The following is a 288358-nucleotide window of genomic DNA, read 5'->3' as shown; positions in this document are numbered from 1 at the left end:
CTTGGCATATTGCAGTCCTTTGGAAATTTCTGTGTAGTCAATATCACCGCTGTTATCTTTGTCCAGTAACTTTGCAAGAAGATGCACTTGAGTGTCATTTAGAGTTAATCCTGCATCAAACATACCTATTCAAAAACAAGGATTTTTTATTTTACAGAATAGACAAAGAGCATGGTTAATACTCAACATATAATGACATCTTCATAAGGACTTTTTGGAGCAAAGTGAATGCTTTTTATTACAAAATAAATTTTATTCAAATTTGTGAAGGTTAATTTTGATGGAAATCGAGGAAAACTAAAATTGGTTTTTATCATTAGTATTTATCAGGATTAAGAATTTAACATAAAATGAACAATAAAGCAATATATTGAGTGATTTCTTTTAATTACATACCTGATTTAAAGTCATCATATGAAATGAAACCATCTCCTTCTTCATCAAACTCTTTAAACATTTCAACTATCTGATCAGAATGGTTAACTAACCATCTGTCCATTTCTTGAATGAAATCATGATAGAATTCCTTCTGATTCTTCAGCTTGTCACATGCTTTCTCAAGTTTTTCCTACAATGGTACGAAAAATTATTTATATACGTAAGACTTTTAAAGGTGGACAGAGCACATTGAAATGTGAATGAACTGTACCCAATGAGTAATAATGAAGAGTTATATCCCACTGTTTTAGGCATGATAGAAAAGGGGAGAGAATTAGGATAAAAGTCATATAAAAGTGCAAAGTTATCAAAGTATCATAAGTGCAATGGTAGATCTTTTTGCTTGTGTCATTGAACCTAACAATCAACATGAATGCACAAACAAATTCTACTAAATGATGTATTCCCATACTGTGGATGATTATTTTCTAAAATATTTAACGATATTTTTAGTTCAAAATTTTCTGATCACATTTTTCGATAAATCTGGGGCATTATTCCTGTACCAATCGTTATCAGTGAATGAGTGATTGACAGCTAGAATGTATATAATCATGCAAAATGGATTATCATATTAATATAGTCAAGAAATAATTCACTATTCCTGACTTATTTGTTCAAATCTACAAAGTACATACCAAAACTTTCTCTGACTTTGATAATTTTGCCTTCTTTTTTCTTCCTTTCTTTTTCTTGCCCCCCTCTTTTCCGAGGTCGGTTGTACCGTCTGCTATCAGGGTTCCCGGGTCTCCATCATCCCCGACAGCGTCGTGTTTATCATCTTTGCGTTTGGCTGACTTTGGTCTGTAAAATTTTAGGAAGAAAAACTAAAAGGTCAGTAAAATTTCTTAATTGAAAATAACTGAGGAAATTCTGCCGCTCAGTCTGTACCAGTAATAGCTTTGTTTTAATATTATAAACGGAAATAATCGTCAAACTTTGTGTGAATAATAAAGAATAAACAATGTAGATATGTTTACTTTTTCTTTCCTTTCTTTTTCAGTGGCATTTCGTATGTTTACACTTATTCTATAATTCTTCCTGAAAACTAACTTTTCTGTATCTAATGTACACAGAGATGTCAAGGTCGTTCGGTTTATAACATATAGAACCAGAACGGTGGCAGTTACTGTTCCGGAAAACATGGTATGTTGAGCACAATGCTGTTTATTTTATTTATCAAGTGTATGAAAAAAGCACTTCAAGAAAGCATACGAGCTCATCATGATGGTACCATTCAAACAAAAATTTCAGAGGAGGTATTACCCTTCCGAAACACTAACCCCCCTTTTTCCCTAAAGAAACTTGGCGACAACCTTGCACAGAGACAATGAATAGTTTCTTGGTTGAGCACATCTTTGCGCCGTGTTATAAGCTTAATTTTACTTATTCATTTTAATTCATTAATTTATTGTAATTTTTTGTATTTGAATATGAAAAGGAATTCATTTACATGCTGATCTAGATCTAAGCAAGATATACAAGTTTAATCTCAAAAAGTAGTGGGTGGATATATTTTACATTGATTTTATTAATATGTAATCTTTTTAAAGCAGTAATTTAGTTCCTTTGAACAATTAGGTCCTCAAATTATCTATTAGTATAAAATCAAAACCTAATTTAACCGCTGAAAAAAAGTATCGTATACTTCTTAGACATTGAAAAAATCAATTGTACATATTGGTTAATAAAAGTACATTTTAAAAACTGTCGATATCGGAATCTTAAAGTTTTTTTAAATTATCATTATTATAAGACAGATGTTGAAAACATACAAAACATTTAATCCGTCCTGAAATCCGAATTTATGTGCGTTTGAGGGCAACGTGCGTTTCGCCGACCCGAGAATAATAGACCGATTTGCGATAACTACAGTGGTATTGCTGTTTAGTTTGGTGAAATATGAACGATTGATTAAAACACATATCATTTACTTATCTGTATACTAAATCTCCGCCAGACTACATATGTATCCTGTAAAAGTTATGAAAGGGTTAATTGACTCAATGTGGCATGCAGTCATACAAGAATGAGCCGTAGGCACAGGTTAGTGTGTCGGTTCGGCAAAAAGCAGAGCATCATGCATGTCTGAGAACCCAGTCATACATGTATATAATAAATACAGCTTTGATTCATTAAAACATCAAGTCTCTTAAAATTACTCCCAACCTCCAACATATATTTTCAAAAAAATCGTTTTTAATTTCACTGTGCGAGATTAGAGCGTATAGGTACATGCATATACATGTACCTTTCCAACGTAAGCACATAATCAAAGCCAGCATTTACTGTTATATAATATTGATCAATTAATATCGTGGAAGTCTTCCGCATATATTGTTATGTAATATTACATCAAATAAATATATCACGAACGGTTTAAATAACTTTGGTATACTAGAGTATAAGTCCTTTTACCTTGAAAAGTTACAAAAGGTATAGAAAAGGATGACTGAAGCACCTTGAACCTTACAGATAACCCTTGGATGTAAACAGTGACCAACACACGGATAACAGTAAATGGACAGGTAATAATAAAAACCGTCAAAGTTCGGCAATAGTTCACCGTGTTCCCTCCTGTCCTGGAGGAGTCTTGATAATGCAAAAGTGTGCCTGTTCAAAACACCGACAGTTTGGTCAGTTTACGTAGAAAAAAAAAATAATATAGCGATGAAACTTCTGAAATCTGGATTCACCTGTTGTTGGTATATGGTTTGTCCAGTTCTGTCTTTTGCCAACGATATTCTGTTACGATTTGCGGCTTACAAGCAAGTGAACGCTCTAGCCGTACAGCTGAAAACAATGTCGGAGACCAGTGTGGTGATCCCCCTATCCCTTTCTTCTGTTGTCGTGGAAAGTGCGGTCCAGATGATTGGAAACGCGATTGCATATTGCATGTGGATTGTTCTTAAACCGTATGCAAAACTTGTAAGTTTCATTTCTCGAGGAATTTTTAATTTCGTCCAGCGCATCACAGGAGTAGATGCCAGAAAGCTTTCCTGTGGTGACAAACCGTGTTATATGATGGATTATATATTCAAATCTACGGTAACCATAGCTTCCTATATATTGAATGGATTAATGATGCTCATCTTTTTTCTCATCGTTGTAATAATTATATTGTTTTGAAATGATAATTCCTGGTTAAAGTTTAGAATTTATTCAAGTCCAAAAGTACAAAATCAAAATTCACATTTTTACACAAAAATTCCTAAAGTGAGAGTGAATTACAAATAAACTCAGGCACGTCTCATCTTTGACAACTCCTCCCACATTTCATAATTGAACCAATGAAACAAGTTAAAAGACAGTAGAAAAGTTTAGGGAAAGCTCAATGACATTAATTTATAACACAGGAAACAATTTGAGTAAGCATAACAAATTCAAAGAAACACCAGTCTAAGATCTGACCATAAACCTGATAACAATTATGAGCTAATAGCATCGATACCGTGGGATGGAGAGAGAGATGTCAAGTTTGAGAAATTACAAACACGTGCAGCAGTGCTCTTTCTGAAGATCAAATAAAACAATTAATTTTCAATTACAAATTCCCAGTACATCAATTATAATATTTAAACAATACCTAAATCATAAGTACATCTAAGAAACGAACAAATTGTATTTATCAAAAATATGTATTTATACGCATGTATATAACATCCGCCCCCTAAAAAAATTGGCATACAATTTTAAGAATTAAACGATAAAGACAATCATAAAATATGCACACAAAAGAAATGTTATACAAAATGATATTGAAGAAAATATAATACATGTACAAGAAGAAGAATGCATTCTAGTAATGAAATCAGAAGTGAATAAAATGTTTTTGAAGCATGTATTCACCATTCATTGGTACCATCAAACACTCTCACATTTATACAAACATAATATTCAAATCAGAGTCCATCATAAGAACTCATAACTTGCGCTGCAATGCATAGTAAAAAAAAATGTAAACAACAAATTCTCGAATATGGTTGTTCAAAGTATAACCTGTATGGAATAACACATCCTCGGTTAGAATAAATCATACCAGTCAAATAAAGATAAAACAATATTCAATTACGTAATTGCATAAGGTATAACCCTGTCGGAATAAAACATCCTTGGTTAGAAAAAGCAATTAATATATCAAACCAACACAAAATTTTCACGATGTATGTCACAAATACTGCATACTACTACCATATTGAATTGCATAAGGTATAACCCTGTCGGAATAAAACATCCTTGGTTAGAAAAGCAATTACAATATCAAACCAATACAAAATTTTCATATCACACGCTGTATGCCACAAATATCGCATACTAATAATTCCTACCTTCTCAATTTCCACCGTTTCCAACAGTATGTATAAGCTGTAATACTTGTGGAATAAAACATCCGTAATTACATAAACATACATATGAAACACTGTAAATTAATACAGATCAAAAGTATCAAACAAACATATTATGCAAACAAAAAAATAAAATATATCAACAGTATACACAAATGTAACATGCATTTTTTTTTTCAATGATTTTCTGTTTTTTACATTTTTTTTTAAGTGTTCATAATCATTTTAATACATTTTATAAATACGTCATAAGTTAGGTGGCGGTCGCGTTTCGATAGCACGTTTGCCTTAATTTCGCATTGGGCTTCTTTCCACCATAACCGTTCCAATTTGCGCACTCGTTGAATGTGTCCTTCACCCGAACAACTGTGGCACGTACGGACATTTGCGCGGTCTTGATTGTAATTCTGCATCCCTCTAGATCTTGGACGGTCGCGACTCGGAGCCTCCAGTCTGTCCAGCCTGTCAATAATCGACTTAATCATCTGGAAGAGTTGTTCATCTCGACCACGATTAGGCTTCTCCTCGATACGGACTGCAGCTACAGTGTTAGGGGGGCTCGTCCTGTATTCATACGCCTCACCAAGTTTGGCTTGTTGTAAAGCATCCTCCCAATCATCCATGTTCAAATCTGTTGGTGCTGGAGACACATAATTTTCTGGTCTATACATTTTTGTCAGTTTATGTAGTCCGAATAAAAAGAAAAGGTGAATACAATAGATCCAAAGTTTAGTCCAAAATCACTAATGAAATTTTAGATTCTCCACCATGTAATAATTATATTGTTTTGAAATGATAATTCCTGGTTAAAGTTTAGAATTTATTCAAGTCCAAAAGTACAAAATCAAAATTCACATTTTTACACAAAAATTCCTAAAGTGAGAGTGAATTACAAATAAACTCAGGCACGTCTCATCTTTGACAACTCCTCCCACATTTCATAATTGAACCAATGAAACAAGTTAAAAGACAGTAGAAAAGTTTAGGGAAAGCTCAATGACATTAATTTATAACACAGGAAACAATTTGAGTAAGCATAACAAATTCAAAGAAACACCAGTCTAAGATCTGACCATAAACCTGATAACAATTATGAGCTAATAGCATCGATACCGTGGGATGGAGAGAGAGATGTCAAGTTTGAGAAATTACAAACACGTGCAGCAGTGCTCTTTCTGAAGATCAAATAAAACAATTAATTTTCAATTACAAATTCCCAGTACATCAATTATAATATTTAAACAATACCTAAATCATAAGTACATCTAAGAAACGAACAAATTGTATTTATCAAAAATATGTATTTATACGCATGTATATAACATCGTGTTGACGATGATGTTCACGCTTTTACTCACCCCCTTTGTACCTTTGGTGTTAATCGTCTCGATTGTCATCACTATGCTCATCGCCCTGTCTCTCATCGCCGTCATCTCGCAGATGACCAAGACAATATCCAATGCTTTCACCACGATTAAAAAGACTATCGGTGTCATTTTGCTGATTTCAACAGGTGGCGTTTCCATGGTCCTCGCGTGCATCACTTCGTGTGCCGTGGTTCTGTGCTGGATATTCATTATATCTTCCATGCAGATTATTTGTTTTACAGTATCTGCCTTCATGATTGCTTCGCTTTTTATCACAATTCTTATACTGACAATCATCGGAAAGGCCATTGAAACCGATGATAAAGAAACGCCAAATGACAATACTAAACTGTCTCTTACTTTTTCCAAAACATGAGTAGACGACTTTATAGATATACTATAGAATTAATCGCTCAATATACTCCCCGTGTGGTTTTTAATATATTTAGGGTGTTGACAAAAGGCTAGTGAAACACAATTTCAATGCAAAGTACCTTTTTTAGTATTTTGCAATTTGTATGAATAGTATTATTAAGAAGTGTCATGTAAACTGTCTCTTTTACCGTATATGGCTTACGGTTACTTAATACATGTATTAACATTGAACGAGTATTTGTCTGCAATCAGAAACAAAGAGGCTTTTTGTATGGAATGGCTTAGATAGTGTTTAGAGCCAAGGGAAACTATGGTTTCACAACTTAAGATAGCTATGTTTTGTTCAAATAACAAAATGGAGAGGAAAGACGTTATGAAGAAAGTTTGAAAAAAGTACCGTTTTGATTTCTTAAATGAACTACATCATGCGTGAAGAGTTAGACTTTGTGATACGGAACCTCATAAAAGTCCTAATACTGAAAGAAAAACCTAGTGAATTTAGCTAGTGTGCCTCGTAAAGCGTTTGTCATGTTTAGTAATCTTTCAGTTTACTGGCTAAGATAGTGAGTTTTGAAGCGGGGGTCGTATAGATACTTACATATATAGTGAAAGTTACTTATCAATTCTAGATGTACTAATCTTATCTAGTAAATATACCCAATACCTAGTAAAACTGCTTTTAAGGTAGTGATTGTATGGACAATAAATTTACTAGTCTCCTTAGTGACTTTAAGGTAGGATTCTTCTCATATTTCTTGTATTTAAAAATCAATGAAATTTTCACAGAATCAAGAAGACAATATCAGTAAGTGATAGTATCAGTGAAATTAAATTTGACCGTTTTATATGAGAGGTAAGGTCGGGTCAAGGTCATTTTCTTTTTCCATGGCATTTAAAATAAAAAATACTGTTGCAAATCATGTGATGCCTACTTCTATTTCAAAAATTTAAAGATTGTACTTTTTGCATAAAAAGATATTACTATATCGGGTCTATAGCATGATAATACCAAATTTCCAAAAATAATTTAACTAAACTGGATATTGGCTAATCCGAATTTTCTCTGTTTTTCTTAATTTTTAGCTCTACTGGTCAGAGACCAGAAGAGCTTATGCGATAGTAATGCGTCCGGCGTCCGTCCGTCTGTCCGTCTGTCTGTCTGTCTGTCTGTAAACAATTTTTAAAAATGCTACTCCTCCTACAGTTTTGATCTGAATTCAATATAACTTGGCATATAAGTAGACTACACCAAGATACATAATTCTATGTATCGGATTTTGATTTCGACCAACGGTGTTGGCGTTGTTACTAAAAATAGAAATTTCTGTAAAATTCTTTCAAAATGCTACTCCTCCTACAGTTTTGGTCTGATTTCAATATAACTTGGCACACAAGTAGACTACACTAAGATTCATAATTCTGTTTATCGGTTTTTGATTTCGACGAACGGTGTTGGCGTTGTTACTAAAAATAGAAATTTCTGTGAGATTCTTTCAAAATGCTACTCCTCCTACAGTTTTGGTCTGATTTCAATATAACTTGGCATATAAGTAGACAACACTAAGATACATAATTCTGTGTATCGGATTTTGATTTCGAGAAACGGTGTTGGCGTTGTTACTAAAAATAGAAATTTCTGTAAAATTCTTTCAAAATGCTACTCCTCCTACAGTTTTGGTCTGATTTCAATATAACTTGGCACACAAGTAGACTACACTAAGATACATAATTCTGTGTATCGGTTTTTGATTTCAACGAACGGTGTTGGCTTTGTTACTAAAAATAGAAATTTCTGTAAAATTCTTTCAAAATGCTACTCCTCCTACAGTTTTGGTCTGATTTCAATATAACTTGGCACACAAGTAGACTACACTAAGATACATAATTCTGTGTATCGGTTTTTGATTTCAACGAACGGTGTTGGCTTTGTTACTAAAAATAGAAATTTCTGTGAGATTCTTTCAAAATGCTACTCCTCCTACAGTTTTGGTCTGATTTCAATATAACTTGGCACACAAGTAGACTACACTAAGATACATAATTCTGTGTATCGGTTTTTGATTTCAACGAACGGTGTTGGCTTTGTTACTAAAAATAGAAATTTCTGTGAGATTCTTTCAAAATGCTACTCCTCCTACAGTTTTGGTCTGATTTCAATATAACTTGGCACACAAGTAGACTACACTAAGATACATAATTCTGTGTATCGGTTTTTGATTTCGACGAACGGTGTTGGCGTTGTCACTAAAAATAGAAATTTTTGTGAAATTCTTTCAAAATGCTACTCCTCCTACAGTGTTGGTCTGATTTCAATATAACTTGGCACACAAGTAGACTACACTAAGATACATAATTCTTTATATCCGTTTTTGACTTCAATGAACATTATTACCTTGGATAATAAAAAGTTTCAATTCCCAACTGCTTAAGTACTTTCCTCTTCCTTTGCTTTAAGTACAAACCAGTAGAGCTTCAGTCTCGACAGAGACTTCTGGTTTTAGGATATATTAGTTATTTTCATATGCTTCCTATATTTAACTTTTTCTTATTTTCACATATAATAATGTAGTCTTATAAATATACAAAATGATACTAAAACAAAAAGTTTTGATCGTTTACTAAGAGAGAAAAAATACTTTTTATGGATTTTTGCTTAAATTGTACTTTGATTGGAAGCGTTTAAAAGCTAACATAATTCTAGTTTGTTTGCAAAATCATATTCATTTGATATATTTTGAAAGTTTAGTCCCTTATTATTAATTTTACTTACATTTGAAAATTTCTTCAAGTCCTTGATTGTATAAAAATTATAACTAAATTCATTGCTCTGTTATAATTTTGAGAGGCAGAAACGCAGATATTTTCATACACCACCATTCCGCCAAAAATATAGTCCCTGCTAGTTTTCAAACGCAGTTTACCATTTCTATTTTAAGTTGTACAATTGTGATGAGGAAAGAAAATTTCGTCTTTTAAATCCCTTACATCTAAATATATAAGACATATAAGCAAATATGCTTTGAATGTTTCATCTAGTCAGAAACCAGAGAAGAATCCTACCTTAACTAGCTATTTTTTTTACAGTGAATGAGGCCATCTTCAAAAAAAGATTTGTTTGCCCTCTCCAAACACAGGGTAAAATTACTAGTAATGGGTCGGTAGCTTCTTTTCCAGAAAATTTCAACGATTTTGTCGACAGGATAAAAGGAATGAATTAAAGAAATGTTGTCCAGGAATGTAAAAAAAATTACAGTCGGGTCATTCTTAGTTTGTCGGTCGAGAGAGGACAAAACAATTTTTTAGAGATGGCACACCGAACATAACTTTATTTTCGCTTCATTCATTTCTCAGATAAATACTGTATACACATATTTTCAGTAGAAAACATATATATTTGGGTATTTTTCTGTTGTTTTGTTTTTTTGTTTTGTTTTGTTTTGTTTTGTTTTTTTTGTTTTGTTTGTTTTTTTGTGTGAGTGTGTGTTTGATCTATGCTTTTCCACCAAACCCCTTCTGAATACATGTAATTGTGTGGGTTTTTTTTATAATAGGTTTTAACTTATTGTTCTGACCATTCTATAGTTCGAGATATAGCTGTGCTTGTATATACCCTTACTGAGGACAAGTTTACTTTTATTTATTTTTAAGTATTGCATTAAAATTCAAATGAAACAGTGTTGTTATTTTGTTTGTTTGGTTTGTTTTAGCCGTTATTGAAATTTTCACTTTCTTAAAAAAACACTGGCACAAGACATTTTCCTTCGATAACGAGCTAGGATGATATCTGAGAACCTCAGATATAAACTGGAGATATTGTGAGCGTGCTCAAATAATAACCCCTGTTTCAATTTTTTAAGAAATATAGCCGAGACAGAATATTTTACCTTTTCTGTTAGTAACCTTGACGTTGTCATAATGACCTTGGATCAAGGTCATGACACACCCTCTAGTCAAAAACAATGGTTCAATTTAAATAAGATTTAATTTTAAAGTGTTTTTACTATACATACAATGTAAACCTTAAATTCCATAGTGTGGCCCCACGCTTACCCCAAGGGTCAAGAATTCAACAATTTAAAATCTACACTACCACAGGATGCTTCCACGTAAGTTTCAGCTTTTCTGACGAAGTGGTTCTTGAGAAGAAAAAAAAATATATGTATAATTTTGTTTTATATATTTCAATGTAAAACCTGGTGGCCCTGTCCTACCCCCGGGGGTCATGATTTGAACAATTTATCATCTACACTTCCCCAGGATGCTTCCAATCTATGCACACAAGTTTTATCTTTTCTGACCCAATGGTTCTTGAGATTTCCACATGACCCCATCCTATTTGCACTTTCTTGATTATCTCCCCTTGTAAAGGGGCTTGGTCCTTTATTTGAACACCTTAACTTTCTCTTAAGGAGGCCGAGTCTAATTCGAGTGCGCATGACTTTTGCGCAGCTTTTTAATTTCATGCAGTCACAAGTGCAACAGTACACCTTCCCAAATATTGTAATTTTGATATAAAATTAACATCTGAATATGTGATTTTTCGACAACAATTTGGAAAAAAACTGATATGGCTCTAACGACGTCACTGTTTTCCGACTTTGTAAGCAGTACGTACACGACGCTGAAGAATGACACATGACTCGCTTACATGTATATGTTCGTAGATATTCATGGATAATCATATGGTACTCAGAACTGCTGACAGAACATCAAAAGAAACATACTAGCAATCTTAATATTGCTATATTTTACCAAATAATTATCTGCGCCGAAGATTCATCTTCACCGATATGTATTTATACCACAATATGACAATTTTAGAGGTATTGGGCATCGAAAAAATAAACTTTATAATTAAGATCTTGACCAACCTAGATAGTCAACTTTTTTTGAAATTTCACAATTTGGTGACTTTTTACAATAACTTTCATTTACTTGACTGACGAAAAAATCTCTAGGGCAGAAATACCAAAAATATGGAAAAAATGTATTAATTTGGCGCTTTTCCATCAAATTCCCATAGAGTCCAATAGTAAAATTTGAAAACTTTTGAGATGGCCCCTTAAGAAATCGGGGTGGTAAACATTTTTTAAATCTTTAAACAATAAATATAACAGTAAAAATTAATAAATGAAAAATTATCAAAATCCCTATACGGTAGAAATAATTAGACTCGGCCTCAATGCTTTGTGCCAACAACTTAAAATTGGCCCAGTGTTTCTTGAGAAGAATTTGAAAATGTAAAAAGTTTACAGACAACGGTGATCAGACAAGTTCACTCTTTCAGCTTAGGTGAGCTTAAAACCTTAGAATGACCATATAAATTGAATCGAGCTAAGCCCCTAAAGGTATGCATCAAATCAATTGCTCCAGTCACTGTATGAATGATTTATTGATTGTATGTTGTTTAAAGTCCCCGTCGAGAATTTTCACTCATATGGAGACGCCACCACTTGCGGCAAAGCCGATGGAGAGCAATAAAGCCATTGAGCAGTGAGGGATTTTTTTGTGTGCCGAAAGACCGGTCCACAACACGCGCCTCGTGTTTATAATTTCACCAGAACTTACTAATTATCCCAAGAATTAGAAATTTTGCATATTTGTTTTATTCTTTCAAAAATCCGACTCGAGATTAAATCAAGTACGCTCTCGGATTGGAACCCGCGACGTAATGATCGACTTCTTACTTCGTGACTTCAACTGTATCGATGGATTTATTAGAGCAATGATTTCATACACACATCCGATTATTGCTATCATCAAGTCAACTGATGCGCAGTTCAAATGGTATGATTCTACTGCTAGCACCAGTTCAAATGGTATGATCCTACTGCTAGCATCAGTTCAAATAGTATGATCCTACTAGCATCAGCTCAAATGATATGATCCTACTGCTAGCTCATTTCAGTTCAGTTATGGAATTCCCTCCTATGTATAAGGAGCACCCGAGAAGGTGGTTTCATAAAAGACATAAAAATTAAAAGGAATAAAGTGATGAAAAGACAGTTAGTAAGACCTACTCTGTATAGTGCTGTAAAAATAAAAAAGAGGTGATAGACAAACTAAAAATAAAAAAAAAGCTTTACACACTGTACAGTAACTTAGCCTCTGTTATAAAAGTTAATTCAACTCTAAAAGTATTTACATATACTCCTACTTATTAAAAATATTAATAATAAATTTAGGGTCTGTTGACTGTAGACTGTGTAAATTTTTATATAGTTTGAGCTCTATGGCAATGTAGAGCGAATACCATGTTGCAACTCAGGTTTTCTATAAATCCCTGAATTTTGTTGTTCCTGGGGGCAATCTCAGAAAACGTGATGTAGGAGGGGTCGATAATGACTTGTAGTAATTTATTTTCCTCCATTATGTATGGATTTGATTCCTGTGAACCAATTTTTTTCTTGCAGAGTCCTAGTTTGGTCAGATACGGCTGCCTAACAGAATCTAAGATGTGACATTTTAATAAAAAGTGTAATCTATCCTCTGTGTTCTAGCATCAGTTCAAATGATCAATGATTCAATTTGAATATATCCCCTTTATAATACATTACCGCATAAGATTGATTCTCTCAATTCAATTACTGTGGTTTCATTAATATTCGTTGAGCACCAATTTTCGAGGATTTCGTTGTTGAGCAGATCCACGAATTTAAATGTTCATTGAATTAAGAAATATGCTATTCATTTGTATACGCAATGGTTTTGTCCACGAAATTACGTATCCTCGAAAACGTCCTTTTTATAAAATCCACGAAAATTGATGCCAACGAAAATTGAAGAAACCACAGTAATGTGCGCTTCAAATACCGGTATTCAGTTCCAAATGATGAGATCCACTAACCGGTATATGGCTAAATTGCTCTTTTCATAAACATAAAGACTTCAATATAAATGATTTGTTGACTTCTTGAATTTGGTTGAAACCAAAGTATCTTATTCTAAACTCTCGCTAGGGGAATATGAGAATACTTCCAAAATATTTTCTTAATGGTATTCAGTATCTCATTTATTATGATCATTTTCAAGACATTGACTGTACATGTACACTTTTTATATCTTTTGCAGAATACCAGTAAACAACTGACAGTTTTGGTTGTGTAAGCTTTCAATCAGATATACCATCGTCACAAACCACAGCCAAAATGTACGATCCTCTCCTATTCTAGGAATGAGCTATATGCGGACTCCGGACAGTGGCTTGAGACGAGGATATCATACCTAGTATGGCTTTTCAGCTGCAGATGATGCCATAAAAAAAAGTACATAACACCACTAAATATTGCATTTGTTCTTTATTTTAAATTCTCATTTCCATGGCTAACAAATTCATCTCATCCTGCAGATTCATTAATTATAAAGAATGGATTTCACTGTCAGAAGTGAATTGTTTGGAGAATCAAAAGGGGACTTTCTAGGTCCTTACATCATGGTTACGTCAGATATTGGTGCAAAAACAAATTAAATCTGTCAACATTTTGTGGTTTTAGCTAACATGAAGACTTAAATACCAGTACTGACACAGTTTGATTCAATAATAATATAAAGCAGTTGATAAATATGGAAAAGGAAAAAATACTATTCATGTCTTAAAAAGAGAACATCAAAAAAAAGATTTATAGTCCCTGCCTATTTAATTGCAATTTAGAAAGCAAAAGACTGTACAGTACAACCACTGAAAATTTATCAACTCTAATTTTTCACCATTTAACCCAAGCAAATGCTGTGTGGTTTCTTTAGAGATCAGATAAGCACTATTGCAACATTGATAATGATCTATTATATCAGTTAAGAAACAAGGGTATTATTATAATCTACTTATCCTTCATAGTTTACAACAAATACTCTTTTTTATCAAGAAATAATTGAGGCATTTAATTACCATTCACACTGTCCAATCTCATCTTTGCAGTGAAATGCATACAATAGATAATCTTAGTAGAACTTAACAAAGTTACAAATTCTTACTCCAGTTTGTGAACATAAAATTGGTAGCATTAATCTCTTTCTTTTCAAAACTAACAAATTTATAAATTTTCTTGTCTCTGTTGATATATAGACCATGCATTTAGTTCTGCCTTGATAATGAAAATAAATCTACATAAAATTTAAATGTTCTGATCCACCTTCCTAAACATCAAACAACATCTCATTCTGGGCTATGTCAGAGCAACCTTACAAGTATGAGAAAAAAAAAATTGAATACTATGGCCAATCAGTTACAACCTTCTATCCACATTCTAATCATCACAATTCTTATACTGATTCAAGTTAATAATAGTTGCAAAAATTTCATGTATACTCCACCCATCTACAATTCTTTCCTGAATAAACAAATCATGAACATTCATACATATTACAGCCTTTGTCATGATTTTGTTTCATGCAAATATTCAGGCATTTGGCTATGAAAAAGACACTGTATTTTATTTAATAACCAATATTTCTTTGGTGGTAAATTCACTATCTCCCATGCAGAGTTGCTGTTTGTTAAACTCCTTGACAAATCTGCAATGGGCTCATGTCAAGATTTTTGACATCAAGTAAAAAACACAATATTTCAAATTTAAATAGTAATTTTAGATATATATCAACCTTAAAGGAAAAACATTACTGCAGGTATTTGATTATAATAAATTAAACACGCCTTTTTGTATGTGCATCACTGTGATAAACGCAAGCTAACAACTGAGGTGGATGTATGAGCCGATGGCACAGTATGATTTCACTGACCATTTGAAAGGTAGATCTGACATGACCCTGTATGGGATGTTGTTAGATGTTTGAGAAGTGATAGATTTAAAACATCAATCTTTCAAAATAGAAAATGGATTTTTAGAGTACTTGGTAACAAGACCACCAGCAATACATGTACCAACCCTCCTAAAAATAGTTTAAACCCCAAGCAAGTTTCCTAACAATGCAATCATTTCCATTAACCACACTAACAACTGTTGCATACTTTCCATTATGTTTTTTTTTTCTGAAAGCGTGACACATCTTATAGCGCCATTTGGTTAGCTAGCACTAAGTCCACAGATTGCAACTGTTTGCCACTCTTACTAAATTGCTTCTTCAGGTGACAATAGTTACAAATTTTGAAGAAGAAAAAAAAAGAAAATCCAGAAAAAAATATCACAAAGTTTTCAAATGGGGGATTCTCTTTGAAAATTCACAAAATTGACAGTACATGAAAACACGGTCTTCCATAAGTCTGTCCTTCTCCAATGTCTCTGTTGTCAGCTGCCTTCTTGTGACCCCTACTTTTCACACTCTACTTAAATCTTCACTTTTGTCTATGACTGTGCTGCTGCTTTCTGAAATATAGGAGTATACAAGCACACATAAAATCCTCCTTCCATTTACATGTAGATATAGGTAAGCTCAATCTAACATCTGATGTTCAATATATAAATCAGAAATAAAAGGAAATGTTTCCTGTAACACTTATGCACCCCATCCCCACTCCCCTTGACATAAATTATAGGGTCACAAGCCTTTATTTATATCATCAGTATACATTATGGGCAGTGTACATGGATATGAAAAATCTGAATACCAAATTTCATTTCATTATGTGCAACCTCTGGGAAATAAATGAGTGGAAACTGAAAATAATGGCAATTTTTGTAAAGTCAAAGAGGCATAACTCTGTCAAAAATTGCCTGGACCCTACCCAAAACAAAATTTGACCTCGATATTCTTATAAATCTGTATACCAAATTTCACTTCAGTATGTAAAACCCTCAGCAAAGAAAATGAACGGAAACTACACATTGGAATTTTTTTAAGTCCAAGGGGCATAACTCAATCAAAAATTGTTTCAAATGCACCTGAAACTAAACTTGACCTAGATATTATAATGATAAATCTGTATACTAAATTTTCTTTCAGTATTGCAACTTCAGTGAAGAAAATGAATGGAAACTGTTGGTGGACCGACAGACAGCAGCAAAGGATAATACCACACCTTACTTTTTAAATCATTAGGTTGGTTGTAACAAATTGACACTCACTCTGTAACTGTTTCCTCTTCTCTCTATACCCGCTGCTTCGTAATCATAATCGTAGTCCACCCAGCCTTGATTTCGTCCACCGCCGCCGCCACCACCACCAGAACCGCCCCTACCAGGTGGTGGTCGAAAGCCTCCTAAATTACAGGGAAATAACATTCATTACAGGGAACAGAAGTATACACAGCATGTTGCTTCAGAACTATTTAACCTTAAAACATTTATAGTAAGTAAAAAGAGCAGATGAAGTGCTACTTTCCAAGGGAATTTTTAATGTGCAAGAAAAAAAAATTCAGAGTAAAAACCGCAATGTCAACCAAACTTTTGAAGGAAACCTTTTCTTGCTACCATAATTCCATGTAATAATGGTGAATAGCAGTACTCTTGTAAATGTATTTGAGCCTAAGGCCAATTGTTTCTCGGGCCAAAAAAATCAAAATTTAATGCGGCAGGCAGGCTTTTTGTAAGCAGGATGCATTCTTTTTAAAGTCATTTGTTCAATAAAATGATAATATCTAAATTCTTAAGTTTTGTTCTCTGAAATTTTAAAGTTAATATACAGTTTTCAAGATACAACATAACTAATCTCGCTTTTAAAGTTATTATACAGTTTTCAAGATACAACATAACTAACCTCGGAATCCTCGGTTGTAATTGCCTCGGTAGTTATCAGACCGATATCCGTCGTTTCTGAACCCCCCACCGCCTCCTCTGTTCCCTCGGAACCCTCCTCCATAATATCCCCTTCCTCTTCCTCTAAAGTTACGACGAGGATTATCTGACATACCAAATGTCTCAACATTTAACTTGCGTTCTTCTCTCCAGCTTGGGCGGGTTGACTTCCTGATTCATCAAGTAAAGAAATTCCTCTTTATGCCTTTCTATTTTTCTTTTAAATTAATATCTACGATAGCAGTAGAGAACACACAGATTTAAAGATTACCGTAAATCTGGAAATTTTTGCTGTAGATAAATTTTTAGCAAATTTGCGAGTTCATTGCATTTGCAAAAATATTTTTCTTAAAAATAATTTAACAGTAAGTTAATGTAAACAAAGTAGTGGTCTTTCACAAAATTTTGAAACGTAAAAATTAATCAACAGCATTTTGACCCAGATTCACAAAATAAAATCGACGTAAAAATTTACAGATTTACGGTATTATCCTAATGAAGTTTGTTCTTTCCTGTTAAGTTTCATTGATAACATACATGTAAATATGAGGAAAATCTAAATAATGTAGTTTACCAATTTATTCTTTCTAAAAATAAAACCTGCCAATTAAATGTGAAGGTGCCCATACCATTCCAGCCAAAACAAGTAGAATACAATTTTCTTTAATTAAAAATTTTGATGAAAGTAATGTACAGATAGATTTTCTAATATGTTACTTAATGCCTGCCATGATTCAGGACCAGGTTTATAAAGTGCTATTAAGACTATGTCTCACCCTTTGGCACGCTCTGTAGCTTCACAACTAATGTTGTCAAAGAAAGATTTGTTCTTATCGTAATACATCTCATCCTCTTCCTCCGGGACCTCATCCTCTCCATTCTCCACACTGTCTTCCTTGTCCCCATTGACTGACTTCTCCTCCTTCTTATCACCTGTAAAGGAGATCAACTTTCATTACTCTTTAAAATTCTCTGCAGTGCTATCAACATCAACGGTTAACACACTGACATATAAAATTTATTGTTTTCCCTTACATATTAAAAGATATCTTCCAAAATCAGATTCACTAAATAGCCTAAATCAATGAAACTGTAATCTAAGCTTTAAGATATCTTGCTGTATAAATCAAAATGCATGTCTATAGCAGACCAAATATCTTTATGCAAACTGAGCATTTCTTGAAAGTTCAGTACAATAATTTACTTTTAAAATTCCATCAAAAATTTCCAGGAAATCCTGAAAATTGCAATGTTACTTAAAAAAAATTGAAACCGTCTTACACAATTTAGTATCATATACATGTAGTATGATATACATATACAACAAAGCTTTCAAAATTAATTATATACATGTATAAAAACAGCTTTTCTTTTAAAATGCTGTGTTTACAAAGAAAGATGGTTTCATATCACTATCAAAATTTTGCTTTTGGATATTAAAAATTCACTCATAGTTCTACTAGTTTAAAGCATAATTCAAATCTGAACAGTTAAACAGGTTGACCTCTTCCAATCCTAACCATGTACATGTATTTGCTGAAATTGTCTCACCTATTGTTAATTTCTCCTTTAATTCCCTCTCAATCTCATCCTTATCAAACTGAGCATTTGCCTCCTCAAAGTCAAACTCGCCCTCAAATTTGAGAGGAGATTCCACTTTCCTGTTTGACTGATACCTGCCCCGTGAGGACTGTCCCCTTTGGAAACCCCTGTTGGGTCCTCTCTGTGAAGCATTTCCCCTTGGTGGTCCTCCTGTGAAGTAATTAATAAGCATATTACTGCAAATGAAATGTCTTGCAAAAAATTGACTAATTTCACCACTCCTGAGCAGTTTTTACGTATTTTACATCAGAGAAATGGACATCACAATACATGCAATGTCTCAAACTAGTTACTTTTGGGATTCTTTTTTAACTGAAAAAATAGGATATAGGCAAATTCAAACTAAAATAATAAATATTATGCCTCAGTCTTACATGTATACATGTGGCACACAGTCTTTGCAAAAGGCATCAGATCAAAAGACATGACCAATGTGTAATGATTGAAAATTGATTTATTGATCTTACATCTGATAAAAGCATCTGGAGCTCAATTTGAATTTATTTAATGCAACAACTGAAGTTTTACAGAGGACTAAATGTATGTTGTGACCAAAAAATCTTTTGCATTGACTGCACATAAAGACTAATACTCTCAAAAAAGGTTTAAAATTACCAAAATATGCATGCTTATCTGGAGGTGCTCCACCTCTTCCACCCCTAGGTCCACCCCTCTCGAATCCTCCCCTTCCTCCCCTGGAGTATGTGTTAGAGGACTGAGGCCTTTGTTGTTGGTGTTTCCGTGACCTATCACCCATTTGATGTTGACTGCTGCTCTGTGCATTTTGTGAACTGTGCTGGTGTGAATTTTTCTGTGATTTCTCTGGACTCATCTGAAAAACAAAGAAAACTAGATGGAAAAGAATTTCTTTACGACTGACATATAGAAAAATATTTTATAGGTACAAGCACATGTATTTATGTGATTGTTATATTCAAATCCAGTTTAAAATCATGTTTTACATCTCTTTTCAGATAAATCACCTTCAAACCCCAAGCATTGGGTTTTACAGGTTTTAACTAAGGTACACATTATTTCCCTTCACCTGAGTGCCCTGATCAAGGGTTGGAGATTTGCGACTGGACTGAACACTGGGAGGAGTTGGACCTCTTGATCCTAAAAATGAGGAGAAACTTGTCTATTATGTGCCTTTCAAATAATGAGTGTTTCAAATTAAAATATCTTTTTTGAGCTGATTCAACATTTGTAATGAAAATGCATAAAATTTTATATACCATGAGGAAACAAGAGACTCCTGGGTCACAATGCTCACCTGAGTCAAAATTCTTTTTCTGGACAAATAAAAATACACTATAGTCACCTTCCACTTTGTCCCTGCATTCTATATCTTTCATAGTGAGGCTTTGAGTCAACTTTTCTAATTTTTTTTTTATAGCCTTCCTATATTTGTAGATGACTATTCTCTAATAAACCTCTTTTCATTCCTAAATATATTTTTTCCTTATTATGACCATCCTTAGTCCATGTTTGAATTTGATATTTCACAAGGACCAACCTAGGGGGCGACTTAGGCGAAATAGTCGCTTTTGGGTTCCAAACTTCGCCGTACTTTATCTTGAAAGCGAAGTTTAAGTCACCTTAACATTTGCAACCCCTTTATTTAAAATCATTAAAAATCTATTAAGAAACATGGTAGAATCATCAGTAGGTGATAAATCTTGTGTTATTACTGCTGAAATAAACCAAACGGCAGGACACTTGCACCTGTTTTGCTGCTAATGACCACTGCATCGAATACTCTGTCGGAACTCCTCTAGATTTTACACTTCCGGGTATGAAAAAGTCCAATTGTTACAAGTTATGCACAACCAGACACAAAACAGCTGGTCAGCTATCGATGTCATGCCAAAGATGTTGAAGATGATTTTAGATCTTTTTGTTGCCAAATAATTAATTCATGCTGTGAATACAGACATATTTTACTGTTAATTTGTGGAGTTATTGACCGTTTAAGAAATTACACATCCTGATATACCGAGTTCAATCAGCATGCAGTACGTAATACATCAAAACTCTTTTCAGAAAAAAAAAAATGAAAACAAATTTTGAAGAGAAAATAACAAAATTATGACTAATTGCAATGAGCCCAAAAATTTAAAATGAAAAGATAGAATTTAATAGTTAACTGTGCAGTGTGCATATTATGCAAGAAATGAAAAAAAAACACTTTTTTTTTTTTTTTGCTAGATATACCTTGTAATTGGAAAAAAAAAATCAGATCTTTTTCTTTCTTTATTTTATTTTTACTAGGATGACAATACAGAAAAAAAATATTGAAAAAATAATTTAAGTTTTTAACAATGAAATAGTTCCATTTTCAACATGTTCAAAATTTATATTTTATACTGATTTATACTGATTAGTGAGCACCGCGCGCGCCAAGAAGTCTCCCTAAATTTCAAAACTTCTCCCTAAATTTCTCTGAGGTGAGAACAAATCTCTTTTAATTCCTAAATAGTTTTCTTTCTATTATGACCATCCTTGTTCCATGTTTGAATTTGATATTTCAATACACAAGAATGCTTACAAATCAATATTACTATATGTGGTGACCCTACAGTTTTTAAAAAAATTCATAAAGCATTTCCCCCATATATTCCAACGTAACTGCTTGACTTTACTCTAGCCAAATCCTAGCACCTGGGGTCAAGCTATGCACAGATTTGATTCTGTTGTTTTGGAGAAGATTTAACAGACCCCATTCTATTTTTCATTAGTTTTTATTTACTTCTTGACCTCCTTGAAAATGAAAGTTGTCACTTATTTGGAAAAACTGAATTGTTATCACTGCTTTGTGACAAATTTATTTGACTATGGCACAGAGTTTCTCAAAAACAGGATGAAAATGGGAAAGTTTGTATGAAGGAATCTATACAGCAGACAATTCTTGATCAGAAAAGTTTGTTCACATCTCTTGCTCAAGTGAGCCACAGAGCTCAAAAAGGTAATACCTCAATTATTTCAGTAACAATATCATCAGTCAAAAAAAGTAGAGATACAATTATCAACAAACCTTCTAAGTCAAGACCAAAACTGTCATGGTCTTCCAACTCATGCTTTTCTGTAAATTAGTGAACAAGTGAAATAAACAATCATTAATATTCATGCAGTTGTAAATTATCATGTATACCTTCACCAAAAATTAACATTAACAAATAAAATAAAAATATTAATTTAAAAACAAAATCTGAACTGATAGAAGAAAGATTTCAAGAAAAGTATTTTAGACAAAATATACAAGTTAAAACTCTGAAATTGCAAAGCTCATGAGAAATGATGCCTGTGAAAATTTCATATACTGTTTAGCACTTCCAGTTAATCAAAAAGGCCTAGCTAACCTTCATTCAAAAAGCCCAATGAATGGAAAAGCAAACACTGAGTATGTATTCAATGCTGAGGATAACGGACTAGCAAAATCCACCTACATGTACAGAACAGCAACTAATTGAAATAAAGGATATTCGGAAACTTTTTTGTCAATAAATTTACAGACATAACATGATCACTGCTTTGCAACATGGATTCCACGCAGAATAGCAATGTAAATGTACATCATAGGGGAAAAAGACAAAGAAATGATATACAGGCTTTAAATAGAATATCGGAAGCTGATGATACATGTACAAATGTACTATATATTTCTGAAAAATAATGTTTTAATCTGCATAGAACTTGTGTTAGGATTAGTGATGCTATGTGGTGGACATGTTGATGTCACAACTTAGTGCAAGTATTCAGTTACATGCAAAGCTGGAAGTGGAATGCCATGTTCTACCCACCAGGGCGTCGTATAGCTTGTTGAGAACCCACTTGAATACTCTGATCCACCGTAGGAGAAGCGCGGTTAAAACTGGGAGATGGACCTCGTGAACCTGCTTTCACAAATTTCAGCATTTGTTTAAAACACCTTTCTCCCATGTACATTTCACCATCTTCACTATGAAAATATAAACAAATTAAAAGGGAGGTCATTCAATAGAATACATCTGTACCTGACTGATTTGGGATAGCTCCAAAAGGCTGGGGAGCCGTTCCGGGGGCCTGACCATACTGACTATATAACTGGGGACCACCAAATGGCTGGTAGCTGGACCCACCAAAACCACCACCGCCACCACTTTGCTGTTGAAACCCTGACGAGGTTGGCTGGGAGGACTAGACAGGGAAATACAAAGTCAGTCAGATTAACGAAAAACTATGATTGAAATCATAAAATATCCTGGGAAAAATATCATCCATTCATGGCTTTTGTTTTGTCAAGGATTTTTCATTTGTTTTACCTTAACTATGGCAGGATCTTGAGGTGGCATAGAAGCTTGCAAGGGCTGTGCTTTAGGAGGCTCACAGACATGAAGATCTTTGATGTCACTGCCTCTAAATATGATATACTCAAAAATCTCAAAACCTTTTCCAAATGATCTCACTAAAATAGGAAAATATTCAACATGTAAATACATGACTTTGTTTTGTCAAGCTCACTTTTAACCTGGAAAAATATTTTCTCTTAACCTAAGAATATATTTTCTCTAAGATATCAATGGGCAACAAAATGGTAACTTGTAATACATTTAAGGAATGAAGCTTGCAAAATTATCGGCTGTGCTTTAGGAGGCTCATAATCCGACGGATTATAAAAAAGAAGATCTTTGATGTCACTGCCTCTATAATTTAATTCTAAAATAATCAAACAACTTTTGATGTAAAATTGTGTTGCTTTTTATTTAAATTTACTGCGCAATAATACAACCTTAGTAACGGAAGTGAAGTGAAGCGAGGGGAGGTAATAACTGATACATAGATCTAGCAGCCATGATGTGTGTTTACATGAGGTAAGATCGAGTAATTGTTTGAAGTTAAAGATACAGTTATTAAATCTTGAAATTTCCATGGATTCATGTAAATACATGGATAAGTGATTATGAAGGGGGTGTGTCCCCATACCAAAAAAACACTCGTCGAAATTTGACTTTTGGTCAACCTTGGTATGATCACAGGTTGCCCGAATGAATTTCAGGTCATCCAAATAAAATATAAAAGGAAACAAAACTCAATTTGCAATTGTTTAAAATTTGTTAAGATAATTAACAGAAGTTGTCTTTTTCAATTTTGTATTAAAAAAATGTAAACCAGACATTTTTGGAATGATGTCTTCCAGTATTTTATCAAACAAAAATATAAGCAGAATGATGATTGATCAGACATGCAGAATGCAATTTTAAGTTTGTAGTTTAAAACATTCATTTTCACTTATCACATGAAGCCCTACATAAAAGGGTTCAAATAACCCTGGACTGAATTAACCAGGTGTGATATTACAGTGGACACCCAACATGGCTGTCTAGTAGCAGAAAACGATCAACAGTCTGATTAGATGATCAGAAAGTTGTAGGGGGAAATGCAAGATGTTACAATGATGATAATTACTCTTTATATTTAAGGTGATTGTTGACATATTTTATATCTCAAATAAAACTTTAATAAAGACTTTTGGTAAAAATTGCATCAGCTGATTGAGCGAACACAGATTTGGCAGGAAGAAAAATCTACGCGGCTGCTGTTTGAACATGTTGAAAGGGTTGATTTTGTTACAGGAAAATATGTTTTCAAAGCCTTATGAAGTTTATTTTAAAATATTAAAAATCATTATTAAATATTCCCAACCTGTCCCAGGTCGTCATTTGGGCGAGCCAGACTAAAAGTCAGGTCGTCCGAAATCATTTCTGGATGGAAATGACGAGGTGACGAGCGCGAATGTCGAACCCTGAGATTATACAAAATGTTTTGCGTTCCTTTTTGGAAATCAACCAATGAGAGGCGAGAATATAAACAAAAATTATTTTATGATATGCATTCCATTTCATAAGTGTAAGTCAATAGAAATATGTAATAAAAGAAAAAATCTCTTTTTTATAATACTCTCTTTTAATTGCAGCTGCTTTTTCTTATAGCATTTTTATGTGCTATATGTAGTTTTCATTCACCCTACCTTTAGTTTATTGCCTAAATATGTCTCAGACAAAATGAACTTACCAAGAACACCTAAAATCTGAAGTTAACTAGAACTGTCCAAACGGGACAAAATACCCCCCGCTGGGTTTTTCCATAATAAAGATATGTATCAGACACAAATTATGAAATTTTTCTTCCAGTGGCCTTGAGATTCCCAAAATGACCTTGGGTCAAGGTCATGACACACCCTATTGTCATGGGCTATCTTTGAGTATAATGAGAACCTACCAAGTTTATCCATAAGAAAGATATGGACCGGACACGAATTATGAAATTTTTCTTCCAGTGACCTTGAACTTCCCAAAATGACCTTGGGTCAAGGTCATGACACACCCTTCAGTCATGGGCAATCTTTGTGTGAAATGAGAACCTACTAAGTTTATCCATAAGAAAGATATGGACCGGACACGAATTATGAAATTTTTCTTCCAGTGACCTTGAACTTCCCCAAATGACCTTGGGTCAAGGTCATGACACATCTATGCATCATGGGCAATCTTTGTGTGAAATAAGAACCTACCAAGTTTATCCAAAAAAGATATGGACAACGAATTATGGAATTTTTTCTTCCAGTGACCTTGAACTTCCCAAAATGACCTTGTGTCAAGGTCATGACACACTCTTGGGTCATGGGCAATCTTTGTATGAAATTAGAACCTACCAAGTTTATCCATAAAAAAAAACATGAATTTTGAAATTTTTCTTCCAGTGACCTTGAACTTCCCAAAATGACCTTGGGTCAAGGTCATTTTTTTTTTTTTTACACACCCTTGGGTAATATCTTTGTGTGAAAAAACCTACCAAGTTTTCCATAAGTGGCCTTTGTAATTTTTCTTCCAGTGACCTTGAACTTCCCCAAATAACCTTGGGTCAAGGTCATGACACATCCATGCATCATGGGCAATCTTTGTGTGAATTAAGAACCTATCAAGTTTATCCATAAGAAAGATATGGACCGGACACGAATTATGAAATTTTTTCTTCCAGTGACCTTGAACTTCCCAAAATGACCTTGGGTCAAGGGCAATCTTTGTGTGAAATGAGAACCTACCAAGTTTTTCCATAAAAGATATGTCCCAAACATGAATTTTGAAATTTTTCTTCCAGTGACCTTGAACTTCACCATGACCTTGGGTCAAACATACCCTTGGTCGTAAAACTTTGTGTGAAATAGAACCTACCAAGTTTATCCATAATCCCTGGTTATGAAATTTTTCTTCCAGTGACCTGAACTTCCCCAAATGACCTTGGGTCAAGGTCATGACACACCCTACCTCTTAGTGTGGAGTATTGCCTAAATATGGACTCACGATTGCAAAATGAACTTACAGACAGACAGAACAAGGTGATTCCTAAAAACTTCGTTTGTTAAATATCAGCTCTGTTCAATTTAAATGCTTGCAGAGGGCATATAATTTCATGGAATCAACATTCATAACTCGTATAGTAAGAGTGATTATCAGGAAGAAAAGAAGAATCAGGAAAAAAGTATGTCAAATGAAAAAGTGAAAGGCAAAATACTTGATACAAATGAATCACCAGTGTATCCCAAAAGCACTGGTCCGTCAGACAAAACAGGTTAAAATCTTATTCGTCCGATGCTCTAACTAGTAAATTCAGTCCGTACGTCCGAGGTTTGTTTTGGTAGGGTTTTAAATTATATATTTCCTATTTCATCATATAGACGCTTTAACTAATACCAAAACACATTATTAAAAATGTTTGTTGATTGTTTTTGTTTTAAAACCTACTTCCGCAACAATGTCTCTAAAATATTTTGATGGGACAGTATCAGGGGAGAAAAGAAACATTTCAAAATTAATCTTCTAATGTGTTATCTGTTTATTCAGGGGTTTAGAATTACGCTTTCCCCGATTCCCGTTGCCCGGGGTGAGTAAAAATAAATGACAGTAGACACTTATGTTGTTGAAATTTGTTCTTTTCACGAGTTTTGATTGAAAATTGATTCGAACTTACTTAGCTAGTGAGCTGTGTGAAGCGGTATGAAGGGTTTCCCACCAAATTAAATGTACATTATCACTACCGGAAATACTTGTTTGCTGTATAAATAATGAACCGAATACGATACACTTTCGATTTCCAGGAATTGATACGTACATGATTTGAGGGTTATAACTCTTGAAATTTAAATGACTGAGGTTAGAATTAATGAAATAAATGTTATAATCCACTGAAAAATAAATTTTTACTTTAAAAATACAATTCTATATAGCATACAGTGTATTAATATATATCTATAATCAAAAATACAATGCAACATAGCAAATTAATATTTGTAGTATATCAGAGGCATAAATAGCATAAATATTTTAACTGGAGGAAAATATTGAATTCACATATTTGAACCATGGGAAAATGTTAGCCTGTAAATGGATATACATGTATAAATATAACATCCATAAAATCTTCAAACTTGATTGCTTTCACGTTTTTGTTGGGCATGTGATTTTTTTAGGCAGGCAAGTGAAATTTATTGTATCACTTGCCCTTGTGCAAGTGAGTTATAAAAAAAATTCTAGACCCCTGTTATTGATTCAATGCTATGAATTAACATTGTTATTCAGGGTTGTGGTTAAACATTTACATCCTAGGAGCCATGTGGGCCCCTTACTTTTCAAAGTTTAGGGGCCCACAATGTGATTTACGGGCCCACATACCTCATCAACAAAATATTTGAAAATGCTGCTTTTCTAAACCGCCACATTATTGGTTTCACTAGGGCATACGTCTAGGTCACGCAAGTGCTTGTATCGTATACAAATGTAATAGTTTGCACACGACACCAAAAGTCATGGTTAGCGTAGTGTTTGTTATGAAAAAAGGAAGTGGATTATAAAAATACAAACAAAGCACGGTCATGTTCCGGGAACAAGACGCTCGCCATGTGGGCGATCAAATTTTGATTTCTTCATCGCCCACTTGAAATTTTAATCGCACTGGCGAGTGGGCGAGTGGTTAACCACAACCCTGTTATTATCATTATATGATAAACATTTTGGACCGGTGAAAATTCATTTGGTCCTGTGAAGTTGTGTTAACTGTCTGTCCGAATGTCCTGTGGCAATTTTTCTTTTTCGCGAAGACTGAATCACCATCACTAAGTTTTCAAGTTAACCGTTTCAACAGCAATAAATTCTACATCTTTTAAACCAAGAATCGAAGATAAATACGCAAATGTGAACAGAGGCACAGCGGACATACAAACAATTTCCATGCATTTTCCACAAAACTAGTAATATGTCAGCTGACGAAAATATGTTGCATTTCGTGTTGCAGTCCGCAACACGAAATGCAACATATTTTTAATAGTTGTCTCATGTCTGTTTGTTATGCATTGATCTATGTGTATTAACACAATCCAATGTATTAAAGAGAGGCCAGGGTTACTGGCCATATATTTAGTATTTACAGCTTACTTGGAATGCAGATAATGTATTTTTATATGACCATTGTCTGATTTAATATTAATAAATTACTAACTCATACAAATTGCTAGCCACTTGTGGATCCTTCGGGATGAAAATTATGCAGTGTTATCATTGCAAACTTGCAACTTCAATGCACTATACACCTTTGTTGACATAACAGAACACAGCTGACTTATATTAATAGGTCACAGTTTACGAGGTGCAATATTTTGACAAAGACAGTGACAGTAGAAATGAATTCAGTATTGCACCTACTTGATACTGAGCTATATTTTAAAAATTGTCAACTGTTTCACTTATGCTGACAGTACTGAACGCAGTGAACGGGGTACTTTTACGTACCTTTCGCTAATGCAACTGTCGACTCATTGGGATCAATAGTGTACAAAATGCCCTCATAACGAATTCCTGCCTTCGAAATGAGGCTTATTTTACTGCCGAGATATGGAATCCCCCCACTCATGACGCCTTATGAAAAAGCGTCAGAAATTATGGAGGATGGCGGTGGATTCTCAGCTTTAAGTCTATCTCTCTGGAGCTGTTTTATCCAAAATGGCGATCTATTATGATTGGACGGTAGATGGCGCTAAACTTCAAAAATACTTCCCATAATTCTTCTGACTGAGCATGCGTACTTCAGTTTAAGTTGTGCTGTGGAATGAAATGGCGACCACGAACAGTCTCGACGATATTTTGTCAACAGAAATCGACGAGAATGCTGTTAATGCTTTAGTTGGGTCTTTGGAGTCACAGCTAGCCTCCACAACACATAAGGACACTGCACATTCTATTTCTGATGCTTCTATGAACAATAATCATATAAGCAATGCTAATGCTCCGGTAGCATGTACTTCAACTGTGTATTTACATAGCATCCCAACACCAGCTTCGAAGAATATGACAATTCAAAATAATGTAGCATTAAATAATGCAAACATATCTCATCTAAAAGTATCTCACACTGATTCTCAGTTACTAGGTTTAAATTCTATTGTGTCAAATGTAAATTCCATTTCTAGTGAAGGAGGTGGTTTATCAGTTAATGCCAATAATATCAATAGGAACTCGCCAGTGCCTGTGAATCATGTAAGAATTGTTTCTCAATCACCAACCATTACAAACTCGCGGAATTCACCCTCACCATCAGTTCAAGGACAACTTAACAGTGTCAGTGTCGCAAATGTACGCTCATCAACGCCAAATCAAGTTGTGATAAACAATGGACAAAATATACCAAATGTGAATTCTGCAAATAGTGCTAATTTTAATGCAAGTGATCATAAACCTGTTATAAGGTCTACACACAACAGTCCATTAAACCAAATTTCTAGTCAGGATGTGAAGCCTGGACCAACTCAAATAGTGAATATCAAACACGAACGTGTTGGATCCCCCCAGACAGGGGTGTTAGGTGTGAAACAGGAGACAGGTTCTCCAAGCTCAGGATTCGGTGTTAAGCAGGAGCACCATTTAGCAATACAACCTGTGCCTGGTGCACCACACAATGTGCCTCAACCAAACGTTCAGTTAGTGCAGGGAAAAGGACCAGTTGTTACAGGAAATCCAAGTGTGATTACAGTTAGGACACCTGGACAAACTCATCCATCTCAAGTTGTTATGCAACCTCAAATTATTACAACACAATCTTCTAGTTCACAGATGCATGTTGTGTCTGTGAGCGGGTGCACTGTTGCCACACGTCCAACAGGAACAGTTCAAATGACCCAAGGCAAAAATATTAATCCGCGAATGACAACAGCAGCTTTTAGACCTCAGCAAATTAGCATTGCACCAAGGCCGGGAACAACGGTGTGCTTTTTTTTTTTTTAAGAATACCTATTATTAGGGGGTTTTATACATGTTTTTAAGGGGCATCATCAATCTGTATGGTGATAATACCCACATGTAATCATAAAATAGGGGATATTTGATACATTTATCCTCTGGTTTGGTATATTATAAATAGTTTTAGGATGATAGGGATAAAGTCTTCTAGAGTGGCGAGAAAGAATTACGAACAATGATGAAAACAAAGTAGTAATTCTCTTGATGATTTCCATGCTAAAGAGACATTTCTGTGTACAAAATTGTAACCTGACCGGGGGAGAGATATATATATGCATGTACTTAAAAAAATGAATGAGGAGTCTTCATATCAAATGTTAAATTTATTATTTTTTGATTTAGCATAAAGAATGAAAAAGAATTTGTTTTCATTTATAATTATATACATGTATATCAAATGGCCAAATTCTGAAATAGATTTGGTGTCTATTTTTTTAAAAGAAATTTTAGTATAATATTTATTCTGAATTTTTACTAGATATAAAGGAAATTCAATGAAAAAAAATTGTATTTAAGAAAAAAATCATTTATGAATTAAAAAAAAAATATACTCTTCCATTATCAAGTGAACCACACTCTTGTATTAAAAACGAAGTCTGTATATATCTTATTCTCCAATATTTGAAACATAAGCATTGATCATGTTGATATTAAAAGCAATCTGGCATATATACAGGTAAACATGTAATTGTACAAATCTTTTCATTCATTTGTCTATTGTATTTTTTTAATCCGTGTTTCATAAACATGTATTATTTTATTCCTTATAGCTGTAGCTAATAATCAGTTTAATTATTTTATAAAAACTAAATATAAATGTTTAAATGCTAAATTGATAATTAATATCAATTCACATGTAAGGGGGGTAACTATACTAACTAGAATATTAGATGTACTGATAATTTGAGTAACTTTTTCACTGTGTAGGGGATAGTATTGTTATTATTTGAATTTATTTTGAAGTTTCCCTTTATGTAGTGCTTTAATTGTAATCATCTTTGAAATAGTGAAATCTCGGTACAATTATGAATGAGTTTCTTGAAACTAAAAATGAGATAAGTCGTTCATACTTTAAAATAGTTATTACTAATATATCTATAGATAAACATGCATTATATAAAATCCCTTTTTCTTTGAAGGGGAGGGAAAGGCTATGAATAATAGGTATTTTTCATTGTTTTAAGTATTATAGTGTGTTTTTTTAATTAACAAAGTTATATTATTGAGACATGTGAGCAAATTCAATCTGAACTTTATCGATTGAATGTAGTAATGTTTAATACCCTTTGTAGCAAAACACGATTGCGCTGCCCCCTGGTGTTCAGATACCTCCTGGAGCTCAGATTGTACGGAATGAGCAAGGACAGCTAGTGTTTGTCATCCAGCAACCTCCAGCAACCAGTGCAACGGGGCACCGCATGTATGTTAGGGTAAGTATAATCGCATAGAAGATGTGATACAGGTCGTTGGATACATGTACGTTTATTACTGTGTATACATGAATAGTAGATGCACCATTAAATGTCGATATGGAGAACAAATAATTTTAAGGTTACATGTTCTAATTACATGAATTGAAAGAATTTGAAGAACTGAGAAAATTTTAATTGTGCCCAGTTACTTGCAACTTTGCATTTAATGCCATACTTTGAATGATGCTGGATAGTATAATAATGCTGCATACTAAATCAAGGACTATGTAATATATTGTGAAACAAAACAACATTTCTGTTCATGATTAATATTCATGTTTACAAGTAGAATATTCTCTGTGTCAAATTTTTTTTTAACAGAAATGCTTTTTGCAAAATGATGTTCATTGTATGCAATGTGGTTTATTGTAGCCTTCAAGTTCTCCTGGCCCTGTTCGCCCTCAACAGATAGTGACAATTCAGCCCCCCAACTCGGCCATCGCGCAGCAGGGAATCCCCCGACAGGTCCACCTCAGTACTGTCTCTACAGCTACCCCCGTACCCAGCCTGGTCCGCACGGCACCCCCAGGGACCGCCATCCACACCACCGCGTCAGGTAGGAGGCCAACAAGTACGTACCCTTTGTACCATTTAGATTTGTCTGTTGTCATGAGATTATTGCAGTCGCAATTGGTAAAGATCTTAAATTCAAGGAATTCTTAAGAGATTAGGGGTGGGACGATATACCGATACACCGATACATATCGATATTTTCCTCCAAGATACGGTTTTCGATACAAGCATTCAAATATCGGTACGAAACGATACACGAACGACCTATCCAAAAATTGAAAATGAAAGTACATGTCCTTGGAAAATGGCGGCTTGTACGAGCGAAGAGATGATGTTGATATTGAAAACTCACTTTAGAACTAATAAGTCGTTGGTTAGGGGTAAAATGTTTTTACTTTTAAGCAGCCTCGGAAGATTGGTCGAAAGATTGGACAAGAAAAGTTCAGAATGTAATGCGTGCTATACACAGAAAATATCGTTTCCCGAACATTTGATATTATTAATTGTTAGTCCATCTTGTACTTTTTTTTTGTAATCTCATCTTGGCTACAGACTTTCAGCAATGAATTAATAAAAATGTTAATTTGATCGATGTTTTTTAAATGAATTTTTAGTCAGTGTTCTCTGATAAACTACACAACTATTTGTAAACAACTTCTGAATAGTAATTTGGTTATAGTATGTACATGTATTAATGTTTTTGTAAAGTTTTAGTCAATTAAATTGATGTACTTCAAGTATTATTTTCAAAGCAAACATGACTTGATATAGAATAATTTGTTGATTTAATTAATATCAAGACAAAAAAAAAAGAAGTAAAATACTAATTTTTTTGAATAGTTTTATAATTTCTCATAATATCGAGATACGTATCATATCGTGCCAATATATCGAGATACGTATCGTATCGCAAGATGTGTGTATCGTCCCACCCCTATAAGAGATCTAGGGAATTTTTGTTTGAGTCTGAGCATATATGCTAAAAGAACTCTTTTTCCTTTGTAGGTGCACCTCAACAGCCCCCTGACAATGTCAAAAAATGCAAGAATTTCCTGTCTACTCTCATTAAACTGGCTCAGAGTCAACCTCCACAAACTGTCAAAAATGTCCGAGAGCTGATCCAGGGCCTCATTGTGAGTTACTCCTCTGTGAATAATTACCAATGTAATCTTTGTTTATTTACTAAAATTACTTCCAAGATGCAAGTATTCTTTTTTTTTAACATTAAAGAGAACTTGCATAATGATTTTTAAATTTAGGATGGAAAAGTGGAACCTCAAACATTCACAGAGAAGTTGCAAATAGAACTTCGATCATCACCTCAACCATATTTAGTGCCATTCCTTAAGGTAAAAGATTTGTGACAAACTAAACAGACAAAAAATTAAGCAAAAAAAAACTTGATAAGGCTATCTAAATTTAATTCTCTGGTTCTCAGGCCAATTTTCTCCAAAACAGATGCGGGAGGGCGGCATTTTATTTTTCATTTTATTGGCAATAAAGTAGATGAGGGAGGTATTTTTTTTTTATTTTAATTTCCGAATTTTCTTTAACATAAAGATAATTTTTTTAATCACAGATATACTTTCCATTTCTGGTCAAAATTTCTGCTTTATCCATTGCTTAACAGCGTGTAAACATCGTAGGTAATGTCCTCGAATGTATTTTCAAACGAAGTAGCCAAAATCTCATTGTAAATGGCTACCGGAAGTGATATTTGAATACTAAACTACGAAACAAATGAGGTCGGAATTTTTTTTCCCGGATTGGTCACCGCAATACCAACTTTTTATTTTATCAAAAATACAATAAAATCGGCAATGCGGCTACCTCAAAACGGATGCGCGCGGGCCTGAGAACCAAGATTTCAATTTTATATGGCCTAAAATGAAATGCATTGCCAGATTTAATTTGAAGAGGTTAAGAACTTGATACTGTAAACCAACTATTAATTGCAACATCTTTTATTCGTGTTTTGTCATCAATCCACAACGATTAATTTTCGCGACTGAGAAATTATTCTTTACAAATACAATGCAAATTAAAGGGTTTGCGGCGATTAATATTCGTGGGTTGAAGTAGGTTGCAAAACTCGCAAATATTTCTCCCACACGAATAAAAGTTGGTTTACAGTAATTGGGCCTTAACAATTCCTCTCAATGTTTTTGTAGAAAAGTCTGCCAGCTTTGCGCCAAGCATTAATCGCCAACACCATGACAATAGATGGTGTAAAGCCACCTCCCCTGGAGGTGCTACATCCCGTGGCATCCATGGCAACTCAATTCCACCCCCAAGTTCCTCATCCGTCCAGTCAACATGCAGCTGCCAGAGGCCAACACATTGTGAGTCTGGGTTATCAACAACCAAATTCTGAATCCACTCGCCTTTTTGGATGTTGTCATGATTTTGCCACCTTGTAATTTAGCAGTGTTTTTCAGTCCAGAGTTGTTTCTCTTTCAAGCTGCTGTCAAGTTTTTTTACGCATTAAAAATTTTACTTCTTTGGAAAGTTGATAGCTTAAGTGGCAAGTAAAGAAAGTTGACAAAGTAGTGCAGAGGTACATGTACTTTAATATATAGATACCAAAATGACAATAATAATCAAATCTGAACTTTGTTAAACTTACTGTAGTTTTAAATAAAATGGTCTATGAACTATGTTTCTTTACTTTGAGATTTATTGTTATATACATGTGTATTTTATGGTGGAAACACCATAGTTACTCTTATCTGAATCTTGCAGAATATTTGTCATGACTCTCAAAATTTGCATCAATAGATTGGAATTCCTAAAACCGTGACAGCAATCTCGGGGAAAAGTCAGCACCTACCGGGAGTGGCAGGAGGGCCCTCACGGAGTTCTACCCCCCACAAAGAGAAAACCAAATACGACTCTCTCAAGTAAGTGTTATTACGACAGTTATAGTAGAAATACAGGATCTGTCTGCAACCCTATTACGGTACAAATACTTTTTTTAAATAGTTTGTGTGGTACGTGTTCAATTACCAGGGGTATGAAATTTCTCATTTTTCATGTCTACTCATTGTATGTTCTTCTCTGTTGTTCAGATTTACTTACTATTTGAAAACTTTTGAAAATATTTGACACAAATGTTACTTTTAGGTGGATATAATTACTTTTTAAAAGTTTTTATTAGAACAATTAAAATTAAATCAGGGAAGTTTATTGAGGAAGTTTATTGTTATGAAACATTCATGATATTAATTTATTTTTCGCAGGGACGATGATGATATTAACGATGTGGCTACCATGGGTGGTGTCAATCTGTCAGAGGAGAGTAAGAACATTTTGGCCAGTAACGCTGATTTTATTGGGACACAGATTCGTTCTTGTAAAGACGAAGCTTTCCTGCATCACGGACCTTTACTTAGCAGAATTACAGCAATAGGTAATGTCGCCAGGGCTGGGTATTGGCCAGAGATTTAGTATTGCGATATATTGCGATATTTTTAATTGTATTGCGATATGTATTGCAATATTTTAAAGGAAAATTACAATGGCATTTTCTTATTATTTTAACTTTAATTTACCTGCAGAATGTACTTAAGTATGAAAAGTAAACAAAAGGAAAACTTCTCGTTGATTTTATTGAAGTTACTCTCGAAATACATCCAGAAATTGACTTCTGTCTTACTGTTTGGCTTAATAACAAGCCTTTATTTTTATATTTAATGATAGCATTCCTTAGTCAAAGCATTTTGCCGATGTATCGATATTAGAAAAATGTATTGCAATGCGATATTATTTGTCAGTGTATTGCAATATACTGAAATATCAATATTTTTGCCCAGCCCTAAATGTCACCATCTACAAATTTCAATTTTTTTTTGTATAATTGGAACAAAATCATCGAAGTGCCTTAAATATTGAAGCATCTTGCTCAATAAAGGACAGTTAACAATTCAATTTGATCCTGATTTTACTACATGTATGTACAGTCAATCCTTGTTATTTGGAATATGAGTCCAAGAATAAAACTTTGTAGATATTGAGATATTGTCTTTAAGATATATAGAGAAAAAGTGTAAGGAACTTTCAGCTCATTTCCACATAAACTGTATAAGTAGAAATTTTAGCGATGATTCAATTTGTGGCAGTTTTAATCAGCTTTTTGAGATTGCTCAAATATACCATAAAATCGCTGAAATTTAATTCTGACTTTTAAGGGGGGCCACTGTAGTTTCCATTGCGCAATATTTCGCGCATCATAGTAAAATGAAGCTTATTTACTGTTTATAAGCAATTTTTTCACTTAATTAAAAAAAAATGATAAAATTAAGAAATTATAGGTTGAAAAAATTAATTACAATTTCATATCTGAATTTTAAAACGATTTTTCAACTGATAGGTAGATTGGCTTCGTAAAATTGTGTTTTCAACGTTATGATAACGTGAAGCTCTTAAAAAGGGGTAATAAAATGTCATAAAAGAAAAAGTAATAAATACAAGTATATGCTCCTGAAATTTGAAACATAGAAATTTGAGAATCTTCTCTTAATTTTTATTATTTTTTGTTTGTATAAATCCGTTGTATCCTTCATATTTTGTAGTACTCTATAAAACAGGAAAATTCGTTAATTTTTGGTATTTTGAGATGTCTCCTCTGGGAACAAGACAGTAGAATTTTGTGTTTATTTTATATAATGTACAATATAGTGTTACTCATCATATATTATAGTTTGAGCAAAAAGTCTATTGTAGTATTTTATAATTTGCTGAAAAGTGCCAAAAATGGCACTTTTCTATAAAATCCTATAGTAAATGTACCTGTATTTTGAGACGGTCCCTTATAAATACCTGGACGCTAGATTTTCCCCAAACTTGGCATGTACACTTGATTTAATATAAGTTATATATAGACTAAAAATAAAGAGTTTCGTAATTTTGTAATTTTCACGCAATAAAACCCCAGTTGTCCCCCTTAAGGAAAACATCGCTTAATTTTCTTCTCACTAAAAACTCCACTTGTATGGTATTTAGGATTGTGATGCTGAATTTTGGGCTGTATTCATTTCAGAGTTTGACTATCATAATTCTATCTTGTCTTTCTTCCACAGCCAAGAAGCATGGGATAGATGACATTTCATCTGATGTTGCTAATCTGGTCTCACATGCAACACAAGAACGACTCCGAGATCTGTTAGAGAAACTTGACACTATAGCTGAACATAGGATAGAAATATATAAGGTACTGATGGAAGAATGGCACCCTTTTTTGTATTGTTAAAGGTAACTGTAAAATGAGAATTTGATTTTCAAGTGCTTATGTTAGATCAATTTCATATTGGCACAAATACATGTATGTCTTTAAAAGATTATTAGAGTATGATCCCAAATTCATGAAAATTTTATTTGCTCACTATACTGAATGACGATTTTGCACAAAAAGGAGTCACCTAAATTTAGAGGTCTACCATATAACAATTCATAGTATCCCCCCCCCCCCAAAAAAAATGGTTTCTGTGGACAGGATTATAATCAGATGTGACCTTTTTAAAATAATATTTTTTCCAGATGAATGAAAAGTTTGAGGCTTCAAATGATGCCAAATCTCAGTTAAAGTTTCTCGAGGAACTAGATAAACTAGAAAAGAAACGCCATGACGATCAGGAGTGGGAGAAAATCATGAAGGCTGCAAAGGTAAAATGAAATTTATTTATGTATAGATTTCTGGGAGCTGAAGTAGTATTAGACTGTGAAAAATCTAAATTTGATTTTGTCCGATGTCTAATGGAAATACAATATATATATATATGTAATGTGATTCATAATTTTCAGAGTCGGTCAAAAAATGAAGACCCTGAGCAGCAGAAGATAAAACAAAAAGCCAAAGAGGTATAGAATGTGATGCTGACTTTAACTTTAATTAAGCTGTTGATTGTTGATGAAGTAAAAATAATCCTTGCCTATTTGTGCTACAGTTACAACAGGCTGAGATAGAGAGGATGAGGCAGGAGGAGGCTAACCAGACAGCCCTGGCAGCTATAGGACCCAGGAAGAAGAGGAAAACTGACTTTGGAGAGATTAGTGCTGTAAGTCTGGTGAGGGGTCCTCAGTTTTATACTTTTATATGAAAATTGAAGCTTTGACATGTAAAACGTTATTCTCAGATCAGTGCTTTGAGCCAGGTGAGGAGTTATCATTCCATATGAAAATTGAATCTTTGTTCATGTAAAAATGTAGTTCACTATGTTAAGCGATTCACACCTGACAGGGGTTTCTCAGTTTATATCCCTGTACAAAAATTATATCTTCACCCTTGATAAAACACAGGGACCCAAGTTAATGAATTGATCTTTGTTTATTTACAGACTGGAAGTGGAGGATTTAATGTTAGCAATGGAGGCAGTTCTTCGTCTTCAAAAACAGTAAGAAATCTTCCAACAATGCATGTAGAAGTAATAGTAAAAATACATGTGTGTTTGTTGTACATGTACAATGTATTTTGTTCCAGCACTAATTTATTTCATATGAATTGTATAATTTTAATCTACAGCAGACTAGCACAAGGCAGAGAATCAAAAGGGTGACATTACGAGACGTTTTGTTCTTGATGGAGCAGGAGCGCTCGCTGGGCAAATCAACTCTCTTGTACAAAACATTCCTCAAGTGACAGGACTCCTGATTTAGACAGGTTCTAGACTTGAACAGTTGGTTGTTCAGCATTTCTGTGGTGAAGTGTGTGATGTAATTCTGTAAACCCCAGCCACATATATTTGTCCAAGTCTCCTCTAATCTTGGATAGACAGAAGTGTCAGAAAACTTCAAATATGTTGGTGACTGTGACAAATACAGCTGAGAGAGAAAGAGAGAAGAGCTCTGCGCCCAAGAGGACAGGACTCCGTGAAAGACAGGATCTGAGAAGGAAGTTTTCATCAGTACGGGCGGAATTTTTTTTTTTAGCTGTGGTACTTATCGTAAATGAAAACAACACAAGACAAGAATTTCCTTGAGGGAATGATTTAAAGTGCTAGTGTATGTTTGTGTTTATAAGAATGTGTGGACTGATGGATGGTAGACAATTCTAGTATTATCTGTATTAGTATAAAAGATCTGCTGAGTTTCATTCACATATCCCAAGCTTTCCATTCTTAAAAACCAGCAAGCTAATACTCATTTGTTAAATGCAGTGTAAATGGACATGATTTCAGAAGTGAAATATTTCTTAATGAGACAAATCTTTGTGTAGATGCACATTCAGTGTTCAGATTTGTTCAGTGTTAAGGGTTTATGATTTGGATTTATTAGCCTTGTATTTTATGATACAATATCCACACCAGAATTTAATGCATAAAACTTGGCAAGAGCATGTACATAATAAGTATGGTAAAAAAAATTATTGTAATGTTAAAAATTCCATGAGGATGATTTGTTTATTAACCCTTTGTGTAAAATGAAGATGTCGCACAATTCTTGATATATTTTTTTTGTTTGGAAAGTATTGTTGTGGTAATTATCTTGATTTTGAACAATACATGTTGCTAAGCAAATCATCTACGATGTAGGATGAGATTGCGGATTATAAACATTCTACTTTTTCTTTTTTATTTACAAATTTTGACTGCCGGCCATTTGTGTGTATTAACTAAAACTACACGTATATTTTAGGGGAGAGAAAGAGAAACTGTAATTTAGGGGAGAAACTTAATTTAAGACCTTAATGTTTGATTAATATGGAGGAAGAACTACAGTACTTGACACCCTGTGATGTAATGATGTGATATTATACAAAGTTAAAGTATCCTAGTTTATGATAGTGAAACGACCATAGGTATAGTTGTACTTAGCACAAACAGAAGCCTGGCTATTCAATGGTAAATTGGTAACTTTGTTTGGGGTTTAGTCTTAATTGGAATTTTTTCCATCAGACTTTTTTTCTTTTTGTATCAGACCAGATTTACTAAATAACCTTCTCACCAAAAAAGAATTTTTGCCAAATACATACAAGTTTGGGGGCTGACAAGTTGAAGAATTCTGTAATTTAAGGCAGCATGAGTGAAAAACCTCGACACTTCAGAAAGAATTTTTTAGTCAAGGCCTCTAACTTTGTCTTTATAATTTTACATGTAAATATCCTTTCAAATCTGTAATTAAACGTACATGTATATGTATTAAACAGATTTGTCAATTTTTTCCATTGTTTTAACAAAATTACTATTCATTAACTTAATTTTATGCCAGAAATGCTGGCGACCTAATTGAATGTATGCATTTGATTCTATAATTTTCTTTTTCTTGCTCCAGATTAATAAGTATTAACACGTCAGCTTACTCTGTGGTTAGCATTATAGACATTCAAGGTCTTTTGATCTAAAAACTCAATATTGGCATAACAGGATTTGTGGCAAAGACACAGCACCCCAATTAGTATGGGTGATAGAGGCAGCTTCAGGAGATAAGAATTTGTTTTTGCTGATTTTACCCCCAGATAATTGCTGTAGTTAATGATCTCTTGCTTAATTAAGGGATTTTATAAAACTGCTATGTTACTTGTATCATTCAAGGCAAGAATCAAGTGTGTGTATTTGTGGGTGTGCATTGACATATATATACTGTATTTCATTGTGTGTAATCACAGCGTGGGTATGTGTGTGTACTATGTTTCACCATAGTAAATATCAATGATTAAATAATTTATTTGATAATGGTGTGTACAAATAAATCAATGTTGTGCATCCTGTGTTTTGTACAGATACATTTATATTTTATACAGTGTTACATATTTTGAAGCTAATTTTATTTGTAAATATCGATCACATGACAGTCATGTGACAAGGCGGCCTCAGCCTGTAAAACATCTCAAACAGTAGTGAGTTATTTATGTACTATTGAATTTACATGTATATCCAATGATATGGGAGTTGTCATTTTGTTTTAAAGTATATAATAGAAAAATTATGTGAAAATTTAGTTTTCAAACTGATTGGATATCTATGGAACTAATAAAACTGAAATGCTACAGCTTTGTTTCTTATACACTTGAGAAAAGTTAATTTAAAAAGGAGAATTGTTTGTCAGGAATCATTTAAAACATTTACGATTACAACTTCATCTGAAAAACTTTTTTTCGTTTGGGCTAAAAAAAACTGTGCATATAGTCCAGGGATTTGACCTTTTGACCTTGGAATGTATTGACACACTTTTGCAAACAATTTACCAAACTAATCTTGGCCATAACTTTTGAAATGGTGTTAGGGTTTTGCTATTCCATGTGTTTTCATTGTGATAAGACATTTCATGAGATACAATTATTTTTGACCTGCTTTTGAGAAAAAAAAAAATAACCTTAACCATAATTTCTGGTAGTTGCTGAACAGCTTTTATATTCCACATGTATTCCTCATAACAAGACCTTTCTTTGAATCATATTTATATAAATTTTGATCACAAACTTGGAAATTTGATTTGCATTTGAGAAACTTTCACCTTTAATAGCTATGGACTCCCATACAGGGGGACTCAGTGTTTCACATGCATGCAAATCTTGTTTAATATTTCAAGTAAATCTACAATAAATCTTGATGTAATTCTTAAAAGTACATATATACCAGCTGATTACATATTTTTAATACTGGCCTGAAAGACACCACAGGAGTGACAGACAATAAAAAATTACCTGGAATGATGGCATTGTCAATGTTACGTGACTGTACCAAAGAATTCAATCGGTGGTAAATGGTATCTCACAAGGTATTGCCATTTACCACTGACTATGCAGCCAATCAAAACATTTATTCGAACAATAAATTAAAGAAGTAGTTTATGTCAAAGATAGATTTAGCATTTATTTTATTGGCAAGTTTATATGACAACATAAAACATGCAAAAATACATGCCAGTAACAAAATAACATTCTTAAAAATATGACACTGCTTTTCTATATTTAGAAATGTTTACATTCCTGTTTGTAAGCAGTCTGATTGGTCCTAAATGGAAAGTTTTCTTTTCCAGTAAGCCCTGGAACCTTTCATCACATGAAAATCACTTTCTCTTGGAAATTCCACGGGCCAGTTCCCACCGATCCATTTGAGATATAAATTAGCACAATGTCAATGGAGATATTTGACACTATGACTTGCAATGCACTGAAATTAAAACAAAAGAATTTTTTGCATCAGAAAATATTGGAATGAAAGAATAACCTTTTCCCCATTATTATTGTGTACAATTTTTTTTTCAAGAGAAATTCTTTGTTATATATGGAAGCATATGCACATACAATATATTATTCAGATATGTACTTCTTAGATTACAATATTCTTACATATGAACTCTGAGACAGGGTCACTGCCATCATCTGATCGTATAGAACCTGTGATGTCCCTACATTCTATTAGGGGCAAAAACAGGTGGCCAAACTCAGGGGTGTAGGGAGGGGCAATAATGTCCAGAACCTGCAAATATGGGATAACAATAACGGTATTATTATTACTTAAAAAATGATGAATTTTAGAAGTGATGCTCACCATGACTCATATTTATCCCTCAATCAAATAATGTGCATCATGGCAAAGAACCTTTGGTCAGAAATAACAAATGCACAAGGTTTAATATATACATTCAGTGTAATTTTCCTTATGAAATCCATTAGAAATCCACGACGTTAAATTTCTTTAACACAAGCGAAACCTTGTCACCGCGCGTTAGAATACACAGTAGGAACTATAAGTTTTTTCAATACTCTAGGAACACCAAAATGTAAAATATTTTATTTTAATTTAATGAAAAACTATAACCCTGAAAAATAAACCTAAAAATTAACATAATGTGTGTTTGCGTTATTTAACTTTGCAACATCATTTAACGTCATCTGATGTCACGGCTCTTACATCTATCAGTTTTGAATGGCTCTAAATTCACATTTAAGATTAAGGATGTGCGATTTTATCGGTATACCGGTGTATCGCGATTTTTTGTTGCATGATACGTATTGTGATACGGAGATCTAAATACCGGTCTTTAGGTACATATTATAAAGTCCAGAAATTATTCATTTATTTGTTCAATCTTTCAAATTACAATTACAGAAGTGTAAAAAATGTTGTAAAAAATGAAAAGAAAGGCCTCCAAACATAATTGATTTTATATACATAAAAATTTGAAGAAAGTAAAATTTTGTTTTTTCTGGCATATTTTTTTAGAAAAATAATGACTTTTCATATAAAATCATTGTAAAAACTGCTTTTAAAAATATCATGATATTATCATGATATTGTTGGAAAAAATCATGATATATCTCGATACGAAATTTTTGGTGATACCCATCCCTATTTAAGATTAACGAAATAAGTAATTATGAAGAAGGAAAATTATAGAATGTAAATATAAGCATTGAATTAATATTTTTGGATGTCTTCCGTCCTATAACACACCTGGCCGTGCCGACAAATTGAATACTGCGCGTTAGTGCATACGCGTAATAAGAAGACAAGCCATTGTAACAACTTTTGAATTCTGATTACTAGTCTGTAAAATGATTTATTCATGCTATACTTGTAACCTAATAAAAGACTATAGCTCAAGTGAATAGAATATACATATACACAGACTACTTTACTAGATCTGTATTTATCAGATATGCATTAGAATTATAATACCCAAGAACTTGCATTAAAGCATAAAATTTCATCAAATTATTTTAAAAATTTACCTCAGTAACAAAATGTCTGATGAGTGAAATATCTGTGTCTTGTTTGTCCAGACAGTTTTTGATGTATGTCACAACAGGAATGACAAAGCCACGGCTAAAGAGATGAACCATTCGGTCTAGGACAGCCTTCTTAAGCTCCAACTGCAATGTTAAAATGAAATTAAGAAACAATTATAAAGAGATTGCTGGTACAGTTTATTCTTCAATTTACAACATGTAATACAAAAATTCCAAGCAATGAGGATCAATCCATTTATAAATCACTTGAGATAATGAGTAAATAAGATTAACGGTAGGAAAGAATTTCAATGTTGTAAACCACATTCTCTATTTCTTCCAAACTTACCCTAAAAAGCACCTCTAGATCCTCAAATGAAGACTCAAACACTCTGATAAAGAGGTCTAGGGCTGGTTGATGTAGAAGAGTATGGTTTGTAACAATCTGTAATTGGTAAGATTATTCTTTAACAAATGATTTTTTATAAAACTCTTCAGCCAATCCTTTCTTAAAAACAAAAATTATATATTTCTTCAGAGGAAATAAAAATGCAAGAAAAGTTGTACATAGCACAGTCAAACCTCATTATATTGAACTCAATGAGAAGTGCAAAAGAAGACATTCAAGTGTTTGAGATATCAAGGGTTAAATACTTAAAAAATAAGTGTTTAGGACTTCCAATTCCCTTTGAGATATCCATGGTATTTGAGATATCAGTGTTTGTGACACCAAAGTTAAACTGTAATTACAGTCACATCTCCTTAATCAGAGGTTTTTGTTCCTGAACAAACTCTCCAAATTAAAGAAGCAGCTAGACTACTAATACAAATTTGGTACATATGAATGTAAGTTGATTCCAAAGAATTGTAATTTGCTATATTCAACAACTACACAACTCACTTCATCAATTAGAACCAGGTGTAGAGGAGTGTGGTCTGTGTTGAGTTTAAAATAACTGGCATCTGATACGGTGTAATCCACCCAGCGTAGGACTCCGTAAGCTATCACTGGAAATCTGGTCAAAATGAAAGCAAGCTGATGATTCAGATATAGTTTAGAACAATACTGTCAAACAAAATATAGAGTATTACCTTTTAAAATAATTTTGTTTCTGTTATCAAACATGATGATAGGGCATGTGAATCTGACATGACACAGCCCTACATTTTCTGATAAATTACACACACCAAAAAAAATCTTAAAGGTGCAAGAACCAAAGATGATTTCATACAATTAAAAGTTGAACAGTACTTTTTCTGTTACTTTGTTTTTGTTTAAAATGATAATACTTTGCATGATTCAAATGATAGAAGAACAGAAGTAGACCTACTTGATATTAAGGAAGAGTGTGTTGATGTCTGAGATAAGCTCGGATGAGCTTTTATTCTCAGCACAAAGAGATTGCACTCTTTCTAAGGCCTGAGTTGTGGGCTTCAGCTCATCTTTATTGATATTCTTTCTTTGACCCTAAGAAGGCAAATAGTACATACATCTTAAATCATACATACATACAATTTTTTTTATCAACCTACTACTTTTTTAATAATGCAAAGCACAAGAATATGCAAATTTCTTCCACTAACTTATTAAAAATAAACTTTTCCTCCCCATAGCTCCAGCAAAATTGAACAAAAAAGATATTGCTAAAATTATTCCATAAATTAAAGCCAAAAATTGATCTTTTGGCATTTAAAAATCTCTCAGTTGAACTTGCCTTTTTATAAACTTCTGTGACACTTGCTGCATAGGACAAGACAAATATATACTTAGATTTATGTTCAGGATTTACTCTGGATGAAGGTTTGAAAAGGGCATCAATTAAAAGCTCTATAAAAATACAATAAAAAGGTCGAATACAGATTACGTAAAAAAAAAATCAAAATTGTATTATAAGTGGTAATTAGCTAGTAGATAGGCGTAGTGGGCTTTTTTTGATTCATCTTCGTAAATGTCAAATATTCTATTCTAAGAAATATTCAAAAAAAATTATATCAATGTATATTATATTTCCAAACATAATACATGTATAAAATTGCTTAAATCTCAAATTATTACTCAGTATTGTTTGTAGCAAAAATAACAGTTAACAAGAGATGTTTGTAAAACACTTATGCCCCCCTCCCACCAAATTGGAACTTTTCTATGTCCAAATGGGATTAACTCGGTCAAAAATGGCTCGATCGTATCCAAAAATGAACTTGACCTAGATATTAATCTGATAAATTTGTATACTAAATTTCATTTCAGTATGTATAATCTCTGCGAAGAAAATGAACAGAAACTGCAAAAAATTGGAATTTTTCTAAGACCAAGGGGCATAACTCTGTCAAAAATGGCGTGATAGTACCCAAAACAGAACTTGACCTAGATATTCATCTTATATATCTACATACCAAATTTCATTTTAGTATGTGCAACGGTTGTGAAGAAAATGAACGGAATTTGCAAATAATTGGAATATTTCCAAGTCCAAGGGGCATAACTCAAAAATGGCACGATCATACCCAAAACAGAACTTGACCTAGATATTTATCTGAAATATGAAGAAAATGAACGGAAAGTAACAGAAACTAAGTGGACCGACAGACAGCAGCAAAGCAATAAGCCCTCCCTTCTTCAAAGGGGGGCATAATAAAATATACCGGTAATAAGAGTTCATATTTCAATTTTTAAAAAAAAAGTAATACACAGTACCCAAAAAAGCAGGAACTCGAATCAGGTCAACAGGAGGAGGGTTCATCTCCATATACATTTTGTACAACTGGAATAAAACAAAGGACCACTCAAAAACACTTAGTAATAGTGATGTTTCTTTTACTATGATATATATTTCTTTCCTGAAATCTGAAATAGCTTACAATAGTGATATCTGCTGGATTCAGGGCATTTCTGGACAACATGGAGGAGAGGGCTTGACAAGCCCTGGGGTAAGCAGCTGCCCCACTGAGGGCCAGAGTAATGGGGGTCACATCCATCTCTCTGAAATAAAATGTCAGAGAGGTAAATTAATTAATCTTGTAAATTAATTTAATACCGTAATTTGCAAGAAGTAAGCAACATAAAATCGTATGTGTCAATATATTTTTCAATTTATACTTCCTTGAAATCATAAGACCGAATTCTGATCCAGGGTTATCATAAAATTATATGAGTGGTAAAAACCTTATACATATACTGTAAATGTATTTTATTTGGCAAAAATTTAAAATCAAAAACAATTAAGCATACATTTGCACTATTGTTTTTGAATAAGCTTTATATTCTGAACAGTGTTTTCCCCAGAAAATGTTTGATGCATGGGAGGAATTTCGCTGATTTGACGTCGCACGACGTGTGTCGGTTAACGACGTTCGATCCTGATATTTAAAGTCTTAAACTTTTTTTGCCAAGTATATCTTTAGTTTCTACATACATAGCTTAATTAAAATTCAAATCAAAAAATGGGGGTCAATACGCTTTTTTTGGTGCTACAGTACATTTGATATGACCTTTCTGCACTGAAATTTGTATCTTGATTAAAAATTAAATTTTGGACGTTTTCCCTCCAATATTTTTATCCAATTAAAGCATGAAATAAAATGAACTCTAAGTTTGTTTAAAAAAGACACTTAAAAATTGTGACCAAGAAAAAGTTTCAAATTGCATCGCATAATCAATTATTTGACCTTTCTGCACTAATAAAAAGTGATTTTTCTGGCATTGAAAATTTAATAAGCAAGAAAATTAATTTAAAGTCTTAAACTTTTTCTGATTTTAAGCAAATAGGTCAAATTTATCTTGAATATTTAGAAAAGAACATCAAAAGTGGGGGTATATGATGTAAATTTTCAGATATTACTAAAAAAGTGTCAATTTTACGTTAAAATTGGCTCAAATTTTTCTCAGATTTTCAGAATATATTGACTGTATTTGTCACACTTTGTTGATAAAATTCATAAGAAATAATTTAATAGATATTTCTGAACCAGCATAACACATTTTACTGCAAAAACAGCTTTGTGTGCAACCAGGATAGAAAAATAGGAATCCAAAATTAAGAGTAATGTTATAGTTCGAAATTGAAAAAATTATCATTTTTGTCTAAAAAACCTTCTGCCACAAAATATAGTCCCTAGCTTAATTCTACTTGAATGGAATTTAATCACGTTTTTTTCATTGGATATACAGGTGAGTCTCGATGGCTCGAACTCCGATCTCTCGAAGTGAACCTCCGGTCCCGTTTTTTCCCTCTATATAACTAAGCAAATTTACTCCTGATCTCTCGAACTTCTATCTCTCGAAGTTCTCTATCTCTCAAACCAAAATCTGGGTCCCGTTACACATATTTCATTGAATTTTACTTCTATCTCTCGAAGTTTTGATTGCGCGTGTATACACGCCAACCAAGCGTAAAATTAATGCCACCTGGACTTACCTGGAAACAGTGAATGCCTTGGGCTGGCATGGAGGTGTTAATTGGGTGTTTACATAGATGACACTACACCTGTGGGTCGTCCGTGTGTTGATATAATTAATTGGTTATTATTCACAGGGTAAATTATAAACAAAGTCACTTATTTTGAATTAAAACCGAGACGATAATTTTTTGAAATTAATTTATAGATGTTCGTTTCAGTAAGTTCCTATAGACTATGAACTTTCATTATGATTATATAGCGTCTACATAATCCCAGAATGGCAAATATTGCACAAGAAATTCGTTTCCCAAGGTCTGAATACCGATTAAGAAAAATCTGGTGAACACTCAGGTGAAGGACCCGATCAAGCCTCGGAATAGATCCGACAATTACTATTCGGGTTTTATGTAATCATGAAATAGGAATAAATAGATATTGAAACTTTGGGAATTCGATTTATTTATTCGAAATACGATCATTTTTGTTGATATCAAGTAAACTACCTGTAAAATAGGATTGAAAACGTGCAATGACTTTATTTACATATACTTCCGGTATCTGTAAAAGTAGAACTTCTATGATCAGAACTGAAAATTCCGGATTTTAATTACTTTCTATCTCTCGAACCCCCTCGATCTCTCGAAGTTTTCTTCCGGTCCCTTGAACTTAGAGAGATCGAGAGTCACCTGTAGTTAAATTTGCACTGTAGAATTCAGATTTAATGCTAGAACTTAAAAATGATGCAGAATTTTATAAATAAAGGACCTGACCAAAATACGCTCAAAATCTCAGGATCGAACGTCCTTAAGTTAATTGTACATGTAACTAAATATATATTTAAATGAAAAAATACAAATTCATTATTTAATCAAATGATAAATACACTTTGAACAAATTGTTAATTTTAATTAAAAAATATTCAACAATTGAGTTTCTTTTAAAAATAAAAATAGAATTAATAAAAAAATATTTGCTCTTTTATAATTTTCTATAAACCCACTGTCTTTTTACTGTTTTGTGTATTGTGTTATTTTTGCTTTCTACAAATAGACAGAGACCTCCACCTTTTTATTATTATTTTTTTATGTCCCTACTTTTGCAGTTGTCTTGAAACAAAAAGGGTGCTCGTTAATATGTAGCACTAATGCTTACATGTAAATATTGTGAAAACTTATTTAGATTCATTTGGTGTTTGATTTTTCCCACTTTTGAATATAGGTGAAGGTGTATTAAAAGCACATGTTTTTGAACTAAGTACCTCGCGATAGTTCATAAAGTAAATAAACATTGTTTATGTTAATGAGAAATGTTTATTTTCAGCACTTTCATGCAAAAAATGTCTTAAATATTATGAGTTTAACTAATGAATCATTCTTTATGTTGGAGCATCAATGCTATTTATAGAACAACTTGCAAATGTTGGAAAAAACCCACATGTGCATTAACAAGTGTATTGCTTTTACCATGTACACCCTCTGATAGCAATTAATTACTTTTTATGGTTATAAATTAATTTTTAACTAATTAAAACCCTGATACTTAGTAACATACCAGTAAATTGCAATAAACAAAAAGTGACAGCTAGGCCTATTATTGCATCATACCCCTTGCCGTGATTCGCATCGATGTTCACAACAGGTGCACAAAATGTGTACAGTACATGCTAGGATTCTAGTGATTTGATTTGTTTTATTGAAAGATTTGTAACTGGTAACATTAAAATGGTACACAATTAATAGTTCATGCATAGCGGGAAGCATGGCGGCAACATGTGATGCATGGCGGGAGATCATGAATGCATGGTGGTACCGCCATGCAAAAATGGCTTGGGGAAAACACTGTTCACAAACTAGAACTGTCCAAACGGGACAAAATATCCCCCGCTGGGTTTTTCAGTAGTAAGTTTTTCCATAATAAAGATATGTATCACACATGAATTATGAAATTTTTCTTCCAGTGACCTTGAAGTTCCCAAAATGACCTTGGGTCAAGGTCATGACACACCCTTGGGTCATGGGCAATCTTTGTGTGAAATGAGAACCTACCAAGTTTATCCATAAGAAAGATATGGACCAGATACGAATTATGAAATTTTTCTTCCAGTGACCTTGAACTTCCCCAAATGACCTTGGGTCAAGGTCATGACACACCCTATTGTCATGGGCTATCTTTGTGTGAAATGAGAACCTACCAAATTTATCCATAAGAAAGATATGGACTGGACACAAATTATGAAAATTTTCTTCCAGTGACCTTGAAGTTCCCCAAATGACCTTGGGTCAAGGTCACGACACACCCTTATGTCGTGGGCAATCTTTGTGTGAAATGAGAACCTACCAAGTTTATCTAAAAGAAAGATATGGACCGGACACAAATTATGGAATTTTTCTTCCAGTGACCTTGAAGTTCTCCAAATGACCTTGGGTCAAGGTCAATACACACCCTTATGTCGTGGGCAATCTTTGTGTGAAATGAGAACCTACCAAGTTTATCTAAAAGAAAGATATGGACCGGACACAAATTATGAAATTTTTCTTCCAGTGACCTTGAAGTTCTCCAAATGACCTTGGGTCAAGATCATGACACATCCTTAGGTCATTGGCAATCTTTGTGTGAAATGAGAACCTACCAACTTTATCCATGAGAAAGATATGGACCGGACACAAATTATGAAATTTTTCTTCCAGTGACCTTGAAGTTCCCCAAATGACCTTGGGTCAAGGTCATGACACACCCTTACGTCATGGGGAATCTTTGCATAAAATGAGAACCTACCAAGTTTTGCCCATAAAAAAGATGTGGACCGGACATGAATTATGAATTTTCTTCCAGTGACCTTGAACTTCCCCAAATGACCTTGGGTCAAGGTCATGACACACCCTTGGGTCATGGGCAATCTTTGTGTGAAATGAGAACCTACCAAATTTATCCATAAGAGAGATATGGACCGGACACGAATTATGAAATTTTTCTTCCAGTGACCTTGAAGTTCCCCAAATGACCTCGGGTCAAGGTCATGACACACCCTTAGGTCATGAGCAATCTTTGTGTGGAGTAGTAGATTCTAATGTCCCTCCGTAAGAAAGATTTGGACCGGACACGTTTGCACAGACAGACAGACGGACGGACAGACAGACAGACAAGGTGATTCCTATATACACCCCAAACTTCGTTTGCGGGGGGTATAATAAACTAATGGTCCCGAGTTAGCAGAAACTGCTTTCTGAGAGAGCATTCACCGGTATAAGAATACACAACCAAATGTTACACATGTACATTTCCAGTAATAATTTTTCTGACCTAGCCTGGGCACTTTTCTGTAATTCCTGACATAACCGCCGAATGTTAGATCCACCCTTGGTTTCCTGGGCCAGAATGTGCATCAGAACCTGACTGTACAGGTATGTGTGTTCTCCATGGCAAACCATTTTCTAGTAATAAAATAACCAAATAATAATTCATAAAACACATGTAGATGTACTTTAAATCACTTTTTATTTGCGAGAACTTTATTTTTGCATAATGACGCAAGAAAGTTTGCTTGTATCATTCTTGCATATATAAGTATTCTTTCAGATTATATAGGCTACCTTGCGAAAATTTAGTGATCTACATTAGGTCACACTCTAAATACATATATGGTAACACTATGGAATTTAATACAAACTGTGAATTCTGGGAGATTTTTGGTGATTGTTTCCTCCCCTCCCTCAAGCATCCCTGTGATTGATGTCCTCAGAACTCGGGAGAAAACTTCAATCTGGTGGCAGGCTGTGGACACAGAGGTTATCTCCCCCTGGTAGCCAGCATCGGATATTAACTGCAGAGAAAATAATACTTGCATTAATTCATGTATTGTTTATAATGGATATGTATTTTTGGTTATGGATTTCAATCTTACGTTTTTATTGATTTCTTTTTTGTTTTATTTTTGTTTTATGCCATTCTTGAGAAGTCTGCCTTAAGTTGGTTGAAGAACTGTCATAATAACATGAACAACTTAGAAACTAAACCTACTGACTTTCAAAATACCATACCTTGACAGTAAAGTTAAGCATTAGACAGTCTGGGTACTCCTCTGCCAGTTTGTAAAACAATTCTCTCCACGTAGGAAACTCAATCATCTCAGCCAACCATGAAGGAGTCTACAAGTATCCCAGCAATTCACTACCGGTAAATAGCTTTATCTTAGGCCAAAAAAAATTAATTAATAGTTTCTCAGGCCAACAAATTCAAAATTCAATGCGGCAGGCAGGCTTTTTTTTTTTTGGAAGCAGGTTTTTACACCTTTTTTGTAAGTCATTTGTGCAGTAAAATGATAATATCTACTAATTCTTAAGTTTTGTTCTCAAAAATTAGTTATAATATGTATTTAACATTAAATAATCTTATTCCAAACATTTATTTAAAAGTTGACTGATAAAATACTTTAGGTTTAGAAGAAATATATTGTTTCTCTAATAAAAACATCTTTCTTGGCGTTTATGAAAAGGGGAATAACTCGGTTTTCTTTTTCAACTTGGAAAAATAGAAAATTGAGTTATTTCCCTTTTCAATATGTCAATAAAGATCAATGCGGCCGTTTTTGAACTGATGCGGCGGTGCCTGAGAAACTATTGATTAATTTTTTTTTGCCTTACATGTACTATTAAAAATTTCAGATTGAGACTTTATTTCTATCTATTGCAAAACATTTATAAAAAAAATATACTATACATGTACGAGGGTAGTTAAAAAAATTACGTGGACTTGTTGCACAGAAGAAATATTTGACGACATAATCGTGCAAAATGTCATACATTATATATAAGAATCTTTATTTATATGGTCTTCAAAATTTCATATCAAAATGTTATAAATTGATATCAATTTTGATTGATTTTTCAGGACATATTATCAAGTCACGGAGCAGCAAAATCTTCGACGTCACGGGCATTCTAAAAATAATATGAGCTTTCATTTTCTCAACATTTTCCCAAAAGTTCCTGTACAGTTTGAGTTACTTTATCTACTCAACATCCATACACCATTTCTTGTCAACCTTAAACTCTATAAAACAAGTAAACATATATTTTTCTTAAAACTAAAAACTGCAGGTACTAATGAGATAATTTGTGGCATTGGTCACTCTCAATCACGTTCTTTACTGTCCTGATAAAGTTTTCCTCGATAATCTTCTTCCCGCCCTCCCATTAAGCCTTTTTATAGAAGTCTAACGATCTAAAATTCCAATTTGCTACTTGAAGACAAATGTCACGAATACCCTAGTTTACTACATATTTTATTATGCATATTTTGGATCTATGTTGGCGATATCTTGAGCATTACACATAACTTAACAAAAATGTGGTGCTCCGTCAATTCAGGAAACAACATTTTCACAGTCGTTTTAAATTTCAAAGGAATCATATCGGAGAAAAATCACAATATTTCTGTTAGTACCGGTACTTCAAATATCACATCAGAAATCTTAATACATAACAACAGAACAATATAAAGATACATTTGAGAAAATTGCATATAAAATCGCGAATTATTGAAAAACTAATGAGTTAAATTTTGGATTCTTCATGCTTTTTTTTCAATTTTTTGTTGTGCTCCATACCTCTCCATCAGTGATATCAACACAGTGATAATTTTAGAAGAAATTTTTTAAAATATAGAAATTTTGCCCAAAATTTATTGGAATCTTGAAGATACATATTTCTGTGCAATTTCATAACTATATGACGTCTGTAAGAGTAAATAATAGCAGAATCCGCATAATTTTTAAACGGCCCTGGTATATGAATTGACACCTTCAAAATTTAGCACAATTTGTGGGTATGGAGTTGTATGCATAACTATGGCTTTGATAAGTATACACAGAGTAATTAAATCAGCTGATCAATTCAATGTAAATTTTGTTTCTCTTCTAATTATTTTAAATGGTATCTGTGAGCCAGTCACAGCATGTTCTTTATTACCTCTCCTTCATCTGTAAAGATAGAATCAGCTTTCTTGGGATCAAAGTGTTTCATTATCATTGTCTTCAGATGATTTTCCACCATTTCCTGTACAATTTTGATATCCACACCTGTAAACATCAATTTTTTTTATTCAGTCTATTCCACATGTCAGCAATTATTAAACTTTTACTAATGAATAATATGTTTGCACTTTCAAAGACGCATTTTTAAAAATTTATCCAAAATAATTATCTTCATTAACATAAAAACAAATATTAATCTCTAAAATTATGCACTGGATGTGCATGTACAATGAATGCGCACATGTACTAGTTTCAGTCTAATAAGCTTCTTATCTCACAGGAACTAAAAATTAAAATCATTGAGATTTCTTTATCCTAGTAAATAAATCCTACAGAATTGGTACTTGGTGCCTCCACACACATGAATGACCAAAATTTAGCCAGATCTCTGTACCTGCTTGAATGAGCCATTCAGCTAAAAGATTGACAGTCTGGGCTACAGCTGTGTAATTATCAGACAACATCTCCACAACTTTTTCTGGAGATCCACCAGCTTGCAGGAATCTGGAGAACATGCAACCATATTCAATTTTTCTACCAATTTTCCACCTCACCATTAACTGACAAACCTTACATTATTTTTATTTATATTTATAAAGTTTTTATTTAAAGGTTATCTTGAGAGGGAAAAAATCCATCAATGTTTTTCACATTTTTAATTTCTTTCCTTTCCATTACCTTTTCAGAGTGCCAAACACTCCTGGTTCCATAATGTAATCTTTACAAGAAAATAAGTCCAAACACTCTTGCTGTGCAGCAAATTTCTCTTCTTCATCCTCTTCATCTTCCTCTGGTGACTATTAACAATAAAAAAATCCTTAAATTCGAAGTCTGAACAAGATTTGGGGAGGGGCCTTCCCCTTCTGGATCAAACATTCATTTAACATGGACACTAAGGATAAAGAGGAAAACAAAATTAGGGGTTCCTTTGGATTTAACATTCTCTGATTATTAACCCACATCTAGCTGCAGAACTGTAGCTCTCCAAAAAAATGATAATGAGAATTTGGAGAAATTAATCCAGAACGAAGCACATTTTTTTGTATGCAATAAATACATGTTTTTTTCTATGGGTAGCACTCTAGCTCTCTGGTCATCCATCCAATTTTTTCAAACCAGAAAGCTACAGATTTGCAGCTTACTTACACCCATATCCAGATTCCATGGTAAGAGGTTCATTTGGGTACAAACTGGTTATATAAACTTATTTCAAATGACTAGAGACCAGATGCTTTAGTGTAGTATCATGTCTTTATTTTAATCAGCTGCAATAATGTAGCCCTCTCCTTTTTTTTTTTTTTTTTGGGGGGGGGGGGGGGGGGAGAGGGCAACAACTCCTTAGGATCTCCGTAATGGTGCAGAGCGGGAGCGATTCGCTCCTGCACAGATTTGGGCTTATATTGTTAGTAAACGGCTATTTTATTTATATGTCTTACCTGGATTTCCAAAATGTAGTTATCCCAGACATAAATCGATCCAAAAATATACAGAACAATCCATATATCAGTATTTTTCGTGTATGTCAACATCACAACTTAAATTTATCCGCCATGTTTACTGACCTTGACAGATTTTATTTCGGGACAGCCAATGAGATTAAGGATCAATAGGGAGCGGATTTCTTTGGAATAACCTTATTTTAAGCTTAAATATCGGTGTTTACAAAAAAATGAAACATGGAATGATTTTATTTATCGATGTTTAGTGTTACTATTCATCACAATTATTTATAAACATTGACATTTGCTTTATTGAGTTGTTCTAAATTTCAAATGCAAGTCTCACTACGTCACGCGTGAACTGTCATGGCTGCTGAAGTAAATGAAAAGATTTATTTTACATGGTTTTCGCGTTTAACGAGCTTTGATGTCGACAGTGAATAAAAATTTCGTCTTATTAGAAGTAAGTTGATTGTGAAAACAATTTATTCTGCCTGCAGTCGCCAGTATTTACAAAATATTTTTGCACCATTACGGAGATGCTGTGGAATTGTAGCCCTCTCCAGAAAATAACAGAGGAAAAAAATCGGAGAGGGCATTATTGCAGCTATATTTCAATAGAAATTCATATTGAACCTTTTCCTTCGAAATATAATGAATATTCTGCATCTACGCCTATTTAAAAACAGTTTGATCATTGATATATGTATATCTATATATTTACTTTCTTCCACCAAAGAAAGAGGCATTCAAAACTAAAGTTGAATATACAATTTTACACAACATGCCTCTAAAAACAAGAAAATTAAATAAAAGAGGCATTTACATCTCCTCCATCGTGTCCAGCGTCCCACATGTTTCCTTCATCATCCTCGTATTCATCCATTTCTCTTAATCTCGCTTGAATAGACCTTAAATATACAAAATTTTACAACCAAAGACAAAAAATTGCTAAGAACGCTTCCATCTTGAAAATTTGACAGGTTGTTCAATGACTCAGTCGTAATGCAATTCATTTTGTAGTAAATTTAAAATACTAGGCAATAAATAAAAGGATTTTCATGTTTAAAATCAGTTGAAAGAACAACATTGAAACCATAAAAGTAAAATAATATGAAGGAAACCTTTTAAAATCAAAAATTTGTTTATTTTACGAAATATTCTGGTATTACCCATTAAGTGTATGCCGGCTGTGAAACAGAAAATAGACGTAAATTGCAGTGAGAAAAGTAGTTACTAGTTAAAACACCTAAAGATACGAGATTTCAATTGTCTTTCAAGTTCATTAAGTAAGCATCTTATTATTTCCACAGGTACTTGGGTCGTAGTTTATAATGTTAAAAAAGTACATATCAATAGCTGGTTAGCAGGTCCAGTCCAAAGACTATTTCTACCTACGTAGGTATTAATAGCTACCTAGGTATTTAAAGCTACCCAAAGTAGCTATATTTACCTACTTTCTGCTTTACTTGCATTTTGTAGCCAAATGCTGGAACGGCGCAACATGGTGAGCACAAAATTTCTTGATACAGTCACACTGATGATGAATATGACAAAAATTTGGCCAAAAAATGAAAACTTCGTATATTATCAATTTTGCATAGAAACTAATGTAAAATTGCCGACTTAGGAAGTAATCATTTTTTGGCAAAATTTTTGTCGTATTCATCATTAGTGTAACCATATCAAAAAATATGGTATTCACCATGTTGCGCCGTTTTGTCTTTTGGTCGCAAAATGCAGAAATTATATAAAGTAGGTAAAAATAGCTACTTTGGGTAGCTTTAAATACCTACGTAGCTATTAATACCTACGTAGGTAGAAATAGTCTTTGGACTGGACCTGGTTAGGGTACATACATATTTATATATTGGCTGACTTCGATCATGAACTTGAGTAACTGTTGTTGAACTAGAGTAACATCTAACCCGATATAGTTTAATTGGAGTGACGTAATTTTTCTGACATAGGTCTACCCTCGTGTTTCCGTTGGTAGAACTATGGTAGAAAAATTGCGTCACTCCAGTTAAACAATATCGGGTTCGATGTTACTCTAGTTCAACAACAGTTACTCAAGTCCTCATGATCGAAGTAAGTCTACATAAACCACGACCCAAGTACCTGTGATTATTTCAGTTATGAATAATAGGTAGGTCATGTCTAATGATCTTAACGATTACTGTTATATATTACCTACCACAGTTCCTGTGTATCTTAGTATCTATACTATAGACCTTCTTTCACATGTATTCAGTTGGTATTTTTACCACAGAAGTGGACAGTTTTATCAATAGATGTAACACATCAATATATACTGACTTATAGCCCATATTATCGATAAATTTATGCGGAAATTCAAACATCAATAACTTATAATTTTACATGTAAAAGTTTGCATTTACTAAATAACAATACAGTCATGTATAAATATTTAAGGCTTGGAGAGTCCAATTAAAATACAACACACTAGGAAATGTCCTCTCTTGTTCTGGCATGTGTTTTGTGCTTCTAATCTACATGCACTTTATGTTATACATGAAAAGAATTTACAACTTAATATGTATCAGAAATTTGAAGGGAAGAAAAAGTTTCATGAATGGTACATGTTTTAAATCAGTGTTTGAAATAACCATGCGCCTGAATGCCTGAGACGCACAAATTTTTTCAGGGGCGAACAGATTAGCATGTATTGAAGCCCGACTGGACGAGTAAATTTTTTTCATAAATTTGAATTCAAATATTTGATAAAACTCTCATATCAACTAAGATTACTGGTTGCAAAGTGTAACAAACGAACGGGTAGAATTCATCAGCTTATAAGTCTGGGATCGAATATATAGTAAGCTATCCCCATTCAAAATATTGCTAAAAGGAACTTATAAAAGACAATTATTTTTTCGGGCTTATACAACTTTGGCAGAACTGATAACTTTCACTAGCAGTCAGCCCTGTATGTCCAGCTAATTTTACAGTGAGTTTCAAACATTTTTTTCTTGTACATAATTCAGTATAGAATATAGATGATGTAAGGACTCAACATTTGTGATGGATTTTCTTTGGGAGAAGCTGAAATCAATCAATGCCAATCACTTCATATTCATGTTACTGTGTGCTGTCATTGCGTACCTCTTCCGAGCCAGTGATTCATATAATCTGAAACCAGTCTGGAGGAAAAGAAGTGAACCTCATCATTTTACCAACAAGTTAGTGTTCAGGGTATTCTTTACCTCACAGGAGATCATGATGATTATCATATTTACATGTAGATCACTCATGCTAATTTGTTTCTTAAAAGACATATGCTTGCTCATTATAATAAATTTGATAGTTCATTTCCATTGATTGATAATATATTAAAAATTATGCATTGACATTAGGTGGTTAAAGAAAGGAAAGAAAGAAAGCATTTAAAAAAACATCTGATCAAAAGAAAATTATATTTTTTATTTCCATTTTATGAACAGAATATACCCTACACTTGATGACCGTCTCCCCTCTCCTATGATAACAGACTTGGATGGAGATGGAACAAATGAAATCCTCCTGATAACTCATGACTTTAAGTAAGACGACATGTATTTAATAGCTATATTGTTAAGAAATTTGTTCATAACAGTTCTTTGAAAAAATAAAGAGTGTAAAAAAAAAAACAACAACAACAACAAAATCACAAGCATACATTTTTATACTTTTTGCTTTAATCTTAGTTTAATTAAGTTTAGAACAGTACTAATCATAAGTTAAAAATTTAAGTATCTAGTAACGGAAGTCAGTGATTGTGACAAGAAATGCAGTTTCCATAAAGTTAACCTGATTTCTACAGGTTAAATGTTCTGGCCCTCCCAGACCCTGTGACAGATGAGGAGGACGATACACTCCCTCATGTTGTTGTCAAACAAAGAGCAGTCCTACCCATAAACGTCACCGAAGTCAGTCGACCTGTAGCCATGGAGACAGGCTTTACCATACCTTACAGTTCCATGATGCAAATAAGAAAACAGGTCAGAACAAAGGTTATTGACTTAATATATTGTTACTTAATTTACAGGAGTTATGTTTAAAGACTGTAGATGCTATCTATATTAAGAGGAACTTGAACATTAGTTTTATTGAAGAATTTACATGAAAGAACTTTGATGGTCAGAATATATCAAATCATGCAAGTCATGAAAATCAGATCATTTTATGAAATTAATTATCTTTAATGTGTCAATTGTGGAATGTTTTTATTTATGAAATTATTGGTTTGTAATGCTCTCCATTTATTGAGTCATACTAAACTGTTTGAAAGACTAAATATTTAAAGAAATCACAGTTTAGTTAACCTATTATGCAAATTATCCCATGTTTCCCACTGGTTTCCAGAATATAAGTATTTTTCAGATTGTTGTGGTTGTGACAGATGATTGGCAGGTCCTATGCTACAATCACAATCTGGAGTTACTGTGGCATAAGAGGTTTATGGATGTCAGTCGTGTGAGGGAGACATACACGGTTAAAGCCATGGGGGCCTTAATCACAGCCCATAATGTCAAGAAAACTGACCAGGGACTGGTGATTGTGGGTGGTAGCTTTACACACTTAGTGCATGCACCACCAGATGCAACCACCCCTAAAAAGTAAGGATTTGTAAGGGTATGATTTGTGATATTTTATAAAAAAAATACTTATAAAAAAAAAATGAACAGTTATAAGATTGCGTATAACTGTAGAGCAACTATTATTTTTATCCAAACTTGGTACAAAGCATCCTTGGGAGATGGGGAGTTTAAATTGTTAAAATAAAGGGCAAGGTCCCCTTCCAAGGGGAGATAATCAAGAAAAGACAAAAATAGGGTGGGATCATCATAAAATCTTCTTCTCAAGAACTCTTTTATTTGTGATTTTTCAGCTTGAAATCAATATTTGACAATTAATTTTTGGGACTGAGGACACTTTCTCTAAAATTAGATGGCAAACTTTATGGTCGAAGGGGGAAGAAATTATTCTCGAGATAAAGATATTTCTCGCAAATACCCCTTGGTAAAAGTTGGTTTACATTTTTTTTTTACGGTCATATTTGCTATTTTTATGTCTCCCTTCATTTTTAATTTAATTTGGTATACAGATTTATCATAAAAATATCTAGGTCAAGTGTTGTTTCGGGTAGGATCGAGCACAGAGTTATGCCCCTTGGACTCCGAAAAATTTCAGTTATTTTGGGGAAGGGGGCATATGTGTTTTACAAACATCTCTTGTTGACTATGGGGCAATATGGGCACTGTGGTAACAATATTTTTAAAAACTATACTTACAAACATATATATGAACAGAAAATTAAACTGTCTCGGAAGTTTTTTCTCAGTCCCATTGAGTTTAAGATAATGGGGTTTGAGTGTACATGTACTATATATATACCTTCATAGTGTAAATCAGACAGAAGATCAGCAGAGTAACTCCACAGAAGATAACACCCTGACCCACTTTAGCTCCTTTGCTGTCAGTGCATTAGACGGTACAGTGCGGTGGCACCACCTACCTGGGGATTTTGGAGAAATAGCAACCAACGTCAAGGTACTAATGCAAGAAATACATATTTGATTTGAAATTTGTAATGCTCTTCAAGAGAATAAATAAATTTCCTCCGACCTCTCTCGATGTGATGAATGTTTTGTAGGATATCCATGGAGACCACCACTGGAAGCTGGCTTTAAAAAGACACCGACTCCATGTTGGAGAGGCTCCCTGGACAATGTACAAGAAGGAATTCAACAGTTTTACTGTATGTTTTAATGCTGTAATATCATAGTTATGGTAGCTGCACCACAATTTTGACTAAGTTGAGTTCAAGTACTAGTATGCTTTCCATGAAAAGATCTTTCTTCTTTTAAGGTCATACATTTTTGTCCCAGTACCATGCATATGATATGCATTTGTATGAATTTTGCAGTTTATTGTTTTAAGTTTACATTTTGCCATATTTTAATTACCGTATATACTCGCCTATAAGTCGGTATTTTGGGAGTTAAATTTTAGTCCAAAACTCTATGTCCGACTTATAGGCGAGTCATCAAGATATTGGTATTTTTCTGTAAAGTGAAATGTAGCATTCCATATATATTTCAGACAATTGCTGAAGAACAAAGCCTATTTGTTTAGAATAGTTTATGCATTCAAAGATTATACAAACAGTACAAGTATTCACTTATTATAATGGTTTTATTTTGTGCATTAAATATTTGTTTAATCATTAAAAACTAAATATCGGCGTTATTTCGAAAAATATTAATTAAAACAGCTAAAAACATCAGTGCATTGATATAAAATGTCAAATGATTCTGTCAAAAAGTTGTACCGACTTATAGGCGGGTCAATTGCAAATCCCTCCAAAATAAACTCAAAAAGTACAACCAACTTAAAGGCGGACCGACTTATAGGCGAGTATACACGGTAGTATCAATCTTGTCTTTGGAGAGTACGACACATGAACAAATTAAACTATCCTTACATTGGCTTACAAGCCTTAAGGTTTTTGGCAGTGATAATCTATTCTTCAGATATACTGATATTTATGTTGGAAAATGTTTTATTTACAGCCTCATCTTTGGAGAAGTCTGGAGGACACAAAGCTGACCTTGGGAAGATTCAGAAAATCAGAAGAGAGCAGCCAGCCGGACACGCCCTCCTCCCAGAGAATGGCCTTGACCCCTGAACACGTTATCGGATATGCCTATGGTGGACACCGACCACACAGTAATCACGAACATGTAGAAAATCCCAACTCAGTGGTTATCCACACCCACAATGGTATAGAGGTCCTGAATCTACTGAGTGGACGACCTGTCACTGAACTGCATCTTCCTGGAGATGGGGCGGTGTACTTGGACATTGACGGAGATGGAGAAATTGAACAGGTCCTCTGGGGTCAGCAGGATGACTACAGTCCTTGTTATATTGAGATCTGGCGGATTAATCCAGTAAAGGAACGGATTGAGCAGCTACCAGTTTGTCGGATTACTCGTTTGTTCTTCACTTCCTCCTGGGCTTATGATGAAGATAACTTGAAGAAATTACCACCCATTATTGCCAAAAGGTAAAATGAAAGTAAAGTCTAACCTCAGTATTTTGAATTGAAGAGGGATTGATAACTCTGAAATATTGAGAAATGAGAATTCAAGATATCAACATTGGAACTTGAATACTTTAACTTCCATCTCACAAATCATTGATAGGTGACATCTGTATTTATTTCAATGAAAAGAGGTAACCAAAAATACTAAATATTTCACCTAATGATTGAGCAATTCAAAACTGGTTGTAATCAATTTATATTGCTTTAGACATTTATATTTCCATTTTTCCAAATGTCTGTTGAGATTTGCTCAAAGAAACATGCAAAGAACATGCGCATTGAGTATTACTAATATGTGTTTTAGTTCAGTAAGTTGAAATCAAGTTTGGTTAATGATGCAAGTATTTGTCTGTTTTCAGTGTTGCAAGAAAAACGGGACTCCTGAGATACTTAATGGGTCACCATCTTCCCAAGTTCTCACATAAATATGACATCATTACATTTGGAGGGGTTGGCAGAGTGTCGTCTTGGGACAGAGAAGGAAATGTTAATTGGCAGGTACATGTAATAAACAATGACAACTTTAATTTGGGAAATCTTATAACTGCATGTGGATAAATGCACAGAAAATCATCAGCAAGCTGATAAATTTCAATAGAACTCATGCTTATATGGCCACAGAGGAATGTTTTTTTTTTTAGCAGCATTCATTAGCATCAGATCAAACATGTCCATTTGACAATCCATCCTTGATGGTAAACTATTCCTTGTCTTTCTAGCTTTTTGATTATAGATCACAAATAATATCACAATTATTATTAATACAAGAAGAATTATTAGGATGTTTTCATATGAGTACATGTATCATTTAAATCCTCCTCATATTTAAGTTTGAACTTAAGAAATTTTGTGTTCAGAAAGGGCCTCATTATCTCAAATCCATGGGTATATTAAGAAGTTTTTCTTTTGGAAGCATTGAGATCAGGATAATGAAGTTAGATTGTATGTTTAAAGTAATTGATCTCTTATAACTCTATAGGTTGCCATTCCAGCCAACTGGGCTAAGGCCTCAGTAGATATAAAGAAGAACAAGGAAAGAGATCGTCCGGCCTACCAGAGATTTATGGAAGAATTCTGGCCTAGTCGAGTTCTGATGTCTATCCCTGTATATGGTCAGAAGGTATGTATTCCATTTTTTGTGTTTTGATTAAACATACTTTTCTATGGATGAAACATTTTATATGCCTAATCAATGTATAGTGTAAATTGTCAATCATTTGAAAAAAAATTATTTTATTTTGTAATTTCTTAACATCTTTGTTTGGTAGTTAGCATATTTAAGGTGAACAAAAAACTGTAAGATCTATAAAATTGACTTAATTGTTTACTTATACATAAAGTATTTAAAACTTGTTTACTCCAGAATGTGGTGGCCCTGAGTGGTTACTCGGAGTTTGTCCTGGTGGACTTGGTGAGTGGTAACCTCCTGGCAGAACACTCCCTCCCCTGTCACCCCACGGCCCCTCTGATTGTGGGGGACTTTGATAACGACGGGGTCAATGATGTCATAGTTACATGTAGTCTGGGGTAAGTATAGTCTTCTCTCATTATAATTAATGTCAGATTATCATTAAATGTCTCACATCAGTGTCATGACCATGTTTTACAAAACAACTTTAAACTTTAAAATAAAAAATTGGGGCTGCTTCAATTCTTTTCAAAATTGATATTGGATCTTTGTTTATTTCCTCAGGTACATAGGATTTTCTCTTCATCACAAGACAAACCACATTTTTACTGCTTTGTACGGACTGACTGTGTTTATCCTCATTATTCTACTGAACTGGCTGTGCTCACCACAGTCCTTTTATGGAGAAGATGAAGAGGTGGTTCCAAGTGATGATGAAGACGATGATGATTGAGTTGATGATTTAGATGATGACTGAAGTGATGATTTAGATGATGACTGGTGATGATGTAGAGAAGTTAAGTGATGCTGGTGTGGTTTAGATCAAGATCCAGGAAAATGAAAGTGAAAAGCAGCCAAATATTAGAAGAGGACCTGAAATAAAGAGAGCTATGGAGTAGAAGTTAGTTGTGGGTTGTTCTTTTAGAAAGTGAAATGTGAGAAGTCCAAGAAGTGTTCATTGCCAGCCGGACTGGAAAACCCAGAGAGAAAGAGAGATAGTCTGATTTCAGGCCTGGGACATCCAACAGTTGCAAACGATTAGGAATGGACATTTTTCATGCAATAAGGAAATGAACTTTATTAAGATTCTTGGATTAGTTGTCGAAATCAAAATATGTAACACCGAATCAAAAATCAACCTTAAGAGTATGATATTTTTATGAAAACACTTACTTGCTTGCAAGATTGTTTTTTTTTTTTTAATTAACGTTAAAATTTTGTTCACATAATTTGCAAATTAATACGTCATTTTATTTGATAGAGTAGTGTATAGAAATGTTATTTTAGCTGTGAAAAATTAGGAGATATTTCCACATGTGGAATATTAATTGCAACAATGTTCTACATGTTAAATATGCATACTTTATAAGATTTGAATTGGGTTAAAATATATCTTTTCAAATTAATGAACTGGATTGAACAGCAGGCTTAAATGCCTATGATTGTTCTCTCCATAAGTTGTGAATTAATTAAGTATGACATTGTTCTTTGCATAAAATGCAAGACAAACCATGAATGTGCGCATCTAATGATGCCAACTCTTAATTTATTTCAGTAAGTTATATTTTCTACCAGTTTTATTCATTACATATACATGTACATGTAGTTATGTGTGAATCAAGATTCATTGAATTTTCCAGCAAAATCATCTCAATACAAATGTACTTTATCATGAGTTTAATTCCAAGTTACATATCATTATTTTAATTTCAGGGGGATATTTAAAGAAGTTGTCAAAATCATTGTTTTTGATGCCAAGCACATGTGTATTTTTTTAAATGAAAAATATTGAATTTTAATTCCCAATATTGATTTCTTTATTCATTTTAAATTACCTGGTAATTGTATGCAAAGAGACATATACATGTAGGTTCCATGCCTTCTACGTCTTTTATTCTGAACTGTACACAAGGCTTATTGAGCATCTTTTAGCAATGATAATGTTAAGGGGTATAAAATTGGGAGAAAAAAATGTATCTACCCAGCATACAATTTGGTACCTTAAAGTAATCTGTCTGTCTGTTTGACGTCTTATATCATTTGACTTTTTATTGAATACTGTAAACCAACTTTTATTCGCGTGCGAGAAATTTTCGCGAGGTTCGCGAGAGCATCGTCATCGCAAATATTTCTCACCGCGAACCGGTCCTGAAAGTCTCTGTTGTATTAACAACAGATTCAAAAAAAGTTTTAATCGCGAAAATTAATCGTCGCGAACAATTTTACCCCCGATAAATCGTGAAATAAAGTCGTCACGAATAAAAGTTGGTTTACAATACATTGTTTTTCTTCTCTTGGCCAAATCTGGGTTATACTCCACCCATAGATAGTATGCAGTCACAATGAAAAAAAAATTCTACAAGATGAAAAAGAAACACCTCTGTGTAATGTCCTTATGTGGAAATATTTTCTCTCCTTGGTGTAGTCTTCATTAAACTTTAACCATAAATTGCCTGTGTGTAAAAGGGTGTGCCGTAAGTTTTTAGTTAAATTTCAAATTAAATTTCCTAGTTGTGGTACAAAGAACAATTTTCTTGATCAAGGACAGCCTCCTAAGTCCTTTTCTTTCTAACATAAAATTTAGTGATTGACTTATCACCAAATTCTTTGGTGCTCTAGCTAAACAGCGTCTAGAATTTGTGTTTTGTACCTTAAAAAATTCCTAATTGATAAACGAATAACAAAACATCTTAATTTTCAACATAAATAAATTTAATTGACTTGTTCCGTAAAAAAAAAATACACAACCTTCCATATTCATTAAAAATATCTGTTTAAAAGGGAAAGGAACAAAAAAATTGATATGCATCATTGTATATACACCTTTCAATACAAAATCTTCTGGATAAGTAAATTCAAATAAAAGTATAGTGGTAAAAATTGACATGCCACAACAAGGCTTGGAATGTACTTCATACATCAACAACATTTATCAATAAACTGCTGAATATTCAAAATACATAACATGGACAGCTTACTTGTATGGTGCACATGCACAAATACTTTGTAATACATGTACTGTAGCAAGATATGTGGCTTTGTGTAGTGTATAAATGTATTTCAATCTTCAATTTTACATAATCTTTTTAAGACAGAATGATGTCAAAAAGCTTTGTTTTGAGCTCTTTTCAATATAGCTTTACCACATTCATTTTCAGATGTAGTTTACACAATACTATCTATGGAACAAGCAAAAATATTCCCCCTTCCCCCCTTTTTTTAAGTTTTTTTTTTAGAAACTAGATAAAGTGATAACAAATAGTTTCACAACAAGTCTTTGCAAAAATTCATCTCTTTGTACTGAACTAATTCCTACAGTATCTGTCATGAAGTTTTGATTATGACAGAACCTGAAATCTCTGTAGTTTTTATACATTTCTTTTTGACAAACAAACAAACAGAACAAAAAACAACCTGCTCTGGATCTTTGATCTTCTAAGCATTAAAACACACAATATGCATGTAACTATAATAATAAAGCACCTAGCATGAACTCTTTAAAAATGTCTGTGTCCAGCACAGACATTGAAAACAAATTGAATATCAAGCAGATCTACACTAAAACAAAACAATTCTTACCTTAAAACAAATATCATTTAGGAAAATGTAATTCAAAAAAAAAATGCTATTAAATAATGATATTTTTGGTATTTCAAGAAAAATATGTCTTATATAATTAATGAACTCATGCCATGGCACTATTCTTTATTGATGAAGAGGCGTACACTCTGCAAAAATTGGTTAATTTATCTTAAAATACTCCCGATTAAGTTACATAAACAAATGTTTACGAATTTACATTAATTCAGCACATTCTAATATGTATATACATGTATATATACCTATACAATGACAATACAAAAGGTCACATTAATAGCACACCTGTACGTTTCTATGAATAGTTCATACTTTATGATATGGATTTCAAATATAATTACATGTGTATACAGTCAAATATTTAAATAATGCTTGTATGAGTTAGTAAAACTGCTACTCAGTTACTTGAATGCAGTTTGTATGGATATTTAACTGAGTAAATAAATAGAAATGAATTTTTTGACATTTTTGGTCCCGAAAGAAATGGTAATTTTAAATCTGCAAATTATAGATACATGTACTTGTAAATGAAATGGAATTACGAACATGCAAAATGGACTGTTTTCTTAAGCAAAAACTAAATGCCCTTATTGGAGTGATAATATTCAAGACCAAATTTACATGCATTCAGAAGATGGTTTGTGTTAAGGTTTGTTACTATTGAATATCTGTTTCCAGGAAGAATGTTAAGAGACCAATAATTAGGTACTCAATCTGAAAAGTAAGTGCCTAACCAGTTACTAAAAATCATCTGATTTGACAACACCAGTAAAATTAATTTGAAAATTAAACATAAAACCTGAAGATTCTTGGATACATATACATGTACAAAAACTGAATTCATAATACACATGCTTGTAATACATGCTTCAAAATAAAGTCAAATTTACATTTTTGAAGTATTCAGACAAAAACATCTTCACTGTCACAGGCCAAAGAAATATGTCTTTCCTCCTGAATATTAGACAAGTCACCATGAGATTGAGTTTGTCGTCTGCTTACTTGATTGTTCAGACGTTGGTTCAGGTCTCCTAGCGACCTTCTGTATGAACTCTCAGGTGACCTTTGATTCCTTGTTTTCTCTGGATTCAGATGAGAGCGATTGGGTAGATTTCCCACAGAGAGGGATATTGGGCGGTCCTTCTCTAGGGGGCGTGGCTTGCTCATTCCCTCCTCCTGCCTAATGTTTGATTGACAGCCTGCCAATCCTCCAATGGGATGGTCTGAACTTCCCAGAGTAAGGCTGCTCCTAGAGGCAACACAGTGTGTAGTGGGTAGATGCTGTAATGATGTAGCCATCCCTCTTCTGTCTTCTGTCCATCTCTCTATAGGATGCAAATTGGACAGGCTGGCTGAGTTTGTCCTTGGTGGTGATTCTCTTGACCGATCTTCAGAATCTCTAAAACCTTGATTCAATACACCCCTATGCTCTCTATCTGTGAAGTGATCCTCACTGAAAAGCAAATCCTTGGAGCTGCTGTCCGATGCTCTGTTTTTCCGATCCTCTTTTGACCTTGTTTGTTTTCTTTCCCTCAGATCTTCATTCTTGTGATATTTGTCTTCCTTGAAATGAGGATGATTTTTGGGAGAATCTGAATATTGGTTAGGATTCTGTCTTGATGGACTGCCCGACATATTCCATCTTGCAGTGGAACTTATATCTCCCTTTCTCCCAGGCTCTAGTCCCTGCATGAGCAAAGGTGTTCCTTTCCTAGACTGTGTTACATCTGAATGATTTTCATAAGGCTTTCTCTCTGAATTTTCTCTCACATCATTTTCACTATTTTGTTTCTGAGGATGAAAGTTTCTTCTTTCTAATTGTCTTCCATCTTTTGATCCACTGGGTACCCTTTCTCTATACTCTTGCTCACTCCTCTCCCTGTCTGAGGTTCTGGACCCCTGATGAGGTACCTCACTATAAGAGGGACCATGAACTTTTGGTACAGATCGGTTCAGAGGTATGTCCGTGGATGACTCTGAGCTGTAAGACATACTGTATGTATGATTAACAGGTCTTATTTCACCACTCTCTGCAGGAGAAGCGTTAGATGTATGGGACTCAAAGCTTGGAGGTTGACGGTCTATGGTGCTGAATTCTGGTGGTGGATAGTCCTCCTCCATGTTATCCTCTGGTGGTGCCTCCACCACCTGTCCCACCGCCTCATGGTACGTGGGTGGTTTCAGTACTCCATTTTCATATTCCTGGTAATAAATTATGAATCATTTTGAATCAATACATTTTACATCTAAATTATTCAAATTTTATTTTAAAAGAACTGTTTAAAGCTTTGTAATAAACAGGAATTTGGTTATTTACCAGTGGAGGTTCTTCATATGGGGGACTTTCCAGTGCCTCCTCATAGGTGGGAGGGAAATCCACAGGTCTCTGAGGCTGTCTTCCTCTACGACCTCCTAAAAGGGAAACAACTCTTGATTACAATGTATCTAAGGTATTTCTCTTCAAGAGAAAAATATTTTCCCTTTTCTTTTTTTATTTCCCTTCATGACTATCTCTCTAATTCTTAACAACAACTGTTTCTCCCAATAATCAACTTGCATTACAAAGGATTTACTATTATTCTTTTTAATTACTATTGGATTTTTTTAATGTGTCAAATATTTTGATCAATGTTTAGATGTTAAACTTTCAGTGAGATACATTTAAATTTTCTCCTTTACTTTCTATCACTTGTAAGTACTTTGTCAATATTTTAGCCTGATGTTTGGACGTTACATTTTCAATAAGATAAATTAATTCCCTTACTTCTATTACTTATTCCTCCACTGATTGTGGGGATTCCTGCATCTCGGTCCATCTCCCGCGCTCGTGCAATGTGACATCGTCTTATGAGGAAGAAGAGAACGCACAAGATGACAAGAAGGAAAACAGAGATGACCAGTGGAACGATGACACTGACCGTCATCGTGTAGTTAGTGCTCCGAGAATAACCGGATCCTCCACCTGGTCAATCAGATATAAATAGATTTTGAAATCAGTTCATACACAAAAAAGTCTTAGCAAAAAATGCAATTTTTTTAAAAAGAAGAGAAACTATTTCCTGTATTAAAATATACATTAAAGAATAAATTATTGTTCATTACCCAAGAATTGTGCATATTTTCTATAACTAGATATTTGATGATTTGTTTTTAATACCATGGATCAAGAAATTGATAATGAACCCAATATAACAGTAAATGATAATGGCTAAATGCCTCACCTAAACATTTGGGGTTGATTTCATCAGAATTATCCCCGCAATGGTTATATCTATCACACTCAAGCTCAGAAGGAATACATCTGCGATTGTTACAGTAAAACATTCCCATTCTGCTGCAGTCTATAAATAAATAAACTATGGCATGAGTGGTTACACACAGTAAGCACATTTAATCATAGTACAGAGGCAACATGTCACCATAGGCTCATCATATTCTCCTCTTTTTAGGAACAGGTTTTTAGAGCAAAAAATTACTGTAAATCACTTTTTATTCATAGGCGTAATTACAAATTTTCTTCTTTTCAAGATTATTTAGAGCGATGACCACAATTTGTGAAAATTTTGTCTCGCTAATAAAGAGTCAATGACTATCTCGCGAAAATAAGGTGTCGCGAAAAATAAGTGATCTACAGTATCTCTTTTTTCAATGGCTAAAATTAAAGAGGTTTACATGAATGGTTATCTTCTTCAAACAAAGTCAGACATTACACATCATAATTACACACATATTTTTTGCCAAAAGCTAATTTTTGTGGCTTTTGCCAATATTTGTTACCACTTCCAATCTTGTGCCTTTGTGCTTCAGCTAACCTTTTGTATCCTTAACCTGTGATGAACTACAACAGAGGGGAATTCATTATAACTATAAACTGACCAGTGGGTCCACGGTCTCTGTAGGAGGTGTACACGATCTTAAGGTTGTCCATCGGTCTAAGCGTCCCAGTGTAGCGGATGTAGAAACCCTTGTTTGTGTCATTGAAGCTTTTGTACACCCTGTTGGGATAAACTGTGTCCTTGAGTTGGCTATCAGAGGTCAATCCATCTCGAACTTCCACTTTCTGATCACCATGACCAACTGCACAAGATAGAAATCCTCTAAATAACTTTATGACACCATTTAACCATACAATAAAATTTAGTTGGTACATGTACATTACTGTCATCTAACAAATTAGATTTTGATTCACACACATTTATATGAGAATATAGCGTATGAAGATTCTTTCATATGCTTACAGCCATTTGTTATCAAATGATTATGAAAAAAAATGTTTGCAAACACAGGCAATAACAAGAGGCCCATGGGCCACACACTTTGAATTCTGTTCTTTAATTTTTGTAATACATGAAATTTCATAATTTAGACATTTTGAAATCTACACTACCCCCAGGATCCTTCCATGTGCACATAAGTTTCATTTTTGGTTCTTGAGAAGAAGATTTTCAAAGATTTTTCCTATATATTTCTATGTAAAACTTTGATTCCCCATTGTGGCCCCGCCCTTTTCTGTGAACAATTTAACTTACACTACAGTGTGTCAGCTTTTCTGGCCCAGTGGTTCTTGAGAAGAAGATTTTCAAAGATTTTTCCTATATATTTCTATGTATAACTTTGATCCTATCAAAAGGGGGTCATGAATTGATTAATTTAGAATCTACACTACCCCAGACTTCACATAAGTTTCAACATCTTTAAAAATTTCTTTTTCCTATATATTTCTATGTAAAACTTTGAATAATTCCTCCCTGTCATGATCAAATCATACTTTCCATATAAATTTCAGTCTGAAATTTTTCAATGACCCCACCCTATTTTTGTTCACATTATCTCCTTGATGCTTTGTACCAAGTTTGGTCTTGGCCCAGTGGTTCTTGAGAAGAAGTTGAAAATGTGAAAAGTAAAAGGCATGTCATCATTAAGGTGCATGGTGTCTTAAAATTTTTTACATGAATTTTTGAAGTTATGCAATCTTGTTGGCAAGTGCAGCAAATCAACAGATTTCAGTGATTAACTATCAAATAAAAATAATAATTTTCATGTACATTATCAAAATCCTTTTAGTTAAACACATCATGTATTTTTGTCCAAAAATAATCCCAGTAAATTTCAAAAAGTAAAACTTAAAATTTATGTCCTTGGATAGATTTTCATTAAGTTGCACAGTGTTTGTCTTTGATATGCAATTGAATTTAATTATGGAATTCAGAACTGTCCAAGACTGAAACATGCACATGAATCAAGGAATATTGGATATAATGAATGAAATTCTCACTTGATCTTGGAACTGTGATAGAATCTCCATCTGAGAAATAGAAAATTTTTTTTTTAATATATAAAAATCCAAATACACATGGAAACACATACATTAACAATATTTCTATTCAATGGAACAAAAAACCATAATAACCTGAATGTTAAAAATTTTTTGAAACACTATGACAGTAAAACTTGTGTTATCTGCAGACCAGCATTCAATTTTCATAGAAATTTGCTGGGTTAGACAACATTCTAGATTGTTCAACATTTTAAACCATTGAATTAACAGAAAGACTGAAAGCTTTCCCCATAATAGGCAAGACTTCAAATTTCACATCATCCAGATTACACAAATTTGACTTATTTCTTTGACCTTATTTCTAGAAATTGGTAGCATTATATGAGTTAATTATTCTTTACCTCTGTAAAAAGTGTATTTAAACTTGAATTTTATTTTTAAACTTCTAGTGATGTCTGTGTTAAAAATGACCTTAATTTCTGTAAAAAGTACTGAAAACACACACATACAGAATATTTATATTCAAATTAAACAACAAACTAATTTAATATATCTCTCCTATCGTTCGATAATTATACTTTTCTTTAGTCAATTGTTAAAATTGTGTTTCATCAAAGTAATTTTGAATTCAAGGCAATAAACTTATATTTGCCCATTTCATTTATTTACAGATCAATATTTTCATATGTAAAATTAAGGGTATGGTATAACTGTTCAAAGTATGTACGTCGATGTATCTTCGGCAAACATATCTTCAAAATCTACAGTTTTGGTATAGCTTAAAAAAGGTTGTTATCAAGGTTATGTGAATTTGAACTTTTATTCTGCAGCGCAGTGTAACATCAAACATGATGTATCATATGCCGAATCAGTCAAACATATACACAGTCTTCAAATGAAATTTTCCTAAAGTACGTTCTCCACAAAAATTACAAAAAAGCAGAGTGGGAAAGAAATATCACAAATAATTATTATTAATGATTGTCTACCTCTTACTGTTTTAAAGGGAGAGGGCAATTGTTTAGTTTTGTAGATTCAAACTAAGATTTGACGTGATACAACTATTCAGAAAGAATTCTAATTAAACAGCTATTACAAAATTGTAAATACATGTAAGTTGGGGTCAGTTATGAGAGTAATTAAACCGTGTTTTCTTTTTCTGATAATGATTTTATTCAATCATTGATTGTTTGCACAAAATTTCATAATTAAAATATATCCCAAGCTCTCGCTCTCTCTTTGTTTTTATAAGAGACACTTTTTAATTGTTTACCTGTCAAAGATCATTGACGGACACATAGAAATTGGCCTCAATTATGGGGTACATGTACTACCGTTATGTAAAGAAAGGACATTTTTGATATTCTGCATTTAGATAAAATGTGCAGCTAATATAGTAATTTTGAAATTAAATACACTGGGTACATGTACATATTGATGTACAGTTTTTATTGTACTACAAACATGTTAACAATTCAGCTAATATAGTAATTTTGAAATTAAATACACTGGGTACATGTACATATTGATGTACAGTTTTTATTGTACTACAAACATGTTAACAATTCAGAAATTCATTGTATAATGGTGACAACATAGATTAAATATTGTAAACTAGTCAGTAAAAGACAAACAATGAAAATGATATGAAAAATTATTTTAAATTTAAACGAATAATCGACTATCGTTCGACTAAAGCATCCGACTATTCGACTAAGCTGTCCGAGTAAAATTGACATCCCTACTTTATGTCATTCACTTATACTTTCTTTTTTAAAATGCAGTTATGAACAACAATAATGCAGCTGAACTTCCATGTCTTCAACACAGTTATCTAAAATACCATGGATATGTCTCAGTAAGATGAAGGTCCAAACTACTTTTTCTATACATGGATTTTAAAATTGATTTGTCTAATTTTTTAATATTTCAAACCGATTTTTTTATACGTGTCTAAATGTTTGGATATCTCACCATTTTTTCTCTCAGTCCCATCAAGTTCAAGATAACGAGATTTGACTGGATTTCAAATTAAAAGCTCAACAAAAAAAACTAAAATCAGTTTTATTCAGTCTGAATGTAAAGGAAGATCTTTACTTACAAACACTTCACTGTAGGGCGATATATGCCAGTCATCAAATATCACCAGGATTTTGGAATACTCTGGATTTCTAATAATCCAGGTATACTGGTCCCCATTCTGGAGGTAGCCGCTGGGAAAGTTAGGAGAGCGCATGTACCCAGTCCTATCTGTCAGAATCTGATTATTGGCTAGAAAAGAATATTTAAAATTACATGAAAAAAGTTCTTCTGCCAAATTGCATTCAGATCATACAATTTACTTTGATGCAACTTAAATTTCTTTTGCTAGCTCTACACTTTTTCCCTCCTGTCTAACTTTATCAAGGTTTTAATAAAACTTGAAATTCAATGGCTCTACATTTTCCCTCCAGCCTAAATGCATCAAAATTTTAAGAAATTGGTTTTATGCAGCTTGAAATTTTTAGGTTCTTTAAATATTGATACTTACGAATAACATTGAACTGTAAGGAAATATTGGGCGGAGCTTGCTGAGAACACAGTCCCACGAATATTGCACTGGAAACGGACTTAAACTGGCCCCCAACCCATCCACTGTGTTGATTGTAAAACTTAACAGAATCATTAAGGTAGGAACTGTCAAACACAAACAGGTAGGAACAGCTGTAAAAGAAGATAAAAAATGGTACAGTGAAACTTATAGTTAAGTGCCAGCGACTAATAATTTTGATTCATCTTATATCTAATTAACACTGGTATATCTGACAAGTTCATAATACAAGTACGTTTTTTTTTAAAAGGCTACAGGGATCGAAAATCCTTTTGCTTTGAGTGATATAGGCTATAGGCTACATTAATAATGAATTTAAGAAACATTACATGAAGGTGTTGACTCAGAAAAGGAATGGATTGATATTGTTGAATGCTCATAGTTAACTTGCATTCAAATGTAGTGACCATGTAGTAAGGTGGAATCTTGACAAAACTATAACATCAATAATCTGTATGTCTGGGGAAGGGGGTAATACTGACTTTGAAACATAAAAAACAATTCCCAGCTGTGATAAGCCAACATGTGGTGACTATTCCTTTTCAATTTCACATGATCTTTTTTATGATAAACACATTTGGTTTTTTTCTAGACTTAAAAACTAACAAATAAATAAAACTGGACTGAAAAATCTCAGATCTTAATTATAAAATACTCACTCTGGTGTGCACTCTTTTAGTGAGCGGGGGACTGATGTGGAACACGGCAGGTACCAGTCATTAATGGGATGTATTGAGATATGGCACTGTGAGCACCCTTTAATGCGTAGGAGACACGGACCATTTTCTGTCGGTCCAGTGCCACTTGTCACTCCCACAATGCCTTGCTCTTGAGGAAATGGCAGAGTTATGTAGTTTGTTTTGCAGATATCTATGAGTCCTAAAAAAGATGAGAATTGAATCATAAATTAAAAAAAAAAGTTTTGCAAATACAAGGTACTTTTAAAAAAACAAATCTTCCAAATCTATTTATGTTTCTTATGAATGATATTAGTTATTATTTTAGGGATTGAAACAGATTGAACACAATTTGCATAATACTTTTCACTTATTTTAATAACCACACATTTATAAAAATAATTTCATAGCTTTTTTTTCACATGTATTTAATATCAATTTACCTTGAGCATAAGATGTACATATTGTGATGAATATAAAACCTGTAAAACAAAAGCAAAGAAGCTTTAAAATTGTGTCCAAAGCAAATCAATAGTGTATGTGTTACAAAATTTAAATTCCAGTAATTTATACATGTAATTAAAAAATTTCTTATCACACTCCCTCCCCCCCCAAAAAAAATAAAATCCAGCAATATCTGACAATTATAATTCTTATCATTTTTAACTTTTTAAAGATCAAGTCATTGACTTTTATGACAGTGTTGATCTCCATCTGTTGTACAGTTTCAATTAACCCAAAGGAAATAAAAAATTTACCCTCCTTATAGTGATATATGTAAAAGGTGACTTGACTCTCTAGATCTTTCACAATAAAATTTAATGCATATAAAAATTTGACATGGAATGATAACATTATAACAATTTTAATTGCTGCTTCAATCAATGCTTTTCGAAATCAGACTTTTATCAATATTAAAGACACTCTTACCTATGGCTAAGTATGGAGTCCTCATATTGAAGTCTGATTAATCACATCCACTTTCAAATTGTTCTTGTCTGTAGTAATTCCTGTTTCATCTACATAAAAAGAAAGAAGAAAAAACATGTCTACATTATCAAGTCTATTCTTCAACCTAAATCCGCAGGATGTTTACACAACAGAAGATTTAAAGCCCTTTGTTTGCCCAAGCCTAGTGGATCATTGCTTAAAAGCAGGCAATTTATGACACATGTATGCAAGGAATAACCCATACATGTAGTTAGCAATAATATGGATATGTATATAAATACACATTGTGCCAATCTAATTAATTTACATGAATTGCTGACCAATTTCTGGGTTCAATGTTATCTGATCATTGAACCATAAAGTCTGGAGATGTTATCACTAACGTTAACATTACTATTTGATTACTTATGAAAAGTATATATGTTCACATCAAACATTTCCTTCAGATTACCCAAGTGTAATTTTAAATAGTCATGCCTTAGGTAAGAAAAGGGAACTTCAGATAAGTACTCTGTCTGTCTGTCTGAATTACTTCAGTGTATAGGACACAGAAGAAGATAATAATACAGTCAAACCTCAGTATCTCGAACTCAATGGGAGCCAGAAAAAATTTTGAGATATCCGCTGATTCAAAATATGGATGGTAAAATACTTTAAGAATAAGTAATTGGGACTTCAAAATCACTTTGACATATCCATGGTATTCAAGATACAGGTGTTCGAGATACCAAAGTTCAACTAAATTACAATTCTTTGTTTTCAGATTAAAAAAAACCATTTTAACTGTTTTTACAAATATATACCATTTTTAACAGTGACATTCTGCTATTATAATGTATAATATCCATTGATAGAGTGATGTCCTCAATGCAAAAATAAATGTTTAATTTGGCAAAAACTAATTTTTTTCCCCTCCCTTCAAGAAGAGATTTAAAGAAAATATAGTAAAACATACTTATAACTGGTTGTGCCAGGGATGGTGAAGAAAGTATGAAGCAGGTAGGGCCAAGTGGAAAGAAAATAATTGCTCCATATATGGATTTCATGAAGAGCTTTTCTGACATTGGACTTTCATTAAAAAAAAAAATTATGTCACTGCATACTCTCCATGATCTAAAAAAATGGTCCAGAGCCTAATAATTCAAGGGGAGAGAAGATATGATCTTGACATTGATTTTTACAGTTTCTGACATCAATCATCAATTTAGAAAATTTTCATTAGGATTTAGAAAATTGGTCCAATTTAGTCACTGCATGCATAACTTTATCCTGGAGATAATCTATAGCTAGGTGAAGTCGGACATGTCAAGAAATCCATATCAGTATTTTAATGTTGTTTTCCCCCATATACTAACACCTACATATACAGGTATACAAATTGAAAGTACATGTATATAATTATATTATGTCATGCATGTTTATTACATATTACTACACCTGATGCAATTAAAGTATACTATTCTATACTTCTACATATACAAATGTAAAAGAAAAACACTGTATTATATTTGATTTGTTTGGCAATGATTTCCGTGATGTGAACGGGAAGTGAAATAGACATGTTTATTGGATTGCATAAACAGGTGCGAAATTCAGAACCTTCTTCACTGCGACATCAAATGATTTATGATTTTTAACTATAGGGTATGAATTATGGTGGACTAACCTTAGAAACAAATAAATATTTCTTCTATATATCCATCTTTAGCTCTTGCGAATACATCAGCACAGGTGACATTTCTGTTTGCTCTCCATGCGCAAGTCACCGTATAACCGGAAGCTAGTGAGCAGGTGCGAGAACCAAGAGTTGTCTGCTCTTCTCTCTCTCTCTCTCTCTCTCTCTCCCCGGAGGTTTTATTTCTAGTTTATTTTCAGTCAGATTTTAAAGATAGGAAAGCTTAATTGATAATCTACAGAAAATAGATATATAGAAAAATGGATTTTTTCCCGATTTATATCATCTTTATTAATTAAAAACACAATTGTAATACACTTCTACAATTAATAAAATACATATAGTGAGTTGTGACAGTTAAAAAGATAGACATATTGAAAAAAAACCTGAAATAACTAAATTAATTTATTAACAGTTGAAAATTTTATTTTTAAGCATGGATATGGTTTACGGGGCAGAGGGGTGGTTAAAAACGCTCTGACATATAAATGACAATACCCACAACCCAAATTATTTAGAAATCTCAGATTCGTGAAATTGTCCGTTTTTCTTTTCCTTTGAGCTTTGGGTATGATTTTTTTGTGTTACATCATTATAATGTAATGTGTGCGATCTGATTAAAATACGGAATCTCTATACATAGGGCAAAGCGCATTTTAATCAGATTGGTAAAAAGTATGGACGCTCAGTATATGTGCAATTTTTTTTCTTTTTAATGAGGCTAGATATTATTTTTTCAAAGTCAGTAAAATATTTGAATGAATACATATAAAGATTGATAAAACATGGGAAGCAAACGCAATTGCTTTTTCTTAAACTTCTTATTTGGTCTCGAATTAAGAATATATCTATAAGCCATCTTTTCGAACGATATACAGTCTAGTACGATATTAATGTAGCACATTACATGCTTGATCAGTGTTGCAAATATGTATATACAAAGAGATTCAAAGTATCCCTCCTCAAGCGATATTAATCCATATAAGGAAAAATCTCACAGAATGGAGATTTAAATCTTTTTTTTTAAGTTCAAATATTTTTCAGATGTTTGATTAAATTTTCTGTTTTCCTCAAACAGAATTACATGTCTCATGCACCATTTTATTAAATATCCGACTTTTATATCACGTGTCCCGGTTCAGACAAGCTATCGCAAAAATCGATTTGATTACAGTGTAACAGCTGGCTAAAAACGAGAGAGCTCTGATGGACTTTTCCACGATGATTTAGAACAGTGCACATACTTATCCACCATAGGACGAATACGCCGTGTTTTGTAATATTTTAGTCCACACATGATGTTTTCAGTATTTTGGACTATACTCGTTTTATGTGTTTCTGGGATACACTCAGTCCATATAGAGGAAGGTAAGATCTCATAACTTTTATAACTTAAAAGGACATCTATTTGTGCAAGCTGTAGCACTGAAGTCACACACGTATTTGGAAGACTTTATTTTATAAAGGTTTCGTTTTGATTATCTGTGCTGCTGTAATACTACATCAGTAGTTATTTTAAAAACAAGTTTATTTTTATTTCCTGTATTGTTAAATACATGTATACTCTAAACCTTGCATGCCAATACGTGACGAGTGTATTTAAAGTTCTGTTTTTGTTTGTTCCCTATATAAATCTACAGACCAAAAAGGGTATAATTAAACAGCATGTTCAACGTGGTTATGACACTGTAAATGCTTTTTTCTATGAATGAAAAATGGTTTATTCTAAACCTTACTCCCTTCGCATATAACCATCCGGCCTGTAGAGCGTCGTAGAAAATTATATCGGTGTTTTGATAGGATCGTTAGACTTTCAAGGACGAGTCTGCAGATACAGTTTGACAAAAGAACTTACGACTAAGACTAAAAACTTTCGTGGTTAGCATATTTCTGCCAAAACCAATTATTCTGTTTAAGATTGATAGCATGAATACATTTTTTTCTAAAATCCTTATAAAATTTCATGTACTTTGGAAAATTATAAGCAAATTACATGTAGGTCCTAGTCATAAGTTCATTTGTAAAAGGGTCCCTGCTGCCCTATCTCAATGTTATACAATAATTTGGTAAAATAAATAACTTGCACGCAGAGAGTAACCTCAAAAGGAAAGTGAAAGGGGGGTCTCTTGCTTTTATTCTTATTCTGTACTTCTTTATGCCCCCCCATTCAAGTTGTCTTTATATTGCATGCTCTTAAACTATTTAAAATCAATATTCATTTAACATTGAGTATGCTAAACATAGGCGTCGGAGGTGGCACGCTATACGAGTGTTGGTAAAAATAGGGGGGGGGGGCTTATTTTTCAATTTTCTGCCCCCCCGAACTTACTTTTTTTTCCAAATATATACTAAGTATAGACATTGAGCATATCTTCGTAGGTTTAGCCCCCCCCCCCAGATACGTCGTAGTATAGGTTAAAGATGGGGAAAATGGACTGTACTGGAGTTCGTAAGCTACCCCCCCCCCCCCCCCCTTCACCACCACCAAATACAGAATTTTCAAGAAATAGGAATTTCGTGTTTGGGAAATAAAAATTTTTTGTACACTTAGCCCCCCCCCCTCCTTTGCAAAGACCCGTCCCTACTTTCAATTTGCTTCCGACGCCAATGCTAAAAATAAATCATAACCAATTGAAGGTTGATCAATAAAAGCAATTTGAAGACGATATGACGAAGAATTATTTTTTTGAAAATTTAGAAGATCGATATAGTCGGTGACAGATGTTACCTTAATGTTTGTCTGTCGTCCATGTCATAAATTTAAGTAGAAAAAATCCTTGTGGAAAGTGGTGGTGTTTTGAACACCACCACACACACACGAAATATTTTGTGTTTGGACAAAGAACATTTCTCTCTCTCTCTCTCTCTTTTATTTTAAGTTCAACACCAATAGATGAAAATATCGATTGAAATTAAATTAATATTCAGTTCTGCATGACGTAAAATAAAAAAAAGCACCTTTACTCCACCATCTCTTTTTTTTAAGTATAAAAATTTTGAACAATGTCTCGATTGCATGATTTAGATTATTTTGCTTTATAATGATTGAATAGAATAAAACGTTATTTTATAAAGAAAATGATACTAAATTCTAGATCGTTGTAACATGAAAATCAGGGTTTGTTAGGCATATACTACAGTACATGTATAGTATAAAATCGCGATGTACCATTAGAGCTGTTAAGTATAGGCCACTGTCATTACATGCTCCTGGGCATGTCACAGTCTATTCGTTACTATAATAAAAGATGTTATCAAAAGCTGTTACCAAAACAAAAACTGTTACTAATTGATTTTACTAAACATAGAATATGTTCAAATTATTGTCACCTCCCACCCTCTTGCCCCCCACAAAACTGTTGTTAAAGGCAAATTAAAGAACATTTATTTTTCATTTTTTTTAATCTTGGTTGAAACAGTAATTTAGTCCAATTTTGACCCAGAGCCTTTTCGCCAGCCAATTTTTATCCGCTTCTCTCCTCAAAACTCTTAGGTTTTTTTAAAGGAGAATAGAAGTTCAGAAATCCTTGTCTAGCAAGGAAGACCTCGGATTACTCTAAATTTTAATTTGGCTAACTGTAATATCTATTACAAAATAGTAGTTATTACAGTAATTCTTGTTTTCAAACCATTCGACAAATTGATGATACAATATCCATTACTACCTCCTCCCCCTAAATCTAATTAACGGATTTTTAGATATCCATCGTAAAATTGCGATGTTACTCTTACTATTTCCTTCTAAATGCATTTGATAAAGACCAAAAATCCCAGTAGATGCGGTGAATGTTTAGAAGCTCAGTGTGTGCCAAAAATTCAAAATCAAATGAATTTAACGACATGTATTGCGTAAATAACAATATTCTCCAAAAGTAAGAAAACTTTATTTAATGAAGAAAAAGAAAGGTCTACTTTTCAAGAGCATTCTTTACAAATATTTTTTATTTTCTGTACAGCACAATGTCACCCAGAAGAAGTCCACATTACGTTTGGCGACAAAGTGTCAGATGTCGTCATCATGTGGTCAACAGTCGGTAATTGTTCCAGTTCGGTAGAGTATGGCCCTGGACCCTGGGGATTAGCACACAGGGCCCAAGGGGAGACCAAGCTGTTTACAGAAACCAACCCCAACGGAAAGCATTACCTCCACAGGGTTGAGGTTAAGGTAGGTCAAATACGCGTTTAAAATGGACCGTATTGACATTAAGGTGGCGATATCAGTTTTTATTGACCTTACAATTTTGCCCTCCACCGTCTAGTACTGACGCCTCAATATGGGTGAAAGATTCTCGAAAGGGACATTAATCAACAACAAAAACTTTATCTTATTTATTTATGGCTAGTATGAATTGTTTATTTATATCTGAGGTTTTTACAGTGATAAATATTCTATAAATGTACATGAAAGAATTCGAGATGTATACGTTAAAAAAATTCTGTTGTTCTTAAACAGGACCTTGGTAGTTCCACGACATATTTCTACAGACCTACCAGCAATGGAGTTAGCAGCGGACCATTCTACTTTAAGACACCGCCTTCTGGATATGTAAGTTGAAAGTGCTTGAAAAATTATTCTTAAAGAATTTTTAACAGCTAGTATTTGAAATGTAAGAATGCATAATCGTCAATATTTTCACAGTTTTCATTTTCCAAAAAGGGCTCCTCACAGCCTGAATCTGATACCATAGAAAATTTCCTAGAGTTTGAAACTAAGAACTAAAAAGGCTAATCAGGTCTTTCTTTTGGTCCAGGATTGGAGCCCGGAGTTTTTGGTATATGGGGATTTGGGCGTGGAGTCTGATGCGATCGCTGCTCTGGAAACGGAAGCTTTGTCAGGGAAATATACGTCAATTTTTCACGTTGGTGACTTTGCATACAATATGGAGGACGAAGGAGGAATGGTAAGCTCTTTCTATCGCACTTTCTCCACCCTTTACTATTTTTTTTTATAATTATCATAATTCATGGCTACTCAGCATATTAATAAACTAAACTGAAAGGTATGTTTGCAGTTTTTCTTCATACTTAATCTAAGTTACTGCAGCAATCATTTTGGTCAGGGATTTTAATGAAATTGATGCTGCGCAATCCTGCATTTTTTATCAATAAAAACTTTAAAATTATTCAAGTAATTTATGTAAAATTTCATTTTGAAACTCTTCAAATTAAGCTTCTCTTTTATATGAACTTCTCTGATATTTTTACTTAAAGTATACCTGAACAGTTTGTGAAATTAAAAAAAACTTCAACCTTGTCAAGACAAATTTCCATGCATATCCATTTAACTTGTATCTTTTTTCCATCCCCATTTTCCATTTTAATTTAGCAAGTAAATGACACGCACAAAAATGACACGTCCATGGATTTGTGCGAAAATAAGGTGAGACCAGACTCAATCATAACTGATGCATGTTGTTAAGGCGTAGAATTTTGGTTGCATGAGGCGCGGAACTGGGATGCCAATATATGTGTATTGATTTACATGTTTATGAACTTCATATATCATCATTATTCATGCCTGCAAATTGTCTTTGTTGTGAAATTCTTTTATAGAAATTTTACACTGTGCATGTGCTTGTTGTTGAATTGGACAAAGAGGAAACCGAAAAATTGTAATTTTGCACCTAAATCACTTGAATAATATTGTATATTTAAAATATGAGGGATGTGACAGACAGTTTCACTCTCTAGATATTTTATTTAAACGTAGCACTTTCATTTCCCGATTAAATTAAAATAAATAACCAGTTTTGATCTAGTAAAACTTTCTCAAACATTAGCAAAAATGTGTATGAAATACAAAATACACCATTGTATTTACAGAGAGGAGACACGTTTTTACGTTTAATAGAAGATTTTTCTTCTAGAGTGCAATATCTGACATCTCCAGGAAACCATGGTAAGCTGTATATACATATAATACTTCACTTCCTACCCGTGCAAACTTAGTATTATTTCAAAATAAACGCACAAATCACTACTCAGCATATATTTTCGCTACATTTTATTTTCACGGAAAAGCATTTATTTATTTTTACGAATTCTTGTGATTGTTCATTTCAATCCTGAAGAATATTTTACACGAGAATGAAAAAAAAATCACGTGCAGACAGTTTCTCGTGTTACGCGAATATATCCTATAAAAAGTTTTTTACGGTATATATATATATATATATATATATATATATATATATATATATATATATATATATATATATATATATATATATATATATATATATATATATATATATATACATTCACATGTACATTGTACTTTAAAACAGAAATAGACCAAGGCAGTTTCGCCCATTACCGGTATCGGTTTTCTACGCCCGGTACATCCTGGCCCATCCCCCTAAACAGATTGTGGTACAGCATAGACATAGGACAAGTGCACTTTGTCAGGTATGTCAAAATATAGTCCATATATCAGAAGGTCCAGAGACAAGCGTTTGAATTTTTTTTCTAATTTTTTTTTTATATTTTAGTTATTCTTTTAATCGATTTAAATTAAATTATGAATGACATTGTGAATGGTATTCAGATGGTATTCGTTGTGATGTCTCGGCTGACGTCTCTACGCTCCTTACGTAAATTCTTTCTCGATTACGCGACACCAAGTCAAAAGTATTTCACCGCGAACCTTAAACATGCATGAATGCTCTACTAAGGTACTTACAATAAAAAAACATCTAATCGGACATAACTGGCCAATATTTCGGATTATACAACATTTTAAACGATGCAATTTACTGAAAAGGACTTACATCTTTTTTACACTGTACATGTATTAAACAAGATTTCAGAATATACAACAGCAGGATTAGACAAGTTTCGCTGTATATATAATATTGGTTTCTTTCCAACAGCTATTCCTCGGAAGTGTTTTTCACGTCCGATGGACAATACATTGCTGAACAAGAAAAATGGCTGAAGGCAGATTTGAAGCAAGCAAACGACAACAGAGCTCGTTGTCCGTGGGTCATTGTTCTGGGTCACCGCCCAATGTACTGCTCCAATAGTGATGGAGATGACTGCACAAAGGCAGATTCTAAAGTTCGCGCCGGGTAAGCATCTTCAATATGATTCGTCTTATATTGATCACGTGTTGATCGAATTCCTACTGCCCATCGTGAAAATAGCAAAAGAATTAAGTTTAACTTTTATATGAATTCAAAATGTTTGTTGTTTAACGTCCCTCTCGAAAATTTTTCACTCATGGAGACGGAAATATCTTATTTAAAGAAATCTTGCAAACAGTATCACGTAGTTTTTTTTTCATTTTCCATAAATTCTTGGACAAATCTTTACTACATAGCCTGTAGACATGATAACAATCACTGATTTGTAAATTTAATTACAATTTGCCGATTTTAATCAAAGATGGGGTAAAAATTTGATGTGATGGCATTGACTTTAATTCCAGATTAGAGGACATTTTCTTCAACTATGGAGTCGACATAGTTCTACAAGCACACGAGCATTCTTATGAGCGACTGTGGCCTCAGTATAAAGGAGTCGTACTCAGCAAGAATTATACAAATCCACAGGCACCAGTTCAGCTCATCTCGGGGGCAGCAGGGAGCAAGTATAAAGGAGACAACGAAAAAGCCAGGAGAGGTAATCAACTCATTCTGATTAAAATCAGATCCTCGATGCTCCTTTTTCAACGATACTAGTATGTTGCTTACCAGGTTCCGAGGTTAGCGACACATCTTAAAAAAGGAGCATCGCGGATCATTTTAATCAGATTGGTAATCAACTTTGAAATCAATCAGTTCTAACCAAATTCATTACAAATTGTAGAATTTGTGATTGCGTTCAATATGGTTGTATTATTTGCCTACATAAGTATTAATAAAATAGTTAGCTTTAGCCAGACTGCATGTTAATTTTCGATCGTCCGCGTATCTGTCAAATAACCTCCTTCACGGAGGATCGATGCCAGTGTTAAACGGGAATATTACTTAATAATCCGAGCATTAAATCATAAATGTATCCAATAATCTTACTATCCTTCATATTTGTTTTGTTTTCTAGAAGAATGGTCTGCCTTTGCAAATACAGATGAATCATTAAACAGCGTGGGTAAATTGAAAATTATGAATTCGACGCACTTGTATTGGGAGCAATATAATTTGTTAACAAAACGTGTGATTGATTCGGTGATTATCGTACAAGATAACCACGGTCCATTCAAAAAACAAAAATTATCCAACGATGTCACGCAGAAAATTGAAAAAGTAAAGCAAAAGGAGAAAGAGAGGATCGAAAACTCGAAGGTTATTCCGTCTCCGCCAAATCATCACAGAGAACCTGGTAATTCATCCGAGAGAACGAAGTCTTTAGGCACCGGTCAAAAAATAAAGGAAATGTTGACTCACGTTGATAAACGAATAGCGATTGGGGTTGGTAGCGGAGTTGGTGCTCTTATTTTATTGATTGTGGTAATTTGTGTTGTAAAAAAGAAGAGAGCGGCTACTGTGCGGAAGTATCGAAGATGGGACGATAAAGTTGATTACGGAAGGAAGTTCTATTCTAGTTACAATCACGTGGATTCTGGAGACAAGGAAGCAGACGACTTTGAAGTTGACGTCAGTGATGGCAATCTGCCAACAAGTAAACTTTTAACAGACGACCGGAAATGACGTGTACATGTGTACTAACCAATGGTGTTCTTCATAAAGCCAAAGTCCAATGTGTGGTCAAATATAAAAGAAATGCTGGCTCTTGCCATTCAGCCAGTTGTGTGCCAAATTCCATAAAGAACAAATATCAACGAACATACGTGGGAAATTATTATGTTAACAATCAATTGTATCAATAAAATGATATAATTCAAAGAAACATTTATACTGCACACTGGTCAACCGTTCGTGTCTGGTGTCGAACATATACTATAGTAACTCTTGAAATTTTACGTTTATTAATTCAAAATAATTTTTAATTTGCAAGGTTCTTAAGTGCAGTGATGCATCATGTAGATATGCACATCGAACTAAGAACGAATATCGATTTTTTCTAGGTAATAAGACTGAGCAGGGTTATCTAGAAAAAATCTATGAAATATAAAATATGTTACTCAGACCCATGTGATCTACTTTGACATGAGTCATAACTGTATCTAGTCATAAGATGAAAAAAATCTTCATTGCTAATATTTCTCTCATTCAACTATCTTTACTCTTAAAAATCCTCAAAATTTCAATGTTTCTAATTGAAATAAGTAAGGACAAGGTACTGCACCAGCAACATTTCTCGGGATGTATTTAAAATAAAATGGATAAAGACAAACATATTAACAGGTTTTTAAATTTTAATTCCCCTCAAAATGAATTTGAGGAAGCGCTAACATTTATAGCTGCTGAGGTAATGTGCACGTGTTTTTGTTTTTGTTTTTTTTTTTACATTTAGTGCTATTTTAAAATGCACTGTAGTTTTTTGAAGTTTTTAAAAATAATTTAAAGACGTAAATTGCCTTCTTGAAAAGGGAGAGCTTATTGTGTTCCATTTTCACTATTAAGCGTATTCTCTGGAAGATGCATCAAACGTATTCACAGTCGTCAAAGCATTGAAAATCTGTCAGCTAGTGTTAAGTATTTATAAATAGGATTGCTAAACTCAGATGGAAATACAATTCGCTTGGAAACACGTCTATTTTATATGAGATTTGTAGATTGTTACTGAACGAATTTGCATGATAAATTTATCAGTATTCAGTGTTGCTTGTGGTTGTCTCTTCACTTTTTTGTACAGTTGATGTATAGAATTTTTCTAAATGTTGTTCTGGCAAAAGGTTTGACGTTGTGAATTAGGGCGCCCTATTGGGTGTACATATATTCATGTTGTGCTGGTGGAGGGTTGATGTTGTCTAGTTGTTTTGGTAAAATGTTGTTTCGGATAAGGGTTGATGTGGTTGTTGTTGTCAAATATTTTGTGTGATTCCATTGCGTTTTAAGAATGTATGTGTTGTCATTTTTTGGAAAAATATTTTTTGTTGTCATGAGAGGTTGAGATGGTCGATATTTTTAAAATGTTGTTTTGGTGAAGAGTTTGTGTTGTCAAAGGTTTTGGTTTGTGTGTTGTTTGGGCGAAGGGTTGTTGTTGTCTACGATTTTATGTGTTTTGGCGCCTTCTTGAAGGGTTGATGTTGTAAAAGTTTTAATGTGTTGTTTTTGGTGTTGTAAAGGTTAGGTAGTTGTTGTTTTGGTGAAGGGATGATGTTGTCAAGGTTTGATGTGTTATTTTGGTGGTGGGTTGTTGTTGTTGTAGAGTTAGTGTTGTTTTGTGATTGGTTGGTGTTGTAGAGTTGGTATTGTCAGGAATTCGGGGTAAGTTGTTGTTTTGGTGAAGGGATGATGTTGTCAAGGTTTGATGTGTTATTTTGGTGGTGGGTTGTTGTTGTAGAGTTAATGTTGTGTTGTGATTGGTTGGTGTTGTAAAGTTGGTGTTAATGTCAGGAATTCGGGGTGTTATTTTCGTATAAATGGTTATTGTTTTCAGAATTTTATACCTGCAGGTGTGTTTTATCGCTGTAGTAAAGTGTTAAAGCACGGTTGTGTAGTACATTCGTTTGTTACAGTATATAGGAGTTTTATACGTCCATTTTATTGAATTATTTGTTAAGAAAATGATCAAATTATTCAATTTTGATTGTTTCAATGAAGAATTTGTTTTCTATTGCTTTCTTGACGATAAAACATATTTTTTGTGTGGTACCATATGCAAAGGTAGATTCACTAGTGTACTAGTATGTTATTCTCGCCATTTATGGGTTTTGTTGCGCGTATGTCTATACTCCTATTTTGCAATAGTGAACAGAAATGGACAGATTTTCAGCTGTATTTGTAAGGTTGAGCTACTAGTTTTTCTTTGTGTAAAATGGAGAATTTGCAGTTGCGTGTTCCTAGTTTGGAATAGTTGAACAAATAGTACATATCTTCTGCTATGTCTCATTGTAAGTTTGAGCTACTGTTTTCCCCCGCTAGTCAAGTATTTGTCGTAATGGAGTTAGAATACAACGGGTAACATAGGGTTAATTTAGGCGACTGTGGATACTTTGAATTTGATCTATCTTCATTTTCATAAGTAAAAAAATTTGAATGTTTATCTTACTGATATATAAATTAAAACATTTTTATGAATAAAATTTAAGTTGTATACTGTTCATGGTCACTCAAGGAGGGATATAGCTTTCATATGTATGTTCTAAGTGATGTGTATAGATATTTTAGACGATGTTACATGATGCATTGTTTTTTCTCTACTGCTGTACTTATATACTTGATTTTCATAGAACTTGACCAAACTTGATCATTTTTATCACAGCATTAGTCATGTAATCCATTTTGTTGTTCATTTTCAATTAGTCCATAGGATGATTTAGTTTGACCTGTCATCGTGTATGCATTTTTACAATGATATTTTGTATTTTCTGGTGCTGGTGGAGGATTGAAATATATACATGAATGTTAACCTTTTTTAGTATAAAAATCTGAATAAATAATACATGAAACCGCATTTGTGGTAGCAAAGATGGAAATACTCAGAGCCAATACCTAATTAATTGGCCAACCTGCTTGATGCCCCCACACAATATAACTCGTTATCAAACTTAACGTCCTCAAATTGAGATCGATTATGATTATGAATGATGAAGAAAAAATTGAGTTATAGATGAGAGCAGGTACCAAGGTGTAAACATCCCCTTCCGACCATTTAAACCCGTCGTACGTTCCTTGTCATGAAATATCCGTCGCCAATTCAATGTAAAAATAATGTTCTTTTAAGATTTTAAAAATTTAACAACGCCGTAATGACTCCGTGTGAACGCAGCCCTGTCACACCAAGCTGCGTTCACACGCCGTAATGACGGCGTGTTAATTTTTTTAAATCGCCGTGGAATCGCAGGAAAATTTCACAAATTTCTGTAAATTTTTTATAATATGAAGATGTCACGGCGTCCCCACGGGGACGGACGCGATTCTACGGCGATCTCACGGCGTTCTACTCCGTTCCCACGGAGATCTCTCTGCGATTGACTGCGCTTCCGCAGAGTTTTCACGGCGCGTTAGGAGTTTTCACCTCGTGTTCACGGCGTTCTCACTGCGCTGGCTGCGTTCACAATACGTTCACAATGCGTTCTATACACCCCTACTAATGTTATTGTGATTTAAATTCAAGGCACGTGGTTTATGTTTACCTATTCAAAGGTTATAGGGTAGATCCGGTTTTATAAATAAAATTGGCAGTAAACAGGAAATTGCTATAGTCTGTTTCTTCTGAAACATGTCCTGTGAAAAATGTGTGTTTCCACACCTTTCTGAAAGACTTTCATGATTTTCAACAGAAATGGGTGGCTTAAGGTGGGGGGGGGTTTAAATAACAATTAATACATCTTATTTTTAGCTTCAAAAATTACAGCTCACTAGCTACCGATACGCTGGTAAAATGTGTAATATCATCTACACTGACAAACCTTTGTTTGCCTTATATGGCTATTGCTATTAATGCGCACAGAGCATCTTACCAAGAGCAACTGACCAATTGTTGATTGTATACGTTTACGCCAAATACATGATTACGTGTTACTTCGAACACGTGGTTCAGGTCAATCTATGATCATGTCAGTGGAGTGCAAAATAAAAAAAATGTTCTTATGAACAAAATGCAAACATTAGAAACTATTAAAAATATCAGGGGCGTTTTTAACTTGTTGTTTACTAGAGAAAAATATGTTTAATAAAACGTATACATAGTTCGTGTCAAGTTCAGAACACCAGCATTTCAAAGGAAAACGTGCAGCATCTCGTATTCATTTAAATGGACAAAACATTTTTTTACATAACTATACTCGTGATCACGTGTGTTGGCCAGGGAATCCACCTGGCAATTGTATTCACCGATAGTACAATAAAGGAATTTATCAAGCGTAAAATTCCTGTAGTATTCGTATAGTAACCCATAATGCAATTCTCATTCATCTGATTTGTCAGTTAAAGTCACATTGGTGCCCTATTTGCTAATCTGACGCCAAAAAATATAGTCCCGGTTCCCATGCAAAATATCTGTCCAAAAAGAAATTTTAATTCATGACAGCAGAAAATTGTATCAAAGAGAATACTTAAAATAATTTAAACTTGAATGAATTCAAGAAAGATTAATTGAAGTACATTTCTACAGAATGGTATTATAGGGTGGTGTGAACTAAAACACAACATAACTTTTCTGTTTACCATGTCTCCACGTGCTAGTCACTTCCTAGCCACATTTCCTTGAATAATTTACCCTATCTCGCTGAAGTCTCGCTAGCTCTCGCCAGAGCCACTGTCAGAGCTACTCTGAACTCATCGGGTTTTATAATGAGCAGAACACCGAAAAATAAAAGGTTCCGAACACATTAGTAGGGGTGAAGTAGCTACAATATACTTACACAGTGTGATTTAACTTTGTAAGAGCTTCTCTGTCCTAATGACAAGCCTACAGCTACTGTCACGCATCTATATTTTAATTAGTCACTAACTACAGCAACTTTGCACAATCCTTGGTTTGATCGTTACACCAATAGGATTCTGCACCAAAGTGAAGACACAAGCCAGTTGGCTGTACTGCCCCCTTGTACCTCAACTTAATCAATGATCATAAGTAATTAGATATCATATTGATAAAATACAACAGACTGTCTTTCTTTTGGCAACACTATTATTATTTTCTAACAGAACATCATTTATCAATAATACTTGTATAATTCTTTTGTCAAATGACCAATTAATTACGATATTTTTGTTGATTAGCTATTATAATATAAACAAGTAACGGGAAACTCCTCCAACCATGTCACTACTACGTGAGAGTCGAAGTAGTTTTTTACATTTCATGTATCCTTATTTCAGAATCGTTTAATCAAACGCTAGCTGCCTCCATAAACCCCTACTCGCGAAATGGCGGAGTTGTAAAACAGCCGCAATCTGACCCGCTTCAGATTTTCAAATATTAATATCTAGAGTTCAGATTAACCAATAATCAAACAACTTATATAGTAAGCATCAATAGAAAGGTCTCTTTTAATATTCCAAAAATAAATAAAAAATATTGGAAAACAAAAAAGTTAGAAAATACGTTTTTTTTAATTCGCTTGTCCTAACGACAGGAAGTACTGACGACGAACGAAATGTCGCGTCCTGGATAGCATATATCACGATCTATAATCCCTGAAAGTTTCACATTTATATCTTCTACCGTTCTTGAGATTAACCGTAGACAAAATGTCATTTTAAAATCAGGAAATGTCCCGTAACTTGGCACCAGATAAGAATTTTCAAAAAATCTCACGGAAAAAATAACTTCAGATAACAATACATAATATCTGTATATTTCATGAAAATTCACCCAGCAGTCTTCGAGAAATCGCGTGCACAAAATCTGGTGTACGGAAAAATAATAATAATAATAATAATAATAAGAAACAATAGAATCACTATAAGGTCTTCCGTGAAGACGGAAGACCTTAATAATAATAATAAGAAACAATAGAATCACTATAAGGTCTTCCGTGAAGACGGAAGACCTTAATAATAAGAAACAGAGTAAAAACAATATGTTCCCCAACTTCGTTTGGGGAACATAATTACGCTTGTCACGCGAGAGATAGAGAGATTAATGGAATTGTCCCTTTTACAAACTGTAAAAAGCACTCTTTGGATCAGATTAAAAGATTAAGTATTTACTTGTATAAATGGTTTTATTGGAAGTAAATATAACCTGAAGACATTTACATTGTCGATTAATGTGTTCCAGTGGCGAGAAGAATGCGTCTTTTAAGAATTTGTTATTTCATAATTAATGAAAACACTTGAATAATGTTGTAACAATTACAATTTTATAAGAAAATACAGGAATAATTCTTACAAGGGCCATACAGATCTAACCGGATGGGGGGGGGGGGGGCTGTTTATTTTTTCTTTTTGCAAAAATAGACATTATATAGGCATTGAAAATTGGGGACCGTTTTTTGAATTTAGCCACCCCAATTAGCCCCCCTTTCATTTATTCCGATTATGAAGGCAAACAGATCTATTGGATGAACTGTTTATACAATCAAAGGAATAAAATCATGTACTAATGAATTTCCACAGCAGGTTACTAGTACATTTATATTAGCAACTAGCAAATTTTATCCAAAAATACTTAAGATTTACCAATTTACTTGTTTGCAAGTTACCAGTAACTCCTCGGTAACAAAATTATCAATCGCTATCAAATAATGTTAAAATTGGATGAAGGCTAAAAAAAAATCCCTTTTCATGCGGAACTTCGGAAGACATTCAGGATGTATACAGGCAACATAGCAGTATTGCCACTGATGACAGTTATTAAAACTTCAACAGTTTACAACCATAAAGATACGAATGGAAGAAGTACCAGGATGTTCAAGATGCTAATACTCCGCACTGTGATATTGTCAGAGTCAGTGTCACTCTGCACTATTTTTGTGTATGTAGATTTACATATTTGAAATGTCAAGAAATGGACTTGACGTTAACAATCACAAAGAAAACGGCCCCAACTATGATTACACTGGCCAAATTGCTCATAAAACAAATTTTGTCCAGACTCGACGATATCTTTTTCCATGTTACAGGGGATAATTCGGGAATCTCGAAAGCAACTTTTGTCATTTCTTGATCTTTTTCTGTTGTAAAATTATCCACACTTGGAGAGCTTTTTTTGCAGGAACCACAAGAAAATAAATTGTAACACCGCATAAAAAACGGCGAAATTTCCTCCTCTTCCTCTTTATGATGTACACGAAGAATGAAGATGGTTTCCACGCAGATGAGACCGGAAATTATAAGATATGTGGCCAAAATATACCCTATCAATGGCATTGGCTTGGATACTTGTGGCAGACCATCTGACACCAGAGACAGAAAGACCGCCAAAGCCAGAAGACATGTGATGGAGTACCCTACACGTTCACCGCTATCTGCTGGTAAAATAAACACCAAAGTGTTTAACATCAGCATTACAAACACTGGAATAAAAAGATTGACAACAAAAAACAAAGGACGCCTTTTCAAATTAAGGTTAAAGACCACGACCGAATTTTCTGCAAGAAGCTCAAACTTGGTTTCTGTGGAAGCCAAGATCCAGGCTCCATTTTCACTGTAGTAGTTTAAATCAATTACCGAATTCGATGCATACATCAAGACTTCATGTTTATTGTAATCCCAGACCATGATTTTCATGCTGCAAGTTTGTTTATCGAAAGGAAAATACCTCGTGTCAAAATCACACGTCGTTTGATACCTATCGGCAATGTTCCAGTAGGCACCGCCGTCGGCATAGTACTTGATTTTTGAATGTTTGAATCCTAAAAGACCCATATTTGAAGACATAGGGTTAAGAAATGTCATTGGTGGCTTCCATACAAGCGACTCGTCGATATTAATCGAAAAAGTATATCCATACAGCGAAGGATCCCACTGAATAACTTCGTCCTTCCAGTGTATGTAAAAACTTCCTACACTGACCACTTCGCTGGTCACTTCATCCACGTTAGCGATGGTCAGCAGATGGAAGCCCAACGTGACGTTCATAACCTGGGACTGATCAATTACGGGTCTAGCATCCTTGTTGTAACCAGATAAAACCGTGCTGTGAACGTTGTTGTATTCTGTCAGGGTCCCTCCGTCAATTTTGGGGAGGATCACCGATAAGATCAACAGACATCTAAATCTGACCACTCCGTGTTTCATCATCTTGAACAAAGAAATTTGTTGATGTGTTTCTAACTTGATCCTCCAAATCAAGAAGACATTCCAAAATTCTCTTTACTGAAAGGAACGAAAATCACTGACACGTCTGATTTACAGAACAGATAATGGTAACTTCAGGCGATTTTCAAATTCTTATCCAGATCAGCTGTAATTTCGGATCAATTACGTTTTTTCTCTCGCTTGCGCTTATAAAAGGATGGACAGAGCTAATTGCTGGGCATTTAAAGAATTGTAAAATATCTCTGAGGTTGTTTGCATTAAGCATTACAGACAATGTTTTGTTTATATTAGTTTCTTTACACGCTAATCCATTTTAAGACATGTTACCCTTTGAATAAGTAATTTTGCTTTGACTTAAGTAATGGTATCGTAATGCGTAAGTATAACAAACGTTTTCTAATGACATGGCCAAATATATTATAAAGGATTACACGAAAGAAGATAATGAAATTCTACACCAATATGTGAATGTTGTTGAACATGAAAAAATCAAACGATCAGTGTATCAAGATCGATGGCGTAATAATATGTCATCTTTTCTTCTGAATCTGATGAAATTTTATGGATATATATTTACATTTCCAATGTTTTTGTCCGAGATAAAATTACAAATAGCCAATGTACTTTATTTCTCCATCAATGCACTGGCGCGGTTCCAAAAAAACCACGTGCAGGGCGGGACAAACACATTTTCTAATAGATTGAATCCTTTCTACATATAAGGAATAACTGTCAGATTTTTCAATTTATCTTTTTAATGAAGCAATTGAACGTAATGAAATCGAAAAATACATGCAAGAAACAAAATTTGTTTTATAGATGTTGTGGAAAATGAAATACATTTTCTTATAGATTGAAGTCCTTTCTACAAGGAAATATGAATTTATCTTTTCAATGAAGCACATGAACGTAATGAAAAATACATGTGAAAATGTTGATATCTTACGTCAACTAAAAATTTACTCCAGTCTCTAATCATTTAATGTGGCATGAGTTCAAAGCACAGGAGTTCATATACCTACCAATTTACAGAATTTTTTAGTAAATAAAAAAAGATACATCATACCGTTAATAACAGTAAAAATTCATATCTTTAATAATAACACGTAATTTTTAAAGGTATGACGTATTTTTAAATAAAAATTTCGGTAAATTGATAGGCATGCGAACTCCTGTGGTAGGGACTTGATTGAAAATAAACTATAATTGTCTACTGGTATCCTCAGAAATATTACAAAATACTAATGTACATATATATAAAATATAACGATTTGATTTGCAAGGTAATTTAATCAAAATACTGGATTACACATATATTCGTTTAAAAATAGGAATTGTTTTCAAAGAATTTAGTTCTTGGACAAACTCAATGTTATTATCACGTTTTTCAAACGTCAAGGGAAAAACCAAAATACAAACATTTCGACAACACAATTAAGGTGAACCCTGATTTTAAGAAGATATTCCGTCTAAATCACTCATCCAGTCTTAGTATGGTTAATCAGATTTTCTCACACATTCTGTTGGCCATGTTTTTAAAGTGTCATTTATTTGTGAAGGGTCAAAATGAGAAATCAGTGTTGAAGAAGCGATAATTTTTCACTTTCTGTGCAGGAAAAATAACTTTATTCGAGTATGCAGAATTTAGCGTATTTAAGGAAGAAACCGTCGTGATGTTGTAAAAACCATAATGAATGTATAGTGTTAATATTGTTTTTCTATATCTGTGCGGATTTCCACAAGATTTTAATTCATTAGCCAAATTTTTGTGTTATACCGCGAAAGTAATGCGTTTATTCGCGAAAGTTTTGCATTTATTTAAGAAAGTCCAGCGTTCGCTAAATATATTTTTTAAAGGTCAACAAGTCATTCGCGAAATTTTTTGCGTTATAACGCGAAGTAATGCGTTTATACGCGACAGTTTTGCGTTTTTGAAAGTTTCGTGTTTATTTTCGAAAGTTTCGGGTTATATCTCGAAATATATTTTTTTAGTAGTGGGATCCTTAGGTACTTCTTGAATAATTGAAAATGCTCGTAAATATCTCTGAATTTTTCAACGTAATATTTTTAACAACAGTAATTCTTCAAACTTCAGCTTTGAAGTAAATCATATTAATATACTTGTATAAGAAAAATAGTAAATCTCAAACAAATGCCAAAAAAAAAAAACACCCACTATGCATTTCCCAATTGAAAATTGATCTAAAACAATTTAAGAATAAAGATAATAGGTATTCAGGCTTTTGAAGAAAATTGCATGATTTTATACTTATATCGCACCATTTTCTTCTTTTTACGTCGATCATTTATAATGTATAGTGTATAAAGCCTTTCTTATCCTTGCAAAACACTGTAGTTCACCTCTGGTTTCGTATCAAGTTAATTAACATTGATTTCTTAGGCTAGATTTATGGAAATTGAATTTTTGTAAATGTGTTATTTTTCAACTTTTTGTAAGAATGTTTCTTAGGCACCAGAGAACCTTGAATCATATTAAGTGGCATGAAAAAATTTCAATTTCATTCTTTATTTTGAGACGATTTAATTAAATTATATAAAAAAGAGTTTTCCTTCCTCGCTGAGGATCGGATATCTTTAACCTACGAAAATGTGGTTATTGGTCTGTCGTATATTTTTAAAATATTGGTACTTCTATATATTTTGTTATACTTTCATTTCCATTTCAGAATTTGGTACTGAATCGATATATGGTACACATCAGCTAATACTAGTGCTCTATTTTGTGGTGTTTCCTTTTAAAAGTATACAAGAAAGAGAAAAGTTTTTCTTCGGGTGAAGATCCCGAGTTAAAAAGTTTTATTCATAGAATTTTTTCGTTAATTTTGACATGATCTTTGCAAACACGCCTTTGTGAGCTTTGTTGTATGCTGCTCGGTTGTCTTGGAAACAGAATGACGCCGTTCTGTCACAGTTACACAATGCTTTGTGGCAGGGACGATCGTCGGCTGTAAATAGATTATTTTTATGTAAAATTATACATGTATATTTACTGCATTATATTGTATTAAATATATATTATACTAAAAGATATATTGGATTAAAGGGTATTTTCACCACTTACTACATTCGATTGTCCCTTTGCTGATTTCAGACTTGTATTTTAATGTATACACATTCCCACACAAAGGATCGTTTATAATCTCATCATAACAGTTATCATGATGGTAACAACATCTGCAAATCACAAAAAGCCTAAACATAAAAACTACGGAACATTAACTCACATGTATGTATAGTCTTGTCTGACTGAGCTTCCGCATTAAACTAGCTGCAGAACTGTAGCTCTCCAGATAAGAAAGTTCGGACAAATAATTCCAGAGAGCTACAGTTCTGCAGTTACCTTTAGACCTTTAAAATTTATATATAATCTTATGATTTACTTTTTTTAACAAATCATTTTAAGAATTACATTTATCTGATTATGTTGGGATAACTATAGACGCTTCTACAAACAAAATCACCCATCTAGGCTGAAGAAAAATCCAAAAGGTTTTCTGAAACAGAACAAATTTTGTCTATGTGCGAATGTGCTTTTACACATATAACAGTGTATTAACGCAAAAAAATCCTGCTTTTTTGCTCGATTTTCACAGGATCGAAATGAAAAGTGGCCCTTTAGACAAATTGAAGAATACATGTCATATGCTTTTGGATTATTAGCAAAAGGATTTTAAAAAGATTCTTCAGTCAGACTCAGAGATAAGAGAATTGACATCCCAGAGTGGCTTTTAAGTTATAAATCAAACTGGACGCAAAGATTTTAATATAAAAACTATGGAATGGTCAGATCTTGTCAACTTTATTATTTTCTAAAAGCAGATTTGCCTTTCTGCTTTTAGAATTATTTCTGAGTAATAAAAAAACTCCCCTGCATATCATACACCCCACATTGACTTTCAATTCAAATTTGCAGTAATCTTGATTCTTATTAAACCAAAATGAAAAGTGAATAGGATAATTTATATCCAACATCAATACTATAAAGTTTCAGAAAAATGTGCTGTAGGTTTAGAGATTTTTTTTTTGACGACGGACGCCAAGTACACCTGATGGCATGGGCTCACTTTGGTTGGCCATCCCTCCCACTGATCTAAAAGTTATCTATTCCTGATGCCCTTCTCGACCGCTAAGGATAAAAGAGACCATACTCATAAGTTCTCTTGCACTCCCAATATAGGGACCATTGAACAAGACTACATACTCATCAATGGCATCCACCACACTTCCGTTTCCTCCTAGACCGCACCAGTTTCCATAGTCACTAAGGTCAAAAGGGTCACGACCAGTTGTCAAGTAGATCATTCGACTAAACTGGTTTAAGTCTCGCTTTGTTCTTCCAGCATCTGTTGTATAGCAAATTGATGTATGCAAGTTGTATGCATTTTATCATGAATTTATAGAATAAAACTAAAAAGCATACAGATTCAAAACGTTAAATGTTGTATTTAAAAATCATTTTTAAAAGTAGTAAACAATTTCGGGGGGGGGGGGGGGGGGGTATTCAGTATGTTGAAAGCAGAGTTCTTACCTGCAACGTATACAGCCAAAGCCACAAGGACAATGAAAAATCTTTTTCGCTTCATTTCATTTTCTGCAAATGAAAAGAAAAAAAATCTTATAGCTAAAAGGTATCTGATTGATACTGGATATATGGAGACAGCGAATGGCATTGGAGCTCAAAATCCATTCAAAAATGCAAATCAGGATCAGAGCAGTCACGGACCTCTACAACATCAGAGGTGGGATCAGGTGCCATGGAGGAGTCAGCATCTCCTGATATGATACGATATTAACAAAAGAGTAAAATACATGAAGATAACGAACAGTATAAGAACCGTTTCCACTTTAGCTTGGACTTTCAGTAAGGCGTGGTATTCTGGACGTTACATAATTAGCTTCTGAAATTTACACAGCTTTCCTTCACTGTTGAAATATACATATGGGATAGAAATTCGGGCAAATGCCAATTAGTGTATCGAATAACCAATAACGTTGTCTCGTCCGGCAAAGAGGTGGGTGTTATTAAGTCGTCTCATCGTTGTCAACATTATTTTAAAGTTCCTGATGTTATTAATATCTTAACCAATGAAAATCTATTCGCCATTTGACAGACGCTAATTACATAGCGCCGAGAATGCCACACCTTAATTACTGAAAGTCCAAACTTACCTGGAAATGGTTGTAAGCTCAAAAGACCATTTAACAATACCAATTTTGGAGTAGAGCAAACACGGACCTCTAAAACACCAGAAATGGGATCAAGTGCCATGAAGGAGTAGGCATCCCCTGCCGACAAGTCACAGCGGCCGTGTACTCCTTGTCATGATCCCAAACGGAAAATCCGTCGACAATTTAATGGCCTAATAATTAGTATGAAAAACGTCCACCAGCGTGATATTTAACAATTCTTAAAATTCTACGTATCTGGGGCTCAAGCTAATAAAACAAGAACTCGCCCATCAATCAATACTGGTTTATCCATCAATATCTAGTCACCCGCATGGTAAGACTAGGTTACTTATAGCGTTTACTCTGGGCAGTTTTTTTGGATCCTTAAATTGATTTGATCCTTACGTTTCGGATTCAAATCCCACAACGACATGAAGACCTGTCTCTCGGATGAGACCCTATAAACCCTGGTACATGTTGTATAGGTACTCAATGGCGCTGAGTTTAGGTTTAAATTTGATCACCATCAGCACTTGGTGGCATCTAAATATAATTGAAGAATATTCGACAAGGACATTAAAAAGGCACACAATCAATCTCTGTAGCTCTTACCGTGCTCTGTTATTCACATGTACATATGCGTCTTCTACAGAAAATAGTTTTAAAGATTCAAAGTACCGAATATGTATGGAAGTGAAAAGGTTATTTTAACATAATTTTTTTAATTTCAGGCATGTAACAACATCCCTCCCACACACCTTTTTTCAGACATAACTTTTTAATAGGAAGGTTGTAAAATTTGGTACTGAAAGAAGTCCTACCTACACCCCCACCCCCACGAAATAGGATTTTCGATTCTGGACAATTTCTCCCTTTTTTTCCTTTCAATTTTTTTCAAGTAGGTTTTCAAATTTTTTTTCTCTGGCTGGCCTACCCCACTTTTCAAAATCGATCCTATACGTTACTGAATTTAATTTTTTTTTTTAAGTAAAAGATGATGAGAAAAAAAAATTACTTTTACCTGCATCATACACCTTTCCGTTTATTAATATAAGTATGTTTATCCATGTACATTATACATATATACACAAATATCTATATATGCCCTCAGGATTTATGTATCATAACTATGTGTCTTGTTGGGTACAAGGCGGAAGTTCCTACAGAAATTCTCGACCACGTTGTCTTCTCCTAACACTGTAACGTCCGATATACATGTAATATTATCGTAATCGATTTTCCTTGGTTTTTTTTAGTCACAGCTTTGGTAAAGCCGTTGCAAATAGGGAGGTTAAAAAATTTCACAAGATATATATTCATTATTCGTCTGTGTATAGATAGAATATTCTATCGTTGAAATGAAAAATGTTCTACGGACACGGTGTGGTGAGGACTTGTCCCGAGACACAGTTAGACTATTCTAACTGTAGTCTGTGTAAAAAGAAAAGTGCTGCAATATTTTAGAAAAAATAAAATGATTTCCAGCTAGAGTGCACCGTTGAACCCATAAAACACCAAAAAGAATCTTAGTTATTACAGGTCTTTAGCTTGATTGCGTTATAAATACTGACGGATAAAATGCAACATGTTTGAAAGGAGTAAGGAAAGCAGTCATGTATGTGACTTTCATTGACTTTTTGATCCATTAGTCAAACTTTTTTTTTTCACTTCTCGTACACAATCGTGTACACTGTACAGACAGTGCCTTCTTTTCACTCTCTCCGCAATGATGAAACAGAGTGAGACGACAATCATAATATGTCCTTGGGCCCGTTTTGCAAAAGACCAAAAACTTCAGTTGATTATAAAATTTTGCAGAATTTATGATTGAGTTTAAAATTGTTTTATATGAAAATATCTTTCTACAATCCTTTTAAAAAGTTTAAAACCATTTTCAATTCAATGCAAATATGAAAGTTACAAGGCAGAATAAAATGTTGGTCTTAGTCGTCAATTCTTTTGTAAAACGGGCCCTACAGGTGAAATCGTCATTTTTTTTATGAAGGTTGTCCAGGACAAGGAGGGTAAAGGGGGGGTGTTAAAATTATTTTACATAAAAATGGGAATAACTTTTAAAAGTGTACGGCTTGTCACCAAAAATCCGTGTGTCTTTGATCTTATGATGGTTTCATAAAGGTTTCTGCCTTGAAATGCTGGTGAATCATGCGCGAATCCAAAGGGGGAGGGACGGAAAGATCTCCACTTTTTCCTACAATTTTTCAAGGTCTGGACAAGTTGTTTATTTTTCTGCTTGTCAAAAAATTTCCGACTCCGATATGTGTTTGAGTTGTGTTAGACACCCCCTTTCACCCGGGGAAAAAAATTATTACGTCGCGCATTGTGGATTTATCATACCATTCAACAACAGGTCTTCATTCACAATCATGTTCAATGAAATAGAATAAAAAGATACAAGAATCATGTACTGCATAAGTTTATATTTGCATAGCAATATTCCTTATTCAAATACTGATAAAGTTAATATATATATACTGAAAATACAATAAATCACAGCGAAAAGATGTCATCACATGCCTTTTAACTTTCAGTAATTATAATTCAAAGGAAAACAGATATACATGTAATTTCAACATAATACTTTTTTTGAAATTAGTACTATTTTGATTCATTACACATGAAAAGAAATTTGAAAGTTTTGACAGAAAAATAGAACATAGTTTTTAAAATAGAGTATCTCAAAATGTGGAAATTCAAAAAGCACTGTCCAATTTTCAGAATGAAAAGAAGACGATAAAATATGCAAAGCCAACATAATTTTTAAAATATAGAATATTTCAAAATGTGGAAGTTCAATAGAGTACTTTACAATTGAAAAAACAAAAACAAAAAATAGAACATAATTTTTAAAACCTAGAGTATCTCAACATGTGTAAACCATTGAACATCAAGCTGGCAATTTTATAGCACGTGAATACCCGTAAAAAATGAACTTCTACATGCAATAAAACATGTCACAATGCCCACTTAAAGTACATTGATCTTACCGAGAATGCATGCACAATATACAATTTTTAAAATTTCTCTTTCTATATCACCAGTAAAAGGGGCCATAGACAAACAAATGGAATGTATATTAAATAATCAAAATACATGAATATAAGAAGGTTTACACTGGAGGCATCTAAATCACAGACTGTAAATGTTAGAGAAAGACTCCTTAACACACATGATTCTACATGTCCTATTTGAATTTTATGCCCCCATAATCAAAGATTCAGAAACATATCATTTCTGCACTTTCCATCTGTTTGTGGCAATAAATTTTGGTTTTTCCATGGTTAAATTTAGACGGTTAGAACTATGGCTTTCATATTTCATAGGTGTATTTCATGTGATGAGACCTTCTTTGGGTACCAAGATGTTTGACCTCTTTACCTTAGAGTTTGACCCACTTTTGCAAAAGTTTACCAAACATAACCTTGGCCATAACTTGTTAACTGTAGAAATGGGGCTTTGATACATCACCTTGTGACAAAACCTTTCCTTGGGTATTTTTGAATTGACCTTGAACTTTAGTTTGACCCACTTTTCAAAAAATTTATCTTGACCAAAACTTTAAGTTAGAATTAGGGATTTCATAATTCGCTGTTGTATTCCTTGTTACAAGACCTTCCCTTGGATATAATTTTGACCTTAACCTCCTTCAGGAAAGTTTTGACCTTGGCTATAACTTTTGAAAAATTGGTGTAAGGGCTTCTGTATTTCACAGATGTATGTGTTCTGACAAGTAATTGCCTTGGTTTCAACAATTTTAACCCCTTGACTAGGAATTTCATCCACTTTCATAAAATTAAACCTTGGGCATAACTTTATTTTGGCACCATTAATTTGACCTTGACATGTGACTTACTTTTAAAACCTTTAACCTTTGTATATCTTTAAACATTTGGTGCTCAGCCTTTCAAATTTCACAGGTATATTCCTGTCTTTTTTTGGGGGGGTAAAACATTTTAATTTTGACCTTGGCAGTTGACTTGCATTTGAAAAAAATTCATCCTTTGCAATAAGCTGCCATATGGTGGCATCAGTGTTTCACAAACACATCTTGTTTTTACTTGGATATTCTTTAAAAAAGATTTGGACAAAAATGACCTCTAAAACTACATGTGCGTAAAATGGTCCCATTTGCATAGTTTTGGAAAATGATCCAATACATCTGAATAGGAATTTAAATAGCTTTAAACACACTGCATGAAAGTTCAAATCAAATAAACTCTGAAATTACCAAAAAGAATAACAAAACATAAAATCTGTTAGATGAAGATTAACATCAGCATGGCAAGTACATTTTGTATTCAGAAAAAAATTTCATAATAATTGAAGAAAATTGCAGAATGAATTAAAACTATTGCAAGTTAAAACAAAGATATGTTAATAATTATGATCACTTTTTTGCTGGAACTATAATTTCCTGTAATTATGTTAAGTAGCCTTCATGTAAAAATGTCATTTTCCCCTTTATTTTGATTTTTGACATAGATTTTTTACACGTATATAATAATAATATATAATATAATTCGAAAAGTTCGTAGACTTCTGTCATATCTTTTATATTTGACGTTATATGTATCCAAATTTAGTAGAAATATTTTAGCAATAAATTCAAATGACTTGTATTATTTTTTTAAAAATATCACGATTTATTCAAAACTTATCCAGATTTTAAAAATGCAAAAATCGAGTCACGGAGCAGGTCAGTAAGTTACAAACAATACACTAAATAATGTCTGTAGTCATATTCTCTGTAAAATGGAGCAAACACAAAAAACAACTCAGAAATTCAAATTAAGAATTGTCACATCGATTTGTATTCCAAATTACGGTTTGATATTTTGTTTCATTGAAAAGAAATCAACTTGAGAAGATAGGTAGTCTGTATTGAAAAAAGACAAAAACGATGATGTTTTAGAACGTTTTAGAACTGGATAAGCAGATAACGATGCAATTTTGTGTTTTACTCAGGAGAAATCCTGAATAAACTCTTAAAATGTTTGAGGAATTAAAAAAAAAAAAATGTCACAAACGAGTTGTGAATGTGTGGACAAATAGTACAGGCTGTATTTGAGTGACAGAGACTCTGTATCAGATGAGGACAATCTGTGAAGAAACGGTTTAACTGTAAAAATCTTAACAAAAACTTTTAAAAGTTGGAACGTCAAGGAAAGACATATGCGCTTAAGAGTTGCTTATCCTGTGAAAGCAGAGTTATGTAATAAAAAAAATTAAAACCTTAATAAAGGAAATTATATATCGGGAACAATTGTTAAGAAATAAATGTTAAGTATAAGAAAAATGTTTTAAATGAATGGGTATTGGATAACACTGTGTGATATCTATAGGGATAGTACTTTTTAGAAATTGTTTTGACGATATATTGCCATTTAGTGTGCTCCGCGGGTACAAAACATGTTGAATTTAAAATGAAACTAGTGCTAATTGTAACGGGGACCGTTACAGATGTTCCCCAAACGCTCCCCAACTCCCTTTTGGTGCCATATTCCCTGTAAGCTTCATTAAATAAGACAAACTCGATGCATTAGAGACTTTAACAACGTTTACCCAGAAGTGTACAAAGTTCATTCAAATTTTAGCATTGCACGCGTGTGCATGTGAATGCATGTGCGTAATGACCATATCATCTTGTCTACACAATCTATATATTTTAATATACTAAATATTAAAGTATTTATTCCAAAAGTATTAAAAAGATACGCTCATTCAAGTGTTTTTTTATTTTGCTCATTTCACATGCACGCACATGCATACATGAGCATGGTGACCATATCTTCTTGTAGATGTCCGTTACATCTATCTATGTTCTAAATCTCACCCCGTTTGGTTGAAAACCAAGGGAGTTATAGCTGTTTAAAGTTTCAGCCAATCAGATTGCAGCGCACGTACATGTATGTGTATGCATGTGCATGGTGACCATATTTTCTTGTAGTAGTCCAGTATATCTATCTATGTTCCAAATCCCATCCTGTTTGGTTGAAAATCAAGGGAGTTATAGCTATTTAAAGTTTAAGCCAATCAGATTGCAGCGCACGTGCATGCACGTGTTTTCATGACAATTGCTACATAGCATGTTGTAGGATATTCCAATGCATGGCAATTTTCAAAATTTCAAAGGATTTCGTCAAAAAACAAGAAAGATATTGAGACTTTAGTTTCAGCCAATCAGAGCAAAGCGCACGTGCATGCGCGTGAGATCTTGCTATTTTGACCATTTCATATTGTCTATGCTTCTAATATATCCTTATATTATAGGTTTCAAAGCATTTCATCAAAAATTTTAAAAGTTACGCCTATATCAATAAAATCGTTCATTTCACATGTTGCACGTGCACGCTCTTGCAAGCACGTGCGCGCAAAATGACCTTCGTTCCGCAAATCTACATAACATGTCTACTGACCCTAAAAACATTTCACCTTAGTCGGATGTATAGTTTACGAGATCATTCCCGGACAAAAAAGTACCCAGGAAGAAGAAGAAGAAGAAGAAGAAAAATAATAATAACTAGTGCTAATTGTAACGGGGACCGTTACAGATGTTCCCCAAACGCTCCCCAACTCCTTTTTGGTGCCATATTCCCTGTAAGCTTCATTAAATAAGACAAACTCTGTGCATTTTGACTTTAACAACGTTTTCTCAGAAGGATACCAATTATATTCAAATTTTAGCATTGCACCCGTGCGCATGTGAATGCATGTCCGTTATGATCATATCATCTTGTCTACACTATCTACAAAATTTAATATACAATATATTAACGCATTTAGTCCAGAAGTATGAAAAATCACTCTTTCAAGTGTATTTTTCATTTCACTCGTTCCAAATGCACGCACGTGCGTGCACGTGCATGATGACCATACCTTCTTGTAGGAGTCCCTTACATCTATCTATATTCTAATTCCCATCCTATTTGGTTGAAAAACAAGGGAGTTATACCATTTCAAGTTTAAGTCAATCAGATTGCAGCACACGTGCATGCGCGTGATTTCATGATTTTTTTCTATATCATATTGTAGGATATCCTAATGCATGACAATGTTTTAAATTTCAAAGCATTTCGTCAAAAAACAAAGTAGATATAGCCATTTAAAGTTTCAGCCAATCAGATTGCAGCACGCGGGCATGCGCATGCTTTCATGAAAATTCTTATATATCATGCTGTAGATCTTCATAATGTAGGTCTATGTTCAAAATTTCAAAGGATTATGACATGAAACAAGAAAGATATTGAGACTTTAGTTTCAGCCAATCAGAGCGAAGCACACGTGCATGCGCGTGCGATCTTGCTATTTTGACCATGTCATCTTGTGCATACTGCTAATATATACTTATAAAATGAGTTTCAAAGCATTTCATCAATAATTTTAATAGTTACGTCTGTATCAATTATATTGGACTTTCTCGTGTTGCATGTGCGAGCTCTTGCAAGCACATGTGCATGCACATGCTTTCATGAAAAATCTTATATTACAGGCTGTAAATCTCCCTAATGTATGACTATGTTCAAAATTTCAAATGATTTTATCAAAAAACAAAAAAGATATTGAGACTTTAGTTTCAGCCAATCAGAGCGAAGCACACGTGCATGCGCGTGCGATCTTGCTATTTTGACCATGTCATCTTGTGCATACTACTAATATATCCTTACATTAAAAGTTTCAGAACATTTCGTCACAAAATAGAGAAGTTACGGTTATATCCATTATATATTGGTCATTTTAAGTTTTGCACGTGCGCGCTCTTGCAAGCACGTGCGCGCAAAATGACCTTGATTCCGCAAATCTACATAACATGCCTACTTACCCTAAAAAGGTTTCACCTAAGTCGGATGTGTAGTTTACAAGATCACTCGCGGACAAAATTTTCCCAGGAAGAAAAATAATAATAATAATAACTAGATGTGAAACTCGTTGCGAGCAACGAGAGGTCTTCCGTCCCTTTCCGGAAAGAAAACTTAAAATCGAGCTGAAAAAGTAAAAAAAGATTTGCCCACAAGAGGGATTGAACACATTAGTCGCCAGCATGAAATTCCAACACACTAAATATTACGCTATCGGGACCTCTAATCTAAATCTACTTGTATATATCAACAAAACAGTGCTTCTCTCTGAAAAAGAAAGGCGGGTCACTATTCAAAATATAGCGCCAAACGCCACGATTTAAAAAAAGAACGTTCTTATAGCGTAACATTCGAGGTTTAGAAAGTATATTTAACACATTTTACAAATTCCATATTGTTTTATATATGCATGTAACACTAAAGCGGTGAAACGGTTATGAATTTTAAACATTTTTCAATTTCCTGTTTATCCCCAAAGTGAACTATACTGATTAGTTAATCAAAATAGGTTGAAACGTTTCGCCGAAAAATCTGGCTCGCCCTACGACGGTCAAGGAATCAGATATCATTTATGCTCAATAACGTGAATCAGGTCTTTGAGACAAGAATGCTTGAATAAACTCCATGAATCGATCTTTTAAAAAAATCGTTTTCTTATTTTTGTCTTATTCATTAGTTTAATATGACACAAGTGTGCATAGGAAAACAATGGTTAAGATTTATACTTACAATATTCATTGATATTCTTTTTTGAGACAGTGTAACTTATAAGTACGATTTAAGATCTGTTTTTCCGTGGTGCACAAAAGATATTGGGTATCGAATTTCATCTGCACATTTAGTCTTTTCTTTTTTTATTTTGAAAACCAGCCAAAACCAATTATAGAAGACGTTAGCTTGACACAGAACTGCAACGTAACTACGACGTGACAATCCAAGTATTCCTTTACATTTCATTTATCCTGTTGTTACTTTCATTCAAGCAAACGCTCGGCTGCCTCCGAAAACCCCTATTGCGAAATGTCGACGTTGACTGAGACAGCCGCCATTTTGGACCCGCTTCAGATTTTTGAATGCTAATATCTAGAGTTTAGATTTATCAACATTCAATCAAATTATATAGTAAGCATTATAGGGAGGGTTTCTATTAATATACCAAAAATAAATGAGAAATATTGAAAAACAAAAAAGTCAGAAAATACAACTTTTTTAAGTTCGCATGCCGTAACGACCGGAAGAAGTGACGACGCACAAAAAGGCGATTCTGCAAACCACAAAGTCACGAACTATCGTCTCCAATAAGTCTCCAGGTCATATCTTTAGCCATTTACGATAAAAAGGGGCGACAAAATTGCATTTTAAAATCAGGAAATTGCCCATAACTTGGCACCAGAAGCGAATTTCCAAATTTCCTTAAAAATGTATCAAGTTCATTTTATTGCGCATAATTCCTGAAAATTTCATAAGAATCCGCCGAACAGTTGCTGAGAAATCGCGTGCACAAAATTTTGGGAAAAAAAATAATAATAATAATAATAAGAAACAGTAGAATAACTATAAGGTCTTCCGTGAAGACGGAAGACCTTAACTAGATGCGTTCTTGTTGCTAAAGCAACAAGCGGTCTTCCGACCGACTTTTTGTTAGATATCTATGCTGCGTCATCCCATGAAATAGGTTTCAGAATGTATTTTTCCCTTTACGTTCATTTACAGCAGTCTCTCAACATATATCATGATTATTACAGATAAACCTCAAAATATCTTTAAATATAGCTTTCAAAAATCGGCAAAATAGTTCATACATGTTATAAAAAGTGAGAAAAGTTATTTACAATTGAAAAATGATAGAAACAAAGAAAAAATTTGGGAACGCCCACGGCGGGATTCGAACCCACGACAGTGGGACAAAGTTTGGTTCGATCATATCTTTTCAATAAATGCACGCATCAAGATTCTAAATACATATTTAGAATTCTTATAAGACACACTATAAACCCTGTAAATACTAAAGAAAAACATTGAAAAACAAAAAAGTTGAAAAATGAGACTTTTTGAATTCACTTACGCGACCGGAAGTGCCGACGACGAAAAATAAAGGTCGTTCCCCATAATGGAGTTCGATGTTCTATCACCTCAGTGAGTTTCACTTTCATATCTTCAGCCGTTCTCGAGAAAAATGCTGGACAAAATGCCTTTTTAAAAAAACAAAAATCCCCCAAAATCGCGAACGGAAGTGAATTTTGAAAAAATGAAAAACACGTCTGGAGATATTCTCATGATGCATTATTCCTGTGAAAATCTTTTAAATCCATCCACGCACAGCTGAGATATCGCTCTAACTATGAAAAAAAGAATAATAATAATAATAATAAAAAACAGACGAATAACAATAAGGTCTTCCGAAGGAAGTCGGAAGACCTTAATAAGAATAATAATAATAAGAAACAGAGTAAAAACAATATGTTCCCCAACTTCGTTTGGGGAACATAATAAAGTGATTTCTGTTAAATCGAAAGGAATGAAACTCCAAACATCAAGAAAACAAATATTTTTACATATATTGTGCTTATTTTAAATTTCTAGTGAGTAGCATATCGAAGATTGACAGCGTCCACCAACTTTTTAAAAACCCTCGTACATGTAAGCAAAACATAAAGGTATGGTAACCAATTGAACAGATGATAAAAACATTCTAAAGGTGACACAAGTGGAAAGGCAAACCCCCTCCCCCCCACCCCCCCCAAAAAAAACAAACAGAAGATACATTATGTACATAATATATACATAGTATAAAATTGAATCTTTGCATTAATGTATCTTCAACGTAGGATGCTTTATCTACATACACCTATATAATTAAAGTACTCTTTTGCATAATATCAAAAATAGGCTGGTTTTATGATATACATATAATGCAACTTTGCTGTATGAAAGCATAACAATGTGAGGGAGACAATCTCCTAATAATGCATTTAAGGACCCTTTCTACTCTTGAAAAGTGATAATTTGAGTTATAGAGAAATTTGAGAAAAGTGATAATTTGAGTTATAGAGAAATTTGAGAAAAGTGATAATTTGAGTTATAGAGAAATTTGAGAAAAGTGATAATTTGAGTTATAGAGAAATTTGAGAAAAGTGATAATTTGAGAAAATTACGTAGCTGCATTAAAATTCTTTTTCAATATAGGGAGAATGCTTTTTCATCCAGGAGAAATCTTCAAAAGCAATGAAGTAAAGTTAAATTAAAAAGGCTTTTGCTTATTAAAATGGAGAAAATACATTAAAAAAAGTTTTAAACTACCAGTTCTCTATTTTGATCTGATATAATGTTTAAAATAGGCCTACTTGGATTTATTTTAAACTTGGTATAAATTGATTCAAATTTTTTGTCAAGAGAGAGGGACCTTAATTGCCTAAATATGATGAAAAATCAAATTTCTGTTTAAATGATTTGGAAGCACTGGCATAATGCTTGAATTGAGGTCTAAATTATACATCTTTTAATATATACAATATCATATATCAATACAGAAACTATCTGACAGTGTGTAAAAAAAAAAATGCAAATAACCGGTAAATATAATTAAATGTGTAAACTAAAAGCAAATTATATGTAAAATTAAATAAAACACACTGCTCAACGCGTTATCGGCTACTCGGTTGTTATCGGACACTCGGTTGATAGCAATTTTTGACAGGTTAGTAAATTATTTTGAATAAACTATGTTAAAATAGAAACAGAGAATATTCATTGTGCTTTTTGTAAACAGAAATGAATACGGATACAAAATAAAGCCTCGATACGTACTAGTATAGCATTTGTTAGCATTTGGAAGGCTTTTAAAGTCAAATTTGTTATGTTTTGCAAGTTTTTCTCCGATTGGCATTGCTTTAAATAGCTTTTTTTTCTTCAAAATCCTTATGTTTACCTTGCGTTAATGATTGTCCACAAGAAGACTTCCTCAGAATCTTGCGAATGTGTAATTAAAGGGGAAAAATTGCCCGAGTTTAACTTTCAGTATGTTATCGGAAATCCGGTTGAATAATGCACTTGGTTATCGGATAACTCGGTTTTGGTTATCGGAAACAACGGTTGTCATAAATTAAGGAAAAACGCAAAGAAACGACAGAAATCCAGACAAAACTATAATTTGCCTCTTTAAGAATATGTAATTTTTCAAAAATGAGTGGTCTTTTTGGCATTTTTCACTGAAATCTCCATGATCTTGACCTGTTTTAAATTTTATTTCAAGGTACCGAGGTCGCTGCGTGGCGCAGTGGTTAGAGTGTCTGTTCTAGAGTCGCCAAGTAAGGAGTCGATCCTTACGTCGCCGCTTCGTATACTACAGTGGGACGTCGCAGTATGTGCTAGCACAAAAAAAGATCCCTCACTGCTCAATGGCCTTAGGTGTTGAGTAAATGACAAATTTTGAAGCTCTCCGCCGGCAAGTGATGGCGTCTCCACGCATATGACTTGAAAATTCTCAGGATGGCGTTAAACAGCATACAATCAAGTTGCTGAACGCATGGCGAAGGAACAGTTGCTACCCATTTTTATCGACTTAGGTCACTCGCCGCCGAGTTTCAAACTCACAATCTTTCGAACACGAATACATTTATCAGTTTGGTATATACATGTACATGTAAAACAATTTAAACTCAAGGATGGTTAGATGAATTTCCAAATAGGTAGTTAGACCAAAATACATGTATATGACATAAAATTCAAAATTTTGACTTAAAAAAATTACAAAATCGTAAATACGTATCTCTAAAATATCGGAGGTTGTTTAAAGTACCAAGAAGAAATAAGAACACCCCCCCCCCCCGATGAACGGTCACATCCCCCAGCATGCTCAAATTCAATGTGTAGATAGCGTTAATGCTCGGATGAATAGGGGGACATGGGTTTTGGATTGCTATTGGGTGTTTATACTGTAACAAAAAATATCTGACACTCTGCCACCCCCCACCCCCGCCCTTGTAATTGAAAACGCAAATAACTGTTTGTAGAAAAAGTTAAACATACGAGGAACTGAAGTGAATCAACCAGCACCCCTCCTCCCAAATAGGTATTTTTAACGGTTGGAAAATAAGTTATGTATTTTTTTTATTAAAGCGTTTCTTGCACAATAAAATTCCAGTCGGCTCCCTTAACTTTATTTTTTTTTTCTGGACCATGCTTTTTGTTAAAGGATATAGTCTCTTTAATCTACTACATATCCAAATTACATTGTATTAAAAGAATTAAGAATTTTTATTTTTCTTTAATGCTGAGAGCTGTCTGATTGACACAAGATCACATGATCAAATATTGGAAAAGTCGTATAAACTGGGTGGTTCTATTTTAAATTCTAAAAATACGTTAACGTTCTTCTGCGAAGCGACATAAGCCTTAAGCCACACCTGTTATATATGTGTAACTGTGACGTGATAATACGATTGACATTACTGGACAAAAAAATAGTTCCCGGGGATCATGGGGGAAATTGAACTTGATTTTTTTTCTCAAAAATATACCGTTATACATGTAAACTATATCGGAAGACTAAAGCAAAATTGTAATGATTAATTATTAATATTATATATTTACGTTTGAAACTGCCTGAAGCGGTCTCCAAGAAGTTATCTTGAATGGAAAACAAGAAAAATGGTTGAACAGATGAGTACTAGTAATTCTATTATAAATTTTTAATTATTAATCTTATTTATATACATTTATATCAAAACAAACTTTTACGTTTGCTATTTTCAAGAATTCGCAGATTATAATGGAATTTTCCAATCTATTTATGAAACTAAAGGAAACTTTTTAACCTGAGTTTCCGATAACGTACACCTGTTAAAAACCGAGGTATCCGGCAACATCAACCGTGTTGACGATAACATGTTTTCAACTAACGAGACATTTTAAAAGACCGTTTACTAACCTTTAATCTGGATTTTTAATCTCAATTTGCTGATCTAAAGGTATCTGATTGTCCATAGAATAAATAGATCAGTTTGTTTGATAGAATAAACTAATTTTAAATTCTACAGAAGTTAAAATGTGATGTCACATAGTCCGAAATTTTGGTAAAATATCATTTGAAAGAGCTGTAGATCTTTTGAAAGAGAGTGATTTGGTTTGTGCTTTTCGCTGCTGAAAGTATAATCAAGTATCTGTCATAGATCACAAACTTTATTTGCTGAAATACAAATTTATCGTTGAAATATGAAATTTAAAATTACGTAGGTTTTCTAAACATTGCTTTTCTTGCACCGAGTGTCCGATAACAACCGAGTTGCCGATAACGCTCTGAGCAGTGTGTAAAAGCAGCTGCTTATAAAGTAAACATCAAAAATAAAGTACCATAAGTACTACACAGTACTTATAAATAAATCTTAACACCAAATGACCATCTACAATGATGAATCATCAAAACATAAACTATTACTTAACTATCACTGTAAGCAAAACTATAACTATTCTATATTCCAGTACAGTGTATAAGCTATATAGATAAAATTCTCATACATGTGCTTTAAGAAAAGCAACTAAATTAAAATTATTTAATGTAAACAAAACAAGAGGCCCATGGGCCACATGGCTCACCTGAGAAGCTTTGACCATTCTGTCCTTTACCAGATTCCCCCTTGTAATATATAATGCATCCCCAATGATCTTAATTTAGACATTTTGAAATCTACACTACCCCAGGATCCTTCCATGTGCACATAAGTTTCAGCTTTTCTGGCCCAGTGGTTCTTGAGAAGAAGATTTTCAAAGATTTTTCCTATATATTTCTATGTAAAACTTTGATTCCCAATTGCGGCCCCGCCCTTCCCCCTGGGGTCATGATTTGAACAATTTAGAATCTACACTACCCCAGCATGCTTCCACATAAGTTTCAGCTTTTCTGGCCCAGTGGTTCTTGAGAAGAAGATTTTCAAAGATTTTTTCTATATATTTCTATGTAAAACTTTGATTCCCCATTGTGGCCCCGCCCTTCCCCCGGGGGTCATGATTTGAACAATTTAGAATCTTCACTACCCCAGGATGCTTCCACGTAAGTTTCAGCTTTTCTGGCCCAGTGGTTCTTGAGAAGATTTTCAAAGATTTTTCCTATATATTTCTATGTAAAACTTTGATTCCCCATTGTGGCCCCGCCCTTCCCCCGGGGGTCATGATTTGAACAATTTAGAATCTACACTACCCCAGGATGCTTCCACCTAAGTTTCAGCTTTTCTGGCCCAGTGGTTCTTGAGAAGAAGATTTTCAAAGATTTTTCCTATATATTTCTATGTAAAACTTTGATTCCCCATTGTGGCCCCGCCCTTTCTCCGGGGGTCATGATTTGAACAATTTAGAATCTACACTACCCAAGGATGCTTCCACATAAGTTTCAGCTTTTCTGGCCCAGTGGTTCTTGAGAAGATTTTCAAAGATTTTTCCTATATATTTCTATGTAAAACTTTGATTCTCAATTGTGGCCCCGCCCTTTCCCCGGGGGTCATGATTTGAACAATTTAGAATCTACACTACCCCAGGATGCTTCCACCTAAGTTTCAGCTTTTCTGGCCCAGTGGTTCTTTAGAAGAAGATTTTTTAATGACCCCACCCTATTTTTGTCTTTTCTTGATTATCTCCCCTTGTGAGGGGACTTGGCCCTTTTATTTAACAATTTAAATTCCCCTTCAACCAAGGATGCTTTGTACCAAGTTTGGTCAAAATTGGCCCAGTGGTTCTTGAGAAGAAGTCAAAAATGTGAAAAGTTTACAGACGGACAGACAGACGGATGGACGACGGACAAAATGTGATCAGAAAAGCTCACTTGAGCCTTCGGCTCAGGTGAGCTAAAAAATCATTAAATAAGAGATACACATTTTCTATTAAATCTATTGGTCACTAATATAACAATTCTTGCATGTATTTTCAACTACATCAATAAAGAGTGGTTAGCTACAATATCATCATTCTCCTCCTCAAAATCCAATTCCTTACAAAGTGTCAAATCTCGCATCTTTTGTTCCAACATTTCTGTTTGTATCTGAAATGAACAATAAAAATGTAGATAATATATATGTATCACTTAACATAACAAAGCAATCACAACTAGATGAGGGTGTGATATATGTATATAAGTACTTTTTTCTCAGTGTGAAATATTACTTGTTTCATTCAATTCCAAATTCATTGGGAAAAACTTTAAAAGGTAATGGTTATTTTAAAATTGTTTCAAAGATCAGAATAATTTTTATTATTCTTGCTCAGTATCAAACTGCATGCAATCAGGTGCATTTCAAAAATATCCCTTTCATATAAATGTTTTCCTGCTCAGTACAAACAGAACATGCATGGAGTATGCAGGGAAGGTATTACATGTACATGGTTACAATTTAACTGATGTATTGCTGCATTATGGATACCTTTTCTCTAGAAATTGCTTTGAAGGAGTAGACTATTCCTGACAGTCATTAAAATGTAGAATTCAGTAAAACAAGCTTACAACAATCAGCCAGAGATGGGTGATTTTGCTTCTTTTAAACATAATTCATTATATCTGTTAGCCTCACCATATATATGAAACAATTGGGGAATGAAAATTATTACGCTATTAGTGTCATTTCAATATAAGCATTTTCAATATAAGCATGTTTTACTGATATTAATAACATTACACTAGCGGTACATGTATAATAATTTCTTTCAATTCAAGAATCTGCCACACAGATGTTAGTAATCATTAGTTATCATCACATTTGTCTTTATGTCTACAAATGCAGTTCTATTGTACAAATTAGAATATATCATCAGCTACAGGTGCTTTGCTACTAAATACTACATAAACATATAAGAAGGACAGTCATTTATTAGTACATAAAAGCTGTGCTTCACCAATCACCACATAGAATCAGTGCATAAATATAACTCACCTAACATTTTAAATAATATAGTTGACCTGCAACATATACACTCAGAAAGCAAAAATATCCATAAACAATTGGTATACTATGTATAATTTGTTACAACCAAGCAAATGTACCGGTATGTCAAAAGTCTTCAAAGCAACATTTATTTTTATCTGTTTATTTTCTTCTTTAAAAACCATATTAGCCCCAGTGACATTAGGGACAATCCAGATAACAACCCCTTATTTTTCCACAATCTGGAGATTACCCCCTCTGTATTTTCATCATTCATCTTTTCATCAATTATCTTTTCATCACCCTCACTATTGGCCTTCACCTGATCGTCCAGTATGATTATTCGCCCCTCCACCGCGGGGGACAGGTGACACTGTTCCTCCTCCTCATTATAGACGCTCTGTTGACGACTCAGGCGGCGCTCCAGTTTGGACATGCTGGCCGCTTGGTCCAGTTTGCGGGCCATGCTCCGTTTTCTGAGGTTAGAAATAAACTTCTGCACCAGACTTCTCTTCCTGAGGTCCAGTTAGTAGTCCAAACAAAACGCATGCAAAAAACACAGGAATAAATGCAGAAAATTTAAACAGGTTTTACAAAACACAAGTTTCAAACATTAAAAAAATTCATGCAAAACAACACAAAGGGACCACTAAAGTCAATTTAGGGTAACAATAACATTAAAAAAACCTTGAATTTCTTTTAAAAATCCTCTTGAACAAATTTGAACATTTTTCATGCATATACAAATGCACTAAACTTTTTCTCAATCAATGTTAATACCAGTATATACATGCATAGTGCTTTGAAACTGCAAGGATGGTTATTTCTATAAAGTTTTAATACCACGTTTCTTTCAATTATTTGTATTTCTTTTAAATACTAGTTATCAAATGTGCATGTTATGGATGATTTTGCTTGGTTATAATTTTTTAGTTATTATATGAACATCACTTTGCAAAACATGTCAATTGATTTTGTGTTTGCTATCAGCCAGTTTTGCTGTACATGTACTGTACATCTACAAGCTGGTTTGACAATTACTCCTCCTCATCATAAAAACATAGGTAATCAAAGATTACGAAGCTCACCTCGACGAAAGCTATCAGTTTAAGTAATGCAAATCTCACATCATATTTTCTTAACAGTTAGTATTTATCCTGAAAACAATATTCAAAGAAGTTCAGTTTAAATAGGTTAAAGTTAACTGGGGGATTAATCTGTTCCAAAAACTTTAATCTGGTAACTCGTTTGGAAAATGTAGGTCAGATCGAGCATCCAAAGCAAGTCTGGTAGTGTCCATCCCTAGATGCACCATCCATGCAAGTTTGGTCTGGGGATGGCTTATAGTTACATGGGAATGGACCTGCTCCAAAAACTTTAACCTGGTCACTCATCTGGAAAATGTAGGTCAAATCCAGCATCCAAAGCAAGTCTGGTAGTGTCCATTCCTAGATGCATCATCCATGCAAGTTTGGTCCGGGTAGGGCTTATACATGTAGTTACTTGGGAATGGACCTGCTCCAAAAACTTTAACCTGGTCACTCATCTGGAAAATGTAGGTGAGATCCAGCATCCGAAGCAAGTCTGGTAGTGTCCATCCCTAGATGCATCATCCATGCCAGTTTGGTCTGGGTAGGGCTTATAGTTACTTTGGAATAGACCTGCTCTAACAACTTTAACCAGGTCACTCATCTGGAAAATGTAGGTGAGATCCAGCATCCAAAGCAAGTCTGTTAGTGTCCATCCCTAGATGCATCATCCATGCAAGTTTGGTCTGGGTAGGGCTTATACATGTAGTTACTTGGGAATGGACTTGCTCCAAAAACTTTAACCTGGTCACTCATCTGGAAAATGTAGGTCAGATCCAGCATCCGAAGCAAGTCTGTTAGTGTCCATTCCTAGATACATCATCCATGCAAGTTTGGTCTGGGTAGGGCTTATAGTTACTTGGGAATAGACCTACTCCAAAACTTGAACCTGGTCACTCATCTGGAAAATGTAGGTCAGATCCAACATCCGAAGCAAGTCTGGTAGTGTCCATCCCTAGATGCATCATCCATGCAAGTTTGGTCCAGATAGGGCTTATAGTTACTTTGGAATGGACCTGCTCCTAAAACTTTAACCAGGAAGTCCACGCCGAGGGTATAGCATAAGCTCATCTCGACTTCATCGAGGTGAGCTAAAAATATATATTTTTTACTGAAAAGTTTCATCGGGGCATATTGCTTTCAATTAAGCTGAATAGTTGGCATCTGTTTTCTATGAAAACCTACAAAACTACGTTTATATTTTACTTTACTTAACATGAAAAAATTCCTTAGAATAAATTCAACAAAAAAATATATTTCATCCTCAAATTAAACAACTAGTACTATGAAAGAATTCATTGAATACAAACAATTTTATCTCCATCACCCATTTATTGAATATATGTATTTAATACTGAGTATACACCAACCTGACTAGCCCAACTAGACTTTGTCTGTGACCAGACTTGCATTCTTTGACACCTTTCATGATCTGAATGGATTCAAAATGATTCCTTACTCCTGTACTAAGTGAACAACACTGCTCCGAGGTTACCTAGAGTAAGAAAACAGTGAACAATAAACTGTATACAAGGAAATTTTTCACCTACCATACATGTAAATACATGTATTTAAATTTCAAAGAAAGTTTAGTAAAATGTTTTCCTTACCACCACTGGGCAATTCTTGAAGACATCATATCCATCTTTGCCTTCTGAAATGTATTCCTTGGTACACAAACTGTATTTCTGTTTGAAAAATTCAAAATTTTAATGCAAAAGATTTCCTTTTTTGGGGCAGAAAGTATGCCTCATATGCAGGATATTTTATGACAAAACACTAGTTATTCTTATATAACATTATATTTTCAGAGATAAAAACAAACTTTCTACAACCACTGTGCATGTACAAGTACATAGTAGTGTTTGTAAAGTTTCCTATTTGCCATAATGCTAATTAAATAACCTAAAACAGAAGCTTTTGGTAGTATATATACAGGTATTATCTTTGTGAATTAAAACCTAGTATTTTACCTAAATGCTTAATCTGTCTAACATTCCAATGCTATATCATATAATGTCTAAATTCACACTTTTAAAAAGCATTTTAAACCTGTCACATCAACCAACAGCTTACTCACGATTTTATATGAATGAAAAGGGTGTCACCATTTCAAAAAGAGAAATTTCTTTAACCTCAGAGTACATGCACTCAAAGTGCGATACATGTATTAAAAAAATGTAATTGATTTCTACTTTGTGTAAAATTGAATGTACATGTGTTCTGTAAGATTAAAGTAAAACTCAGTTTAAACTAAAGTCCTTGGAACCTGTGAATTTAATTCGCTAAATCCGTAATTCGTTATATCCGTATAACGAATTCGTATAACCATTATAGTGAATTCGCACTGTGCATGTTTTCCTTCAAGAATTACTACCAACTATGTTAGTGAAGCAAATATTACAAAACATATCTTCGATAACTAAGGTTTTCTTATGAATTGAATTTTATATACAAATGTTAAAAGGAAATAAAGTAAGTTCAATTTATCATTTTTTTTATAATCTTTGAAAGTTTGTTATAAAAGATGTAAATTTCATTATATTCAACCTCAACAGGACTCAAAATCAGTTCGCTATATCCGTAAATTCGTTATATCAGAGTTCGTTATAACCTTAAAATTTTAAAAAGATTTGTTAAGAATTTTGCCGGGGACCCAGAAAAACTTCGCTATATCAGTGAATTCGCTATATCCGTGTTCGTACTAAACGAGTTTTACTGTATATATGTAAATCGTGTAGTTATAAATAAAGTAGTCTCCTAAAACTCTTACCATTAATGATGGAAGACACCCATAGAACTATATTAAATTATCAAAATAATATGCTATTGAGCCATATTGAATGACAATGCTTATAGTATTCATCCTATCCCTAGTAGGAAGTAAAATGAGTTATGAATATCTGCATATATAACTGTTGAATTAGCCTTGCGGTTGTTAAAAATTACTGTTCAGCTTGGGCCATTATAAGTTTTTTCTTTGTTTAGTGTCCACCCTAAATTTGAAAACCAATCTTTCTATCCCTAAAAACACAAATATCAAAAAGAAAAACAACATTCTAAGCACAATTCCAGAATTTGTTTATCGATCGCCATTTGAGAATTCTCCTTGTCCTTGGGTATAGCATATGGTAACTAAGTAAAACTATTAGTTTATTAAATAAAACCAAAATTTTTATACACAGCTTAAAAAACAGAGAGGTGCTAATCCCAAAAGAGTAAACTGCATTTCAAAGATACAGTATGTATTTGTCAAATTTAATTTGTTTGTTTTTAATTTCACAACCTCAAAACCAATCTGGCTGCAGATGCTAAATGTAGAGAAAACTTGTTTTGGCCTTGAGTTGAGAATACATGTAGCTTCCCCTGCAAGTCTGCGCAGTATGAATATTCTTACGTTTTTAAGATTGATGTATTGCCCCTGAACTTTGACCAGCTCTGGATCTACTCTCTGTCCCTTAGGCTTGCTGGGATTAAACGCAAAGGTTATGCCCGACACTTGAGGGAACCGACCTTCCAATTTGGGGTAGGCTGACACACCATTTTCTAATGCTTCTATCAACTGTTTTCCTATTTCAATGCAAATGCATGTTGATTTAAGTGAAAATATAATATTTTAATATCTTTATAGGAACTCAGAATTATACTAGAAAATATGTGCAATGAACATTCATGTGCATTACCAATTCTTTATCACATTTGAAATTTAAATTAATGAGAGCTCATTAGAACAGCATTTTGTAAATTGAAATAGAAAAAATTACAAAATCTTAACAGTTTTATATGTTCTAGCCATACAAATGGCAAATGCCAAAAGATTCACTTTGTATACAACCCAGTATATATATGTAACGGGAGAGGAGAAAATGCAGCGGACCAGACCGGGATTCAACCCGGGCCCCCTATATATATATCTGGCCACCGGCGATCGAAACCAGCTGACCGCCACATATATATAATTCCAGGTAAATGAAATGCTACTTGGCATAAAGTAATAACGATGATATTCATGTCTCGCAATTACTGATTCTACACCGAACTTGCTTCATAATATTATCTTCATACCAGTGACTTGGATGACTACAAGTTCGTCCACCAGGGGGAGTATGGTCAATAAATCGCGGAGTTTGAAGCAACCTTTGGGGTGGATTCTGTCTGATCGGAATGTCCCAGAATTCAGGAGAGCACAGTCAGCCTGAGAAATCTCCAACATGATGTCCGTTACAAAGTTTCCTACAAAGAATATCAAAAGCCAAGTCTTTAGAAAAGAAAATATTACCTAGATACAAACCTGTGTACTGGTATATACTATAGTACAACAGTGCACCTGATTTGCTCAAACATACAAAAGACTCTAATCAAAATGATGACAGATATGGGAAGAAAATTACAAATATGAGTAGTGTGCATCGCATTTTAACATAATCAGTGCCACCAAAGTATTGCTAAATTATAACAATTTTGTTAAAAGACAGTTTAAATAATTTAAAGCAAGAATGACTACCTGAAATTTCTGATAAACAGATACCTAGATTTGTTTCCCTTGATCTTATAGCAGAGAATCTACCATCAAGTTCCACATTCATATATCCCAATACTTCATCCATTTTACTGTTAATATCACCTACATATATGTAAAATCAATATATTATGCATACAAAAATACTCTGAAATGAAAAGCTTGATAATATTAATTTCTAAATAATATTTTTTTTTTAAATGAAAAATATTTCTTGAAATCACAGATTTTCGTATTGTTAAGTCAAGAAATCAATTTCTTACTCTCAATCAAAACAAAGCTACCCATACCTTGCATATGTTTGACAATCTCCAATGTTTCTGGGTCCTCTGTGATATCAGAAGTAACATCCACCTTCTCAATGTCCACATGAAGGCGAAGTCCATTTCTCTTAATGGTGATTTTACTTAAGTTACGGAAATCAGTCCCACTTTTCACAATGTTGGTGTCATTAACCTACAAGATGAAGTTACAAAAGGAAAAAATATTACATGCATAGTATTTCAAATAAATCTAATAGATCAAATCTAAATGATTCATGAAAATCCAGTGTATGATGACACTTACTACTTCTACACCATAGTCGTGATCATGACCTGCCAGTATGATGTCAATATCTGGTACTTGTTCTGCGAGGTGTCGGTCATTTGGCCATCGCATGTGAGTCAATGCCACAATTAAATCAACTCCCTGAAACAAGTTATACACAATTATTAATAATGTGTTTGTTAACCAGAACCAGAATCTGTGAATGGTGAGTAGATTGTCACCTTTACTAACAGGGTATATGAATCTTAATTAGGTTAATATAAATGTATGTACAATTGAAATTTAAACAATTCCTTTTCTCCAAATATTTTTGACATATATCACATTCTATTAAGTCTACTGGATGTAAAAATATAGAAGCTTCATGTATTTTAACTTTAATTCTTGAAACATATTTGGAAACACTACTTTTCATTCACAGTGTTTCTATTAGAATTTTAAGCTTTACAGATTGAACAGAGGGCGTTTTTAAATTTTTTAATGTTTGTTTGTTTTACTTAATCTGAGAAAATGCTCAGAAAGCTACCTGTTCCTTTAAATCCTTGCAGAGTTCTTTCCCTTTAGAAACAAAATCTATATAAGTAACATCTTCTGGGTCCAGTGTTGCCAGAGTGTCAATCCATTCCTCCTCTACTAGGCCAACCACTCCAACCTGATAAAAAATAAAAAAAAGAAACAAACATCTTTAACAGAAATTGTAATTTCAACGTTAATTAACTTTTTTTTGTGTGTTTTGGTATCATCTTTGCTTATTGAGGTTTTCTGACCTGCTACACTCCTCACAAACCCAAGGGTCTGTATGGAGTGCATTGGATCAGAAAAATTGGCTAGCAAAGATGCCACAGTATATTCTTCCTTACAAATATCCCATAATGGTTAACATACTTACCTTATACCCATTCCATTCAATAACACAAGACTCCTGTCCATCTGCCAATGTCTTTTTGGTCAAGTTGTCTATAACATTACTGAGTAACCATGGAAACTTTGTCCTCTCTGTCATCTCACACAAATGATCAACTCCAAAATCTAGCAGTTAAAATTACAGGTATACAATGTTTTATTCTCTAAAAAAGTAAATATCAGACAATAGTTTTTCTTAATTTGCTAAACTTTACATTTAATATGAACAAAAAATTTATATTCTAACATCTGAGAAAAACATTCACCAAAGTCATGATTTCCAAACACTGCAGCATGTGTGCCTACTGCATTCAGGATTGGTATCATCTGTTCACCCTTCAAGAATATGCTCACTAAAAAATAGAGTTAAGCTTTAAAACATATATAGATTTCAGTTTTGCAAAGTGTATATACAATCCCTAAGACATTTGAGCTGAAAAAATTCTATTCCTATATAAATGACCTCTTAGCTATTCTGGGATTCCATCTCAGCCCCCTGTCCAAGAATGAACCCCAAACACAGTTTTACTTTTTGAATGTCCCCTGCTACTGTGAAATCATTTAAATTCATGGGATTCAATTTTCATGTATTGATATAATTTAAGAGATTTGTTGGGATGTAAATCTATGTTTTCTCTTACACCTACTAAAGGAAATATGACTTGCAAACCTGATTTATATATTTGTGGAGGATGTTAATTTGTGGGTTAGAGATACACAATGTACCCACTAATTCCACAAAAACTGAACCACCACCTGTCCAAATCTACATTGTCTCGAGCCATGGTCCGCAGCCCGTGATATAACTCTCAGATCCTACCCATGGCTGCCTAATCACAAGTGTCGTAATCTTGAATATTTACGCCTCTCTTTTGTGACATCATATTTAGTCAATGACAAGTTTTCTTCCCATCGCAATTGAAATCGACAATTTACATCAGCATTATTTTGTACACTGTGGTTAGGCATTGAAAGGTCGAATCAAAGTTCATTTTCCGACTATGCTTTACTCGCATTGGTCAATATTTCAATAAGCTTCAAAATATTCTCTTCTCATGCAACCATGGCTAGAATGGGAAAGGATCGTACATTTTGGTCGTGGTTTGCGACTATGCCAAATCTAATGATTCCACAGTATTTTAATTCTTAAGAATGTAGAAGTTGGGGCTTTACAGACCATGAATATTGGCCTGGATAGCTCAGTGGTTAGAGCACCTGACTAGTAATACAGGGGTCCCTGGTTCGATTTCCACGCCAGCAATATGTTTTCTTCATGCATTTCTCCTGTCCTACTACAGGATCAACCCTGCAAATGCTACTTGAATTTCAGAACAATCAACAAGATATAGAGGATATCTATATTGTGTGATTTGATATTGGCTTTATCCAACGAGTTGAAATGGTGTATATATTCGCGAGGCTTGCCAAGCGAATATACACCATTTCAACGAGTTGGATAAAGCCAATATCAAATCACACAATTATAGATGTTCTATTTATCTCATACGACTTTCATTTTAACAAAATTTTGAGACTTCCCCTGTGAAACTACATGAATGATTGCTAATTCATATTGATGACGTATAACTTGATGACGTAGGTCTAGGCAACTTGTAGGCCTAACGTTAGATTCATAGTTGATCCATGGTAAGTTACACCTACATGTACATTACTAGGTAGGCATAAGTAGTAAAATATAAGAAAGTATTATTGAAGATGTTAAAGAAATCTTAATAACAACAACTAAACTGCCAGGCTTTACTTTCTCCAAAAACGATTTAAAAAAGGGGGGGGGGTAACATCTGTCTTCAAGTAATCAATACAGCTACATTGATAAAATAAGAAACTTCTTTGGCATATATAACATTATTGGTCTTTATCATTCATTTTATTTTTACAAATAAAAGTTTCAATGATATAAAATCTTGAAGCGAGGGATCATGTCAAAACCGGAAGTGCTAATGATAAAGCATCTGCCCGTTGATATAGCATAGGTTTATCCAACGGCTTATATCATCCACACGTATGAGATAAAATGACATATGTATATAATTATAAATGAAAACTGGCTTACATAATGAAGGGTTCAGTACATCCCCACTAAACAGTACCAGGGGGTTCAATGACTGGTAGGACTTGACACACCCCACAAACCTGGCCGCCCCTCCCACAGGCTCCTCTTTCTGGGGTTCAAGGTTATATACATCATTGAAGTGAAGGATGACTAGATCATTTTGTGGCATCCTTATGTCACCTGTAAGTTAACATAAAATAATTAAGCAATCTTGAATCTAAATTTCTTTCAGCCTAAATGTAAAAAAGAGTAATTGGGATTATACTAGGTATAATAGGCAAAGGCAATTATTTTTTTCTTTAGAAAATATTTTTACAGCTACATTTCCTGGGTTTCCTGTTAGGTTTTTTTTGTTAATTGACAATTTTTACAATTTCTTACATGTGTAAATGTAAAAAAAAGTTCAATTGGGATTATGCAGTGGCAGAATAGGCAAAGGCAATTAATTTTTTCTTTAGAACATATTTTTACAGCTACATTTCCTGGGTTTCCTGTTAGGTTTTTTTTGTTAATTGACAATTTTTACAAACATTCATACATGTGTACATATGAAAACCTTATCAAGTTACCAAATGCAGTGGCAGACAAGGGCAAACAAGAAAACAACAATAAAAACTTGTTTACACAAAGTATACAGGCATGCGTCTTAAAAGATGCTTGTTTTATTACATGTACTCAAAGGTTAAATTAGACAGATAAGAATTACTGGCCCACCAGAACATAAACATATATATGGTTTGACAAAAATGCAAACAAACCAACTTCACAGTCAATTCAGGGTTAAACTTGAGTATTACTGCAGGTACTGTAACACAAGTAAAATTCACACCAAAAAGCCTGATTAAAAAAATATTTTTTACAAATACAGAATTAATACATGCATCCCTGCACATATCAATTAACTATTATCATATGTCATAGCTGACTATTAGATAATTTTTGAAGTATTGGATCTTAAAGTTTGTGATCAAGCAATATGAATGCAATTCCTAACATAGAATACTATTTCACAGTTTAAAGGTTATTTAAAATCAATATTCAGTTTTGTTTATTCGATGTCTTGAGAAAATATTTCAAAATATCTTAGAAAGGCTTGTTTTTTAAAAGAGAGGAAAAACACACTTTTGTACAATTTACAAAGACCTTTCCACAATTTAATGATTTGTTTTTTGATTTAACTTTTGAAGACTTACCTTGTAAAAAAATAAGCCAATTGTTTTAATACATAAAATGGTGCATTTTCCAGCATTTCTTGTACTTTTTGTAGCTTTTTTAAAGACCAATCATTCAAATATACCAATTTAGATAAATAAAATGTTTCAAATTACATTTAATTTAACTTCAACACAAGAATTTAGACTTTGCTTTAAAAAATTGTTACATCTGACAATTTTAGTTCAAGTTGTCTTCACTTTAAATGCATTTTCAATTAATTTAGTCAAGCTGTTACCAATTGATGTCCAATTTTAAACACTTTCAAAAAATCAAACATTGGATTCTTTTCAGAATTCTTTGTCTTTTCAATTTACTTGAGCATACTGCCAATATGATGTAAAAAAAAAAATGTATTAATTTTATTTTTAAAACGGTAAATAAAAAACCCTATATAATAGTTTATTCAAATAGTTAATTAAAAAAAACCATGCATTTTATCACACTTCTTTAGTTGCCATATCTATGAGTTTTATTTAATGGATCATGTCTAAATCATACTTCAAAATCATGAATTTAAGTGTTTAATGTTATTTTTATGTGATTTTCCTGTTAAGTGGCTGCAGTATATTTCACAGTTGCACAGAACAATGGATTCGTGTATATTAGAGTTTTATCAATGCAACAAAATGATAAAATGAAACTTGTAAAAAAAAAAATTCTAGCTTGTTGCCATGTCAATAAAGTATTTTAAAATATCTTAGAAAGGCTTGATTAACCACACTCTAGGGGAAAAACAGACTGCTGACAAAATGTACCATTTGCAAAAAATGATTTGGTTTTGAAACTTTTGATCAATAAGTCAATACATGTAGTTTACTATCTAAGTCTGACAAAATATAACAACATAAATTGCATAGTTTTAGCTTTACCCTAACTATTTTCCAAATAATTTGTCAATTTGACATAAGTGATACACGGCTGTGTGGCGGTGGTTGTGTATAGTCAGTTGGTAGAGCACCTATTTTACTGCAAAGTTGCCAATTTTTATACATTTGTATATCCCTGGAATTGACAGGTGAAAGACCTGCCAATATAACAACATAAATTGCACAACTTGGCCAAGCTTTGGTAGAGCACCTAACCGGACTATTTTTCAAATAATTTGTCAATTTGACATAAGTGATACAGGGCTGCATTGTATTTATGCAAAAATTTGGTTGAGCCTCCAAATCAGTTAATTAGATTCTTATAAAAAGACATTCATGTACATCTCTAAAAAATTAAACACTGTTGCCACACACACAGTACAGTACTACTTAACACCCCCCCCCCCCCCTCAAATTTTCAGTCAATGAATTTGCAAATTATCTCTTTACAAAGTCATGGCAATTAAAGAATTAGCTTTTAAAAGTTGTTAAAGTGTTTTCTCCATTTAATTCATTATCAATCAAAATACTTACAAAAGTATGTGTCGAAAAAAAGTGAGCAATCAAAAGTGGATATTTTTCATCTGCTTCGAATTTTGTTGCTTCCGGAGTGGAACTCTTTTGTACTTCCTTTTCACGTCGGCCATCAGTTAGAGGTATGACAGACTGTTGTATCTCTGATATATCTAACAATATCCCAAACATCATATGTTATATCAGATAAATAAAACAAGACTTCCATAAAAGAGATTGTTTCAAAAGTAAACAGCAGAGATTTTCCTTGAAATGAAGCAGTGGAACGGAATAAATGACTAAAATTTTCGACTGTTTACACACAGAGAGAGATCAATCTAATTGAGATTTGGTTCTGTAAAATTATATATAGTCTGTGTCAGTTAATAGGACAGTCAGGAATTTCAAATGTAGAGATTATCACTCAAATGTGGATGCCAGGGTATCATCGTTAAAGTCAATGGCTTTTTATGTTGCCTTGAATCTAGCAACTATTGTGCGAACTTTTAGTGCTATTTCATTGCATTTTTAATCTTGAAAAACTTTGTTTTTAATTCAAGTTAATGAAAGTTTTAAGATATTTTTGAAATATTAAAGAGTTACTTTGGTCAACTTGCACAATTTTGCAGGGCATTTGCTCAAAGAAGGGAGTGTAGGAGTAGGATATTTACTTTCTTTGCATATTAATGCCATATCATGGAAAATGTCAATTACTTGAGTAAAGCTGATCTTTGTTATATCATGGATATCTCAAGGGATTTGAAAATTTCAACAAATTATTAAAAAATTAGTTTACCCTTACATGCATCCTGAATCCTTGAATTATGTCAAAGTTTTTTGTGGTCCCTTTGAGTTTCAAATAACAAGGTTTGACTGTACATTTGATCGATCTTTTAAAAATTATCATTTGTCAACTGTAGAATTTTACACCCCAAAATGCTGAAACTCGAGTATAATTGTGGATGCATTTTACACAGGCATGGCCCCTAAGAGGAACAACGTTATCCCGAATGGGCATTTTCATAAAGACTGGCAACGCTATGTGAGGAATTGGTTCAACCAACCTGCCAGGAAGAAGAGGAGGCATGATAACAGATTAAAAAAGGCACGCCGCATCGCTCCCCGACCAGTCGCTGGTTCTCTTAGACCAATCGTTAAATGCCCAACTTTTAAATACAACACTAAGATTAGGGCAGGCAAGGGATTCACACTGGATGAGTTGAAGGTAAACCAACAAAATAAATTGGGAGAGAAAAAAAAATTAGAATATTTTGAACGACTTTGTTGTTATGATGTGCTAGAGTAATTTGATACATTTATGATATAAGGCCAAAATAAAATTATAGTTTGTTTGGAATTGCCTCCCACCTCACTGAAATGCCCTCTCCTGAAAAAATTTTATTGACCAAAAGTAGGAAGATTTTTTTTTTATTTAATCAATTTTTTGCCCTTTATTCATGTATCACATGCACCATACAAAACACCGAAATCTAGTGTCAGATCTATGTAAAATTAGGATTTTTTGTTGATGGTAGATACTTTTTTTAAAAGTCAGAAAATGTATTTACTGTTTACTCAGATTTTTTATCAAAAATTTTTAATTCATCTTCAATTTAAAAAAAAAATAATTTCCCTCCCTCCCTCCTGCATCTGAAACCCTTCAGGCGGTAATCCAAACAAATGATTTTTTAAGGATAGCCTAATAGTGACAGGATTTTAGACATTAATTTTTTTGTTGGTATTTTACATTCTGACATATATGTATGTCTGCATAAAACATCATTACTTACTTACTTAGTCCTCTTTGTGCTTTGAGCACGTAAGGCCTTCACCGGCGACCTCCATCTCTGTCTGTCTGCTGACACTGAATGCCCCAAGTCCATCCCTGATCTTTAATTTCTTTTTCAACTGACCATCGCCATGTCTCCTATAGTCACCCTCTGTTTCTCTTTCCTGGTGTAAGGAAACATCATTAGTCCACACAAAACAAGTTACTGTATGTGCACCTTAAAAAGTGGGCTTAATATTTTAGTGGCTTTGACGCTAGGGGTGGGACGATATACTGATACATACTGATATTTTCCTCTAAGATACGGTTTATGATACAAGCATTCGAATAACGGTACGAAACGATACACAAACGACATATCCAAAAATTGAAAATGAAAGTACCTGTCCTTGGAAAATGGCGGCTTGTACAAAGTGAAGAGATGATGTTGATATTGAAAACACACTGTAGAACTAATAAGTCATTGATTAGGGGTAAAACGTTTTCACTTTTAAGCAACCTCGGAAGATTGGACGAGAAAAGTTCAGTATGTAAAGCGTGCTATACACAGAAAGTATCGTTTCCAGAACATTTGATATTATTAATTGTTACTCCATCTCGTACTTTTTTTTGTAATCTCAACTTTGTACAGATTTTCAGCAATTAATAATAATGTAAATGTGATGTTTTTTAAATGCATTTTTAGTCAATGTTCTTGTTAATAGAAATTCGGTAATAATAATATGTACATGAATTAGTGTTTTTGTAAAGTTTTAGTCAATGATATTGATGAACTTCAAGTATTAATTTCAAAGCACACATGATTGATATAGAATAATTGTTGATTTAATGTCAAGACAACAAAAAAATTAAATAAAATACTAATTTTTTTGATAAGTTTTATAACTTATCACGTTTATTTAATGTCAAGACAGAAAATGAAATAAAATACTATTTAGGCCATACCAATTTCTAATATAGTTCGTCGGATTCGCCGCTTCAATTTTTATCAAATCAAAATTATAATATTAAAAAAATATATTTCGCGCGCGCATCCAAAAATATCCGAATACAATTTTTTTCTCGACTTTTTACACAAATGTATGACAGAAGCGCGGAATTAGTGTGTTTGTACTTTGTAGCAGTCTGTAAAGTTTTGCAAGATGCTCGTGTAATTGTGTGTATGTACCAGGGGTGAACAATTAGCATATCCAAACAACCGGGGCTACTATTTTGGGGGATCGGGCTAGTTGTTTTCTGCAAGGAGGTAGCCCGTCGGGCTAGTTGAAAACATAACTACACAAGCAATGCAACAGTGACAAGAACAATCTGTATTTTCACTTGTATTTGTTATAAAATTCCCAACCAGTTAAAATTTTCCAGACAACATGCTCATATTGTCAATGAATCTCCATAATATTATCTGTCTTGTACTTCTGTCTGACTTGATTACTTCCAAAAACGATCGTTTTTTCCTAATCCGAATTTCCTCTATTCCTCCATTTATGGTAAATACATGCAGATATCTCATTAAATTATTTCGATTATCCAATGAACTGAAAGATAAGTGTTTTGTGACTCATATAAAATATATTTCAAGTGTATTTAATGATTTAAGATGAAAACAAAATGAATTTGGTTTTATTCTAAATGAGCTAGTTCAATGATCAAGAAAAAGGGAAGATAATTCATTTAAATTAATTTAATTTTTTTTTTCATAATTTATGCATGATACATATTGATAGTGAGAACTTTTAATTTTAATTTTAAAGGAATAACCCCAGTACCCTGACTTTTTCAGCAATTAATTTCTTCTCCAGATTAGTACTGTATTTATTTTAATTTTTGTCCCCCCCCCCCCCCCGTTTGGGTTAGTAACTTTTTACTAGGGGCTATTAACTTAAGAGCTGCAACTAGCCTGTAGGAAAGTACTTGATTTTTTCCTCAATTGCACACCCCTGTGTACTATAGAAGAACTTAGAAATTTTTGCCACTAATATTAATTATATTCGCTCGCCTCATAATTTTGAAAACTGAAATAAAAAAATTAATATTTAAAAAATATTTTCGCTCGCTCGCCTCTCTTTTTATTTTTGAAAATCCGAAGAACTATGTTACAAATTGGTGTGGCCTTAAAAAAATTTTTTTTTTACAATTTATCATAATATCGAGATAAATATCGTATCATGCTAATGTATCGAGATACATATCGTATCGCAAGATTGGTGTATCATCCCACCCCTATTTGACGCAGACAACAATGTGCTTATTCATGAATACCGCTAAGAAATCATTAACATATACAATTATGTACAATACACTGAACGGACATGTGTAGCGCTTATTTATGATTATGCCAACAACTCCATACCCAGTGATTACGCAAAATTTTGAATACGCCAAATTATCATATGTACACGTACAGTATATCAAAGTTTTTGAAATTTCACTGTCAGACATATTCTCTGACAGAATGAAAGGTTCTATTGGACTGGACAACATTTTCTTGAATTAAGTACCTTGATTTTGTACAAAAAAAAGAAACTAAAATGCCCTTCAAGCAATATTCCATCATTATTTTCATTTCCTAAGGAAAAAGAAGTATTTCATCTGAGACATATAAGATGATTTATGTCTCTGTCTGGACTAATTCTATTCAGTGTACATGTACACCAGTGATAAACTAAAAGTAGTATCATCTGTTGAATAGTTACTGGAATAAAGTGAATTGTTGATAACAAATTGAGTTATTCTGTTCTCTCTCTAGGCTGCTGGAATCAACAAAAAAGTAGCTCTCACCATTGGAATTGCTGTGGATTACAGACGCCGTAACAAGAGCCTGGAGTCCTTACAACAGAATGCACAGAGACTGAAGGAGTACAAGTCTAAACTGATCCTCTTCCCCAAGAAACAGAGCAACCCCAAGAAGGGAGATGCCACAGTAAGAAAATTTCCTTTAATTCACAGAGTTCATTTTCTTCGTACAGAATGTTCAAGTCATTTTGCGTATATTCTCACTACGTTGTCATGTAAGATTAAGGTAATAATGTAGATTGTAGATTGTCTGATTTGTTTGCATTTGATTCCTCTGAAAAGTTGTTGAGGTTTGAGAGAAGCAATATCATGTTAAACTTTCTATATATGTGCCACTGTATATGTTAAACTGCTAATTCATAAAAGTATTGAGAAGATAGCTATACAGAATATTTCAAAGAACGGTGAACGCATCTATAATTATATCAAAGAAGTGAGATGTGAGATTTGAGATAAACCAAAACAAAAACTCTTTAGTTTAAAATATCAGATACATTTCCAAAATATTTTGTTATTTCTTTATGACAACACAAGTGATTGCTTTACCTTGCACCTATTACCAAGTTTTCCATGATTTTGTTCTTCAGGAAGAGGAGATCAAGATGGCTACACAACTGTCTGGCCCAGTTATGCCAATCAGAAAGACCTATAAACCAGAAAAGGCCAGGAAAATTACAGATGAAGAGAAGAAATTCAGTGCTTTCACTGCTCTTCGTCAAGCCCGCACTGCTAAGAGACTGCAGGGCTACCGCGAGAAGAAAGCTAAAGAAAAGGCTGAGGAAGAAGCTAATAAGCCCAAAAAATAAACTTCACAGTCTTTACAATAAATGTGTACAAAGAATTTGAGTTTGTTCATTTAATAAGGCTTTTGTATAAGGAGCACCGATAAATATTAGAATAGAATTTTTTGTCATTGAGATTCTACAATGTTATATTTTCAACATTCTTTTTTAATTTGATATTTGTTTTCTCTCTGGTTCTAATTTTGATATGAGATATCTGGATGTAGGTAGGGATTCTGAAATGCTTTTTCTGAGATAATTTGAGAGGCAAAAAATAGGAAAGTGAAGAATATGTGACCAAGCAACTGTAGAATACCATATAATCCCTATTAACCTCCCCTGCCCCTATAAGCGCCCCATTAGGTCTTTTTCAATCGTCAGGAAATAAGGGCCCCCTGTGCAGTGATTAATATCAAAAAGAATGGTATCAAAAAATTGAAGAAAGTAAAAATGAAACTTGTCTGTTAACTAATATCTCTGTGGAAAATGAAAAATTTAGCATAATTTGGTTAGATAATCTTCACTTTCAGTAAAATTAGACATTATTTTAGTGGTTCCTTGTATTTATTTTTTTTTCAAAAGATATTTTGAACTTAAAATATGTTATTTAATATCATAAAGAGAATACCAAAATAACCGCCTCCTTTTTGCAATTTTCTAAACGCCTGGGGCAGTTAATAGGGATTATACGTAATGGCTTGTGAAGAGAAATATGGCAGGAAAGATGTTTTATGTGTGTGTTGGGGGGGGGGGGGTTGAGCCTAGCATTTTAAATGAAAAAGTGAAGAAAACAAACTGATGTAATATGGTCAGTACTTTTGGTTAAAGCAGTAAAAGAATACCATTTCATCTTGCTGACACCTCCCTATGGCCATATGATTTTTAGATCCAAAGGTCAAGGTCTTTCTGTGTGTACATTTCTGGGCAATATCAACTTTTGCGATTTTATATCAATTTCCTGTGGCGTAAAGTAGATGACCCCAATTGATTCTGAGGCATTAAGTCAGTAAAGAAGACCCCAATTGATTGAGGTTCAAGGTCAGACATTCTGAGTGTAGGAGTCTCTTTCTGGGGGATATCTTGAAAAACCTTTTGTGTGATTGATCAGAAAATTCAGTTTACTGGGGTATATGAAAGAATTTAATATTCTAATTTCTTGAGTGTGTTGAAAGGGGCTTACTTTCATAACGATGAGTGTTGTTCATTGATGGAGTATAAAACAAAATCTCGGAAATAAGCAGCCTTTAAAAATATTGTATTTTTAGGCTAATTTCAAGGAGACATGTATTTAAGGAATAACTGTCTTATTTTTCGATTTCATGATGTGATCAATCGATTGGCTTGCGTGATAATTTGCATAAACGCCAAAGGCGTTTATGCATAAAATTAAAATTATTACGCAAGCCAATCAATTGATCATCGTCATGAAATTGAAAAATATGACAGTTATTCCTTATATTTACATGCTTTGATTCTGCCAATCCGTGCTCCAAGCCCTGCTTCTGTCTAGCTGTTTGTGCCGCCCTGCACGTGTTTTTTTATTTTTTTTTTTTTTTGAACCGCGCCAATACATTGATGGGGAAATAAAGTACATTTACAATTTGTAATTTTATCTCGGACAAAGACATTGGAAATGTAAATATTTGATTTTCATAAGCTCACCTTAGCAAAGTTTGGGGAGCCTTAATATTGTCGGCTCCCCAAATTAAAATTTTCAAAGCAGTTAGATTCCTTTTCAAATATCACAGGTTCAAAACCCACTGTTGGATGTGGAGACCGGTCCTTCAGATGAGACCATATAAACCATGGTTCCCGTGTTAAAGTAGATGCTTACATGAAAAAGATCCTTCACTGCTCAATGGCCCTAAGTGCCGAGCATAGGACAACATTTGAAGCTCTCCACTGGCAAGTCTTGGTGTCTCTGTATGAGTGAAAAATTCTAGAGAGGGATGTTAAACAATATACAATCAATCAATCCTTTTCAAGTACATGTCTACTTCTATGCAGTTTTTAAATCAAAGATGCATGGATGATAATTGTAATATGTTTCATTGAATTGGTCAAGGTTTCAGGTGCTGCTAGTGCTACAGTGTAGCCTCATTTATCCGGACACTTTGGTTCCCGGTGAGTTTGTCCGGATATGTGAAGCATCTGGATACTTGAATCACCAGTTAAAGAAAACAATATAGCATTTAAAAATTCTGTCCCGATGAAAAATCATCCGGATACTGAAGCATCCGGATATCTGAAGGTCCACTGTATTTCCTTTATTTAAAATGTCCAACTTGGTACTTTTGGAGCTGATTAAAATTTTTTAGCAGGTCGCATACCAAGTATTGAACTGAGAACCTTATGTTGATCAAACTTACTTATCTACCAGAGTTGCTTTTGATGCTGGATCTTGCCAACATTTCTTTTTTTGGAATAGGTTAAAGAATTTATAAGCCCTTTGTTGACCCAACTTGCTTCGGTGATACATCTAAGGATGCACACTGCTGAAGAATGGAGTTAGGGTTGGGGCTGGAGCAGGGGTTTAGGGTTGCGGACTTGTTTCTGATACTGGATATGATCTACAGGTCAATGCTGAAATTTCAAACTAGATATATTGAAACAAAAGGTATTATTGGAGCCCTGCTCAGTGCATGATCAGTCTGCCCATCCGAGATCTCTTGTCCGAAGCATTTCTTCTCTCCCCTTGGCCCAATCTGGCTCATACTTCACCCACAGAGTGCCTTTGGGTAACCAATGTGCAGTGACCTTGAACCATGTTTCTAGGTCAAAGGTCGAGGTCATAGCAGAATTAAATGAAAAATCCTTGTCTGGAGCATATCTTCTCTCCCCTTGACCCAATCTGGCTCATACTTCACCCACAAAGTGCCTTTGGGTAAGCAATGTGTAGTGACCTTGAACCATGTTTTTAGGTGAAAGGTCAAGGTCATAGCAGAATTATATGAAAAAACCTTGTCCGGAGCATATCTTCTCTCCCCTTAACCCAATCTGGCTCGTACTTCACCCATAGAGTGCCTTTGGGTAAGCGGTGTGCAGTGACCTTGAGCCATGTTTCTAGGTCAAAGGTCAAGGTCTTAGCAGAAATATTTTATTATTATGTGTAAAATCTTTGTCCTGAGCATGTCGTCTCTCCCGTTTGTCCAATGTAGCTCATTCTTCACTCACAGAGTGCCAGTTATAAATTGATGTGCATTGACCTTGAACAAAGTTTTTAGGTCAAGGTCAAAAATAGCCTCTCTGTTTAAAATCTTTGTTCGGTGCATAATTTCTTTCCTTTGTGTCCACTCGGCTTTAAACAAATTGACTAGGTATGTGATTTTCCTTCCATATTATGATAGAGGCTATGCAACAATTTTCATATATAGAGGATACATTTCTTTAAGTTTTTTAAATGTATTATTTTGCAGGGAGTAGTTACTTTTTGTCCCCTTTAATCTCAAACACCTTCAAAATTAACCCTTTTCAGTATACCTTACATTTTCATATGTTCATTGCTAAAAGGCTAAAAGCGGGGCCCTTTGAGATGGCCACCATCTCAATGATATCTATTTAAATCTTAGATTTGGATTAGATTCTAAATTGTTCAAATCCTGGTCCCGGGGTAATTTTTATGGGACAACAAGTAGTATTGAAAGGGGTAAATCTGGTGAAGAACAGCAGGCCAAGGGCTACTCAGGTGAGCGTTGTGGCCCATGTGCTTCTATTACTTAGATAAAGCATTGACCTTAAGCAAGGGGAATTTAGTTCTATGCTTTTATGTAACAATGTTTAATTTTGCCAGTTTAAAAGTATTAGCTATTAGATATCCAGTCGATAAAGACTCATTTTGTCTTATAGATTTATAGTTACTCCTCACATTATAATTAGCATCGGGATCGAGGTGCACTTTTGACCTTGAAGCGAAAGTAGCATGTTTCGCTGTTTAGTTATAGTGCAGAAACGTATAAATAACAACGAAATAGTGAAATCATCTTTAAAATCCTGCATCTTATTTGTAAAAGGAACTAACAACTCTTGGACACATTTGGCAAGAACGGCAATCTTTCATCGTATTGGACTCAAAGCATTTGTAAGGGAACTTTGTACTGGGTTGTTTTAAAGTGTAGCTTCACATATCTGTGTTCTATGCAGACCTGCCAACCAAAATTGATGCTGTGGGGGGTCATGACCCAACATTCAGAATTGAAATGTTGGGTCATAGCGCGCGGCGACATTTTTGTTGAGGTTTGAGTAACAAAATGCTCCCTAATTTTTAGGCATCAATGCAAACAGTCAAACACATGCATGTATATGTTATATTTTATTGCAGACTTAATTTTTACTTAGGACAGGTTACTTAAAATTGCTTGTATAAGAACACTTTCAGATTGATAGTAAGATTCAGACACTTTTAGTTCAATAGAATTTTTGCAAAGTTTTAAAAATTTAAAAAGTTTCTGGGAAACATTTGTTAGATTCTACAATAATTAATTTTCAACATATTACAGAATCAGAAAATTGTAATTAGACATTTAAATTGAAAGATTAATATTGAAAAATTGCTGCTGCAGGGGGTGGTGGTAAGAAGTATGTGCCATCTAATTTCCTATTATTAATTTTAAAACACACACAAAAAAATCAAATGAATCAAATACTACAAAATAAATTATGAAGGATACCTAACACCCCAAACAAAAACTTAAAATCGTTAGAGTCATGGTGTGACTACAAGTGGGTATTCCCTTGTCATAGCCATTTAACAAAGAAACACAACGTACAATACTACATTTTGGAAGGGGGGGGGGAATTCAATATTCTTCACGTTAGACTCTTTTGCTTTATCTTAATTAATATCATTTTCTTTTAACCACTACACTTAACAATAATTTCAATATACAAGAGCTGATAAAATCAGCTGATATATGAGAGCTGATAAAATCAGTTGTTATCAGTTATGCTTTGTAGTTTCGTTTTTTTACTTTCGTTTTTAAAAAAACGTTTATCATATCATTGTATTTAATTAATTAATTTCTGTTTTTAATAAAATGATATTTAATTGACCTCTAAATCTATGTGGTTCACCATGCATATACCCCTTCAAATGGTTACGTATAATCCCCTAAATGCTCCAGGCATATTACCTGTACAGCTGTGTCAATCTGCGATCAAGCGTGAAGTGATTTCCTGTGGCTAATTAACAGTTTTTTTAACACCTCGGCAAACAAAGATACTAATCTGTGTGCATTGAATAAACAAGATGTTCATATCCTGATTTATAAAACACAAATCGGAAATTTTAGGATGAATTTTCAGATCTTTCTTGTTAGACAAACATGCTTAATTAATATTGGGTCAAAAAATTTGGATGATCGATTTTGCGGGTGAAAACAATGACACGCCGCGGGTCATTATGAGTGGGGGTGAGAGGTCAATTTTACCCACCGAATGCGGGTCACTTGGCAGGTCTGTCTATGACAACTCTTAAATGCTGGAAATATGATCTTAATGTGAAATATTAAAATCAAATTTGGTCAGGTTGAGTATGCAGTAGTTTTTAGGGGGCAATTTTACAAGAGATAAAATTTGAGAACAATTACATATAGACCTTGCTATTAAAAATATTGATTATCATAATTTGTTGGTAGCCAAGTTATTCTCTAATCCTAAAGTTTAGAACATGAAGACGATCATAAACTGGATGTACCTCTCAAAACATCACAACCAAGGGTTTGTAATCCACACCTCTATTCAGCTCCAAATAAATTCTTGAAGAGGACCCAGAGTGGATTGGAAAAACCTTAATGGCTTTTATTGATATAGGCCCTTTCTCACATAATGCCAAAAGTTGCTGCATTCCATGTATATTGATGCATATTAGAAAAAAAACTATTTGCACTGCCATAGTTATATTACCTTTCTGATAGTACATTTTGGTGTGTGCTGTTGAACAGCATTTTCATGAAGCTTTATACACTTTACAAATTTTCTTGTTATGTTACATATGAACACTGGGCAATATTTTCTTCGCCTATAGACATATATTTACAATTTTAAAAAATTTTCTTTGAAAAAATCTTTTCTTGTAAAATATAAATGATATTTAAGATTATAAAACGAATTTTTAAGACTTTGAATACATGTCCTTTTTTTTAAATTAAATAATGTATATATTTTTATTTCAGTCAAATCATCAACATGTTCCAGTGGTATTCTTAAGTTACAAGTCTCCGAATCCATTTGCACAGCCAGAGGGATTAGGCCCCAATCCCTGTGATGAAGATTATAATGATGGTGTCGACAAAGAATTCCGCTTGGTTTATGCCCTACGCAATATTGATAAGGGATACATGCTTATCGCAGGCATAGCATTAGGCTTTCCTCTGCTATTTCTGTTAAAGATCATCCATTTCTTTTACAAAGAACATGAAGAATTGGAGTATGCATCCAAAGACCTGTGGGAGATGTTCGATAATTGTGTGGAAATCTACAACCATCTTCCTGTATCGACTGAGTGGCTGTATGTGACCTGTCACATCACTCTATTTGGAGGACTTTTGTATTTTCTTTTTGCAAGTAATACCTTTGGTAGACTGTATTACAGTGCTAAACGGGACAGTTATATAGCCATCGTGTACAAGTATGGATTGAAGAGGAAAGTAGAATTCAGTAGAAAAAACATTGAAAGGAAACCTGTGTTTTATGAAAAATTCACTGATAAATTAAGAGTGGACATTGGAAAGAAGAAAAGATATTATGTTTACGAAAGTTGTTTTAGAAACAATACTGAACGAAATAGGTTTTTCTCTGAGATGGCATCTGATGATTATATTGATGAATTGAATCAGTAAACATGTTTTAAAGTGAAACTCACCGTGTAGTTTTTGAAAAATTTTGAACATAAAATAAATACATATATTAACAGATACTGTGAAATCACCTTTTTACACGGCTTCAAGTTTTTGTGGCTTGAAGATATTTTACTTGTTTGAGAAACATAATACTCTATTGCAGTATATGAAATTTTAAAATTGTGTGTGGGATATGACTTAATGAGACTCTTCATACTATAATAACTAAAAACCGGTGGAAAGAAGTGATTTCTCAGTAAAAGTTACTCGACAAATTGATTACATGTCATTTTGCTTTTATCAATAATACATGCTTAAGTGAAAAGTGTCTCAACTTTCTGTTTGTAAACTTTAAAATTTGAGCTGTAGACATATTATTATACCCCACGCAACTAGTTGCGTGAGGTATAATGTTTTTGACCCCTCCGTCAGTCAGTCAGTCCTTTTTTTAGCTCACCTCAACGAAGTTGGGGGGAGCTTATGTGATACCCTCGGCGTCGGCGTCGGAGTCGGTGTCGGTGTGTAAAAGGTTAAGGTTAAGTTTTTTGGAGCATTTTTCTTTTTAATTACTTCTAAGTCCTATATTGATTAGACATGCATGGAATATGGTTCTAGTGTGTTTCATTGTACCAGACAGAGTTTCAGATGCTGCAATTTCAGCAAAGGAATGACAGGTTAATGTTTTTGGAGCAGGTTAACATTTTTGGTGCAGTTTTTGGTGTGGGTTTCATTTCCAAGTAAGTATAAGCCCTATGTTGACCAAACTTGCATGGATGATACATCTAAGGATGCAACTACCGGGCTTGCTTCGCTGAATCTGACCTACATTTTCCGGTTGAGTGAAAAAAGTTTTTGGTGCAGGTTTCATTTCCAAGTAAATAAGCCCTATGTTGACCAAACTTGCATGGATGATACATCTAAGGATGCATACTACCGGGCTTTTAAGATGCTGAATCTGACCTACATTTTCCGGTTTTTTAACAGGTTAATGTTTTTGGTGCAGGTTTCATTTCCAAGGAAGTATATTCTTTAATGACCAATCTTGCATGGATGATACATCTAAGGATGCATACTACCAGGCTTGCTTCAGATGCTGAATCTGACCTACTTTTTGTGGATGAGTGAAAATGTTAGTTTTTGATGCATGTTTCATTTCCAACAAGCTAATTCAGAGAATTCGTGTCCCCCGCTTAGGGAAAAAGTCCCCCCCTGTGAATTTGTAGAATTATTAAATGTATACATGTATACTGAAGGAAATAAAATACATGTATGTCAGTATGCATATAAAGATTTGATTGCTTATTCTTTATTATGTGTATAGAAGATTTTTTCATATGGAATATTTATCACACTGTAATGATGATTTTATAACCTCATAAATTTTTCATTTCACATGCTGAATACTATCATTTAGTAAAAAAAAAAAGTATTTAAAAAAAAAAAGAAAAGAAAAAGAAGAACGATGCAACCGAGACTCGATCCCGGGCCCTCTCACATTTGAAGCGAGAGACATAACCACTAGACCACGGAGTCGCTTTACTCGGAGTGAAGTATATGCAGAACTGAAGTCACATACATGTATATAATTCATGTTTTCATGTTCGGTATTCTCTTTTACACAATCCATGGTGTTTGATTTATTTAGCCTTTATTAAACAGTTCTAATAGATGTAATAAGAACATAAAGTCCGCCGAGAACCTGTTTTATACGAAATAACTCTCCTCATACTCCTGTGCTAAAAATAGCGACATGTAATACTATAAATACTAATAAAACAAACGGGGCGGGGCACTTTGAGAGGGCGAGAGACGTCCTAGGGATTTTTGGTATAAAATTACATTGCATAAGCTCAAAATCTTCCTGAAATATCACCCGGAAATGATAGTGTTACACACAGACAGAATGTATAAATTTACGACCTTGAACTTTGACCTCTTGACCGCAAAATCAATAGGGGTCTTCTTTAGGCCACAGGGAGTGGTTATGTAAAATTTCATTGCAATAGCTCAAATGGTTCTAGAGATATCGTGTGGAAACGATGTGTTTTAACAGACAGAATTTGCTTATTTATGACCTTGACCTTTGACCTTTTGACCTCAAAATCAATGTTTTAAAGTGATAGGGAGTTGCTATGCTAAATTTCATTGCAAAAGCTTATTCTTGAACATAAAATAAATTACATATATTAACAGATACTGTGAAATCACCCAAATTTTTTTTCAAGCGGGGGACTTCAAGTTTTTGTGGATGATACATCTAAGGATGCACACTAATGGACTTGCTTCGGATGCTGAATACTACATATTTCAGTAATATGACAATTTTAAAAGTTGTGTGTGGGATAAAAACTATAAGGCTTATATAACATTGTATAAACCAAACTTGCATAAATGCTGCATCAAGAGATGAAAACTCTCAAATTTGCTTCAGATGCTGGATTATATTTTCATGAAGAAGAACTAGTTTAAATTTTTTATGTAGGTCTATTTCAAAGTATCAGACAAAATTGCTTAAATTTTTCATTTTTGCTTTTAATTGTGTGACAACCTTACTACAACATTCGTTGAGGTGAGCTGAATCTCTGAAGTTTTTTGTCAGCAACTTTCTAAACCGCTTGTAAACTTTAAAATATGCAGGTATTTAGGACACAATGTGTAAATGTGCATATTACCAACTAGGAAATTCCGAGGTATATTTTTTGCCCGCACTTTTTAACTTAGTCAGTGGCCATACCTTTTTTGAACAGTTTGTCAGCGCAACTCCTCATAAACCACTGCACAGAATTTCATCAAACTTTGCAGGTATTTAGGACACAATGTGTAGATGTGCATATTACCAGGAAATTCCGATTCCTTTATTTTTCTTAGAATTTCCGCACTTTTCAACTTAGGCATTTGCCCATACCTTGAATATAGAGATGAACAGTTTGTCAGTGCAACTCCTCATAAACCGCTGCACAGAATTTCATCAAACTTTGCAGGTATTTAGGACACAATGTGTAGATGTGCATATTACCAGGAAATTCCGATTCCTTATTTTTTCTTAGAAAATTCCGCACTTTTCATCTTAGGCATTTGGCCATACCTTGAATATAGAGATGAACAGTTTGTCAGTGCAACTCCTCATAACCCGCTGCACAGAATTTCGTCAAACTTTGCAGGTATTTAGGACACAATGTGTAGATGTGCATATTACCAGGAAATTCCGATTCCTTTATTTCTCTCGTGTTAAAATTGTTTTAACTTAGGCATTTGGCCATACCTTGAATATAGAGATGAACAGTTTGTCAGCGCAACTCCTCATAAACCGCTGCACAGAATTTTAACAAACTTTGCAGGTATGTAGGACACAATGTGTAGATGTGCATATTACCAGGAAATTCCGATTCCTTTATTTTTTCTGGGAATTTCGGCACTTTTCAAATTAGATTTTTGGCCATATCTTGAATATAGTGATGAACAGTTTGTCAGCGCAACTCCTCATAAACCGCTGCACAGAATTTCATCAAACTTTGCAGGTATTTAGGACACAATTTGTAGATGTGCATATTACCGGGAAATTCCGATTCTTTCATTTTTTTCCGGGATTTTCAGCACTTTGAGTTTTGGGGGAGCATGGGGTATGTGAGCTTGCTCACTTTTTCTTTCATTTTTGAAAGTGCTAGATCTCTTGATTATAATTTTTCACAGGTGAAAAGTTCTATTAAATTTGAATTCCTAATCATATTTGCAAAATTTATTAAACAACCCTTATATTTTTTTTGTCTTTAATTAAAGTGATCAAAAAACTAGAAATATGTCCATAGGACATGAATGCCCCGCCAAGGGTATATCAATAAATGCAACATGAAAATTTGAATTTGTTTATGAAATTTCAGAATATCTTGAATAGTGATGCAGTTGAATTGCTTACATCAGAATGTATCAGTATTTGAATTTAACACTAATTTAAGAAGAGTGAGGTCAAGGTCAAAGGAAAGGCCAAGATCAAAAAAAGTTGATGCAGTTGAAAAGCTTTCATCAGTATGTATCAGTATATGTTGTTGAAAAACACTATCTTGAATGGTTTCCTTAAAACTGACTTAATCACAAAAGTGAGGTCAAGGTCAAAGGAAATGTCAAAGTAAAAAAATGTTGATGCAGTTGAATAGCTTTAATCAGTTTGTATCAGCATATGAAGTTTGACACAAATTTAGGAAAAGTGAGGTCAAGGTCAAAGGAAAAGTCAATGTCAAATATTGATGCAGTTGAATAGCTCCCATCAATATGTATCAACGACAGACAGACAGACAGACAGACATTCTTTATTTCCTCTGCAGCAGAGATCAATGCATCAAACTATTAAGTATGTAACAATATTTGAACTTTGAAACAAAAATGTGGAAATATGTACACAAGTTACTGTCCATAATTTAAACACTATGTACATCATTTATCAGTTTTTTTTTAAGTTTTATACTTCATGTAAGTGAGTGTTCATTTCTGTCATCATACGCGCAACGCCAGTTGCAACAGCAAGCATAAACATTTCCCACTCCTCCTCAGATACGACAGAACCACGTCTTGATCCAAGAATGGTATCCGCAATTACGTCGTCACTATTATTTGTGAGGTTAACGTAAGATTGGACATTTATCGCGTTTACTATTTCGTCCATCAAGCTGTCTCTGCTAGCAAATAGCGTTGGACATTCAAGGAGAAAATGCAATGCAATATCACTAGTTGTACGCGTACACAATTTGCAGTTTACCTCCTCTTTAACGATGTCGACCGAGAGTCTAATTACTGAGGCTAATTTCCATATGTGTTTCCGAAACTTCAAACCGAGCTAAACACTCATTTAAGAAAAGTGAGGTCAAGGTCAAAGGAAAGGTCAAGGTAAAAAATGTTGATGCAGTTGAATAGCTCTCATCAGAATGAATCAGCATATGAACTTTGATAACACTATCTTGAATGGTATCTTTAAAACTAAGCTAAACACTCACTTAAGAAAAGTGAGGTCAAGGTCTAAGGAAAGGTCAAGGTTAAAAAAGTTGATGCAGTTGCATAGCTATCATCAATATCTATCAGCCTATGAAGTTTGATGAAAATATCTTAGATAGTTTTTTTTTAACTGAGCTATGAACTGAGTTAAACGCAAAGTGTGACAGAAGGACGGAAGACGGACATGACAAACACTATATGCCACGGCCATATTCATGGCGGGGCATAAAAATTATACTGAGGGCAATAATTGAATTATTGCTAAGTAAAGATATATCTTCAGTTAAGAGTTTAATGAAATATATGGAGATAACGAACAATATATTATTCAAGCTCAAAAGTCCATAAAACAACCCAAAACATCAGAAGTTAATTAAACCTTCCATATATTTCACACAAAGTAAGTGCATAAGTTTTTAGATAGAAAGAAAGGCAAAAAGGAAAGCGACAATTATATTAAAGATTCGAATAGTTTAACTACACGTATTTCTAATTTATAAGTTAAATATTTTATCACTATATATGTATCGAAGTAAAAGAAATTCTAGTTTTTGTTCATATTTGAACTTTACATTACCCAACTCTTCTCATTATTAGTTGGTATTCCCTGATCTTAGAAAGGAACAAGATATGTAACTTTGTGAAACACTGTTGCCCCCCAGATGGCAGCTTATAGCCAAGGTTAAAAAAAAATTCACAAATGCAAGTCAAACTCTGAAGTCAGGAGATGAAAAAATGTTTTAACTCTTAGAAGCCCAACCACCAAACATTCAGAAGTTATGGTCAAAGTTCAATTGCTTTAAAAGTAGCTCAAATTCCAAGGTCAAAGGGTAAAAATTAATGGTATCCAAGGGAAGGTCTTGTCAATTAATCCAAGGGAGGGTCTTCTCATAAGAAAAACGTCTGTGAGATATAAAAGCTCTAGACTAGCACAAAGTGTTCAAGAGTTAAGACAAAGGTTAAATTTTTCTTTTAAAGTCAGTCAAACTCCAAGACCAAGGTCAAATTTGATTGTATCCAAAGGAATGTTGTTACACAAGAAATGTACCTCTAAAATATGAAAGCCCTAGTACTTACTGTTCAAAAGTTATAGCCAAGGTTGTAGTTTTTGAAAGTGGGTCAAACTCTAAGGTCAAGGTCAGAAATATGATTATCTGATTACGGGGGCATTTCTAGACAATCTAATTAAAATCAGACTTCTGAGATCCGCGCCGTATACACTCTGCACAGTGTATACGGCGCGGATCTAAGAAGTCTGGTTCACCCCCCTCCTCTGATAAAAAAAGATTTAAAAATCTAGGTTATATTCAATACATCTAGGTATCAGAGCTGCATGCGGAAATGAAAATTTGAATTATACATGTATTCAAACGAAAACCACTTGCATTCTACTCATAGATTTTACGGAACTTCCTATCGGGTTTTCTCTAGAACTTATTTTTAAAATATTGAGTCCTAGAAACGTTTGACAGAAAGGTGGAAGTGCGCTACTGTATTCATTAACAATGACAACTAGGATTTCCCCTGTTTTGTATTTTCTTATCGAGATCATTCATAATATGAAATGAAATCATCCTTATTTTTTACTGTTTAGCTAAACACGTTACATTTTTGAGGACGTATCGAGAAGTGTAATATGGCTGAAACCGATAGTAATTCACAGTACGATGAATTTATCATAGATTCGTCTAAATTGCAACTGGTTCTTGAAATCCAAAATAAGGTTGAGCAAATGTTCAGTGTCAGTGTTTATGTCGACGAATCCACAGACGTTAAATGTGAAAAGAGCTGGTTGAAACTCGAGGGACAAAACTGTGACAGGAAAAATGCCAGGGTAATGACATTATCTATGAAAGAAAAAAAATCCCTATCACTGAATTTGTAAATCACAGTAGAAATGGAGAACATATGAACTTCTTGACAGTCATTATGATCGTTGAAAATTTTAGATTTACTTGATAAAGGTTAATTGAAAATTTACAGCATTATACCTATTGTGTTGTAAATTTTGCATTGACATACATTCAGTAAATCTAAATAAACAACTTGATTAGTTCACAGTGATAGAGTTGATAGCAAAAAAGGGCACTACATATAAGTCATTGATTTTAGCTCACCTGAGTTTAAGCCTCAGACGACAGATGAGCTTCTCTGATCAAAATTTGTCTGTGTCAGGGTCATAAACTTGTTATTATTTCAATCTCTCCCTCAGAATCAAGGAGCCAGTATCAACCAGTCCTAGTACAGAGCATACTGGGGTTAAGAGGAGATGATGAAATAAGTGAGAATTTCACGCAATTTTCTAGCAAAGGCTTTATTATTTCACATTGTAGGAAAACTACATGTAGATACAAGGTTGTGTAAATCATGACCCTTATTAAGGGTAAGTGGGGACTAGAATAGATAGTTGAACTATAACATAGGAATATGCCAGAAAAAAAAAATCACAAGAAGAGGGACGACATGATTATAAGTCATATAAATATGGAAGCATCCTCAGGTAGTGTATTCTTAAGTATGAATCAGGGGTAGGGCATGACCAATATGAGAAATAAAAAAAAAGATAAGAATATTTCACAAAAAATTCTTCCAAAGAAACAGAGCAAAAAAGAAAAAAATGCTGATGATGAACAGACTTAGATGAGCATTATGGACCATAAGTCTCTTGTTCAATTTCCAATATTTATTGTGGTGAAAGAGAAGACTATGCATCTGTTATTAGAACAAAGTTTTAAAAGCTGATCATGTCCATTGTAAGACATTATTTTTTAAGCTCTTCCAATGTGTCCAAGGAAGTGGAATTTGGAGTTTGAATATGGGCATTTACAAAAGGCAGAAAACATAACCCATCAAGAAAAACTAAAAGTGCCTGTATTTATGATATAATGTTAAATTTTAAAGCTTAACAAATTTTTGGTTTCACTGTTTTAACTTTTCTTTTTTTTACCCTAGGAATACATTTTGGCAGTCTGTCACCCAGAGTCTAAACAAAAACTTCAGATCAAGGACACCAACAGCGAGTTGTTTGATAAAGAAGTTCTTGAAGATATAGAAATACAGACTTGTGCATTGATAACACTCCAGGATAACAATATTGAGATATGTGGCACAGAACTTGCAGTGATTTTAGCAATGACTTCATTGGAAAGTAAAGGAGCAGTAGGTATTGAAGATATGGAAGCTGATGGAGAGACAGAAGAAAAGACAGATTTATCTCAAAAACCCACGGCAAAAAACAGGTGGTCTCGAAAAATGGATTCACAGTTAGAGAGACTCTTGTGTGACCCCAAAAACCGCTCAGAAAGCATGTCAATTAACGACTTTTCCAAAACCTCTCCATCCATTAAGATGACGATTTTGAAGTGTATGCAAGAAATGGATGATATTAGTGACAGTGATTTATTTCCGAGCTGTAGAGATGATGCAGGAGCAGCGCCTTCCTATAGATTACCCATTTATATCGATGATGAAAGTGAGGAAGAAAAAGTAGATAGTAATTCTGCAGATGGAAAAAGTGTGAAACAGTTGGCAGAAAAATTGACTACAGCTCAGATTTCTCCCAGCTCATCCCCTCGACCAGTTAAACAAAAAGGGAGTGGATTTCCTGAAGAGGAATATTTCAGATCCTTTGGGAAAAGTGTAGGATACTCTGAGGCAGATGTGGAAGTTGGATTACAGTTATGTGATGAAAAAACAACACCAGCAGACTTTCTGGGCATATTAAATCAGGTGCAGGAAAATAAAAAAGAGGGAAAAGACACAACTAATGGAGCAACAGCGAATGTTCCTCAAAAGAATAACTTCCCACCTCCTCCTGATGTGCCCTCCCCATCTTCCACCCCAGTAAATGGAAGAAGAAGTCTCCCTAAGGAATACAAGAAAAAGCTTGTGAAAGACTTCTCAGAGGAAACAGCTGACCTCAGTGTTGAGGAGCTGAAGAGGAGAAATGAAGAGAGACAGAAAGTGTTGAAGACGGCCTTTGAGCAGGGATCTAGTAATGTGTCGGATACAAAATCACCACAGAAAAAGAAAAGGAAGAAGAAGAGACGAAAGAAAGGCAGTGGTCCTGTAAAGTTTATAGGTGAAGGATCGAAGGAAGACCCAGCTATTGTCAGTGGCTCTGATGATGATGAAGAGCAGACTAAGGTGATGACTATCTGGAATGAGAATCTTGATGAAGATTCAGAAAGTGATGACTGTATGATTGTAGATGAAACATTCCCAACCACTGCCCCTTCTAAGACTACTAACCCAGACAAAAGTTCAAATCAACCTAAGGCTGTAGTCCAAAACCAGCCAGAAATTAAACAGAAACCTTCAGGAAGTGATCAACCCTCTAGTTCAGATACTTTTCAGAGTACAGACTCTAGCCAATCCTCAGGGGAACCATGGAAAGTGGTTCAAAATCAAAAAACAGGGCAGCGACAGTTAAGATTTGACCAACCACCCCCTCCTCTTTTCCCCACAAATCCAGGTGATTTTCAATTTAATAGAGGACCATCAAATACCAGAGGGGTTTCCCGATGGGACGTACCTCCTCCAAACTTGGGACAAAAAAATTTGTATCCTCAGCAAAATCAAATTCCTCCCCCCGCTGTTGTTACTGCCCCAGTCTTGGGTGCTGGAGGAGCCCCTCCTAACCAGCAAAAGAATCTACGCTATGTCGTAATCGATGGCAGCAATGTGGCTATGAGGTAAGAAAATGATAAGAAACACATGTAAATAATGAAAGTTTTAAAAGTTGTATTTTAAAGTTGAAATTTATTAAATTTATTCAAATGTTGAAAGGTGGCTGAATTTGAAGTACATTGTAATATTTGCTACTTTTTTTCAGTCATGGATGTGGTAAAGTATTTTCCTGTCGGGGCATTAAAATAGTAATAAACTACTTCCTCCAGCGGGGACACACCCAGGTCACAGCTTTTGTTCCAGAGTGGAGGCGATATCGCGAATCCAGTGATGTTAGAGAAAAGTATCTACTAAATCAAATGCAGGAGGAGGGACATGTAGTTTTCACTCCGTCAAGGAGAGTTAACAATAGACTCATAGCATCTTATGATGATAGGTAATGAAGAACAGAGAATGAATAAATATTTATTCAATTACCTTTAATCCCAAAAATTTAAAATTTAAATGAATAAAGTAACATTTCATATCTTTCTTGCATGTAATTGAGATGTGCTGGAATTTGTTCACTTTTGTGTCATTTGAAAGAAAGATTATTTGATTGCAAAAACATAAAAGCAAGCAACTTTAATGTCGTAAGAATATTTTAGCAGTAGGAGAGTTATTTCATGATTCAGCAAACCTTTTCTTTCCACAGATTTATTCTGGAGCTGGCTGAGAGAGAGGATGGTATAATCGTATCCAATGATCAGTACCGAGACCTGATGCTGGAGAAAAACAGCTGGAAGAAAATTATTGAAGACAGGTAAGGATTGTCTTGTTGAGTTCCTTGAGGCCAGAAATCTAAGAACAGTCCTGAATATGTTTTGCTGGCATGATAAGAGGTCACATGAATAGATGGAAAACAAGATGTGTTTATGAATCACTGATGTCCTCATTATATCACAGTTATTGGCAAATGTAAAAGTTTCTGAAGTGCAAGTCAAACTTCAAAGTCAAGGTCAAGAGATTAAAATGTATTACCATAAGGACTTGTCTCAGTGATTTTACCTTTGAAATATGAAAGCCAAAGCACCAACTATTCGAAAGTTATGGCTAGGATTAAACTTTTTAAAATGTGGGTCAAACTCCAAGGTCCAGGTCAAAAAGTTAAATTAATGGTACCCAGAGTAAGGCCTTGTCATTAAAAATATACGTTTGAAATATTTAAGTCCTAGTACAAACTGTTCAAAAGTTGTAGCCAAGGTTAAGATTTTCAAAAGAAGGTCAAGTTCTAAGCTCAAGGTCAAAAGGTCAGAATTGTTGGTATCCAAACAAAGGCCTTGTCACATGGAACCCATCTGTTAAATATGAAGGCCCTAGTACCAACTGTTCAAAAGTTAAGGACAGACGAGATGTTCCTTAATAGTAGATAAATTTTTCTAACAGTTTGTCATTAAAGTACTGTAAATCACTTTTTATTCGCGAGAACTTTATTTTCGCGTAATTACGCGAGACAGTGTGCTCGCGAAAATTTAATTCTCGCGTATAATAGTATTCCTTGAGATTATATAGAGCAATAACCACAATTTGTGAAAATTTTGTCTCGCTTACCAAGAGTCAATGACTATCTCGTGAAAAAAAGGTGTCGCGAAAATTTAGTGATCTACAGTATTGTTACTAAAACATGTTTACTCACAAAAAATTGAGGTACCTTACCAGGCATTTCTGCAAGATACCAGGGTAGTTTTTCTTATATAATCCTTTGGCGAAGATAAATAATTTTCAAATTTCAAATGTTTAAGTGTTTGGATTTTTTAAAAACGTTTAGAAACTGGTTTAGAAATCAGAATGTTATGAAAATTTTGAATATTTTTCATACATTACGAAGATATACAAAACAGATTTTGAGGAACGTCTAGTCTGACCTTAAGGCCAAGGTTAAGTTTTTTAAAAGTGGGTCAAACTCAAAGGTCAAGGTCAAATATATTTACATACCAGTATTCAGGTCTTGGCTAAACAAATATACATGTAAAGTGTTAAAGTCTTAGCTCCACCTGTTCAAAACTTATGAACAAAAGTTTAATTTTGAAAAATATGTGAAAACTCCAAGATCAAGGTCAAAAATATGTTACCTAAAGAAAGGCCTTTTCACAAGGAATACACTTGTGAAATATGAAAGTCATAGCTAAGACCTTTGAAAAGTTATGAACAAGGTTAACATGGTTAATGTTTTTGTGGACTTATAGACAGGTGGAAGGATGGACAAGACAAAAACAATATACCACGAATCTTTTGACGAGGGCATAAAAATATAATAATTTCCTAGTATACATGTAGTTAAATAAACCAGTTGATTTAATTCAGCATCGGGACCTCTTGTAAGATCCATTTTCTGTTCTTCACGCTTACCTTGTACTATTATTGTTTATTGCAGACTTCTCCTATTCTCCTTTGTGGGAGATAATTTCATGCCACCCTTTGATCGGGGCCACAATGGGGAATCAAAGTTTTACATAGAAATATATAGGAAAAATCTTTGGGGAAAAGCTGAAACTTATGTGGAAGCCCTCGGAAGGCATGGTCCAAACTTAGATGAGTTTTTAAGTAAAACACAGGGTAGGAAAAGGTATATTTATATGTATATAAAACTTGGTTCAAATTAAGATAACATCAGAATTCAGAATTCTTTAAAATCTATTCCAATCTTTAATTCTATTTTCTCTTTATAAAATGGCTACAAACCAGTAGAGCTAGAGTGTTAATGTTTGCAGAGATTTCTGATTTCTTTGAAAATCTAAAGAAGCTTAATTTTGACAATAAGATTCCAAACTGTCTAAGGGAATATTGGTAACTTAAGCAAAGATACCTTGGAAAAGCCAATATCACAGAGTTTAGCAGCATAAAAGTTCTGTCTTTGCTACAGTTTAAATGTAGGCATAGCAAGTAGAAATTCAGATGCACAAAAGTTGTTCAATTACGTGAATAAACCATGAATATGTCATAGAAATTTTTTATTATTGTGTGCTTGATGTATATTTTATTAACGTTGAGATAATATTTTTAATTTTTGTAGACATACTGTTCCATACTATCAGGAGAGAAACCCACAGATCAATGCATGGAATGCTGGGAAGAGGCAGCGTGAAAATTTCAACCCAAGACCTGCAACCCAACCATATCCTGGGGGCCCTCCAGCACGTGCCTGGGTCAGGCCCCAGTATTTACAGGGGCAAAGACAAAATAACAATCAAATGCAGCAGGGGGGTCAAGGAAGAGGGGGCGGGGGGAGAGGTCAAAGTCCCCAGAAACCTGCAGGACCCCTGAGGAATAAAGCCAAAACTAAAGAAATAGAAGATCAGCTCAGAGCTATATTTCCTGAAAATGGAGGAAAAATCAATGAAATTCTGCAGAATCATCCTTATGAAACGGATGTGGAGAAACTATCAAATTATTTAATGAATGCTGTTTTTTCAACGTAAACAGTAAACTTGCTAATAAATATGTGTACATACTGCACATGAGTTTGAAGCACCACAATTCTTTCCAATTCCAACTAGTCTTTTGATGGTCTGATGTAAATCAGATTGTCACTGTATGAAAAAACCAATACTTGGTGTAAAATTGTGCTTTGTAAAAGTGCTGTTCATTGATTTTCATTTGCAAAATAAAACTTTTTTTCTGTATGTCAAGTAACATGTTCACTAGATTGCTGATGTGATGGACATTGTTGAAGAATCGAGAATATTTGCAATATCAACTTTCATAACAGCATTAATCATGAAGAATTTAATCAAAAATATTAGTGGAGATGTATTGATGCTCATGCACATGTATTATAAGGCAGCATTATTATAAAATGAATTTGTTGAAGCACATTTATAAAAGAATACCAGTACCATATAGGAGGCCACATTACATTGTATTTAACTAATGCATAGATTCACTTTTTTGTGCCAGAATAGCCATCATTAAAATTGCTTTTTGAGAGATTTCAGTTTATTTAAGAAATGTATTTCAGCTAAGGCAGTTCTTGAAGGTACAATTTAAATCATTCCACCCAGGCACATGTGTACATGTATTTCCATATGAACTTTGAAATAACACTATGCATAACTTATATTTACATTCCAAATATTGATTTGTATCATTTGAACACAGAGATTAGATTGGAGCTCTCTGACTGCAGTTCTATTCCTTGTCAGTTTGTAATCCATGGCTGTGTATAAGAATTTCTTTCAAAGGAATCTTGAAGAGAAAATAATCTTAAGTAATTAATACATGTACCTTGTATGAAGTCATCTAATGTCCTTTGGATGGAAATTTTTAGCCATCATAACCAGATTTGAGAATCAACATTTGATAAATATTTTTTGAACTGTTCAGCTTGTCTAAAATGACTGGATTTTAACTAGATCTGATTGAATGTTGAGATACATGTATATTACATGTAAAGGCCACACCCTTGTTTAAGACACGCAGGGGAAAATCCTGAGAAAAAAGGCACAAACTTTTGAACAATTTTTGACATAAAAAAGTGAAACCTATCCATATGACATTACTGTATATGGAGAAAAAAAAAACAAGAGGCCCACGGGCCTTATAGGTCACCTGAGTATCATGTAACAACTTTTGAACAATTGAATTTGGTTCATGTTTTAAACCAGAAGCCATGAAATTCACAATTTTAAAAGATGCACCATTGCTCATCATAATGACACACTTAGCTTGCTTACTCTAGTTACTTAATACCCAGGGGTAGATCAGAGTAACAAAGAAAAAATGCACTACCAACTTATAACCAGTTGTGAACCCCACCCTAAAAGAACCACTGACCCTGGGGCCACATATTTCAAAATTTTGGAAATTTTATCATAAATTTTATTTCATCATAAATGGTTGATTAATACTAAAGAGCAGATTTCAAAGCATTAATTTATTTTCAGACTATGTAACCCCCCCCCCTACCCCTGACCCAGGGGGCATGAAATTAACCATTTTGATAGAGCACTTTTTTTCATCATAACTACATATACTTAGATCATTGGCATAATACCCAGGTGCAAAGGAAAAGATTTTCAAAGAATTAAAGTAATTTCATTATATAATCAAAAGACCCCACTTACACAAAATGGGTAAACCCCTGACAAAGGGGCCATGAAATTTACAAATCAGGTTGAGGCACTCTTGCTCATTATAATTATATACTAATTTAGTGTAACGGGATAGCGCTTAATGGCTATCCCACTTCTGACACCAAAAATTGTAACGGGATAGCGCTCAATGGCTATCCCACTTCTGACACCAAAAATTGTAGCGAGATAGCGTCCAACGACTATCTCATTTAAGTATTGCTATAGTGGTTCTAGAAGACAGGAGTAAACTCCCTTTTTAAACACTGAGTCAACAACTGTAACTCGAAATTTAAGTTTTATAAATTTATTGAGTCTGCAAAACCAACATGAACAATTTTAATGCAAAAAAAATAATATCCAAGCCTTTTAACCACCCTTTTTACTTGACAAATATCACAATATTAATTAAATTCCAAATAAATAGCCGGATCTCGAAATAATCGAAATATATGGCTAAATGACTAAAATCCTATCTTTTAAACTTAACTATCAATGAATACAAATGGAAATTTAGATACGATCGGATCCTGAAATAATCAAGATATATGATCGTAAATAAACCCCCAAAGCTGTAAAAATTAAACTTTCCCTAATTAAATTAATCCAATTACCAAATTACAATTAACTGATTTAACAATTAGCAAACAATTACCAATTTCGTCTAAAAGCCCAAAATAATTACGTTAACCCTAACATCAAAAATAGCAGACTCCCCGATTTACGGAAGAATCTCCCCTTTTATACTCTAGTGAAAATTCGTATACAAAACTCTTACGAATTCGTATAAACTCTTACGAATTCGTATAAATTCTACGGAATATACGGAAAATCTTATACGGAAAATAGTTCCATTAAGATAATTAGAACAAAATAATTATTTCACCATAAAATAACTTGACTTTCATTCATTCAACAATAATTAATTAATTAATTACCTTATAACTGTACATTTTCACTTCTATACAAAACTCCAGGGCGTATAAATATACACCGCGGATCAAGAGAAAAATAAACCGGAAGTATACCATAATGCAATGCGCCGCCATGTAAATAGAAAAATAGACTGTCTGCAAGCCTACAACACGTGTCTGCACAATACAGGTAAAATACCAGTGAAAAACGTAATTTAAACAAAACATCTAGTGTTCCATACTCTTTTAACAGCATTTATACAATTATTTCAACAAGGACATCATTAAATACGAAAGGATATGCATGTATTACATGTACTCGTTCTACTTTCACTTTGCATACGATGACATGAAAAGTTGTGAATCCAATTTTAGAACCTCACATAATAAATGTACAATACATACGATCAAATTACTCAAATCGTGAACCATATAAAGTGTTAAATTAGTATGCCTGGATATGTAATTTAAATACAAATAAAACATGGGGACTTGAAATGACCAAACTTTACACTACCCCTCCGTTTAAAGATTCATGTCCTCATGAATAATAATACTATGGCAATGCCATTACAGAAAAATATGTATAGTTCATGAGATTGTGAATATTAATAACAAAAAAGCATTCATAACAAGTTATCAACATGTAAACTGCTCATCAATTCCCTCACGAAATTTTCTATAATATACATCAAGTTCACCTCAATGGTACCTTAATATGTTATACCTTTATAACATTTTACACATATACAGTCATGTCTGTATTAACAAAAATCCACCCCTAACCCACATCTACTTAAACAGTTTACCCAAATTTACATTTTCATCCATATAGATTATGCAAAACACTAACAATACAAATTCAATTTAATCTTAACTATAATTTCCTTACTTCCTCCTATTAAATTCTGCCTGGTATCCATTCCTCTGCCTTACTGGAGACCTGGATCTTCTTGTAGATTGATGCGCAAAGTCACTCCTTGTATATCGGTTAGGTTCACTCCTGACTGTTTGTTATCTAGAATTTACTGCTCAAATTTGTTGATCTTGTCCTTCAAGGTCACATGTTTCCAAACTCTGGCCAGGAGTATGGAAACAGGGATCTTGTTCCACGCCGGATCTCTGCAAGAAAGAACTACACATTTCAAAAGATTTTTCCAACATATAAATCTGTAAGTCTTAAACAGGTACAATGGAATTTCCATCCCCCTTAGTATTGTTCAATTGAGCAGAGTTATTCCCCTTTTGGGAGTTTTCAGTCAACTGTATCCTTCTAGTTGGCTGGTGACTTTGTTCAGAGAGGCTTTCTGAAGACAATATCACTTCTACATTTTGAGGATCTACAAGTTCAGCTTCCCCTAAAATTTCATCTTGTTTGATAATAACATCTGTCTTGAAGGGATTCATTACCCTTATCTTTGCGCAAACTTTATTTTCTAAGTCTGTCAAACATGACGCCATCAGAAGAGAAAATCTATTGTTGAAATCTTCTGAAGGTTAAATACAAAATACATAGTAGGGTAAATTCTCGTCACTTTCAAACCTGTCAACAAAAACATCAATTAATTGCTCACTGTATGCAGGAATTGTAAAATTCTCTGCAGCTAAGACCCTTCTAGTTTTCTCTGTCAGTTGCCTGACCTTGATTTTATTTCCTCTGAAAGTAATGAAATTGTCATGTAATTCTATTTTAACAGGTCCATTTTCTTTTTTTAATAAAATATCTAATCCTAAAAGAGCTTCATCTTGAATTTCAGCCACAATAATTTCCTCTGTGAATTTTACGTGGCCCAGTTGAACTTCAAAAATGGCTTTACCCAACTCATTCAAGGGTTCCCCATTAACACTAGTTAATGAATTTGACTGTTTTAGTTGTGGTCTTGATTCTCTGGGGATTCTTTCAAAAATCCTTTTAGATATGATTGACCTTGTAGCTCCTGTGTCAGTGGTCCATTCTATTTCTACACCCTGTACGGAACCACTTATATATATGCCAGGACTCCCATTTATCTGCCTGAGGATGTATTCAAGAGAGGAACCATGGTGCTGAAGATCTTCAGAATTAGTACATTCATCTTGTACTGGTCTACAGGAATCTTCCTGACCACACCTGTGGATTTCATCTGCAACAAAATCATGACTCAAACTTGGATTATCAAACGAAAATAAATTGTAGTTTACCTGACCTGCATTTACATATGACACTGGGCAGTCTACCTGACTGTCTCCCAGGTCACATGTACTATCCCGGCAGTCTACCTGACTACCATCAAGGGATTCAGAAATTGGATCCACCCCCCAGTCTTCCTGACTGAATCCATGACTTGCTATCCCAGGTACCACCCCACAGTCTACCTGACTGTGTCCAAGACTCGCAATTCCGGGTACCACCCCCCAGTCTTCATGACTGAATCCATGACTTTCAAAATCCGGTACCACCCCATCCGACTCCACTTTGAGTACTAAATTCAGCTGCTGTTCAGCAGTATGAAGTTTGTCCAAGTTTGTGTTACACCTATCCACCGTTATGATATTTGTAGAACCTTTTCCTTCAGCACCAGGGTTGTCCTCTGTTTTCTTTTGGCTAAAATTAGAATAATTGTTGTCAATATTAACAGAACAATCAAGAGTTGGGCCATTTTCAAAATTCAACTGGGTCATCTCTCGGCCAACAGAGCTGACCCGTTTTAGTTTAACGAAGGCTTGAAGACATTTGCACCAGGATTTAATGGTGCATTATTATGCATCACTTCTTGCTTTTTCTCACTGGAGCAGTTTCTGGCAAAGTGCCCTTGCTCACCGCATCTAAAGCAAATTAAAGGTTTCCTGGGCCGTTGCACTTGACTTCCACTGTTGGGCTGAACTGCAGTTAAAACTTCTTGGATGACCTGTTTCAGCTCAGTTTTTGTTATAAAATCTGACTCAGATCCCTTTTGGCCTTGCTTATCTAAGTTACTAGAGGGGCTCTTCCCTTTGGATTCTGTGTGTTGTTCTCTTTTATTCCATTTTTTCGTATGGCTTTTGCTATCCTTGTAAGAAGTTTCTCCTTGTGACAATTAATCCTTACTACTCAACACTTGTCTTACAGGTCCTTTGCGGGGGGCATACTTTCGCTCATCATCTGCTCTAGGGTATCTAGTAGCTTCCTCATACTCAATGACGAACTCCGTAGCCTCCTCAATTGTAAAAGGATCCCGGTTCAATTCTACGTGTAAACGAGCTTTCTCACTTGATAAACCAAGTAAAAATCTGGAGACTAAGTCCTCTTGTTTTGTTTTGTTACCCCTATCTGGATAGGCCTTATTGTATAGACTCTTAAGTTCTACTGCATAATCCTGCACAGATTCTCCATTTTTCTGGTCTCTGCGTCTAAATTTAGTCTGATAGGTCTTGTTGGTCTCAATAATACCAAAACGACTTTCTAATTCTTTGAGGAGTTTCTTGTAATTGGACAAAATGGTTGGTCCTAGCTCCTCAAACACAAACTCACCTGCATGACCTTGTAACCTTGGCAACAATTGACCTAGTTTTTCTCTGTCTGTCCAACCATTGTGTTGAGCTACTGCTTCAAACCTGTTTATATAAGCTTTCCACTTCTCATCAGACTCTCCCTTAAAGGCTGGAAGTTTTACTGAATGACTGGAATTTCTGTTACCAAATATCTTTGGGGTTGACCTGGATCCACTTGACTGTGCTGTTCTTTCGTCGTCAGTATTCGAGTCCTCATCAAGCTCAGTAGTAGTATAACCAGTGGCTAATGGTAGCCTCATCCTTGATGTCTTTCTGTTAACTCTGCAAACTGATGTAGGTTTCCTCCGGATTTTACTTCTCCCTCTAAGTCCTTGATCATCTCTGTTGGTTTCTCTTTCTTGAGTGGCTTGACTGTCTTGGTTGCTATTGCTAAGGATCTTACCTAAATCACCTGTCATCCTGTGGAGGGCGCTATTGATTGTTTGGCTGAGACTGTCAACTATACTACCTTCATTGATGGTGACTTGATCCTTTTGAGTATGTTTTCCTTGGTTTACCTGGCTGACTTGGATCGTGTTACTCACAACCTTACCTAGATCTTCTGTCATTCTGTTGAAAGCTCCATGGATAACTTGACTTAGACTGTGAATTAAACTCTCATTTATATTTCCTAACTCACCCTTTTGACTTGAGTGATCTCCCTCTGCCAAAGAAGTCATTTGACTGTTATATGGGGCATTGCTTGGACCAGTCGTAGTACAAGTTGTGTGATTACTGTTTGTACCAGTATAAGTTGGACTCAAGCCTAAGCTTGCAACTTTGTGTGGAGTCTGTACTATAATCTTTGGGGAAAGTACCCTTTCATGTGTGGGGCATATGTACTCATTGACTACTTGGTCATCTTCCGATTCTGTCAAGTTCTCCCCATCACTTGTTTCAGTGAGGTAATGTATCTCATGGGTTATTGGCTTTGGTGCCACTTTGGTAATTTCCTGTGTCTTTAATTTATTTATTTCATTCTCCGTCATATTTCTATTCTCCTCTCCATGAAGAGCTGCTTGACGTCTTGTATACATGACTCAGTGGTTAAATATTAAAGAACCAATTCTAAAGATGAGTTCGTATCTCTGGATCCACTCCTTGAATTTGTGGATCCCACTTCTGACACCAAAAATTGTAACGGGATAGCGCTTAATGGCTATCCCACTTCTGACACCAAAAATTGTAACGGGATAGCGCTTAATGGCTATCCCACTTCTGACACCAAAAATTGTAACGGGATAGCGCTTAACGACTATCTCATTTAAGTATTGCTATAGTGGTTCTAGAAGACAGGAGTAAACTCCCTTTTTAAACACTGAGTCAACAACTGTAACTCGAAATTTAAGTTTTATAAATTTATTGAGTCTGCAAAACCAACATGAACAATTTTAATGCAAAAAAAATAATATCCAAGCCTTTTAACCACCCTTTTTACTTGACAAATATCACAATATTAATTAAATTCTAATAAACAGCCGGATCTCGAAATAATCGAAATATATGGCTAAATGACAAAAATCCTATCTTTTAAACTTAACTATCAATGAATACAAATGGAATTTTAGATACGATCGGATCCTGAAATAATCAAGATATATGATCGTAAATAAACCCCCAAAGCTGTAAAAATTAAACTTTCCCTAATTAAATTAATCCAATTACCAAATTACAATTAACTGATTTAACAATTAGCAAACAATTACCAATTTCGTCTAAAAGCCCAAAATAATTACGTTAACCCTAACATCAAAAATAGCAGACTCCTCGATTTACGGAAGAATCTCCCCTTTTATACTCTAGTGAAAATTCGTATACAAAACTCTTACGAATTCGTATAAACTCTTACGAATTCGTATAAATTCTTACGGAATATACGGAAAATCTTATACGGAAAATAGTTCCATTCAGATAATTAGAACAAAAGTAATTATTTCACCATAAAATAACTTGACTTTCATTCATTCAACAATAATTAATTAATTAATTACCTTATAAATGTTCATTTTCACTTCTTTACAAAACCCCAAGGGCGTATAAATATACACCGCGGATCAAGAGTAAAATAAACCGGAAGTATACCATAATGCAATGCGCCGCCATGTAAATAGAAAAATAGACTGTCTGCAAGCCTACAACACGTGTTAGCACAATACAGGTAAAATAAAAGTGAAAAATGTAATTTAAACAAAACATTTAGTAGTTCATACTCTTTTAACAGCATTTATACAATTATTTCAACAAGGACATCATTAAATACGAAAGGATATGCAAGCATTACATGTACTCGTTCTACTTTCACTTTGCATACGATGACATGAAAAGTTGTTAATCCAATTTCAGAACATCACATAATAAATGTGCAATACATACGATCAAATTACTCAAATCTTGAACCATACAAAGTGTCAAATTAATATGCCAAGATTTGTAATTTAAAGACGAATAAAACATGGGGGACTTGAAATGACCAAACTTTACATTAGTTTATCTAATACCCAGGAGCAGAGAGGAAGATTTTCAAAGAATTAATGCATTTTCGATATATAAACAATAGAGCCCCACTCTAACACCAGAACCCTTGACCCTGGGGCCATGAAATTCACAATTTTGGTAGAACCACTCTTGCTCATCATAACTATGTACTTAGTTAGTTTATTTAATACCCAGGAGCAGAGAAGAAGATTTTCAAAGAATTAATGCATTTTCACTATATAATCTATAGAGCCCCGCCCTAGCACTAGAACCCCTGACCCTGGGGCCATGAAATTCACAATTTTGGTAGAGGACTCAATGCTCATTACAATCATACCAACAGTTTGACTGCTTGATGTGCAGGAGTAGAGAAGAAGATTTTTAAAGATTTCATTAATTTTAGTGGTTTTGGCCCCACCCCTCAGGCCCCAGGGGGGTGGGGACCATGAAATTCACAATTTATGTTCCCCTTCACCCATAGATGATGTATACCAAATTTGGTTGAAATTAGTTCAGTGGTTTCAGAGAAGAAGCTGAAAATGTTAACACGTACACGACGACGGACGAAAACGGATAGCAATAGGTCACCTGAGTGACTCAGGTGACCTAAAAAGAGTTCAATTTTCAAACTTTTTTGGAATTATAGGACCTTTTCACACAGCATAGCCTGGCCTGTATAATTCCGTCAGTATCTGCACTATTTATGGGAAAAGTAAAACACCTGAGTTTATTTTATACATACACTGTATGTCTGCATTTCCATTAATCTTCAACTCGAATTTTTGAGTGAAGAAAGCACATATCGCAATAAAATGTGGTTTTGATCATTCTTCTTTTTCATCATTTGTATTTTTTGTTAAGTAAATTGTAATACGCGATAAGTCGTGGTATTTCATATTTGTACGATATCCAACACACAATGTGAAATAAGTTGTAAAAGGAAGGAAGTCAATACATGTATCTATATCAAAAAGGAAGTATATCTTTGTTCACAGACTGAATATGGGTTTCACATCAACAAAATCTAACATTTTATAGTTTCTGAAATTTTTATTGAAACATTAAAACAACTGTTGGTCAACCACATAGACTATCACATCTTTAATTTCATTCTGACAACATCAGGATATACCGTATAGCGGGTTATTTTAGCGGGGTGCTAATTTTGGCTTATTTTGGTGTTTTGATGGCAGCCCGCTAAAATTTTAATCGCTAAAATAGTCAATTAACAGTTAATTTAGTCTTCGTAGTGTACATCTGCGAGGAGATGAAACCCTGTGCCCGCTAAAATAAATTACGCCAAAATTATTGGTATACCTTTCAGCAGGCAAAACGCCAAATTTTACACCCGCCAAGAAAACCCGCTATACGGTAAGCTCTATTCATAATCAACCGTGAGCATGTACCTTGAATTGCACAGTGGTATACATGTTTAGACATTCATAGTTAAAATATAAAATACCTTTTTTCATTTAGCAGAGACGAAATTGATGCAATTTTTGAATGCATGGTGTAAAAGACGTTACAATATGTACATTTAAATACATCTGCCACCTACTTGGTTTCTAAGCAATGACATTCATGCAAATGAAGAATAATTTTTTTGAAACTACATGTACACGGTACATTATTATTTTTCCCTAAATACATTTTATAGAAATAAAAAATTGTATATGAGCCATGTTAACAAAAGCATCAATGAACCAGGTTCTGCATGAACATTTTCTAAACATTAACGATTGATTGCACCTAGCAAAAAAGAAATGTTAATTCACTTTTCTCATATCTCTAAACAATTACAATATATACATGCATATATGTATGTATAATGTCAAAATTCTTGAAAATATTTTCAACCTGAACTCAAAAAATGGCAAGTGTAAAAGAAAATTTTTTAAAAATAAAAGTCAACATTGCATCTAATAATTATATAAAATGAAAAAAAGACAGAGACACTTAAATCACATCATACTTTTGCGATTTGAAAATGTCGGAAACAAAAAAATAACAAATGAATTTTTTAACCCTTTATAGATGTATATAAAATATTCCATGCAACTATCACCTGGAGATTTAATTTTATGAGGCAGAATGGTTTTCAAAGTACTGAATATAATGCATGAGAAAATGGAAAGAGTAGACAATGTGTCTACAAAGCAGATAACATAAATCCTAAATGATTTAATATAAATTAATTAATTTAGTATGATGTGCAAGGCAATACAAAATGCATGGTTTGTGACTAAGTGTTCAATATTAAATAAGGCCAAGGCAATGTCATGTATTTGTTGTTCACCAACAGTAATTTCAGAAGATCATGAACATGAACAATGGAGTATCCACTAAAGTACACACAGGCTTTTCTCAGACTGTGAAGTGCAGACACCAGATTCTTGATCAAGTGTCTGAAAAAAGAAAAACAAATGTGAAATTTACAGCAACTGTGTAAAGACACTAACGAGTCTAAAGTTCTGATGAAAAATGAAAGACAACTGTACAAAATATACTAGGATTTAAGGTGACATACATATGAATCAAGCCACCGTTTTGGTTAACCTAAAAGCAAACTGAGACATAAATAACAACATTCTTAAGAAGTATCAATTCTGCACCAATTTAGAGCACATGTGCAATGTTAATATGCCTGTTTTCAGAAAGACCTTCAACGTTGAGTCTTGAGGGTTACGGGTTTATACACTGGTGCTTTTGAGCGAGGTAGAGGTGGATTTCCGATGATGATATCTGCTGCTTTTTCAGCAATCATAATTGTTGGTCCATTTAAATTGCCACTGACAACACTGGGCATAATGGAAGCATCCACGATCCTCAATCCCTCTACACCATACACTCGTGTATTGGGATCAACGACAGCCATGGGATCTGTCTCCGATCCCATCTTACAGGTACAGGAAGGATGATATGCACTGTCAGCCATATTGCGATTATATTCATCGATCTGTTCGTCTGTCTGAACGTTGTCTCCTGGAGCTAATTCAGGACCTCTATAAGGATCAAATGCCTTCTGCTGGAAGATTTCTCTTGTTAGCTTTATGCTGTCTCTCATTTCACGTATATCCAGTTCAGTTGTAAGGTAATTTGCAACCAACCTTGGATGTTCCTTGGGATCAGCAGATTTCAGCTTCAGGTATCCTCTGCTAGTTGGTCGCATGGGTCCTACATGAGCTTGGTAAGCATGTCTGTCTCCTGGTTTCCTTCCATGGTCGTTGACGGTAGATGGTAGAAAATGGTATTGAATGTTGGGATGTTCAACTCCGGGCTCACTCCGGATAAATCCTCCAGCCTCCAGATGAGCTGTTGCTCCATCCCCTGTCTGCCTCAGAAACCATTCCATACCAATCTTAACCATTACATGAGGAAACTTCCACTGGGCCTTGTAAAGTGTGATTGGCTTTTTGCACTCTTGTTGAACATACACTTCTAGATGATCCTGAAGGTTTTCACCAACCCCTGGTAGATGCTGAACAACAGGAATATCCAATTTTCGTAGATCGTCTGCATTTCCAATTCCAGACAGCATTAGAAGCTGAGGGGAATTGATTGCTCCACCACTGAGTATGATTTCCTCCCCATACACAGTCTGGATGTCTGAATGCCTTTCATATTCTATGCCTACTGCCCGCTTGCCATTAAATATGATGCGTCTTGAAAGAGCATTGTTTAGTGTAGTCAGGTTGGCTCTTTCTTTTAAAATAGGATGTAGATATGCTGCTGCAGAACTGCACCTCTTGCCTTTACCAATGGTCATGTCCATCCATCCAAATCCCTCCTGCTGGTAGCCATTCATATCGTCTGTGTATGGGTACCCTGCTTGAATTCCAGCTTCTATAAATGCATTGAAGAGAGGGTTGTTTGTCTTTCCTCTGGACACCTGGAGTGGACCATCACCACCTCTATAATCATTTCCTCCCAATTCATGGCACTGAGCTTTACGGAAGTATGGAAGGCAGTCTGCATAGGACCATCCCTTTGCTCCCTCCTTCTCCCACCTATCATAGTCCAAAGCATGACCTCTGATGTAGACCATTGCGTTGAGGGCAGAGGAGCCTCCCCAGACACGACCTCTTGGCCAATACATGACACGGTTGTTCATGCCTTTCTCTGGTTCAGTATGATAATACCAGTTGTACTTGTCGTCACATAGATTGTACATTAAAGCAGCAGGCATGTATATCTTCCAGGAATCCCAAGACCACAAATCCCGAGGCCCAGCCTCCAGGAGAAGGACACTTTTAGCTGGGTCAGCAGTCAAGCGATTAGCTAGGGTACATCCAGCAGAGCCTGCCCCAACAATGATGTAGTCATATTTGTTGTCCTTAGAAGAGATGTGATCCATTCTCCAACTAGATGTGCTAAAATATCTACGAGACTGATGCAAATGAGAACCTCTAGATGATGATGAAGATGATGGAATGCTTGAAGCAAATAATTTCCTACCTGCTCTCTGAGCTTGTTGTTTTGTGTTAGTTTGATTTTCATTTTGTAGTATGATATCAGAAATCCCTTCTATGCTAGGAATGATATTGTCTGCATACAGCTTCAATTGCTCCTCTGAACCCACACCTGATAAGACTCCTATTTTCTGCTTGACAAAAGCAGACTGTCCCATCTGAAGATCTCCAACAGAATCTCCCACAACAATAGTCCTAGACGGACTCACATGTAATTCATCACATATCAACAAAGTGTTGTGCCCTGAAGGACGAGGCTGAGAAATTGGATCGTCCCCACATATCAGCATATCCACATATTTAGTCAACCCCAAGTTCATCAAGTCTGAAATTACAAATTCTCTCGGTTCACCAGTATTGATGGCAATTTTCATTCCATTTTGCCTCAGTTCTTGGAACAGTCCCTCAATATTGGAACACAGTGGTGATGGCTCAGCTTTCAGAATGACATCTGCTTCTTTCCATATCTGGTTGACAATCATGATGGCTTCTTCATAGAAGATCCCCTCCCTTCTCAGAGCCTCCACCAGGGCCCCTCTGACCTCTGAGGGGGTACCCTCTGATAGAACCCCATGCATCACCCGAGTGGCCTCTTTATTTAATCCCAGTAAGCGGCTGACTTTTTCTGACATGTCCAATCCAGTCATTTGCTTCAACCTATAAAGAAAAATAAAATTTCTTTTTTTCATTTTTATTCAGTTCTACATGTTATATATATTGTAATATAATTACTGAGGTAAAAAAATTTCATATATTGTTATCAAAAAATGAAAATTAATATGCAAATCTGGTTGAATAAAATGCATACCTGGAATACTTATATGTATTAGAAATCTAAAGAAAATTCTCTAAAATTTTACTTTGTTAACATAACTTAATACTGCCACATGCAAACAAATTATTTTTACCTGGAACACAGAAATTCCACAAATTTGGGATATTTTCTATGTATACAGATGAGAGTTCCATGAAAATCAAATATCACCAAGTCTGCCGGGGCCTTCTTTGTGCTGGGTATAAGAGTATCCTGCTCAGTGGGTTCCACCAAAAATCTTTCGTAGTGGGAATAGGCATAACAACTCTTCAGATCCTCTGAAGGTAAAATCAGAGGTAAAATATCCTCAATGTCATTGACTACATGGTCAGCATGAGGCAGCAAGTCCCCGGTCTGCCCCACCCCACTCAGGACCCCCACACTCCACCCCAGCTTGGCCGACTTTCCTAGAAGCATGTCTGTTTTGGTATCTCCCACCATTACTGCATCAGATGGATCAATTCCCAGCTTCTCGCAGATTTTCAAAGCATTGTGTGGAGCAGGTTTTGGTTCGGTGTTTGGGTCATCTCCACAAATGACGTGCTCAAAGTACTTTGTTAAGCCTAGCTCCTGTAGCAAGGCATCTGTACCCTTGCGGTTGTCTGAAGTAATGAGAGCAATTTTAACATTGTTTTTCTGTAGGATTTTGAAGAGAGTCTCTGGGTCTCCCAGTTTCTTCATTTCCTCTGGGTTTGTGACATTGCCCTCGGACCACACAGAGTCTAAGATTTTTCGTACTTCTGATTCTTCCATTCCTTCTCCAACCAGCATCTTTGTCATTTCATCCTAAATCATAAACATTAATCCTGTATATTTTCTTTTTGATTAACAAATTTTTGTTTTATATTTTGTGTACATAAACAATCTCTGATATTAAGATGTGATGGTAAAACACTGTGTCTGACTGCATCAGATTCCTGTTTGACCTTTGATCTTGATGTAAGAATTGTTGGAAAACTTGATACTAGGAAAAAACATCACGATATCATGAACAGTAGGTGTCATACCTTGATTTCTCCAGATGTGGCTTCTGCCAGAAGTCCTGGCATCACCCTTTGTTTCTTTGTACAAAAACCCAGCACATCGTAAATCTTGTCCTGGATTCCTTTGCGACCAGTGGCTTCTTCAATACTAGAACAAAATCAAATACTGTAAAACGAGAAAATTTGGCGCATACATATTTTAGCGCAAACGCAAGTGGGAATGCATTGGCGCAAATAAATTTTAGCGCTTGCACCTGTCAGTAAAATACATAAATGTGATATTTTGTTTTGTTTATCCACACCCGTATTTGACTTTTTGGTTAGTCAAGCACGGAAATTCATTAGTACTCCAGTGTATCTTTAAACATTCGTTAACTTTACCGCGTTACGTGTTGCTATCACATGGACGTGGCACAATGTTTAAATCTATTTTCAATTAAAAGAAATTGAGTATTTACTCTTTTAAATCATATTAAAACAATGCATGCATCGACAGAAAATTACTTAGATAAAACGGTAATCCTAATCAGGTATTGTCTGCAAACTCAATCGCCATGCTTGATTGCATTTGTTTGAAGGTGCTAATGATAATAATCGGGTAATAACTACTGGGGTAACAATAGTTTAATTAAATTATAATTTGGCAGACTTTCTGTCTTCACTGAAAAATAAACCTAGTGAATTTAACTAGTGTGCCTCGTAAAGCGTTGGTCGTGATTAGTAAACTTTCAGTTTACTGGTTAAGATAGTGAGTTGTGGAGCGGGGGTCGTATAGATACTTAGATACCTAGTGAAATTACTCATCAATTCTAAATTTATACTAATCTTATCTAGTAAATATACCAATATCTGGTAAAACTACTTTTAAGGTAGTGATTGTATGGACAGTAAATTTACTAGTTTTCTTTGTGACTTTAACTAGTTATTTTTTTACAGTGTTCCGAACATGTGCAGTGCTAGTGTGTATATAAAATCAAATGACCTTCGACATTACGCAAACTCGCGTTCCGGTTTACATGTACATATGTAAAAGCTTTGAACACACACAAAAAATGATATTTAGAAATCCTTTAGTGCACAATAAATTTTAGCGCTCAGGGGCTCTTGCGCCAAAGGCGCTAAAATTAGTAGTGCGCCAAATATTCTCATTTTACAGTATGTAATTCATACAGGTTTACGACAAAGTACCATGGTTAGTCAGAAAAGAAAATCATTTTATTCTTTAGCTTACTGCAACTGGATTTTTCCATTGAAATTTATAGAAACATCTGATTTATCAACAGTTTCTTTACAAATACAGTCAAACTTCGTTATCTCGAACCTGATGGGACTAAGATAAAACTTCGAGATATACGAAGATTCGAGATATGGAAGGTTGAATACTTTAGGAATTAGTGATTGGGACTTCCTAATCACTTCGGCATATCCATGGTATATGAGATATCGGAGTTCGAGATACGGAAGTTCAACTGTACTTGTACTTTTTATACAAAATGTTATGTTAGCCTTTTTGCATCTCAGTTTGTGAGTTATGAAAAAGAGAGCACATAATCACTTTAAATTTTAGGGGTGGGACAATACACACATCTTGCGAAAAATATATTGGATATACCTGAGAAATTATAAAACTATTCAAAAAAATTAGTATTTTATTTCTTTTTTTTTTTTTTTTTCTTGATATTAATTAAATCAACAAATTATTCTATATCAAGTCATGTTTGCTTTGAAATTAATACTTGAAGTACATCAATTTAATTGACTAAAACTTTACAGAAACATTAATACATGTACATACTATAACCAAATTATTCAGAAGTTGTTTACAAATAGTTGTGTAGTTTATCAGAGAACACTGACTAAAAATTCATTTAAAAAACATCGATCACATTAACATTTTTATTAATTCATTGCTGAAAGTCTGTAGCCAAGTTGAGATTACAAAAAAAAGTACAAGATGGACTAACAATTAATAATATCAAATGTTCCGGAAACGATATTTTCTGTGTATAGCACGCATTACATACTGAACTTTTCTTGTCCAATCTTTCGACTAATCTTCCGAGGCTGCTTAAAAGTAAAAACATTTTACCCCTAACCAACGACTTATTAGTTCTAAAGTGAGTTTTCAATATCAACATCATCTCTTCGCTCGTACAAGCCGCCATTTTCCAAGGACAGGTACTTTCATTTTCAATTTTTGGATAGGTCGTTCGTGTTCGTTTCGTACCGATATTTGAATGCTTGTATCGAAAACCGTATCTTGGAGGAAAATATCGATATGTATCGGTGTATCGGTATATCGTCCCACCCCTATTAAATTTACACAAAAAAATGATGGATATACCTGGCAACTAATTTTTTGGCCCAAGGTGTCCACATTGAGTGAAAACAAATCAAAGTCCCATCTTTGTCAAAAATGACAAGAGAAGCTTTCTTTACTTTGTCAGTCCGTAGTTTTACATTATTGACTGTAACACTGCCTTGGAAACTTGCTGCTGACCAAGATACATTCCTCGACTTCAATGATTTTCCCTGTTTTTCTGTATAAAGAAAAAAAATTAAAAGATACTCCTTTGATAAAAAATAAAATAATGACCTTTAATATCAGCAAATAAAATCTATTATAAAGTCAATCAAATATATGCAGATGCTGAACAGTTTCAAAATTCCATTAAACAATATAAATTATGGAGCAGAGCAAACATGAACCTCTAAAACATCAGCAGCGGGATAAGGTGCCATTGAATGATATTTTTCATGCAAATTGTTGGCAGTTATGATGACGGGCACATGGCAGAAATGTCCAATGACAAAGGTTTCTTACTCCTCTGTGGCACCTGATCCCACCTATGATGTTTTCAGAGATCCATATTTTTGCTCCTAAATTGTATTCTTTCAATGAACTTTTGATAACTGTTTAATTATTATCTTCATAATTTATATTATTAATGCTTCTGTAACATTAAGCATCCTGCCATAGTATATTAGAAATTAAACATTTTATAATGATTATAGAAAGTTTTTCATATAAAACTTTAATATTCTTACGTGATTTTCTTGTAATGCTGCATCCTGCTGCAGTTGTATGAAGCGATCCAGATTGCACAAACCGCTGGGCTTTATAAGATTGAGACAAAACTCGACGTAACAAATGTGTTCCTGACATCATGGACTTTCTGTCATCAATTATTTTCCATCAGAATACCTTTTCTAAAAAAAAAAGTCTCAATGAACTACGATTTCAGTCTCAAGTCTGACAAACCAATATTCAATATATCTTGAGGTAATTTCCATGCACTCAATCTACAGATGCCTGCACTCCTCACATCTCTGAATCTTGACCTTTTAAGTACTTTCTGAAGTCTCCTATGTAGTTTTAGGGTACAGTTAGTCCAGTAAACATGTGTGGTTAGTATTATCATCAATATTTTTTTTATGATAAAACTATCAAGAATTTGCAAAAGAATTATTAACTATATATTGGTTAATAAGGCTAAAGTACTGCATCTTATTGTGGTACTATATTATTGTTAGAGAGAGCATTGCACCTATAAATTATAGAATACTTCTTTTACAAGAGTATTAGATACAAAGTCTACTTTATAGTACAAAGCAAAACTTACACATTTGTATATGCTTCACATCCCACAACTGTTCATATGCCACCCTAGCATTTCAGTCACTGAGTGACAGACTGAGCTTAAAATCAATGAATGACCATACCAATGTCTGACCTTTCTCTTATCTGGAGTGGTCATGGTCATAGCACGGTCTGGGTTACCGAGTTCTTGATCTAGGCCTATACAGCATCATTTAATATTTGTCTACTCCCTAACACCCCCCCCCCCCCTCCTTTCCATTAACCGGTCTTTTTCACTGGACAAAATCGCCACATTATGATCAATCCAAAAGAGTCGATGTTGTCAACCATTCAGACATTCTTTACTGATGTCATACCTACCTGTAAATTTCTGTCAGACACAGGTGTACCGGTTGATAGCGTAAACCAACTAGACCTTGGAAAAAACACGGTAGTTTTCCGACATCGTGTGCTTTTCACGCTTCATTGATAAGCTCCTAAATATTCAGTAAAGGTGGACCAATCAGGCTCATTTTATGCTACAAGTCATGAATAAACATATCGGAAATGAGAAAATAAACGCGTGTTGAAAACATGATAATAAAAAAGAAGTATTTAAAATTATTTTGAAGTATAAAATTATATAGATTAATATTAACTATTTCTATAAAATTTATAAGGAATAATCTTCAGTTTTGACTTTGTGAATATCGACTTTGTGTATTTTGATAATATATAAAATTAATTTTTTGCACACTGTATAATATTTGTATCTTTTAATTAAAAAGAATCAAATCTTCCAAAACATTTCTACCCTTACTATGACAGAGACATATTCAAGTTTAGAACATATATAAACTTTATTTCATTTCTTTTTTGTTTAATTGTTCCGTGTCACGATAAGATATAATTATGTCACAATGTCTTCCAGATTATATTTAGAACCACTGATTTACCCTAAAAGTGTCGCGATCAATGTCAATAGCTCAATTAATTTGAGGAATAAATCAGGTTTTTTAATTAAACATTAGGAAACTCATCAGGGGAGAGGGGTGTAATTCCATACATCATATGAACTCTAAAAATTACTCAGTCGAGCACCTTGCAAAAACAACTGAATATTGGAAATAAACTATAGATTTTTTAAAAAAAAAGTTTAATAATAATAGCGAAACAGACTTTGTGGTGAAATTATTGGCACATATAGTGGCGATTTTTCTTCTTGTTTGTGATTGAGATTTCGACAGATTTCACTGCTGCAAAAGACTTGTCCTTTTCCATATTTTCATCACTTTGACTAAACTTTAGTTAACCGGGGGGAGGGGGGCACCTCAATACGGATATCGCTATAATTTTACAGTAATAAAACAATGAAGAATTTATCTATTTTATTGTTGATCTTCCAACCAGCCTCCTGCTTTTAACATTTGTATCACAAACAGTCGAGGGATTTTAAAACATTTTAGGTAACTATTGTACATATTTTTTGCCCCTCAATCAATGATTAAGGGCATGTAGTTTTGACTCTGCCCATTTGTTTGCAGAGGCTTATCAAACTTGCCTTTAACTTTTATTTGTTGGAGCTGTGGCTTTCATATTTCACATGTGTATTCTTTTGACAACAGCTGTCTTTAGGTACCAACTATTTGACCTGAGTTTGACCTAATTCTGCAAATATTTTACCAAACTTTAACCTTGGTTAAATCTTTTAAAGGGTTGCTTTCATACTTCACATGTATATTCCTTTTCATTAGACCTTTCTTTGTTTAGAAATATTTTTTTTTTTACCTTGACCCACTATAAAAAAAATCTTAACCTTGCTCATATGACTGCTTTCATATTACAGAAGCGTATTTTCTTGTGACAAGTCTCACGACCTCACGACCTTGACTCACTTATGAAAACTTTAACCTTGGCCATATCTTTTGAAATAGGTGGCTAGGGTTTTCATATTTCAAATACTTGTGTGTTTCCTATAACAAGATCTTCCTTTGGGTAACAAAAATTTAGACCCTTTCAGCCATCTGATCTGTCCTTAAAGTTTGACCTACTTTTGAAAAACGTTAACCTTGGCCATGACTGTAGAATAGGTCCATCCCATTTTTTGGGTGTATCTTTTGTGACAAGACCTTTCTTCGAGTACAAAATATGTTTCAACTCTTGATCTTTTGAGTTTTACTTGCATCTGAGAAACTTTTAACTACTGTAAATCACTTTTTATTCGAGAGAACTTTATTTTCGCGTAATTACCCGAGATAGTGTGCTCGTGAAAATTAAATTCTCGTGTATAATAGTATTCCTTAAGATTATATAGAGCAATAACCACAATTCTTGAAAATTTTGTCTCGCTAATCAAGAGTCAATGACTATCTCGTGAAAATAAGGTGTCGTGAAAATTTAGTGACCTACAGAATGCCAAGAACTGCCATATAGGTGCATCAGCATTTCACGAATGTATCTTGTTCATAATACTCCTCAAACAAAAGTCGATGATATATAAAGACAAAAATACCAAAAACATTTTATTAAACAATATAATAATGGTTAAAATGAAGTTTAAATGTCTTATTAATAATCATATTATTAGGCCAATATGTTTTCTTCAACTAAAGAAAACATTTTATTAAAGTACTAAACTTACCCAAGCAAAAACCTTGAGATATATTAATGCCAATAAAATGTTAAACACTTAATAAAATTTGCAATTAAAAAAATAAAACCCAGTGCAATTCAATTGAACATTAGAAAACTGATACACATTACATAATAACAATTTCAAATCACCACAAATCTTGTTTAAAATGAATGGAAATTGCACCCCATAAAAGATGTCCTTTTAATAACATTTTTTTTAATCAAAATTTCTAATGCTTCTTCTACTTAATGATTAAAAAAAGGAAATTCTGTATTTAATAAATTTCTTGATAAAATGGCCTGTCATTAATAAAAAAAAAATTACACACATTTGTGTACATACAGTGTACTTTTTTGCAGTATTGTTCTAAAGACACTTTGATAAAAATAATTATAAAGACCATAAAAGATTGATAAATCATTGTTTTAGGTGAATACATTGTAAATAACAATTGCCCAACTGGCCTTCAACATCACTTGAATATCATTTAACAGTTTTATCTCTGTAAATTAAAGATACAAATTTTAGAACTTTCATTTATAAATGACAGAAGAATAATGTTACAATTTAGAAGTTATTGCAACATTTTACGTACGGTACATGAGGGGTATTTTGAACAACATAAAAAAAAATTTGGGTCCTATCCAACCCCTACCCCATTCCACCCAACCTTCAATCAAAGATTCCCCAGTAAGAAAAAGGAATAATACTGTTTAAATAAATATGTGCATTTAAGCATTCATTCATGTACAGTCTGGCCACAAAGTAGGGTTTCATATCAGTTAAAAGTTGGCATTAATGCTTTAGGAAGACATTTCATTTCAAGAATGCATATTACATTTTTTTAAAGAAAGGGGAGGCTACTTTTTACAGACAATATTGTGACACTTATCATGAATATAAAGAATTATTGCACATGTATAATTTCTTGTAATAAGCATGTCACACAAGATTGAAATGTTCCACAGATAATTCTGTCAGATGCCTCAGAATTGAAATCACATGCTCCTCTGAATAAATCTGAAAAATATAAACGTGGAAATAATGTAATAAACATTAAAACACTTTAAATGTAAGAAAAATGAGGTCATCACAAGCAAGATCAATGTCAAAGTATGTTGATGGTTTTGATGTCCATCAGCAAATGAAGTTTGATAATACATGTAATATCTTCAGTCTTGAATGGTTTCTCTGAAATTGAACTAAACACAAAGTGTGATGGAAGGACAGACAAGTCAGAGGTCAAACACTATATGCCCTGACCTTATTCATACAGGGGCATAAAAATGTTGATGTACATGTACATGCAGTTAAATAGCTCTTAGCAATATTCATCAACATGTGAAGTTTGATCAAAATAGCTTGAATAATTTCTTTAAAACTGAACCAATCATAATCTTTTTTAAAAAGTGAGGTCAAGGTCAAAGGGAAGCTACTCACCTTAAGTAAACCTTCTCTGCCAATATAACATAAAGACGTACCGACACATGACAACTGCATGGCCTACAATGATCAATCTATTATCCATAAACAATATAGACATTTTTTTCAACTAGGCTTTATATGCATTAAATCACATCAAACCCCAAAGACTTTCATGAAAAAATAAGTTCAAAATCAGCTTTTTCACAGCACAGACAGACTTAATACAAATGGTAACTGTAGACCTGTATTGTGTACAGTGCTGTACACACATTATTAATTTTGCAAGCAAGTAACAAGTCTCATGCATACACAGTATAAATCAATTTTCTTCCCCATCTGCACAAATACAACCACATGTATTTGCATGAACAGATGTTCTTAATTTTATTTACGAAATATACATGAGCTTATGAACTTTACATATGTCACAAAGATGTAATTTTTCTGCAACAAATATTTCACATTATACATGTAAATGGATGTTAAAAAATGTTCAAAGTATTGTTTTGTTTTAAAAAAAAAGGACATCATTAAAAACTCACATTTAGCTTTATTCTAAAAAGGGAATAAAAATGTTCCTCTAGACATGAGAGGAACGTTGTCATCTCCTCTTCTGTGAACATATCAGATCTGTGATCATGAATGCTGAAAAATGCAAAAAACATCTATCATTTATTTAATTTGGGGGTGAAATTAAGACTAATGAAATTGAAACATTTCACCCCTAATAATATAACTAAAAAACTGATTTTCAACTTTATTGAAAATTTTAGAATTTGTTTTCAAATATCACAAATAGAACTTAAATAAAAATAAAATCTGTTGACAGTATTCTTTGCAATAACTAATTCTGTTTTGCAAAGGAGAAAGCTTTGACATATTTCCAAATTACATGTATGAGTTATTTTACCAAATTGAAAAATCTTTGACATAAATTACTCCTTTAGCTCATAGATCTCCAATTTAAATCAGCGCCCCAAAATACCTGTTCCAAACTTTAAGACAATCCTCGGCTTCTATGGTATATGTGACTTTCTTGATTCCCTCACATTCACTTGGCACCTGATAGACAAGTTCTACGGGCTTCTTCTTACGATCTGAAATAACAGAATAAATTAAAACTGGTGATCTGTTACTTTCAAGAAGGTATAGTTTTCATAATATAAGAATGGCCTGCCTTTATAATTAAGTTTTAAGAAACAAGAGAAAAAAATGGATTTGATTAAAATCTGATCCCTTAATACATGTAAATGTAGGTTGCTACACAAGGTACAAGTTATGTAGAAACTTTTGGGAGAAGACCACAGGATCCAGTTTTATTCACATGGATTAAATTTGTATGCTCTTTAAAAGAATTACTGGTATCACTAATACACAATGTATAACATTATGCATTATCAAAAATAACAAAAAAAATAGTAGCACAAATACTCATAAACTTTACCATACATCTCTAAGAGAAATTGTACCTGAACTTTCAAATCCTTACTTGTATTTGCCAGAGCTCCACTCCACATGCCAATCATCCAGGCAAGATGTACAGGAGGGAAGATCATGGGGGTAACTTTGCAGTCAAAATGCATCTGGAAACGAAAAGAATACCTTCAAAACTTGTATCCATTTAAATTTCTCCACCTTTTGCATGATGGAAACATTTAATAAATTTTGCTTTAGGATTTTGAAATAAACACCAAAAACATTCATAAACCAAGAATGCATGTAAGACTTTTGAAGAGACTATTTGAAATATTATGTCTAATTACTGTAGATTCCTTATTTTTTGTGAGTACTTATCACGAAATGGCTCATTAACGTCAAATTGCGAGAATATTTATTCGCAAATGGGCCGTTGATAAAGAGAATTTACATGGATTTCAGCACCATAAAAATAAAAGCAGAATTTAATTTTGTGAGTGATGCTTCTCACAAAATTACGCGATAATAAATTCCTTGAGTTTAATTAGGAATTTACAGTATGATAGATATTTCCCAACATAATTTTTGATTTTACTTAAACCCCAATATAAATATACAGTATGTAGGTAAATATTAACCTGGAGCCAAGTGATAAGGACATCAGTGAGGGCTACAGTAGATTTCACAAGCAGTACAGGGTAGTACATAAAGTGGTCCTTCACATCGGGACTGAGTTGCTCCTCCTCCATCTCCACCCCACACAGTGTGGCTGTCAGCAGGGCAGTGTCTGTGGTACCTTTAACAATGACCAGTTCAGAATAACATCTTTGTACTTTTTAAAGATCATTTTACTGTAACCCATGTTAACTCATATGATAAGTAAGGAAGAGACTGCAAAGTCCTTTTTTCTGAAAGGATCTAACTTTTGCTATTATCTTTTCAACAGCAATCAATTCTGATCAAAAAAAATCAATCCGATATTAAAATATCACATTAAAGACAACGGTATAATAAATTTTTAATAATTTTAATTAAAAAAAAACATGTTTAACTAGAAATATGTCCATAGAACCTGAATGCCCCCCCCCCCCCCCCCCCCCCGAGGGTATATTAGTAATGCAACATGAAAATTTGCATTAGTGTATGAAATTTTATCAGAATATCTTGAATAGTGATGCAGTTGAATTACTTACATCACTATGTATCAGCATATGAAGTTTGGCACTAATTTCATTAAAATGAGGTCAAAGGTCAAAGGAAATGCCTAGGTCAAAAACTGTTGATGCAGTTGAAAAGCTCTCATCAGTATGTTTCACCATATGAAGTTGAAAAAAATATTATAAATGGTTTCTTTAAAACTGACTTAAAAACAATTTGATTAAAGTGAGGTCAAGGTCAAATGAAAGGTCAAGGTCAACAATATTGATACAGTTGAATTGCTTACATCAGTATGTATCAACATATGAAATTTGAAACTGATTTAAGAAAAGTGAGGTCAAAGGAAAGGTCAAGGTCAAAAATTTTGATGCAGTTGCATATCTCTCATCAATATGCATCAACATATGAAGTTTGATAAAAATATCTAGAATAATTTCTTTAATTAAAACCGACTTCAACACAATTTGATAAAAGTGAGGTCAAAGTCAAATAAAAGGTCATGGTAGAAAATGTTGATGCAATTGAATTGCTTACATCAGTATATATCAGCATATGAAGTTTGACACTGTTTAGGAAAGTGAGGTCAAGGTCAAAGGAACTTCCAAGGTCAAAAATATTGATGCAGTTTGAATAGCTCTTATCAGTATGTATCAATATATGAAGTTTGATAAAAATATCTTGAATGATTTCTTTAAAACTGAACTAAACACCAATTTAAGATAAGTGAGGTCAAGGACAAAAGAAAGGTCAAAGTCAAAAATGTTGATGCAGTTGAATTGCTTAAATCAGTATATAAAGTTTGACACTAATTTATTGAAAAGTGAGGTCAAAAGGTCAAAGGAAAGCCATGGTCAAATATGTTGATGCAGTTGAATTGCTCTCATCAGTATGTAACAGCATATCAAGTTTGATAAAAATATCTTGAATGGTATCTTTAAAATTAAGCAAAACCCTAATTAAAAGATAAGTGAGGTCAAGGTCAAAGGAAAGGTCAAGGTCTAAAATGCTGATGCAGTTGAATAGCTCTCATCAGTATGTATTAACAAGTGAAGTTTGATAACACCATCTTGAATGGTATGTTTAAAACTGAGCTAAACACTAATTTAAGAAAAGTGAGGTCAAGGTCGAAGGAAAGGTCAAGGTCAAATATATTGATGCAGTTGCATAGCTCTCATCAATATCTATCAGCACATGAAGTTTGATAAAAATATCTTGGATAGTTTCTTTGAAACTTAGCTTTGAACAGAGCTAAATGCAAAGTGTGACGGAAGGACAGAAGGACGGAAGACAGACATGACAAACACTATATGCTCCGGCCATATTCATGGTGGGGCATAAAAATCAATTACTAAAATGGGGGTGTCAACAACCCTACCAAAATGCAGCCATTAAACAGCAACAATCAGCTTAATTAAGGCACTTTTAGCATAAATTAATTAGTGCTCTTTCAGTATATACCTGTAGTCCTCTTTCCTTTTATCAAAATTTGTACAGCATCAGGGTCATCTGTAAAAAAAAATTGTTAGAATGGAAAACGAGCATTATATGTAAAATCAAAATTAATTTCCTGATTTTAATAATAACCACATCTCTCTCAAAATCTAACAAGCTAATTCAGAGAATATGTATCCCCCACTAAAGGAAAAAAAAGAAAAGAATGTGCTGACCTCTTGGGGCTGGGGGGGGGGGGGGATTTTACTCTGGAAGGGGCACTTTGAGAAGGAAGAGAGGGGCCATAGGGAATTATGGTATGTACTGTAAAATCACATATTTTTGAGGGGTCAAATTTTCGTGATTTGAGGAAAATACTGTAGATCACTAAATTTTCGCGACACCTTTTTTTCGCGAGATAGTCATTGACTCTTGGTAAGCGAGACAAAATTTTCACGAATTGTGGTTATTGCTCTATATAATCTTAAGGAATACTATTATACGCGAGAATTAAATTTTTGCGAGCACACTGTCTCGCGTAATTACGCGAAAATAAAGTTCTCGCGAATAAAAAGTGATTTACAGTACTGTAAACCAACTTTTATTCGCGACGACTTTATTTCGCGATTTACTGGGAGTAAAGTTGTTCGTGACGATTAATTTTCGCGACCAAGCCTTTTTTGGAGCTATTTTTAATAGAAAAAGAGACTTTAAGGACCCGTTCGCGGCGAGAAATATTCGCGATGACGAGGCTCTCGCAAACCTCGCGAAAATTTCTTGCACGCGAATAAAAGTTGGTTTACAGTATATAGGTTCATGAGTATTTGATTTCGTGGTTGAAGAATTCTTCAGTAGTTATATATGCGTAAAATTGCATTTCGTGGTGGACATAAATTTGTGGGTCTCTTCATACATTGAAAACCACGAAAATTAAACCCCCACAAAAATTACTGATCTCACAGTAATTTGATTTAAAAATCTCAAAAGCTACTTGAGATATCATCAGTAAAATAAAAGTTTAGCACATACATAGAATGTATTAATTTGCAACCTTGACCTTTGGATTTTTCACCTCAAAATAAATAGGGGTCTTCCTAAGGCCATAGGGAGTTATGGTATAAAATATCATTGCAAAAGCTCAAAGGCTTCTCGACATATCGCATGGAAACAAAAGTTTTAAAACACACAGAATTTTAAAATTTATGACCTTGATCTTTGACCTCAAAATCAATAGGGATCTTCTTTAGGACATATGGGACTTATTGTGTAAAATTTCATTGAAAAAGCTTGAAGGCCTCCCAAGATATTGCATGGAAACAAAAGTACAGTGGAGCCTCATTTATCCGGACGCTTTCGTTCCTAATAAATTTGTCAAGATATGTGAAGTGTCCGGATATATGAATTACCATTTAAACAAGACAATATAACATTTAAAAATTCTGTCCCAATGAAATATCGTCCGGATACTGAAGCATCCGGATATCTGGCGTCCGGATATCTGAAGGTCCACTGTATTACAGACAGACTGAACTACAGACAGACAGATGGACTGACCAACAGACAGATGGACAGAATGAAATTAAATATCCCCACTTTCAGCAGGGGACAAAAATATTGTGTGATGATATTAAATTACCCGGCACACAATCTTAATTGCATTTACCCCTGGTAACTTGTTGAAATAAAAACTTTAAATCTAAAGCCAAAATTCATACATTCACTCTTTTTCAGTCCTTCTTGGACACAGAACATTGCCTTTCCAGAGATATTGTTCTCCACAAACATTCCTTTCTGACTGGCCTGGAAGTGAAAATAGACTTTTATCATATATGTAACGTATTGAAAACAGATTTCTAAAAGTATTGCTTTTCTTAAAGTCAGCACTTGATATGTGTCTGGACAGAATTAACAGAGCTGATTAGCCTATCAACCAGTGTGATACACCAGAAAATCAGGGAGCTTTGACTATTTATCAAATTAAGAAAATCCTACATACATTTTGTACATGTATATAAATATAAATACTAGGAGACCATGTGCATGTATCAAAGATGGAAAGTCAAGAAACTGTATTTCATTAAGGCCTAAGAGTGATTTTTATTTTTTCAAGGGTCAATGATGTCTTAGTCTGCTAGATCTATAACTTTGTAAAGATGGTCATAATAAACAAGAGAATAGAAAATAAAAAAGCTTCTCACTGCTACAAAACAGGAAGACAACAGCTGGCCATATCGCTTAAGGTCTTTTGGGGAGCTGCTAAACTTGTACAAGGGAGATAACTTAAACACTCGCCAGGTTTTGTTGATGAAACCTGTAAAAAATATAAACTACTAGTATCTGAACCACTCAATTTATGCTGTACTTGGGGTTAATAACCACAAGAAAATGAAAAGTAATCAACCATTGTTCATTACAGAATGAATAATTAATTCTGTATTTTTAAAAATGCATACAGGTTACACCCCCCCCCCTCCAATAATGCATAGCTAAGAATTTGGAAATTCTTTTTTTTCAAACCTTTGAACTCTTCAGATTCAGCAACACTTTCAGATTGGGTTTTTGATTTTGCCCGGACTGTTTTTCTTTTGCCTATAACAAATCAGTTTTACATCAAACATCTTTTTAAAGCAAAGATAAGCAGAAACTTGCAATTTTTTGGCAAAAAGAAACTATTTATACTACATTTTATAAAAATTTGCATTAATTATGCATAAACCAGGGTACATGTAATTGCTTATTATAAATGAAATGAAGAAATATTTATTAAGATCTAGGTCAACTAGATAAAATCATTGTCAAGATACTGAAATAAAACACAACTCATGGGGATATGCGAAAAACATTGCAGATAATCTTTAACCTTGAGTGGTTGATAATACTGTGGTGATCCTCCGACTCTGGGGGGTTCTCCCATAGGGGGTAAACCTCCTTGGGGTGAATCTCTGTGACAACCTGGACTTTAAGGTATTGCCATTCTGTGGTGTGGCGTAACTTTCTGATGAGGGCTTCTGTTTTGTCGCCATGCTTTATCTTACCTGAAGATATAAAAAATTATTTATTTAATGTGTCTGTTTGCCTAGAAAATTGATACATGTTCAACCAAATAAAATTTACTCAGGGTCCATTTGTCACAATATTTCATACATTTTGTAGCACATGTAATTCAATTGTATTTACTCAATTAAGCAAGCAATCACCAGGCAAACATATTAGTTAAAAAGAGGATTGTAATTAAGCTTCTGACCAGATACCAGGTATTTATCTTCAATTCCTGTTATACACATACATTACACTTTAAATGTTATTTACAGATTGTATTACAACAACACAATCATGCTCAAGAACATTGTATGTGTACCTTGTGTTTGATAAATATGTAGTATCCATTTGATGAAAATCTTCAGAATCCTTTACATTAGGTAAGCACTGTAAATAAAGATTTATAATATAATTATTTTTCAATCCTCATATGAAAAAAACAAAACAATTTACTTTAAATTCCACATTGACTAAACCCACATGTGTAAGTTGTCCTGATTTGTATAGAATTAATAAGGGATGAAAATTATGGCCAAAAAAAGTTTTCACAATGTAATTATTTCTAATTCACTTTCTGCCAGGTCCATCACTCAGTCTTATTTTCTCCCTTTCCATTCAGTATTTTATATCAGAGATATAAATAACAAAGATTCGCAACTCCGTCATTAGCATGTTTGTTTACCGAAATATGTGATGGTCCTAGTACTATCTTAAGAATAACTTTTTTTGTCTTGCATATTATTATAAAGTAAAATTAATAATAATTATATTATATTTGGGTGTATGATTTGTAAATTCTAATGAATTTTAAAAGCAAACAGGTAAATAAAAGAGGTTAATGATCGACACTCGGACAGTCCGCTAAATTGCGGCAATATGGCCGACCAAGAGTCACTTGTTGTAATTTCGGATTTCTCCTTTGTTATTGTATTACATAAACAAACTTTGGAAAAAATATCATGATTTATTTCTAAATATAAATTTTAAACAGTTGCGAATCTCTGCTATATGACTTTGTTTATATCAATTAAATTTTTTTTCAGATTATAGTAATTAACCTTACAATGAAGGAAAATGGGCAAGAAAAAATACAAGGTGTGTTTGTGAAACACAGATGCCCCTGGCCCCCATATGTAAGCTAAGAATTATTGCAAAGGTTTAAGATTCACAAATGCAAGTCAAAGGCCATGATGGTATCAAGAGGAAGATTTTTTTTTCACAAGGAATAAGCCTATGAAATATGAAAGCCCTAGTACTAACTGATCAGATGTTAGGGCCATGGTTGAAGTTTTTTAACTAGAAATATGTCCATAGGACATGAATGCCCCGCCGAGGGTGTATTAGTAATGCAACATGAAAATTTGTATAACTGTATGAAATTTCATCAGAATATCTTAAATGTTGATGCAGTTGAATTGCTTTACATTAGTATGTATCAGCATATAAAGTTTGACACTAATTTCTTTAAGTGAGGTCAAGGTCAAAGGAAATGCCAGGGTCAAAAAATGTTGATGCAATTGAAAAGCTCTCATCAGCATATGGAGTTGAAAAAAATATTGTGAACGGTTCATTTAAAACTGACTTTAAACCAATTTGATAAAATTGAGGTCAAGGTCAAATGAAAGGTCTAGGTCAAAAATGTTGATGCAGTTGAATTGCTTACATCAATATGTATTAGCATATGAAGTTTGGCATTAATTTAGGAAAAGTGAGGTCAAAGGTCAAAGGAAATGTCAAGGTCAACAATGTTGATGCAGTTGAATATCTCTCATCAATTTGTATCAACATATGTTGATTGATAAAAATAACTTGAATGACTTCTAAAACTGACTTTAACACAATTTGATAAACATGAGGTCGAAGGTCAAATGAAAGGGCAAGGTAAAAAATGTTGATGCACTTGAATTGCTTACATCAGTATATATCAGCATATGAAGTTTGACACTGATTTAGAAAAGTAAGGTCAATGTCAAAGGAAAGGTCAAAATGTTGATGCAGTTGAATAGCTCTCATTAGTATTTATCAATTAATGAAGTTTGATAAAAATATCATGGATGGTTTCTTAAAAACTGAGCTAATCATTAATTTAAGAGAAGTGAGGTCAAAAGAAAGGTCAAGGTCAAAAATGTTGATGTAGTTGAATAGGTCTCTTCAGTATGTATCAGTATATGAAGTTTGATAACAGTAAACACTATCTTGAATGGTATCTTTAAAACTGAGAAAAGCACTTATTTGAGAAAAGTGTAGTCAAGAGGTCAAAGGAAAGGTCAAGGTTAAAAATGGTGATGCAGTTGCATAGCTCTCATCAGTATATAATAACATCTGATGTTTGATAATACCATCTTGAATAGTATGTTTAAAACTGAGCTAAACACTAATTTAAGAAAAGTGAGGTCAAGGTCAAAGAAAAGGTCAAGGTCAAAAAATGTTGATGCAATTGCAAAGCTCTCATCAATATCTATCAGCATGTGAAGTTTGATGAAAATATCTTGGATAGTTTCTTTGAAACTAAGCTTTGAACAGAGCTACACGCAAAGTGTGACGGAAGGACGGAAGGACAGAAGACAGACATGACAAACACTATATGCCCCTGCTATATTCATGGTGGGGCATAAAAAGTGGGTCAAACTCTAAGGTCAAGGTCAAAAATATTTCTACCAATTGAAAGTTTTGTCTGATGAATACTGTAAACCAACTTTTATTCGCATGCAAGAAATTTTCGCGAGATTCATGAGAGCCTCGTCATCTCGAATATTTCTCGCCGCGAACTGGTCCTGAAAGTCTCTGTTGTATTTACAACAGATTCAAAAAAGGTTTGGTCACGAAAATTAATCGTCGCGATCGAGTTTACCCCTGGTAAATCGCGAAGTAAAGTTGTCGCAAATAAAAGTTGGTTTACAGTATACATGTGATGTATGAAAACCCTAGCACCAACTGTTCAAAAGTTATGGTTAGAGTTAATTTTTTTTTTGGTAAAAGTGGGTCAAACGCCAATGTTAGGGTTAAGAGGTCAAATTTGGTGGTACCCAAAGAAAGGTCTTGTCACAATGAATACATTTGTTAGAAATTATTCAGAAAGCCATAGCCCCATCCATTCAAATTTATGGGCAAGGTGAAAGTTTTTGCAGACAGACAGCTAGACAGAGGGACAGGGCCAGATCTTTGATTATGGGGGCATAAAGAAACATAATGAATGTATTCATGCAGATTTTATTTGTTAGGCATTGCACCAGTAAGTTGGTGATGTTCAAGACTAAAGAAAAACAGTCTTCTGCCGACTGACACCTGATTGCCACTGCAAACAGTGAAAAAGGAAATAACTTTTGTACATGTGAAAGATGCCAATTAAGTGTTTTAAACAAAAAAAACCCAATATTTCTTAATATGTTGACAGTGCGACAGTTAGGGTGACTGAGCGCAGTTACTTTTATAGCATCATGAGGTAGTGTAGATTCTAAATTGTTGAAATCATGGCCCCTGGGGGTAAGTTGCAGTTTTACTTTAGATCGGGCTCAGTCAAACCACACGTGATATTTGGTGCATTTTGACTATGCCGTATCATGACGTTGTATGTATGTAAATAATGTTGCATCACTAAACTGAAGCCTGAAAATTGCTGATTTTCAAGAAGAACCCTTTTATTGACTATTTGTCTGCAATATATTCATTTAATCAGGGAAATTTACTATTTATTAAACTTTTGTTTGTTATTCTCTTGAGAATGTAGCTTTATCAACTGTTTACGAGCAAGGCATTGTAGGTTCAAAGTTACTGCAGTAAAAAATTCTATAGTATTTCGAATTTTCTCTTTGCCCAGACGTTGTCGTTAGAGCTGGCAGTGACGAGTGCACTTCAAGACACTCGCTGTGCTCGCTATTATGCAGATTGACATTCAACTGACAGTGACCCATACATGCCAACTTTCCTGATTTTTTCGGGAGTCTACCGAATTTGAACCCTGTCTACCGCTTGTCTACCGATTTACTTTTTCTCCCATTTCTACCAATTTTTCGAAAATCAGGATTTTTTACCAATTCGCTTTGAATAGTACAGTATTTCCGTGTGCAGAAAACATGGCTGTTTCAATGTTTATCGGTAGGATATCTGTTTATTGCCGCTGATAAGTGATAACAGGTAATCAACAAGGTGTCAACTGTGCTACCAGTTATTACAGTGCCTCCCGATTCTCATTAACAGTGTATATTAACCTAGACAATTACGCCAGATGTGGAAATTTTAGAATTACACACAACAGGATACAAACTGATTAAACTTGTGAGAGTTCACACTTTATAGCAAACTTCGACAATATGCGTATAATCCGTTTATAAAAGGTTTTCACGTTTTGGAAATACGGCATTCCTCATTAAATTATAATTTACGTCATGGAGAAGACACTACCAAAATCCAACATGAAAAGATGTGCCTGCAAGTACAATGAAACCATTAAAAGTGATTCAGAAAGGAAAAGACCATGCCTTTTTTGTAGACTTTGAATGAAAAAGTTAAAAGTGACTTCTTAATATTCCCTGACTAAAAAAAAAAGGATAATTATGTGTCTTTGAAAGTAGCCTTATAAACTTTGTAATTTACCAACAGACAATGAACAGTAACCACATGGTAACTGCATAAACTTAACTTGCTTCAGCTTATTTGCAAAGTTTAACATCCTTATTCATGTAATAATCTGTTTGTGTATCAAATTCTTTAAGACAGGAGGTGTGTTTATCTTAATTATTATTAATATTAACATATTAAATAATTCTGAATAAAATTGTCTTTTTTTAAATTTCAAATGATATTGTATTTGTGCTTTTGTTGAAGTTGATAGAAAAGGAAACACTCTTTAAAGTAGTGATAATATATGATACAATTTAAGGTAGTAGATTGAAATGTATTAAAAAAACACCTACAAATAGTTATTTTCAAGACAAAATGCTGCGAATTAGGACTTCGAAAAATATCGTTACGCGCAATCTGCCCCAAGAAAATTTTCAAAAGTTGGCATGTATGGTGTCCAACAATTTTACAACTAGTGACATAGCTCTCATCGTCACAAACCACGGCAAAATTGTACGCTCCTCTCCCATTCTGGCCGTGGTTGAACAAGGTGAGAATTCTCCGTAGCTCATTAAAATATTGATCAATGCGAGTAAAGCATAGTCGGATGATGAACTTTATCGCGACCTTTCAATATCCAATCGCAGTATAGGAAATCTTTCTCGTATACTGTTGACGTCAGTTGTTGATTTCGATTGCGATGGAAACAAAACTTGCCACTGACTGAATATGACGTCACAATAGAGAGGCGTAAATATTCAAGATTACGACACTTTTTGTGATCAAGCAGCCACGGGTAGGAGAGAGCTATATATGCGGACTCCGGACCGTGGCTTGAGACGATGCATAGCTCTCAGATGGCAACACGGGCACTGGAAGTTAATGTAAATATATAGTGAGTGTATGTATAAAAAAAAGAAGGGTAGGACACTCTTTTTGAGGCAAATTCGGTTTTGGGGTATTGTAGGCCTTTCTCAGAAAACTTGACGCGATTAATCGTTCAGATATAACTTACTTTAAATATATTTACTGTTTCGTTCCGCTTCAATGCCGTCCCTTCGAAGAAAAAGATGTTTTTATACCTCCAAGTGCCTAAGAATTTCGCTAGACTGCCTTACTTCCGGTTTATCCAAACTGAATAGAAAGGTAAGTTCTGATTGGTCAATAATAAAATAAAATTTAGACAGATGGATATACATGAAGCGAGAAACAATTTATTTGTCATGGTATGTTCAACGTTTATTGAAGAGTTAGTTGCAGTTTATATATTTTAGCCTTTTCACAAATAATTTCTAGGAATAATGAAGAATATTAATATAGTATATATAATATGTGTATGACATTGACCAATCAAAACTTACCTTTCTATTCAGTTTGGATAAAGCGGAAGTAAGGCAGCGAAATTCTTAGGCACTTGGGGGTGTAAAAACATCTTTTTCTCCGAAGGGACAGCATTGAAGCGGAACGAAATAGTAAATAAATTTAAAGTAAGTTATATCTGAACGATTAATCGCGTCAAGTTTTCTGAGAAAGGCTACAATACCCCAAACCCGAATTTGCCTAAAAAAGAGTGTCCTACCCTTCTTTTTTTTATACATACACATACTATATATTTATATTAACTTCCAGTGCCCGTGGATGGCAAGTTATATCTAGACAAGGTAGCCATTTGGATACCTTGTAGTTTGTACTGCAAGGAGACAGTCTATTTTAACCAACTTCGATATATATGGTACTTCTTAATTTTTATCAATTATGAAGTTGAACAACAGGGGCTTGTCACGAAATATTTATCTTCTTTTAATAAAGTTAATTACCCCTACTATAAAAATTTGAACATGCATTCTACAGTTTCTACTCTAACAAATTCCAATTTTAGGCAGATTTTTCAAGAAAATATTTTACCTTCTTTACAAATAAAAGGATTTTTATCACACAAAAGCTGCTAGTATGGAATTTCATTTCTTCACATTAATCATTCTTCAAAACTAGCGCCATTACACAAACGGAAATGCTATTCCAAAAGCTACTAGCAAGAGTTTTCATGGACGACGACATATTTCCGGTTTTTACCGGTTAGTTTTTACAACACGCTAGATAACGGAATGGTAAAGTAGCGCAGTATACTTTGATGTGGCATCATTTTAAACATTAAATTTATTTAATTAATAGATATCAGCATTTTTTAAATTAACTGTCTGTGTCAGATTAAATAAATTTATGATTTCCAGGTCATTGGATGGAGAATGGTTATTTATTTGAAAGGACAGATTATTTATTTATATGGAAATGATTTATATATCCTTGAAAATAAATAATTGTTCTCCGATGAAATAAGTTATCTGTTTTCTTAAGAAAAGCACGGGTACTTGTAGACAAGCCCCCCCCCCTCCCTCCCAAAAACAAAAAATAGCCCTCTATACATAATAAGGGAGATTGTTAGAGGGGTATTTTTTGTACGGAACGGTTATTTGGAGTTTTAACCCATTTTTGAGTTAAAAATGAATTTTGAAAATAATATGAAAAAATATTGTAAACTTGAAAAGGAAGTATAATAAATAAAATTGTACCCCAAAAAATTGCAAGCTAGGGGTCATATATTGGGGGGGGGGGGTCCTGTCAACAAGTACCTGTGATGAAAAGTGAACAGGCTTTCGACTAAATCTACGACATCCATAACATCGTTATCGATGTAGACGAATGCCTGTTCTGTAAACAGAATAGACTGACAAGAGGATCCCTCCAGATCCGCAACATATGCCGTGAAATGGAGTTTACGAGTCCTTCATCCTTTTTTGCTTCATTTATTATTATTTCTTGTAGAAATACTCTCCATAATGTTATATAACATGATCTTGGTTCATTTGACTCTGAAAGAAACTATTAAAGATCCCCAGATGCTAAAAAACAGTCAAGTACATTATATGTATTTCAATGGCGATCTGTTAGCAATGAGCAGTTGGCTATGCCGATCAGTTGGCAGTGGATAATTATAACAATTGGCAATGGCGAACCATTGGTAGTAAATAATTGGCATTGGCAATAAGAGAGCAGTAATGAATTGGCAATGGCCTTTAGTTGGCAGTAGGCAATATTGACAAGGGCAATCATGCATTTGGCATTAAAAAGTTGGCGATGATATACATGCATTTGGCAATAAGTAGTTGGTAATGATCAAACTTTGCAGTTAGCTGTTGGCAATTGCAACCATGCAGTTGACAGTAAGCACTTAAATTGACAACGACGATCAGTTGGCAGTGTAAGTTGGTATTTGGAGTAATTTTGCAGTAAATAGTTGCATGACAATGGCCAATATTTAGCAGTGAGAAGCTGGCAATCGTAATAAGCATGGTCGTAATCGATCCTAAACAGAGGTGACGGGAGAAGGGGGGTGTTCCTTCTCCAATAATTTTGCCGATATAAAGAATTATTGTATACTACAGAAAACATTTGTGCCCACTCAATAATAACGTCTGATTACTTTTTTTTTTGCTTGCAAAGGAATTGTACCATTGGTATGTTCCCCAAAACTGGAATTGCTTCCTATACAGGCCTAATTAGATGTCATGTTAAGCAGTTGGCTATAGCAATCAGTTGCCAGTTTGACAGAAAGCTGCATGTCACAGTTGGGGGTTAGCAGTAAGCCGACAAAAATTGGCAATGGCAAACAGTGAGAATGGAATTGTCTTATTAAATAATTTTTATTAAAATATTTTATCAGAGGTACATCGCACAAACCTTTGGTTTAATTATGCCAACATGTTTGGTGAATCAATAAATAAATGGAAATGAATTGTTTTATCACCTATTATAAAATAAGGTTTCAATTAAGGTCAGACGACATGTTCCTCAATTAAATGTTTTGTATCTCTTGGTATTATATAAAAATATTCATATTTGTCATTCTCTATTGATTTCTACATTGTTTTTAAAATATTTTTAAATATAAGTACACCGAAAATTGTGTTATAGGCCATTTAGAAGATTACCCATAAGGTTATATAAGAAATATGACCCTCTTAAGCTTGTATCTTGGCCAAATGCATGGTAAGGTACCCTAATTTTTTGTGAGGAAACTTCTTTAATTACCTTTACTTCAATGACAAATTCTTGAGAAAAATTATATATTTTTGAGGAACGTGTCGTCTGACCTTAATTCGTGGAATACAAGTACAACACAGAAAAATTAGATTTCTACAATGTTTCATATTATCAAATTTTTAAAAAGTGCAATATTTGTAATATACATATATTGTCCACTGCAAAAAGATACATACATATATATTTTCTTATAATACAACTTTAAATGATCAATATTTAGTATTTGTATATTTAAGCGGAATTTATTATTCCGCCAGGGTTAGTTTTAAAATATAAATAAACCGGAACTTGTTTACTTAGATATTATTGTGCAAAATATATTCCTAATTTCATATATATATATTGAAACTGATTATTCGTTCACATTGAGGAAAATTTTAAAAGTCGAAAACGAACTGCAAATGTACATCAATTGAAGACTTTTATTCAATTTTTTTGCCCACTGCCATTTACGACTTTCGGAGCGATATCGGTAATGAGAACTTCCTCTAAGATGGATTCCAATGAGCGACGTGTAATGATGCTGAGGTTGACATTGCTTATCGTATTTGTTTTTCAAGTGAATGGAGAAGTTTTGAATGCTGTTGGGGGTTCAGTTCCTGCATATAGACCACCGCAAGATAATTCACAGTCAAAAGTACTAGGACAATCTGCTGGACATCGACAGCCGATAGGCGACCAATCTCAACGTTCGCAGAATCAGGGTCTAAGTGGAGCAGATGGACAAAGAAAACAGCCTGTTGCTGGGAAACCAACAGCTTTCAGACTCTCAGAGAGCAGAGAATGTGCAGATGATATCATAAAGCACTGTAACCCCAAAATATACAAAAATAATTTTGCCATTCTGGATTGCTTACAGTATGACACGAAGGTATTTGTTTCTTTTGCAGCATATAAACAGGTCCGGCACAATCTCTTGATTAAGCTATATAGCTTGATTTAGCTATATAGCTTTATTAAGCTATTCAGAATAGCTTGATTTAGCTATTTTCTCAGACTTTTTTCTCAAATGTGTTATTTTTTCAACATGTGCAAAAAGTCGCACCTTGGTGCAGTGGAAATATTAAACTTTGTACTCTTCTGAATACAATGCATGTAACAATCACTCACCAAATTACGTCTCCTTGAGAGACTTTGAACTCAAAGTTTTAACAGTTTTGGGGCTATTGATGAGTGACCACACAGTTATTTCTTTAATGAAATTATAAAGGAGGCCAGTTATGGCCAACAGGATAATTGATTAGTAACAGTTCAGCACAATTAGAAGCAATCATACTAACCCACGCCTCACCGCACACACAGTTACTCAAACAATGGAAATTCTTATTTTGATTAAAAGTATTCAACGGCAGCAATGTTAGAACTTTCTATGATTTAGGTTGTATTTTTGTTAATTCATAGTACATATACGAATAGTCAAATACTTGCGACTTTTTGTTTATTTCTTTCAAAAAATGTTTTTGTGAAAAATTGCATATAAATAGCTTTATCAAGCTGTTTTGAATAGCTTAATAGAGCTATATAGCTTTTTAAAGCTATATAGCTTAATCAAGAGATTGTGCCGGACCTGATAAACTTGTTTTTCACACATTGAAAAGAGTATGATTACTACAGAGAACCTTTATCTGGTTAATCAAAGCAATGAAAATGCCATTTTGAAATGATGTTTAATGTGTTGACAGTGTGACCATTAGGGGGAGGGCAGATATTTATTCAGTTTTAACGTTTAATTTCTAGATCTGTCTTTCCAAACCACATGTGACATTTATTTAGTATGTCACATGATGCTTAATGTTGCATTACCAATTCAGAGTGTAAAGTGTCACTCTGCTTACATTTATGAAGAACTTTAAAACTACTGTTTATCTGCAAGATACTAGGTTAATTTTTTTGTTGATCATACCCACAAGAAAGTAATTTGCGGTGAGATGCAGTTCACAATGGATTGTGTCTTTGTGAATTCAGAGGTTACTGCAAAAAAAATTTCATTAAGATCAATGTCCCAAGTCCCAGTTTTTTCTTTGCCCAGGTATTGTTGTTAGAGCTTGCATTGTGAGCAAAAATTTGTGCTGTTCGCTGTGCTCAATATGTAATAACAGTGCAAAAGTTCGTTGAAGTTTGATTTTTCTAAGATTTCTATATTTAATGATTAACTTCAGGATTTAACATTCATTTTTCTTACATTATCAACTACAACAAAGAAAAAAAAATCATTTATCATAAGTGTAGCTTTTTCTTTATTTTTTTATCAACTTAAAGAAATAAAAGTTCATGATAAACTTCATTCTTGTGTTTATATATGTTTTATTTCCCTTTATTTTCAGATAATGGAAGATTTATCAGAAGTTTGTCAGCATGTAAGTGATTTAAACAATTCAAATATCATTGGTGTAAATAATTTTTGATTTTGAATTTGAACTTTACCAAAATGTATAATCCCTTTTCACTTTCAGTTTTTATGGAAATACAAACTGAATTTAACACAAGACGACAGGTTTGACTATGCAGCTGGAGAAGTGTGTAAGCAGGAACTTAGCCAGGTCTGTATGCATCTTTGATAAATACAGATACATGTATTGCATTTCTTTCTTTTTTTAGTGCCTCATCAAGAATGTATAAACTAAATTTGATGCTTGGTTCAAGGCCCTGGATTCAAATAACTATGAATATGAACATCACATTATTAGGCATCCTTGAACATTTATGTTGAAAGAATATTAGGCCCATAAATTAAGGAAAATGAGGAAGAAATCTGTTAGAGAACAATTTGTTTTTTGAGGTCACTTAAATTAGTCTAAGGTTATAAAGTTCCAACACATTGCATAGTCCTATGCATTAAACTTGCAGATAAATGATCTTTCTAATACCATGATCAAATTAATTGTTTTAGGTGTACCTAAGACAAATCAAATTAACCTTGAATTGCAATGAAAATTGGTAAATCTTGTTTCTGTTCAACAAGATTCTTTTAAATCAGTTGACAATAGTAGATAATGTCTGCAAGAGAGATAAGACTTTCTCTTTTTCTTTTGAAGAGCATATACATGTACATTAATATACAAAAATGTATGCATATTTAGGAGATGATGCAATAATAATTCCATTACATTTTAGAACAAAGAATGTTCAGAGCTGGGGAAAGGCAAGGGACTGATTATACCATGCTTAGTAGACAACATTGTGAACATCACGGGAAACTGTCGGACATACCTGGAGAAAATGGCCAGGATTGTGTTCAGTGACTACAGACTGATATATCATTTCGTAGACCAGTGTGGTAAAGATATTACCCAGTTTAGCTGTGGAAGAGTGGCTCCATTGGATGAAAATGTAAGAAAAATGGACTGAAATGGTTGTTTGTAGGATGTGAAGAAAAAACTGATACTCTATAAGTTGAAATTTTAGTGAGATGCAAATTTAGCGATTTGTCCTTAAAACTGTTATTTTATTTTTAGTGAGATATGTTTTTATTGATTTTAAAATGCTCACTAAAGAATCTATTACAAATAAAACACAATTGATTTTTAGCAATATTTTAATTTAAGCAACCTCAACACCTTCGCCAATAATGCCAAAATCAACCTACTGTATGTATTTGAATGTGTACATGTATATTTCAATTGCTCTGATAAAAAAATGTGTAAATCTTTATTTTCAGGATGTTCATTCTCAAGGAAAAACACTAGAATGTTTAGCCGACAAGATCGGAGATTTAGCGGATGGCTGTAGGAAGCAATTATTACGAGTGGCGGAACTACAGGCGGACGACTACCACTTGGATCGCCAGCTGTACTATGCCTGTCGCGAGGACAGGGAACATCTGTGTGACGAGGTACCTGCAGGAGGAGGGAAAATATACGAATGTCTCTTTAAACACAAATTCAATGAAAAAATGTCACCAAAGGTATGCTTTGAAGTTTAATTTTTTGAAAACACAGTTTATCCCTTGTATACTTTTTGTCTTTTTCTAACACCCCTTTGAGTTAACATACATGAGTTAAAGAATTTTTGGGACAGCAATTTTTTCCCAAGAAATCAAGACAATCTCAATATCACATTGTGTAAATTAATTTGAAGTGACATTGGTGTATGCTTGCTGATTGCAGTGTAAACAGATGTTGACGGTGAGACAGCAACTCATTGCTCAGGACGTCAAAGTAGAGAAGACATTCTACAGTGCCTGTCACCAAGACATGAAGGAACACCATTGTTTTAAAAAGGACACAGAGGAAGGGGGTGACTTTCGCAGGGCCACCATTTTATTGTGCCTGGAAAATGCTATTAAAACAGGTATACAGTTGCAATAACAATTATAAAAAGTATCAAAACTGTTTTGGGAAAATAATTTCCAAAGTCAAAAACATGCTTTTTTGTGCATATTTTTATTCCTTGTGGCCTGTTTGAAACTTCAAGTTGAAAATTCTGCTGTTAGTTATGTCATGGTTTTAAATTTCCTGGTTTTGTTTGTCATTTAATATCTATTAAAAAAGTCTTTTCTTAGTCTCTGAAATGATGATTAATATACTATTCAAAGCAAATGAATCAGACATTGATTTTTATACAGAGAAACACATAAGTGCTGAATGCCAAGCAGAGATGGCAGAACTTCGACAGGAACTGATGGAGGACTACTCAATCAGCCCGGAGATTTTATCCGACTGTAAAACGGAGATACAGGAGTCGTGTGACAAGGGCTTAGAGAGGGGAGGCAAGACAATTCACTGTCTGATGGATCTGGCTCGGCCCGACAGGGACCAACGAGGACACAAGCAGCATAAACCAATCACAGCTAAATGTCGCAGAGCGGTAGGGCTCATCTCTGTTTGTTCTTGAATTAGAATTTGTGTTACACTGTCTTCCCGATTGTACCAGCTGTAATGTTAAGATAAAGAATCAAACCTCTTCATTAAGACTTGATTTGATTAAAAAAACATCTATGAATCTGAGATTTTTAAGTTAAATTACCTAGAGAAGAAAGTTGCTCTTATGTTCAAGTCCATGGTAATCAAAATATTTGTTTTTAAACACATCACAGTGTTTTCCCTTTATTTCAAAGTAAAGGGTTAGAGATCAGTTGTAACAGGCAAGGGGCTGAGGTTTATGAACAAAATCTCTATGGACCTTGTAACAAATTTTTATTTCAAAGTAGCATTTTTGTCAATTGAAGCGGTCAATTTGGCTGGTAGCCGGTTCCTAGGGAAAACACTGCATCATAAATAAATCCTTAGAAATGGAGAAAAATATTATTACCAGGTACTTGGTATTATGGATTAAAATGTATAATGTCTGTGGGAGTGAATGGGTTTGATGAATATTTTATCTTCTTCAGCTGGAGGCATTGATTCAGGAGGCTGATCCTGCCAGTGATTATAGAATGGACAGGGTGTTACAAAAGGCATGTGAACCTGTCGTACAAGCCGGTTGTAAACATATACAACCAGGGGATGCCAGGTTAGCTAGCATTTATATTTAATTCAGGAGGCTGCAAAACTTTCAAATATCAATTTAAGTTGTACCATATGTAAATTTATATTGCAGCAATGTATAAATTAGTCTTTTATATAAAGTTTGTGACTATACTGCACTTGCTAGTACACTAAAGTCACTGTAAATTGTTATATTAATTTATTAAGATTCAACGGGTGACATTTTTTTGTATTTTACCTACATATACAAGTACTTACATAGATGTGTACATGTACCTTGAACACAGTGATTGATACAAAATGGTACTAATTTGAACTCACAAACTTTTTAAAAAATTTTACAATATCATTTTGTGAGTACAATGGTTACAATGTCAGTTTTGACATGATGTTTACATCTAGGTTTACAGTGATGAGTTGACTGTCAGTTTTGACAAGAGGTTAACCTCTAGCCTTGCCATGAAGACAATGTCAATTTCGACATCATGTTGACATTTGGACTTGACCTTGTAGAGTGATCAGCTGTTTGATGGATCACCTGGACTCCGAGATCATGCAAGACGAGTGTGAGGAGAGACTGATGGAGATACAGTACTTTGTGGCCAGAGACTTCAGGTAAATTCATTGTCAAGGACACATACAGTTAAAGTAATGTTAAATATTGAAAGAGGCTCAACTTCATTTATAGTTTGGTTTCACATTAATAGGTCTCAATTTCTAATTTGATTTCACTGATTAATTTAAAGTAAAATATAGAAATAATTATATGCACTGTCAATTGCACATAGATCAATGAGGCAGAGTTTTGATTTTTAATGATTTGTCAATCCTATTTTACACATGTATTTAAAGAAAAGTACATATGTATTTATTTTTATGAATACAAACATAATCATTCTATCTAAAATTTCATGATGTTCAGTCACACAAGTACATGCAGTTGACATTTTATGATTGAGACATTTTTAATCATTGGATAAATTTATCTACTGAAAATTTAATTTCAGTTGGTACAAAAGTTTATTTTAATGATTATTACACTTATAAAAATCTAAAAAAGAAAAAAAAAAGGAATTCTGGAATATAATTGGAACCTTTATATTAGTTCTGTCAGCTATTCAATACCTCTGTGTTTAGTAAAGACTGTAACAGAAATAATGTCAAAAGTAGATAGTATATATGTACAGCTCCCATAAGCATATTACCTAACCAGCCACTGAAATTTTAAAATGAGAAATTTGTACATATTACATTGAAACATTCTATCTGATCTCGCAGTGTAGAATAGAATTTTTGCTTGCTTTGTTGATTTCACAGTTTACAATTCTTACTGCCTTCTTTAGACTTAAATCAGAGCTTTGTTTGAATGTAACTTTTTTTTAAGTGTGAATTCTGCCTTTTTGCTTTTTGTTTTCTTACAGAGTTAGATTTATTTCTTCTTTTCTTTCTTTAACATCTACTATCCTAATTTCAATTTTTTTCTCTCTCATAGTTAGCATAAATTCAACCACTTGAAAATTTCACAGTATGATTATGTAGTTTTACTTGTAGAAGAGAATGCAAAGAAACAACTTCTTTCCATTCTTCATAAGCCATCACTTATAAAAAAAAACTTAATTGCTATGATCTAAAAAAGTGCTATTAATTATAATCTTCTGTTCTTTCCAAAATTCATGTAATTCATCATATATATGGATGTATTCTAACATCTTTTCTGAACAATGTAAGCAGATGTGCTTCTAATGCTTCTAGAACATACCAAGTAATAATGCATTTATACTCGAGACAATTAAAAACCTGTAGCCCTGTTTTCTGTCCTTGTAAAATCAATAGCATACTGAATAATGCAATCAAAAGCCAGGTGTGATTCTGTTGAAACAGGACATTTTCACAATAATTCCAAATAATTTCCTATGAACTAAAGATCAATAACTGCAACAAGTGTAATTGATATCTGATTGAAAATACTAGCAAGCTGTTCAGATCAGTCTGTCTGCCTTGAGTGATCAGATTTCCAACAAGAGTACTGGGGATTTAGACAGTTTTGTTTTTCTCTGTAGAAAACAGACATACTGGCACAATTTAATGAATTTACATGGTATTGATCTTGGTGCAGCTCATGTTTAAATATATATATATATTTATTGATTTCTTTTTCATTTTTAGCTCACCTCAACGAAGTTGGGGGGAGCTTATGTGATACCCTCGGCGTCGGTGTCGGCGTCGTTGTCGGCGTCGGCGTCCCGGGTTAAGGTTAAGTTTTTTGGAGCAGTTTTCTTTTTACCTATATTGATTAGACATGCATGGAAGATGTTTCTAGTGTGTTTCATTGTACCAGTCAAAGTTTCAGATGCTGCAATTTCAGCAAAGGAATGTCAGACCAGGTTATTGTTTTTGGTGCAGGTTAACATTTTTGGTGCAGTTTTTGGTGTAGGTCTCATTTCCGATAAGCCCTTGTAACTTACATGGATGGTACATCTTTTGCATTTTGCTGAATCTGACCTACATTTTCCGGTTGAGTGAACAGGTTAAAGTTTTTGGTGCAGGTTTCATTTCGAAGATACTATTTGCATGGATGGTACATCTTAGCATGCATACCACCAGTCTTGCTTCGGATGCTGAATCTGACCTACATTTTCCGGTTGAGTGAACAGGTTAAAGTTTTTGGTGCAGGTTTCATTTCCAAGTTACAATGAGACATATAATGACCAAACTTGCATGGATGGTACATCTTAGGATGCATATTACAAGACTTGCTTCGGATGCTGAATCTGACCTACATTTTCCGGTTGAGTGAACAGGTTAAAATTTTTGGTGCAGGTTTCATTTCCAAGGTACTATGAACCCTTTAATGACTAAACTTGCATGGATGGTATATCTTAGGATGCATACTACCAGACTTGCTTCGGATGTTGAATCTGACCTACATTTTCTTGACGAGTAAACAGGTTAAAGTTTATGGTGCAGGATTCATTTCCAAGTAACTTTGAACCCGATAATGACCAAACTTGCATGGATGGTACATCTAAGGGTGCATTCTAAGAAGCTGAATCACATTTTCCGGATTAGTGAAAAGGTTAGTTTTTTATACAGGTTTCATTTCCAAGTAACTTTGAGCTCTATGTTGAACAAACTTGCATGGATGATACATCTTAGGATGCACACTAATGGACTTGCTTCAGATGCTGAATTCGACGTACATTTTCCAGATAATAGACCTCGTAAAAGTTATGGGTGCAGGTCTATCACCAAGAAACTATAAGGCTTTATATAAACCAAAGTTGCACAAATGATGCATCAAGGGAGGAAAACTCTCAATCTTGCTTCAGATGCTGGATTTTAATTACATTTTCATGATGAAGAACTAGTTTTAAGTTTTTATATAGGTCTATTCCAAAGTATCATGTGACTTAATTTGCCTTACTTAAAGACAACATTCGTTGAGGTGAGCTCTGTAATCTCTGATTACCTATGTTTTTCTTCTGTGAAACTCATGTGAAGCTCTCATTGTTTTGAAAGTATCCTGCTCATGCGAACATTGAACTTGTAACATTTTTTTTATTCTACACAGATTGTTTATCAATTTAATCACTCAAAATAGATTAAAAAATGTAAACCACAGAGAAAAGAAAATGCACATGCATAGCTTTTTACATCATTTTCAGAATACATGTATTTTGCTTTCATTGCATACAATCTTTGCACTTTTATGGTTTAACAACTTTAAATAAGTTGAAAATAGTGTATGTATACTCTTATGGCCAGCTGCTTTCAAAGTGTTTGACAATTGTCAAAAACATTCCAAATAAATATTTGATAGTCTTAAAACTCATATTTTATTTAGAAGTTTTAGCTAAAATATCTGCAAGAAATTGTTAGTAGAAACTTTTTTGAAATTAAATTTAGGAAGTGATGAAATATTTAAAGCTAAATTTAAATGCCATGGATAAAACAACTCAGCCTGGCCATGTGTTTCCAGGCTTGACCCAGCTCTGTACAAGAAATGTCATAAAGATGCCCAGAAACTCTGTTCTGCCCCTGAGGACTGGGCCAGTCCGCAGTCAATGACCCCCGATATGGGACCCCTAGTACTGCCCTGTCTGTATCGCCACATGAAGCAACATGACGATGGGCCAAAGGTGAGGTGTCGCCATGTAACAAAAATGTACAGTGTGACATGCAGTTCTGACATCAAAGCAATTCATAACTCTATTTGAAAATGTTGATTACAATATACAAAAAGCTACTTGGTAGTTTCAGAATACATATCAGAATATAGATTTAATGTAATATCAGATTATGGATTTAAATTTGAACAGAACTTTAAAAAAAAAAGTGGATTTCCAATTATTGAGTTGAAGTGTCAGTGTAAACCATATTTTGGGGAAAAAATGGAACAAAATATGAGTAAAGTTTATGGTATTGCTTTGGGGGTCAAGCTGTTCAGTTTTCACTGTACTAGATGCTGCATCTCTCTATTGCTGGATAGCAGGGCCTGATCCTATTTTTAGTGTTGGGTATGTTGCCTTTCCAAGCTGTGTCCTCTAACCATTGATGTGCTTTTCAACCATTACAAAGCTCTTTCATGCAAGTCAAGTTTTTGTTAAAAGATAAGTTTGATTTATTAAACTCTTAATACCAAAAGAATAAGAATCTTTTCTATATTTGACCAAGCTAGAGATATAAAAAATGTAGATGAAAGATCAAGGATAAACTTTTATCATTTATACTTACAAAGACTGATACATTTTAAAGCCTTTAAAAGAAATTAGTAAAAAAAAAACAAAAAGTAATGCTTTTGAGAGAAAATGAAATTGTTTTTGTCTGTATGCAAGAAAATTAAGAAAATCTTTTCTTTAAAATTGAGAAAATTAGAATTACTCCATACTTGAAATTTTAGATGATTCTTTTTCTTTGAATTCATATATCTGAGCTTTGAATCATATAGAAATATGCACAAACATATTTAACCTATTTTCACTTGGTGTATAATTGAATTTTTCTGTACATGCATGATAGAACCTGCACCATTGTCTTGACATCCTGACCTTTTTGCATATGCACTTTTGCTTTGAAATATATAATATTTGCTTTAATTAGCTGCTTGCATGCTTTTACTAACAAAATGAAACTACAGCATCACCAGCTGTTCACCACAGAGAGTGTTACAGAGGAGGACATAGTCAAGGTTTGATAACGGCAAATCTAGGAATGTTTTCCCCTTCAGATTGGATCAACAGTTGTTCAAAAAATGTCGCCGCCCCGCCCGGGAGCTGTGTGGCGTCAAGGGCGACTGGCTGGAGAGTCGACACAAAGATGACAAGAAGCCGGCATATGTCGTCGCATGCTTGTTCAGACATTTTAAGCAGGAAAAAGAAAAGAAAGGGAGAAAGGGGGATCCAGCTAATGCAGAGAAAGGGGTACAGGTCTTTGTTTATTGTTTCTGGACTTTTAGATTCAGCGTGTTTTAGTTCTAATCTGAGGTCAAATCTAACATTAGGAAAAAGGGGTATGATGTTAATGTTTAGTAGGCTTTCTTTTAGGTGTGCCACCAACATTATGTGTGCTGTTTTTACGAATCTAGGAAGTCTGATTTTAATTAGATTGGTTCTATGAGTGGCATACTAAAACACTGTAAATAGTCTGGTCTGGTGTGCATAACATTTCTTCTATTGTGTGTTTGCAAAAGTTCAGGAAGAGGTAGAAATATACTCAGGTCAGTCAGGACTGAGTATTAACTAAATTTATTGAAAGCTTCAAAATATGGGTATTTCAAGCTGCTTCACTTAAGAAAATGGTGTAATATCTTTGCTGTTTGTTTTATCTGCTAGTACATGAGTAAAAATGCAGGTATTTATTGGGGGTTTCAACAAGCTAGGACATTTACACTGCTTCTTAATATGGTGTTTTTGGTTTAGAGTAAACTTATTTCAGCTTACATCTTACAAGATTTTTTGGCTCTACATATTGTCAAGATTGTCATTTATATTGGTGCATGATGGCATTGATGGGAAACAAATTTAATAATGCATGCTTTGTTTAGATGTGGATAATATTGCAATTCAAATTGTTGATGGATGAATGTTGCACAAAAACCTTCGCCATTATATGTATGTGGTGTTTGAAAATATTTGTTCTTTATTCAATTTGTCAGTAATCTCAACCATTGTTTGTCAAAGAATGAAAATGCTTTATCTAGCAGAATTTTTATCTTATGTTTCACTCCCCTATTAACCGGATAAAGCTTAAAATATTTAATCAGCATGTGTAATTAAAAAAAGAACTATTTATTAAATCTTTATTTATGGAGAAAAATAAGACTCTATAGCAGTCAGTAAAAAGAAATGAAATACTTAATTAATCTCATGTGATTTGGTAAAAATTTTTTGAATTGTATAAAAATTCTAAATGTAAGGGACTGTAGATGCACAGTTCTTATACTCTTTACAAATGAATGATACAGGTTTCCAAGCAGTGCAAGATTGAGATCAAGAGAGTGATGAAGCAGCGAGCCCAGCGAGTTCAACTGAAGCCTGAGATCGAGCAGGCTTGTCTCAGAGATCTCGGAATGCATTGCTCCGATTCTGATGATCCGGGAACAAACCAGGTACAACTGCACTTAGAAATATATATTATGATACTGCTTTTACTGTTTTTTAGCTCCCCTGAGCCGAAGGCCGTCGTCCGTCCGTCTAGCTGTCTGTCCATCTGTAAACTTTTCACATTTTCAACTTCTTCTGAAGAACGACGGTGCCAATTTTGATCAAACTTGGTACAAAACATCCTTGGGTGAAGGGGAATTTAAATTGTTAAAATGAAGGGCCAAGTTCTCTCCCAATGGGAGATGATCAAGAAAAGACAAAAATAGGGTGGGGTCACTAAAAATCTTCTTCTCAAAAATCACTGGACCAGGAAAGCTAAAACTTATATGGAAGCATCCTTGGGTAGTGTAAATTCTAAATTGTTCAAATCATGACCCCCGGGGGTTGGGCGGGGCCACAATAGGGAATCAAAATTTTATATAGAAATATATAGGAAAAAATCTTTAAAAATCTTCTTCTCAAGAACCACAGGGCCAGAAAAGCTGAAACTTACATGGAAGCATCCTTTGGTAGTGTCAATTCTAAATTGTTCAAAACATGACCCCCAGGGGTTGGGCGGGGCCACAATAGGGAATCAAAATTTTACATAGAAATATATAGGAAAAAATCTTTAAAAATCTTCTTCTCAAGAACCAAAGGGCCAGAAAAGCTGAAACTAATGTGAAAGCATCCTTGGGTAGTGTATATTCTAAGTTGTTCAAATCATGACCCCCAGGGGTTGGGCGGGTCCACAATAGGGAATCAAAGTTTAACATAGAAATATCTAGGAAAAATCTTTAAAAATCTTCTTCTCAAGAACTACTGGGACAGAATAGCTGAAACTTATGTTGAAGTATCCTGGGGTAGTGTAGATTCTAAATTGTTCAAATCATGACCCCCGGGATTGGGCGGGGCCACACAATAGGGAATCAAAGTTTTACATAGAAATATATAGAAAAAATCTTCTCAAGAACTACTGGGCCAGAATATCTGAAACTTATGTGGAAGCATCCTTGGGTAGTGTAGATTCAAAATTGTTCAAATCATGACCCCCGGGGGCTGGGCGGGGCCACAATAGGGAATCAAAGTTTTACATAGAAATACATGTACGGTATATAGGAAAAATCTTTAAAAATCTTCTTCTCAAGAACCACAGGACCACAAAAGCTGAAACTTATGTGGAAGCATTCTGGGGTAGTGTAGATTCTAAATTGTTCACATCATGACCCCCAGGGGTTGGGCGGGGCCACAATGGGGAATCAAATTTTACATAGAAATATATAGGAAAAATCTTCTTTGCAAGAACCACTGGGCCAGAAAAGCTGAAACTTAGTGTGGAAGCATCCTTAGGTAGTGTAGATTCTAAATTGTTCAAATCATAACCCCCAGGGGTTGGCGGGGCCACAATAGGGAATTTGAATTGTCCAAATTAAGACCCTTGGGGTACGATGGGGTCATAATAGGTATTACAAGGGGGAAATCTGGTTAAGAATCACATGGTCAAAACTTCTCAGGTGAGTGATATGGCCCATGGGCCTCTGTTTGTGTGAAAGTGTTTAAGTTAGTTAAATGAAGTGTAAAATGTATCATGGTTAAGTGTAAAACATGTGTTAAAAAGAATCTTGCATTGGTGTGTGGTTGGATAGACTTTGATATGAAGAAACCTTTAAAATCTATGTAAAACAGATCGATACACTTAAATGAAGTTCCAGGGATATTCATTTTTGTCTGGTTTTAAACCTTATTTATTATTTCTTATTCAAGTTTCCAATACATTTTAAACCTTCTGTGAATGAAATACACTTCTCTTTAAGCATTACTTCCTTATAAGCTTGTTTGCCATTACCCTGTTTAACTGTATGTTTGTTGATTTATTTCTGTAGGAAATTGCCTGTTTACAAGAGCATTACGACACCTTAGACCCTGAGTGTCAGGATGTCATAGGAAACTTCACGGAGGACGAAGACGAAATGCCAGAGCTGGACATCATTCTGATGAAAGCCTGTACCCCCATGATCAGCAAATTCTGTGACACAGTAGGTGTATCATATTATAATAATCATAGTCTCTTCCTTTCAAATTCCACTGTGTGACGTGGAGATTGGTTTTTTTGGATGAGACAGAATAAACTTAAGTCCCGTGTCACAGTAGATGCTGACACAAAAAAGAGCCCTTGCTACTAAAAGACCATAAGTGCAGAGTTACAGGTCTAAATTTTTTAACCCTCAACTGGCAAGTTGTGGTGTTTCAATTAAAGTGTTAAAAGTCCAGTAAACAGAGATTGGTGATGCTGTACATTAAGTATTGGGAGAGATACGTCAAATTTTTCCCAAAAATGTTGTCTGAAAATTGATTCGATAATACAATATCTGGTATCTGCTTTCTTTTTGACAGGATGAAAATGTGGATGAAGACGACACAGATGATATCATGGAGTGTCTGATAGAGAATAAAAACAGAAAAGATATGAACGAGAAATGTCGAGCGGGCATCGAGCATCACCAACTGGTTAGTTAATTCTCCTGTTCTCTGTCTCCCTATCATTTACAGTGAAAAATGCTTCTGGTGAAGTGCTAGGGACCAACAATTTTGTACAATTTTATCATACAGTAGTAGATTTCTATATTTTATGGTATATAATTTTTGCCTTTTTTTGCAGATATCAATGAAGAATTTCAGATTTGATCACAAGTTCAAAGAAGCTTGCAAGCGCTCTGTTTCCAAGTTCTGCAAAAACAAGAAAACAAAGTATGGCACCATATTTTTTGTTACATATATATACATAGGTACATGTGAAATTAATTGCATATAATGTTGCATTTTATGAGAAATAAGTCACCTACAAAAGTGTAAAATTTTTTTCTGTCATCAGATGAATATTTGTCTTTTGTTAGAAATGAAGTGATTTCCTGTCTCAGTGAGCACGTTAGAAATGACACGTTGTTAGACGAGAAGCAGCGAATTGACAGAGTCTGCAGAAAACAGCTACGTGTGGAAGTCTTAGAGAGGGTAAGTAATGTACTATCTACATAACTGTAATGATTAAATCACCATACCTGCAGATAAAAGACTATTCATGAGCAAAATTCTCATAAGAATATGTGCAAATGTGCCAGATATGAATACATATGTAAAATTCTTGATTGAGAAACAACAGAGCTACAAGCTTCAGTTATGTGCCATACTGAAATACAAATACTGTATATAGTGAAGATTCCAACCAGTAACTGTTTTTGAGTCATGGTTATCAACTTGATTATGGGACCATGGATTTTCTTTTCTCAATGAAAAGAAGGTGATCGGTGAGAGATGCAAACCATGGGCCTCTAGGGAAGCAGATAAATATGCTTCACTCTCTGTATCATCTTATTTAGCAAAGGGAATTCGATCAGCTCTGCTCACCTCTATAAACAGGGGAGCTTAGTGGACCCCAAACCATTGACTAGAGAAGATGTCTTTGTATCTGTGATGCTGTGTTTGAATGAGACTCTTTCTGTACTACAGGGTGAAGATATTCACTTGGATCGGAAATTAGAGGAAGCCTGTCACAACGATATCAAGCAAAAATGTGAAGGGTTGGAGTCAGGAAATGCAAAGGTGGGTGTTGCATTTTTCTTAATAATTTTTGGTTTTAGTAGGGATTTTTTTTTCAGGGAAAACATTTTTTATGATACCAGTTCGCAAAAGAACAGCAGGCATTCACTCTAAATTACTTCTGGTGTTAGGAATTCAGAAGTGCAGGTACCTTTCTTTGAAAGTTTAGGCCATAATAAATAAATTGCTAGATTCTCATCCGAATTTTTTCAAAGATCGAGGCGTGCGGGGGGCTTTTATTTTATATTTTTTATTTTTTCAATTTTGCAGATTTTTTATTGACCTGGTCAATCGGTGTAATTTTATCTACAATACCCAAATAAAAGTCATAGTAAAGGTACAATTATCTCTTACTTCACATCATCACCAATCTTTTTCAACCAATGACCCTTGTTTAAAATATATACGCATGTATTACAGCAATTACCATCTTTTCAGTTGTCAAAATCATGTCGACTTTCGCGGGATTTAAAATGAAAGTAGAATGAGAGATGAATACCGATCCCGATCAGAATTAAGATGAAGAAAAGCAGAAATAAAAAAAATCGAGGCGGGGGTAAAAAATCGGGGCGGGCGGGGATGAGAATCTAGGAATATTTTTATTATGGCCTTAGCGTTCAGTGTTTGAACCATGGTTAGAACTACACATATTATAGAATGTGTGTGTATTTTTTAATGGTGATGCTAAATCACATTCAATTTCTGAAATGATTTTCATTTAGTTTGAGCTAGTTTAAAAATTTTGATATTTACACAAAATGATAATAAATTAATGTCCTAGAAAGCAAAAGAAAGAATGCCATGTGTAAACCTGCATTATGTTTTCATATTAAAATTTTGTTTGAATGATGTGTGGCAATTAAATAAAAACACTAGTCTTGCAGCTTTTGTAAATCGGAAAGAATTATATCGGATTATAAAAATATTTTTCTTCCAGACAATAGAGTGCCTTAAGAGTCATCAGAAAACCCTGTCAAATGCCTGTCACAAGGTTCTGTTCAAGAGGGAGGTATGCATATCATTTCACTTAAGTTGTTAAAAAAATATACTGATATTTCTGTAAAAAATAAAATACATGTAGGTGCCTCACATTGTATGGTTGTAAATACATGTAACAAAGCAATTTTTATGACTTTTCAGAAAGAAGAAGCTGTACTGGGTGATTACAAAGTACACTCTGTGTGCAAGAGGATGATCAAGGTGAGTTTTTTAGCATGTAAAAAAACCCCCCAATAAAATCTGACAAATTTAAGGTTCTAAATCTTATAAGAAAAAATTCATTCGTTTTGTAAATACTAAGCCTAGTACACTTACTGGGCTAACTCTTTCTATCCCAGATATGGCAGCTGTAGTTTTGATAAAGTCAGTTTCACTTGTTGATGTTTAATAGATAAACTCTAGTTGATCCTCCAAAAATATGTGAGATATTTTTTTTGGAAGAGGGGGGGGAGGTATATTTGTCAAATCAGTCAGTAATTAGTAAAATGTTAAAGAAATTTTATGTTGGAGTTAATAGTGTGATGGATTGCACAGTTGTCAGCTTAGACAGTTTTCACTGTGTATAACGGGTATATTTGATAATTTGCTGATAACTGTTATCTGAATTACAGATGTTCTGTAATGACAAGGAGGAGGAGGATGAAATCTTGCCCTGTCTAAAGAAGAACAAAGATAACCCCGACTTTGACGACAAATGCCACCAGCTGATTACAAAGCGAGAAATAGCCGAAAATAAAGGTGGGCTTCAAATTAATCAAAATCATACAGGGGCAAAATCATACCGGGTAAATCAAACCAGGGTAAAATTATACTCAGGCAAAACTCATACCTGGCAAAATCATACCAGGGCAAAATAATACTTGGGCAAATCATACCAGGAGAAACTCATACTGGTCAAAATCAAACCAGGGTAAAATTTTTACCTGGCAAAACTCATACTTAGCAAAATCATACCAGGGCAAAATCAAACTAGGGTGAAATTATACCAGGGCAAAATCAAACCAGGGTAAAATTATACTTGGGCAAATTATACTAGGGCAAAATCATACCAAGCAAAATCTTACCAGGGCATTGAACAGAAAAAAGTACTGGTTTATTGCAGTATATAAAAAATGGAAAGAATGAAGAAGTGAAATGGAATATTTTTGGATACATGTATGAAACACAAATTTATGAAATGTTTTTCCACCCTATAGATTATAGATTAAATCCAGATCTACAGAAGAAATGCCGTCTAGACATTCCTAAATTCTGTTCTGATATTCTCAAAACTCAGAAGAATGATGACGAACTCCAGGGCAAGATTGTTACTTGTCTGAGGAAAAAATTTGCTGTGAAGGTATGAAACATTATGTCATTAGAAGAAGAAGATAATTAAATTAACAGGTTCTGAATTCTCAAGAATTATTACACACTTTATTGGACACAAAAGACAGGTTTATTTAACACGAATCTCGATATTGATGTGTATTAAAGACTGAAAATATAAAAGTTTTCAGAAACCAGTGTATTTCATGATAGCTTCAGAGTTAATATTACATATATTTGATTGATGATTCATGGGTTTAAAAATTCAAAAATATCTAGATCTAAATGTTTAAGAAGTGGAATTGAGAATCAAAACTGACAGTTATTGATTAATTGATTGATTGATTTGTAGAGACTGTCGAATGGATGCAACTCTGTCATTAAAGACATCATCAAAGATTCGGCAAACAATTACATGGAAGATCCAGTCCTGGCCACAGCATGTGAAAAAGAGGTACACAAAATTAATAGTAAAGGAAATAAACATTTCAGTATTTCCATTTTGTAATAATTCCTATGGTAGAGGATTTTTGGATAGTTGTGAGTCAGAATTGTGTGTATGTAGCGAGGGGGGATCTATTTACAAAGCTCTGTGTCCTGACAGAAGAGTAATTAAGTACCAGTCCACATAAAAATCAGACAAAGGGTGATATATGAGGGTTTTCAGAATTTGATGATTTTTCACTCATAGATTTATTTTGAAGTATGAACAATGTATGTAAAATGAAAAATGTTTTGAGTCATGGTAACCATGGAAACCCGGCCAAAGAAATTTCCTTAGCAACCGGCGGATTTTTCAGTGTTGAAGGACAAAAAAATCACCTATGTTTGAGGCTTAAAATAACACGTAAATACCATGAGAATTTTTCTTACTTATGGGTGTAATAAAGATACACATTTATTGTGTTCTAATAATGTAATAAAAAATATTTAGGTCTTAAGTCAGTTCTGTGGTAGACATTGGAAGGTACATATGTTTTACAAGTTTTGCTGATTCAGCATTTTTCGTGATTTTGGCAATATTCAAGGCCAAATTTTAAAAATGGCCAGATTAATACAGTTCTTGCATGTATCTCACATAAAAGCAGAGGTATTTCTCTTTTAGAATTTGAAGTCAAATCCATGGGCTCTTTTGAAAATCGAATCTGTTGCCTAGCAACAAAAATGGGCTTTTTGATGCATAAAATGAGAAACAATGTAAAAAGTTTACGGAAAAATCAAATGAACGGTTATTTATGATAAACAAGATACAAATTTTAAAATAGTATAATTAAATTTGGTTTCCCTAGCACATTATTGAATATTGCATAATTCTTTATCTCCATAGCAACGGCAGGTTCTCCATAGCAACAAGGCAAAGAAAGGTAATTTTGGCGTTTATGCGTGTAATCTTATTAGAGCCAATCGGAAAACCCCTAAAGGATTACATTGTTTGTGACGAGCTGACGCTTTGCTTGTCGAGAACTTTAAATTCTACGTCACATTCTCGCCACATCAAAGGACGTAACCGAGATGGCGTCTCTCCCACGCTAAAGTCGGTCAGCTGCAATACACATCGCCGACGTTTAACGAGTTTACAAAAGGGGACAGAAAACACAATTTATTTATAGCATTTACCATTTGTGTACCGGTATATGGCACAGTATACATGCGATATAAAATGATGTACATGATCAATTTAAATTGCTGGATTTTAAGTATTCGTCCTGGTCATTCTTGGATTGTGTAGTATTTTAATTGTTTCAAATCACTAGTACTGTTGATGTGAAATGATTTTTCTGTGGAAAAGAGAAATATTCCGTTCGTGTATCAAGCCGTGAACTTGAGACTTGAGAACTAAGTATACATAGATTTTTTATTACATGTATACCCCAAACAGCCGTATTATACCAGAAAAATATGTACTTGTACTTTAAGTATCCATATATAAAAGAACATTTCTGTCAAGAAGAGAAGTATGCCTATTCACAATTGTCAATAATTATGTAAAAATACTAAATTAGAACGGGTGCATAGTTTTGCTTTAAAAAATACACACAATCATGTATAATAGCTCTCTCTCTCTCTCTCTCTCTCTCTCTCTCTCTCTCTCTCTCTCTCTCTCTCTCTCTCTCTCTCTCCAGGAAACGTTTCAGTGGCTGAATATATATATATTTCACTCTATTGCATCAGTGATGTTTAAAATATGATCAGGTATTTTCGTTAATTTAGCACTCAGTCTCTGATTTTTTAATTATCAGTAAGCACACATTAAATCCATTCTGATTGATCATATACGACATACATGCACTGCTGCAGAATTTTTAAATACTGTGCATTATGTAGAAAAGTACTCAAAAGCACATTTTCGCAATCCTTTATAAAACTGAGATTTCTGTAAGAACATGTAAATACCCATAACAGGGAACCCATACTGAGCACTACGTACGCAGAGTTTTTGCAAACAGAAACATATCCTCCATATATGGGGGGGGGGTTAGAATGGAAAAAAAAAACAGGTGCGATTTCAGCAACTGTGGGACAACTTTATCGAATGCTCAGACAACTTTTAATAATCATGCGATTCAATGAATATTTATATTGTACTAACGTAGTGGAACTACAAGAGGTCCATGGGCTACATCGCATACCTGAGCAACGTGGCTAAGAAAATAGCAGAAATCAGCTCAGTATTGAAAGTTTAAATCCATAAGTGGTCCCAATCTACCTTTAAAGGGGATGGGAGTATATGTGAACAAACTTGAATCTACACGTCTTGAAATTTTCTCCCATAAGTTTCAACATTCTTGGCACTCTGTTTCTTGAGATGATTTTAAAAACATGTCATCAATTGCAAATTTTCACATTTTCTGAATTATCTCCTCTAAGAAGTCGCCCTTCATTTGAATAGACTTGAATACCGTTTACCAAAAAATGCCTTGTGGCAAGTTTGGTTAACATTAGCCCAGTGGTTCTAGAGAAGAACTCGAAAATGTGAAAAGTTTAAAGACGGATAAACAGACGTCAGGCAAAATGTGATCAGAAAAGCTCGGCCAGCCCTCGACCCACCCTTCCTTTTTTTCGTTTCAAACATATTGTTCGAAAGGTTTTACGTTTTAATAAAGATACTTTACAACAGCTTAAGTAAACAGTTTCATGTTATTTTAGTACATGTATATACTAAAAATATCAATTCGTAAAAATTATTGTGCACTGTACTTTAGATACATGAGACTGTCACAAAAATTTCAAGACCGTAATCCACTCTTGTTGCATCAGTATAATGACGATATTCTCTTTAGGTCAATGTACAAACAAATCAGAATAAAGCCAATATTGCGGGTTAGTGCAACCCACATCACAAACCTGTTCTTCTCTAAGAAATATATAACACAGTGCTTAAGCACCCAAATAAAAACACCTATAGAAACTCATTGCAAATACCAGAATATATTAATTATATTTTAATCATTTAAAAATTGCAACATAACAAAAACTAGCGCACGCTCCCTGCGACGCAGTTTAGTACCGGTAACTGTCCACGTCTATTTATTTTCAAAATCTGCCAGGCCCATCGAAAGGAATCAGAAAATGCATGTGTAATTAGATTTAGGCTTTATAGACATAGGCATCGAAACCGGGCGAGCGTAGAGAGGGGGGGGGGCTTTTTCAAAGTTAGACTTGGTATAGACATTGAACATTGCTGCGTAGGTATACCCACGAAATAGGATTTTTGTGTTTGGAAAATACACATCCCTTGTTTTTGTTTTTGTGTGTGTGTGTGTGTGTTGTTGTTGTTGTTGTTGTTTTTGCTTCTCAGGTTTTTTTGGAAGGTCTAAAAAAAAATTTCTTACCCTTAGCCCCCACTTTAATTTGCTTCCGATGCCCATGATAATTAGATATTTTCCGTCGTTTGGTATAAATTACCTTGTACATACAACATTCGTTAAAACTTAAAAATAAATTGAACTTCAATCGTTAAAATTTGAAGGTAAATGGACACGTCTTCCCAGGCCTTCCCTCTTTATCTTTTCTCTCGAATATACGCATAAAGAGGGTATCCATTTTTCACCAGTATATTTTGTACCAAATCCAACAATCTCAGTATGCATGACTTGGGTTGATACGCGTAACTAATAAATCTAATGATCAATGAATCATGCACTACTCGACTTTTATACTTGTTCGCAAATATGAAAAAAAAATTGCGATAATAGAATAAAATAATCGACCAACTAAAATATTCGTAATGGAGTGAAAAAAATCTTTACATTTTTAAAATCAAGGTTAAAAAAACTTTTTTTTCAATTCAAGGTTTAAAAAAAACTTTAAACTTTGCAGGTAACATTCAAGAAAACGACATCGGGACTGTCTACTCCATTTTTTGAACCCCGAAAACAAGCTGTATGTTGCAGCTGACCGACTTTAGCGTGGGAGAGACGCCATCTCGGTTACGTCCTTTGATGTGGTGAGAATGTGACGTAGTATTTAAAGTTCTCGACAAGCAAAGCGTCAGCTCGTCACAAACAATGTAATCCTTTAGGGGTTTTGCGATTGGCTCTAAGACTTATTCAAAATAAGTCAGAAAAATCCGGTTGAGCAAAATTGACAATGAAATGTTGGTTTTATCATTGTTATTAATTTTGGGGGGAGGGGGGGGAGGGGGTACTTAATCAACCCATATTGCAAGGATTCCGTGTACATGACAACCAAAGTTCCTATGTCTTCAGATTTGACTTTGGGATTGTATTGTTTGTCATGGAATTGGATATTCAAGTAATATGCTGATAATTGCATGGTGATAGTTCGGAAAGACTTTAAAATGTTGTATCAAGTTATTGAATATTGTTCAATGACTTATTTCCATAGCAACAACACCACTCCCCTAGCAACGACACAAAGAAAGTTTGACGCATATTCATGTTACCTGTAAATCTTTATCTAAATCATGTCATGAAGAAAAAAATTGATGTTGAAATGTTTGTTTTTCGAAAGTATTTTTAAACTCATTTAATCTATAACAACTATTTCTAGCACATAGCAAACAATGTTACATTTTCAGTATGGGATACTCTGTAGTCGTTATTCATAATATTGAAAGATTCGGCACTCGTCACAGATTACAATGTAACAATTAATTCCTCATGAAAATAAATAGATAAATAAAATGAATAAGGTCACTATGGAAACATTTCCAATGATATTTCCAATTTAATAGGAAGATCATGTTTTAATTATTCTATTGATACTTGTCATAGATTGGAGAGTTTTTTTCCAAACGAAAAGAACCGTTCGCGGTAGCTCAAAGGTAACACTTACTGCGTCCCACAGTGGGATTCGAACCCGCGACGTAAGGGTCAGCTCCTTACTTCGTGACTCTAGAGAAGACGCTCTAACCACTGCTCCATGAGGGCGACGCGGCACATTAAAATAAATCAAAATAAGAAAAGTCGCATCGCAGTCAGTTACAGTTATTTACGTAAAATTGATGTTTACACCATTTGAAAGAAATATAGCAAGATGTCCAAAGCTAGATCAAATACAAATGAATTTAAAACATGGCTAGTCACACAAGTAGAAACTTTATTTTTGTCTGTTGTTTGGTGAGATTTGCATTAATGTAGTGCAAACATATTTCAAAAATTATGCAAACGATGGTCAGAGGGTCATCTTCATGTGTCCGGTTAGTTCATATCTTAAAATGGAAATATTATGCAACAGAAACAAAACAATTGACATCGAACTCATCCATGTAACACAGGGCCCATGGGCCACATCGCTCACCTGAGCACTGTGGCTAGGAAAAATCAATTCAGTAAATGCCTGAGTGGTCCCGATCCTAAAAGAGGGGGGATGATTTGAACAAACTTGAATCTATGCATACTTGAATCTACACTAACTAAGAGTGCTTACATATTTTTTGACTAACTGTGGCTTTATTCCAAATAAGTTATGTACTTTTGTGGTCCCATCAAATCCTGGGGGTCATGATTTTAACAAATCTTTATCTAAACTACCTGAAGATGCTAACATTCGAACAAGAACAATCAAGATTTTTATATATTTTTCCTATATATTCCTATGTAAAACTTTGATCATCCATTGTGGCTGTACCCCCGGGGGTCATGATTTGAACAAACTTGAATCTACACTACCTGAGGATGCTTCCATATAAACATGACCAATTATGGCTTTGCTGTTATTAAGAAGACGATTTTTCCTATATATTCCTATGTAAAACGTTGGTCGTCCATTGTGGCCCCACCCTACCACTGGGGGTCCTGACTTGAATAAACTTGAATGTACACTACCTGAGAATGCTTCTACATAAGTTTCATCTTTCCTGGCCCAAAGTTTTTACATTAATACCAGTAATTTATATTGATATGGTGGCAAGAAGTATAAAATTCAAGTCCATCCCCCTCCCTTCCCCAAGTAAACATTTGAGTGCTGAGCGGATTTGCTTTTACCTAGCCCATGTGCTCAGGTGAGCGATGTTGGAGGTTGCTCCCACTACTTTGATACGCGTTGCTATGGGCCTGTTCTCTGGGTAATAGCATTTGAAGCTCCAGAGCTACAGATTCCTTGTGAGCTGAATAGGTGTCAGCTGCCCAACAACAAGTTAAAGATACAAGCTTATAAATATCTTATCTTTTGAAAAATGGAAATTATCTCAAATGAACACAATATATGCTAGATAAACATTGCCAGGGTTAAGGGTTTTATTAGGTGTACACAATTGTGTGTGCTTGCTCATTTCATATTCATGTTTTCTTTCACTGCATTTAATTTCCACTATTTTGCATAGGATTTCCGACATGCTTAAAATTTCAATTCCGACAATTTTATTTCATTTCCGACATTTTTGCATTTCTTGGATATCTGCAGGATCCCTTACTGACAATTTTTTGCTTGCCAAACAGCTGGAAATAAAATTCTAAATAAATTTATTTCATGTTCAAAAAATAAAAACATATTTATAATTCAATACATACTTATACAAGTAGCAATACAACTTACATTAATATCTTTTCCTGTGCTACATGTACAGGCGTAATTGTACGAAAGCCTATTAGGATCAATCTAGAGAGAAAAAAAAATCAAAAAGACGTAATAACGCCAAAAAAGGCGTTATAACGCCTTTTGAAAAGGCATTATTACGCCTTTTTTCCATTCCAAAAGGCGTTATTACGTATAACGCCTTTCTAAAAGGCGTTAAATATTATGCCTTTCCATTCTAAAAGGCGTTATTACGCCTTTTTAAAAGGCGTTATACGCCTTTTGAAAAGGCGTTATTACGCATTTATTTTGAATACAAGACTTAACATATTTAGCCCAACCGAGGAGTGCGGTTGGGGGGGGGGGTTGCAGAAATCTAACCTTTGGGACAAAAATTTCACAATTTGATATAGGACTAATTTCTCAAAAAATAATTTAAACAGATAACAATTAGATTTCCAGGGAAAAAAGATTTTTAAATGCGTTATATATTTTCAATGTTGAACCAACTAAGTCCTTCTTAAATACCAGACACACCTCTACCAAAGATCATTGATTTCAATTGCTCATTATACCTATGCAAATAGTTTGCCTGCTTTTTTCCAAGAAGAAAGAAAAATGTCTTCAAATGACCTGAATTTTAATACATGGCAAGCAAAGCTCCAAGATACATCTGCCTATATCGTATCTTCACAAGTAGAGTGTTGCCTTCTTTTAATACGAATGCAAACAGTTGTCAGTGAGATGTGCAGGAATATAGAGAAATGCATAAATAAAGATGGTTTTAATTAAATCTTTCATTTATTTATTCATTTTATTAACATAAATTAACGCCTTTCCATTTTCCTTTGCAAGTAGGCTAGTAGTACGAGTGCGAATGAGGTAACCCCCCCCCCCTCTTCACATACACACTTTTGGGGAAAAGTCTTCAGTGCTACAGTTTAGATATTATAATTAACTATTGGGTGCTTGGTTCCTGAACATTTTGTCGTTGTGTGTAAAACTGTGGCAAATTATTGCATCTAAACAAAGTTTTACCGAGAAGTCCCAAGTTTAGCCAGTTGAGTAGGGTTGGTGGTGGTGGGGGGGGGGGGGTAAAAATCACGGGCCTGTTAAATGCAAAATAATTGTTATTCAAATAACGCCTTTTAAAAAGGCAAAATAACGCATTTTAGAAGGCAAAATAACGTCTTTTAGAAAGGCACCCTTTAGAAAGGCATAATAACGCCTTTTGGAAAGGCGTAATAACGTAATATCGCCTTTTGGAAAGGCGTAATAACGCCTTTTGGAAGGCGTAATAATGCCTTTTAGAATGGAAAGGCGTAATAACGCCTTTTAGAAAGGCGCCTTTTGGAATGTAAAGGCGTAATAACGCCTTTTCAAAAGGCGTTATAACGCCTTTTTAGCGTTATTACGCCTTTTAATTTTTTTCTCTCTCTAGATTGATCCTAATAGGCCTTCGTATAATTGTGATGTCTTTGTATTAAAAACATTCTACTGTTTTTTGAGAATTCCTTCAAAGATGATTGTTTCTTCTATGGCCGTGTAAGAAGCAGGCCGGGGGGGGGGGGGGGGGGGGGCTATTATGCCGATACTTAGCTATAGAATACTATTGAAAACTTCACTACAATATACATGTGCCCCCTCAATAATAATAATATCTGACGATCTTCTAAGTTTTAGTTTGTTTGCCAAGGAATTTTCGGTTGTTGATAGTGCCCAAACTGAAAATATATGGTTGTAGAGTGGTTGAAATGCATTTTTTTTATTCCCCTACACTGTCTATGGTTATAAAGTTACCAAACTACATAAGCGTCGGAACAGGGGGGGGGGGCTAGGGGCTTAGCCTTTTCCTAGTATAGACATTGAACATTGCTGTCTAGGTTTAGCCCCCCACTTTCCACAGACACGTTGCAAAATAGGCTTAAAATTGGGAATTCAAAGTGGTGCTGTTTGAAAAAAAATGGTACTGAATAACAAACCTACCCCCCCCCCCCCCCCCCCCCCCCCCCATGTCATGGCCTTTGGTTTAAAACATAAACTAAAATCAATTGCAAATTTCATTATTTTGGATTTCAATGATTTATTCTGTAATATTTTTCATGAGTTAAGTCTTAAATCCTAGCTACTTTCATTGCAGAAAAGTACTGCTTGAAAAATGTCAGAGATGAAAACTTTAAAATATCGGAAATGAAAACAGTTCCGGAAATCAAATGCAGCCATTGAAACCATGGACTGTGAGTGTCTTGAATCTAATCCACAATATCGTACAGGTTACATTAAAACATTATCTATGGAAAACATCCTTAATTTGGTATCATATGATTTTTGCCCGTTCAAACATACAAGAAATTTTGCCCCATTTTAAATTCGCCCAGTCACAGTTCTGTTGAAGAATTTATACTGTGTTTTTTGAACTCGCCCCATTTTAAATTCACTCACATGTAGTTGTTGCCATGACAACAATTGATGGAACATTTCATATATTTTTTCAGCACTCTCCACAAATACAATCATCAACACATTAATTTAATATTCAATTCCATGACGAACACTGATCCAAAAGTCAAATCTCTTTACAGGAGCTATGCACTGGGAATCGTTGCCGTGTGTTGATTAAAGATGAAAAAAAAATTAAGATTGACCAACAGTTCATTGTCAGTTTTGCTAAATCACATTTTCTGACTTAATTTGAATAAGCCTTAATAAGATTACACGAATACACACCAAAATTACCTTTCTTTGCCTTGTTGCTATGGAGAACCTGCCGTTGCTATGGAGATAAAGAATTATGCAATATTCAATAATGTGCTAGGGAGACCGAATTTAATTATACTATTTTAAAATTTGTATCTTGTTTATCATAAATAACCGTTCATTTGATTTTTCCGTAAACTTTTTACATTGTTTCTCATTTTATGCATCAAAAAGCCCATTTTTGTTGCTAGGCAGCAGATTCGATTTTCAAAAGAGCCCATGGATTTGACTTCAAATTCTAAAAGAGAAATGCCTCTACTTTTATGTGAGATACATGCAAGAACTGTATTAATCTGGCCATTTTTAAAATTTGGCCTTGAATATTGCCAAAATCACGAAAAATGCTGAATCAGCAAAACTTGTAAAACATGTGTACCTTCCAATGTCTACCACAGAACTGACTTAAGACCTAAATATTTTTTATTACATTATTAGAACACAATAAATGTGTATCTTTATTACACCCATAAGTAAGAAAAATTCTCATGGTATTTACTTGTTATTTTAAGCCTCAAACATAGGTGATTTTTTGTCCTTCAACACTGAAAAATCCGCCGGTTGCTAAGGAAATTTCTTTGGCCGGGTTTCCATGGTTACCATGACTCAAAACATTTTTCATTTTACATACATTGTTCCTACCTCAAAATAAATCTATGAGTGAAAAATCATCAAATTCTGAGATCCCTCATATATCACTTTTTTACAGTTTTGTCTGATTTTTATGTGGACTGGTACTTAAATACTTGTAAATGAGGATTCGATTTCTGCAGTGCTATAATTGCTCTCACACAGACATTGTTTGCACCATAAACCCAGCGTAGCAATAAGTCTGGGACTTCTTTTACAGATCTTTAAATACTGCGGCGATGAGCACGAGATGGCAATGAAGGGAAGGTACCCTGAGAGCAGAAACAAAGTAGAAATGGTACAGGTCCAGGATGGCAATGGAAGAGTTGTGGAGTGTCTAAAGCAAAAATTCCTGAACCGTATCATCACTAATACTGTTTGCAAACAGGTTAAAATTCAGTTGTTTTTCTACCAAGTTTCATTCAAGTTTTTCAATTAATTTCTTGAGAAATTAAGAAAAAGGTTCATGTAATACATATACTGTGATTACAAGGGGTGTTTATATTTGTTGGATTTTTTAGGGAATCAGGGAATATTTAAAAGATTTCCTAAGTGTATTAGTTGTTTTAAAGGAAATTGCTTTGTTTCAATACTCTGATAAAGATATGTATTGTAAATTTGTATACACTGTAAATCAGCACATTCAAAATCTAGTGCAATCTTTCTTATTTTAATTGATAGGCATAGTCTTAAATTGGTATTCCAGATTGAAGCCAGGCTTCTATATGAATTTGTTATAATTTTAAATTAATGTGTAATTAATTGAAATAATGGGTGAAAGGCAGTAATGATGACGCTAAAATATGATAGCCCTAAAATTAAGTGCAATTGCAGTATTATACGCCCGTCTTAAGACGGGACGTATTATGTTATAGGCTTCGTGTCCGTCCGTCTGTCTGTTAGCTTTTTCGTTTCCGGCTCATAACTTTAATACTACTAGGCCTAGGATTATCAAACTTTGTCATCTGATGCATCTTGGGTAGAAGGTGTGTCGCGCACAAAAAGTAGGTCGCTCTGACTGTCTGTTTAAGAAGATATAGCCAAATATGGAAAAATCCTTTCCGGTCCATAACTACAAAACTATAAGACTTACAATCATCAAACTTGGCCAGTTTATGCATCTTAGGTAGAAGGTGTGTCGCGACCTATTTCAAGGTCACTGTGACCTTTGATTTAAATGAAATTTTTAAAAAAAATGTGTCTTTTTACTATTCATTTACACATCCCAAATAATGTAAGAGTATTGCACTGTCCTTATTAAAAAAGTGTTAAATCAAGAAAATACTTATTTTTTTAAAGCATATACTTGACAGCAATCTATAACAAATATTATGTATGTTAAAGAAATCCTACCTCTCCCATGAGTGTAATTATCAAGCACTGGTCAAGACTCAAGAAGAATTTTGATAACAGAAAATTGCATGTCAAATTAGAGAGAAATTAATGAGTTTTGAGTGTGAGGATTTCGCTAATAGCTAGAGCATGGTGTTATCTATATCCCTTGAGTATTGGGCAAATGTGTGAGCCTGTTGGATTAAAAATAGCTCTTGCTGGCTAGCCTAAGTTTTAAAATGAATTTAATGAAAAGTAATTAAAACTAATTTAATATTGCATAGTAGACTAATCTTATATTATATAAAATTGTTAATTTATAAAAACTAATTTTATGGGATTGGGGTGGAATCAGCATGTCCATATGAATTTTATATTAAAACCTGTCAGACATTAAATGCAGACCTGTTTACTCTTACGATTTCACCGTATTTTATACGGAATTTTAATACAAAATACGTCTCACGTTATGATGTTATGAAAATACGGAAATACATTTGTTCGGAATTTCGCAGTAAAAGTGTTTGTTAATTTCGATTTAATAATAAAATTGATTGATTGTACGTTGTTTAACGTCTCTCTCGAGAATCTTTCACTCATATGGAGACACCACCACTTGCCGGTTTAGAACTGCAAATTTGTCCTCTAGTCGGCCCATTGAGTGGGAAGGGATCTTTTTCGTGCCAGCACCTGCTGCGTCCTTACTTCGCGACTCTAGAGCAGACGCTTTAACCACTTTGCCATGCCGGCGACTTAGTAATCAGAAAATCAGTCTTTCTCCATAAATAAACATAAAATCAATAAAAAATAAAATCTCACTGGTAAATGCCAAATCTCACGGAAAATTTTCATCAAAGTTACTGAGAAACAACGATATGGGTAAACAGGTCTGTAAATGTCAACAAAAAAAAATCTTTGAGTATTTCATATGTTTTTAAAAAAGTTATGGTAGATAGTGCAGACCCATTCATCTATTGGTATTAATGAGTAGACAAGCATCCAGTTAAAGATTAATTAATGAGTTCAGGCTAGCTGTCTTAATCACTCTGATCAAGCTGTATGATGACCTTTGGGAATTAGACAGAAGAACTGTTGGTTAGTTTACAGCATATGTCATTTGATGGCCAGCCTTTTCTTTTCAAAATCAATTTGGTATAGATTAATTTGTTAAGACTAATTTGATATTCTTTAATATGATGAGCATTTGACAAGGTCTAACACAACCAGCATAGAAATCCATCAATGATGTAATATTTATTATAACTAATGCCTACATCACAGGGGATGGATAAATATTTTTTAGGAATGGAAAAATCATGGAAATTTAGAATCAGGGTTGACGTGATTGCAAGCTAAACTGTTGAAGAAAATTGTAATTTTTGACGGGCGTATCATGCTGTGGCGCGGCACTTTATTTTTATGATATACCTAAGTATCCCTATGTAAATTGAATTTTTATAGGAAATTGAGAGAGTGATTCAGGAATCGCAGATTGACATTAACGTGGACCCACTGCTTCACATGACCTGTCAGCGTGACCTTCAGAAGTTCTGTGGTGACCTTGATACTGGTGAAGGACGTCGTAAGTATAAGGATAAAAAATAAAATACTGATAATGCATGGCAGTTCAGAAATTAGTCATTAACATTGATCTCTGGAGGATATTTACTTTAACCACTGAAAACAATATTGAAAATAAATGCTCGGTCTCTAATTTTATCATAATAGAAACATTCAAACATTAAATATTTTGAGTCATGTTCTTTCCATTATACATAGTTCTTAACATTCTTCAAAGCAAGATTGCTCAGATTTTTTTCTGATTCTCCCAACCACAGCATTTCAAACCTTGACGACATATTCCAGGGAAAATAATTGTTAACTGTTGTCATTTTTACCTTCTAGGAATGGCTTGCTTGCTAGCAGAACTTGAGGATCACCCAAAACAAATTTCTGAGAAATGTTTGAAAGAATTGAATAAGAGGAAACAATTATGGGAATTAGCAGCTCAGGTTTGTGCTAAAATGTTTAACTATAACTGCTTCTGAAGGAAATAGAAAAGGGTTTGGATCATTTTGCATCACTAATATAAATATGGTGCTTTCTGTGAATTATTTTGAACTGAGTTATGTTGTTAAGTGACATTCAAAAAAGTTCACCAAACCAAATATTATGGAGGTTCAATTTCTACATATTCTGATACAGTTAAACGGTGCTAAATATGTATATGGATTGAAATTCAACTACTCTGCCAAATTTTCACTTCCTAAAGTTTTGGCTGATATAGCCTTAAATAGTCTATTGATTTATTAATATTGAGAAATTGATTATTAATTTTGTGATTGCTGAACTAATACAGTAGTAAAAAAAACATAATGATTAAAATATGGACCTTTATTTCCCAGGGTAAAGGCATCAAGGGCTTTCATGATGTCTACCAAAAGATCATGGACCCCCCCCCCCCCAAAGAAAAAAACATAATGATTAAAATGTCTACCTTTATTTCTCAGGGTAAACCCATCGAGGGCTTTCATGATGTCTACCAGCAGATTGTGGCCTCCCCCTCCAAGAACTATCTCCTGTTTGTGATCTGTAGTATTATAGGGGTGTTTTTCCTTGTGGGTATTACGTGCGGCAGGGTCAGCAAGCGGGTAGCCAAACAGAACAAGATGAAATAAACAGAACACATTCCACTACATGCAGCTTCCATCATGGCGGAGATCAAGTCCAGGGATTTACGAGAATTAAATGGATTTTCAGAAATTTTTAGTTTCTGTTTGAAGGAATTCTTTACATTAATAATTTTCAGTCAATTTATAAAATAACGAAAATGTGAAGTGAGCCATTTGGTGTCTTAAGATGATGATATATCAAAGATAGACTCTGATATTTTGGGTCATATGAATTTTTTTTTTTTGATATGCTCAAAAATGTCTCCTCATGAAATTATATTTTTTTAATTTTAAAAATCAAATTGCCTCAAAATTGAAGTGATTTCTCTATTTTAACTTCATAGTAGACTATTTAGAAGTTGCTCATATCTGTGATTCATGTAACAGTTTTTACATATAAATGTATTACAGACATTAATTCTATTGTCCAGTGAATTCAGAGAGATTATTTGCATTTCCAGTTTATTGTAAATATTTTTTTGTGAATGATTAATTTGTGTGACAGTTACGATGTGATGGTATGATTGTTGATGAATGTTGATACATGTAATACATGTAATATGTTCCATAAAAAAATCCCCATGTATGTATAAATGTAGAAAATCAACAGAATTTAACTGCAGAAGCATAAAAATATTTTGACCAAAAAAATTATACTGAATATACCAACTTCAATATTAAATAGTAGAAAGCTTTGATGTATATGATCTTAGGGATGTTTTTTTAATTATTTTTTATGGCTAAGGAAAAAATTATATGAATCTGTGATTTGCCCCAGCTTATAATGCTTTAATACATAAAGTACCAGTAGAATTAGACATACAATGTATCATGCTTTTACATGCTTATTTTGATATAAAAATGAAATTTTAAAGCATGGTTCTAAATGTGCATAATCACTTAAACCTTCCTGTAAATTAGCTTGCAGATGATGCAAGGCTCTGTGCACATGTTGTGAAATACTCAAAATTCAACAGAAAGAAAGAAATACATGTCAGAGGCAAATGTTTTAAAATAATTGTGTGTGCACGCATAACCGAGCTGTAGGTAGTCATCTAGCATTATTGCATGTCTTGTCCTACCTGTCATAAAATATATTCTCCACAATCAGATAATCAGAAATGTCCAAAGAATTGTATTCCTAATTTTCTTTGCAGTTGAAATTTTCATCAGGTGATTTTTTTTTTGGGGGGGGGGTTAATTTTCATACCCATTTGGACATTTTCTGTGTTTTCTGTTTTAGACAGTATAATACACCGGTAATAAACATGTGTGTTACATGTGGATGTTTGAACATTAGATTCCTTTATATTTGAAAAGAGTTACAAAGTCTGTTTAAATGAATTGTAACATTTGAAGTCGTAATTCTTTTCATGACCAAACAATTATCAGAATGGGGAAAAAATTTATAATAAAGATTGAATAAATATACATGAATGAGAGGACTAATATATAATACTTTGTCTCACTCTGAGTAAGAAAACTATTGTTAATTAGGTGCATAGTTTGCTGAGGTATTACAGTAACTTATTTTGTGGCTTTGTTTCCATTCCCATAAGCATGTGAACAAAAATTGACTTGGTGCTTTAACTTGTGCGTATCCTTATGATAGAGGTCAGCTTTTATGACTATATCACTCAATGAACATAATCATATGTTGTACATTAAATACATATAATAAATAAAAACTTATTTTTTGTGCCCTTTTGTCTTGCAGACCAGATAAATCTTTCATGGAAAAAAAGATTTTTCCTCCTTGTGTGAGTTAGACTGACAGTGCTTTATACATGAATATGTTACATTTCAGATGTTGCCCAAATAGACTGTGTTAAATTTACAATACAGTAATAGTAATTGTTATTTATTTTGTATATTGTTTGCTAGAGTACATTTTATATTTAAAATAGCTTTAACATTGTCTCTTATTACACTGATCTTTTATTTTTCTCTTGAATTTATACATAAAGTATGTATTCCCCCTTGTTTGAAAGATGAAAGTTTGTACTAGGTTCAAGATCAAGATGCTGGAATATTCTTATGCAGTTGATGATTTTTTTTCACAGTCAAAGGATTTGTTTTGAAACATCTTTCATAAGTAAATGTACTTCAAGAAAGCAATAAAGCTGTTATTTGTTGGAAAAGGCTCGTTAGACTAAGAGCAATGAGTAATATTTGATACACAGATCATGAGAAATTAAAAAAGAAAGCAAATTCAAAGTGAAAAAAAAATACAAAAATTATTTCATTCCTTAGCCTTCCTAGTCATTCAAGTAGGAAAATCATGTACATGTAGATGTTTAGCCTTCCATGAAAATCATGTACATGTAAATGTTTAATTTCATCATAATATCCAATACTAGAACACATGCTTGCTTTTACCCACTACTTCAAAACCAACAACATGTGGCATTTCTTATTTGAATGATTGTTTGTTAACATATAAGACATCTTTTGTGGGTTTATGGTTACTGTTCAAGTTATGTACATGTATTTCTGGTGTTTGATTTTTCTAGTTTGTTTTTTACAAAGTATGTATTGATGATTCCTTTTATGGAAGCAAAGAAAATTTTTTTTAACATTTCATTTTCTTCTCTCTGTTATATGGTACATGCTCTATAAAATTTTGATTATTAAAAAAAAAATACTGGTTGAGGTTTCTACCTTCACTTATACAGATTCATATTTCTTTTTTGTGTGTGTCTGTATCATTTATTTAAAACAGTGAAGAATTTAAAAAAAAGTAACATGTAACTATATGTCCTTTATCATGGCTTGTATGTTTGTTTCATGTAAAATTAACTATTTTCGACATAGTTAATTATTTTGATTGTGAAATATATTAAATATATATATACTGAATAAATTAATGATAAGTTATCAGTATCTTCTTCTACTGTGTTTTTCTCAAGCCTTTTAAGCTTTACTATAATTGCAGCAGAAAGTATTTTGTGATTAGTAAGTTTCAGTATTTTTGGAAAAAATGAGTAGTGAAATTATAAAAGAGGCATAATTTTGGCAGGATTTAATTACTCATGAAAATAAGGTATAACTCGCTCTCTACCATCGGCTCATACATTCACCTCTGTTGTTGACTTGCGTATATCACAGTGATAAACTCAAGAAATAGTGCGTCTGTTTTAATTCATTATAATCTAATTTCTATGCTTATGTCTGATTTTTTAGATAGATATTTAGTTAATTAATCCAGAACTTTTAATTTAATTTGAAACAATCCTGCAGATATCACGCTTTATAGGTTATGTCAAAAATCTTGACATGAGCCTATTGCAGAGGTGTCTGAGAGAGGAACGAACGACAGCTCTGCATGGGAGATTGGGTAATTGGGTAATCAGTAAATCAATCAAATTTTTTCTGAATTTTTCTTTAAAAATACATTAAGACTTTTTTAGTACTAACACGGATATTGTGAATTCATGGATATAGCGAATTAAGTTATCTTGGATCCCCAGCTATATAAATTTAATAAATTCCTGATAGAGATATAATGAACTACATATATAGAGAAGTAATTTCATAGGTCCCAGTGACTTTGTTATAACCAAGTTTTACTGTAGTGCGAGTTGGTTTTGAATAATTATGAATATCAAAAGATAATATTTATCCATACCTATAATATCAATATGAAATTTTTTGAACTGAATTTCATGTTCTTTGGTGGAATTTTTGAAAATGTTAAATTACATTGTTACTAACATGCGGGTTTAAAAGAAATCCAGTCAAAGCGCTCCCTTAACAAAACCGCCTTGGTCAAAGCACCCCCGATACTAGAATTTTACTGCCCTCATGCAAGTATTAATTGGTCAAAGTTCCCCCTAGATTTGGTCAAAGTGCTAGTGAAGTTAGAGGGTATGAAAAATAAAAGAAATATTTTAATTATGCAAAATTGTAATTTTATTGTTTTAACACAAAATGCAATTAAGGTACGTTGATACTCTGATATGAGAGATAACTCTTAATGACACAAATGTCTATCATTCCTTTATAAATTTGTCAAGTTTGTTAGTGCCTTTTTTGTCAAAGTTTGCCCCGCAAGCCATGCTATAATTGTTTGTATTTTATTTAGCATATACATTTCCTTTGGAAAATCATAAAAGTTAAAGAAAAATTTCATATGAGTGAGCAGAGGGTTTATGAACCTTAAAGATATGGATGCATTATTTTTTTTTATTCATTAATTACACAAAAGTAAAAAGTACCCTCTCTTAAAAAAATATTTTTGTTTGGGAAAAAGCAAAATACATTTCAAAGTTATTAGATAAAAAAAGGGCTTAACTACATGCTATAAACTTATTGCTGGCAATAAATTAATTGTGTTCAACTAGGCCCACTTCTAAAAATTCCTTAGCTGTAAGATTGGAGTGTAATAAAAAGAGTTATGTCCCTTAGGCCAATAGATAAAAAAAAGTTGATGCCCCAAAATTGTGTTCGCCAATCTTCAATAATTAGTAGGATATTTTTATGCGTTTATATTTTATGAGAACTATACAGAACACTTTCTTTAAAAACAATTTATGTGAAATGGGCCTATAATTTGATGCTAAACAAATAAGGTCAATGCGAAAACAAGAGTTATCTTTCATAGTTTTTATAGGTGGCGCTCATAACGAGCGGCGAAAATCAAAAGGGTAAACAATCACGGATTTTACAAAAGCAGTTGGTTTTACACATCTTAATGGTTTGTGTATGTAAAATAATGATTAAATGTTATTGAATGTACAAAGTTGTGTAAAAAACAGATGTCAATTAAGTTAATAAGTAACGCTATGTCCAGGCAAACAGCCCTTGTACACGGATTATTTAACCCAAGTTTCCTCAGATGCTTTTTTTTTTTTTAACCTTGCCTTTTTTTTATCACAAAAGTTAGCAATTTAAAATTGCAAACCAAATTACATCAAAAAAGGACCATCTTATGATTAATTTTTAGGTACAATTTTAAATGATTCTTGCCTTTTAGGTATACGTGTAAAGAAAGTTAGGTATTTTCTCTCTGTCTGGACAAAAGCTGAATAGCAAATGGATAAAACATGGAATATACAGACGAAAATAAATTTTCATTGACCTCCATCAGGTAATTTATTTTTCAATACTTTTTAAAGTCATATATATCTTTTAAATTAGTTTGTTATAAGGTCCACTGCTGTTTACATACCCTTACTGTTTAGCAAAAGATTGCTTTTTTCAATGTTTGAGTAACTGTTAAGTGTTATTGTGTTGAATCACCAGTTTTATCATTTTGTAAAGCAGAAATGGTTTTCTTTGTCATTTTATTCAAGAAATAACAGTTTGGTCACATATAAATTCTTTATATTATTAGTTCCCTAACTTAAAATTTTGAATTATTTAAATTAACTTTGATTTCAATTTATCTAAAGAAAACATTTTTTTCATACTTTGTTTCAGAACAGATTAGTGTTGAAAAACTATTATTTTGCCAAAATGTTTCTTTTCTGTTTGCTAATGCCAGTAATGGTGAAAAAAAAAATTTATTCAAGAAAATATGTATAAAAACAGTGTTATATGATTAGTGAAGATATCATTAAAGAGGATAGAGTTAATTTGTCCTACCTATGATGCTGGCAGGAAGAAAAATTCATTGTAAAAATAGCTAGACGTATACATGTACTATAGACATTTATCAAATTTTAATTACAGAAAAGATGGTTCAGAGCACAAGCGTCATAGAAGATCTAACAGAAGATCTTCATCAGTAAGTGAAGGTTTTGTCATTCCACAAATTTCTGTTTGAAGTCTATACATGTACATTACATACAAAGTTTATGCATGTACATCTAACATAATTACTTTTATTAATACCTCTTAAAATTTTTTACTGTCAGAATGGTGTATTAATTAAATAAAATGATGCCTCTTTCTGATCAAAGGAATATTAAAAGAATCATCCAGCATTTGTATTTGAAAATGATGAAATTTGAATTGCAGATCCTAAAGATTCCACAGTCAAAACTGCCATTGTCAGATCTTGATCCAAATCAGCAGGTATTCTTGTATGAATTGACTTGATTGTAAAACTGGGAACAGCCATGATTTTTGCAAAGTTTTACAATATTCATGTATATTTTATGCTTCATATCAGATATCAGGCTATACATTTGTTATACATGTGTATTTACTAGACAATGTTTGTAAATTTACCTGTTTGTATGGCTATTTGTGATTTACAATATTTTTTTCAGTTCAAAGACCAATGCTTCATGTTAGATGGAAGTCACTATACTATAACATTAAAGTCAAATATGATTTTTTTTAAACCACATTAAATTCTTTTTGCCATTATTTCTTTTTAAACTGAATTTTTTTTTTCTAGGATGGCTGTAAAGTTCCTCCCAAGAAGAAAGCCAGGAGATCAGAAAACAGAAGAGTTAGTTTTGCTGATACTTGTCAAATCAAGTGAGCATTATTTACACATTAGGCCATTCCAAGTTTTTTCTATGTTTAGCGTCTGCGTGCGCCTTGGTTTTTGACACTCCATATAAGAAAAAAACACACAACATCAGGAGTCCTGAAATTGATTAATTTAGTTGAATTTTGTCAATTTCTCTAAAAAATTCTATAGAGTAAGTTATATTGGGTGTTTATTAAGCATTTAATCCCTTGTTTTTGCTTAAGAATAGATATTTCTTCTATTTAAGCAGTTTAGTTAGATCAAATCATTTGAAGGGCGTCATTTTTATGACGTTTAAGCCCGTGTTTTATGTTTTGGCTTGTGTTTTTTTTGCGAATAGGTAGGTAGGTTTTTGAAAGATGGGTGGATGCTAAACAGAGAAAAAACTTGGAATGGCCTTACAATCAAAACAATATTTCTATTTTTAGCATACAAATTTGTCCTCAAAATCCTGATCATTTTCATTTGCAAAATATTGGTAAAGAAGGGACACCAATTTATTTTTAAACATCATCAGTTAATTTGTTTAATATTGGTATGATGGCTTCTTAATTGCAGAGAATTTCCAAAGGATTCCCCAGGAGCTTGGCATCATGAAAATTCAAGTGCAGGTAAGTTTAAATCGGCTTAAATATACATGTATACCTGTTTGAATGTTATAAGAATACACAGACTAATGAGCATTTTCTATTAATAAAAAAAACTTTCAGAAATAAATGCTTCTGCGATAGATGCATCTGATTTTTTGGTGCAACATACATGAAGAAATGTTAATACTGGTATTAGCAAATACATTTCATGTCACAGGCAGAGTTTTTAGCTCTACTGGTCAGAGACCAGAAGAGCTTATGCGATAGTAATGCGTCCGGCGTCCGTCCGTCTGTCTGTCTGTCCGTCTGTCTGTAAACAATTTTTCAAAATGCTACTACTCCTACAGTTTTCATCTAATTTCAATATAACTTGGCACACAAGTAGACTACACTAAGATACATAATTCTGTATATCGGTTTTTGATTTCGATGAACGGTGTTGCCGTGGTTACTAAAAATAGAAATTTCTGTGAAATTCTTTCAAAATGCTACTCCTCCTACAGTTTTGGACTGATTTCAATATAACTTGGCACACAAGTAGACTACACTAAAATACATAATTCTGTTTATCAGTTTTTGATTTCGATAAACGATGTTGCCGTGGTTACTAAAAATAGAAATTTCTGTGAAATTCTTTTAAAATGCTACGTCTCCTACAGTTTTGGACTGATTTCAATGTAAGTTGGCACACAAGTAGACTACACTATGATACACAATTCTGTTTATCGATTTTAGATTTCGAAGAACATCATTGCCTTGGTTACTAAAAATAGAAATTTCTGTTTAATACTTTCAAAATACCACTCAAATACAGTTTTAGTCTGATTATAATATAATGTGGCATGCAAGTAGACTACACTAAGAACATAGAAAGACTTAATCAAGGATCATTATTCTATTTATTGCTGTTATAAAGTTTCAATTCCCAACTGCTTAAGTATTTTTCTCTTCCTTTGCTATACGTACAAACCAGTAGAGCTTCAGTCTCGACAGAGACTTCTGGTTTTTTCTTTTGATCATTCAATAATATATATATGGCTGCTTAAATAATGTGTCCCTATTGTATTTCAGAGAACTCTCCAAATTTAGAAAAGTATGTATTTTGGTATTTTATGTATGTAGTTTTGTAGAAACATACTAAATTTCATATTTAAAAAAAAATTATCGTACACCATTTCATATACATGTATATGTACATCATAGGTTACCTTGGTAATAAGTAAAAAACAAATTAAAATAGATAACTATTTACATGCATAATGAAATCACAACATTAAATTTTATGATTGAATTTATTTTCAGTACCATAGAACAGGAAAAACCAGAGATTTCAGGTAATAAACATTCATAAACAAACTTCAGCTATTATTATATTAGAGCCATTATGAATGGCTTCAAAATTAAGATATTTCTTGCACGTCGGAATAAAAGTAACTCATTTAGGTCCTTTTACAGTGATAATGTAGTACGCACCTGTACTGATCCATGCATATTAAGAAAATCCTTTGCCTTTTAGTGATACCTGTATTTCTATAGATATGCATTTTAGTTTTGGTATTTATTTATTTACAGGCCTAGATAAGCTTCTGACAGGTTCAATACAGCATCCAGGTTTCACAGATGAGGTAAAAACTCTTCTTGAATTTTTTTTTTTTTTTAACAAAACAAATGTGTTGATCAATGAATAACATGTACAATTTTACTAACTATAGAACAGGAAAGTTAGCAGTCTTCAAACTGACACATCAGCAAAATTATATTTTTTTGGCAAAAATATACACTGTAGAGTTTGATTACATTGTGAATGAATGAAGTCTGAATACTAAGATAATTCCAGCAGACATCACCTTCATAAATTTGTATTTTAAATGGGAAAAAAAAATCTCAATCTTGTTAAAATTTGTATTTTTGTACATTTTTTAAAATATAAATCTTTCAATAACACTGTATATTAAGCATTATAACAGGATTTATTTAGTAGATTGTATTAATATTAGACCAGTGAATTGAACTTTTGGGATTTAAATTTCTAGGATGGGCAGGAAGTCCCTTTTGAGGAGGATCAGCCCTTGGGAGTCCCTGTGGATCCCATTAACCACACCCTGGTTATGAATGACGAGATGGAGCTGACTGGATTAGTCGGATTATCTGATGAACCTCCGGATGACTTTGAGGAACTGAAAAGCAAGAGCAGAGTGGATCACAAATTTCTTCAAAGTCTGATTTCATCTGAAAAGAGGACAAAAAGGTAACACTGGTTTTAAAAAAAAGGGTTATACCACTTTTTAAGAAATCCCAATCACACTTAGATTTTTTTTTTGGTAACTCCTACTAATGTCCAACATGAAAATCAATCATTGGAGATTTCAGCATGTATGGTTTCAAACCTCAGATTTATTATGATCTTGAATGAATAAGGCTGTGAGAACTTAAAACACACTTCTAACCAAGACAATATTGGGACCAGTATTTATCATTTAGGAAATCAGGATTTGCAAACATGAAAGATTAATATTATAACATTCAGCTTTAAGTATTACATATAGTAATTTAATTTGATTTTTTCTTCACAAAAATCTCAAGTTCCTCACATTATGCAGTTGCATCTTAGTTTTATGAAAGATTTGTTTAAATTACTTATATAGAGATAAATTATGCTCCTTGAAGGGAAAGGGAGAAAAATTTCCAATGAAAGCATATTTTGAATGTTCATAAATCTTGTCATATTGTTTGAATTACCTTTCAGCACCAGTTTACAGATAGAGACCCCAGAAAAGTTGTTTCATGCCAAAACCCAGGGGGACCCCGATACATACGTTTACACAACTATGAATCGTTACAGCTGTTCTATGCAATCCACTATGTCCAGTCTCGTATCAGGAACCACAACTCTGTCAAGTCAACTGAGTGTAGCCAAGAGAGCACCTCTAACATTAGTGCCTTCTTCTCAAAAACCAGAGATTCTTACCTCAGGAACTGCTGAAAACTTGACAGCTGATTTAGCAAGTGAACTTAACTATCAGTCTGATTTAGAGAAACCCAAAGCTACTGGATTTCTTCAGTCACTCCTGAAAAACCAGAACAAAGATTTCATTGAAAATTTGCGGTCAGCACATTCTACCCCTTCCGAGTTTGAAAGAACCCAGGTCTTTGCTTCAGGAGATGGTATGGATGAGACAGCAGTTCTGGACAGCACCATATGGACAATGGAAAAGAGGGATCATCACAGTTTAGATATGATACAGAGACATCACAACGTAGTGGAAAAAATTCACGTGGAAAGCAACTCTGAAGTGACACAAGTCTTTCACGGAGGGGATGCCATGGAGGAGACAAAACTAATTTCAAGGGGAATTTGGACAGAGGAGGAAATTTACATGAAAGATAGAGAGAAAACTTGCCTATACAGTACAGGTGGAAACATGGAAGAAACGAGAGTGCTCAAGGGTGAAATTCTGATGGACTCAGATAGAGATGGTGGGGTGATGGTCAATAGTCAAGCAGTGGAAAAACCCTTCCAGCAAGGTTGGGAGGAAACAAAGATATTTGTGAAAGATGATAACATGGAAGAAACTAAAGCTCTGACCGGAGGAATTTGGACTGGCATGGAAAATGGTGTTGGGATTACTGGCAACAAGAACTCATCAGAGAGTCGATTTAAGCACAGTGGGGAAGAAACAAGGGTATTTGGAAAGGGGGATAGTATGGAGGAAACCAAAGCTCTGACTGGAGGAATTTGGACAGACCCTGAGAGAAGTGTTGGGAAGATGGACAGCAGAAACTCCTTAGGAAGTGTTTTCAAACAAGGAGAGGAAACAAAGATATTTGGAAAGGAAGATAGCATGGAAGAAACTAAAGCTCTGTTTGGAGAAATTTGGACCGGCTCAGACAGAAGTTTTGGGGTGATAGAAAGCAGAGATCAGGTTGGGAAGAGTTTTAATCAAGATGGGGAGAAAACCCAAATTTTTGGAAAGGAAGACAATATGGAAGAAACTAAGGCTCTAACTGGGGGAATTTTTACTGGCCCGGAAGCAAGTGGTGACAAGTTAGGCAGGGGTGATTCAGTCATGAATTCCTTCAAACAAGATGGGGAAGAAACAAAGAAAGTTACAACGGAGGACAACATGGAAGAAACTAGGGCTCTAACAGGAGGAATTTGGATGGCAGAGGCACAGTCCAATGAGAAGACAAAGACTCTCAGTTTAATGGAAGAAACAAAACCTCTAACTGGAGTAATTGAAGTAAAGGATTCAACAAAAGGAGGTAGGAAAGACGAAGTAAATGGAATGGGAGAGCAGATAGAGAAGTCTAGAAATCATGTGCAAGATGGGGAACAGCAAGTTGTAGCTTCATTATTTTCGAAAGAGTATGAAAACAAGGTGCGTGAAATGGAAGAGGCTGATTCTGATAATGATTCAGAAATTAGCTTTAATTTCAAGAAAACTGAAACAGACAATACAACAACACTGCAAGCAGAAGATGTATTTGAGGCTAAGAGAACAGAACCATTGGTTGAATCCACAGAAAAGGAAAGGTGTGATGAGGATATGGTCATTGACAAAGGTGATGGAAACACTAGAACTCTGGCAGATCTGAAGAACCTCCTCAAGGAACATACCACTAAGTTTGATGACATCTTGATGAAACCAGTTGAGAGTTTGTCAGTAGTCAAGGACAACATCATAGCAAGCCAGAGTGAGAATATTGAGAGGCAGGGGGAAAATAAAACACTGACGTTCAGCAATAAAAGTGACTGGCTGGAAGAAACAAAGATGGTGACCGCCAATATCGTGATAGGCTCCAAACAGAACATCATATCGAAGCCCGAGATTTCAGATCTGCTCAAAGTTGCAGAAAACAAAACAGTTTTATTTGCTGATAAAAGTGCAGCTATGGATGAAACAAAACCTGTAACTACTAACTTGATCAGTGACAATGAACCATTGGCTTTTGCTTCAGGGGTTGCTGCCCAAAGTCAAATGGTTTCCGAGACAGTTGAGAAATTGCCAACATTGACTGGCAGTAACGTAACCCTTACTTTTGGTAACAACAGTGGGGCTATGGAAGAAACCAAGATAACAACAGCATCACTTACATGTATATCAGTGAAAAATAAATTAGAAGGAAATGATGTTGCTGGATTACCCAAATTAACTGACAGTATTTGGGCAGAAGGGGAATCCAATATGAATTTAAATGGGACACAAAAGACAAATGATAAACCATTAAGTAAGTTAAATATTTCCAGATCTCTACAATCAGTTACATTTAAAATACATTAAACCTATTGGGGGGGGGCTTGTTTGTCCATATATTTATTGATTTATCTTTATAATATGTGTAGGTACTAATAATTTTTAAAAGAGTGATTTTCTTTAAAACAATTTTTATTTGCTTATCAAATAAATCTTGATTCTCACTTAATAATGTAACTGATACAGTGTACATTTATACATTTATTGATAATGCTTAAACTTGAATATATACATGTATTTTGTACTTTGTAGGTCTTATGATGGAAGCTAATATGGAAGTTGGACTTCTGGAGCAGGGGCCGCCTGAGAATTTGTTTACAGATGCCACTCTGAATTCTACTGTTACATCCTTTAGACCTGAAAGTACCTCAACCATTGGTAAGACATGTTTAATGAAAGGAATCATCCTTTTGTAGGGAAGATTCATGTTTGTTAAAGTCAGTGTTAGTTTTGTTTAAGAAATTATGCTGTGTAATTTGAATTTTCACCGTTTTAAATTCACCCAATCAGGAAGAGGGCGAAAGGGGCTAAAATAAAACGGGGGCGAAAATTTCCCTGTATACAGTATTAAAGCCACTTCATCCGAAGCAGGCACATATTATCTTAAACAATAAAAGTATGTCATGACATAGATAATATATAAAAAATTAATTATAAGATTGATTTAATAGTTTATTACAACAATCCTTACATGTAAAACATAGACCAAAAACCTTGTTGACAAACAGCAGTTCCTGACGGGAAGTTAAGATCTGTTTTGAAGTCACCTTTGAAAAAAAATACTTTTATCGGTTATATCTAGTTATGAAGAGAATTCAAACCCGAGTATTTTTTTTTTCCATTAGTAGAATCCTAAGTCATGATATATCTTTTAAAAATTAAGAAATTAATTGAATATAATCCATAGTAATTTTTATATTAATATGCATATTTACAGAATAGAGGAAAATCAGATATTCTTAAAGATTTTTTAAAAAGGGAGTTTAGTAACGAGGGCTAGAATATTGCCCATGTACACTTTGTTGTGGAAAAAATGCTCGGGTTTGTTCTTCATGAGTTATACATGTAAGCGATATTAAATTTAATTTTTTGAAGGTGATTTCACGCAATGTCAACAAATGTCAACAAAGGATTATTTTTTGTGTGACCTAACAAAAATTATTTTTTTAACTTTTGAATTTTGATATCTTTAAGAAGAAAAAGACTTTGGGGATATAATTTGACAGAAGTTGAAATAATTTATGGACAATTATTTTTCAAAAAGAAAAACGAATGTATATTTTTAGCAATTAGAATCGGACCAAGCGACTTTAAAGATGGACAACAGTAAAAGACTCAAAAGTTTGTACATGTCACTAAATTATAAGGCCACCAAGAGTCATTTTGGGCGACGTGAAATAGGTTAAAAGATCTTCAAGATATATTTAGAGCTCTTTAAAATCAAATTTAGCTTTAATGTTAAAATGATATACAGACAAGCACATTAGCCTTTACATTGTTTAGGGGGCACAAGAAAGGGTTTCAAATACATGTATGTACATGTGACAAGTGTTTTACTTTACAAAAAACTTAATCTCTGGGTATTACTTTAAAGCATCACCCCTAGACTCCACCCAGGCACTTCTTAATAAGGACTGTGACAACATCACCATGCCCCGTAACAATACAACAGCTGTAGAAGAGTCCCTCATTTCCCAATTATCCATCAACAAGACCGCAGTGGAATGTGACATTACTCAGGTATGAAATACCATGTAAATATAAAGACAAAGTTCAGATACTGCATATAATCATAGGATTCATTTTTTGGGGGTTTTCCAAGTATAACAAAATTAATTAAGTAACTTTTCTTTCTTGGGCACTAAAAAATTGTAACGAATTCAAATACAGGTTTAAATGAGAATTATATCTATGATTTTATTGTTTATGACATAGGATGATATCTGGACGGGCCCCACCACAGCCCTGTCTCTGTGTAATTACCTCCAGGTCGTCAAGCCCTCCTGTCTCAAAGCCTCCAAACTTTACGAACTGCGCAGAACCAGATGCAGCTTAGTCCAGGAGGAGGTAACTCTGTGTAGCTTTCAGGCATCTGATGAAGTTTTTGAACAAAATCTATTTTGTATATATACATGTACTGTAAAAAAAAATTTATGGGGTAAAATTTTCATGATATGAGGAAAATATGTTAGTTTAAGGGGACTTGTGGTTGAAAAAATATAGCATTAAAAAATTTACATTTCATGGAGGATATGATTTTGTGGGTCTCTCATGCCATGAAAACGTAAATTAATCACCCATGAAAATTGGTGCTTTCACAGGATTGTTTGAAGTTCTTATTGCATATATTTAAGCATTGAATTCATATTTTAGGATGTCTTCGGTCCTATAACACACCTGGCCGTGCCGACAAATTGAATAACGAGCATTAGCGCGGTATGATAATTTGTCGGCACTGCCAGGTGTGTTATATGACCGAAGACATCCCAAAATATGAATTCAATACTTATATTTACATTCTTTAATTTTTTCCTCTTCATAAGTGTTTATTTCGGTAATCTTTGATGTGAATTTAGCGCGCTTCAAAACTGGTGTGCTTTATAGACGTAAGAGCCGTTTGTGACGTTGTAAATTTAAATAATGCAAACAAACATTGAGAGGAGAAAAAGTGACAAATTAATTTTAAAGCACATTTGTTGTATTTTTACGTTAATTCAACAGGGTTAATTTTTTAAAATTAAGGACGCGATTGCACGGCGTCACGTGATCACGTCATTTGGTGAATAAAAAAAGAATGTTTGCTGTAACTATTTCCGGAATAAGGAGCGTCATATGTTTGCGCTCATGACAAAAGGGTTTATTTTTCTAGAGTAGAGAAAGTATAAGATATTAAAGATTGTTACGATGCACTGAGAGTGCTGGTGAGTGTTGATCATATTTTTTATCTACGTGCATGTTTTACAAATTTGACACGTCTATTTATTGTATATATCTAAACATTTAAATCTATTTTATAAAACTAAATTTGATTTATATCTTGAGGTTTATATCATCATTTTAAAATTAGAATTTTATTTAAGATTGTTGTTTTTCATATGATCTACATCTATGTATAGATAATTTCCAATAAGAGATTCAGACGGCGTGATTTACTAGATACATGTATAAATATTTATGAACGAATGCGATTTTGATAAGTTTTACGTGTTACGGTGAAGACCACTTATGCCTATAAGACATATCTGTAAAAAAAAAAATTTCACAGAGGATTTTGTTTTCTCCTGTACGATCTTTAGCATTTTCAGCAATGACATCGATCATGTAAATATACAATCATCGTCGCACATATATTGTAAACGATTGTTGTAAAATGTTTTATGCGTCATATTGAAACACAACACACTTCTTCTGAAAGAATACCAGGGAAGATATGTACATAAATAAATAAAAGAAACGTGAACTCATCATGCTTATGGGAATACATTTGAAAAATGTTTTTTTTTTAATCACATGGACAGATGTTTCACTCCAGTGTATATCATAAAGCGACGGAAAGTTATTTCAATCAATGATTATTTTTGAATCAAAACAGTAGATCTATAGTTTTGACGTCAATCGAGTTATTATGACGTCACAATGGAGATAGCGCTCATCCATGTACAGGAGAAAATGAAGTGTACTTACTTGAAAAGAATCGGAAGGAAAACTATTTGTAAATGTTAATATTTAGAATTACTATAATTTTGCCAATAAGATTATTTATAGATGAGTACATCTATTTCAAAAAGAAAAATATAGTGCAGTTACAAGTTTTATAAAATAACCTTTTTTTCATTCAATGTGTTTAAATGTCAGACCCCCCCCCCCCGATTCCAGGTCACTAAGAAGAAACATCGTTGAGTGTTCAAAGCATGAAGAATAAGGCCTTTGAGGACTGTGCACTGGTTTAAAATATATCATTTATTGATACTGATATAAACAAAACGAATGTTTTGGAGAGGAAAAACTGAGTTTGAAAAAAAAGAAGTTATTTTTGTGACCACTGTCGGTGATAAGTAAATCATTGTGCTTCACATATAAAATGAGCATCAGCTGCCAGATTTTCAGAGAAAAAGTATTTATTTATCTATACAAATGGCCTTTATTGTTTTTAAACAGATTATATTACATATATAAAGCCCAACAACAAACCATCATATGAAAATCTGTGAAATCTTTTAATATTCTAGGAAGGGGGGGTACTGAAATGCGTGTAGCTTCAAAATAAATCTGATGACCTTACTTCATATTTTAACCACAAGTCACTCATAATGACTAGTACAGCATATATTAGTTTTGGGATAATTCATTGGGTAATTTTTTTTCTAGACGTTAAAAACTGCTATTGAGGTGAAAATATTACTGCTAATTTACAATTAATACTTCCCCAAAAAACAATGGCATTACTACATTTATCAATAGTTTCCGAAACAATTTTTATTTTCAATAAATATAAAGCATATTATTAAATATATGCAGAAAAATATTTAATTTGCTTCAATTTTGTTGCGTGTATGGCATTATAAAACATTCACCTCATAAATATCAAAAAATTAAAAAATGGTGGTTACCATGGCAACCATAACTTCCTTATAAGCCTGATGACCATGCTTGATACTTTGATATAATGGTATCATTGACATTAGGAACGTTATATGTAAAAGTGAGAAAAATTCATTGGGCAGAATTTTTTCACGGACCCGTGCAATCCTTTCCTTAAGTTGTGTCAAACAATGTACATTTTGGTGTTCATAAAGTATTAAAAATGCAGATAGTTCCTACTGTGTATTCTAACGTGCGGTGACAAGGTTTCGCGTGTGTTATAGAGATTTGAACGTCATGGATTTCTAATGGATTTCATAAAGAAAATTACACTGAATGTAAATATAAGTTCTTATTGCATATATAATCATGTTTCATTTTCTTGTTAGCTCACCTGAGCCGAAGGCTCAAGTGAGGTTTTCTGATCACATTTTGTCCGTCGTCCGTCCGTCCGTCTGTCCGTCCGTTTGTCTGTCTGTAAACTTTTCACATTTTCGACTTCTTCTCAAGAACCAATGGGCCAATTTTAACCAAACTTAGTACAAAGCATCCTTGGGTGAAGGGGAGTTTAAATTGTTAAAATGAAGGGCCAAATCCCCTCACAAGGGGAGATAATCAAGAAAAGCCAAAAATAGGGTGGGGTCACTAAAAAATCTTCTTCTCAAGAACCACTGGGCCATGAAAGCTGAAACTTATGTGGAAGCATGCTTGGGTAGTGTAGATATTAAATTGTTAAAATCATGACTCCCGGGGGTAGGACGGGGCCACAATAGGGAATCCAAGTTTTACATAGAAATATATAGAACAAATCTTTAAAAATCTTCTTCTCAAGAACCACTGGGCCAGGAAAGCTGAAACTAATGTGGAAGCATCCTTAGGTAGTGTAGATATTAAATTGTTAAAATCATGATCCCTGGGGGTAGGGCGGGGCCACAATAGGGAATCCAATTTTTACATAGAAATATATAGAACAAATCTTCTCAAGAACCACTGGGCCATGAAAGCTGAAACTTATGTGGAAGCATCCTTGGGTAGTGTAGATATTAAATTGTTAAAATGATGACCCCCGGGGGTAGGGCGGGGCCACAGTAGGGAATCCAAGTTTTACATAGAAATATATACAACAAATCTTTAAAAACTTCTTCTCAAGAACCACTGGGCCATGAAAGCTGAAACTTATGTGGAAGCATCCATGGGTAGTGTAGATATTAAATTGTTAAAATCATGACCCCCGGGGGTAGGGCGGGGCCACAATAGGAAATCCAAGTTTTACATAGAAATATATAGAACAAATCTTTAAAAATCTTCTTCTCAAGAACTACTGGGCCTCAAAAGCTGAAACTTATACGGAAGCATCCTTGGGTAGTGTAGATATTAAATTGTTAAAATGATGACCCCCAGGGGTAGGGCGGGGCCACAATAGGAAATCCAAGTTTTACATAGAAATATATACAACAAATCTTTAAAAATCTTCTTCTCAAGAACCACTGGGCCAGGAAAGCTGAAACTTATGTGGAAGCATCCTGGGGTAGTGTAGATTCTAAAGTTTTAAAATCATAAAAGGGAAGGGGGTAGTGGGCATGATAGGTATAGCAAGAGGGGGAATCTGGTAAAAGAACTGCATCACCCAAGTTACTCAGGTGAGCGATGTGGCCCATGGGCCTCTTGTGTTACATGTATAATCAAATATGTACTTCTTTTTTCTCAACAGGAAATACTTTGTGATGACCTGAAGAGCAAACTACTGGCTGAATTAACAGTGAAGCCCCATATTGAAGCTCAGATGGAAATCAATGCTCAAATGAAGGCAGAAGTTGAAAAGTATGAATGTAAAATTAAAGAGTCTGATTTTTTTTTTGGTTAAAATTTACAGGTATTTTGTGTCAGAGTGCAAGCATGGTACATGTATATTTATGAAGTTAGCAGTTGTTTGACAATCTTTCATATAACACTCTTTTGTATCTTGTTACGGTAAAACACTTACATGCAATATACATGTAACATAGGAATACTAAACCTCACTCAGTATCTGAATAGCTTACTATGCATTCTAGTATGTCCTAAAGATAAAAAAAAATTACATATAATTTTAGCCTATCTGTTTGTGTTGGTCAACAGTGTTAATATGGATAATTGAGGAAAGAAATTTTATTTGAACATGGGTGTAAATTAATGTCATAAATGTGTGGGAAATTTTTAATTAGATTGATTTTTATTTAGAACTTGAACCAGATGAAGGATAGAAATGCTAAATGTGTTAAATACATGTGATAATCTTACAGGAAGAAGGTAGAAATAGAGGAATTGGAGGAGAAATGGCTGACAGATCCACCTGAAATTTTTCACTACGCCCAGACCTGCAGCCCAGCTCAGGTATAGATGGACAAAATTTCAGTGTGCTGTAAATATGGGAGATATTACATATATATATACATGTACATGTTCATGCATTTACATAAATGAGACACATGTATATAATTTATTTTACACCATGCATAAGTACATATAGGTCAAAAACTCTTTATGGTCCCCTTTTAGGATGACTCTCAGAATAACACTGTAATTCATACACAAAAAACCTTTTATTTCTGCATATATCAAATTGTAAATAATTTTAAGTGATTGCTTACAAAATTTTTACTGGAGTCTTATATATCTTCATTTTGTTTAATTTCATGACTGTTATAAGAGCGTGTTGGCCAGTTCGTCTACTAACCTTACCAACTACTTAATACATGTATTTGTTGTTTGTGTACAGAAAATTGTGTTATGCAGTAAAACTTGCTCAGTACGAACACGGATATTTTGAATTCATGGATATAGCGAAGTTATCTTGGATCCCCAGCAATATAAAATTAACGAATTTCTTATATGGATATATAATGAATTACGGATATAGCTAAGTAATTTCAAAGGTCCCAGCGACCTCGTTATAACCGAGTTTTACTGTATGATTTTACAGAAAGTAGAATTAAGGGAGAAGATGGTAGCCATGAGTAATGTGTGTACCAGACTCGGAAAAATTGAATGGAAAAAGGCCTCATTACAAGCAGCTACTTTAGAATTACAAAAAATTCAGGTCAGTGTGATACAATGGATTATCTGTGAAGTACATGTATTTCTATCAATAGAAAATCTCAATGGGCATCTAGTTTTGTGAAATTTTGCTAGCATCAATATTTACAAGTGTTAACATGAATTTGAAGCAAAAATTACAAGTGGGGTGATTTCCTTGACACTAGAGGCAGATAATTTTTTTACCAAAAGTGTATTTACTCCCTGATTTTCAAATCAATGCAGATTTTGATTCTTAGCAAATGATTAAAGGAATTTTGTAAACATATATGTTTTGACATATGTTTTTTGATTTTGAGCTTGTTATGGAAATATAAGTATTTTAGAAGAGGAAAGAAAAAAATAAACTATAAACGACAGTTCCTGCAGCATTAATTTTATGTAAGATTTTCCAAAAAATATAAACAAGACTTTTTTTGCTAAAACTGAGAAACTTTTTTTGGTAATCGTCCTACTAAACAGAGAACACTAACGAACGCTCGTTACAATATCATCTTACAAAAATGACACAAGCTTTTGTGTACGTAAAAGTACCGTAACTGCATAGTGCAAAGTCTTTCTATAAATTAAAAAAAATACTTTTTTAATCTAAATCTTTGATTTTTTTCTCCCAAATTGAAAAATAAATAATACCCTTTCATAATTACAGCCAATAAGCACCATTTTCTTTCAAACAGGAAGGCATTGGGAAGCTTAATTTAGAAGTGGGAGAAATCCTTCAGATGGCCACAGATGCTATGCAAAACATAGAACTTGTAAACCAAGGTAAAAGAGAAACAAGAAAAGCAGTCTATACTTAAATCTAATTTTTTGTAAAGAAATCCCATCTTTATTTCTGAAACATTCATTAAGCTTTATATGTAGATCTGATATAATATACATGTACTTGAAAGGAGTATGTGGGTTTTAAAGCTTTGTTGCATTATATAAAACTTTACTATATGTCACATGACTTGTATTTTTAGCAACATTTTATAGATAAAGATGCCACATGTACAAGGCTGAAGCATGCACATGCTTGTCTTAATGGAATTCCCTATTTACATTATTGCAGAGTTGTCAGATATGGATGAAGATATATTAGAAATGAAACAAACTCCTGTTCCATCAGAGAAGGAAATGCAAGAATATTTGGCATTAAAGGATGAGATACAGAACAAACAAGCAGGTGAGTTTACTTTTGCGTGATCTCACAATTTGATGTACTGTAGAAGTACTTTTTTCCGCGTGGTATTAATTTACACTATGTATGCGGTCACAATTTGTCCAAGCATACTTAATATAAATGCAAGGCATATAGTAACAGTGTGAGAAATCCGCGTAATTTTCTACACGCGGATCAAACAGAAATTGAGATTCCGCAGAATTATGAACCCGTGGAAAAAAGTACGTCTACAGTATTCCTATAGGTGTACAACTTGCAATGTCTTAAATCGCTTCAGAAAATTTATTAAAGGTATTGGAAATTTTTTTTAAGTCAATGCTGATTCTAAGATTTGACTGCTTAAAGATTTAAAGTGAATTTTTTTGAATATTTTCTACGTAAAAAAAATTTAACAAAAAGTATTTGTAATAATTGGTTTAGTGCTGACTGTGTAAAGAAGTGAGAAAGGTTTTCATTATTGATGCAAACTTTCATATTTAACATTATTTTTCACCGCAAAGCCAGCTAATATGTACACAAAGGAAATATGTAAGTGTAAATACACCTTATAATGTATGTACCACACATCATATCATATATGTATATGTGTTTGAACCGCTTTTGTACTCTATTTACAGAGTATTTTATTAAATCAAATCTCCGTTACCTTTCTTTTGACAGATTTAACAAATATGAAGAATGAAGAAATGAGTATGGCCGAGTAAGTTCTTTATGTATAGTATAGTATTGTCTGATAGCCTTTATGGTAGTTGTATTCTATAAAAAAAAAAACCCAAACAACTAGGACCATTGGAATGGAAAGGTTTATAAACAGAAGAATATTTGAGCAAAGTTTGGGTTTAGAGCCAGCCTGCCTTGGGATGAAAGGGGTAGGGGGGATAATTCACTTTGAAGTTTTTAATATTTTCACGTTATCTATAAATGTAATACATGTATTTAGACATGCATGTCGTGAAACTCTCACTATAAAAGGCATTGAGAACATTTCACCCCTGTTTTACAAAATTATGCATGTTTTAATAGAGATGATATAATTCTCAGGGCTAACAGAAGGCTGGCTGAGGAGCATGCAGCTCTGGCTCAAAAGTTGTCAGAAAATGTGAGACAGGAGTCACAAAAAGAAAACATGCAGGAACTTCAAAACCAGGCACAGAAAATACACAACGAAATTCAACTTTTATATGGGTCTGTTTCCAAATTTAGCAATTCTTTATTTTAAATTTTTTAAAGGTGAATTTGTGAAAATAAAAGAAAAAATTTAGAAGGTTCACATTAAAGGTCATACGAAACAGTTCATTACACTAGGATTTTACTTATTAAACATAAAGACTGGTATGAAAGAATGTTAAATTACGTTTGGTAAAAAAAAATTGCTTTTGTTTAACAGAAAAATGAAGGCCTAAACTTGTCCACTTGATAAATTTGTTATACTCGCTTATCGTTCTTGATTTTGTGTTTGTATGACGTCACAAAGACCCATTGATGTTAACAACGCATTAGATCTAGTGTAATTTTACTGTATTTTATTGAGTTAATTTTAGTCTTTTTTGTGGATATAAATGTGATTATGTTTTTCGATGAGCTACCTGATTCTAAGGAACAGTTCACTTCATTTGAACTTATTGTTAATTTAGGCACAGCAACTGAAAACGAGAGCTTTTCATAGTAAGATGATCCTGATGAAAACCCCGTTGAAATCAAGATTTTTCACCCCAACCAAGATTACTTATTTTAAATTAATACCTTAGAAACAACAATCTTCTTGTTTGATTTTTTTATACGTATATGATACATGATGTAACCCCCCCCCCCTTTTCCCCTAAATAAACACGGGGATATTGAACTTCATGATAAATGTGGATCTATAAATTATTAAAAAAGTCGGCGTATTTGAATGCACGCTTCTGCATTCTGAAACACGAGAACTAATGAAAATGATATACAGAAATAGGTTTATGACGACATCATCGTAATTTTGCTGTCACAAGAAAAGTGATTTTAAAAACTTAACAGCATTACGAGTATGCACGTTAATATACATGCATGTACTGTAATGTTACTAATACGGTGCAGTTCTATACTTCTATAACAGTTTCATTGAGTAAATACAGTTTGAAAATACTCATACAGTGCGTGCATAGGATGATCCGTGAAAAAGAAACCCATGCCCCAATGCCCATTGTTTGCGAGACTGAACCTAACAATTTTAAAAATTTATATTTTTACAGTTAAACATTCTTTTTTAAAAGCAGAATATGATATTTGTTAAAATAAACTGATGCAAATTTAGAAAATTTGATCTGCCAATACACACCGAATCGTACGTGCGTAGGATTACATACTGTAGATCACTAAATTTTCGCGACACCTTATTTTCGCGAGATAGTCATTGACTCTTGATTAGCAAGACAAAATTTTCACGAATTGTGGTTATTGCTCTATATAATCTTAAGGAATACTATTATATGCGAGAATTTAATTTTCGCGAGCACACTGTCTCGCGTAATTACGCGAAAATAAAGTTCTCGCGAATGAAAAGTGATTTACAGTAGATATATTTGCGTTTAAAGTCCGAGACTGACTTTTTAAGATTATTACGATATTCAAAAAGGCACAGTGTTATGTGAAAATGTACCGACTTTGGTTAAAAAAAGAGTCAATGAGATAGGAAAAGCCAAAGAAAGAGCAAGGAATAACTGAGAGAGGAGAAGACCTGGAAGCCATAGAATCATGTCATTTTCTACAAATAAATGAAATCATTTATCCGCATGCAGGTTTAGTTTCACTTTCACACACCGCTGTCAATCGATCGAATCCAGCTTTACTTATATGCATGTGCTATCGATCGAGTAACTGTATATATACAGGTATATGCTCATAATCTGATCGTGCTTAAAAAAAATTTAATCGGAAAATTAACAAATCATATTTATATGTTAGAAATTTATTCAACTGTAATTGCTATTTGACAGCGTCAATATTTATATATAACTCGAATACAGAAGTTCTGCTCTTTTTGGTATGCATGTATTGATATGTAGAAGGATGACAATAAATAACACGGATAAAACATGCTAAAATCTTGCAAAAATGCAAGAGGATGTTAAAAGACAAACACTGTCTGGTTTGAAAATCATATATTTATGCAAAGTTTTAGTCAAGACAATGATATTTCTTAAAAATTACGCTGCATAAGACATGATCGGCTATATAAATATTAGTACAGAATGTAGCGAGTGGGTCTTACTGACGTCATAAGCAAAGGGAGATAAGCCGCGCTAGTTGAAGCTCATCTTCGCAGTCAAGTATCTTTGATCAACTCTGCTGCCTCCAACTTGCGTAAAAAATCCAAAATGTTATTTCAGGCTGATTAATGTTGCTCAGATATACTTATTTCCGTATACAACCCAAAATGCTCAGGACATTGTTTCGTATGACCTTTAACTGAAGGTATTTTTTCCCTAAGGTTCTAAAGAATTTGCTTGGTTATTTTATCACCTTGTTTTGTACCATAGAGATGTACTTAAATCGGAAAAAAGGCTTTTATTTTGATATTTCAGAATGAGTGGATGGTATTTTGATGAGTCTAGTTTCAGAAGTGGTCATAAAACTTTTATGTTCAGCAAAAGAAAACTAAGACTAGAAATCGGTCATGATGAAGAGGAAAAAATAACGACCATTGAAATGATGACCTGTGACAAAGGTATCTAGAAATGATTTTTTAAAAAAATTTAGGGAATTCTCATGGATCTCTTGCATATACTGTGAAATCACTAATTTTCATGGGGGTTTAATTTTCGTTGTTTTCGAGGTATGAACACACCCACATATTCATATCCACCATGAAATGTAAAATGTTACATGTTACGTTCTCAACAATTCTTCATCCATGAATTCAAATCCACACAAAAATATGTGATTTTACAGTATGCTTTTAGTTTTATTCATATTATAGTGATATGCTATTTATTGCTGTTATTTCAAGGATAAGTGGGTATTGGTAAAAGAATGCTGTGATAGTTGTATTTTTTTTAAGGTCTTCCGTCTTCACGGAAGACCTTATAGTGATTCTACTGTTTCTTATTATTATTATTCTTTATTTTGACAAAATTTTGTGCAGGCGATTTCTCGAAAACTATTCAGCGGTTTTTCATGAAACTTTCACAAAATATTTGTCATTATATGAAGTTGTTACATCCGTATAGCAATTTGGAAAATTCGCTTCTGGTGCCAAGTTATGAACAATTTCCTGATTTTAAAATGCGATTTTGTCGCCCCTTTTTGTCGAAAATGGCTAAGTATATGTTATGGAGACTTATTGGAGATGATAGATTATGACTTTCTGGTTTGCAGAATCACCTTTTCTTGCGTCGTCAGTACTTCCGGTCATTACGAGATGCAAATTTAAAAAAATCGTATTATCTAACTTTTTTGATTTTCAGTATTTTTCATTTATTTTTGGTATGTTAATAGAAACCCTCCTTATAATGCTTACTATATAATTTGTTTGAATGTTGATCAATCTAAACTCTAGATATTAGCATTCAAAAATCTGAAGCGGATCCAAAATGGCAGCTGTCTCTGTCAACGCCGACATTTCGCAATAGGGGTTTAGGGAGGCAGCCGAACGTTTGCTTGAACAAAAGTAACATAAGGATAAATGAAATGTAAAGGAATACTGGGATAGTCACGTTGTAGTTACGTTGCAGTTCTGTGTCAAACTAATGTCTTCTATAATTGGTTTTGGCTAGTTCCCAAAGTTGAAAAAAAAAAGACTAAATGTGCAAATGAAATTTGATACCTAATATCTTTTGAAAATAGATCTCATCATATTTATAAGTAATACTTTCTCAAAAAAGAATATTAATTAATATTGTCAGTAGAAATCTTAGCCACTGTTTTTCCTATGCACACTTGTGTCATATTAAACTAATAAATAAGACAAAAATAAGAAAACGATTTTTTAAAGATCGCTTCATGGAGTTTATTTTAGCATTCTTGTCTCAAAGACCTGATTCAAGTTATTGAGCATAAATGATATCTGATTCTTTGACTGTCGTAGGGCGAGCCATGTTTTTCGGCGAAACGTTTCAACCTTTTTCAATTAATTAATCGGGATAGTTCACTTTGGGGATAAACAGGAAATTGTAAAAAGTTAAAAATTCATAACCGTTTCACCGCTTTAGTGTTACAGGCCTATATACCATATGGAATTTGTAAAATGTGTTAAATATACTTTCTAAACCTCGAATCTTAGGCTATAAGAACGTTTTTTTTTTTTTATTTCATTGAAGCTATCACACCTATTTACTAGAACATTCCAAAGGAAAGGCGCGAAGATTAACTCGTGGCGTTTGGTGCTAAATTTTGAATAGTGACCCGCCTTTCATAATTTTAAGAGAGAATCACTGTTTCGTAAATATATATATTAAATAGATTTAGAGAAGAGGTCCCGATAGCGTAATATTTAGTGCCGTCGGAATTTCATGCTGGCGACTTGGGTTCAATTCCCCTTGTGTGCAATTTCTTTTTACTTTTTCAGCTCGATTTTACGTTTTCTTTCCAGAATCGGACGGAAGACCTCTCGTTGCTCGCAACGAGTTTCACATCTAGTTCAGATTCTGTTTTTAATATGTTCGCAATGCTTCCTTTAATGGTACATACACACCAAATAATTTACCTACAAATTAACGTATTTGCAGATGTTCAGTGTAGGAGAGAGCAATTTTGTTATCATATAGCTGTAGAAGCTGTTAATGGGGTCTACTTGAAACAAAAGTACTCCAATCTAAGTGATCTTCCTCAGGTATGTCTTAAAGGAATTTCATACTATTTTCTGAAGTGCACTTCGGTCTGATATGTATTTTTTTTTCCAGAATTAAATTACATTGTCAATAGATGCTGAGAATTTTAAAAGAAATTAGACTTCATGTATTTATTTTTTTTATATTGTATACATTTAAAATGCATTTTTTTTTATTTATGGGGTCTCTAAAATTGTTTGTATGTGATATAACATATTTCTTTTATACAGATATTGCATGAGGTTGGAACTTTGGTATCACAAATGAGTGTTCTTCATAATGATTTGATGTTATTGGAAATGGACCACTACATAGCTTACAGATTTCCCAGGTAATCAACACCCTCCAGCAATGATCTCACACAGATCTACTAGATATATTTCCATGAATTTTAAACATGAAAATTATGAAGACCATTTGCAGAAAAAAAAAAAAATTTTCAGCAAAAATGATCATACTGAATACCTTTTTGTAAAGAAAAATGACAGTAAAGTTTATTCAAAGTGAGATATTTGATTGGGTTTCACCATGATATGTTTATGCTACTCAATAGTTTTCTGTAGAACCTCTCCACAGACTATATGAACTTGGCATTTCATGTGTTAATGAGAAATAGATGTGCTGTAGGGGACAAATGTTTTTGAGAAAAAAAAAAAACAGTATAAGTGGTAGAAAAAAAATACCTGTACGTGTACGTCTAAATGGTTTCCAAGCAATTATTTGGCATTTCCTGGTGCCATGACACAGTTTTCCAGAACAATGTTTAATTTTAATTAATGCTGTGTGTGTGTGATATTTATGTCACTGTAAGATGGTGAGAATTGAAATCAGTCATGCTTTTAACTAAGAATGGATTTTTTTTGTTTTAGAAGATTGTCTGCATGTGTGTTTGTCAGTTGTTCAATATATTTTTGCTTTCAATACTCAATAGTTGTTTATAATCCCTCTTAGTTTTTATTTGTACATATACAAAACACTGTAAATTCCTTAAAATATGTGTGGAATAAATTATCACGTGAGAAGCACCACTTCCGAAATAAAATCACTCACTTTTATTTTTATGGTGCTGAAATCAATGTAAAAATCTCTTCATGAACCGTTTATTCCCAAATAATTATTATCACTATTTGACGTTTGAGGTGTTTTTTCACAATGATAAGTACTAAAGATTCTACAGTACTCTGTAAAAGTGTAAACTTTATATACTCTATGTACACTTTTGTTACAGGATACACTTAGAAGTTTGGTCTCCCGGGAAGAGGTGTGTAAAGGTCTCATTCCACTTCTTGTTTACAGAGAGCTTTCTGCTTTGGAGCATTGAACCCTCGGTGGACGTTGAATTTGGAATCATTAGGTAAATGTGTTTATATTATAAAAGGCATTGTTCTCCATATTTCTCATTCATCACTACTATTGTATACAGGGAAATTTTTGCCCTCGCTTTATTTTTGCCCCCTTTCACCCTACTCACTGATGGGCAAATTTAAAACGGGGCGAATTCAAAGAACACAGTATTTCTTAAACAAAGCTTTGACAGGGCAAAATTAAAACATTGCAAAATCGTTTGCAAGTTTGAAAGGAAGAAAATAACAAGGGGGCAAAATAACCCTATATACAGTATCCCCTACAATCCTCATATAAGACATAGACCTCTTCACACTTCAAGGTATTTCTTTGCAGAAGTCTGACGAGTATAGGCCTGAATGTCTTACATTGCCATGTTCCTTGGTCACAATGAAATTATCAAATTTTATGTACTTTTTTCTAGCAAGGAGAAAGTAAAATCAATTGGATATACAAGTCAATACAATTTTGACAGAGTGACCGAAAATGCAAGGAATAAAGGGCACAAAATTTAAGACCACAAAAGAAATACTGCAGGTTGACCATGAGTTTCAAGTGTGCATTCCGATGTAATGATATAGAGGTTTATATACCTGTGTGTCGGTGCCTCTTAATGAGTAGTGTTTAGCTTTGAGAGACAATTGGCCGGTTGCGTACCTCAGATTTAAACCTACGATCAATGATTCCGGGTTTAAATCCAAGTTTTCGCGTTGCACGCATGTAAGGATTGACTGAGTACGGCTCAGAATTACGGTAAATTCTGAACCTGGTGTAGGGGTGGTTTAAACCCGGCTTTATAACATTTCCATGGATTTTTGGGTAGAATATCTCGATATTTGAAATATTTCTATGTTACAGAAATGTTTTATGGTAATGATGATTGCATTGATAGATTTTGCAGTATTAAAAGAGCTATTCTGCAAGAAAATTTTTATGGCCATATTGCATGGGGATTTTACTTTTTGCACAATTCTTTAACAGCTGTTCAATGTGCCGTTTTAACAATGATGTAGCTGTAATATAAAGTTTTTGAAGGTACTTTTAAAATACATAAATGTACATAAGCAGGAATTTTATAGAAATTTTCTAAAACTCAGTATACCAAATTTAAATCATATTTAGGAATTGATGATGATACACATTCCAATTATTTCTAATAATGCCGATTTTCCTAAAGATAAAAAGTATTTCAGTTATCTGATTAATCAGGCTATCTACATGGCCGTAGGAACCAGGGGAGGGAGGGCATGTTCGTCCCCTATCATTTTGCCGCTGTAAAAAATTCTCTAGAAAACATGGCTAATATGTGTTGTCTCAAAAATAATGTCTTATACGTTTTTTTTTTTCATTTGATCTTTTTAAACTATAAATCTAAATTTATATATTGTTCCTTTATTAATTACCCATATCTTGTGTTTTGGTATTGTTTCTAAATTACTTATTCCAAGACCCCCATCCCTGTTTTCTTCTCTTCAGTCTTTTGTAAAAGCTTTATTTTGTTTGCGATTTTATATTTTCTTATGGTTTGAGTTTCGATGAAAGATGCCGTGATTTGAATTAAATTGTATTGCATTTTTTCGGCATTTTTAATTTACAATTTAACATCAATATATATCTTTGTTTTTAAATATATCCTTTTAAATTTCATCCATTTACTAGTATTAAAACTTGTTTTGAAGTGCTGTAATATGAGGAAACCTATTATCCTTCAACATCTTATATGAGTAAGTCAAGATTAGGTAAACCTTACTCAGTTTTATAGCGTGCAACAGAAATGCGACTCAGGTAATCCCGACTCAACTGGGGTTAAACCCGGCTTGCGTGATCCACGGATCAACCACTGAGCTGTACTTATCTGAGCCATCGATACGCAACTGGCAAATAGGCTTTGAAAATGTGTATCCCATATCAAGAAAAAAAAAAAATAAAATCAAATGAAAATATATTTAAAACAAGAGGCCCTGGGGCCACAGCGCTCACCTGAGCACATCGGGCTTGAATTTACTACCCCCCCCCCTTCCAGGCATTCATCATTTGAGCAAACTAGAATCTACACTACCTATGATTCCATATGAATATCACTAATCATAGCTTTGAAGTACTTGAAAAGAAGATTTTAAAAGGTTTCCCTATATATCCCTATGTAAAACTTGGGTCGGCCATTTTGGCCCCACCCTATCCCCAAGGCCGGGGGTCATGATTTGAACAAACTTGAATCTACACTACCTGAGGATGATTCCAAATGAGTTTCATTTTTCCTGGCCCAGTGGTAATTGAGAAGGATTTTTAAAGATATTTCCTATATATTCCTATGTAAAAATTGGGGTCAGCCATTTTGGCCTCACCCTTGCCCGGGGGTCATGATTTGAACAAACTTGAATCTACACTACCTGAGGATGCTTCCACATGAGTTTCATCTTTCCTGGCCCACTGATTCTGGAGAAGAAGATTTTTAAAGATATTTCCTATATATTCCTATGTAAAACTTGGGTCGGCCATTTTGGCCTCACCCTTGCCCCGGGGGTCATGATTTGAACAAACTTGAATCTACACTACCTGAGGATGATTCCACATGAGTTTCATCTTTCCTGGCCCACTGGTTCTGGAGAAGAAGATTTTCAAAGATTTTTCCTATATATTCCTATGTAAAACTTGGGTCGGCCATTTTGGCCTCACCCTTGCCCCGGGGGTCATGGTTTGAACAAACTTGAATCTACACTACCTGAGGATGCTTCCACATGAGTTTCATCTTTCCTGGCCCAGCGGTTCTGGAGAAGAAGATTTTTTAAAAATGCCATTAATTTTTAACAAATTCATGATTATCTCCCCTTGGAAAAGGGCGTGGCCCTTCATTTGAACAAACTTGAATCCCCTTTACCCAAGGATACTTTGTAGCAAGTTTGGTTAAAAATGGCCCAGTGGTTCTTGAGAAGAAGATGAAAATGTGAAAAGTTTACGACGACGACGACAACGACAACAACGACTACAACGACAACGACGGACGACGGACAAATTTTGATCAGAAAAGCTCACTTGAGCCTTCGGCTCAGGTGAGCTAAAAAACAAAAAACAGATTGACACATTTTTTGCTGAATAGAAACATATATTTTTTTTAATTTTTTCAATATTGAGAAGTCTGAATCAAGTTTTTTCCCCCAGATATGTACACAATTAGGGAATTTTATTTTTATTATTTTAAATCTATTTTTTTTTCAGAAATGATGCAGTGTTATCTCAGATCAGACAAGTGGAACCCGGAGACTCCTACCTCAACAGAACGTGTGCTGCTATAGATCTGGACTCTCTTCCCGAGGACACTAGCAATAAATGTCCCACATGTGGATTACACATGCTTCAGTGTTAACAACTGACAATAACTGAGCGACTCAAGCAAGAAATGCCCAGTGTGTGGTTTAAAATTGCATCAGTGATAACAACCATTTAAACTGAGTGACAGTACTTAGTAATAACAGATTTATTTTTAGTAGCATATTTATGTAAACCTCAAGCTGTATTTTCAGATTTGTGGACTGTCAGAGAATTGGTCTATACTGAAAAGTCAGTGTAATTTTTAAACTTAGAGTAGATTATCAGTGAATTTATCTCGATTCTTTGTAGTGATTTGCATGATTAAGGCAGCATTTTTAATTTATTCTTTGCTCACCTGAGTAAGCTTTTCACATCAAATATTCATAAACCAAGGTTAAATATTTGAATAATACTCTCTGCATTCAAGTATACTGCATCTAAGAATAATAAAATAATTTTATACATTTTTTTAATATTTTACCTACATTATTTAACTACATAATAGAGAGGGATAGATATGGCACTTGCTTCAATGATAACCTCTGTGCGGGTAAAGGAAATTGACATCATGGAAACCAGCAAAAAATACCTGTATACAGGGTTATTATTCTCCTTATCTTATTTTCGCCCTTTTATACCAGCAAGCACTTCGGCCCTGTTTTGAATTTACTCACATAGTTTATATTTGTAAGGTAATGTGTTCTTTAAATTTGCCCCATTTTAAATTGACCCACTTGCAACAAGGCTGAAAGGAGTGAAAATAAAACAAGGCAAAAATTTCCTTGTGTACAGTAAATAAAAGGTACAGTTGAACTTCAGTATCTTGAATGCGGATATCTTTTTAGTTTTTGAGTCTGACAAAATGCCCTTAAACCTAGTCAATAAATGTATAGTGTATTTACTGTTTTTATATGCTATAACTTAAAGAATGGGCTTGTAGATATTGAGAAGGTTTCTGGTATGTATTCTAAATGTATCTTGATGAGTTGCAGATCATTCCGCTTCAATGGTTTTTTTTTTAAATTTAGGTCACCTGAGTTGTACTGTGTTTTACATTTGAACATTTTCACTCCGGGGGGGTGGGGGGGGGGGGTCCTAATGATTATATACTGAAAATGTTAAATGCTTTGAAATCAGCTCCTTAGTATTAATTAAACATATAAAATGAGCAAATCAGCAATTGTGAAAAGTGTGGCCCTAAGGTCAGGGGTTCCTGCAGGGTGGAGCACTACTGATTATATTATGAGTAGAATTTTTTTTTCTTTGTTCCTCTGCTCTACCTCTAGGTATTAAGCATTCAAACTAAGCATGCTATTAAAGTCTATAGTTGTGAGCAATGGTGCATCTTTTAAAATTATGAATAACAGGGCCTCTGGTTTAAACATGAACCAAATTCAATCGTTGCAAAGTTGTTGCATAATACTCAGGTGAGCTGTAAGGCCCATGGGCCACTTGTTTAGGGAAATACGTCCTTTTTAATTTTTGAACAGTTTACACACTTTTCCCCCAAACACTTGCAGATAATGAGCTGATTTTTGGTACTGTATGCCACTTTACCATGACAAAGTTATATGAATTAAGTTTGGATTTTGTTCACCTTAATGGTTTTTGACGGAATTACGACATTTTCAATATTTAATTGAAACCAGATTACATTTGCCAGTAGGGAACTAGTATTGCTAAACTTTTTTGGGGGGGAGGGGGTTCTATCAACAAGTACCTGTGGTTTAGAACATTTTTTTTTGCAGATAAGAACATACTGACAACCTTTACTTATCTATTTATGTAATACATTTTATGTTCAGCCGTCTATAAAGTTGATCTTCAGAAAGATGAAAAAAATATTCTAAAGAAGCAAAAAGATTCAGGCAACAGTTCTTTATTAACACATTTGATGTATGGAAAATTAAATGATAAGCTGATGAAATGTTCATAAAAGCAAGCTCAACGGATTTATTTTTTGTTTTTTCGTCTCTCCATGCAGTCCAACCTGAAATCAGAATGTGAAATATAAATAATTTTGTGTCTATTTTAAATGCCTATAATAAATAAAATCAAAATAGTTGGGAGTAAAATAATGGTACCTGATGCTGAACATGTCCGTGTGAAAATTTAACCACTTGGCCAAGTTCTTGTGATCTTCAGCAAGGGTTTCCAATTTCATTGCTGCAGTGAAAAATAAGTAAAATTAGTAAAACGATTTATTTCAAGTAAACAACTATCCACATTTTTTGACACATGAAACGTTAATTCAGTATGCATGTTAACTTTTGGTCAAAAGTTATAAATACTAACCTAATTCCTTCTCGGTTTCCTCAGCATCATTGAGCAAGGCTGTTACAAGCAATCTCATCTGCACATTCTCTGAAAATGTTAATAAACAAAAATTAACCAATTCGTTCCTTAGTATTGCATATAAAAGGATAAAAAGTAGCAAATGTGGCATAAGACAAAAAACTCAAAATAATAACCTTCTGCTAGACCCGCCATTGTGCTTTTCAGGTCTTTCATTGCAGTGTTGAACTTTCTAACAAACTGAACACACCCAACAACCGAAGTAAGAAAGAGCAGAAATGCCAGAAAGAAGAGCAGATCTGTTGCCGAGAAGTAAGACAGAGCAGCAGCAGAAGTGGTTGTAGCAAAGCTGTAAACACTGTCACCCAGCGACAGCAGCTCATGCTGAGAGAAAGGAAAGAAAGAGTTAGAAAGTGCTACAGCCAAGAGAGACGTATTGTTAGTACACAAAACAAATAAATATTAAAAAAAAAAAACAAACTTACCCTTAGGGTGGCACTCACCTCCGTAGTAAACTGCCACACATTACATCCCATCCTGCAAAAGACAAAATGCGGTTGCTATGGACGCTCTTTTTACAAAGCAACAAATAATTTGACGTTATGTACTAATTTAATTCATAAATTAAAAAATAATCTTTTATTTACTTACTCATACAAGTCTTTGTGCATTGTACGGCCTGTTGATGACAGGAAAGTGCCAAGAATGGCGGAAGATCGAACAATCGAAGAGGTTCTCATTTTTGCGTCTTGCTTTGACAATGCGTCGAATACAACTGATGCCAAATCCCAAAAATCGCGTGCTTATATACTTTTCCAAGGAAAATGCGTGCCGTTGATTGGCTGTATTTTGCTCGTGCTGATTGGTTCCACTAAATGGAGTTATCCAATCAGCAAAAAGCGCCAAAACGTTGTACTCACGTCAGAAAACAAGATGGGGTTCGATTTTGTGCTTCAAGGTTTACTATGTTTTATAGATATTGCTTAGTTTTCACCGTTGTATCATATATGAATATACTTGTTGGAATCGACTCTATATCTTCTGTAAGAATATACATATAAACTGTTCTAATAATCTTGTCTTTGTCCAAAAAAATTATAAAACGATGTCTCAAGTCACCCAAAAGAACCCCCCGTTATGTTTTTGAATTTTTTTAAACGTAACTCTTACAAATGTCTGTTGAATTTTTTGCGATTAATTTATCCCATACATCTAAGAAAATCATTTTTTACAAACATTTTATACATTTCTTTCGTAATTGCATTGAAAAATAGCATAATGCTGTACCATGGAAAAACACAGGAACTGCTGATTGAATTTCAATAAGCAAATTTTTAAGTTAAACTTTTTGAAAAAAAAATTTTTAGTTCAAACTTTTCCTATTGATAAGGGGAATCAAAATTTACAAGTCTTAACACGACATTTTAAGGTATTTGTATTAAAATCCGTGTTCAAAGTTTTATCTTTTGTTTACATAACGTTACTATGACGCCATGACAACGGTATTCTTACGGTAAAATTATATATATCATCTCCTGATGTTTCGACAAGAAGTTATTGCAGTTATAAAAATAGATGATTTTCTTATTGAAAAGAGAATCTCAATATTAAAAAAAAATCATTCTCCTAACATTCTCATTCAACGACTTGGAAATCAACCATTTCGTGTAACTTCAGCTTCAAGAGGAAAACATAAGGAATTGATGAATACTTAGGCCTAGAATGGAAAATATTCATGAAATTTAAGATAATTCAATCATTTTAATTAGTCTCAATATTCGAATGATTTAGACCTAATGTCATTTTCTTTGACAAGACTTAGGCCCTAGTCCTCTTTTCTGTAATTTTACAATGAATCGATCATTGAGGCTGGAAAAATCTTTAAATTCAGGACCTAGGCATAAATAAAATTAAATCTAATTAAATTTAAAATATTCCTCCCTCTTTTACATGTACTTACGTTATACTCAAGGAGTAATTAATTCCAAATAAAAATAATGTGTTAAAAAAAAACGCCATCAAAAAAGTACACTTGGCGGAAGAATTCAAACGTTGCTAAGTGGTGTCTGATTCTACTGTTTTTCATTCAAAGGAAGAATATTTATAATAAGTAAGGTTATATTTAAATAGGATGAACCATGTCATACACAAACCAATAATAGACGTATAGTAATATTAGTTTAGATGATTATTTTGGTACTATTTGCAAGAGTCCAAGCTCATAATGACGGATTTCACATAGCCTGGTCCTCGGTCCCTGTTGGCAAGGATAATCCAGGGGACCAGGCTAGGATTTCACTATCTCCTGTTGTCGGCGTAACACCCACTTTTCTCACTTTGTCCTCATGTAAATATTTTTAAACTTCAAACATTATTGGACACTTTTGATCTGTACTTGTATTGCCAGATTATGGGGCAACATGAAAAATATAATGAAATACTCATAAAGATTTTATTTCTAAGATAATGCCCCCTAAAAGTTGGTAGTGTTTAATTAAGCACGTTTACACCACAAGGGGAATGACTGTTGTATACTGACACGCAAAAGAAACGCAACACCCTACTTTCGTGGGAAATAATTATGTAAAGTAAAGAATTTTGTATCTTAAAATTATGAATATCTTCAATTTGGTAAACATCGGTAATTTAACGGTTGAACGATTTCCATACCATAACCGGAAGTCAAGTTGAGTCTGCTTAACAGAAATTAAAAATTGCATGTTTAACAAAACATTTGGCAATATTATGGAGTTTTAAGGGTTTTTTACTGTTCATCATAAGTAATGCAGCAATATTTCAAAAAATAAACTCTCCTTTCGTTTCCCGTAACGATGCTAAGGCTACTTGAAAATGGCTTATGTACGCATTTCCATTGCTCTAGCTGGAAAATTTCAATGTAAAGGTGATGGAGAGTTGCTGATGCGAAATTTCACTACATTACGCATCAACAGGGTCTTACGTATCATATGCATTAAAGACAGTCCTTGTACCGGAAGTCCAAGGGCACTTTAAAAGGCCAAAGAATATTTCCTTCGCTCAGATCTCGATATGAATGAACCTATTGTATCGTAGAAATTAAGCTGCAATTGCTGTTTAGGGCAGTCTTGCACGTTTTACTTGAATGGCTGGGAGGGGGGTGTTTTAACAGTCATGTTTTACTTAGTAAAGTAAACAGATAAACATTTAACATTTTTATCAAATCTCGGATGTTCTGAAAAGTGAGTTTAGCCTTACTTTATTCGCTTTTGAAAATCATAAGATAAAAAAATCTAACATTTGTAGATTACTGGTTGTTGCGTTTCTTTTGCGTGTCAGTATATATGTTGTCGAATCTCAGCAGTAGGCCTAACGAGCGACAACTTCTATTTTTTTCTGTTTATTTTCCAACGAATGTAAAAGAAAATCTGTTTGTTTTCCAATATCAACTTTATTTTGGCAAAGATAAAATTTGCTATTTTAATTTTTTTGTGACCCCCCCCCCCCAAAAAAAATAAATAAATAAAAAGAAGGTTACTTTCTAACCAGGAAGAAATATACCGAGAAAATAACTAGATTTACTAATTACTAAGTTATATGATAAATATCTACAGGAGGGATAGGTGGTGTTTTCTACATTTCAATGACTTACTACGTCAATTTATCATCTCTTAATGTGATTATTTATTGATCTAAAATACTTTTTTTTTGTTTTATTGCTTACTAAAAGGTCACGAATGCATGGTGCAGAAAGTCTTTGTCTTATAGAATACATCAACAATATCATTAACTGATAAACATTTTTAATGAAAATAATTACCCAAACAGTTAAATAAATACCAATACATGTAGTCTTTAAAACTTAAGTACAGGTCCACGTAAGAATCAGGCAGCCTATATATAAAAGGTGATACATGAGGTTCTCAGAAATAAATGATTTTTCACTCACAGATTTTTCTCGGGGTATTAGCCATGTATGCGGAAGGAAAAATAATTTGGGTCATTGTTACTATGGAAACCTGGACAAAGAAATTTCCTTAGCAACAGGCCAATTTTTCTTTATAGATTGATGAAATTTCACCCATTTTGAAGGCTTTGTACAAAAAATTTTAAAAAGTAATTCTTTTCTTCCTTAGTGTCACAAGAAAGATAAACTCTTGAAGTGCTCTGACAATGTAATAAAAAGAAATTACATTCTCTAATATATTTACTATAGATACAGCTAAAGATACCTGTTTCCCGTTTTTTGCTGATTCAGCATTTTGCTTGATTTTGGTAAAAATCAAGTCGATAATATTCGTTTCACCATCTTAGTACAAAAGTTTCATCTATTTCCTGTAAAACTACAGGAAAGGCTTTCTTAGAATTTAAAATAAAAAGTTTTGCAAATTTGAAATTTTCTAGCTGTTGCTAGGCAACAAAAATGGATGGTTTGAAATATTAAAAATGGTGATAATCTAAAGCATTGGTAGAAAAATCATATAAATTGTAATCACTGAGTACCAAAATCAATTTTTAAAATAATAAAGTATAAAATATTCTTCCTTGTGTACCTATGACAATTTTACAATAAGCTATCTCCATGACAACAGTAAATTTTCCTTAGCAACGAAGCATTGAAAGTTATTTTTAGTACATATTCATTAAAGTTTTTAACATATTATCTGATTCTTAGAGTTGAATTGCTATTGCCCATTTTCGGCATTGTCAAACAAGGTTTTTAAAAGAATTTTTATCTCCATGGCAACATTAAATTTTCCTTAGCAATGAAGCAATGAAAGTTATTTTTAGAACATATTCATTTAAGTTTTCAACATATTATCTGATTCTTATATTTGAATTGCTATTGCCCAGGTTCGGCATTGTCAAACAAGGTTTTTAAAAGAATTTTTGAATTATTTTTTCCCAAGCAACAGAATTACAAACATAGCAAAAAAACAACATCTTATGAAGAATTAGGATGAAGCAACTACTCAACAAGAATCTTTAAGAAAGTTAACTATAAGACAAAAATATTCTACTCATAGAATTGAAAAGTCAAATACTTGACATATGACTGTGGTATTTTTATGCACCCGGATCGATAGGTTCGGGGCGGTTATTGTTTTTGTACCATCTGTCCGTCTTTTTGTCTAGCTGTCTGTGTGTCTGTATGTCTTTTTGTCTGCAAACTTTCGCCATACTTTTTGAACCATAAAAGATACAATTTCATATTTATACATACTCCATTAATAAAGTTCTTTCAAATGACACCAAGGTCAATGACCTTGTGACCTTGACTGTGACCTATATGCTAATTTTTTTTTCTGTAAACATTAACTTTCACCTAACTTTTGAACCATGAAAGTAAGAGACTTCATAATTAGTATTCATACTCTACTAATTAAGCCCTTTCCAATAATACCAAGGTAAATGACCTTGTGACATTGACTGTGACCTTTTTTAAAACCTTCATCATAACTTTTGAACCATGAGAGATAGAGACTTCGTATCTGGTATGCATACTCGGATAACTCCACAAATCAAGTTCTATCAAATGATACCAAGGTGACTGACGTTGTGACCTTAACTGTGACCTATATGCTTAAAATAGCTTTACTCGAACTTTGTTGCCGCCGAGCGCATAGTGTTTATAGAGTTTCACAAACACATCTTGTTCTCTTTCAAAAAATAAATCAATGACCTAATTTTCATTCCAGTGGCATATTGAGACTCGAAAGTCTTCAAATTATATTGCAAATTTCGAAAAACTTTGATCAATATCGGCAACGAAAACTGGATTGTCTAATTTCTGACAAATTTAGTAAATCTCATTAAGAAAAAAAATATTGACTTTTCTTGAGGCCAACTTGTGACAATGCAGACCTGCTGAGGTTATAATTGACCAAGGCCGATGTTAATCAGTTCCTGTACATGTTCTTGTATACAAGTCAAAAACTGTTTTTAAAAATATTAGGATTTTTTTATTCTACATTTTTCGGATTTCTTTTTTTTTTCTCCTTCAAATATATAAATACCCATGATATAATCAGTAATTTGTTTTGTATTGAGATATAATCCTATTTCTTGACATCTTCCATTATTTTTACAATGAATTGATGACGGATTTTCCCGTTATTTCCTGGTCATGACAAGGAGCACACGGTGGGTACGACTAGTTGGCAGGGGATGCTCACTCCTCCATGGCACCTGATCCCACCTCTGATATTTCAGAGGTCCGTGTTTGCTCTGCTCCTATTTTGTATTGTTTTAAGAACTTTGATATTGAATACTGTTCGTTATCTCCTTATCCTTCTTTAATGGGGTAACTACAATTATTTCATTATGTAAGGAATTAATATGATAGCTACCAAAATTATACTAAATATCCAGGGTTGGGACAGTTTACGCTTAATAAACCGCAAAGCTTTTAATAAAAAGTGTTTTCTGTACCAATCCAGGTTATAAACAGTACACCTTGGACGGCTATTAAATTCATTCCTGATAGATATTTTTTTATCCAATCAAATGACATTTTACAGCCAAAATAAATCAATACAAGATAACTTTATCTCGATAAAGAAATATTAACTAGCTTAAGTTATTATTTATTTGTAATAACTAAAAAATAATTTCGGTATCAGGAGTCTAATGAAAAAAGAAAAGAAATACATGCATAATGAAAATAGTGATAGTGTTGTAACTGTTGTTTCATGAGATAAACAATAAATATTTGTACTCAAAGCTTGCTTTATTACTCCCAATTTGTTCAATACGCAAGAGACGGTCTAACGAACTATATCTAAAGAGAGCAAGCTATTGACAAACAAGTTGATGAAATAAGAATGTCAACAGCCTTGCTTATTAAAAGTCATCTTTCGCAAGTTTTAAGATTTTTAAATGATGCAATAATTTTTTTCACGAAATCATAAGTATCTCTCCTTGGAAGAAGATGTGACAATTCATCCAAACAAATTTGAATTGACATTACCCAAGGATACTTACAGGAAAGTTTCTTAAAATTGGTCCAGTTTATAACGACAAACAGTGACTATAACAACGACATCAGACAGTGCACAAATTATGATCAGAAAAGATTATCCAAAGATTTGTCATTACAAAATTACATCACCAAGACAAAATTGTTTTTTTAAAAATTTGCCAATGACCTTGAACTAACCAAACTGACCTTGGGTCAAGGTCTTACAAGTGAGCCAACAAAGCTATCACTGTATCAAGTAGGAAAATCCAATGATTAATTTCTCTGTAACAAAGTTTTGGACAGGACAAGTGACCTTGAACATGCTGGCATGACTTTGTGTCAAAGACATTGCACCCCTTTGGATCATAAGCAATGATTTTCTCTAAACAAAGCATGAACTTCAAGTTTTTTTCAACATCAAAGTTATAGGAAGGACACAAAGTAAAGAGATTTCTGAATAACACACACCCCAATTCCCCTCCCCCAACCCCCAGCCACATACTTTTAGGCTCACCTGAGCCGAAGGCTCAAGTGAGCTTTTCTGATCAAATTTTGTCCGTCGTCTGTCGTTGTTGTCGCTAACTTTTCACATTTTCATCTTCTTCTCAAGAATCAGTGGGTCAATTTCAACCAAACTTGCCACAAAGTATCCTTGTGTAAAGGGGATTCAAGTTTGTTCAAATGAAAGGCCAAGCCTTCTTCAAAGGGGAGATAATTATAAATTAGTGAAAATTTAATGGCATTTAGATTGATTGATTGTATATTGTTTAACGTCCCGGTGAAGGGCTTCAAATTTTGACCTTTACTCGGCATTCAGGGCCATTGAGCAGTGAGGGATCTTTATCGTGCCAACGCCTGCCGCTGACACGGGGCCTCGGTTTTTAAGGTCTAATCCGAAGGACCCGCAACTTTCACTTCAAAGTGCCGAGCACATGGCGAAGGAACAGTTGCTACCCATTTTAACGACTAGGTCAGTCGCGGCCGAGATACGAACTCACGACTTCCCGATCACGAAGCGAGCGCTCTACCGACTGAGCTACCGTGAACGGTATGGCATTTTGAAAAAAAAATCTTCTACTCAAGAATCAATGGGCCATGAAAGATGAAATCATGTGGAATCATCCTCAGGTAGTGTAGATTCAAGTTTGTTCAATTCATGACCCCTTGGGGTAGGGCGGGGCCACAATAGCCGACCAAAGTTTTACATGGAAATGTATAGGAAAAGTCTTTAAAAATCTTCTTTTCAACAATAATAAAGCCTTTAAAAATCTTTTTTTCAAGAATAACAAAGCCATGAATGGTTATATTAATATGAAAGCATCTTCAGGTAGCGTCGATTCCAGTTTGTTCAAATCATAACCATGACCCCCATAATCATAATCATGAAATTCTTTAAGAATCTTCTCAAGAATAGCAAAGCCATGATTGGTCATACATGGATTTATGTGGAAGCATTCTCAGGTATGTAGATTCAAGTTTGTGCAAATCATACCCTCTCACCTTTAAGGAATGTTTGGGACTACTTTTGGGTTTGAACTTTTCAATAATAAACTGTTTTCTGCTTTTATGCTAGGCACAGTGCTCAGGTGAGCGATGTGGCCCATGGGCCTCTTGTTTTTTTTTTTTTGTTTGTTTTTTTTTTTGGTGGGATATTTAGATATTTGTTACATTTTAAAAATGTAAAATAACCAGTTAGAATGCGCAAATTCAGTTTCATTGCAAAAATAAAATATACATATTTTTAAAGTTTTATTTCTTAAGTGCAATATATGACCTTTTTTGACTTGTTGTTTAGGAAAATTTTCGGTTGCCATGGTAATGAAAAAATTTCAGTATTATTAGTTAACACCAAAAAAATATTGTGTATTCTATGCTTTTAAAATTTGATTGGTATTTAATTATTACTATTGAAAAAAAATTAGATTGACTCTCGAATTTGGCTAACTTGTGCCCATATTATACAGACTTTGTCCAAAACATATCAACCTTAGTCTTCAGCCTCGGTCAATCAATACCTCACCAGTACAGTTAATCCTCATCAAAATTATATATATCTTTTTTATAACCAGATTGCTATATTATTTAAACTTGTAGAAATAAGCTCTAATAAGACTGCTCAGTTTTGTTGCAGATATTGATAATGATATAAAAATTTCAGGAATTGGCAAAATTTTGACGGCTCAAGAGTATCAGTGACTTGCAGTCACTAGCATGAAAAGTAGGTCAATGATTAACTATTTGAGAGTGATAAAAAAAATAAATACTGCAGACATAAGTAAAGTAATTGATTTTTCATTTCAAATTTCATGTAGAATGTTTTTTTGCCTAGTTAACATCCAAAATGACACAGCTTTATGTTGAGGAATTGCTACATACTGATTCTATTTAAAAGTATTTGTTGCTATGTAGATAACTTCTGTTGCTATGGATATACTTACTTAAAATAATTTTAAAACCTGGTTCGACAATGCAATAGGAATTCAACTCTAAGAATCAAATGATCTTTTAAAAACATCGATAATTATGTACTAAAAATAACTTACAATGCTTCGTTGCTAAGGAAAATTTACTGTTGCCATGGAGAAAGCTTATTGTAAAATAGTCATAGGTACATACATGTACACAAGGAAGAATATTTTATATTTTATAATTTTAAAAATTGATTTTGGTACTCAGTGATTACAATTTATATGATTTTTCCTACCAATGCTTTAGACTTTCACCATTTTTAATTTATCAAACTATCCATTTTTGTTGCCTAGCAACAGATAGTAAATTTCAAATTTGCAAAACTTTTTATTTTAAATTCTAAGAAAGCCTTTCCTGTAGTTTTACAGGAAATAAATGAAACATTTGTACTAAGATGGTGAAACGAATATTATCGACTTGATTTTTGCTAAAATCAAGCAAAATGCCGAATCAGCAAAAAACGGGAAACATGTGTCTTTAGGTGTATCTATAGTAAAAATATTAGCGAATGTAATTTCTTTTTATTACATTGTCAGAGCACTTCAAGAGTTTATCTTTCTTGTGACACTAAGGAAGAAAAGAATTACTTTTTAGAATTTTTTGTACAAAGCCTTCAAAATGGGTGAAATTTCGTCAATCTATAAAGAAAAAATGGCCTGTTGCTAAGGAAATTTCTTTGTCCAGCTTTCCATAGTAACAATGACCCAAATTATTTTGCCTTCCGCATACATGGCTTATACCTCGAGAAAAATCTGTGAGTGAAAAATCATTAATTTCTGAGAACCTCATGTATCACCTCCTGCCTGATTCTTACGTGGACCTGTACTTAATAGTGCATAGTATGAATATAATTATTTTATTTCCAAATGTTTTAGATTATAAATCTAATTGTCTATAGTACGTCTTTAAACCATAAGAGCATTTACTGATTTGAGTATAACAATACATTGACACTATATAGGGGGTGGAGGGGGAATGATCGTTGGAAACCCCTTACATGCAGATAATCACATGGAAAAGTAACATTCTTTATGTAACCCTAGTGATCTGGCTAGACTACCGCAAAAGTTGAAATATAACAAACAATGTATACTGAGTGAGAATTGTCATTTATTAAATGACAATAAGTATATAACACAGATAAAGTTAAGGGGAGATCACCGGGATATTTCCTGAGTACAAAGAACAATAAATTTGGCAACGGTATCTCCCCTGTTGCAAACAAACATTACTTTGGCAAAAATATTTTGACAAATAAAAAGTATATAAACCACAAAGTTGTCAAAAACATTCTTTGCTTGATTTTATTTGATTGACGGTCGTCTGCGTGGCGCAATGGTATTTTAGAGCTCTTAAGGTCATACGCAACGTAGTTTGAACTTTTTTTGGGCTCTTCCCTTGAGTTGAAGAGTTCCACTAAATGAAGGACCTGTGTGCAATACTTTTAATGTCTATTAGTCTACCATTCAAAACTCAGATTTCTGATAGTTTGCTCAATAAGATTGCTGAATTAGAACAAAAGGTAAACAATCTTGAGTCCTGAGCGAATGGACGAAGCAGAACAGTACTCTAGGAGGACCTGTCTAAAGTTCTGTGGCATTCCCGAAACACAGAATGAGAGTACAGATACCATTGTCTTGAACGTAATAAACAACTACGTCTTAACATCAGAACATACAAAGATATCCATTGATCAAATAAGCAGAACACATAGAGTGGGGAGAGAATTTAGAGGTCAGGATTTCGGTGAAACTAAAAAACAGGGTCCCAGAGATATCATTGCCAAGTTTGTTAGCTATAGAGACAAGAATATAGTGTTCTCAAATAAGAGTAATTTAAAAACATTCAACGAAAATAAGAATAACGGCTATAGAATTTTCGTAAACGAGGCACTCACGAGACGAAGAATGGGCATTCTTTTCGAAGCACGCAAACTAGTAAGGAATGAAAGTTTGGAGGCTGCATGGTCCCATGACGGTAAGATCCTTGTCAAAACCCTGGCTGGTAAAATCAGAACAATCAGGAGGACCGAAGACCTGTCTAAAGTGGTCCACAGTGCAATAGGTGCGGAGTCTATTCAAACGGAAAAGTGAATATGTGTTTAATAACTGTGCTCATAATTAACTTGATAAGTCACGAAGAAACGTAATATCCCACAGAATATTTTACTTTTATTTATGGAATTTGAACGTAAATCATCTGCTCTCTTGTCTGTCTCGAAAATTGTGTTTACCTTCAACGTCGCATAGACGCTTTCTTCCGAAAGGGAAAATCCAGGTCTATTTTTAGTACACGGAAAACGTGAACGTATGTATGAAACTTAACACTGACTTGTTTATTTGCAAATCTATCCTGAAATTTATAATAATTTACTGACTCTCTCAATACTTATATGCTTAAGAATCATCTTAATCCTTTTGTGTGTATGTTTAATACTGGAGTCATGGGCTAGTAATTGTTGCTCGAATTTGTTAGAACTATGGATACATTCAGCAATTTGACTTTTTTGGAAATTGTTTGCTTGGGTTTAAAACCTGTGAAATTTTACAGTACTTAAACAATAAACTATTGCATCCCAAACATCTATATATGGTATTCCTACTACAACTGTTTCAGACTCCAATAAATGCAGTGTGTGTACATATATGTTAACACTTTTTGTTCTACAAAGTTTGTTCTTCATTTGCATATATTTTTTGTTCATTTTTTGTTTACTCTTGTTTGAATTCCATTTAGTTTTGTTTTATTTTTCTCCATTTAGTTTTGTTCCAGCTTATTACTTGCACACTATATTTCATTTCATTATTATCCTCCAGTTACTAGCTAGAGATGTCAGTTCAAATGTTTTTTCATTAATTAGTAACAAATACCAGAAATGTGAACAGTATCCTGTTTACTATTTCATAAAAATCTTTAATATCTCAAATAATCACTTTAATATCATTGTGATTACAATATTACTAATATGTGGATGTGTGGAAACAAACCCGGCCAGGTCCAGCAGATTATAAAAAACACATAAGTATTGTGCACAACAATGTATGCAGTTTACCCCCTAAACTTGATATTATTAGAAATGAATTTTCAGGAAATGATATAATTACCATTACTGAAACTCACTTAGATCAGAGTATTGACAATAGTAATCTTTCACTTGATGGTTATTATCAACCAGTAAGAAAAGACAGAAATAGATATGGTGGAGGAGTTGCACTGTACATTTCAACTAGATTAAATTTTAAAGTTAGAAATGATTTAAATTTTTCTGATATTGAAATTTTATGGGCAGAGATCCAGTCACAAAATCAAAAGTTTTTGGTTGGAGTCATCTACAGACCTCCCAACTCTGGGTCTGATTTTTGGGATAAGTTTACAAGTACTGTAGAGAGAGCTCTAGATACAGAGATGAAATTGTTTTTGTTAGGCGATTTCACTGTAAACATGTTAGCTCCTGGGAATAATACATTTAAAAACCTACTACTACAACTTAATTTAAGTAATGTTGTCTTAGAGCCTACCAATTTTACAACTGATATTGGAACTTGCATAGACCTAGTGTTAACTAATGATCCATCCAAAGTTAAGAGTGTTGTAGTCGATGAATCCATTTGTAGTTCTCATTCACCTGTCTCTATAGAAATCTCATTTCAAACATATAAGCAACATGCCTTCAAACGCACAATTAGAAATTATAATAATGCAAATTATCAAGGCCTAAACAATGACTTACAAAATGTTAATTGGGATGAAAAAGTGTTTACCTCTAAGAATATGAATGAAGTCTATGAAAATTTTACATGCACTTACCTAACCTTAGTAGATAAACATATACCAAAAAAGCAAATTACAATACGTCCATCAGATAAACCATATATTACCACAGAAATTCGTAGGAAAATGAGACAAAGAAAAAGAATTCATAAAGAGGCAAAGCATACTAAAAATCCATTACACTGGCAAAAATTCAGACAAGTCCGTAACGAAGTAATAGACTTAGTACGGAAAAGTAGGAAGGAGTACAAAATTAAACTTGTCTCTCAACTCATTGACAAATCTATTCCACCAGGAAAGTGGTGACGTATAGCAAAATCCGTTGCAAGGTTAAAGAAACAAAGTTCTCCCCCATCCTCTATCAAATCACAAGATGGTAGAATATTGATTCATCCAATTGATAAAGCTGAAGAATTTAATAATTTTTTCTCTAATATATCACATATTGAAAATGAGCCAGATTTGCCCGAACATGGAGCTGGACCTCCAGACTACTGTGATTTTGAAATAAATGATCAAGATGTTCTTGATCAGTTAAGCATACTTGATCCCTCTAAACCATGTGGACCAGATGGAATTTCTCCCAGAATATTAAAGGAAACCCGTTATTCCATATATAAACCTCTATGTAGATTATTTAACCTTTCACTTACAAATAAAGTTCTTCCATACATATGGAAACAAGCACATATTTCACCTATTTTTAAAAATGAAGGCTGTCCCCAACAACCTAATAATTACAGACCAATATCATTGACTTGTTCTATATGTAAACTAATGGAAAAAATACTTTTTAAATATATGTTTAATCATATTAAGGAACATGACTTATTGTGTAAATACCAATCTGGGTTCCAACCTGGGGATTCTACTGTTAACCAATTAATTGAAATATATGATAAAATTATGTCAAACCTTGACAGAGGCAGAGATATACGCTTTATATTTTGTGACATTTCCAAAGCTTTTGACAGGGTATGGCATAAGGGATTGATTTTCAAACTTAAAAACTTTGGATTTAGAAGTAATATACTGGGTTGGATTGAAGACTATCTTACTGAAAGACAACAAAGAGTGAATTTAGAAGGCTTTTCATCATCATGTAAAACAATAGATGCTGGGGTACCCCAGGGGTCTGTACTGGGTCCCTTCTTGTTTTTGTTATATATAAATGATATAGCTAAAGATATATCTTGTAATATTCGACTGTTTGCTGATGATACTTCTTTGTTTGCTATTATAGACAATGATATCAATGCTCCAACAATGTCCCTTACTCAAGATCTTGAAAAGATAAGAAATTGGTCCAAAGCTTGGGCTGTAGATTTTAATAGTGAAAAAACTGTTAATGTTGATTTTACTAGAAAACAAATAAGTTATCCTAATATTCAGTTTGGATATGGAGGTGATTATATAAAACAATCAAATACTCATGTTCATTTAGGATTACAATTTCAAGCAGATGGTTCTTGGAACAATCACATATTGAATATATATGAAAAGGCATGTAAAAGATTAAATATAATTAGGTTACTGAAACATAGTATTGATAGAAATTCACTAATAAAAATTTATTTTGCCTTTATAAGACCAATTTTAGAATATGCTGATGTTGTATGGGATAATTGTACCCAAAGTAGTTCAGAATTGCTCAAAAAAGTTCAGATAGAAGCTGCCAGAATTATTACTGGGCTTAGAGTTAATTCATCCAGAACTTGTTTGTATGGTGAACTAGGATGGGAACCATTATATCTTAGAAGTGAAAAACACAAACTTCAATTGATGTATAAAATGATTAATGGTTCTGCACCTGATTATTTGTATGACTTGATTCAACCTTGTTTTCCTGTTCAACATGCTTACAACCTAAGGTCTGGATGTAATAACTTATGTATACCAGTTTGTAAAACAATGTCATACTATAATAGTTTTATTCCCTCAACCGTAAAACTTTGGAACAGTCTTAGTGAAGATGTAAAAAACTCCCCTTCATTAGCTATCTTTAAAGCAAAACTTAAGAATTGGGGAGCAACTAATAAACCTTGTAGGTACTTTAACTTTGGTAATAGAAAAGAAAATATCTTGCATTGTCAGTTGCGAAACAATGCTAGTAATCTTAATGCACATTTAAAAAATCATTTTTTATCAGATATTCAATCATGTCAAAAGTGTGGATTTCATACTGAAGATACTGAACATTATTTTATCAACTGCCCATCGTATAATGTTGATAGAAACATATTGGTAAAAAAATTAAATGATATTGATGTTGTTTTTGAACTCGACGCTCTACTAAGAGGAAAATCTCAATACTCTTATCAAACAAATTGTAAAATATTTTCATATGTACAAGAATTTATTAAATCTTCTAAGAGACTAAATTAGGGACACTGTTTTATTAAATATTCTATTAAATGCATAATTTTTTTTTCAAATATTTGTATTATTTTTAAGCTGGAACAGTATGTAAATAATATGCATACAGTTAGGGGGTTGTCATTTTTTTTTAAGTATAATATTGATAAATAATACTTGATTGTGAATCTTTATTTTTCATTATAATTTTATTGATTATCATGTTCATGTATTATTTCCTACTAATTTGTATCTTGACCAATTATACAAGGAGAGGGTGTACATAGGCATTGCCTGTTGCCCAATCCTGATTGAATTATACTCAATAAAATATGTTTAAAGTAATGTCTATTATGGATTTGAACACCTCTTCTAAAACAAATTTTGATGGTAAAAAATCTGGAATTTATGTTTTGTAATTTTTATATATTTTTCTTTGAATAATGCAAAAATTTTCATAATTTGATATCTTCCAAAAACCCCTGGTTTAAATATGCATGCTGATTTTTTGTCTATGAACAACTGATGGCACTATAAGCTTAAATTAAGAATATCTTGAAAAATTATCAGTAGGTAAGGTACCTTGCGTATGTCCTTAAGTCGCAGAATAAGGAGTCAATCCTTAAGTCGCGGGTTCGAATTTCATTGTAGGACGGTCCTTCGGATGAGACCGCATAAACCAAGGTCCCGTGTCGCAGTAGGTGTTGGCACGAAAAAGATCCCTCACTGCTCAATGGCTCTGGATGCCGAGTACAACACAAAATTTGCAGCTCCCCATCGGCAAATGATGGCGTGTCCATATATTAAGGTAAGTCCGTACTTTCAAAATTTTCTGTCAAACCAATAATTTTTTAATTTGAATACCTTAAATAAGTCATAAACTAACTAAAACACCCATAAAAGACATATCTTTGCAGGTGAATTTTCATACAACACGTATCAGAGTACATACCTCTAAAACTTCCACAGCCAAATTTGATCTCAAGGAAGTGAGACATCATATTTCATTTAGCTAGGCACCAAATCACATTAAATTTATGTTAAAACTTATGAAAATCAAAAATATTCATTTGCCAAGAGAATATTTGAAATCTTTATTGGAAAACATTAACAAATTGATGCTGAATCTGTCCATGTCATTCAGAAAAAAATCTCAAAAATTCTTTATTTTTAATATTTCTCAAAATCGAAACCGTTTATGTGCCATTTTTTCTTTAAAAATATTAAGAATTATATCTAAGGTTAACAAAAACACATAGTTTATTATGCTCAACCAGATAAATTTAACAATACAGCCTTTTGAACACGTATTTGAAATCTCAATTTTTCAATCATTCTTTGCAAAATTTTTAGAAAAGTAAAATTTAAAAAAAAATGATATAGACTTTAAAACAATTCAAAATTGATCTCAAGTTAGTTTGTTTTAAACAATTAAAAAGCATTAGGTCCATAAAGGCAATAAAGAATTTTGTGTATGTATATGTAATAAATGACACATAGTTCCATGGACAGAGTGCAAAGTGTTGAAATTTCCATAAATAACGATATTGAATGCTTTGTATGCTCAATGCCATCATACTAAACAAATACATACTTGCTAAATTATTTTCAATCATCCAAAAAGATTTTTTCAACAGATAATTGATAATCAGAATTTTATATTGGTGTGTAAAATTAAAACCGGATCCATAAAAGTGTGGACCCTCCTTAAATGAAAAATTCTCGAGAGGGACGTTAAATAACAAACAATAATTACTTGACTATAGTAAAAGTATGTAACCGGTCCCTGTGCACAAAAGGTAGGAAGTATTTGAGTTGCTACAAGCACCCATACTGATAAACCTTCAACATACCTTCATTCTTTGGCATCAATTACACAGATTAATTATATGTCATAGAATACGTTTCAGGAAATGACTGAAGCCGCCCTCTCTTAAAATAAATTGGGAGACGATGGACCTGAAGTGTCCAACACTTACAAGTTGAAAGACTTCAAAATTCTAAGGATTATTCTTTTGCTTTTTCTCTTCGTCTGTATCGTTAATTCTAATTCTTTTCTTGAAATCATGTACATGTATAGTAGTATTGTTTTGTTCGAATTTTGTTTCTTTATATTTGACAAACTATTCGGTAAAACATTTACTTCACAGTCTAAGTAAGAAGGGAAGAGAAGCCGACTATTATAATTATGGATATTGTAACAATGAAACATATGGAGATAGCAAACAGTATTCCAGATTAAATGTCCATAAAAATACAAAATAGAAGCTGAGTAAACACGGACCTCTAAAACATCAGAGGTGGTATCAGGTGCCATGGAAGGTTGAGCATCCCTTGCCGACCGGTCACACCCGCCGTGTTCACCTTGTCATCCTAATAAATAACGGAAAAATCCGTCGCCAATTCAGTGTATGAATAATGGCCTAACAATTAGTATGAAAAACGTCAGTCATCATTTGACTCGATGATAAATTGTATTTGTTGACAATGTCATTGTATCGACCATAGAATTTACGAAATGATGACTTTAAACGAGACTGCTGATATTCTCGTTTCATCAACTTGTTTGTCAGTAATATACCTCGTTAAGAAATTGTGCATACGTAGAGAATGCTCTTGCATATCGAATCAACTGAGAGATGTAAACCCCGTATGTTGGCGGTGAAAGTATATTCCTGTATAAGTACTTACTCCCTTGCGAAGTTGACAATTGAAAAATTAAAGTCATCACGTTTATCATAGAGCTTGGTTGTTACCTGGTAGATTGTCTTTTTCAAGTAAAATATCCAAATAAGAAACAGATGTGTCAGACTCAGTGGTATCTTTTATTTCAAGCTCACCGGGATATATCGTAATAACATTGTTAATTGACAATACGTCGTCGATATACTTATCTAAATGTCGAGTGGAGTTAAAGGCCACAGCAAGTGTTTCCTTCTTTTCACGTATAAGATTTGGACAAATTCTGCTTCATATGAATACAAAAATAGGTCTGCTAATAATGGGGTACAATTGGTACCCATGGGAATTCCAATAGATTGTTGGAAGACCTGGACTTCAGTAACTACATAGACATTGTCAACCAGAAATTCAAGTATCTTTTTTTATGTCAACTTCAGAGTACTTGTTTGTACAGTCAGAATAATTTTGCAAATGACCAATGACAAAATAAATAAATTTACGAGTTCCATTAAACTTTTATTTAAAAAGAAACAGCTGTCAATGATATCAAAATTCTGGATTTCAGTTTATCGGGTGGAATGGTTATGTATAAAGTTGAAAAGTCGTGAATTTTTTAAGCTGTAATTTTGATAAAACCTTGTGATTTCAAATTGTCCAAAAAATCCTTAGAGTTTTTAAGTATCCACATATGATTAACACCACTTCTCGGATATATTGTTGCACAGTACTCTTGAAGTTTCTCCTTCACTACTGTTAATATCATAGTGAGGAGCAAGGAAAGAGGCTTGGGTGAACATGTACTGGAACCCACTGTGTATTTTAAAAAAAGTTTTAAAATGATAAAAATCTTGTTTTTCTGCCACATACTCATTCAGGAATTCAGAATTTGTTTTTTGATCAAGTACCTAAAAGCGCATGTATGTAGATCTACCGGTATCCCTAAAAGCTCAGGATCGAACCTCCTTAACGACATGGCGTACTAATCACACCCAAAATAAATCAATACCAAGATTTTGAATTGGATATATGTATTGTTAACCCAGATTTCCGTGCTTTATTACTTCAAACTGTCATACACAGAATTCATAAAGGTAAAATGTAATCTTAAGGTTCTCTTATCTAATATTGAATCTCTGGAGTTGCATTCAGTATAAAAATTGTCCTCTTTCTCGCCAATCTTACATGGTGCTAAGAAAAATCATTTCCAAATAAGTAAAACGTCCAGCTGTAAATTATAACAATTAACAACTTAACCTATTGATGTCACCTAATTAAAAAGGAAAAGGTTACATTTTCCTCGAAATTACATGTACATAATGTATTTAATTAACAGCTGATCCCACCTCTGATGTTTTAGGTATATGTTTGCTCTGTTCCTGATTGTTCTGTTTCAGTGAACTTAATTAATGTGCGCTAATTACCTCCATACTCATTAGTCAAATGAAAGATGTGAAATAATTTAATAAAGGTAAGTGGGAGTTATAATAAGCTTATTTTAGCGCTGATAGGTGCATAAACATTTCCTGCAATTACTACAATGTATATACCAATATGCACACCTACAGTTTGGCATTGCTTTAAGTTTGCCAATCTATGAAATCTAAAAACCTCTAAAACACCAGAGATAAGCTCAGGTGCCATGGAGGATTGAGCATCCCTTACCGACCGGTAACACCTGCCTTGTTCTCCTTGTCATGCTGATAAATAACGGAAAAATCCGTCGCCAATTCAGTTCAGTGTATGAATAACGGCCTAACAATTAGTATGAAAAACGTCAGTCATCATCTGACTCATTGATGAATTGTATTTGTTGACAATGTCATTGTATCGACCATAGAATTTACGAAATGATGACTTTAAACGAGACTGCTGATATTCTCCTTTCATCAACCTGATTGTCAGTAATTTACCTCGTTTAGAAATTGTACATATGTAGAGCATGCTCTTGCGTATCGAATCAACTGAGAGATATAAACCCCGTGTGTTGGCGATGAAAGTATTCCTGCATAAGTACTTACTCCTTTGGGAAGTTGAGGATTGAAAAGTTAAAGTCATCAAGTTTATTATAGAGTTTGGTTGTTACCTGGTAGATTGTCTTTTTCAAGTTAAATATCCAAATAAGAAACAGATTTATCAGTCTCAGTGGTATGATCTTTTTTTCAAGCTCACCAAATATATCGTATCGACATAATAACATTGTTAATTGACAATACGTCGTCGATATATCTAAATGTCGAGTTAAAGGTCACCGCAAGTGTTTCCTTCTTTTCACTTATAGGATTTTGGACAAATTCTGCTTCATATGAATACAAAAATAGGTCTGCTTATAATGGGGTACAATGGGTACCCATGGGAATTCCAATAGATTGTTGGAAGACCTGGACTTCAATAACTACATAGACATTGTCAAACAGAAATTCAAGCATCTTTTTTATGTCAACTTCAGAGTACTTATTTGTAAAGTCAAAATGATTTTAACAAACTAATTTTGCAAACAACCAATGACAAAATAAGTAAATTTACGAGTTCCATTTTTATTGAAAAAAGAAAAAAGAAAAACAGCTGTCAATGATATCAAAATTCTGGATTTCAGTTTATCGGGTGGAATGGTTATGAAGAAAGTTGAAAAGTCGTGAGTTTTAAAGGTGTTAGTTTTTTTGATAAAACCTTGTGATTTCAAATTTTCCAAAAGTTCCTTGGAATTTTAAGTATCCACACCTGATTCACATCACTTCTCAGATAAATTGTTGCACAGTACTCTTGAAGTTTCTCCTTCACTACTGTTAATATCTTAGTGAGGAGTAAGGAAAGAGGCTAGGTTGAACATTTACTGGTACCCACTATGTATTTTTAAAAAGTTTTAAAATGATAAGGATCTTGTTTTTCTGCCACATACTCATTCAGAAATTCAGAATTTGCTTTTTGGTCAAATGCTTTAAAAGCGCATGTATGTAGATCTACCGGTATTTCTAAAAGCTCAGGATCGAACCTCCTTAACGAGTTGGCGTACTAATCACACACAAAATAAAACAATAGCAAGACTTTGAATTGCATATATGTATTGTTAACCCAAATGTCTGTGCTTTATTACTTCCAACTGTCATACACAGAATTCATAAAGGTAAAATGTAATCTTAAGGTTCTCTAATCTAATATTGATTCTCTGGAGTTGCATTCAGTATAAAAATTGTCCTCTTTCTCGCCGATCTTACATGGTGCTAAGAAAAATCATTTCCAAATAAGTAAAACGTCCAGCTGTAAATTATAACAATTAACAACTTAACCTATTGATGTCACCTAGTTAAAAAGGAAAAGGTTACATTTTCCTCGAAATTACATGTACATAATGTATTTAATTAACAGCTGTTCCCACCTCTGATGTTTTAGGTCTATATTTGCTCTGTTCCTGATTGTTTTGTTTCGGTGGACTTGATTAGTATCCGCTAATTATCTCCATATTCATTAGTCAAATGAAAGATGTGAAATAATTTAATAAAGGTATGTGGGAGTTATAATAAGCTTATTTTAGCGCTGATAAGTGCATAAACATTTCCTGCAATTACTACAATGTTGCACACCTACAGTTTGGCATTGCTTTAAGTTTGCCAATCTATAAAATCTAAAATGTAATGTGTTGATAGGTTCATAAACACTTCCTACATGTACCTTTACCAGGTGCAATTTTTTTCTTCAAAGATCACCATCCACATCCCATCATGTACACCCCCAACAATGGGGAGGTCAACATTACCGCTACATAGCCAAAAATTTCAACTCATTACCAGTACATTTTTTCAAAATTTCGACCGATCATTACCGCTATATTATTTTTGGCCGGAAAAAACTCATTATCGCTACATATTGAACCAGCCGAAAACAACTCATATCCGCTACATATTGAACTAGACAGGTATGGTACGGAATGTTAGTTCCAATCAACAGAATTCACTCAATATGTAGTGAAGTACAATTTGGATTTAATTCTAAACAGAAGGATGTGAAGACTGAGTTTTATCTATGGACAGTGCTTGATTTAATTTTTAAAATTTTAAAAGTGTTTTATGAAATAGAATAAATTTCAAATAAAAAATTTAATTAAAAAAAAACAAACAAAAAACATCCCGCTCAAACTCCTACTTTCACCTCCCCGTGGTGAGTAGAGGAACAGGACTTATACTTGTATAATTATGTTGTACTTCAATCTGACATCGCTTCTTAGTTCCCTTTAAAGTTTGCCGATCTATAAAGCCCAGATCATAAGTTATGTAATCGTTCCATAAGGAAATAAAATAATCGTGCATTATTTCATTATTTAAAAGGCATAGATATTTTAATAATACGTTAAGTTCATATGAACTTTGAAAATGTTATTTTTGATATAGAAAGAAGCATGCGAAAATTGATTTCTGGCATTTGAAAGCCTTAAATGTACGTTAAACCGCGAGATCCATATTCAAATCCATACTTTTTCTATTTGTCTAATTAACGCAAAATATTTGTTTTTCCCACCTCTGATCTACGTATTCTTAGAAGGCGGTATACATGTTTAGTGTATTAACCTTTAGGGAATTTCCATCCTCCTGTGATGTCAAAGGTTTTTTTTTCTCAAAAACATAGCAATTTATATTTTTACTAGATCGAAGAATGCCTTTTTAGTTTTAGAACAATGCTTTTTAATTGGTGTAATAAAAATAGTTGAAGTAAAAGAATTTAAACGAAACTATATTTTCTTTAAAAATTATTGCTAAATGCAATTTTTAACTCCATCTCAGGTATCTTCATTCTTGTATTTTCTTTATTGTACTTCTCATATAAAAATGTTTGCTCTAATCATTCCCAATATAAACATACACCATGACATACCAAGAGATGTCAATATTGTATTATCAGGTTATGATTGTCTACCTCTTAGAGAAAATATGTTGTTCTTTGACCAAGTTCATAACTTTATAAAAAACACTAAAAGATTTTAGAATTGGACAATATATTAGATAATGTGTAGCATGTCTTTCAGTCTTGACCTTTAGGTTGAAAGTACACATAAACATACAAGTATGGGTCTGAGCCTTACTCTCCATATTCTTATTACTTAATTTTTTGTTTGTTTTTTCCATCTTTTTTTTTTTGTTTTAAATTTTTTTTATTGTTTTCTTTACGCATTTTTTTTCCCCTCAATTTTTCTTCAATTATGTACTCTTTATAATTCTCTCAATATTAATTTATAATACATGTTTTGTGGAACTTAAAATATGTACAGTAATTTAATTGTACCTTGATCTCAAATGGAGAGAACTAATATAGGCCCTTGGCCTGCTGTTCAATCCATATTCATATTGTACACTTCTTTGTATATTATGAATAAAATACTTCTTAAACTATAAACATACACGGCGTATATATAAAAGCAATTATTATGAAACTTTCAGCATCAGGAATGAGCTATCTCAACCAAAAGTGTAGTATTTTTTTTTTAAATGATGACATTTAATTTTGTTTAATTAAGTCTGCTATCCCAAAAAAAGGCATGATGAAGGGTGAAAATCTTAAAACTCAAGCAAGCTTTTAAATACATGTCAGGGGCCTGTGTGTTTATTTTCTGTTTATTTACTTGAGTCAGAGTATTTGGTCACGAGTTCGAATCTCGGCCGCGGCTGACCCAAGTGGATAAATAAAAAAAAAAAAACCAAGATGTGTTTGTGAAACACTGATGTCTACATGTGGCAACATAGCGAAGATTAAAGTTTTCTTAAATGCAAATTTAATATATTGGTATCCAAAGTAGGGTATTCTCCCTGGAAATACAGTTGTGAAATATGAAAGTAGACCAAGGTTACAGTTTTTTCATATGTATGGAAATCTCAAAGGTCAAGACTAAGGTAGTTGGTATCCAATGAAAGGTCTCGCCACAAAGAATACAAAATATTAAAACGGCGCCCCATAATACCAAGCGTTATGATTTGCTTACTTAGGTTTAAATGGGTCTATGCGTACTAAATTTTAATAAACAATTTCATTTTTGTGTAAAAAATAAACACATTACCTAGATGCCATTTTAATTTAACTCTGAGAATTTGAATAGACAACTTTTTTTGTTTACAACGGGGCGTTCGATATTGAACGCTCGTATTCAGCGTTCAATAAAACGTCAAGATATTGAACGCTAAAATTTTCTAGATTTTTGGTAGTATTTTATCAGAGACTATTTATTAGCTATATAATAAAAATATTTATTGGCTCAAACACAATATTCTAGAATAGAAAGTCAGGTTACATCAACTATACAAGTCATTTGTACAATTATAATTATGTTATACAATCATTTCTCGATATATGACATTTTTAGATGAATGAGTGTATTATTCTCAACATTTCTGGACATTAGCTATTTATGCAAAGCGTAGCTTTTTTTTTTAGCATAAGACATATATGATCTTTATTCTTGAAATTTTTTTTAACCTATGATAATTGTATTTTTAACAACTGAATAGAAAATGAAATTCACATTCAATCTCCCCTGTGTTATAAATATCACAAATTTTTTTATCTGTAGATATAGACAATTGTCTTCCTCTTTCTATGGCAAGATTATATGTGCGCTAAATATATATTAAAATTTTCAGACTAAAGACAATTATTAGTGAGGAACATAAACTATGTAAGTGATATTTTAGCACACGGTGCTTAAAAAATTGATCTATTCGTAAACCAGTGTAAAAATCTGTTTTCATAATCTTTACTACTGAAGGGTATTAAAACTGTTATCTTTATGGATTTTTCCTGGAGAACTATTTTTATTTTTGCATTTTCTTTAATACTTATGTTTTAATAACTATATTTAAATATAACGCATGCTGTCTGGCATTTAAAAGGACGAAATTTGTCCTCACTGAAATATTCACGTTTATGTGCACATGTTTAGGATATTATATAAATTATAACAATAACAACTAGTTACATGTATATGCATTGTATCCTATATAAGAAACTAATAACAAGGTACAGTTTCAATACAAATTAAGCCCTGTATTTTTAAAAAAAATATCAAAGTGATGTAAGAAACTAAAATGCGTTCTTTCTGATTCATAGGAATTTCATGCAGTAAGAATACACACATCCTTTTTTTCATATGACCTCCTAAATGCTTAAAATGGCATCATTAACTTGTGCCTTTTCCCGTATTTTCTTAAAAAAATCCAGAAGACATCAATTTTCAGTGATATTTTCTTTCATATCGAAAACATACTCTACCACCGTCACCCACAACGATTTTGAGATATGTGATTTTTCAAAGCAGTTTGCATGATATATCCAAAAATTGAAGTAGGTGACGGTGGCAGACATTATTTTCTAAAGGAAAATAAGCACAGAAATGAGTCATTCTGAGACTTATCTGCGTTAAACTTAGAAATGTACCAAATTAACGACGTCAAATTTCCAGAACAGTCCTCCTTCATGCCCTATTCTTTAATGATTTATCATATTCATCTACTCAACTCTTGTGAAAGCCAATTTCATAACTTTTCATGAACATTAAATTCTTAAAGCCCAAACTGCACCTTTTTCCTTTATAAGCTCATTATAAGCTCATCCCATCAAGATCTTTTCACTCATATTTAGACACACATTTGCCAATGGAGGACTGTAAATCTAGAACATTACTTGACACAAAAGGCCGTTAAGCAGTGATGGATCTTTTTTTTCTGCCATGACCTATTCTAAACGGAACCACGGTTTATACGACCTCATCTAAAAGACCTGCTGTGAGATTCGAACCTATGGCATAAAGATCAAACCCTTACTCTGCGACTGTACGAGGGTTGTTAGAAAAGTTCGCGGACACGTTGAATTACGGAAAATCTATTGTGTACTGTGAAGTACGACCTATGTCTGAATGAGTTCCTACATTTTGTTTATTGATCTGTAAAAAATCAGGTCCATATAATAAAATCTTGAAATTTTACAGCTATTTTTACTATGGGGTCATGGGATTCACGGAGCAATCACTTGACGTTAGCGACGTGACAACCAGTTTTCAACCCGTTAAGCTTTGTCGCAGTTTTATAAATCTTTCATTTCTTCAGATTTTTCTTATCTTTTTTCTACTTTAAAATTGAATATCTATATCAAGACATGTTACTTTTCTACTACAATGTCTTTTTTTTGATTCGGATATTATTGAGATCTTAAAAAAATAAATAAAAGTCTACGCAGTCATTAGATCAGGTATGGAAACTATGCAAAACCATATAGGCGCAACGCAACGTCCATGCCATAAGGGGGTATTGAAGTATCGATGGAGTTAATCATTCAAAATGTTAATCCTTCCATTTTTACTAAGCTACAACCATTTGAAAACTTGTTCTTTGCATGTGTAGGAAATTCCCGGCAGCATCTTGAACATTTAAATCTCTTTTTAGACATTTTCCTGTCTGCACAGATAATTTTTACGTAGTGCAGTGGTCCATGACAGTCAATGACGTTCCGATTTTTGGCTGTGTTTTTATGCGTTGATAATTTATAAACGGCTATAAAAAAGTCATTTACCCTCCAATTTAGTTCAAAATTTCTCCCAGTGACGCTTCCTGCATGCTTAAGCGGCAGGTAAAATATCATAAATTTCTTTGCGCTAAAATTGTGCAATTTTTAATTTTAATAAAGAGTCTTTGTGATGTAAACTTGCCAAAATGTAGCATGCTCCGTGAAGCAAGGTTTATCAAAATAAAAAAGCTGTATATTTTTCAATAATCACTGGAGAGCACCAAATTCTTGTATATTAATTGGAAAAAAGGTTAAAATTTTATCTGGAAATTTTGACTGGTTTCGTGGAAATAGCGCGCTCACAATAGAACCTGTCCGCGAACTTTTCTAACACCCCTCGTAGAGCAAACGTTCTAACGACTGGCCCACCATGAATATGAATAAAAATTATAAATCTTGATCTATTTTTTCAACTTGAAATGCATACATATAGAAAGTGAGTAAATGTGTTTATTTCAGCTTTTCAAAAATTCAGTTTTTGAAAAATAGTCGTTTTTGATGCCATGGTCACAACAGTAAGTTACAAAACTTCTATTGTTGCCGTGTGCATTGGCAGCTGTAGTTGACAGGTACGATAACTGTGAAGTTTCTTTACGTCTGTTTAAGCCATCTGCGAGAACTCTTGCGGATAAACTCTTGTTCGTTCGGGTGTAAACAGGTGAAATATTTTTTTTCCCCAATGATTTCACAGTTATTGCAGTTAATTAATCATGCATTAAAGTAAATTAGTCAAACAGAATATGCATGAAATGCATGTACTAGTATTAATGGACAGCAAATCTACAAGATACACGTATTCATAATTAATTAACCTTGGTGTGTAATCAAATGTAATCAAATACTAGGAAAACATATGAAAACAAATTTTTTCATATGATATTTCATAAGTCGATGATAGAATACAAAAGAAGACAGGAAATAAATGTATTGTTTCACCTAATTTTGTTCACAAGTTCTCGATCGAAGCTAGCTCTCTGGTTTCTGAGGAGATGAAATATTCAATGTATATTTGCTTACATGTTTTTTATATTTAGGTAAAAGAGATTTAAAAGACCAATTTTTCTTTCCTCATCACAATTGTACAACTTTAAATAGAAATGGTAAATTGTGTTCGAAAACTAGCAGGGACTATATTTTTTGGCGGAATGGTGGCGTATGAAAATATCTTCTTCTCTGCCTCTCAAAATTTTTATAGAACTATAATTTTTACACAATAAGACTAGAAGAATTTTTCAAATGCTAGCTAAATTAATAATAAGGAACTAAAGTTTTAAAATATATCAAATAAATATGAATTTCCAAACAAACTACAATTATGTTAGCTTTTTAAAAGTTTCAACTCTAAGTACAGATATGAACCAAAAATCCGTAGAAATTGTTTTTACTCTCTTACTAAACGGTAAAAACTTTAAGTTTTTGTATCATTTTGTTTCTCTATATGGCTGCTTTACCATATGTGAAAATTTTAAAATATTAAATATAGGGCGCATATAAAAATAACTTAAATATCTTTAAAAAAAATAGAGAAAATTTGGATTAGCCAAAATCTATTTTTGTTAAACTATTTGTGTCAATTTGATAATATCATCTTATAGACCCTACATGGTAATATCTTTTTATGCAAAAAGCAAAACATTTAATCTTTTGAAATAGAAGACCCTATCTCATGATTGGATGCAGTTATTTTTATTCTTAATGACCAGGGAAAAGGTAATGACCTTGACCTGACCTTGACTCTAATATAAAACGGTCAAAACTAATCTAACAAATACCATCACTTAGTAAAATTGTCTTCTTGATTCTGTGAAAATTTCATTAATTAATTAAAATTTGGAAAACGCTGTTGCCACAGAAACAAGAGCTCCAGGTGCCACATCGCTCATCTGAGTACTGTGGCTAGGAAAAAAGCAAAAATCAGAGCCTTTGGCTCAGGTTAGCTAATATATATTTTTTTAATTTTGAAAACTATACTTGCTTTCTTTGTATTGCACTTCCGAGTAAATAAAAAATGTGTAATAGCTATAATAACTATAATAGTTTCTACATGTAGTCCTTATTTCTTGAACAATATTATTACGAAGTTTCTACATGTAGTTCTTATTTCTTGAGCAATGATGTGTTAAAATTTCTTCGCGATAAACACAAAGAAAAACATTGTCGACATTTAGCATTTTTATAAAAGTAAATAAAGGTTGTTGTCGTTATCATATAATATTCAAAACATATGGATATAAATGTGAATATGTCAGCCAGACAAAATATTTCGTCAATTTTTTTTTTAGCCAGACTAACAATTTATTATATGTTAATAATGGGGAGTAAAAAGAAAATCTATTCAAAATTGTCAAAAATAAACATCAAATTTAAAATTGCCATTAGTATTTATATATAACATAATGTAAAAAGGGGATATTTTAACAAAGTCAATTAATTAAGAAGTAGTTTTACAGAAGAAATCTGTCAAGATAAGTTGGTCGTACGTTGTTTTACATCTTGATCGATGAACACTATATACTGGTGAAGGGTTCAAATTTAAACTTAGATTCGGCACTTTTAGGGCCCTAGCGCAGTGAGGGTTCTTTATCGTGCCAATTTTAAAAAAAAAAAAAAGATCTTTTCGGTAATTTTACTTAAAAGCGCCGAGAGCTTGGAGAAAGAACAGTGCTACCTTTTTTTGTCCCCCGCTTTAGCAAAAGCAAGGGGACTTTAAATCCCATTTGTCTGATAGTTTGTCCGTATGTCAGTCTGTTCGTCTCGCTGTCACAAAAACCTTAACCTTGGTCATTACCGTCATAACTTTTGAGTGAGAAGAGATCGGGCTTTCATTATTTCACACGTACATTACTTGTGACAAGACCTTTCCAAATATATTGATTTTTTTACCTAGACCTTAAATTTTGACTTACTTTTCAA

General features: G+C 33.6%; 18 protein-coding genes across 29 annotated transcripts in view; 8 read left to right on the top strand and 10 right to left on the bottom strand.

Moving 5' to 3' along the window:
* Positions 1 to 16418, bottom strand: part of LOC134244008 (uncharacterized) — a 17990-nt gene extending 1572 nt beyond the window's left edge. Inside the window, exons 1-5 of the mRNA XM_062726259.1 lie at positions 16409 to 16418; positions 1419 to 1479; positions 1077 to 1242; positions 397 to 568; positions 2 to 125 (exon numbers count right to left, since the gene is read on the bottom strand). Coding sequence (XP_062582243.1) covers positions 2 to 125; positions 397 to 568; positions 1077 to 1242; positions 1419 to 1447 — 491 coding nt within the window. The 5' untranslated portion in view covers positions 1448 to 1479; positions 16409 to 16418. The remainder of the gene's footprint in view (position 1; positions 126 to 396; positions 569 to 1076; positions 1243 to 1418; positions 1480 to 16408) is intronic.
* On the bottom strand, positions 13806 to 28872 carry LOC134244007 (protein LSM14 homolog B-like). Of its 4 annotated transcripts, XM_062726255.1 has the most exons (12): positions 28638 to 28872; positions 23118 to 23260; positions 22830 to 22992; positions 22617 to 22709; positions 21851 to 21898; positions 19862 to 19932; positions 19432 to 19648; positions 18766 to 18966; positions 17991 to 18147; positions 17177 to 17385; positions 16546 to 16679; positions 13806 to 15846 (listed from the first exon to the last, which is right to left on the bottom strand). In XM_062726255.1, the coding sequence occupies exons 1-12, from the start codon at positions 28756 to 28758 to the stop codon at positions 15826 to 15828; spliced, it is 1578 nt and encodes a 525-aa protein (XP_062582239.1). In that variant the 5' UTR covers positions 28759 to 28872; the 3' UTR covers positions 13806 to 15825. The 4 variants fall into 4 exon arrangements, with proteins under 4 accessions (XP_062582239.1, XP_062582240.1, XP_062582241.1 ...); XM_062726256.1 differs by lacking the exon at positions 21851 to 21898; XM_062726257.1 differs by lacking the exon at positions 22617 to 22709.
* A 55-nt stretch (positions 28873 to 28927) lies between these two features.
* On the top strand, positions 28928 to 39685 carry LOC134244006 (transcription initiation factor TFIID subunit 4-like). The gene is made up of 14 exons (XM_062726254.1): positions 28928 to 30104; positions 31433 to 31570; positions 31985 to 32183; positions 33131 to 33258; positions 33385 to 33474; positions 34297 to 34467; positions 34904 to 35025; positions 35365 to 35534; positions 37204 to 37334; positions 37661 to 37786; positions 37925 to 37981; positions 38068 to 38178; positions 38458 to 38514; positions 38643 to 39685. Exons 1-14 carry the CDS (start codon positions 28959 to 28961, stop codon positions 38757 to 38759), a joined length of 2763 nt encoding a protein of 920 aa, XP_062582238.1. The 5' UTR covers positions 28928 to 28958; the 3' UTR covers positions 38760 to 39685.
* Positions 39686 to 41935: 2250 nt separating this feature from the next.
* LOC134244005 (negative elongation factor D-like) lies at positions 41936 to 56633 on the bottom strand. Its single transcript, XM_062726253.1, has 16 exons — positions 56488 to 56633; positions 54901 to 55019; positions 54617 to 54726; positions 54158 to 54267; positions 52229 to 52336; positions 51859 to 52011; positions 51492 to 51622; positions 46653 to 46773; positions 46489 to 46555; positions 45509 to 45621; positions 45125 to 45261; positions 44695 to 44809; positions 44143 to 44238; positions 43797 to 43937; positions 42411 to 42540; positions 41936 to 42231 (listed from the first exon to the last, which is right to left on the bottom strand). Exons 1-16 carry the CDS (start codon positions 56545 to 56547, stop codon positions 42215 to 42217), a joined length of 1728 nt encoding a protein of 575 aa, XP_062582237.1. The 5' UTR covers positions 56548 to 56633; the 3' UTR covers positions 41936 to 42214.
* A 2040-nt stretch (positions 56634 to 58673) lies between these two features.
* Positions 58674 to 65102, top strand: LOC134244004 (uncharacterized). Of its 2 annotated transcripts, none has more exons than XM_062726251.1 (11): positions 58674 to 58864; positions 59126 to 59224; positions 59485 to 59674; positions 60045 to 60280; positions 61067 to 61214; positions 61318 to 61422; positions 62237 to 62733; positions 63132 to 63270; positions 63752 to 63892; positions 64136 to 64299; positions 64466 to 65102. In XM_062726251.1, exons 1-11 carry the CDS (start codon positions 58707 to 58709, stop codon positions 64632 to 64634), a joined length of 2046 nt encoding a protein of 681 aa, XP_062582235.1. In that variant the 5' UTR covers positions 58674 to 58706; the 3' UTR covers positions 64635 to 65102. The 2 variants fall into 2 exon arrangements, with proteins under 2 accessions (XP_062582235.1, XP_062582236.1); XM_062726252.1 differs by having other exon boundaries at positions 59485 to 59662; positions 64466 to 65101.
* Positions 65103 to 68169: 3067 nt separating this feature from the next.
* Positions 68170 to 78777, bottom strand: LOC134243988 (uncharacterized). The gene is made up of 12 exons (XM_062726230.1): positions 78661 to 78777; positions 76974 to 77062; positions 76487 to 76525; positions 76026 to 76245; positions 75307 to 75479; positions 74878 to 75047; positions 74542 to 74610; positions 71375 to 71603; positions 70720 to 70839; positions 70263 to 70460; positions 69816 to 69910; positions 68170 to 69700 (listed from the first exon to the last, which is right to left on the bottom strand). Exons 2-12 carry the CDS (start codon positions 76996 to 76998, stop codon positions 68402 to 68404), a joined length of 2637 nt encoding a protein of 878 aa, XP_062582214.1. The 5' UTR covers positions 76999 to 77062; positions 78661 to 78777; the 3' UTR covers positions 68170 to 68401.
* A 1035-nt stretch (positions 78778 to 79812) lies between these two features.
* On the top strand, positions 79813 to 90192 carry LOC134244003 (acid phosphatase type 7-like). Of its 2 annotated transcripts, XM_062726248.1 has the most exons (10): positions 79813 to 80037; positions 82626 to 82834; positions 83123 to 83215; positions 83421 to 83570; positions 83996 to 84049; positions 84493 to 84568; positions 84957 to 85077; positions 85542 to 85739; positions 86099 to 86292; positions 86713 to 90192. In XM_062726248.1, the coding sequence occupies exons 1-10, from the start codon at positions 79965 to 79967 to the stop codon at positions 87318 to 87320; spliced, it is 1776 nt and encodes a 591-aa protein (XP_062582232.1). In that variant the 5' UTR covers positions 79813 to 79964; the 3' UTR covers positions 87321 to 90192. The 2 variants fall into 2 exon arrangements, with proteins under 2 accessions (XP_062582232.1, XP_062582233.1); XM_062726249.1 differs by lacking the exon at positions 83996 to 84049.
* Positions 90193 to 94084: 3892 nt separating this feature from the next.
* Positions 94085 to 95432, bottom strand: LOC134243986 (neuronal acetylcholine receptor subunit alpha-2-like). The gene has a single exon (XM_062726229.1). It carries the CDS (start codon positions 95430 to 95432, stop codon positions 94191 to 94193), a length of 1242 nt encoding a protein of 413 aa, XP_062582213.1. The 3' UTR covers positions 94085 to 94190.
* A 2800-nt stretch (positions 95433 to 98232) lies between these two features.
* Positions 98233 to 101790, bottom strand: LOC134243982 (acidic phospholipase A2 Cc1-PLA2-like). The gene is made up of 5 exons (XM_062726225.1): positions 101662 to 101790; positions 100000 to 100062; positions 99673 to 99814; positions 98533 to 98645; positions 98233 to 98416 (listed from the first exon to the last, which is right to left on the bottom strand). The coding sequence occupies exons 2-5, from the start codon at positions 100052 to 100054 to the stop codon at positions 98268 to 98270; spliced, it is 459 nt and encodes a 152-aa protein (XP_062582209.1). The 5' UTR covers positions 100055 to 100062; positions 101662 to 101790; the 3' UTR covers positions 98233 to 98267.
* A 14592-nt stretch (positions 101791 to 116382) lies between these two features.
* LOC134244001 (trifunctional nucleotide phosphoesterase protein YfkN-like) lies at positions 116383 to 129271 on the bottom strand. Of its 3 annotated transcripts, none has more exons than XM_062726246.1 (14): positions 129169 to 129271; positions 126554 to 126733; positions 124746 to 124832; positions 124466 to 124605; positions 124103 to 124228; positions 123595 to 123717; positions 123318 to 123483; positions 123037 to 123132; positions 122574 to 122741; positions 121906 to 122078; positions 120119 to 120196; positions 119879 to 120003; positions 117743 to 117935; positions 116383 to 116543 (listed from the first exon to the last, which is right to left on the bottom strand). In XM_062726246.1, the coding sequence occupies exons 2-14, from the start codon at positions 126720 to 126722 to the stop codon at positions 116433 to 116435; spliced, it is 1755 nt and encodes a 584-aa protein (XP_062582230.1). In that variant the 5' UTR covers positions 126723 to 126733; positions 129169 to 129271; the 3' UTR covers positions 116383 to 116432. The 3 variants fall into 3 exon arrangements, 1 of the variants encoding a protein (XP_062582230.1); XR_009987153.1 differs by having other exon boundaries at positions 116435 to 116543; positions 117430 to 117935; XR_009987154.1 differs by having other exon boundaries at positions 116435 to 116543; positions 117430 to 117896.
* LOC134244002 (large ribosomal subunit protein eL13-like) lies at positions 129233 to 134570 on the top strand. Its single transcript, XM_062726247.1, has 4 exons — positions 129233 to 129290; positions 130125 to 130372; positions 133683 to 133856; positions 134317 to 134570. Exons 2-4 carry the CDS (start codon positions 130127 to 130129, stop codon positions 134533 to 134535), a joined length of 639 nt encoding a protein of 212 aa, XP_062582231.1. The 5' UTR covers positions 129233 to 129290; positions 130125 to 130126; the 3' UTR covers positions 134536 to 134570.
* Positions 134571 to 138391: 3821 nt separating this feature from the next.
* On the top strand, positions 138392 to 141365 carry LOC134243981 (uncharacterized). The gene is made up of 2 exons (XM_062726224.1): positions 138392 to 138589; positions 140682 to 141365. The coding sequence occupies exons 1-2, from the start codon at positions 138431 to 138433 to the stop codon at positions 141345 to 141347; spliced, it is 825 nt and encodes a 274-aa protein (XP_062582208.1). The 5' UTR covers positions 138392 to 138430; the 3' UTR covers positions 141348 to 141365.
* A 6470-nt stretch (positions 141366 to 147835) lies between these two features.
* Positions 147836 to 155135, top strand: LOC134243999 (NEDD4-binding protein 1-like). Its single transcript, XM_062726241.1, has 7 exons — positions 147836 to 148164; positions 149283 to 151024; positions 151165 to 151395; positions 151654 to 151761; positions 153373 to 153422; positions 153504 to 153564; positions 154012 to 155135. Exons 1-7 carry the CDS (start codon positions 147967 to 147969, stop codon positions 154415 to 154417), a joined length of 2796 nt encoding a protein of 931 aa, XP_062582225.1. The 5' UTR covers positions 147836 to 147966; the 3' UTR covers positions 154418 to 155135.
* A 9678-nt stretch (positions 155136 to 164813) lies between these two features.
* LOC134243998 (uncharacterized) lies at positions 164814 to 173292 on the bottom strand. 2 transcript variants are annotated; one of them, XM_062726239.1, is made up of 6 exons: positions 173194 to 173292; positions 172281 to 172442; positions 171577 to 171772; positions 169257 to 169380; positions 168344 to 169035; positions 164814 to 168092 (listed from the first exon to the last, which is right to left on the bottom strand). In XM_062726239.1, exons 2-6 carry the CDS (start codon positions 172399 to 172401, stop codon positions 165629 to 165631), a joined length of 3597 nt encoding a protein of 1198 aa, XP_062582223.1. In that variant the 5' UTR covers positions 172402 to 172442; positions 173194 to 173292; the 3' UTR covers positions 164814 to 165628. The 2 variants fall into 2 exon arrangements, with proteins under 2 accessions (XP_062582223.1, XP_062582224.1); XM_062726240.1 differs by having other exon boundaries at positions 172281 to 172437; positions 173194 to 173285.
* A 2190-nt stretch (positions 173293 to 175482) lies between these two features.
* LOC134244000 (centromere protein L-like) lies at positions 175483 to 184301 on the bottom strand. Of its 3 annotated transcripts, none has more exons than XM_062726245.1 (12): positions 184223 to 184301; positions 183738 to 183901; positions 183395 to 183466; positions 183076 to 183188; positions 182593 to 182677; positions 180905 to 180952; positions 178927 to 179084; positions 178362 to 178455; positions 177858 to 177969; positions 177415 to 177517; positions 176888 to 176950; positions 175483 to 176467 (listed from the first exon to the last, which is right to left on the bottom strand). In XM_062726245.1, the coding sequence occupies exons 2-12, from the start codon at positions 183898 to 183900 to the stop codon at positions 176390 to 176392; spliced, it is 1089 nt and encodes a 362-aa protein (XP_062582229.1). In that variant the 5' UTR covers position 183901; positions 184223 to 184301; the 3' UTR covers positions 175483 to 176389. The 3 variants fall into 3 exon arrangements, with proteins under 3 accessions (XP_062582229.1, XP_062582227.1, XP_062582228.1); XM_062726243.1 differs by having other exon boundaries at positions 183738 to 183912; positions 184236 to 184301; XM_062726244.1 differs by having other exon boundaries at positions 183738 to 183907; positions 184236 to 184301.
* An 8743-nt stretch (positions 184302 to 193044) lies between these two features.
* Positions 193045 to 227726, top strand: LOC134243996 (Golgi apparatus protein 1-like). Of its 2 annotated transcripts, none has more exons than XM_062726237.1 (25): positions 193045 to 193448; positions 194902 to 194934; positions 195031 to 195117; positions 195692 to 195907; positions 196236 to 196481; positions 196684 to 196867; positions 197142 to 197383; positions 197907 to 198028; positions 198517 to 198618; positions 203231 to 203423; positions 204467 to 204610; positions 206468 to 206620; positions 206979 to 207092; positions 207244 to 207332; positions 207479 to 207593; positions 208089 to 208181; positions 209116 to 209187; positions 209319 to 209378; positions 209789 to 209915; positions 210374 to 210516; positions 210838 to 210939; positions 221068 to 221235; positions 223641 to 223761; positions 224085 to 224191; positions 224690 to 227726. In XM_062726237.1, exons 1-25 carry the CDS (start codon positions 193053 to 193055, stop codon positions 224855 to 224857), a joined length of 3597 nt encoding a protein of 1198 aa, XP_062582221.1. In that variant the 5' UTR covers positions 193045 to 193052; the 3' UTR covers positions 224858 to 227726. The 2 variants fall into 2 exon arrangements, with proteins under 2 accessions (XP_062582221.1, XP_062582222.1); XM_062726238.1 differs by lacking the exon at positions 203231 to 203423 and adding an exon at positions 201983 to 202142 and having other exon boundaries at positions 193046 to 193448.
* Positions 227727 to 229469: 1743 nt separating this feature from the next.
* On the top strand, positions 229470 to 257377 carry LOC134243995 (uncharacterized). The gene is made up of 26 exons (XM_062726236.1): positions 229470 to 229547; positions 229827 to 229940; positions 230525 to 230579; positions 230813 to 230869; positions 231198 to 231280; positions 231834 to 231886; positions 232937 to 232958; positions 233168 to 233199; positions 233438 to 233490; positions 233899 to 234113; positions 234612 to 237094; positions 237373 to 237498; positions 238715 to 238860; positions 239056 to 239187; positions 243413 to 243522; positions 243984 to 244074; positions 244664 to 244780; positions 245454 to 245541; positions 245831 to 245944; positions 246602 to 246641; positions 246983 to 247126; positions 249502 to 249644; positions 251644 to 251747; positions 251976 to 252076; positions 252974 to 253099; positions 256306 to 257377. The coding sequence occupies exons 2-26, from the start codon at positions 229897 to 229899 to the stop codon at positions 256451 to 256453; spliced, it is 4827 nt and encodes a 1608-aa protein (XP_062582220.1). The 5' UTR covers positions 229470 to 229547; positions 229827 to 229896; the 3' UTR covers positions 256454 to 257377.
* Positions 257378 to 258259: 882 nt separating this feature from the next.
* LOC134243980 (uncharacterized) lies at positions 258260 to 260475 on the bottom strand. The gene is made up of 7 exons (XM_062726223.1): positions 260325 to 260475; positions 259345 to 259734; positions 259179 to 259230; positions 258870 to 259077; positions 258694 to 258762; positions 258483 to 258564; positions 258260 to 258388 (listed from the first exon to the last, which is right to left on the bottom strand). The coding sequence occupies exons 2-7, from the start codon at positions 259431 to 259433 to the stop codon at positions 258352 to 258354; spliced, it is 537 nt and encodes a 178-aa protein (XP_062582207.1). The 5' UTR covers positions 259434 to 259734; positions 260325 to 260475; the 3' UTR covers positions 258260 to 258351.
* Between the last annotated feature and the right edge of the window lie 27883 nt (positions 260476 to 288358).

Source organism: Saccostrea cucullata, unplaced genomic scaffold (genome assembly GCF_032062105.1).
Source record: "Saccostrea cucullata isolate Sc308-1 unplaced genomic scaffold, CSIRO_AGI_Scuc_v1 ctg3, whole genome shotgun sequence".
Classification (NCBI taxonomy): domain Eukaryota; kingdom Metazoa; phylum Mollusca; class Bivalvia; order Ostreida; family Ostreidae; genus Saccostrea; species Saccostrea cuccullata.
Note: the sequence above shows the minus strand (reverse complement) of the source record. Positions and strands in the feature narration are given on the sequence as shown.

What these genes read in the sequence shown, in the direction of transcription:
- LOC134243981 (XM_062726224.1), top strand. Translation starts at nt 138,431, where the DNA reads ATGTTTCGCTGTTTAGTTATAGTGCAGAAACGTATAAATAACAACGAA. An exon ending in GTATTGGACTCAAAGCATTT is followed by an intron (nt 138,590 to 140,681) that starts GTAAGGGAACTT and finishes TTTTTATTTCAG; the next exon opens with TCAAATCATCAACATGTTCC.
- LOC134244003 (XM_062726248.1), top strand. Translation starts at nt 79,965, where the DNA reads ATGATGTTTTCAGTATTTTGGACTATACTCGTTTTATGTGTTTCTGGG. An exon ending in GACATCTCCAGGAAACCATG is followed by an intron (nt 84,569 to 84,956) that starts GTAAGCTGTATA and finishes ACTTTAAAACAG; the next exon opens with AAATAGACCAAGGCAGTTTC. An exon ending in CAACGAAAAAGCCAGGAGAG is followed by an intron (nt 86,293 to 86,712) that starts GTAATCAACTCA and finishes TTTGTTTTCTAG; the next exon opens with AAGAATGGTCTGCCTTTGCA.
- LOC134244006 (XM_062726254.1), top strand. Translation starts at nt 28,959, where the DNA reads ATGGCGACCACGAACAGTCTCGACGATATTTTGTCAACAGAAATCGAC. An exon ending in GTCAGGTAGGAGGCCAACAA is followed by an intron (nt 32,184 to 33,130) that starts GTACGTACCCTT and finishes TTTCCTTTGTAG; the next exon opens with GTGCACCTCAACAGCCCCCT. An exon ending in GTTCTTCGTCTTCAAAAACA is followed by an intron (nt 38,515 to 38,642) that starts GTAAGAAATCTT and finishes TTTAATCTACAG; the next exon opens with CAGACTAGCACAAGGCAGAG.
- LOC134243999 (XM_062726241.1), top strand. Translation starts at nt 147,967, where the DNA reads ATGGCTGAAACCGATAGTAATTCACAGTACGATGAATTTATCATAGAT. An exon ending in ATAGCATCTTATGATGATAG is followed by an intron (nt 151,396 to 151,653) that starts GTAATGAAGAAC and finishes TTCTTTCCACAG; the next exon opens with ATTTATTCTGGAGCTGGCTG. An exon ending in AAAACACAGGGTAGGAAAAG is followed by an intron (nt 153,565 to 154,011) that starts GTATATTTATAT and finishes TAATTTTTGTAG; the next exon opens with ACATACTGTTCCATACTATC.
- LOC134243996 (XM_062726237.1), top strand. Translation starts at nt 193,053, where the DNA reads ATGAGAACTTCCTCTAAGATGGATTCCAATGAGCGACGTGTAATGATG. An exon ending in GTGTGGAAGTCTTAGAGAGG is followed by an intron (nt 207,594 to 208,088) that starts GTAAGTAATGTA and finishes TCTGTACTACAG; the next exon opens with GGTGAAGATATTCACTTGGA. An exon ending in AGAAATAGCCGAAAATAAAG is followed by an intron (nt 209,916 to 210,373) that starts GTGGGCTTCAAA and finishes TCCACCCTATAG; the next exon opens with ATTATAGATTAAATCCAGAT.
- LOC134244002 (XM_062726247.1), top strand. Translation starts at nt 130,127, where the DNA reads ATGGCCCCTAAGAGGAACAACGTTATCCCGAATGGGCATTTTCATAAA. An exon ending in TCACACTGGATGAGTTGAAG is followed by an intron (nt 130,373 to 133,682) that starts GTAAACCAACAA and finishes TTCTCTCTCTAG; the next exon opens with GCTGCTGGAATCAACAAAAA. An exon ending in CCAAGAAGGGAGATGCCACA is followed by an intron (nt 133,857 to 134,316) that starts GTAAGAAAATTT and finishes TTTGTTCTTCAG; the next exon opens with GAAGAGGAGATCAAGATGGC.
- LOC134243998 (XM_062726239.1), bottom strand. Translation starts at nt 172,401, where the DNA reads ATGATGTCAGGAACACATTTGTTACGTCGAGTTTTGTCTCAATCTTAT. An exon ending in CAGCATTACAAGAAAATCAC is followed by an intron (nt 171,773 to 172,280) that starts GTAAGAATATTA and finishes TTCTTTATACAG; the next exon opens with AAAAACAGGGAAAATCATTG. An exon ending in CCACATCTGGAGAAATCAAG is followed by an intron (nt 169,036 to 169,256) that starts GTATGACACCTA and finishes TTTATGATTTAG; the next exon opens with GATGAAATGACAAAGATGCT.
- LOC134244005 (XM_062726253.1), bottom strand. Translation starts at nt 56,547, where the DNA reads ATGGATGAATACGAGGATGATGAAGGAAACATGTGGGACGCTGGACAC. An exon ending in TCTTTACAGATGAAGGAGAG is followed by an intron (nt 52,337 to 54,157) that starts GTAATAAAGAAC and finishes GGATACTTGTAG; the next exon opens with ACTCCTTCATGGTTGGCTGA. An exon ending in TCAGACATTTTGTTACTGAG is followed by an intron (nt 42,541 to 43,796) that starts GTAAATTTTTAA and finishes CCATATTTGCAG; the next exon opens with GTTCTGGACATTATTGCCCC.
- LOC134244001 (XM_062726246.1), bottom strand. Translation starts at nt 126,722, where the DNA reads ATGCCACAAAATGATCTAGTCATCCTTCACTTCAATGATGTATATAAC. An exon ending in TTGAATGGAATGGGTATAAG is followed by an intron (nt 124,229 to 124,465) that starts GTAAGTATGTTA and finishes ATTTTTTATCAG; the next exon opens with GTTGGAGTGGTTGGCCTAGT. An exon ending in TGTAGTCATCCAAGTCACTG is followed by an intron (nt 122,079 to 122,573) that starts GTATGAAGATAA and finishes GCATTGAAATAG; the next exon opens with GAAAACAGTTGATAGAAGCA.
- LOC134243986 (XM_062726229.1), bottom strand. Translation starts at nt 95,432, where the DNA reads ATGATGAAACACGGAGTGGTCAGATTTAGATGTCTGTTGATCTTATCG.
- LOC134243982 (XM_062726225.1), bottom strand. Translation starts at nt 100,054, where the DNA reads ATGAAGCGAAAAAGATTTTTCATTGTCCTTGTGGCTTTGGCTGTATAC. An exon ending in GTGGTGGATGCCATTGATGA is followed by an intron (nt 98,646 to 99,672) that starts GTATGTAGTCTT and finishes TGTGATTTGCAG; the next exon opens with ATGTTGTTACCATCATGATA. An exon ending in CAAAGGGACAATCGAATGTA is followed by an intron (nt 98,417 to 98,532) that starts GTAAGTGGTGAA and finishes ATCTATTTACAG; the next exon opens with CCGACGATCGTCCCTGCCAC.
- LOC134244000 (XM_062726245.1), bottom strand. Translation starts at nt 183,900, where the DNA reads ATGGCGACAAAACAGAAGCCCTCATCAGAAAGTTACGCCACACCACAG. An exon ending in AGGACTGAAAAAGAGTGAAT is followed by an intron (nt 180,953 to 182,592) that starts GTATGAATTTTG and finishes TTTTTTTTACAG; the next exon opens with ATGACCCTGATGCTGTACAA. An exon ending in TTTTTAGAATAAAGCTAAAT is followed by an intron (nt 176,951 to 177,414) that starts GTGAGTTTTTAA and finishes TGATCATTGTAG; the next exon opens with GCCATGCAGTTGTCATGTGT.
- LOC134243980 (XM_062726223.1), bottom strand. Translation starts at nt 259,433, where the DNA reads ATGAGAACCTCTTCGATTGTTCGATCTTCCGCCATTCTTGGCACTTTC. An exon ending in GGAAACCGAGAAGGAATTAG is followed by an intron (nt 258,565 to 258,693) that starts GTTAGTATTTAT and finishes TTTTCACTGCAG; the next exon opens with CAATGAAATTGGAAACCCTT. An exon ending in ACGGACATGTTCAGCATCAG is followed by an intron (nt 258,389 to 258,482) that starts GTACCATTATTT and finishes TTCTGATTTCAG; the next exon opens with GTTGGACTGCATGGAGAGAC.
- LOC134244004 (XM_062726251.1), top strand. Translation starts at nt 58,707, where the DNA reads ATGGATTTTCTTTGGGAGAAGCTGAAATCAATCAATGCCAATCACTTC. An exon ending in GATGCAACCACCCCTAAAAA is followed by an intron (nt 60,281 to 61,066) that starts GTAAGGATTTGT and finishes ATACCTTCATAG; the next exon opens with TGTAAATCAGACAGAAGATC. An exon ending in AAATAGCAACCAACGTCAAG is followed by an intron (nt 61,215 to 61,317) that starts GTACTAATGCAA and finishes AATGTTTTGTAG; the next exon opens with GATATCCATGGAGACCACCA.
- LOC134243988 (XM_062726230.1), bottom strand. Translation starts at nt 76,998, where the DNA reads ATGAGGACTCCATACTTAGCCATAG. An exon ending in GACTCCATACTTAGCCATAG is followed by an intron (nt 76,526 to 76,973) that starts GTAAGAGTGTCT and finishes TTTGTTTTACAG; the next exon opens with GTTTTATATTCATCACAATA. An exon ending in CTTACAGTTCAATGTTATTC is followed by an intron (nt 75,048 to 75,306) that starts GTAAGTATCAAT and finishes ATTCTTTTCTAG; the next exon opens with CCAATAATCAGATTCTGACA.
- LOC134244007 (XM_062726255.1), bottom strand. Translation starts at nt 28,758, where the DNA reads ATGAGTGGGGGGATTCCATATCTCGGCAGTAAAATAAGCCTCATTTCG. An exon ending in AAGATCCTGCCATAGTTAAG is followed by an intron (nt 22,993 to 23,117) that starts GTAAAACAAATG and finishes TTCCCTGTCTAG; the next exon opens with TCCTCCCAGCCAACCTCGTC. An exon ending in TTACAACCGAGGATTCCGAG is followed by an intron (nt 16,680 to 17,176) that starts GTTAGTTATGTT and finishes CCTGTAATTTAG; the next exon opens with GAGGCTTTCGACCACCACCT.
- LOC134243995 (XM_062726236.1), top strand. Translation starts at nt 229,897, where the DNA reads ATGGAATATACAGACGAAAATAAATTTTCATTGACCTCCATCAG. An exon ending in GGAAAAACCAGAGATTTCAG is followed by an intron (nt 233,200 to 233,437) that starts GTAATAAACATT and finishes ATTTATTTACAG; the next exon opens with GCCTAGATAAGCTTCTGACA. An exon ending in ATCTAAGTGATCTTCCTCAG is followed by an intron (nt 251,748 to 251,975) that starts GTATGTCTTAAA and finishes TCTTTTATACAG; the next exon opens with ATATTGCATGAGGTTGGAAC.